The sequence below is a fragment of the Salvia hispanica genome, chromosome 4 (assembly GCF_029641045.1).
Source record: "Salvia hispanica isolate PSC_SH4W2 chromosome 4, Shi_PSC_v1, whole genome shotgun sequence".
In the NCBI taxonomy this organism is placed as follows: domain Eukaryota; kingdom Viridiplantae; phylum Streptophyta; class Magnoliopsida; order Lamiales; family Lamiaceae; genus Salvia; species Salvia hispanica.
The window spans coordinates 60,722,187-60,995,301 of NC_142695.1; the positions used below are offsets into that span (position 1 = coordinate 60,722,187).

The 273,115-nt window shown below is 37.8% G+C and overlaps 47 protein-coding genes, 1 long non-coding RNA gene and 2 pseudogenes across 88 annotated transcripts in view; 27 read left to right on the top strand and 23 right to left on the bottom strand.

Moving 5' to 3' along the window:
• Positions 1–6,583, top strand: part of LOC125197176 (putative late blight resistance protein homolog R1A-3) — a 6,946-nt gene extending 363 nt beyond the window's left edge. Inside the window, exons 1-4 of one of the 2 annotated variants that reach the window (XM_089057728.1) lie at positions 1–253; positions 3,949–6,188; positions 6,270–6,294; positions 6,387–6,583. The exon at positions 1–253 is cut by the window's left edge and continues 363 nt beyond it. In XM_089057728.1, coding sequence (XP_088913854.1) covers positions 1–253; positions 3,949–6,159 — 2,464 coding nt within the window. In that variant the 3' untranslated portion in view covers positions 6,160–6,188; positions 6,270–6,294; positions 6,387–6,583. Of the gene's footprint in view, positions 254–3,948; positions 6,189–6,266; positions 6,295–6,386 lie in introns of both variants that reach the window. The other variant, XM_089057727.1, reaches the window with a different exon arrangement.
• Positions 6,584–7,825: 1,242 nt separating this feature from the next.
• On the bottom strand, positions 7,826–8,752 carry LOC148929827 (putative disease resistance protein At1g59620). Its single transcript, XM_089057046.1, has one exon. It carries the CDS (start codon positions 8,750–8,752, stop codon positions 7,826–7,828), a length of 927 nt encoding a protein of 308 aa, XP_088913172.1.
• A 1,160-nt stretch (positions 8,753–9,912) lies between these two features.
• Positions 9,913–15,641, top strand: LOC125193405 (disease resistance RPP8-like protein 3). Its single transcript, XM_048091188.2, has 3 exons — positions 9,913–10,037; positions 11,161–11,903; positions 13,279–15,641. The coding sequence occupies exons 2-3, from the start codon at positions 11,174–11,176 to the stop codon at positions 14,985–14,987; spliced, it is 2,439 nt and encodes an 812-aa protein (XP_047947145.1). The 5' UTR covers positions 9,913–10,037; positions 11,161–11,173; the 3' UTR covers positions 14,988–15,641.
• Positions 15,642–18,381: 2,740 nt separating this feature from the next.
• Positions 18,382–20,897, bottom strand: LOC125195578 (putative disease resistance protein At1g59620; annotated as a pseudogene).
• Positions 20,898–22,562: 1,665 nt separating this feature from the next.
• Positions 22,563–25,938, bottom strand: LOC125192666 (disease resistance RPP8-like protein 3). The gene is made up of 3 exons (XM_048090286.2): positions 25,868–25,938; positions 24,487–25,240; positions 22,563–24,398 (listed from the first exon to the last, which is right to left on the bottom strand). Exons 2-3 carry the CDS (start codon positions 25,232–25,234, stop codon positions 22,654–22,656), a joined length of 2,493 nt encoding a protein of 830 aa, XP_047946243.1. The 5' UTR covers positions 25,235–25,240; positions 25,868–25,938; the 3' UTR covers positions 22,563–22,653.
• Positions 25,939–28,595: 2,657 nt separating this feature from the next.
• LOC125192667 (putative inactive disease susceptibility protein LOV1) lies at positions 28,596–32,512 on the bottom strand. Its single transcript, XM_048090287.2, has 3 exons — positions 32,411–32,512; positions 30,559–31,345; positions 28,596–30,408 (listed from the first exon to the last, which is right to left on the bottom strand). Exons 2-3 carry the CDS (start codon positions 31,325–31,327, stop codon positions 28,652–28,654), a joined length of 2,526 nt encoding a protein of 841 aa, XP_047946244.2. The 5' UTR covers positions 31,328–31,345; positions 32,411–32,512; the 3' UTR covers positions 28,596–28,651.
• A 790-nt stretch (positions 32,513–33,302) lies between these two features.
• LOC125196165 (putative disease resistance protein At1g59620) lies at positions 33,303–37,406 on the top strand. The gene is made up of 3 exons (XM_048094562.2): positions 33,303–33,416; positions 34,248–35,026; positions 35,513–37,406. The coding sequence occupies exons 2-3, from the start codon at positions 34,273–34,275 to the stop codon at positions 37,243–37,245; spliced, it is 2,487 nt and encodes an 828-aa protein (XP_047950519.2). The 5' UTR covers positions 33,303–33,416; positions 34,248–34,272; the 3' UTR covers positions 37,246–37,406.
• Positions 37,407–41,503: 4,097 nt separating this feature from the next.
• On the top strand, positions 41,504–50,146 carry LOC125196164 (putative disease resistance RPP13-like protein 3). The gene is made up of 4 exons (XM_048094561.1): positions 41,504–41,633; positions 42,280–42,759; positions 42,825–43,573; positions 48,164–50,146. The coding sequence occupies exons 2-4, from the start codon at positions 42,284–42,286 to the stop codon at positions 49,936–49,938; spliced, it is 3,000 nt and encodes a 999-aa protein (XP_047950518.1). The 5' UTR covers positions 41,504–41,633; positions 42,280–42,283; the 3' UTR covers positions 49,939–50,146.
• A 7,143-nt stretch (positions 50,147–57,289) lies between these two features.
• LOC125196166 (WD repeat-containing protein 26 homolog) lies at positions 57,290–61,656 on the top strand. 3 transcript variants are annotated; one of them, XM_048094564.2, is made up of 5 exons: positions 57,290–57,442; positions 58,774–59,654; positions 59,975–60,076; positions 60,364–60,990; positions 61,269–61,656. In XM_048094564.2, exons 2-5 carry the CDS (start codon positions 58,857–58,859, stop codon positions 61,482–61,484), a joined length of 1,743 nt encoding a protein of 580 aa, XP_047950521.1. In that variant the 5' UTR covers positions 57,290–57,442; positions 58,774–58,856; the 3' UTR covers positions 61,485–61,656. The 3 variants fall into 3 exon arrangements, with proteins under 3 accessions (XP_047950521.1, XP_088913666.1, XP_047950522.1); XM_089057540.1 differs by having other exon boundaries at positions 57,372–57,390; XM_048094565.2 differs by having other exon boundaries at positions 57,434–57,561.
• A 912-nt stretch (positions 61,657–62,568) lies between these two features.
• Positions 62,569–66,676, top strand: LOC125192595 (WD repeat-containing protein 26 homolog). Of its 2 annotated transcripts, none has more exons than XM_048090218.2 (5): positions 62,569–62,728; positions 63,867–64,745; positions 64,966–65,067; positions 65,353–65,982; positions 66,314–66,676. In XM_048090218.2, exons 2-5 carry the CDS (start codon positions 63,954–63,956, stop codon positions 66,527–66,529), a joined length of 1,740 nt encoding a protein of 579 aa, XP_047946175.1. In that variant the 5' UTR covers positions 62,569–62,728; positions 63,867–63,953; the 3' UTR covers positions 66,530–66,676. The 2 variants fall into 2 exon arrangements, with proteins under 2 accessions (XP_047946175.1, XP_088926232.1); XM_089070106.1 differs by having other exon boundaries at positions 62,672–62,690.
• Positions 66,677–66,825: 149 nt separating this feature from the next.
• Positions 66,826–70,599, bottom strand: LOC125192596 (BTB/POZ domain and ankyrin repeat-containing protein NPR1-like). The gene is made up of 5 exons (XM_048090219.2): positions 70,446–70,599; positions 69,357–70,304; positions 67,801–68,554; positions 67,531–67,716; positions 66,826–67,231 (listed from the first exon to the last, which is right to left on the bottom strand). Exons 2-5 carry the CDS (start codon positions 69,897–69,899, stop codon positions 66,975–66,977), a joined length of 1,740 nt encoding a protein of 579 aa, XP_047946176.1. The 5' UTR covers positions 69,900–70,304; positions 70,446–70,599; the 3' UTR covers positions 66,826–66,974.
• A 765-nt stretch (positions 70,600–71,364) lies between these two features.
• On the bottom strand, positions 71,365–74,202 carry LOC125193289 (uncharacterized). 3 transcript variants are annotated; one of them, XM_048091059.2, is made up of 9 exons: positions 74,121–74,202; positions 72,809–72,944; positions 72,646–72,734; positions 72,428–72,566; positions 72,275–72,349; positions 72,071–72,192; positions 71,920–71,995; positions 71,788–71,847; positions 71,365–71,624 (listed from the first exon to the last, which is right to left on the bottom strand). In XM_048091059.2, exons 2-9 carry the CDS (start codon positions 72,911–72,913, stop codon positions 71,499–71,501), a joined length of 792 nt encoding a protein of 263 aa, XP_047947016.1. In that variant the 5' UTR covers positions 72,914–72,944; positions 74,121–74,202; the 3' UTR covers positions 71,365–71,498. The 3 variants fall into 3 exon arrangements, with proteins under 3 accessions (XP_047947016.1, XP_088912132.1, XP_047947017.1); XM_089056006.1 differs by lacking the exon at positions 74,121–74,202 and adding an exon at positions 74,011–74,029; XM_048091060.2 differs by lacking the exon at positions 74,121–74,202 and adding an exon at positions 73,571–73,980.
• A 1,273-nt stretch (positions 74,203–75,475) lies between these two features.
• On the top strand, positions 75,476–77,569 carry LOC125196959 (uncharacterized). The gene is made up of 7 exons (XM_048095629.2): positions 75,476–75,714; positions 75,786–75,831; positions 75,939–75,997; positions 76,191–76,261; positions 76,360–76,906; positions 76,989–77,071; positions 77,215–77,569. Exons 1-7 carry the CDS (start codon positions 75,649–75,651, stop codon positions 77,318–77,320), a joined length of 978 nt encoding a protein of 325 aa, XP_047951586.2. The 5' UTR covers positions 75,476–75,648; the 3' UTR covers positions 77,321–77,569.
• A 1,112-nt stretch (positions 77,570–78,681) lies between these two features.
• On the top strand, positions 78,682–83,180 carry LOC125192841 (uncharacterized). 3 transcript variants are annotated; one of them, XM_089070191.1, is made up of 14 exons: positions 78,759–78,799; positions 78,985–79,086; positions 79,263–79,311; positions 79,404–79,452; positions 80,100–80,170; positions 80,303–80,361; positions 80,613–80,717; positions 80,866–80,923; positions 81,170–81,306; positions 81,387–81,443; positions 81,917–82,014; positions 82,300–82,505; positions 82,711–82,801; positions 82,878–83,180. In XM_089070191.1, exons 1-13 carry the CDS (start codon positions 78,779–78,781, stop codon positions 82,797–82,799), a joined length of 1,101 nt encoding a protein of 366 aa, XP_088926317.1. In that variant the 5' UTR covers positions 78,759–78,778; the 3' UTR covers positions 82,800–82,801; positions 82,878–83,180. The 3 variants fall into 3 exon arrangements, with proteins under 3 accessions (XP_047946457.1, XP_088926317.1, XP_088926316.1); XM_048090500.2 differs by having other exon boundaries at positions 78,682–78,799; positions 79,005–79,086; positions 82,711–83,180; XM_089070190.1 differs by having other exon boundaries at positions 78,763–78,799; positions 82,711–83,180.
• Positions 83,181–83,933: 753 nt separating this feature from the next.
• On the top strand, positions 83,934–89,304 carry LOC125193991 (phosphatidylinositol 3-kinase, root isoform-like). 5 transcript variants are annotated; one of them, XM_048091976.2, is made up of 17 exons: positions 83,934–84,142; positions 84,446–84,542; positions 84,638–84,734; positions 84,815–84,973; positions 85,068–85,277; positions 85,447–85,613; positions 86,163–86,310; positions 86,411–86,506; positions 86,614–86,749; positions 86,837–86,958; positions 87,271–87,465; positions 87,561–87,731; positions 87,798–87,935; positions 88,059–88,213; positions 88,361–88,504; positions 88,598–88,984; positions 89,055–89,304. In XM_048091976.2, exons 1-16 carry the CDS (start codon positions 84,031–84,033, stop codon positions 88,959–88,961), a joined length of 2,511 nt encoding a protein of 836 aa, XP_047947933.2. In that variant the 5' UTR covers positions 83,934–84,030; the 3' UTR covers positions 88,962–88,984; positions 89,055–89,304. The 5 variants fall into 5 exon arrangements, with proteins under 5 accessions (XP_047947933.2, XP_047947934.2, XP_047947935.2 ...); XM_048091977.2 differs by having other exon boundaries at positions 89,199–89,304; XM_048091978.2 differs by having other exon boundaries at positions 88,598–88,745; positions 88,824–89,304.
• Positions 89,305–89,696: 392 nt separating this feature from the next.
• Positions 89,697–92,426, top strand: LOC125193993 (ARM repeat superfamily protein). The gene is made up of 2 exons (XM_048091981.2): positions 89,697–90,161; positions 91,356–92,426. Exons 1-2 carry the CDS (start codon positions 89,794–89,796, stop codon positions 92,170–92,172), a joined length of 1,185 nt encoding a protein of 394 aa, XP_047947938.2. The 5' UTR covers positions 89,697–89,793; the 3' UTR covers positions 92,173–92,426.
• A 1,346-nt stretch (positions 92,427–93,772) lies between these two features.
• On the top strand, positions 93,773–96,199 carry LOC125195973 (uncharacterized). Its single transcript, XM_048094286.2, has 2 exons — positions 93,773–93,999; positions 94,105–96,199. The coding sequence occupies exon 2, from the start codon at positions 94,121–94,123 to the stop codon at positions 95,879–95,881; it is 1,761 nt and encodes a 586-aa protein (XP_047950243.1). The 5' UTR covers positions 93,773–93,999; positions 94,105–94,120; the 3' UTR covers positions 95,882–96,199.
• Positions 96,200–97,635: 1,436 nt separating this feature from the next.
• XERICO (RING/U-box superfamily protein) lies at positions 97,636–99,734 on the bottom strand. Of its 2 annotated transcripts, none has more exons than XM_089070075.1 (2): positions 99,478–99,734; positions 97,636–98,334 (listed from the first exon to the last, which is right to left on the bottom strand). In XM_089070075.1, exon 2 carries the CDS (start codon positions 98,319–98,321, stop codon positions 97,863–97,865), a length of 459 nt encoding a protein of 152 aa, XP_088926201.1. In that variant the 5' UTR covers positions 98,322–98,334; positions 99,478–99,734; the 3' UTR covers positions 97,636–97,862. The 2 variants fall into 2 exon arrangements, with proteins under 2 accessions (XP_088926201.1, XP_047950246.1); XM_048094289.2 differs by having other exon boundaries at positions 99,474–99,732.
• A 2,390-nt stretch (positions 99,735–102,124) lies between these two features.
• Positions 102,125–104,686, top strand: LOC125192248 (uncharacterized). The gene is made up of 8 exons (XM_048089771.2): positions 102,125–102,652; positions 102,747–102,848; positions 103,009–103,090; positions 103,204–103,223; positions 103,318–103,378; positions 103,839–103,918; positions 104,026–104,133; positions 104,291–104,686. Exons 1-8 carry the CDS (start codon positions 102,212–102,214, stop codon positions 104,360–104,362), a joined length of 966 nt encoding a protein of 321 aa, XP_047945728.1. The 5' UTR covers positions 102,125–102,211; the 3' UTR covers positions 104,363–104,686.
• A 310-nt stretch (positions 104,687–104,996) lies between these two features.
• On the bottom strand, positions 104,997–108,694 carry LOC125197292 (zinc finger protein CONSTANS-LIKE 9-like). 6 transcript variants are annotated; one of them, XM_048096017.2, is made up of 7 exons: positions 108,577–108,598; positions 108,460–108,494; positions 107,687–107,831; positions 106,877–107,587; positions 106,187–106,399; positions 105,757–106,058; positions 104,997–105,671 (listed from the first exon to the last, which is right to left on the bottom strand). In XM_048096017.2, exons 4-7 carry the CDS (start codon positions 107,462–107,464, stop codon positions 105,542–105,544), a joined length of 1,233 nt encoding a protein of 410 aa, XP_047951974.1. In that variant the 5' UTR covers positions 107,465–107,587; positions 107,687–107,831; positions 108,460–108,494; positions 108,577–108,598; the 3' UTR covers positions 104,997–105,541. The 6 variants fall into 6 exon arrangements, with proteins under 6 accessions (XP_047951974.1, XP_047951975.1, XP_047951973.1 ...); XM_048096018.2 differs by lacking the exon at positions 108,460–108,494 and having other exon boundaries at positions 108,577–108,694; XM_048096016.2 differs by having other exon boundaries at positions 108,460–108,629.
• Positions 108,695–110,704: 2,010 nt separating this feature from the next.
• Positions 110,705–119,222, bottom strand: LOC125192901 (uncharacterized). The gene is made up of 16 exons (XM_048090579.2): positions 118,773–119,222; positions 117,091–117,791; positions 115,240–116,415; positions 114,656–114,937; positions 114,468–114,539; positions 114,165–114,245; positions 113,805–113,839; positions 113,587–113,674; positions 113,369–113,515; positions 112,967–113,158; positions 112,422–112,501; positions 112,263–112,335; positions 112,073–112,174; positions 111,885–111,990; positions 111,688–111,775; positions 110,705–111,192 (listed from the first exon to the last, which is right to left on the bottom strand). Exons 1-16 carry the CDS (start codon positions 119,143–119,145, stop codon positions 111,006–111,008), a joined length of 3,783 nt encoding a protein of 1,260 aa, XP_047946536.1. The 5' UTR covers positions 119,146–119,222; the 3' UTR covers positions 110,705–111,005.
• Positions 119,223–120,257: 1,035 nt separating this feature from the next.
• LOC125193202 (period circadian protein) lies at positions 120,258–121,972 on the bottom strand. The gene is made up of 4 exons (XM_048090957.2): positions 121,842–121,972; positions 121,650–121,749; positions 120,915–121,292; positions 120,258–120,561 (listed from the first exon to the last, which is right to left on the bottom strand). The coding sequence occupies exons 1-4, from the start codon at positions 121,949–121,951 to the stop codon at positions 120,433–120,435; spliced, it is 717 nt and encodes a 238-aa protein (XP_047946914.1). The 5' UTR covers positions 121,952–121,972; the 3' UTR covers positions 120,258–120,432.
• Positions 121,973–125,590: 3,618 nt separating this feature from the next.
• LOC125192874 (aspartyl protease family protein 2-like) lies at positions 125,591–127,718 on the top strand. Its single transcript, XM_048090545.2, has one exon. It carries the CDS (start codon positions 125,963–125,965, stop codon positions 127,547–127,549), a length of 1,587 nt encoding a protein of 528 aa, XP_047946502.2. The 5' UTR covers positions 125,591–125,962; the 3' UTR covers positions 127,550–127,718.
• Positions 127,719–129,061: 1,343 nt separating this feature from the next.
• On the top strand, positions 129,062–131,653 carry IMP4 (Ribosomal RNA processing Brix domain protein). The gene is made up of 9 exons (XM_048089990.2): positions 129,062–129,240; positions 129,316–129,399; positions 129,586–129,695; positions 129,783–129,833; positions 130,029–130,172; positions 130,260–130,349; positions 130,903–131,015; positions 131,237–131,321; positions 131,404–131,653. Exons 1-9 carry the CDS (start codon positions 129,129–129,131, stop codon positions 131,500–131,502), a joined length of 888 nt encoding a protein of 295 aa, XP_047945947.1. The 5' UTR covers positions 129,062–129,128; the 3' UTR covers positions 131,503–131,653.
• Positions 131,654–135,895: 4,242 nt separating this feature from the next.
• LOC125194245 (uncharacterized) lies at positions 135,896–142,222 on the bottom strand. Of its 3 annotated transcripts, none has more exons than XM_048092361.2 (11): positions 141,899–142,222; positions 141,036–141,079; positions 140,718–140,817; positions 140,297–140,429; positions 139,753–140,123; positions 139,457–139,633; positions 138,660–139,041; positions 137,948–138,248; positions 137,588–137,749; positions 136,868–137,368; positions 135,896–136,753 (listed from the first exon to the last, which is right to left on the bottom strand). In XM_048092361.2, exons 1-11 carry the CDS (start codon positions 142,074–142,076, stop codon positions 136,460–136,462), a joined length of 2,643 nt encoding a protein of 880 aa, XP_047948318.1. In that variant the 5' UTR covers positions 142,077–142,222; the 3' UTR covers positions 135,896–136,459. The 3 variants fall into 3 exon arrangements, with proteins under 3 accessions (XP_047948318.1, XP_047948319.1, XP_047948317.1); XM_048092362.2 differs by having other exon boundaries at positions 136,868–137,362; positions 139,457–139,636; XM_048092360.2 differs by having other exon boundaries at positions 139,457–139,636.
• A 1,798-nt stretch (positions 142,223–144,020) lies between these two features.
• Positions 144,021–146,205, bottom strand: LOC125193213 (uncharacterized). The gene is made up of 6 exons (XM_048090974.2): positions 145,759–146,205; positions 145,488–145,633; positions 144,952–145,120; positions 144,608–144,706; positions 144,441–144,523; positions 144,021–144,369 (listed from the first exon to the last, which is right to left on the bottom strand). The coding sequence occupies exons 1-6, from the start codon at positions 146,149–146,151 to the stop codon at positions 144,246–144,248; spliced, it is 1,014 nt and encodes a 337-aa protein (XP_047946931.1). The 5' UTR covers positions 146,152–146,205; the 3' UTR covers positions 144,021–144,245.
• A 345-nt stretch (positions 146,206–146,550) lies between these two features.
• On the top strand, positions 146,551–147,292 carry LOC125195583 (uncharacterized). Its single transcript, XM_048093718.1, has 4 exons — positions 146,551–146,585; positions 146,705–146,786; positions 147,022–147,138; positions 147,206–147,292. Exons 1-4 carry the CDS (start codon positions 146,551–146,553, stop codon positions 147,290–147,292), a joined length of 321 nt encoding a protein of 106 aa, XP_047949675.1.
• A 339-nt stretch (positions 147,293–147,631) lies between these two features.
• On the top strand, positions 147,632–148,922 carry LOC125196455 (transmembrane emp24 domain-containing protein p24beta2-like). 2 transcript variants are annotated; one of them, XM_048094977.1, is made up of 5 exons: positions 147,632–147,735; positions 147,812–148,003; positions 148,160–148,346; positions 148,430–148,537; positions 148,610–148,922. In XM_048094977.1, exons 2-5 carry the CDS (start codon positions 147,812–147,814, stop codon positions 148,741–148,743), a joined length of 621 nt encoding a protein of 206 aa, XP_047950934.1. In that variant the 5' UTR covers positions 147,632–147,735; the 3' UTR covers positions 148,744–148,922. The 2 variants fall into 2 exon arrangements, with proteins under 2 accessions (XP_047950934.1, XP_088913183.1); XM_089057057.1 differs by having other exon boundaries at positions 148,430–148,922.
• Positions 148,873–152,997, bottom strand: LOC125196454 (acetyl-CoA acetyltransferase 2-like). The gene is made up of 14 exons (XM_048094976.2): positions 152,902–152,997; positions 152,353–152,412; positions 151,666–151,764; positions 151,406–151,579; positions 151,169–151,274; positions 150,928–151,066; positions 150,710–150,787; positions 150,563–150,628; positions 150,354–150,439; positions 150,128–150,227; positions 149,891–150,043; positions 149,669–149,755; positions 149,422–149,527; positions 148,873–149,090 (listed from the first exon to the last, which is right to left on the bottom strand). Exons 2-13 carry the CDS (start codon positions 152,384–152,386, stop codon positions 149,438–149,440), a joined length of 1,212 nt encoding a protein of 403 aa, XP_047950933.1. The 5' UTR covers positions 152,387–152,412; positions 152,902–152,997; the 3' UTR covers positions 148,873–149,090; positions 149,422–149,437.
• A 3,032-nt stretch (positions 152,998–156,029) lies between these two features.
• Positions 156,030–157,334, top strand: LOC148929828 (putative F-box protein At5g15660). Its single transcript, XM_089057047.1, has 2 exons — positions 156,030–156,056; positions 156,168–157,334. The coding sequence occupies exons 1-2, from the start codon at positions 156,030–156,032 to the stop codon at positions 157,332–157,334; spliced, it is 1,194 nt and encodes a 397-aa protein (XP_088913173.1).
• A 3,116-nt stretch (positions 157,335–160,450) lies between these two features.
• LOC125192996 (F-box protein At5g07610-like) lies at positions 160,451–164,175 on the top strand. 5 transcript variants are annotated; one of them, XM_089056002.1, is made up of 6 exons: positions 160,451–160,543; positions 160,706–160,865; positions 161,024–161,182; positions 161,634–161,900; positions 162,612–163,780; positions 163,902–164,175. In XM_089056002.1, exons 5-6 carry the CDS (start codon positions 162,634–162,636, stop codon positions 163,913–163,915), a joined length of 1,161 nt encoding a protein of 386 aa, XP_088912128.1. In that variant the 5' UTR covers positions 160,451–160,543; positions 160,706–160,865; positions 161,024–161,182; positions 161,634–161,900; positions 162,612–162,633; the 3' UTR covers positions 163,916–164,175. The 5 variants fall into 5 exon arrangements, with proteins under 5 accessions (XP_088912128.1, XP_088912127.1, XP_088912130.1 ...); XM_089056001.1 differs by having other exon boundaries at positions 161,024–161,171; XM_089056004.1 differs by having other exon boundaries at positions 161,024–161,159; positions 162,612–163,784.
• A 4,506-nt stretch (positions 164,176–168,681) lies between these two features.
• Positions 168,682–169,881, bottom strand: LOC125192997 (uncharacterized). The gene is made up of 2 exons (XR_016128633.1): positions 169,272–169,881; positions 168,682–169,182 (listed from the first exon to the last, which is right to left on the bottom strand). It is a non-coding gene; the product is annotated as an uncharacterized LOC125192997 (long non-coding RNA).
• A 1,525-nt stretch (positions 169,882–171,406) lies between these two features.
• LOC125192995 (glucose-6-phosphate 1-dehydrogenase, chloroplastic-like) lies at positions 171,407–174,695 on the top strand. The gene is made up of 10 exons (XM_048090688.2): positions 171,407–171,669; positions 172,134–172,297; positions 172,394–172,488; positions 172,586–172,700; positions 173,051–173,256; positions 173,327–173,476; positions 173,563–173,683; positions 173,759–173,988; positions 174,072–174,272; positions 174,352–174,695. Exons 1-10 carry the CDS (start codon positions 171,450–171,452, stop codon positions 174,599–174,601), a joined length of 1,752 nt encoding a protein of 583 aa, XP_047946645.1. The 5' UTR covers positions 171,407–171,449; the 3' UTR covers positions 174,602–174,695.
• A 763-nt stretch (positions 174,696–175,458) lies between these two features.
• Positions 175,459–179,272, top strand: LOC125193898 (uncharacterized). 2 transcript variants are annotated; one of them, XM_048091833.2, is made up of 3 exons: positions 175,459–175,816; positions 176,552–178,897; positions 178,957–179,272. In XM_048091833.2, the coding sequence occupies exon 2, from the start codon at positions 176,661–176,663 to the stop codon at positions 178,887–178,889; it is 2,229 nt and encodes a 742-aa protein (XP_047947790.2). In that variant the 5' UTR covers positions 175,459–175,816; positions 176,552–176,660; the 3' UTR covers positions 178,890–178,897; positions 178,957–179,272. The 2 variants fall into 2 exon arrangements, with proteins under 2 accessions (XP_047947790.2, XP_047947789.2); XM_048091832.2 differs by having other exon boundaries at positions 176,552–179,272.
• A 76-nt stretch (positions 179,273–179,348) lies between these two features.
• Positions 179,349–182,246, bottom strand: UGLYAH (ureidoglycine aminohydrolase). The gene is made up of 13 exons (XM_089056276.1): positions 182,009–182,246; positions 181,794–181,910; positions 181,262–181,349; positions 181,106–181,182; positions 180,982–181,021; positions 180,810–180,876; positions 180,601–180,686; positions 180,384–180,465; positions 180,203–180,259; positions 180,087–180,125; positions 179,874–179,944; positions 179,709–179,762; positions 179,349–179,623 (listed from the first exon to the last, which is right to left on the bottom strand). Exons 1-13 carry the CDS (start codon positions 182,064–182,066, stop codon positions 179,554–179,556), a joined length of 906 nt encoding a protein of 301 aa, XP_088912402.1. The 5' UTR covers positions 182,067–182,246; the 3' UTR covers positions 179,349–179,553.
• Positions 182,247–183,135: 889 nt separating this feature from the next.
• On the top strand, positions 183,136–187,073 carry CYCH;1 (cyclin H;1). 5 transcript variants are annotated; one of them, XM_048089260.1, is made up of 14 exons: positions 183,136–183,262; positions 183,554–183,640; positions 183,722–183,795; positions 183,890–183,940; positions 184,598–184,676; positions 184,819–184,937; positions 185,006–185,079; positions 185,326–185,446; positions 185,529–185,597; positions 185,671–185,712; positions 186,009–186,086; positions 186,277–186,420; positions 186,521–186,609; positions 186,694–187,073. In XM_048089260.1, exons 3-14 carry the CDS (start codon positions 183,736–183,738, stop codon positions 186,749–186,751), a joined length of 984 nt encoding a protein of 327 aa, XP_047945217.1. In that variant the 5' UTR covers positions 183,136–183,262; positions 183,554–183,640; positions 183,722–183,735; the 3' UTR covers positions 186,752–187,073. The 5 variants fall into 5 exon arrangements, with proteins under 5 accessions (XP_047945217.1, XP_047945216.1, XP_088925830.1 ...); XM_048089259.1 differs by having other exon boundaries at positions 183,730–183,795; XM_089069704.1 differs by having other exon boundaries at positions 183,173–183,262; positions 183,538–183,640.
• Positions 187,074–187,684: 611 nt separating this feature from the next.
• On the bottom strand, positions 187,685–188,017 carry LOC125195586 (uncharacterized). Its single transcript, XM_048093720.1, has one exon. It carries the CDS (start codon positions 188,015–188,017, stop codon positions 187,685–187,687), a length of 333 nt encoding a protein of 110 aa, XP_047949677.1.
• Positions 188,018–188,669: 652 nt separating this feature from the next.
• Positions 188,670–192,856, bottom strand: LOC125191632 (uncharacterized). 6 transcript variants are annotated; one of them, XM_089057763.1, is made up of 3 exons: positions 189,770–192,856; positions 189,497–189,614; positions 188,670–188,991 (listed from the first exon to the last, which is right to left on the bottom strand). In XM_089057763.1, the coding sequence occupies exon 1, from the start codon at positions 192,664–192,666 to the stop codon at positions 189,928–189,930; it is 2,739 nt and encodes a 912-aa protein (XP_088913889.1). In that variant the 5' UTR covers positions 192,667–192,856; the 3' UTR covers positions 188,670–188,991; positions 189,497–189,614; positions 189,770–189,927. The 6 variants fall into 6 exon arrangements, with proteins under 6 accessions (XP_088913889.1, XP_088913888.1, XP_047944986.1 ...); XM_089057762.1 differs by having other exon boundaries at positions 188,670–189,004; XM_048089029.2 differs by having other exon boundaries at positions 188,670–189,021.
• A 1,099-nt stretch (positions 192,857–193,955) lies between these two features.
• On the bottom strand, positions 193,956–196,777 carry LOC125193470 (uncharacterized). 2 transcript variants are annotated; one of them, XM_048091261.2, is made up of 4 exons: positions 196,624–196,777; positions 196,418–196,487; positions 194,745–194,937; positions 193,956–194,280 (listed from the first exon to the last, which is right to left on the bottom strand). In XM_048091261.2, exons 2-4 carry the CDS (start codon positions 196,472–196,474, stop codon positions 194,150–194,152), a joined length of 381 nt encoding a protein of 126 aa, XP_047947218.1. In that variant the 5' UTR covers positions 196,475–196,487; positions 196,624–196,777; the 3' UTR covers positions 193,956–194,149. The 2 variants fall into 2 exon arrangements, with proteins under 2 accessions (XP_047947218.1, XP_047947217.1); XM_048091260.2 differs by lacking the exons at positions 196,418–196,487; positions 196,624–196,777 and adding an exon at positions 195,534–195,686.
• Positions 196,778–197,104: 327 nt separating this feature from the next.
• LOC125193469 (vacuolar protein-sorting-associated protein 11 homolog) lies at positions 197,105–201,142 on the bottom strand. Its single transcript, XM_048091259.2, has 5 exons — positions 200,777–201,142; positions 200,381–200,554; positions 199,932–200,258; positions 198,086–199,852; positions 197,105–198,008 (listed from the first exon to the last, which is right to left on the bottom strand). Exons 1-5 carry the CDS (start codon positions 200,987–200,989, stop codon positions 197,661–197,663), a joined length of 2,829 nt encoding a protein of 942 aa, XP_047947216.1. The 5' UTR covers positions 200,990–201,142; the 3' UTR covers positions 197,105–197,660.
• Positions 201,143–203,627: 2,485 nt separating this feature from the next.
• On the top strand, positions 203,628–205,205 carry LOC125195587 (zinc finger CCCH domain-containing protein 18-like). Its single transcript, XM_089069697.1, has 4 exons — positions 203,628–204,316; positions 204,405–204,551; positions 204,631–204,786; positions 204,863–205,205. Exons 1-4 carry the CDS (start codon positions 203,637–203,639, stop codon positions 204,990–204,992), a joined length of 1,113 nt encoding a protein of 370 aa, XP_088925823.1. The 5' UTR covers positions 203,628–203,636; the 3' UTR covers positions 204,993–205,205.
• Positions 205,206–205,895: 690 nt separating this feature from the next.
• On the top strand, positions 205,896–207,336 carry LOC125195588 (scarecrow-like transcription factor PAT1 pseudogene; annotated as a pseudogene).
• A 59-nt stretch (positions 207,337–207,395) lies between these two features.
• Positions 207,396–211,101, bottom strand: LOC125196129 (uncharacterized). 2 transcript variants are annotated; one of them, XM_048094509.2, is made up of 7 exons: positions 210,974–211,101; positions 210,013–210,098; positions 208,700–209,947; positions 208,455–208,617; positions 208,214–208,372; positions 207,714–208,018; positions 207,396–207,640 (listed from the first exon to the last, which is right to left on the bottom strand). In XM_048094509.2, exons 2-6 carry the CDS (start codon positions 210,050–210,052, stop codon positions 207,763–207,765), a joined length of 1,866 nt encoding a protein of 621 aa, XP_047950466.2. In that variant the 5' UTR covers positions 210,053–210,098; positions 210,974–211,101; the 3' UTR covers positions 207,396–207,640; positions 207,714–207,762. The 2 variants fall into 2 exon arrangements, with proteins under 2 accessions (XP_047950466.2, XP_088913464.1); XM_089057338.1 differs by having other exon boundaries at positions 207,625–208,018; positions 208,700–209,935.
• Positions 211,102–216,072: 4,971 nt separating this feature from the next.
• On the bottom strand, positions 216,073–217,883 carry LOC125192002 (polygalacturonase-like). The gene is made up of 3 exons (XM_048089453.2): positions 217,760–217,883; positions 216,584–217,426; positions 216,073–216,499 (listed from the first exon to the last, which is right to left on the bottom strand). Exons 1-3 carry the CDS (start codon positions 217,880–217,882, stop codon positions 216,236–216,238), a joined length of 1,230 nt encoding a protein of 409 aa, XP_047945410.1. The 5' UTR covers position 217,883; the 3' UTR covers positions 216,073–216,235.
• A 3,211-nt stretch (positions 217,884–221,094) lies between these two features.
• LOC125191987 (polygalacturonase-like) lies at positions 221,095–222,765 on the bottom strand. The gene is made up of 3 exons (XM_048089438.2): positions 222,633–222,765; positions 221,720–222,562; positions 221,095–221,584 (listed from the first exon to the last, which is right to left on the bottom strand). The coding sequence occupies exons 1-3, from the start codon at positions 222,750–222,752 to the stop codon at positions 221,321–221,323; spliced, it is 1,227 nt and encodes a 408-aa protein (XP_047945395.1). The 5' UTR covers positions 222,753–222,765; the 3' UTR covers positions 221,095–221,320.
• A 2,008-nt stretch (positions 222,766–224,773) lies between these two features.
• LOC125191734 (polygalacturonase-like) lies at positions 224,774–226,863 on the top strand. Its single transcript, XM_048089138.2, has 3 exons — positions 224,774–224,919; positions 224,999–225,832; positions 226,420–226,863. Exons 1-3 carry the CDS (start codon positions 224,800–224,802, stop codon positions 226,684–226,686), a joined length of 1,221 nt encoding a protein of 406 aa, XP_047945095.1. The 5' UTR covers positions 224,774–224,799; the 3' UTR covers positions 226,687–226,863.
• A 3,328-nt stretch (positions 226,864–230,191) lies between these two features.
• Positions 230,192–233,543, top strand: LOC125194249 (eukaryotic translation initiation factor 2 subunit gamma-like). 4 transcript variants are annotated; one of them, XM_048092367.2, is made up of 9 exons: positions 230,192–230,316; positions 230,725–230,877; positions 231,004–231,065; positions 231,375–231,487; positions 231,562–231,664; positions 231,869–232,096; positions 232,175–232,393; positions 232,655–232,915; positions 233,056–233,543. In XM_048092367.2, the coding sequence occupies exons 2-9, from the start codon at positions 230,772–230,774 to the stop codon at positions 233,356–233,358; spliced, it is 1,395 nt and encodes a 464-aa protein (XP_047948324.1). In that variant the 5' UTR covers positions 230,192–230,316; positions 230,725–230,771; the 3' UTR covers positions 233,359–233,543. The 4 variants fall into 4 exon arrangements, with proteins under 4 accessions (XP_047948324.1, XP_047948325.1, XP_088926365.1 ...); XM_048092368.2 differs by having other exon boundaries at positions 230,202–230,316; positions 230,764–230,877; XM_089070239.1 differs by lacking the exon at positions 230,192–230,316 and adding an exon at positions 230,378–230,664 and having other exon boundaries at positions 230,758–230,877.
• A 249-nt stretch (positions 233,544–233,792) lies between these two features.
• On the top strand, positions 233,793–234,601 carry LOC125194250 (PTB domain engulfment adapter). The gene is made up of 3 exons (XM_048092370.2): positions 233,793–234,096; positions 234,168–234,320; positions 234,425–234,601. The coding sequence occupies exons 1-3, from the start codon at positions 233,802–233,804 to the stop codon at positions 234,487–234,489; spliced, it is 513 nt and encodes a 170-aa protein (XP_047948327.1). The 5' UTR covers positions 233,793–233,801; the 3' UTR covers positions 234,490–234,601.
• Positions 234,602–234,715: 114 nt separating this feature from the next.
• Positions 234,716–235,317, bottom strand: LOC148929829 (uncharacterized). Its single transcript, XM_089070240.1, has one exon. It carries the CDS (start codon positions 235,214–235,216, stop codon positions 234,929–234,931), a length of 288 nt encoding a protein of 95 aa, XP_088926366.1. The 5' UTR covers positions 235,217–235,317; the 3' UTR covers positions 234,716–234,928.
• Positions 235,318–243,479: 8,162 nt separating this feature from the next.
• Positions 243,480–244,313, top strand: LOC148929830 (uncharacterized). The gene has a single exon (XM_089057048.1). It carries the CDS (start codon positions 243,480–243,482, stop codon positions 244,311–244,313), a length of 834 nt encoding a protein of 277 aa, XP_088913174.1.
• The last annotated feature ends 28,802 nt before the right edge of the window (positions 244,314–273,115 follow it).

Below are 273,115 nucleotides of genomic sequence, written 5' to 3' on the forward strand. Positions count from 1 at the left end.
GAACAAGAACGAGCGGATGAAGCTGGTGCGGAAGGAGACTACCGATGCTGTTTATGATGTCGAAGACATCATGGACACCTACTTGGCAAAGTTCGAAGAAGCAAACCGGATGAATTGCTGTGGTCCAGAATTCCTGCAGATTCTCCATACAACTGGCAAGAAGATGGAGGAGATCAGCGGCAGGGTCGCACAGTTGATAAAAGATACCAACACCCACACCTTCGATGAACACCAAAATGAAAGCCCACCTGAGGTTACATTTCTACCCCTTCGTTTATCACATTTTTAGGTATATTCTTCTTCATACGCTACTACTTTTACGTATCAACCACTAAAAAAATGGTTTTAATTAAATAATAATAGTACTACTTAAAAAAAAACTACTTAATATGGTGTGGTGTGGTCTTTACGATAAAAAATAAATAATTAGTTATGATGTGAAATGGCGTGATACTTTATGGTATGTTCTTTATGATAGTGGTTTGAAATATATGAGTTATGAAAATCAAATGTAAGTTACTTATTCTTGTTAAATTCTAACCAAGCATGTATAGTTTTTTGTAGCCAGCTTGTTGAATTCCAACAATGTTGCTTCCTCTCCGCGTGTATCTTAAATGTTGTCACTAATCAAGTGTGAGTTAATAATTTAATACATACTACGTATCAATTTGCTATTTTGGAATGTTTATAATTAAAAATCCAATTTAAATTTTTTTTGCATTATACTCACTTTCTATCATACTCTAATATACTCTAGATTAATCTCTCTTACTTTTCTCTCTATCCACCTAAACTATTTATTATCATTATCCCAAAACGAGTGCAAAAAAAAGAAGTGCTTCAAGCTAGTAACGTGGGACGGAGGGAGTATAAAAGCGGATCTACATTCCATTAACTTTTTCTACCACTTTTTATTACACTTTTTAAACATACACCGAATCAAAGTAAGACTTTAAATTATGGATAAAGAGAGTAACAATTTTCATAACCAACTTTACACCAAATCCACCGTGCTAGCAACCATGACCCTTTTGAAATTCAACGTTGGGTATAGCTTTTTCATATTACCAGTGCATCCATAAGCCTCAATGATAGTATATGACAGTCCAAGCCATCCACCCTTTAAGGGATTCCCTCAAAAACCAACTTAATTTTGTTAATTTATCCCAACTTCCCAAACATGCGAATTGTGAAAAATTACAGCAGCCACACGAGGTAACAAAAGTTCTAGACCGTGAAAATGTTCTTTTGCAAGATCTGGTCAAGTCCCCTAGTGCGAAGACCTGTTCCACTATCGGCCTTCAATGCAAAAGCATTCGACCCATTTGTTTAATGCATAAGATGTCATTAAATAAACCATGATATTAATGTAATTTATTTCAATATTAGGGTTCGAAGTGGATCTGGAGTTTTTGTATACGTGCATGAGTAACAGCACAAGTATATGTACGCTCGAAACAACTTTTAATATACAAACCCCTTACTTACTAAAAGTAGCAAAAATGAAATGAGACATTTATTAGGGACCGTCCAAATAAGAAAATACTCTGAGACAATTAATGGAGACCGGGAGGAAGTATACTTTAAGCTTTATAAATAACAATCCCACTTGAAAACTAACAACTCCTAAGAAACCATATATTATCTTGATCTCATTCTTGCATCCGCTTAGCATCACCTATCATTTTGTTCAAGTTAGCTTCAATTTCTTTAAGGTAACAATCTTATTAAACATGTAATTTGGATTCTTCCTTTGAAGCGTCTTCTGAAGTTGCATGATCTCCATCTCCAATAAGTGTTGAATTGCAAGAATTTATTTTTCATTTTATAAATTTGATTTTTTTATTAAAAATAATATATTATACTAATAATTTTTAAATAAAAAATAGAAATTTAAATTATACTATATTTTTTTATAATTACTGTAATTTTTAAGAAATTTAATTATGTAATATTTTATATAAGTAATTTTCGAACTCTATAAATACTTATACATTTTAAATTATAACTGGAGATCTTTAATGGAGTGGTTTTCCTTTTTAATTGGTGTTCAATTTTATAAAGTAATTGATAATTAAAAATTAAGAGGAGATGTATGAATCGTGGATGTTTTAGGTTCTAGCACTAGGGATTTAATTTCTGGCCAATGAATTTTAGCGCCAATGATACCTGAAGGTTTGGACATTTTTACACATGTGACTAAAATTGTTAGTGCAGAGTTCCGAACTTCCGATTGAGCTGAGTATGAATGTTTACTTCATGTCTGTTGAAAATCAACAACACTCATAAATCAAACCCTAATTGCAAAGACTAAAACTCAGTTTTGGGTATAAGCGGTACTCTAGGATCTTATTAAACACTCGTCAATGGTGTACGTAACACCAAATACACGGCACAATAGTGTACACAACACCAACACACATGGACGGATCTATTTGAGCATCACAAGGGGCAATTGCCTCAGCTAAAAAAAATTATTTATATTATTTTGATCATTAATTTTTAAAATTTTTGAAATTTTCTCTATATATGCCCCTTCTCTAATTCTTAAAATATCTTCATATGTATTCTTGCCCCACCTATATAGAATTCCTAGATTCATCCCTGCCAACACAACACTATGACTCTTGGAGGACACACCTCACAAGACAACCCGAACTAGATGAGAACACACCTCACTCTTGAGCACTGACTCTCTAAAATCAGAGAATTTCTAGTTAGTACTAATTAATTTAATAATACAAATTGCATGACCACAAAATATCTCCTAATTAATTACTATTAATTAGTTCAACCTTTACTCTTGATTTCTCGAGAATCTTCGACAAAGTCGGTGATGACTTATTTCCAACACTCTCCCCTCGTCACCGACTTTCTTCTCCGCATGTTTAATTGTTCTTGTAGCCTCTGTAGCTTCGCAGTGTTGAGCTCTTCAGGATGTGTACCTTGACACGATTCTTTAGATAAGTTGGCTTCTCCAAATTCTCCTTTTCCGGCAATTGCTTTCTTTCGTTTTGTGCTTGATCTTTGAGCTTGTGATTTCTGCGACTCTTCTTTGGGCTCTAAAATCTTTTTTAGTTGCTTCAGCCTTGTCGCTACCTGATCCGCTTCAACCTTTGATATTTCTTTTTCTTCACCTTCAGCATTATCTTCTTGCATTTCCAGAAGCTTCACAAGTTGCTTGTCCGTCTTCTCTTCGATTTCTAGCAACTCCAGCTTTATTCCTCCATTTGCTTCTCTCCATGTCTCTCCTAATAAGTATGTATCCCACTCATCTTCAGTTATTAAAATTTCCAAAAATCTTCAAAATCCCCTTCTTCTTCTTCTTCTTCTTCTTCTTCTATAACAGTGGACGCCTGAGACTCCAACTCTCCGTCACTCAAAATAGCTAATGCTTCCATGTTTCATTCTTCTTCATCCGGTGATGCTCCGCTAGTTATCACTGCATATGACTTTCTATTGGCTTATTCTACGACCGACAATACATGGCTATGTGGCCCTTCTTCCCACAATTATAACATATTCCATCAAATCTTCTTGATTGATGAGATTCGATGCTCCAACAATCTCTACATTCTGCTCCCCCTAGTTGAGAGCGTCTCTCCTCTCGATCATCTTCTTCTCGTTCACGCTGATGAAAAAACTCCAACTACAATTACAATCAAAGCTGCTATATATGTAAATCACATATGCAAGCTAAAGCAACAAACAAATAAGCTTCCTCAAACGGCTCTATTTTCTTCCAACAAACTAAGCTTTTCTGCTGCTGTTGTTTCACTTTTAGTCTTCATGCTTTGAGCTGAGTGTGGACTCAATCTCACAATGTCCTATTCCAAAAAATTGAGACTATAGTTATATATGGTTCAACTGTAAGGACTAAGAAATCGTTAATTCCTGTAATTTGTTGTACCCACATCTCTTTGAACTGAAAGTGAACTTCTGTAACAGACTCGACGGCCAAGAAATGACAAAAATGTGGTGGGCTTTTCGGACGTGATAGAAGGCCTCATACAACGTCTGTCTGAAGAAAGCGAGAAACTCGATGTCATTTCTCTGATTGGTATGTTTGGACTGGGCAAGACGACGCTGGCATGGAAGATTTTTAATCATCCTACAATCACCTCAAAGTTCCACACCCGCATATGGCTTTCTGTTTCACAACGCATCACCGAGAAAGATATCTTTCTACGCATTCTCGAAAATTTTACCACTCCAGACGAATGCACTCGCATGAAAACACCCGATGAATTAGCTGATATGGTTGCCGATTATCTGAAGAAGGGCAGTTTCCTATTAGTGATGGATGATGTTTGGAGCGTAGATGATTGGAGTAAGCTTCGCACGGCTCTGCCGTTGGATGAAAAAGCAAGTAAAGTCTTGATCACCAGTCGTCAGGAGGATGTGGGAATCATTGCTAGTAAGCCAAGACCTTTCGTGCCATTGCGCGCCTTTGAGCCAGAAGAAAGCTGGGAGCTGTTCCGGCTGGAGGCACTCGGCAGGCTCGAATGCCCTGCTGGACTGGAAGTCGTCGGGAAAAAGATTGCAGCTGATTGCGGTGGACTGCCACTCGCGATAGTAGTCATAGGGGGCATCCTTTATGAGACATCAGCCTCAGATGTGGATACGAGACAAAAGAAGTGGCAGAAGGTGTCCGAGCATGTGACCACATACCTCAAAGATGATAAGAAAAACCGCATGAAAATATTCATATCTTTGAGTTGTGATAATCTTCCTTACCACTTGCGAGAGTGCTTTCTTTATCTAGGGCTGTTCCCAGAAGACCATGAGATCTCAGCTTCAAAGTTGATCCGCATGTGGATTGCTGAAGGCTTCATACAACAGAAGGTTGCACATATTACATTGGAAGAGGTTGGACAAGAATATTTGAAGGAGCTTATTAACAGAAACTTGGTCAAAGATGTCAAGTTCAGAGCTGATGGTAATGTTAAAACATGCCAGATTCATGATACCGTGCTTGATTTCTGCCGCACTGAAGCCCAAGAAGAGGATTTTCTCCAGGAGATCAAGTTCAGCCAAAACGGAAAATGCGTACCTCAAATCTCTGAGAGGTGCCGCCGTCTTTCTCTTCATTCTGATTGCAAGCGCTATGTCTCAACAAAACATTATGCTCCTCGTGCCCGCTCATTTGTTTGTTTCTCCAAGGATTCCTTGGACCTGTCTGCGAAAGAAAGCAAAAGACTCATTAAAGCATTCAAGTCTCTCAGAGTTTTTGATGTTCAACCCTTCAAATTCAAGGAAATTGATTCTGACCTCTACCGTTTGACTCATATGAGGTACATTGCCCTGTCCATCATGTCGTCGATGCTTTCTCCACGCTTCGACAAGATTTGCAAGATGCAAACTCTTATCATCAACACCACATCTCCTACCCTTAATGTTAAAGCCAACATATGGAAGATGAAGCACTTGAGGTTTTTCAAGACTAATGCCTCTGCTACCTTGCCCAAGCCCAAGTCCACTGATTGTGCAAATGAGCTTCAAACACTCAGTTTAATCTCAGTGGAAAGTTGCAAGGGACTTGATAAGAGTGCTCCAAATCTGAAGAGATTGGGCATCCGTGGGAAACTAGTCATGCTTTTCGGAGAAGGTGGAGATTTTGATAGTTTGAGGAACATGATACATCTTTCAAAGCTAAAACTAGTTAACGATGATGTGGCAGAAGAAGCAGAGGAACCGAATTGCCTTCCTACAGGTGATCGATTCCCATCTGGAATTACAAGCCTCACAATGTGCTCGACTTCCCTCAGATGGAATCAAGTTTCTACTCTCGGAACTCTTGAGAAGCTTGAGGTGCTCAAGCTAAAATGTCGTGCATTTATCGGGAACTTCTGGAACCTAGAAGATGAAGATCTAGGTTTTCCCTCTCTTAAGTTGTTGCACATTGAAGGGACTGATTTAGCAACATGGAACGCTAAATCCCGTCACTTCCCCAGACTTAGAGGCCTAGTGCTCAAGGACTGTGACAATCTTCGTGAAATTCCAATCGGTCTGGCTGAAATACAGAGCTTCAAGATGTTGGAGTTGACTACTTGCCCGCTTGCAGTAGACCATGCCAGGGCTATTGCTGACAAAATAAAGACATCTCCTGAAGGCTTTGAATTCAAGCTCTCCATCTTTCCTACTCCTCCTCCTGAGTGATCATGATTCGTTTTGCATTGCATTGCCAGGTGAGTTATCTTTCAAATGCTTAATCTTTTTATAATCTCATGCTAATTGATTACATCTCTTTCACTTGTCTTTTGCAGCAGCGGTCTCACGTTCCAAGCGTATGAGGTAGAGTTTTTGCAACCTAAACTTTTGCTAGATCTCTTGTTACTTTTGTTGTTTCAATGGTTGATAATTGATATCTACTTTGCATTAATCAGGGGCTGGTGCAGTGTGGCTGGCTGTGTTCTTCGTATTGTTAATTGTTATGTTGATCTGCTTCCCTTAATCTTCAATAGTGGTGCGCGTTTGTTTGCGTTGGAATAAATGTATATATGTTGAACTTGCAAAAATTGTTTTGTGGTGTTGTATTATATTGTAGTGAGTTTATATTTTAAGTATTTCATCCGTTGCAGTATTCCTATTGTTCTTGATTTATTCCCTCTGTGATTGTTTTGTGTTTGCAGATTGTTCATATCTGCATGCCTATGTTGAAAAGTAATTTGAGTAACTAAATCATCAGTTCATGCATATATTCATTTATGCACTCACTGAAATTATAGTCATGTATCTCCTTTATTTTGATTAATGTGTTCGACTATATTTATATTTAGAGGCACCTATAAATGCCTTTGTCATCTCTTCAATTTCAATCATTCATAGTCATATTCACAATCTAGCCAAATATATCCATATTATGTTTCTCTAAATATCGAGGCTAACTCGTCAGGTTAATTGGACTGAAAAATGCATAAAAATGATATAAGGATGCATTTTTCAGTTCTATTGGAACTATTTCTTCACTACATTTTTTAGTGTGCCCTTTTCAATTAGACATTCTGAAAAAAAAAAAAAAAATGTGTCATATAGAGAGAGTATGATTTAGAAAATAAAACAAAATGAAATGGCTTACTGGATACATGAAATTTGAAAGAATATAACGTCTGATTTTTTAGTGTTTTATGGATGGAGTTATTTTACCACAACATTTAGTATCACTGTGCCGAGTGTAAACTACTTCAATTTGAAGGCCCGTTTATATGGAGGCCCAGCGGTTCAAGAGATTGGTGTTAAAGAGTTTACTTGGATCAATAGAGAAAATTGTAAATGGTTGGTGATGGATAGCCTTCAAATAGAAAACAAAATACTTTTGTGGAACATGATATATCCATCCATTCATATTACGTTTACTCTCATTTTTAATAACTTTAATCATTTACTCTGAATTCAAAACTAAAAAGTATTTTCTACTTGCCTTTTTAAATACTCCATATGTATATATTTTGTTTAAATTACATATTAATCACAAAACAATAGAATATAATACATAAATACAATAAATATACCACAATAACATAAACCATAAATATAGTTATATACCATCATTTCCATTCTAAATATCTACTAAATAAAAACTAGTAAGAAGTTAATTAAGCACAGTCCAAAAGCATTTAAATAAACATAGGGCCTAAAAAATCCAACCCAAACTATTGGAAATTATATTATGGATTTCGAATGAATTTAATGTCCGATTTGTCTGTGAAAACCAAAGATGAAGTTATTTGCAAACACACAAATACAAGGGCTGAAATAGGAAAAGAAGAAGAAAAAAAAAAAACCATTCAAATGCCAAGAAACAAAAAAATATATCAGCTTAAAGTTATGGAGTGATATCCACCTCCACTATATTTGAGGTTAAACCCGAATTTCTGATCTTTGTTGCAATGCGTTTCGTTGTTACCATCTTAAACTTGTTCAATTTCTTCATCAACTCTTCTGGGAGGGTCTCGAGATGTGGGCAGTTGATACTTAGTTGTCCCAAACTCCACATTGCATCTTCTCCAACTTGTATCTTTCTAAGATTCCACAACTCCTTCATGTGTAGGATTTGGAGTCGGAAAAAGGCGCGGTCGCTGATCACCATTTCTCGACCAGTGTATGCATTCTGCAGTTTGAGGCGTCGCAGGCAGGGCAACTTCTCTAGTATCGGCATGGGGTCTTCGTCAAGACATGTATTTACCAAAGCCATGTATTTGATATAAGGGAAATTATCCGCACTTGGTAGCTTCGATAGGAGCCCATCGAGTTTGATTGTATCGAGTCTCTCTAAAACACCAATCTCGTCCAAACAAGGCATGCTTCTGAAACGAAACCCTCTCAAGATAAGGTCACGGAGGTTCCCCAACTTAGCCAGTGATGAAAAGAGCTTGCCTACATCGGAGTTTTCATCAACTTCTTCTATGCCCAATTTTCGGAGACGAGTCATTGTCTCTAAGCTTGAGCCCTCATATGTCCAATCATGAATACAGATGTAAGCTAGGGTCTTAAGATCTTTTAGCGAGTCTATTTTCAAAGGCTTCCGGAAAATCACATCGGACATGTAGAGATGACAAAGGCTACACATTTCCTTGATAATATCCGGCACCTCCACCATAAAGTTTAGAGCTATATCGAGAACATCAAGCCTTTTCAAGCCCTCCAACGATCGCGGGATCTCTTGTATGTAATTGTTTCTCAATCCCAAATACATTAACCCACTCAATATGCTGATACTTTCTGGTAAAGTCTTCACTCCAAAATCTTCCATGTCAAGTATTTTGAGTAGTTCAAAACTCTCCCAATAAGACGGGCTAACATCGTCCAAATAGCAACCACCTCCATGGAATAGGGCTAGGAAATAATTCTGAGGAAGCAAATGGCTAGCACCCTACGTGCTAGGAAATGTGCTCGGAAAACTCTATTTTTCCTAGCACTTTGGGGTTTTCTTAGCATTTCGGTGCTAGGTAACAGTGTTTTTTTTTAGTGACTCATCTATATAATTATGGATAACCCTCCCTTCAATCTTAGGAATGAGTGACCCATGTATAATAGAGGTCTCGAGCTTGGAGAAGAGGAGTAACAACGAAACACAAAGTTTAGAAATTCGGACTTAATTTCCAACATATTTTAGATGGATACCAGTCCTTGATTTAAATAAAAATATTTTATTTGTTGGCATTTGGATCTTGGTGTATTCAAATTCTGTGTAGTACTAATGTTAAAAGAGAGCCTTGATCATTTACGTACTTGATCAGATATATCATATATGTGGCTGCTGATTAAATTCTTCAAAATTTTAAATCCAAAGGTGTGCATTTGTGGATTGGCATATATAGTTACAAAATAGTTAATCTTAATGATGGTTTCAACTTTCAATAATTCACATCAAAAGTCTCCTCTAATTATAAATCTCTTGAATTGAATTAGGTGTAGCAATCATCTTAATTTATGGCCAACAATTTGACCTTCAATTAAATTGTGCTATCGAAATTTGTAAAATAGTAGTAGTAATTTATTAATCTAGACAACGCTTATAGCATGTTCATCCGAATATTTTTCTTATCAAAAATTTAATTTAATAATACATCCTTACACGACACCCTGGCGTAGCCATTATTACATGTTCATCCCAATAATTTTCTTATTAAAAATATAATTTACTAATAAATCCTTACACGACACCCTGGCGTAGCCATTATTACCTCATTAATAATGGGAATATATAAATGTATAAGTCTAAAACAGCTAAACTAATTATTATTATTATTATTATTATTATTATTATTATTATTATTATTATTATTATTATTATTATTATTATTATTATTATTATTATTATTATTATTATTATTATTATTATTTCCAATTAATTTGATCATATTAATTAAGTCCATGGCCATGGATTTGTCATTTGTTGTTCAGAATCCCTTCATACTCTCAAAATAACACTCTCTATAGTTCAAATCACAATCGCCGTTGTAGATTTAGGAAAAGAGTTGAATAGGAAAATCGATTCCTCACCGCCAAAGATAAGAAGAAATAATCACAAAAAGGTATACTCTATTTTCTTTTTGTTTCGGTTGTTTTGTGGAGTATACAATTTTGAATTTCTTCTCTTCAGAAACATGATCCAATCCTATTCACTCTTTCTAAATCTTTAATCAATGTTTTTCGAAGAAGATTGTGCTGTCAAATTAATGCTTCTACAAATTATTGTTTCCATTTGTTATTATGCGTTTGCTAATAGTAACTTTCAGCTTCGTATTAGTATTAAATTAAAGCAAAGCACCAGAAATGAGAGAAGTAAACTTTGTATGATCAAGATTCATTTTTTTCGAATTCACTAGATTCGAATCGGATCTAAAGTCTATCCTCAAATTTTAGATCTGAATTTTAGTTTTGCACTCATTTTATATTGTCATTTAAGAGATTAACTAATACAGATCAAGGAGAGTGATCAATTGCTAACTTACTCTCTAGTTGCTAATGGTCTAAAATTTTTCACATGTAATTTTCATTTTTATTAATTAAATTGAGAAAGATAAAAAAAAACTACCAAATTAGGGTCTTTGATGAAAATGTTAATATACTGTTTTGAAAATATCAATATAATGCTCTGAGAATGTCAACACATTGCCTATGTCAATACATTGCTTTAAGAATGACATTCTACATGTATTATATTTACATATTTTATATACTATGTTGGCATTTGTTGCTGTACGAAAAAATTGAAAATTTTTGAATTTTTTTTTTCAAATTTTGACACCGGAACATATGCAAGTGAGATCTCGTTAGAATCCTTATGAAATTATCTTTAATTTGATATATGGTGCGAAAATATAATTTAAATCGAGAAAGTTAGCAATTAAATATGCAATGTTACACTTCCCTACAAATCAAATAGGAGAACTCATCCCAAAAGACTAGTCTGTTAGTAGAGGAAGTCTATTTAGTCTATATACCCCACAGTAGTTGTTCTCAGAACCGATATGGGAATTGAGTCCACGCCATTTCAAAGTTTGCTAGTTTATTGAAATTAATTAAGTTGATAGACAATAGTATTAAATTTTACATTTAACTCTGGCATAAAATTGAAGTGTAAAAATGAACCAAAGTGATTATTTGGAGTTATTGACATTTTATTTCTGTGTACCACAATTTTGGTACATGCAGTTTGGCCGGAAACATGTCGGAGGGCATCATCTTAGGGGCGATGATTAAAGTGGAGAATTTTCTGGATGAGTCTGAAGGTATAATTACCTATGACGAGCAGATCCTAAAAGAGGTAGTAAATGAGCTGAGAATGATGCTGAAATTCTTGAGCGACAAGGAATCGGGAGAAAGGAGCAGACTAGATGATTTGGTAGCTGAGTTTGCCGAGATGGCTCAATTTTCAGTGAGCCAACTAAGTCTTATTGCAGTAGTCTCCAGTGCCCGAAACTGGCTGAGGAAGCTAAAAAAGTGGATTATGGAGTTTGGAGAAACAAGTGTTGAAGAAGAAAGAGACAAAGGTATCGTGGTGGGCTTGGAGAAAGACGTGCACCAGCTTATTAGTAGAGCAATTATTTCCGAGTCGGGCTCCAGAACTATATGTATCAAAGGCATGATTGGTTCGGGAAAGACAACTCTAGCGAGACAAGTATACAACCATCCGGCCGTCGTTGAAAAGTTCAAGCACCGCCGTGCATGGATAAGCCTTTCTCGTGACACAAGTGAAAAGGAGGTGCTCGTTGAACTCATACACAAGCTTGGGTATACACATGATGGAGATTCGTTGTTGCTCGAGGATATTGACAACTGGAGTCTCCAAAGTAAGCTTTGGGATAGCCTGCTAGGAATACCAACTTTCGTAGTTCTTGACAACGTATCGCCAAAAATGAACTTGGATATCATCGATCGTGCTATTTCGCCTTCAGGTATGTAGAATTAATTCATATTTTGGTAGAAATAGAAATTTAAATGTTTTTTTACATGGCGGACGCAGAAAATGACATTACTAGGGGCAATATTTTGAAATTTTTTGTCTAGAAGTTTATTTTTGAGTAATTTAGATTATTAATAGGGGATTTTGTATAAATTATATAAAATTTGGATAAATTTTTAAAATAATTATTAGAAAAATATTAAAATATCCAATTCATTTGGGGCTTAAGCCCCTTGTAGGTTCAATGTAGTTCCGCCATTTATTACATGTCACTGTATTCATATCAAAATCACATCGTACATCCAATATATATCTATATAGGTTAGCATTAGGGTGCTACCTTAATTAAAGTCACAACATACATCCAATCTTATGCTGCCACGTGACTTGAAAAATGCAATATACATTTATATAAGCTATAGATTAATTTTGGCAGATTGCATTTTTTATTGTTGAGTTTTGCATTTTAGATATAGACTATTTAATTTTGCATTTTAGATATGGACGGATTGCATTTATTTATAGTTTATTTTGCATTTTAGACAATTTATATTAAAATGCAAAACTCAACAATATAAAATACAATTTGCCTGTAACGCAATATGCGGAAATGCATACATATCTTCACAAATGTATATTGCATTTTTCGTGCCACGTGGTAGCACATGATTGGATGTACGTTAGCACTCTAATTAATCATCCACCCTAGTGCTCCCCTATACACACACACACACACACATATATATATATATATATATATATATATATATATATATATATATAGGGATGTGATCCATTGCTAACTTATCTTAAGTTAACTTGTTAACCATAAATCAATGTATTAAAAATGTCAACACAATTATACTAAAATGTCATATAAACTTAAGTTGGTATTTTAATACATTATGTTGACATTGATATTTAAATGTCAACATAGTTTATTAAAATGTTAACACAAATGTGTTGACATTTTAATGTGATCGTGTTAACATTTTTAATACACTACGCTGTTGAGTTAGCAAGTTAGCAATTTAAGAAAAGTTAGCATTTTAACGCACTCCTAAGCTAAATATTTTTCAAAGTCTATTCTTAATACAAAAATGCAGAACCAAGATACGGAGGTCATTTTTAGGTCATCGTAAGATTATTCTTACGTCATTATGGTAAGGATGACATAAAATAATCTTAACATGACCTCAAACCTGAATTTTATAATATATGACCTAAAACTTCTTTATAATGACCCTTCGTGTTTTTGTTTAATTATTGACCATTAGATTGTCAAATCTCATGGTCAGTATTTGGTCTGAATTTTGTATTGAGATCGATTTTGTATTGATCGTTTTCCTATATATATATTTATGCAGCCATGGAAAGTAGGTTGCTGTTAACCAGTTGCTATTCAGTCATACCAGATTACTGCTATACTTATGAGATGAAAGCTTTGGATCTTGAAAAGAGCTGGCAATTGTTTTTAAAAACATTTGATAAATTTACAAGTGATGAGAACAAATTCTCAAAGGAGTTGGAGAGGAAGGGCAAAGAGATGTTGAAACAATGTGGGGGGTTGCCGCTAGCTATAGTAGATGTTGGAAGACAGAAGGCAGAGCAAAAACTTTCAGGGATTGAATTGGAACAACTTTTTGATTCAGTAGATTTTAGTGGAACATTGAAGTTATTGGAACCAATGTATCATGAATTGGATGAAGATCTAAAGCCTTGTTTCTGGCATATGTCCTTTTTTAAGGAAAATGCAATAATGAAAGAAGAAAAGTTGCAACAGATTTGGGATATAAATGGATTGAAATTTGGGTCATGTTCACAGTTAGCTAGTCAATCCGTTATTGAAGTCGTGCACCCACGCCCAAGGTTTGCTGGAGTGAAAAGTTGTCGCATCCATCTTCTACTTCACAGGCTATCCATCGAAAAAGCAGAGGAGAAAATGGGCTTTGAGATCTTAGGGAGCAATGTAAGTAATCGACCCTCGCGGAGTCCTCGTCATCGTGTTATTCGTTGTGGCAGAGAGAAGTTTAGTCACTCCACGAATCAAGACAAACAACTTTCTTCTCTCATCTTCCATGGAGGTGGTCGCTACTTGGACAATGCTAGCCAATCGTATTGGAAGAGTTTTGAACTCCTCAAGATACTCGACATGGAAGATTTTGGGGTGAAGACTTTATCAGAAACTATTGGCACATTGACCGAGTTAAGATACTTGGGATTGAGAAACAATTACGTACAAGAGATCCCACACTCGTTCGGGGGCTTGATAAAGCTTGAGGTTCTCGATATTGCTCAAAACTTTCTGATAGAGGTTCCGGATATTATCAAGGATATGAGCAGCCTTCAATATCTCTACATGTGTGATGTGATTTACCGGAACCCTTTGGAAGTAGATGCGCTAACGAATCTTAGGACTCTAACCCACATCTCAATTTTCGATTGCACATTTGAGGCCTCGAGCTTGGAGAAGATGACTTGTCTCTATGAATTGGGCATTGAAGAAATGGATGAAAACTCGAACGTAAGCAAGCTCTTTGCATCATTGGCTGAGTTGGAGAGTCTTTGTAAACTTACCTTGAGAGGGTTTCGTTTTAGGAACATGCCATGTTTGGACGAGATTGTTCTTCCATATAGAGTCTCTGAGCTCACGCTGAATGGGCGCCTAGCTAGGCTGCCAAGCCACGATATTATGTATCGAATTTCATCCATGTCTTTGGTAAATACTTGTCTTGACGAAGATCCCATACCAGTACTAGAGTACCTACCCCTCCTAATCCACCTCAAACTGCGAAATGCATACATTGGCAGAGATATGGTGATCACAAGTTTAAGCGAGGTTCAATTCCTCTACATCAGTGAGATGTGGAATCTGAGAAATGTACAATTCAGAGAAGGTTCAATGTTTGAGCTCAAGCAACTCGAAATCGAGAACTGTCCACATCTAGAGACTCTCCAACATGGAAGGGAGTGGAATCTGAAGAAGTTTAAGATGGTAACAACCAAGCAAATTGCAACAAAGATCATGAATTCAGACTTCGTCTCCGGTATTTTGGAGGTGGACATCAGTCCATAATTTGAAGGAGATGTATTCTATTTATTGGGATGTATTTTTTGAGATTGTTATATTCTTGCACACATGATATGAAAAATAACGAGCTGAATGCATCACCGCAGCCTGATCGAACGTCGCCAGCAGCAAATGAGTAGGACTAGGCCGTCGAAGATTGATCAGCCCAAGCGAATCAGATCCCGACCCATGATGTATAAGGACTTCGTCAGCAAATAAACCATGGATTTCCTTTAGATTTATTGCATGTTATTTACCTTATTTTTGTTGAACTATTTTAGCGATGACGCATAAGAGCGTGATAGGGTTGACCATCTACAAAAAGGGGGAAAAGGAACAAGTCAGCACCGTCACAAAAGGTGGAAAGGATAGAAAGTGTGTGATCTCAAATGGTGCTGCGAAAGTATATAAAAGTCACAGGTGAGGGTACGAGGGTAACGTCGCGTCCAAGGTTCCCGTTCTTAAGGCAACTAGTCGTGCGTCTTCTGTTCGCGTTTCGTCGAATTCCCACATACTCTAACGGCCTTATACTAGTCCTTCTACATCTCTATTGTTGGTACAAGCGCTGTGATCGTAGCTAAGTCATGTTAGGTTCCAAACATACTAGGTTCCAAAAGTCCAAGTCTAAGCATAGCAATATTTGAACATAGTCTCACGCAATCACATTCGCATTTCACAAACTTTCACAAGTTCTCATGTAACATTCAACAAATCATTCAAGAAGCATCGCTTCGCATTCATAATATTTCTAGCACATAAAGCATGCTTTCACAAGTTCTCATATTCAACAAATCATCATTCAGAAAGCGTCACTTCTCATTCACAACATTCCCAAAAGCATCAAGTTTCAAGCACAAGTCACAAAATATCTAGTACCTCTTTCTTTGCGGTTGAACGAGACGAGTTGCGGTGTTGAGCCTTCCACATTTAGTTCATTTACACAAAAGATTATAAGGATAACCTAAAGTTTGAAAAAAAGACTCTTGGGTCCAGAGCGGAAAGAACTGAGGCTCTGATACCAACTGTAACAGCCCGCCCTCCTAGGATACAATAAATGCGGTGGCTGCCACCCGAAACCGGCTCAAAAGAAGTAACCATAGGCTAGGGTTTCATTTAAAGAGTGCTGACCAGAAGAAATGAAGGAATATCAGAGTATTTAATGCAACAACTTAACCTAGAAGTTTAAAGGAAGATAGATATCATAAATGACGATCAAAAAGTATCTGAAGGGTACGACACAATATCCAAGACAAGGTCACAAGAAAAGACTAAGGCCTCAAACCGAAGGCAAGATGCAAATATTCCCAAAAGAAATTCCAAAGAGTATCAAAATTCAGCGGAAAACGACCAAGAGAAAGAATAGTTATGTATGAAGACACAACTACGCTTGAAGTTCGACATATCCACATTAATTAGTTAAACTGCTCAACACCCGCCACCGCTCGTCATCATTCAACCTGCATATAAGAAAAACACATGCAGGGCTGAGTATTTTGAAATACTTAGTGAGCTCGTTGCCAAAACATTTATTAGGTTATGCCACCCTTACCAAGTGAACTCGAGTTTTAAGCAGTTATAAAAGATATATCACGAGTATCACAAAATATATTTTCATAGACTGGCCAGTCAAAATAACCTCCCATTTTCTCATCAAATAACAATCATTCCATGGTGCGACGAAAGTGTGGCCACACTTTTCGCCCACGAGACCGGCCGACTAGCAAGGACGGCTCTCGATCCCATCGTGTACACAGCCTGGTAGAGCTTGCGGCCCATACTCAGACCCGAATTCGTATAAGCAGATCAGATATCACATAAAAACAAACATAGGTATGGCATAACAGTTAAACCACCCTTATATCGCCCAACAACATTTAGATAAAATAAAAGAGAGAGTTTTTAGAGTAAAACCCACCTCGACTGCTTAGTTTTCAAGTAGTTTCGCTTTTTCGTTATCCGGCTTTGCAACCAAAGTTTCACCTTTTAATCACATAGGCACATATCACAAATTAGGTTCAATACTACTCTTACTCATGTATGTCTTATTACTTTTCCCTCTTCCCAACGATTTATCTTATCATCACTAATTAATCACGATCATGCTTATCACACAAGATTATTTAGCCATCAAACACACGCTACACAACACAACAACATACACACACGCCGCACACACACACACACACGGCACACACACACACATGGCACACACACACACACACGGCACACACACACATACATGTTCCCACACCCTTTTTTATCCCTCTTTCACTCAACCAAGATGCATGAGGGTTCAAGAAGACCGATTAATCGGTTAGAAGAAGAAAAAGAAGAAGTAGAAGAAGATCAAGCATAACTCTTAAACAAAAATACCTTTTTGAGAAAAACGATCGGTAGAAAACAAGTATTAGCCTTGATTCTTCAAAGTTCTTGGATTAAACTTCAATTCTTCTCCAAAAGATAGCAAAATATTGAGAGTAGAAGAAGAAAATTTGAGAGAGTGTATGGGAAGGAGGGGCCGAAAATATGGGGGCTAGGGTTGAGATTTTGGTTCTTATTTATAGAGTTCAACAAGATCTTTAGGTAAATAAATAGAATATTTGGTAAGATCTCATTCTCCACAAATTAAATAAATAAATATTGTGAAGTAGGGAAGAAGAATTAACAAAAATAGATTAGGGTACTAGGCATGAGATTTTCGAAAATATGGCCTTCCAAAAAGTCAAGATTTTGTTTTGGTATTTTTCCATATAGAATAAAATATCATGGAGCAAAATAAAAATAAGGAAAATCCTCCATGAAGCAAGGTAAGGGGCGATTTCTAGCCCTTTTAAATAAGGCATGAATTTTTGGAATATTAACTAGAATAGGGTATGACAAGATCTCTTGAAGTATGGAAAGAATTGGTAGAATAATTAAATTCTAGGTATGGAAGGAAATCAAACAAGGAATCAAATAAAATAAAAATAATTCTTTCCTTCCCAAGTAGAGTGATTTTCAAAAATCACAAATAAATTAAGGGGCTCGATTTTCCTCCTTTAGAATGAGGAAATAATTGGGTCTTGGATTTAATTTGGATAAATATCCCAAGAATTAAATTAAATCCGGAAAAATAAGAATTCCCTCTCCAAGGAGTCTAGGGTTCGAAAAGTTCAAGAATTGGGTGACAAGTATTTATGGAAATTTTCTCTAATATTCTCACTCACCCTTAGATAATTAATTTACCACATAATCTCACAAATAAATAAATCACATGTCACATCATTAAATCAATAAGTTTGACTTTTCAAACTTTCAACGCAAACCCTAGACTCAACTCGGCCATAGCATCACATGCAATAAATGCATTCACGACTCCACGTCATCAACAATTAATTCTAGGGCTCTAAAAATTAGGGTTCTAAATTCGGGATGTTACAATTACCATCTTAAACTTGTTCAATTTCTTCATCAACTCCTCTGGGAGGGTCTCGAGATGCGGGCAGTTGATATTTAGTTGTCCCAAACTCCACATTGCATCTTCTCCAACTTGTATCTTTCTAAGATTCCACAACTCCATGTGTAGGATTTGGAGCCGAAAAAAGCCGCGGTCGCTGATCACCATTTCTCGACCAGTGTATGCATTCTGCAGTTTGAGGCGTCGCAGGCAGGGCAACTTCTCTAGTATCGGCATGGGGTCTTCGTCAAGACATGTATTTACCAAAGCCATGTATTTGATATAAGGGAAATTATCCGCACTTGTATCGAGTTTCTCTAAAACACGAATCTCGTCCAAACAAGGCATGCTTCTGAAACGAAACCCTCTCAAGATGAGGTCACGAAGGTTCCCCAACTTAGCCAGTGATGAAAAGAGCTTGCCTACATCGGAGTTTTCATCAACTTCTTCTATGCCCAATTTTTGGAGACGAGTCATTGTCTCCAAGTTTGAACCCTCATATGTCCAATCATGAATAGAGATGTAAGCTAGGGTCTTAAGATCCTGTAGCGAGTCTATTTTCAAAGGCTTCCGACAAATCACATCAGACATGTAGAGATGACAAAGGCTACACATTTCCTTGATAATATCCGGCACCTCCACCATAAAGTTTAGAGCTATATCGAGAACATCAAGCCTTTTCAAGCCCTCCAACGATCGCAGGATCTCTTGTATGTAATTGTTTCTCAATCCCAAATACATTAACCCACTCAATATGCCGATAGTTTCTGGTAAAGTCTTCACTCCAAAACCTTCCATGCCAAGTATTTTGAGTAGTTCAAAACTCTCCCAATAAGACGGGCTAACATCGTCCAAATAGCGACCACCTCCATGGAAGATGAGAGAAGCAAGATGTCTGTCTTGATTGTTGGAGTGATTAAAAATCTCTCTTCCACATTGGATAACACGATGACGGGGATTTTGAGAGGGTAAATTATTTCCGTTGCTCCTTAAGATCTCAAAGCCTATTTCCTCCTCCGCTCTTTTGATTGCTAGCATGTGTAGTACTGGATTCCTGCTACACTTTTTTACTTCAAGTTCGAAGGGGAACTCGTGCACGACTTCAATAATTGATTCTTTAACTAAACCGGCACACGGTCCTTCACCCAAAAACCCTTTTCTATGTGTGTCTAATCCACTTGTAGCCCATATGTGTTCCAACTTTTCTTCCCTCATTATTGCATTTTCCTTTAAAAAGGACATATACAAGAAACATGGCTTGAGCTCCTCATCCAATTTATGATACATCGGTTCCAATAGCTTCACTGATTCACTCAAATCAATTGAATCGAAAAGTTGTTCCCATTCAATCCCCGAAAATCTTCTGCCTTGCAACATCTATTATAGCTAGCGGCAATCCCCCACATTTCTTCAACATGTCTTTGCCCTTCCTCTCCAACTCCTTTGTGAATTTGTTCTCATCACTTGTAAGTTTATCAATTGTTTTCAAAAGGCTTCACATTGTGAGTGTAATAGTTGCCTGAATACTCACCATCATAGCAACTTGTGCACACAATTCTACTGCCCTTGTCTGCATCTGATAAGATCAATTGATACAAAAAAAGACTTATTAGTACATCATATCAGGCTAATTAATTGTTACAAGAAAGTTTTTAATTTTAAGTGACAAATCAAAATGAAAAATAGTTTCTATTTTTAAAGGACAGATGTTGTATAATAGTATAATATGTTATACCGTGAAGAAGATCTCGCAAGATATAACTCAAATTAAATCCCTTGGACAAGTCGTCGAAAACGATGAAAATTCGCTTTCCTTGCAGGTGTTGGTGAAGCATCCGTCGTAAACTTCGATTGTCCATTTCCTCCAACAAGTAATCTCTTCCAATTAATTCCTTCTTTCCTACCACCATCTGTTGTATCAGTTCCACAAGTACCTCTTTGTAGCTCATGTCACTACAAAAGGACACCCACCCACGATGCTCGAACCGGCTGACAACGTCCTTATGGTTGTACACTTGCCTGGCAAGTGCTGTCTTTCCGATACCAATCATGCCTTTGATGTACCAAGCATTGTAGAGACATGACTCTTTTAAAATTACCTTGTCAAGCAACTTGTGCACATCTCCCTCCAATCCCACCACAACTAATTCGTCTTCGTTTTCTCCTCCAACATTTATCTTATCACCTCCAAAGTTCATTATCCGTGTTTTTATCTTCCTGATCTCATTCTGGAAGGTCTCGAACACGTGGTTGAAACTGAGATCGTCCATGTCCGTGTCCAAGTCCGCGACATCTTGAGCCATCTCGACCAAGTCAGAAATCAAGTATCTTAGTCCGCTCCTCTTTTCCGTTTCCAAGTCGCACAAGAAATCGTACATCTCGCCCAACTCGTCTATTATGTTCGCCACGGACGTGAGTGGCACACCGGCGTTTGTGTATGAAATGTCTTCCATCATCCCATAGATCACGTCCTCCGCCATGTTTGTGCTTCTAGAATAACTAGTACACTTAATAAGATCGTAACATTGAGTAAAAGTTGTTGAAAATTTTGTTAATCGAGAATGAGATTCACCCCATTATAGAAAAAGATTTATCAAATGTGATTACGTTTTATTGTGACAGAATAGAACAATTGTGTAATCGAGTGAACAGAAACGTAATGAAGACACAGATTTATGTGGTTCACTAACGTTGCGTTGGCTACGTCCACGGGCGTCCACATTGTTTTCAAAGTACAAAGTTATGCGCTCTACTTCTATATAAATAGGCACACAGACGACGGAGTAGACCCAATACAAAATTAAGACCTAAAATAGAAACATGTAATAGCGTCGGTCAGCGAGACTCCCGTTCGGCTAGCGACAAACCGTACAGATTCAAGGCATACTAACACGTTTTGTGGACGGTGAAAATGGAAATATTACACGATTGGATATGGAATGAGGGAATACTATTTACTCCTTCCGTCGATGATTAAATGTCCCATTTACGATCAGCACGGGTTTTAAGAAATTATTTGACTTATAAAGTAAAGTGGGTAGAGAAAGTTAATGGAACGTGGACTCAACTTTTATACATTGGTTTTATAATATAATAATATGAGTGGAATGAGTTAGTGTATTGTAAGTCAAATTATCAAATATAGTAAAAGTGAAATGAGACATTTATTGGTGAACGGCTGAAAAAGGGAAAATGAGATATTTAATGGCAGGCGGAGGGAGTAATATTTGGTCACTATTCTATTTTCTTAAGAATTTCCATATGTAGAATATGAATTTAGGGTCCAAGAATTTATGTTTTTAAATTCGAATATAGAAAGTTCCCAAATCTAAAGAGATTAATAACTCATTTTCTCTATTTAATAATGTGCATACAATTGAAATTAGTGAATCTTTTATAAGTAATTTCACAGCCTATCCAGATGCAATTTCACAGCCTATCCAGCCTATAATATAAAAAGAATAAAGTCAGCTATATTAATGTAAGCCATGTGAGAGGGAGGCAAGTGGATGCATCTATTACTTTAAATTAGTTCACAGTTTTACTGTAATACTCTTTCCATGAGGTAGATTTCAAATTTGAGTAATGGTACGAAAATTAAAAAGATTGTTTTGTAGTATGTTAATTGGAAAGAAAAAATATATATTCTAATACTTTAATATGATATAACTTTTTTTATAAATTAAAAATATAACTATCTATTTGCATGGCAGCTGTTTTTTACTAACATTTATTTTATCTTAATTAATTTCTTCTCGAATTTGAAAATATCTTAAACTCTAACCATAGATTTTAGGTTCAAACAATAAAATAATGGGGGAAAATAGCTGGCTTGCACAATTATAATAATGTGAGCCATGTGAAATAGAGGCATTTAAGTAAATCAATTCATTGTTTCACCAGCTGCTTGATTCAATGAATTCTATTAAGATCTAGAGAGGCTAAGTCTCCAAGTTCTGGTGGATTAGGTGACCATTAATCTTAATTTATAGTACATTTTAATAAAGTTAAATTATTAATTGATCTTTACAGTTTACACTGCACCCTGATGCAGCCAAGAAGAACACCTCATAAACAGTAACTAGTAATTCCTCCGTTCCAACTAAGTTAAGTCAACTTTTGGGCACGAAGATTAAGAAATTGTGTTAAAAAAATAGGAGAGATGAACAAAATAGGAAAGATAAAGACAGAAGAAGACAAAAATACACGCAACAAACAAAATCTATCAGCTTCTAACTATGGATCAATATTCTCCTCCAATATTCGGGAGGTTAAGCCCGAATTTCTAACATTTGTTGCAATGTGTTTGGTTGTTACCATCGTAAACTTCCTCAGACCCTCCATCGACCCAATCTCTTCCGGGAGGGTCTCCAGATGTGGACAATTCTTGATTTCTAGTTCCTTGAGAGCCCACATTTCACATCCAACTTGTATTTGTATTTTCCTAAGATTCCACATCTCATTGATGTGAAGAGCTTGGAGCATGGGAAACCCGCTCTGCTGGATCATCATTTCTCGACCAGTGTATGCATTCCGCAGTTTGAGGCGCTCAAGGAATGGCAGCTTCTCTAGTATTGGCATGGGGTCTTTGTCAAGACAAGTATTCACCAAAGCCACATAATTGATAAATGGCGGGAAGTTATAAGGACTTGGTAGACTAGATAGGAGCCCATCCACTTTGATTGCAATGAGGCGATCTAGAACGCCAATCTCGTCCAAACACGGCATGCTTCTGAAACAAAACCCTCTCAGGATAAGGTGGCTAAGGCTCTCCAACTTTGCTAGTGATGCAAAGAGCTCGCCTATATCCGAGTTTTCATCAACTTCTTCAATTCCCACTTTATGGAGAATAGGCATTGCCTCCAAGCCCGAGATCTCATATATCCAATCATAGATCGAGATGTAGGTTAGGGTTTGAAGATCCAGTAGCGCATCTACTTTCAAAGGGTTTCGGTAAATCACATCACACATGTAGAGATGACGAAGGCTACACATTTCCTTTATTATATCAGGCACCTCCACCATAAAATTTAGAGCGATATCGAAAACCTGAAGCTTTTTCAAGCCCTCCAACGATCGCGGGATCTCTTGTATGTAATTGTTTCTCAATGCCAAGTATCTTAACTCAATCAATGTGCCAATTGTTTCTGATAAAGTCTTCACTCCAACATCTTCCATGTCGAGTATTTTGAGTAGTTCGAGACTCTCCCAATAAGACGGGCTAGCATTATCTGCGTAGCCACCACCTCCATGGAAGATGAGAGAAAGAAGTTGTTTGTTGTCTTGACTTGTGGGATGATTAAACTTCTCTCTGCCACAATGGATTACGCGATGACGAGGATTCCGAGAGGGTATGCTATTTCTATCACTCCTTAAGATCTCAAACCCTATTTCCTCCTCTGCCTTTTTAATGGATAACATGTGTAACAGAGGATTCATGTGACACCTTTTTGGTTTAGTGTAAAATGAGCTCTTGTTCAAGACTTGAATAATCGACTGACCAACTAAACCGTACACCAAATGTCTTCCTGTAATTAGTCCACTTGCACTCCAAATTTGTTCCAACTTTTCTTCCCTCATTATTGCATTTTCCTTAAAAAAGGACATATGCAAGAAACATGCCTTGAGTTCATCATCCAATTCATGATACATCGGTTCCAATAACTTCAATGATTCACTCAAATCAACTGAATCAAAAAGTTGTTCCCATTCAATCCCCGAAAGTCTTTGCTTTGCTTTCTGCCTTGCAACATCTATTATAGCTATCGGCAAACCCCCACATTTCTTCAACATCTCTTTTCCCTTCCTCTCTAACTCCTTTGTGAATTTGTTCTCATCACTTAAAAATTTCTCAATTGTTTTCAAAAACAATTGCCAGCTCTTATTAGAATCCAAAGCTTTCATCTCATGAGTGTTGTAGACGCTTGAATTAATAGAATCATAACGACTCGTGCACAACATTCTACTTCCACTGCCGGCGTCTGCAAAAAATAATTGATACAAAAAAGAAGTAACTCATAAGTCTACAAAAAGAGTATGTTAAGACAAACACAAAAGACGCGAGCATACCTTCTTCATCCAAAAGATCTCGCAAGATGTAAGCCAACCGCATTCCTTTGAATAGGTTGTCAAAAACTATGAAAAACCGCTTTCCTTGCAGGTGCTGGCGAAGCATCTGTCGTAGACTTCTGTTATCCTTTTCCTCCAACAAGTAATCGCTTTCATTTGATTCCTTCTTTCCTACCACCATCTGTTGTATGAGTTCCACAAGTACCTCTTTGTAGCTCATGCCACTGGAAAAGGACACCCACCCGCGACGCTCAAATCGCCCATCAACCTTCTTATGGTTGTATACTTGCCTAGCAAGCGTCGTCTTTCCAATACCAATCATGCCTTTGATGTACCAAGTGTGGTACCCGCACGAATCGTTTAAAATCGCTTTGTAAATCAACTTGTGCACATCTTCGTCCAATCCCACCACCACTTGTTCTTCGTTTTCTCCTCCAACATTTTTCTCACCTGCTCCAAAGTTCATCATCCGCGTTTTTGTCATGTTGATCTCATTTTGGATGTCATGAGCAATGTCGAACATGTCGCTATGATGGAGATCTTGAGCTAACTCGACCAAGTCGGAAATCAAATGTTTTATCATGCTCCTCTCTTCCATTTTCAAGTCACTCAAGAAATCCAAAACTTCTTTTAGATCGTTGATATTGGCCTCTTTGAACCAACGTCGCTTGATATTTTTACATGTTGCAAGAGAACTCTGCAGCTTTTCTATCATCTCTCTTAGCTCTTTTATATTGGCTTCTTCCATGTTTATCTGCACATATATTCAAATTTATTACTTTCTCCATTTTCAAATAAATGTCATATTTACCTTTTTTCCCCTGATTAATTCCATTTATGCATAATTTGAAGGCCTCTAGAGAGTAAGAATTAGCATATGCTGATCAATATGAATTTAGGGATCCAAGAATTCATGCTGTCAAATATAAATAGAACAAGTTCCCAAATCTAAATAGTTTACACTTTACACCTTTTCTCAATTTAAAATCATGCAATTGAAATTAGTAAAACCTCTTCTACTTATCTATGATTAACATTGCCTATAAATTCATAAATCTTGATTAAAAATACTAGCATTATTTTGAGTGCTAGTAAGATTTAACTAAATCGTGCAGATCTACAGAACGAGATCTTCTCAAAATCTTCATTGAAGATTCAGAAAAGTTGGAATTTTTTTTCATACCCTTGATATATTATGGTGGTATACATAATTTAAAATTCTAAAATCTCCATATATATTTGATACAAATGATTTTGGATTGAATCAATTTATGAAATGAAGGATTCCAAAATCCAAACTTCTTGATAAAAAACACAGCAACATATATAATCATGTGATGAAGCTTATAACTATAGATACAAAGTAAGGGATAGAAAATACCTTTTTGAGAAATGTTCTTCTTATCTTTGCCGGTCTCAAAATTTCTGATTTGAACGGTTGAGACTTGAGAGTGTGATATCATCCAGAGTTGAAAGAAATTTTGGAGTACAAATTCATGAACTTATATTTTAGCAAGTTAATTAATTCGGATTACTTGGAGAATAAAAATAGTACTACTAGAATAAAAATAGTACTACTATAGCCAGCTTAGTGCTTAGAGAGTTATAATTAGCCATGTGCGAGGAGGCAAGTAGATGCAGCTATTATTTTAAAATTAATTCATATTTTCCTATCAGAGATTCAGAAGCCATCCTCACCATTTCTAAGTCCACGCACAATAAATTATTTCGGGATTTCCGAGAACATAATTATTCTAAAGTCTCCTCTAATCGTCATAGCAGCATCTACCTTCCAGGCCAACTATTTTTTATAATATTTAACTTATTCTGATTAATTGTTTTAAGAACTTCTAGAGCTCAAGTCTCCTCTAGTTATAATTATCCTGCTGGCAATCATCTTAATTTTGTTATCAACTTAATAATATCTTTATCTTAAATTCTTAATCTAGTTTTTGAAAACCGACGTTCTGAATTAGGACCCTAGGCTGTAGGTTTTTTTTGTTTAGTTAATGTTTATTTAATACTACTATCGTCCAAAAGATTAGATAAAGTTATAAATGACACGGACATTAATCCACCATTGATAAAGTAGATTGTGAGGTCCACAATTAGAATTATGCGTAGGGTTAATATTTGTTTTAAATTTTTTTTATTAGTCTATTTTTAGTGGACGATTCAAAATAATAACATTAATATATGTTTTAGAGCATCCACAATGGATGCCCTAGTGGAAGCCTAGTGAGAGCCCTAGTGGTTGCCACGTCAGCATGCCCTATCTTTCTACAGTGGTGGAGCCCTAGTGCATGTCATATCTCTTATCCACTTTTCATTTCAATTTTAAATCATTGTTTTTTAATTTTATTTTTAATTACTATAAATTACCATAATATATTATTTTAAACACCACAAATGCAAAAAAAAAAAAAAACTACATTACTTAATTGAAAAGTGGAACTACATCATACTTAGATAAAAAAAAAACTACATTAAAACTAAAATACTAAAAAAAAGAAAAAACCAAACTAGTTATCTAAATTCAACCTCTACGCCAAATTCTTGATCATATTCTTAGTCCTCTGTCGGGCTTCTGGATCGGTTTCTTGACGAAGGCTGTTTTGGGCGTCAAGTATAAACCTATACTCAACCACCTCGCGATAACCTCCGAACTCCTCGATCGCCCTGTCCATGAGCTGAACAGATGGAGGAGGCGCAGCCTGCGGGGGGGCCGCTGATCCAGACGCGCCCGCCTTCGCCTTCCCTTTGGCCTGGGCTTTGGCAGCCTTGGTACCAATGGGACGTCTAAAAATAGACGTAGGCGTGCCGGAACTCCCTTCCGGCTCAGCGTTCAGATCCACAGGAGATGGGCCGCTGCTCGTGTAATCGCCAGCGGCGGTGTTCTTCGTCCGCTTCGGAGCCGAGGATCCAACCGGTATCCCTCCGTTGAACTTCCCCTTGTCCTTCAAGATCAGTCAAATATTGTACAGCTTGAACTGCCCGAACTGTCGTTGGTACTCGGACAACGACTTGTTGAGGACATCCTCCATGCTCTCACCGCTAGCCCTTCCGTCCCTATTCCTGTTGTAGATATAGCATAAGTTGTTGATGTGGACCTTGATCCGATCCCAACACTTGCGCAGCTGAACCTTGGTCCGCTTCAACGCCCACTTCGGTTTCACCTCGTTGTAGCGTTCCTCAATGCGATCCCACATCCTGGCCAAAGTATGGTTGTTGGAGGATATCGAATCCTCCGATACATCGACCCAACACTTAGCTACCTTCAGGTACTCATCCAACTCGTAGTCAGTACGCCCTGTTGCGTACTCCTCGTTCGGCTCGTCGTGTGGGAGTGGGAGTGGGACTGGGACCGATGGCGCCTTTTCTTTCCGCGCCATCTTCTTCCTCCCTTTCTTCGGCAGCGGCTGCACAGGGGCAGGAGGTTGCCCACAACTAGGCTCCATATCCTCAACCCGATACTCCTCGGTGCAGAAGAACGGATCGAACTCAGAGTCGTCAACGAAAGTGGATCCTACAAATCCGGGCGTCTCAACCCGGTAGTCTTCGTGGCCGGGCCACCGGGCGCCGCCGCCTCCTCCAAACATCGGCATATCGTCGTCGACATTATTCGGGGTTGGGTATTGACTCGGATCCACTGTTGAAAGAGTGGATATTGAGAGAATATAGAAGAGAAAGTGAAAGGTTTGGTATGTGAAAAGTGAAGAAAATGGAGTATTTATAGTGGTTTAAATTAAGGTTAACTAATTAAAAAAAATTACGAAAAAATCGGGCTCGGGCTCGGGCGCACCTCTGCAATGGGCGCCCGAGCTCACGCCCGATCGATCGGGCGTGTGATCGGTCGCGACCGAACTCTCGGTCGCGCTCGGGCGTGACCGACGCCTGCAATGGATGCCCGACCACGCCCGAGCCCGATCTCGGCCGATCGGGCGCGCGATCGATCGGGCATCCATTGTGGATGCTCTTATGGACGGAGATAATATAACTTAGGGCATTTCATCGAATTGTTTGATCTCAAACTAGTGGATTTTAAATTAAAAAGAAATTTATTAATGTCTATTTGTTGCTTAAAAGTAAAAGGGAAAATAGGGAAAAAAAAAACAAACACAAACCATCTAAATCTCAACAAACAAAATAATAGAGCTAATTAACGTTATGGACAGACAAAATCCACCTCCGGTATTTCTGAGGTTAATCCCGAATTTCTAATTTTCGTTGCAATGCGATTCGTTGTTACCATCTTAAACTTCATCAAGTTCTTCATCAACTCTTGTGGGAGGCTCTCTAAATGTGGACAGTTGATTTCTAGCTGTTTCAAAGATAACAACGCTCTCTCAACTTGTATTTTTCTAAGATTCCACAACTCATTGATGCGCAAGATTTCGAGGCGTAAGAGGCCGCGGACTATCACCATTTCTCGACCGGTGTATGCATTCCGCAGTTTGAGGCGTTTCAGCCAGCGAAACGTTTGTAGCACTCGCATAGGGTCTTCATCAAGACAAGTATTTACCAAAACGATGTATCTTACCCGAGGGAAGTTATCGCCACTTGGCAGCCGAGGTACGAGCCCATACAGTTTGACCGTTTCGAGTCTATCTAGAACACCAATCTCGTCTAGACACGGCATGCTTCTGAAACGAAACCCTTTCAAGATAAGATGACGAAGGAACATCAACTTACCCAGTGATGAAAAGAGATTGCCTACATCTGAGTTTTCATCAACCTCTTCGATGCCCAATTTTTGGAGACGAATTGTCGTCTCCAAGATTGAGGCCTCATTTATACAATCATGAATAGAGATGTAGGTTAGGGTCTCAAGATACTCTAACGCGTCTATTTTCAAAGGCTTTCGGCAAATAACATCAGCCATGTGGAGAGTACGGAGGCTGTCCATTTCCCATATAATATCCGGCACATCCACCATGAAGTTAAGATCTATATCAAGAACCTTAAGCTTTTTCAAGCCCCTAAACGAGTGTGGGATCTCTTGTATGTAATTGTTTCTCAGTCCCAAGTATCTTAACTCGGTTAATGTGCTGATAGTTTCTGATAAAGTTTTCACCCCAAAATCATCCATGTCGAGTATTTTGAGTATTTCCAAACTCTTCCAATAAGACAGACTAGCATCGTCCAAGTAGCAACCACCTCCATGCAAGATAAGAGAATTAAGGTTTTTGTTATCCTGATTCTTGGAATGATCAGACTTATCTCTGCCACAATGGATAACACGATGAAGCGGATTCTGAGAGGTTTGGCTATTTCCATTGCTCTTCAGGATCTCAAAGCCAATTTCCTCCTCTGCTTTTTTGATGGATAGCATGTGTAGTACGGGATTCATGTGGCACCTTTTTACTTCCTCCTTGAATACGAACTCGTGCACGACTTCAATAATAGATTCTTTAACTAAACCGGCACATGGTCCACCAAAAAGCCCTCTTGTAAGTGTGTCTAATGACTCTATTCCACTTGCAGCCCAAATCTGTTCCAACTTTTCTTCCCTCATTATTGCATTTTCCTTAAAAAAGGACATACACAGGAAACACAGCTTAAGTTCTTCTCCCAATGTCTGATACATGGGTTCCAATAACTTCAATGATTTGCTCAAATCAACAGAATCAAAAAGCTCTTCCCACGCAATCCCTGAAAGTCTTTGCTTTGCTTTCTGCCTTGCAACATCAATTATAGCCGGTGGCAAACCCCCACATTTTTTCAACATCTCTTTACCCTTCCTCTCCAACTCCTTTGAGAATTCCTTCTTACCACTTGCAAATGTATCACCAGGGAATATAGTATTTAGGAACAATTGCCAGCTCTTATCAGAATCCAAAGGTTGCACATTGTGATTGTGATAGATGCCCTCAACCTCATAGCGACTCGTGCACAAAATTCGACTTCTAGGATGGTCTCCATCTGATGAGAATAATTCATACAAAAAAGAGAGTCACTGAACTGTGAAATTAGGATAAATAGTAGTACTACTTTAAGTTGGTCATAAGTTAGTGTAAGAGTATTTTTTCTTTCTAAGATGAACAAAAAAGATTGAAGATAAAATACATATACCTTTATCCCCAAGACCTCGCAAGATGCGTCGTATAGACATTCCTTTGAGTAGGTTGTCAAAAACTATGAAAAATCGCTTTCCTTTCAGGAGCTGGCAAAGCATCTGTCTTAGACTTCGGTTATCCTTTCCCTCCAACAACGAATCTCTTCCAATTAGTTGTTCCTCACTGCCTACCACCATCTGTTGTATCAGTTCCACAAGTACTTCTTTGTAGCTCATGTCATTAGAAATTGACACCCAGCCACGACGTTCAAACCGGCTGACAACGTCCTTGTGGTTGTACACTTGCCTAGCAAGCGTTGTCTTTCCGATACCAATCATGCCTTTGATATTCCAAATACTGAGGTGGGGTGGCCAGCTAGAGTTGTTTAAAACTGCTTTGTCAAGCAACATTTGCACGACGTTTTCCAACCCCACCACAACTTGTTCCTTTTCTTCGTCTCCACTGATTTTATCTTGAGCAGCTCCAAAGTTTATCATACGCATTTTTGTCGACTCGATCTCCCTTTTGTAGTACTCTAGCGATTGAGTGAAATGGAGAGAGCTCATGTCCTCCACACTTTGAGCCAACTCGACCAAGTCCGCCATTAAATATTTTAGCTTGCTCTTGTCTTCCATTTTCAAGCCTCTCAAGAAATCAAACATCTCTCTCAGCTCTTTCATTTTGGCCTCCAGGATGCCACGCGACTTGATATCCGTACACGCAACATGTGAAGTCTCCAGATTTTGTATCAACTCTGAGATCATGGCCTCCTCCTCCATCTTCATTCAAAATTAATTCAATTTCTGAAACCAAGGATTCAAATTCACAATTCTTGATATATTAAAAAACAACAACATATATAATCATGATAATTGACAATGTATATTTCCTATTATGCATCAATTGATAAGGTAAGAATTTGCATATGCAAAATATGGATGAATTAATCATGTTTTTATTGTTGAAAATAGAGCCAACTGAAGATTTAACTATGACGAATTAACAATTCATAATTGAATTTTAACTAAAAGAGGGAAGTGATCAATGTAGAAATAATTTTTAATGTAAAATTGCAGAGCGTTCATTAGTAGATAACATTAAGTTCATTTCTAGGGTGTTCGGTTTGCAAGATTGTATCTCAGATTAAATATGTATTAAGTTCATTTCTAGGGTGTTCGGTTTGCAAGATTGTATCCTAGATTAAATATATATTAAGTTCATTTCTAGGGTGTTCGGTTTGCAAGATTGTATCCCAGATTAAATATGTAGTGCGTTTAGTTCATGAGATTCAATCCCACAATTCAATAATCATGGATAATTAGTAATAGCTAACCTCCTATGATTAAAATAATCTCACAACCTAATCTTAGATTGTATCTTGGTATTATTTTATCTAATAAACCGAACACCACCTTCTAGTTCATATTTAGTTCATTCTAAAGAACCTATTTGAAAAATATGAAGAACATTTTTAGATCATTTACGGATCCAGGTCATTTTTAGTCAATTTTTAGTTCATTTTAGGAAGGATGATCTAATAATAATCTAAAAATGATTAAAACCAGAAATTTCTAAATATGAACTAAAAATTAACTAAGTATAATCTAATAATCATAGTTCTGCATTACTCCTAGTTCTATTTTAATCACATTCCTATATATTTCATAAATCCTGGTTGAAAATTATTAATAAAATTTAAGATGAAGCTATTGAATCCTAACTAGGGCGTTGACTAAATCATGCAGAAATTGAAACTTAAATCTTTTGAACGAATTCAAACTTGTTTAAAAAAAAACAGCAACATATATATAATCATGTGATGAATTGGAAACTAAGTACATAATTTAAGGAAGGAACGATTAACATACCTTTTTTTTGAGGTTATCTTCTTATCTTTGCCAGTTGAGAGAGATTTTGAACTGCAAATTCATCAACTCAGAGTTAGTAATTCGGAAAAAGTTAGAACTTAGAAATACTTGAGTTTTAATTAAAAACTTATGAGGCACCTGTAAAAATGTATGCCATGTGAGAAGAAGGCAAGTGAATGAAGTTATAATTTAAATTAATTCAAAGTTGGTTTACAACACATTTCTCGATAATTTATTCTAAGATTTTCAACGGCAAATTAATTTTTTAATGCAGATTTTGCTTCCACTTGCAGGCCAGCTATTTTTTCATATTTATATTAGTTGATTACTTCTTGAATTTGACCAAAATAAAATAATGGGGGAAAATAGCTGGTCATTGTTTCACATGATGCTTTTTCAAGAATCTAGAGAGCATAAATCTCATCTAATTATAATTAATTATTCTGGTGGATTAGGTGTGGAAGAGCAAGAGCAACCATCTTAATTTTATGATCAATTTATCATAATATTACTTCATTATTTTGTGAAAAAAATGAATTAAATCTATATTTTTAGTTTGAATAAATGAAAACACAAGATGGCCAAACTGAGGTCATAAACCGTGGGCTGTAAATTCCAAAACTTGGGCTTCGAAATTATGAATGGCCCAATTTTACTACAATACTTGGTATTGCAAGGCCCAATGTAAACTACTTAAAATTATGAATGGCCCAATTTTTTATTTGTTTATCCTAATTAATCATTTATCCTGTTGTATCTGAACGTAAGTGTGGAAGATGCTTCCCAAGGGAAACATAATTATTTTAAATTATGATTAATATTTTTGTCCATATTATTAGAATTACTATTGCTGGTATTTTATTTGATATATTTAATTCATAATCAATTTGACCATAAAGTTAATGAATTTGTTGATCACAATCCCATCACCGGCAAAATAGAGGAAAGAGTTGAATCGGAAAATTGATTCCAAACAGGCAAATATAAGAGGAGTTAATCTCAAAAGGTATTTTATTTTCATTGAATAGCTTCATAGTTCACTTTCAATAGTATAGTTAGAATTTTTTACAGATTTTTGAAATCGTTAGCTCAGAAACTTTACTCGGTCCCAATTAATGGTAAAAATTCCAAATATTCTAAATTTTCAATGAGTGTTTTCGAAGAAATCTGTGTTGTCGAATTAAAGCTTCTACAAATGAGTTAAGAAGATTTACCAACTTTAATGGCATAGATAATAGTAGCTTTATATTCCCAAGGTTTTTAATTTGTGCATACCAGAAAGTGAGACCCAATCAGAATTCATTTTTCAGAATTCGATCAATTTTAGATCTGAATCTGGATTTGTTTTTGGTATCATTATCATGTCCAATTCTCTATTTTAAACTCATGAAGTCATTTATACTCCCCCTATCGATCGTACTTTTATGCAATAGTTGTCAAAATTTTAAAGTAAAATGTTAGTGAAATGGGATGTTTAATAGTTCCCAAAATGAAGTAGTAGAGATATTCAATGGTGGGCATGAAGAGTATTACTCACTCCGTCCCGCTTTAGCAGTCTCATTGACTTTTCTGCCATCTTCTTATAAAAATGATAAAAAATAGTTAAAGTAGAGAAATGGTAAAGTAAGAGAGACAATAATATAGATAAGACTATTCTCTATATTATTCTCTCTTTTAATTTACCATTTCTCATCTTTAACTATTTTATATTATTTTTACAAAAAGATGGCAGAAAAGTCAATGGGACTGCTAAAGTGGGACCGGGGGAGTATATGATATAGATTATGTTTTCATTTTTAATGGTGTTCATCTGAATTTCTAAATCAATTCCTTGTAGTTTTTAATAATCTTCCCCGGAAATCATGTCGGAGGCCATCATCTCAGGGGCGATAGAGGAGCTGGAGAGTTTTCTAGTTGAGAGCGATAAAGGGTATCTCGCAAAGACGGTAATAAACGAGCTGCGAATGATGCTGGATTACTTGAGGTTCAAGAACTCGGGAAAGAGGAGAAGGATGCTAAATCATTTGGTAGCTGACTTTGCTGAGATAGCTCAGTATTCAGCTGACCTCACAAGAAAAGCTGATCAGACCTCCTTATACAATGAAATGGGCATTGTCCTCGACTGGCTGAGGCGGTCAAAAAAGCGGATGACGGAGTTTGGAGTCGGTGAGGGGGTGAGCAGACTGCAAGATGTTGGAGAAAAGGGAGACAGAGTTTCCGTGGTGGGGTTGGAGAAGGACATGGAGCAACTTATTGGGAAGGTGATTCTTAACGAGGAGGCGGCCCTTGTGAGTTCTTGTATCAAAGGCATGCTTGGTGTGGGGAAGACGACTCTTGCCAGACAAGTGTACAACCATCCGGCTATCGTTGGGAAGTTCAAGCAACGTGCGTGGGTGACCATTTCTAGTGACACGAGTGTACATGAGGTGCTTGTGGAGCTGATACAGCAGTTGGTGGTACTTGATGGGGATTCGTTGTTGGTGGAGAAAATGGACAACCGGAGTCTTAGACAGATGCTTCGCCAGCACCTGCAAGGAATGTCGTGTTTCATTGTTGTCGACAACCTTCTTGCAGAAATGCGCTTGGAATCTTTCTTGCTAGGTCTTGCACAGATAGGTATGTTCGTCTTCATTTCTTATCTTGGAATTAATTACGCGTGTTTACATTTTGAATGGGACATTTCAAAGGAAAACGTGTCACTTTGAGCAGAACATGACATAGGGAGTATATTATAAAGATTTGAAAAAATTGAATATTTTTGGCTAAAAGTATTACTCCCTCCGTCCCCCATTAGGAGTCACACTTTGACCGGGCACGGGTTTTAAGAAATGTAAAGAAAAGTTGGTTTGAAAAAGTTAGTGGAATGTGGGACCCATTTTTTATATTGGTTTTATAATAAAATGTGAGTGAATTGAGTTAGTGGAATGAGACCTACTTACCATTTATGGTAAAAATGAAGTGTGACTCTTAATTGGGAACATACCGAAATGGAAAAGTGTGACTCTTAATAGGGGACGGAGGGAGTAGTACTCTTGTTGTGTATATTAAAACTTGTGGAAGTATAGACTGTATATTAATTGTTCTCAACATGTATATAATCAGGCAATGGAAGTAGGTTGTTGTTAACCAGTCGCTATAAGATTGAAAGAATAAACATAGGTTATATTCACGAGATGAAAGCTCTGAATCCGGACAAGAGCTGGCAATTGTTTTTGAAAACAATTGATAAATTTACTGGGGTTGAGAACAAATTCTCGAAGGAGTTGGAGAGGAAGGGCAGAGAGATGTTGAAAAAATGTTGGGGTTTGCCGGTAGCTATCATAAATGTTGGAAGGCATAAAGTGAAACAAAGACTTTCGGGGATTGAATGGGAACAACTTTTTGATTCAATTGATTTGCGAGAATCGTTGAAGATATTGGAGCCGATGTATCGTAATTTGGATGAGACACTCAAGGCATGTTTCTTGCTCATGTCATTGTTTAAAGAAAATGCAATAATGAGGGAAGAAAAGTTGGATCATGTTTGGAATATAAGAGGAATAAATGTAGGAAGATCATGTACGTACCGGTTAGTTAGTGAATCCATTTTTGAAGTCGTGCACGAGTTCCCGTTCGTACGAGAAGTAAAAAGGTGTCACATGAATCCTCTACTACACATGTTATCCGTCAAAAAAGCAGAGGAGGAATTGGGCTTTGAGATCTTGAGGAGTGGAAATAGTCGACTCTCTCGAAGCTCACGAATTCCTTGTCATCGTGTTATTCATTGTGGTAGAGACAAACTTATTCACTCCAAGAATCAAGACAAACATCTTGTTTCTCTCGTCTTTCATGGAGGTGGTCGCTACTTGGACGACGCTGGAGAGGCTTATTGGAAGAGTTTTGAACTCCTCGACATACTCGACATGGAAGATTTTGGGGTGAAGACTTTATCAGAAACTATTGGCACACTGATTTCGTTAAGGTATTTGGGATTGAGAAACAATTACACGCAAGAGATTCCTCACTCGTTGGGGGGATTGAAAAGGCTTGAGGTTCTCGACATAGCTCTAAACTTTATGGTGGAGGTGCCGGATATCATCAAGGAAATGGGTAGCCTTCGTCATCTCTACATGTCTGATGTGATTTGTCAGGAGCCTTTGAAAGTAGATGCGCTACAGAAGCTTGAGACACTAACTTGCATCCCGATCTATGATTGGACATACGAGTTCTCAAGCTTGGAGAAGATGAGTCGTCTTCGTAAATTGGGGATCGAAGAAATTGATGAAAACTCGGATGTTATAAAGCTCTTTGGATCACTATTTAAGTTGAATAGGCTTGAGCACTTGACCTTGAGAGGGTTTCGTTTCAGAAGCATGCCGTGTTTGGACCAGATTGGTGTTCTTGATAGACTCGCGACGCTTAAACTGGATGGACGCCTAGCTAAGCTACCAAGTGCGGGTGATTTCCCTCAACGTATTCGCTACTTGATTTTGGTAAATACTTGTCTGGGCGAAGACCCCATGCCGGAGCTAGAGAATCTACCCTCCCTAGAGCGCCTCAAACTGCGGAATGCATACACTGGTCGAGAAATGGTGATTCAGCACAACGGGTTTCCTAAGCTCAAAGTGCTTCGGATAAATGAGCTGTGGAACCTTAGAAAAATACAAGTTGGAGAAGGTGCGATGTGGAAACTCGAGCAACTCGAAATCAAGAACTGTACACATCTGGTGAAGTTTAAGATTGGGTCGATGAAGCGTCTGAGGAAGTTAAGAATGGTAACAACCAAACACATGGCAGCAAAGATTAGAAACTCGAGCTCAATCTCCAGAATAATTGAAGTTGATATCAGTCCATAATTTGAAGTGTATGAGAAAGTGGATATTTTTGTTTGTTGCCTTTGGAAGGATGGTGTGTACTTTTCCTTCTTTCATTCCTCCTTTGTTTTGTGTGTTTGCAAATAAATGTGTATAGTTTTAAGGAACAAACTATATGTATTTTATGTTAGTATTATTTAATATGATATGGCTTGAGAATCCAGCTCATAAGAGCATCTCCAATGGCTTCAGGCCAGCCACAGGCTAGCCACTCTCTCTCTCTGCCACATCATCAGCACTAAAATTCCACATGCCACATCATCATTTTACTCAAATAGGCTAGCCCAAGGCTAGCAACAGGCTAGCCGCAATAAAAATAATTCAAAAACAACTACATTTACGCAATTAAATTTACGATAAATTACTGAATTAAATTTACGAGACATATACGGAAGAATGCATTCATTTCATTTAAATAAAAAAAAGATACATAGATAAAAAAAAGTACATAATAAAAAAAAAAACCGGGCTTCCACACACAAGCCCCGCCTCTCTCTACTCCTCATCGCCATCCCCGCTGCCACCCGGGACCTCCACATCAGTGGCATCTGAGCCCGCGTCTGAGCCCCCAATCAGTGCCCTCGTGGCATCCAAATCCACCTGCATGCTCTCGAGCATCGAGTGAAGAAACCTCTTCTCCATGAGGTCAGTTGCGGCCTCCACTCTTGGAAGACCTTGTACATCTGTTCCCGCATTTTTTTTGACGCGAGAATAAGGTGTACGCGCGTGGGGGGTGTCGAGAGGACCTCCGGGGGCGATAGGGGGGAGGATCCCCTTGCTGCCTGTTGCGCCCGCTTTTGGCCAACCGGGCGAGGGCGACGAGCAAAGGATGGAGGGGTCGGAAACTCCTCAGCATCCGGGGGGAGGTCGTGGGATCTGCCGCTGTAATCGCCGGAATAGTTCAGCTTCTGCATCTTCGGCCACCCAGCTTCGACCCCCGCCCGGAACTTCTCGGACTCCTTTAACACCAGATAGCATTCCCAGTAGGTGAACTCCTTATAAGTCCCCGGCACGGGGAACTGACTCTCCGCTATCATCCGGGCGTCCTCCTCAGTTTGCCCACTAGTCATCATGCGGAGGGCGTTGGTGTACAACCCCGAAAATCGGCCGACCGCGGCCCTGATGCTTTCCCACCCCTTCCGGCACTCCTCCCCGCTGTAGTCCTTTCCATGCGGGCAGTACCTCATGTAGGCTGCTCTAATCTTAGCCCACATGTTGACGATTCGCTGGTTGTCGGATCGTCGCAAATCGACAACCACGCCTTGGCCAGGGCGACGTACTCATCCTCCGTCCACTTCCTCCGCGTGGGGGTGTCGTCAACAGCCGGCTACGACGACTCACCGACCACCTTGCTCTTCCCCTTGGTCTTCTTCTTCTTCGGCGCGGCCCGACCCGCTGGAACGGCAGTGTCCGCTTCCCCGATATCGATCCTCAGCTCATGCAATGAGAACTTAACGGTCATCCCCAGTGAACTGCGTCTCCACCGGGGTCGACGTGTGAGACGAAGCCGTCAAAAAATCAAGAGAGGGGCGATAGACCGTGCCCCCCCCCCCCCAGTGACCCCTGCACCCCGGGATGCATACCGGGCTGCATCCCTCCCTGCCATACCAGCATCATCCACATCATCTGTTGCAGCATCTGCTGCGGCATCTGGGGCATACCTCCCCATCCCGGCGTTGCCTGCCCGCCGCTGGCCTGCCCCCCGCCCGGCATCCCCCTCTTCATCCCCCCCTGCGCTCCCGACATCATCCCCGTCAACTGTTGCCAAGGGATGTTAAACCCTTGGCCCATCTGCCCGCCCATCCCGCCCCATCCAGACCCCACGGGTACTGTAGGAGTCTGAGATCCGCTCGTCGCTGACTGGACTCGTTCTCCATCGCTCGATGTTGCTCTTGTACTGAAATTTAGAGAGAGAGATAACTCGTTAAAACAAGTGGTGCAAATGAAAATGAAACTAAAATTGCGTATATATAGTTTTTCAAAAAATTTCAAAAAATAAAAATAAAAAATAGAGCTGGCCGATCGCTCGCCGATCGGCACGCCACAATGGCGGCCAACGCCCACAAATCGGCATGCGCTTGCCTATTCTCTCGCCGAAAACGCGCTGGCCGATTCCAATGGTTCGGCTAGCGACACGAATCGGCTAGCCGGTGGGCTAGCCGCTATTGGAGATGCTCTAACGCCCCAACTGACTTGAGAATCTAGCTCATTTTAGATTATGCTAATTTAATGAAATTGAATGCATTCAGCTGAAGCTCATTAAAACTGAGAGTGTTCTTGGATTATTGTTTGCTACCATCAGAGAAGAAAGCATAGAAAATGTTATTCATTTTATGTAGAAATAATGATTTAAAATAAGATTTTTTTAAAAAAATAAAAAATAGTTTATATTAGTGTTAAACAAAACTTTTATTTAAAAGTTAATAAAATTTTGATTAGAAGTTAATTTATTTAATAAAAGTGATTTATTACTAATTGTCTAAGTCAACTAAACTAGGAGTAGTTTAACCATTCCACGAATCAAGACAACAAACGTCTTGTTTCTCTCATATTCCATGGAGGTGGTTCCTACTTGGACGACACTAGCCCGTCTTATTGGAAGAGTTTTGAACTCCTCAAGATACTCGACATGGAAGATTTTGGGGTGAAGACTTTGTCAGAAACAATCGGCACATTGACCGAGTTAAGGTACTTGGGATTGAGAAACAATTACCTAACCAATATCCCGCGCTGGTTGGGGGATCTTGAAGACCTTGAGGTACTTGATATAGCTTGAACTTTATGCTTAGTATTCCGAATATTTTATGGAAAATGCGTAGCCTTCGTCATATCTACATGTCTGATGTGATTTGCCCGGAGCCTTTGAAGATAGACGCGCTACAGAATCTGGAGACCCTAACCTACATCTCGATTTGTGATTGGACCTATGAGATCCCGAGGTTGTGGACAACCGGAATCCGTATATTAGGCATTGAAGAAATTGATGAAAACTCGGATGTAAGCAAGCTATTTGCATCACTTGTTTGGCTGTCGAGGCTCGAGAGGCTTACCTTGAGAGGTTCGTTATAGGAGCATGCCATGTTTGGACGAGATTGGTATGCTAGTTACACTCCGTAAAATCAAACTAGATGGACGCCTATCTATGCTTCCGAGTGCGGCTAGTTTCCCTCAATTTATCAGTTCCTTGATTTTGGTAAATACTTGTCTTGACGAAGACCCCATGCCGGTACTGGAGAAGCTGCCCAACCTAGAGCGACTCAAACTGCAGAATGCATACACTGGTCGAGAAATGGTGATACGACAGTACAACGGGTTTCCCATGCTCAAAGCTCTTCACATCAATGAGATGTGGAATCTTAGGAGAATACAAGTTGGATGTGCAATGTGGGCTCTAACGGAACTAGAAATCAAGAATTGTCCGCATCTGGAGACCCTCCCGGAAGAGATTGGGAAGATGGTGTATCTGAGCAAGTATAAAATGGTTACAACCAAACACATAGCAACAAAGATCAGAAATTCTAGTTTGTCTCCAAAATAGTGAAAGTGGATATCAGTCCCTAACTTGTATTTTCTTTATTGGCATTTGGATGCCTTGTATCAAGTTGGACTATTATTTGGAGGTACCAAATCAGAGATCACTAATAAAATACTACAGTAATTAATTTGTAATAACGTGAACCATGTTAAAGAGCAGCTTAATTCATTGTTTCACGTCAGAAACAGCCTCTTCATTTCCACATTCATGCATCCTGCTTTATAATTCTATTTTACTGGATTAGGTGGGATAGACCTATCATCTTAATTTTATGGTCATTAAATACAATATGTGGAATATAAATAGGAAAAAAAAACATTTAGTCAACAATTAGATGCGTAAAAGCAATCATTCTAATCTTGTGTGCTAATCAAGTGGCCCAGGACCACCTCAAAAATAATAACCTACTTGCCTCCGTTCACATGGCTTATATTAATTTGTTACTCCCTCCGTCCCCTAAAATTTGTTAATTACATTTTTTTTCCGTCCCTAAAAATTTGTCACCTTTCACTTTTACTATTTTTGGTCCTACATTCCACTAACTCATTTGCACTCACATTTTATTATAAAACTAATATATAAAAATAGGACTCACATGGTGACGGAGGGAGTAGTATTTTTTTTGCGCTAATCAATTATGCATCCTAGAAAGTTTAACATTGTAACAACCAGATACATAGCAACAAAAGTTTAAATTTTCAGACTTAATTTCCATCTATTTTAATCGAACTATTTGTTTTGTCCATTCATTCACCAATCAATATGACCATACTAAGTCTTTGAACTCGCCGGCAAAGCTAAAGGAAAAGAGAATTGAAGAAATAATCACGAAAAGGTATTTTCATTTTTTTGAATAGTTTCATAATTCACATGATTATGTTGTTTGGCATAGGTATTTGAAAGCCTTATTCAATCCAAATTAATGGTAGAAACCTTCCAACTTTTCTAAATCTTCAAAGAATGTTTTTTGAAGATTCGAAATTGTGCCGTCAAATTAAAGCTTATACAAAAAGCTTGGGGGAAATGAGTTAAGAAGATTTACTAACTTCAAATAGCATAGAAATCTTAATTGGGATACAGAAAAAAGGTTAAAATCTGGAACTTAGCTTTATATTCTTAAGAACTTAGCTTTGTCAAATTTAATTTAGGAAGGCATATTATAAGAGAAGAAACTAGTACTTACACTAGTATCTTGTAATTTGTATCATGCTTGATTCTTTTGATATTTGAGCTTTGTACTTATACTTGCCTAGCAGTGGATTCAAATTCATTTTTCAGAATTTGATTATTCAAACATTTGATCTGAAATGCTTGTCTTTAATAGTAGTAGTGTTGATCTAATTTGGTGACAGATAGTGTGCTTAGTGACACAGTAGTTTAGAGTTCAAATTTCAGTAAAAAAAAGTAGTAGGAGTAGTATATTTTGTACTCCATATATATAAATGCAAACTCTTACTAGTATACCATTCTGGTACTTGCAGAAACATGTCCGAGGCCGTCATCTTAGGGGTGATAAGGGAAGTAGAGAGTGATTCAGAAGAGAATCAAAGTATCGATAGTGATTACAAAATGATTCTACTTAATGAGCTGAGAATGATGTTGTGTTTGTTGAGGGACAAGGAATCGGGAGTACTGAGGTGCAGGCTAGATCATTTGGTAGCTGACTTTACCGAGATGACTCAACTTTCAACCAACCCCACAACACAAAGAGTAATAGCCTATGCCCGAGATTGGCTGAGTAAGATAGAAAATTCGATGATGGAGTTTGGGATCGATAGGGAGCATCACTTGGAGGAAGGCCGTACTGAGTTTGTTGGCTTAGAGATTATCGGGAAGGAGCAGAATCGACTCGACTGTGTGGCAATGTGGGCATGTCTAGACCTTTCTACTGGAAAATGTATGACGGACGTGGTCGTGGAAATGATAGCGAAGTTTGTGAGACAGGGAGCGGAAACGAAAGGGTAGGTAATAGATTAAATAAAAATAAAAATGATTTTGCAAATTCTTACAATTTTCGTACATGCAGATATTACAGAAACATGTCGGAGGCCATCATAGCATGGGCGGGCGAGCAACTGTGTAGTTTTTGGGATAGCAAAAGTGAGGGCGATCACAAGTCGATCACGGATGAGATAATAAATGAGCTTGAGCAAGTTGTGAATTTTTTCAACAAGTCGGAACCAGGAGAGTTGGACATGCTGAATCATTTGCTAGCTGACTTTGCTGAGATGGCTCAACTTTCAGTGAACTACACAATAAACAGTGAAGAGATCTTCATGAAAATTGAATTGGAAATGGCACGGGATTGGCTGAGGAAGCTAAGAAAGCGAATAATGGAGTTTGGAGGTGGCGAGGAGGCAAACGTCCCCCAAAGTGTTGGAGAAGAAGGTGTCGTAGTGGGCTTAGAGAAAGAAGTGCAGCTTATTAGTAGAGCGATCCTGGATGAGTCGACACGTTGTAAATTGATCCGTATCAAAGGCATGCTTGGTTCGGGAAAGACAACTCTAGCCAGACAAGTATACAACCACCCGGACATCATTCAGAAATTCAAACACCGTGCATGGATAAGCCTTTCTAGTGACACAAGTGTGAATGAGGTGCTTGTGGAACTCCTACACAAGTTTGGAGGTCCATTATATGTGGAGGAAATGGACAACAAAAGTCTCCAACGATGGCTGCACTGGCACATGCAAGGAATGTCACATTTCATAGTTCTAGACAACGTGCCAAAAAATATGCGCTTGGAATCCATCTTGAGTGGTCTTCCGGAGGAAGGTATGTTCATCTTTATTTCTTATCTTACAATTAATTCTCCATGGTTAAACGTATTCACCTTATAAGTAGAAATACAAATTAAAATTTTTTTACAAGGCATGGAAATACATTTCCAAATGATTTTAATGTGGGGGAGTACCTCTATTTAGAGAACACTAATTATAGCCACACTAGGAAACATATCTCAAGAGAAAACATAAGGAAACAAAGCCTAGATATGGTAGGAGATATCGCCTAATCTTCTCTTCAAGTTCTAAGACCAATTGAAGTTATACATAACTTCATCTTCTTTAAGGTCACCAGCTTAGTACACATGTATGTTGGACTCTCGCTTCCAAGTATATTCTCAAGTTGTAGGATTTTCATCACCAACAAGTGTTTAATGTAATGATACTTCAACTCTACATGTTTTTTTCTAGAATGAAATGCTTGATTCTTTGCTAAGAAAATGACACTCTGAGCCCAAGTTCATCTAAGAAACTGTGCAACCACACGATCTCCTTACTTGCTTCCACCAACTCATTGTGCTTCTTCTTCCATCGGGTAGTCTGCATCCACACAACCTATCAGCTCAACTTCTTTCCATTGAAACATAATAAAACCTTTTATGCGGTATCTCTTAAATATCAAAGGAACCGTTTAAATGTTTCTCAATGTTGTTTGCTCAAATGACCCATGAACCGATTCACTACTCTCACTACTTGTGCAATATCGGGCTACGTACAAACCATTGCATATATAATACCGTAAACTGCTAACGCATAAGGACCTTTCAAGTTAGCAAAAGGACCTTTCATCATTTCAACATGTTCTTCTCTTTTACTCGACAACTTCTTGACAGCTTGACGTAACTGCCCAAAGGCACACTTACTAGCTTTGAATCATACATGTCAAATCTTTCCATAACGTTACCACGTAAGTGGCTTGCAAAAGATACAATTTACCTGACTTCTTGTCACGCTCGAGTCTTATGCTCAAAATCTGATTAGCCTCTCCAAGATCTTTCATGAGAATCGTTCAGACAATTGTTTTTTCAATTGATCCATCTTCTTTGCATCGCCTCTTGAGATCAACATATCATCAACATATAATAACAGGATAACCTCTCGTCACACTTATCAGTGGCGTTTCCAGAGTTTTTGATTTGGGGGTACGAATTGTATGTTAAATAATATATAAAATTATTTAAATAGTACTAATAACTTTTTTATATGAAGTACTAGTTGTACTAAAAATAATACTTCCCCCGTCCCATAGGAGTCCCGATTACCATTTTAGTCCGTCCACATTAAGAGTTCCAGTTAGAATATTAATATATGATATTAGGCTTCACATTCCACTAACCTTATTTCACTCATATTTTATTATAAAATTAATATATAAAAATGAGACTTACATTCCACTATCACTTTTCACCAATTTTCTTTACATTTTTTAAAATGCGTGTCGAACTTAAATGTGACTCCTAAAGTGGGACGGGGGGAGTATTATCTAAAATGTTAAAAATGAGAATTTCATATTAAAAAATAAAAGCAATAAAAGAACTAAGAATTTTTTGTTTGAAGTACGTTACATTACTTAAAATGATTAAGAAAAATAATAGAGTATAACATAATAAAAAAAAACAATTAAAATCAACAAACATAACAAACATAAATAGGGAAAATCAAAATAAAAAAGTATAGTAAACAATCCTAATGTCTAGAAAATAAACATAATTAAAAACAATGAAAAGGAAAATGAATAACAAAAATGAAAATGTGACTACCCAAATAAAAAAATACTTCAAACAAAATTAGAAAAAAAAAGAAAAAAGAAAAAGGAGACTAAAAGAATTAGAGAGGGTTTTTGCCCCAGCGGAGGGTCGAACTCGGAACGGTGGATTGATTGACATTATCAGCAACTTACCACTGGAACACCAAGGTTTTATCTAAATTTCCACTATGGGGGTGTTCAGTTGGCAAGACTAAATCTCATGATTAAATATGTATCATGTTTGGTTCATAAGATTGACCCCCTCAACTTAATCCTAGATGGATAGTCTCATGATAATTAGTCATAGCCTCCCCTCTCCTACTAAAATAATCCTACAACTTAACCCTAGATGGATAGTCTCATGATAATTAGTCATGGCAACCGAACACCACCTATATATGTATTTGGGGGTACAGTTGTACCCCCTTGCTCCTACTTGAATACGCCTCTGTCTCTTATAGTAACAACAACTACCAATATCCATCATTAATACATCAAACTTCTTATAAACTACTTTGGAGCTTGTTTTAGACTATACAAGTTTTTCTTCAACTTACACACAAGATTTTCTTTTCCTTTTACTACGAATCCCTCAAGTTGTATCATATAATACTCATCTCGAAATTACCATGAATGAATGTCATCTTTACATCCATTTGATGTAACAATACATTTTCTACAACTACCATGCTCAACACTAAATAAATAGTAGTCACTTTCACAACAGAAGTGAACACATCTGTATTATCAATACCATATCATTAATAAAATTCCCGGACAACAATCCTCGCCTTGTAGTGCTTGCTATCATCAATTTCACCCTTGATTCGAGCGACCCACTTGCAATGCAATATCTTTTCATTTTTGGAAATTTCACAAGCTCCCATTGTCATTCATGATAAGAGAGACAAGCTCATCATCCATGACAATTTTTCACACTCGCTTATCAGGGACTTCTCCTGTCTTTACATAGCACTCAGGCTCACCACCGTTAGTAAGGAATGAATAAATTTAGAGGGTGAATACATGTCAAGTGCACGTTGTTCTCTAGTCGGTCTAGACAGTGTTGGAGTACTCAATTCCTCTTTAAGCACCTTCTCAACATCAGGTCCCTCCTTGCTCCTGCTCGAGTTTAAGATGCCTAACTCGATCACTTGGGGTTCAAAACTACTAAGACTTGATACCGTCAATCTGTGTGTGTACAATATATGTTCATTGAAAACCACATCTATACTACAAATAACCTTTCGGTTTTGCCATTCCCGGAGTCTATAACCGAACTCATCACCTCCATAACCAATAAACGTACACTTAACAAATTTAGCATCCAACTTACTTCTAAAATCAGAACTAGCATAAGCATAAGCAATATACCAAAAGATGCGTAGGAAAAATAGATTTACTTCTTTTCTCATCCAAACCTTTTCATGTGTATGAAATGCAACGAAACTGATAGACCTCTATTGATTAGAAATGCAGATGTGTTGACTACATCCGCCCAAAAATTATTTGCTAAACCAGTTTTCAACCTCGTACATCTTGCTCATCTATTCAATGTTCTGCTCATGCACTGAGCAATTCCATTTTGATGAAGAATCACTCTCACAATCTTCTTCATGTTGTAGAAACTGCGTACAAAGATACACTAAGCTGGCGTAATACAATCCATAAGAAAATGGAGAAATTACAATATACGGAATTAAGCTAAACTAGAATAGAGACAACAAAACCGTAAATAAGAATCAGGCGAGTCAAAGAGTCCTCTTTCTGGAAGACAAGATACGCCTCGTAGTGCTCTCGGATTGACGTGTCGTCCCTAGAGATAAACCGGCTTAACCTTGTTTGTTGCAATCGCTGACGGAATAAGCTTCAGCGAACAGAATGTAGGCGAGGTAAGAGCTTCGGAAGAATATTATGAGAGAGGAAAAGATCTTATGATGCAGAGGATGTTTTTGCTTTTTTTTGGCATGTAGAAAGCATAGAATGAATATCCTATTTATAGGCCAAGTCCACTACATTGGGAGCTGGAGTGAACAGAATTCAAATCTGTCATCATATGGCTGCAGTTCCGTCGGGGTTTACAAGCTGTTACAGGTGCCATCGCTGGAGCTAGAGGCTGATCATGGACAGGACCTCTTTGCTATCTAAATGAACTAAAAACGATAAAAAAAAATGACCTCTTTGTTATCTAAATGACCACCCTGTTTCAAAATTCTAAACTTTTAGAATGAACTAAAAATGGTCTAATAATGAACTTTGTTGTGTTGGTTCTGTAGTTTGTCATTAATATTGTCATATTGAGATTTTGCATGTATCACAATTCACAACCCTTGTATAGTATTCCTTCCGTCCCCTATTATGTGTTAGTTTTCCATTTTGGTATGTCTCATATTAATTGTCTCACTTTATTTTATCATTTTTGGTAGTGGACCTCACATTATACTAAATTCATTCTCACTCACATTTTAAAATTAATATATAAAAGTAGGACACATTCCATTAACTTTTTCAACTCACTTTCTATTACATTTCTTAAAACCCGTATCGAGTCAGTGGGACACATATTGGGGGACAGAGGAGGGAGTGGTATATTACAGAGATTTGCTGATAATAGTCACTTTGACTTAAAGTAATATGTTGTCCTCAATTGGCGAGCTCAACACCTTTGGCAAAATATGATAAGAATACATATATCCGGTCATATGGCTCCTTATTATGGAGTTATCTACTTTAGCAAATGGACCATAAATCTGGTATTGTTGTGTAAAATTTGACAATCTTAGATTTGAGCCTCCCGTTTGCCGTTAATTGTCCTTAACATGTCTATGTATTCAGGCAATGGAAGTACGTTGATGTTTACCAGCCGCTATGTCATTGAAAACGCATGCATCCATTATGCTCATGAAATGAAAGCTTTAGAATCTGATAAGAGCTGGCAATTGTTTTTTAGAACAATTAATAAAATTATTAATGATGAGAAGAACAAATTCTCAAAGGAGTTGGAGAGGAAGGGCAAAGAGATGCTGAAACAATGTGGGGGTTTGCCGATAGCTATAATAGATGTTGCAAGGCAGAAAGCAAACCAAAGACTTTTAGGGATGGAATGGGAAGAAATTTTTGAGTCAATTGATTTGGGTAGATTATTGAAATTAGTGGAACCAATGTATCACAAATTGGATACTGAAGTCAAGCCATATTTCTTGCATTTGTCCCTTTTTAAGGAAAATGCAATAATGAGAGAAGAAAAGTTGAAACAGATTTGGATTGCAAGTGGAGCATCGTCCAACATGAAAACACAGATGATTGAAAACCCATGTGATAGTTTAGCTAAAGATTCGATTATTAATGTCGTGAAACGTGGCTCACTTTACTGTGAAACGAGAAAGTATCGCCTCAATCCGTTATTGCACATGCTATCCATTGAAATAGCAGAGAAGGAGATAGGCCTTGAGGTCATTAGGAGCAATGGAAATAGTAGACTCTCTCAAAATCCCCGTCATCGTGTTATCCATTGTGGAAGAGAGAAGTTTAGTCATTCCACAAATCAAAACGGAAAACACCTTATTTCTCTCATCTTCCATGGAGGTGGTGGCTACTTGGACAATGTTTGCTCGTCTTATTGGGAGAGTTTTGAACTACTTAAGGTACTCGATATGGAAGATTTTGGGGTGAAGACTTTATCAAAAACTACTGGCACAATGACGAATTTAAGATACTTGGGATTGAGAAACAATTACCTAACCAACATACCACACTCATTGGGGGGCTTGGAACAGCTTGAGGTTCTTGATATAGCTCAGAACTTTATGGTTGAGGTGCCAGATATTATATGGAGAATAGCTACCCTTCGCTATCTCTACATGTCTGATGTGGTTTGCTCGGAGCCTTTGAAAATAGACTTATGGAAGCTAACCACTGTAACCTACATCTCGATTTATGATTTGGTGTTTGAGGTCTTGAGCGTCTTTACGCCAAGTAGGCTTCGTTTCTTGGGCATTGAAGACATTGATGAAAACTCGAATGTAAGCAAGTTGTTTGCATCACTGACTAATATGATCATGATCAGCTTATGCCTTACCTTGAGAGGGTTTCGTTTCAGAAGCATGCCATGTTTGGACCAGATTGGTATACTGATATATAAACTCCAAAAACTCAAACTGGATGGATGTCTGGCTAGGCTCCCTAAAACACTATGTGAACTGCGTGATGCTAAAGAGTTGGTTTTGGTAAATACTCGTCTTGGTGAAGACCCCATGCCAGCAATAGAGAAGATGCCCTTTCTACAGCGCCTCAAACTGAGGAATGCATACACTGGTCGAGAAATGGTGATCAAGGACAACGGGTTTCCTCATCTCTCCGTCCTTAACATCAATGAGTTGTGGAATCTGAGAAATATACAAGTTGGAGAAGGTGCAATGCCATTTCTCGAGAAACTAGAACTCAAGAACTGTCCACACCTGAAGAAACTCCCACAGGAAATAGGGTCGATGGAGTATCTGAGGAAGTTTGAAATGCTTACAACCAGACACATTGCAACGAAGATAAAAAATTCGGGGTTAATCTCCAAAATATTGGATGTGGATATTGGTCCATTGTCAAGCATGGCTTGAGAGATTGAAAATAAAAGGCATTGTAGACTGGAATAAATTTGAGAAAAGTGTTGTTGATTGTATTCTGTTGTGTGTGTATTTCAAATTGTTTTAAGGGAACACATATTGTATTTTTCCTTTTCTAAGAAAACATCTTGCATTGATTGATTATATATAAACTCTAGCATCCATCAAGAGAAAGTTGGCCTGCTACTTCTCTTGTTTAGTATGGACATATCGATCTTTTTAACATATTCACTAGTGTCTCTATACATTATATTTGGTTTCTCTATACAATATTTGGACTATCTAAATTGAGATTTTGTACCTAAAATTGTAAGGTGGACATCCTAGGGAAACAAGTGATAGGGTTTAAGTTCCCTATCGAGCGATTTGTAGAGCACGCGAAGATTGAACGGAAATAAATCGATAATTCCCTAGTTGAAGTTCTAGGGTTTTGGAACAAGAATGAGAAAAGAAGTATTTTATTTCTTAATTCTCAATGAATCAAAATGATAGAGAATTCTATAATTTATAAAATTCTAAACCCTAAAGCCTATCTTTCTAAGCAAGCAAAATATATTAAAAAGATTACAAAAGATATGCAAAATCAAATCAAATACTATTAAAAGATACTTTGAAGATTGAGAGAGATTTGGATGCGATCATGTGCGTGATTTGGATGCTCGAGGGCCCTATCAACAAGCTCCGGCTGATCAGTTACACTTGATTGTCTAATTCATCTATTTCAATTTTTAGGAGTCATCTTAATTTTATAACTTACTCCTTTCGTCTTTGGCAGACAAGTTATTGTGAAAAGCGAGAAATGTAATGTTACCCTTTTTCCATGTGATTGTAGAGGTGGCCAAACCAAACCGGACCGCCGGTTAACCGCCGGTTTCCAACCGGCGGTTCGGAACCGGAACCGGAATCGGAACACGGTTACACAGTTTTTACGGTTCGGTTACGGTTCAAAAAATATGCAATCGGAACTGACGGTTAACCGCTGGTTTGGAACCGCCGGTTAATCGGAAATATGTAGCCGTTCGCCGGCAGGTTCGTAGGGTTGCAGGTGTAGGTCTGAAAAAGGTAGGTTAACCGCCGGTTCCCGACGGTTTAGGGCTAGGGTTTAGGCGTAGGGTTTAGGGTTGCAGCGTAGGGTCTGAAAAGGTGTCGGTAACCGCCGGTTTTCTGACACAAACCGGCGGTTCGGTCAGAAAACCGGCGGTTTTCGACCGTTTTCAAATTTTGAATTTCAAATTTTTTTATTATTTTTTTTAATATCAGATTTTTCCCCCATTTTTATCTATAAATACCCCCTTCTTCATCACTTCTACTCACCCCATTCTTGTGTTAACAAGGATTTCTCTCTCAATCTCTAATTCTCTATTCTCTGCCTCATTCTCTCAATTTGCTCTCTACTTGTTTACCTAAGTTGTTCATCAATTTTCATAATTTGCTCTTTATATTAGTTACAACTTGTTCAACTACATTACTATAAAAAAAATATGTCTTCTTCTCGTGGTGGTGGTGACCGTGATCGACGGGGCAAAGGAATTGCCGAAGATCATGATGGGGTTTGGTGCCCCTTGCATAGCGGAAGACTTGTATAAAACAAATAAATCAGACGTAGGATCTATTTGACCGATTATGCGATTAATCAATTCACATGTTAAACAGATAATTGCATGCTAGAATGCAAATAATTCATGCTCAAAGATAGTAAATCCTAAAACATGAATTCTACGGTTTAGAGTTACCGATTTTGATTCTCCAAAGAATCGTCGATTGCTCGCGCCTTCTCCACGATGATCTTCAATACTAGACCACGGATCTTCTCTCTGGTTCCCGAACTGTATCTCGATATCAGGGTGGGCTGATCTTATCAAAATACTATGACTCGAATAAAGAAGACAGAAGAAATCCTTCTCCAATTATGAGAGAAATTCGAACTCCTCTAGGTAGAGGGGAACGAAAATTATGAGTAATAATAATTATTATTTCTGTCTCCTTTATTCTCCTATTTATATTAAGTTCCTTTTGGGCCCAGACAGGGATCTATGGAAGGTTTTGGATATGGGCTCGCCCAATTAGCTTTTTACTAATTAAATTGAACCCACAATTTAATACAAGCTTATATTGGAATATTACGAGCAGCCACTACAGAAGTAATATTGAACTCTCCCCATCCAAATCCGAAATTACAAGTAATCCGGGTTTCCACTTTGTTTATTATTTATTTTTCGCGCTTAAGATATAAATGTCCATTAATTAATTAATGTCTGCTATGGACTTAATTAATTAATATCTTATTAATTCCAAGAGTGGACTTAGCAAGAAACATGTATTTATTTATTCATAGAGTAATAAAACTCCAACTGGCCAGTTTTCCGAATAATAAAACCTTGTTCGAGCTCCTCTTGAGGACATTATCAAACGAGACTCACCTCGCGCATGTTTCAACATAATAGCAATCCTAGCACCGCTAGATAATAATCACCACTACCCAATATATCAGGATTATTGGGTTGCGAAAAACCCGCACCATTTGATAAGTCAAAGTAGTGCATAACCAATACCGTATGCTCAATGCTAACATATGTAGATTAAGAAATAGTATTTTATCAAGACCTAGCCTTTCAGTAGATAGCATAAAGACACGTCTTGCTGTTAGATCCGTTCAGTGCTATACCACACCAATGTCATCTTATTTCAGTAAGGCTTAGAAATATGCGGACTGACATTGCAACCTTTCACGATAGGTAGCCAAAGCCTATCTAAGTTGTGAAATTCTTCTTTTTCTTTTGCAAAGCATTGCATAGATCTGACCGTGTTACCTTAAAGTGGACGACGCCCACAACCGGTCTACTAAGCAAAAGACTTAGACTTTGTTTACTTCTTATGCATTTAAATGTTTATAAAACATCTTATAAATGCACAAGCAAACACAATGTCATAATAATAGTGATTCTATTCGTGCGGAACTGCTCGAATAATATTGAATCGGGTTAAAAGTGGATTATAGATTTTACGTATACAAGCAAGATTCTATTCGAGCGAAACTTGTTCGAAACATGCTTTTCAGTATACCATACCTAACAGATCAATCTACCCGTCCGAAAAAATCACGACGACCTACTCGTCGAGAAATTTTGGAAGAGGTTTCCCATGCTGAGGCTGTTCGCTTACAAGTAAGTTATAAAATATTTTGCATATTATTTTTTTTATACATAACTTAATAAGTTTGAGTTCATGATTTTTCTATGTTCATCTTCTAAATTCTAATTCGTACATATACTACTATTTGTAGATGGAAGAAGATCGTCGTGCAGCTGCAGCCATTGCACTAGCCCAATTGGGTGGTCATGGCGCGGTTGGCGCCGAATCCGATGCTGATAATTACATCTCGGTTGATGATTACGATATTGATGACGTTAATGTTAATATGAACGATGATAATGAGGACAGTGACGGTGACCACGAAAATGAGGAAATGCCCCTCCCCCCCCCCCCCCCCCCTTCACAAGACGGCCGCGGAGAAAAATCTAAATATAAATCTGTTATATTTGTGAAACATTTCAAAAAGGTCCCAATAGTTTCTACCGCTAATGAAGTGCCGATATTTTTTATGGCGTATTGTAACTACTGCACCAAAAAATACAAATTCAAGAAGTCCGGGGGATATGGCTCTCTCATCCGTCACATGCAGACGATTCATCCCGAACTATATGGGCATAGCGTTAGCCAAACCCAACTCAACTTCCAAAGTGCGAGTGTCCATGGCTCCGCCTCCGGTTCGTCTCAAACAGGTACGCCGTCCTCTGCTCTTTTAAGATATGATCATAAGCATACTACTGACGTTATGGCTAAATTTGCTGCCATGCATCATCTTCCTTTTGGTATTTATGATAATCAAGATTACGAAGATTCGATGAAAGAGTGTTATAATTTGAACTCAAAAAGACTACCTAGAACTAGTATTAACGATCTACCAAAAATCAATATTATGAAATGAAAAAAGATTTATCACAATATTTGAGTAACTTGGGACACAAAGTGAATATTTGCTCTAATGTATGGACTGACGCTTTCCAAAAGCATGCATACATGGGAATTACGGTTCACTTTATGGACAATAGTTGGTCTTTGAACAAACGTTTAATTGCTTTTAGAGATTTTCCTACACCACACACTGCAAATGCAATTGCTTTTTTAATTATTCAAGTTTTGAATGAATATCAATTATGCAATAAGGTGTTTTCTATTGCTTTTGATAATGCAACTGCTAATACTGCAAGTATTAGCGACTTGATTGATGCGTGCTCTCCGATTATCGATGGTAAGTATTTTCATCAAAGATGTGTATGTCATATTTTGAACTTATGTGTACAAGATGCGCTTTCTTTATGGCAAAAGCATGTTGATCCTATTAGAAATGCAGTTAGAGCGATCCATTTTAAGCTTGGCAAGGCTTGGAAAAAATATTGCCGTAACAGAAACATCAGGTATACAACTTTCATAATGGATGTGTCTACTAGATGGAACTCTACATATGATTGCCTCAATTCTACTTTGGAGCATAAAGATGCTTTGTGCGATTTTTTTAGAACTAACTATGGTGATATAGTTCTTACGCCTAATTGTTGGGACCAAAGCATGAGTTTATGTCAATTGTTCAAAGCTTTCAAATGTGCGACCGTTGAATTATCAGGTGTTTACTATTGCACATTTGTTCGTGTGTTAGAGCATTGCATGTATATAGCACTTGGGTTTAAAACATGCATGAAAAATGCTAGATCTCGTGAGTTAATGTGTGTTTTATTTTATATGATTGAAAAATGGTTGAAGTATTTTAGTGAAATTCTAATTGTGTTTTTAATTGCTAAGTGTTTGGATCCGAAATGGAAATTAGCTGGCACAACTAAGATCTTAGATTTCTATTATCAAAATTTGCGTTCTATTGATCTTAGTCCACTTCAAAATTTGCCTTATGATGATGATGAAACCTCGAGAGTTTTTGAACTAACCATTCCTGATAGATCACTTGTTCAAGCTCAATTTAAAAGTAGTTTGTGTACTCTCTTTGCCGAATATGAAGAAAAGTATAACCGTACCCACCAAATTCGTCCACGTACACAACTTGCTCCTCAACCGCAGCAATACGGCGGTTTTGGTTTTGCTTATGATGACCCCGATGCTCAATCACAATTAGCCGACTTATACGGCTACGGCACAGGCTCAAGTTCAAGGTCCACCTCAATGGGATCGGTAAGCGAGTTAGATTTTTATTTGGAAGCACGCCACCATACTTTTAGTGATGCAGGTCCTACACCCGCCCAAATCGACGTCCTAGAGTGGTGGGGAACACACGAGAAAAATTATCTCATACTTGCGTCAATGGCTAAGGAGATCTTTGCAGTCCCGGCTTCCACCGTAGTCGTCGAGTCCGCTTTCAGTGTTGGAGCATGTGTCTTGGACGTGAGAAGAAGCAAACTCTCCGCGAGAAATATGGAAGTTGTGATGTTACTTGATTATTGGGGAAAAGCTGCAAAGAGAGCGCAAGAACCAGATTGGGATGCTCGTGAAGAGAGTGAGGAAACCTTCACCGACACCGAGGATGAAGGTGGAGAATGAAGGCCAACCGTCGTCAACCGCCAACCAACAAGGTAAGCAAGGTAAGAGAACTATGTGGACTTTGATTCCTCAATGCAATTGAGCATTAAGTTGAGCTCAAGTCCTTTTCCTTTTATTTCTTTTTTTTTCTAAGTTTCAACTTTACTTTTAATATGTTTTTAGTAAATTGTAATTTTGTATTTAAATTTTAAATTCAAGTGTATAGTTGTATTGTTGTATTTTGTAACTTGTAATTGTAATATTGTATTATAGAAATTTACATTCAAAGTTTCAAATCAATAAAATTGCAATTCTTTATCATTATCAATTCTCTTTGGATTTTATTATAGAATTGCAATAAAAGTTATAACTCTAAGATTTAAAAAAAAAAATGAACCGGAACCGGCCCGAAACCGCCGGAACCAGTGAAAAACCGGCTGTTAGTAACCAGAACCGGAACCGGATAACCGGTATCCGGGCCGGTTACGGTTCAAGATATCGATGAACCGGAACCGCCAGTTTTCGAACCGTGGCCACCTCTTGTGACAAGTAAGGTATTCTTACATTAGGTACGTGTATTGTTTAGTCAGTTGGGCCTTTCAAATTTATTTTGAGCTAATATGGGCTTTTAAACTAGTATAGAATCGGCCATTCAATTGGACCTGCTTTTTGTTTATTTTCTCGTGTTCCACTCTAAACGGGCCCTAGATAGTTTTTTCAAATTAATTAGATTGGATAGGGCTCTATGACTATTTAATCATACGGTGTAATATTTTATTTTTCAGATGAAAACTTGAAATAATAAAAGATAAAATAATACTAGCATTATTTATTAATGCACCATTGATAAAGAAACGTTTGAAAAATGTCTCTTTGAAAATCCAACCACTGCTTAAAACGTTCACATTGAAATGAGGATACAATTGAACTCCAAATAAATGGAGTAAATAATTAAATAACTATAATTGATAAATAAACCAAAAAACAAAGCATTTTCCTAATGTCCTTTCTTTTTTCACTTTGTTTGGCAGTGAAATGAAAAAGTGAAGGAAACACAATGAGGTGTGCGCCAAACATTCTTCTTTTAGAACTAGAGTATTCAATTTTACAAGAAAGTGAAACGTGGTTAAACAACACAAAGATTAGTGTTATTTTTTAAATTATTATACCGTTCATAAAAAATAGGCTAGTTTTACTATTTTGAGGTGTCTATCAAAATTAGACTAAGTCTAAAAATAAAATTTTACAATCAATATTAACCATACACGTCAATCTAAATATGGATCCCACAGTCCACTAATACCTATTCTCCATATTTTGTCTTCATTTTTCTTATTTTATCAATATAAATTAAAACTTGTGTCATTCACAATTTTGTCTATTTTTCATGAACGGAGAGAGTATATTTTAATTAGCAAATTAAGTCCCAAAATATCGTTTGGTAGATCAGTCATGTACAATGAAAATCCAGATTTGTTCGTGTACTAATTCCAAATACATGTTTATTTAACATTCAATGAATGAATTGATAGATCTATCAAATTATGAAGACCATGAAATTGTACTTTGGTATATACTTTGATCATTGATGAGACGTGTCACTCTCTTATAATTTTAAAAACTAATGGTGTTCTATAATTGATAATGATCACATTCAGATTACAAAAAATGAACAAAAAATTTGTTCATTAATTGAAAATTAAATTGTTAGATAAAATTGGAAGTAGAAAAAACACAAACAACAACTATTTAATTTTGAATAAAATCACACATCCAAACAGAGACTTAAATATTATCCTTCCTTGCACACAAAGCCGGATCCCTTCGTCCAAATCCATTTCGCTCCCAATTCCTAAACGGGTCGGTTCCATTTGTCCTCATCGCGCGATAATCGCTGCCCCTTTGATTATCTGTGAGTCGGTGGTTTACGATTTGGATTTAGTTTGATTTGCCTGATTATTTTTCGAATTTGGAACGAAGTTGATTTTCCTGAATTGTGAGACGGATTTGCAGTGGGTTTTAGGTTTACAGGTTGATTCAATTTCCAAGTTTGGGACTTGTGCAATTGCGTTTAGTTGATTTCAGTTTGATTAGTTTGCTTCTGTTGGTTACTGCAGATGTTGTGTTTGAGCTGATTTGATTGAAATGTGGGCAGTTTATTGCTTTGAATGTAGGGTAGTTGGTTTGGTGTGTTTGATTTTTCTCTTTTTTTTGGTTGAGGAATTGGGGGAAATGGAAAACTAAGGAGATGGTTGGGTACTTGATTGCTTGATTAGCCATGGATTGATGTGTGATGGAATGGTGATAACTTTGAAATGAAAAACTTGTGGCAAATTCTATGCAATTTGATATGTACTGATATGAAGATATGGGAGAAGATTACAAGATATGGAATATATCTTAGTTGATTTATTATTCCATTAGTTATCTTTATTTTGTTATTTCCATTAGTTATCTTTATTTTGCTATTTTATTCAAGTCAGTTAGGATATTATTTACTTTTTGATTTGTTTAGATTTGGATTGAAACAGAACCCTTAATATATTCATCTATATATATAGATGGACGATCAAGAGGGTTAGGAATTCGTTCCTTTCTTGTTTAGGGTTCGTCCCTTTCATTTCTTTATCAATTTCCATATTCATTTCTAGTTTGTGTTCTCTCTAGCTTTTACTCATATCACAATTGTATATGCATTGCCTGAAATAAGTGTGTTGGTTTGTCATAGAACTTGTCTTATCGATTCTATACAATGGTATCGTCTAAATACTAAAAAGTAAGGTGTATATTGGGCATTCATGTATAGGGTAAAAGTTTATAAAGGATATTTGAATTATAAATGAGAGAACATAGTTGAACCACTATACAATACCTCTCTTAATGTTGCCTGAATTGTAAAAGAACCTAACTTGATTCTGTAATTGAAGCATGCATTTGCTATTTCAAATGGTAGTTTAGTTTTCCATTTATATGCCAAAGCCTTTTTGGGGTTTTCGTGTCTCCAAACTAGATTATACTTGTCTAAACCATGCATTTTAATTTTGATTTTACAAGTTTATTGCTGTTTTACATCCTTTTACTAGCATCACTTTATTTGTTTCCGGAGATTACTATCCACACAAATATGGGCGATTTGAGATTCTCATTAGGAACTGTTTTAATATATGTGCTCTGAGTCCCTTAATAGTGTGATTAATCTTTGGTCCCAATATGTTAACATCTCTTTTAAATTTCTTTTTGCAGATATCTAAAGTATTTAACCAAACAGATCTCAATTCTTTACTTTAGTAGTTTAGTATAAATATATGGGCTGAAGTGTACTTTTCATGGGAGGTGTAGAGGATGATGAACCACCGTCGAAACGTGTGAAGGTGACCTCTATAGATTCAGGGGGTATTTCCAACAGTTTATATCTTAGACAGAGAGCTTGCACACACACACTTAGTGATTCAATGGCTCGGCTTTTGGCAACTGAAGGGGATGATGAGGTTGTTGGTTCAAAGGGTATCATAAAGAAAGTTGAACTTGTTCGTGTTATAGCTGAGGCATTGTATTCGCTCGGCTATTCAAAGTCAGGGGCATGCCTGGAGGAAGAGTCTGGAATTCCATTTCATGCCCCTGAGATAGATTTTTTCATGCATCATATTCTTGAAGGCCAATGGGATGAAAGTGTTGCTGTGTTGCACAAATTTGGCGTAACGGATGAAACAATTGTTAAGTTAGCATCTTTGGCAATATTTGAGCAGAAATTCTCAGAACTTTTAGATGATGGAAAGGTCATGGATGCTTTAGAGACTCTGCGGACAGAGATCACTCCACTTTGCGTAAATTACAAGAGAGTTAGAGAGTTGTCTTCCCTCGTTTTGTCTCCATCACAAAATTTACTTGATGGAACTTCTAGTAAAGGGTCAAAACTCGAATCTCGTAAGATATTATTGGATAAATTGCGCAAGTTGCTTCCCCCAAAAGTAATAGTTCCAGAGAAAAGATTGGTGCAACTCGTCGAGCAGGCCCTTGTCTTGCAAAAGGATGCTTGTAAGTTTCACAATTCCTCAGTCGGGAAAATGTCATTGCTTGCTGATCATCAGTGTGGGAGAGACCATATTCCTACTCAAACATTGCAGGTAAATTAGCTTTTTTTTTTTTTTTTGCAATGACTATTAAAAGGTTGCATATCGTGTCAGCTTGTGATCCCTTAGATGCTTTTTTATTTGTGAAAGTTTCCTAATACATGCTATAGCTGATCCATAAACAGCTCAGCGATAAGTATATCTGCTTATAGATGGAATTCCTACCTCTGTTTTGTATTGACATATCAATATCTTTTAAACGTATTGACTAGTTTCTCTATACATTATATTTGGTTTTCTCAAAAGATTTGATATCCTCAGAGAATCACTAGAATGGCATTTAGCTGATCTCTTTTACTAATTGAATCCACCAGGTATTACAAGAACACGAAGATGAAATATTGGTTTTGCAGTTTTCTCACAATGGAAAATACTTGGCCTCATCATCTGGTGATCACCTTGTTATTATATGGGAGGTAACACTTACTCTTTCTTTATCCTTTTATTGATTTTTAAACTTCTATCAGGCATTCTAATTCATTCACTTGTATGTGAGGTTTTAATGTCAAATCATAGGTACATAATTTTGAAATTTTTGCATTTGAACATTTCATCAGCTTATGATCATTGTTTCTAGATTTTAGCAGCCTTGTATGTTCTAGTTTTTTTATATACACAAAAATTTGTGTTGAATAACTTTTCTGCATGATAGTTATCCCCATCCCTTGCTTAATGATAAGTTTGATGGTTTCATCTTTGATAGGTCTTGGATGCTGGTCAAGTTCTTTTAAAACATAGATTATATGGTCATCAGAAATCCGTATCCTGTATATCGTGGAGCCCTGATGACAAACAGCTCCTTACATGTGGAGGAGAGCTAGTTAGAAGGTGGGATGTTACCTTGGGGGAATGCCTCTATATATACGAAAAAAGTGGCCTTGGTTTGGTCTCTTGTGCGTGGGCGCCAGACGGGAAGAGTGTATTCTCTGGTGTTACTGATAAAAGCATCATCATGTGGGATCTGGAAGGGAAAGAGTTGGAATGTTGGAGACGACAGAGAACTCTTAGGAATGCTGACTTGGGCATCACTAGTAATACGAAGGAGCTTATTACCGTTTGTAAAGAAACTGTAGTACTATTGTTCGGATGGGAATCTAAGTCCGAGCGATTCATCGAGGAGGATCAAATAATAACCTCGTTCTCTTTGTCCGAAGATGGCAAGTTCTTGCTCCTCAGCCTTTGGAACGAAGAACTCCATCTTTGGAATATCGATGGAAGCCCCAGGCTGGTATCTAAATACAAAGGCCACAAGCGTTCCCGTTTTGTTTTGCAATCTTGTTTCGGGGGATTAGATCATGCATTTATCTCAAGCGGCAGTGAGGACTCACAGGTAATACATGTCTCCTCCTTTTTGTTTGATAACTTAGATGTATAAATTTGAGTTTGTTTGATCGTCTGATCTTATTTGAGGTTTTGTTTGATTCGAGCGCCTCGTTGCTCACATGTGTGTGTTATCCGCATGTTTTTGGTTTAGATGTGTTAAAGCTATTGGACAAGATTTAGTTCATTTGGTCGTCTGATTTCCTTCAAATACTCAATCACACAGATCTTGATAGGGTTTTGTTTGTATCAAACTGCTCGTTGCTTACGTGTGTGTGCTCTCTGTAGGTTTACATATGGCACAGGCTCTCGGGAGAGCTGATACTAACGTTGGCCGGGCACACGGGGGCTGTAAACTGCGTCAGCTGGAATCCGGCAAACCCCCATATGCTGGCGTCAGCGAGTGACGATCGGACGATACGAATCTGGGGACTGAATCAGGTTAATGTGAACAACAATGGGAGGCATAGTAATGGAGTTCATCACTGCAATGGGGGGAGTTGAAGTTGGAAAGGAAATGACTCATTCCTCCATCCATCTAATTTCTTCTTAGTAAATTGCTTTTTATGTAAATTCTTTTGCTTAATATGTCCAATCCAAACTATAGAACAAGAAGAATGTGAATTTGCATTTAGTGTCTTAATAATACTCACTGAAAATCTTCCCACTGCTAAAATACTCTCTCATTTAAATAATCAAGAAGTATGGATGCATCTCAATTCCTACTAAACAAATACTCCTTCCGTCCCAAAAAAGATTACTCCTTTGTGCTTTTGGTTGAGATAAATCAAAAAGGAAAATGAGTTATCTTTAGTGGGACGGAATGAGTACTAATTAAATGACTAGAAAACAAATTATTTTCCTATTTTCCTTTTTTCACTTTGTTTAGCGACTAGGACGTTCAGTCCACTAACGTGGATGCTCTAAAAGGAAAAAGTAAATGAAATGGTTTACTTGTTTTACCAAAGAGGTGTGTGCCAAACATTCTACTCTAAGTACTAGAGTATTGTAATTTTATAAGAAAGTAAAAAGTGATTAAGCAACAAAAGATTAGTGTTTTTATAGTTAAGTTAGGGGGCATGTTAGGGTGCCACCACCTCTTAAAATAACATCATATCATCATTCCTAGTCAATCATTTGTACACGGGGACAAATAATAAGCTGCCACGTGGCAAAAAAAAAAATTCTGAAAAACTCGGCCAGCAACACGGGGACAAATAATAAGCTGCCACGTGGCAAAAAAAAAATTCTGAAAAACTCGGCCAGCAATATGTTGCTCTTTATACAGCAATTTTTCTTGTCCAGCAATATCCAACACGCTATAAAGCAATCTATAAATTGTTGTCTAGCGTATTGAATATTGCTGTGTAGCCTAATATTGTTATATAAATGGTGTCACGGTGTCACTTTAAGAGGGATTGTCATTTTAACACAAACCTAAGTTAGAGTTAATTCTCCCACAACAATAAATTTAATGATCATATCAAGATTACAAAAATGGAATAAAATTTTTGTTCATTGATTGAAAATTTATTAGATAAATTAGATGATTAGAGTGAGTGTTACTCTTTCCTTTGCATAACTAAATTCACACATCCAAACAGAGAATAAAATATTATCCTTCCCTGCACACAAAACCACCCATATAAGTACCAATTCCCAACCCGGATCCCCTCTTCCAAATCCATTTCGCTCCCAATCCTTAAGTGGGTCGGTTCCATCGATAATCGCTGCCCTTTTGATTCTCCGTGAGTCGGTGATTCGTGATTTGGATTTAATTTGATTTGCCTGATTATCAAAATTGTATTTCGAATTTTTGGAACGGAGTCGATTGTCCTGAATTGTATGACGGATTTGCAGTGGGTTTTAGGTTTTCAGTTTGATTTGATTTTCAAGTTTGGGACTTGTGGGATTGCGTTTAGTTGATTAGTTTGCCTCTGTTGGTTACTGCAGATGTTGTGTTTGAGCTAATTTGATTGGAATGTGGGCACTTGATTGTTTTGAATGTAGGGTAGTTGGATTGGTGTGTTTGATTTTTTCGTTTATTTTTGGTTGAGGAATTGGGAAAATTAAAACTAGCTGCTATGTGTGGTTTGTTATGTGTGGTTTGTGGGGACTTGATTGCTTGTTATGTGTGGTTTGTTGCTGATGCCTTTTGGATTCGGCGTATGGCTGACTGTTACTTTGGCGATCGGATGTGTGATCGGTGAAGCTAACTGTTATTTTGGTGTCTTGATTAGCCATTTTGTTGATTTGTAATGGAATGGCAGTATGCTTGCTTTGAAATGAAAAACTTGTTGCAAAGTCTGTACAATTGTATATGCATTCTGTATGCACTGCTGAAATAAGTTCGTCTGTTTTGTCATAGTACTTGTCATATCGATTCTATGCAATGGTATCATCTGAGACTAATAAGTAAGGTGTATATTGGACATATTAAAGGATAAAAGTTAATAAAGGTGATTTGAATTCTAATGAGAACATTGTTGTACCAATATACTATATCTCTCGTAATGTTGCCTAAATCATAAAGAAGCCCAACTGTAAGTTGTAAGTGAAGCATGCATTTGCAATTTCAAGTAATATTTTAGTTTTCCCCTTATCTGTCGAAGCTCTTGGTGGTTCCATGTTTTCTCCATTTTCCCATTGTGACTAGATTATGCTTGTCTAAACCACACATCTTAAATTATTTATTTTGATTTTAGAAGTTCAGTTTTTTATTGTTGTTTTACATCCTTTGACTACTATCCACACAAATATGGGCTTTTTGAGATTCTCAGGGGGAACTGATTTAATGCATCTGTTGTTATTAGTCCCTCAATAGTATGATAATGATAAATCTTTGGGCCCAATCTGTTAACATCTTTTTTCAATTGCTTTTTGCAGATAGCATAAGTGATTTCTGAAGTATTTGACCAGACAGATCTCAATTCCTTACTGTAGTATAAATATATGGGCTGAAGTGTGCTTTTCATGGGAGGTGTAGAGGATGATGAACCACCATCGAAACGTGTGAAGGTGACCTCTCTAGATTCAGGAGGTATTCCCAACAGTTTATATCTTAGACAGAGAGGTTGCTCACTTACTGATTCAATGGCTCGACTTTTGGCAACTGAAGGGGATGATGAGGTTGTTGGTTCAAAGGGTATCATAAAGAAAGTTGAACTTGTCCGTGTTATAGCCGAGGCATTGTATTCGCTCGGCTATTCAAAGTCAGGGGCATGCCTGGAGGAAGAATCTGGAATTCCATTTCATGCCCCTGAGATAGATTTTTTTATGCAACATATTCTTGAAGGTCAATGGGATGAAAGTGTAGCCGTGTTGCACAAATTTGGTGTAACAGATGAAACAATAGTTAAGTTAGCATCTTTTGCAATATTTGAGCAGAAATTCTCAGAACTTTTAGATGATGGAAAGATCATGGAAGCTTTAAAGACACTGCGGACAGAGATCACTCCACTTTGCGTAAATTACGAGAGAGTTAGAGAGCTGTCTTCCCTCGTTTTGTCTCCATCACAAAGTTTAGTCAATGGAACTTCTAGTAAAGAGTCAAAACTCGAATCTCGTAAGAAGTTACTGGATAAATTACGCAAGTTGCTTCCCCCGACAGTGATAGTTCCGGAGAAAAGATTGGTGCATCTTGTCGAGCAGGCCCTTGTCTTGCAAAAGGATGCTTGTAAGTTTCACAATTCCTCAGTTGGAAAAATGTCGTTGCTTGCTGATCATCAGTGTGGGAGAGACCATATCCCTACTCAAACATTGCAGGTAAATTGGTGTTTTTTTTTGCAGTTACTAAATATAGTTGCATATGGTTTCCGCTAAATTTGAGAGAACTTGAATTCCTACTTCTTTGTTTTGCATTATCTTTTTAACGTATTCACTAGTTTCTCTATGCATTATTTGGTTTTCTTAGAAGATTCGATTATCCTTACAGACTCACTAGAATGACATCTTGCTGATCTCTTTTGCTAATGGAATCCACCAGGTATTACAAGAACACAAAGATGATGTTTTAGTTTTGCAATTTTCTCACAACGGAAAATACTTGGCATCGTCATCTGGTGATCACCTTGTTATTATATGGGAGGTAGCACTTGCACTTTCTTTGTTCTTTTTATTAATTTTTAAATTTTTACTGGGGATTCTAATTCATTCCCTTGTATGTGAGGTTTTAATGTCAAATCAAAGGTACATAATTTTGAATTTTTTGCATTTGAACATTTCATTGGCTTATGATCATTGTTTCTTGATTTTAACAGCCTCGTATGTTCTAGTTTGATGTACAAAAATTTGTGTTGAATAACTTTTCTACATGATGTTTCTCCCCAACCCTTTGTTTGATGATTAGTTTTGATGGTTTTATCTTTGATAGGTCATGGATGATAGTCAAGTTCTTTTAAAACATAGATTATATGGTCATCAAAAATCCGTATTCTGTATATCGTGGAGCCCCGATGACAACCAACTCCTTACATGTGGAGCAGAAGAAATAGTTAGGCGGTGGGATGTTGCCTTGGGGGAATGCCTCCATATCTACGAAAAAAGTGGCCTTGGTTTGGTCTCTTGTGCATGGGCGCCGGACGGGAAGAGCTTATTCTCTGGTGTTACTGATAAAAGCATCATCATGTGGGATTTGGAAGGGAAAGAGTTGGAATGTTGGAGAGGGCAGAAAACTCTTAGGAATGCAGACTTGGGCATCACTAGTAATACGAAAGAGCTCATTACCGTTTGTAAAGAAACTGTAGTACTATTGTTCGGATGGGAATCTAAGTCTGAGAGGTTAATCGAGGAGGATCAAATAATAACCTCGTTCTCTTTGTCTGAAGACGGCAAGTTCTTGCTCCTCAGCCTCTGGAACGAGGAACTCCATCTTTGGAATATCGATGGAAGCCCCAGGCTGGTATCTAAATACAAAGGCCACAAGCGTTCCCGTTTCATTTTGCAGTCTTGTTTCGGGGGATTAGATCATGCATTTATCTCAAGCGGCAGTGAGGACTCGCAGGTAACACTTGCGTCCTCCTCTTTGTCTATCGCGCTTTTTGTTTTAACAGGCTTCCACTTTGGGTGATAACTTAGCTGTATAAATTTGAGTTTGTTTTATCGTCTGATCTTATTATCGAGCGCCTCGTTGCTTACATGTGTATGTTATCCGCATGTTTAGGGTTATGACGTGTAAAAGATAATGTAGGCCAATTACACTACCTACGTTGATGAATTGGACTAAATTTAGTTCAATTTGTCGTCTGATCCTTCAAATACCAATCACACGAATGTTAATTACGGTTTTGTTTGAATCACACTGCTTGTTGCTTACGTGTGTGTGCTCTCCGTAGGTTTACATATGGCACAGGCTCTCGGGAGAGCTGATACTAACGTTGGCCGGGCACACAGGGGCTGTAAACTGTGTCAGCTGGAATCCGGCAAACCCCCATATGCTGGCATCAGCGAGCGATGATCGGACTATACGAATCTGGGGACTGAATCAGGTTAATGTGAGCTACAATGGGAGGCATAGTAATGGAGTCCATCACTGCAATGGGGGGAGTTGAAGTTGGAAGGGAAATGGCCCATTCCTCCATCCATCTAATTTCCTTTAGTTAATTGCTTTTTATGTAAATTCTTTTGCTTATTAATATGTTCAATCCAAATTCCAAACTATAGAACAAGAAGAATGTGAATTTCCCCATTTTACTTTCCTTGGTTGGTTTGGTTGAGTTTGGATGAAGGGATTTAGAGTAGGATTTTAATGTTTATTTAATCAAATAAAATTGTTCAACATCTTCCATTTGATTTTTACATGATGTTTTACACTCCAAAACTTTAATAATCTACAAAACAATAATGCTATACTATAACTTTTCTATCACATTTTCATATTACAGAATATGAATGCCAACGATATGGAGTATATTTTTACATTACATCTCATATTTCAGAATCATCAATGCACGTCACGTGTATCGAATAGCGAATACATCGGCGTCTACACGACGTCTATCTTTTCCTAGCTTTACTAGCCTTTGGAGAGTTCGACCCCGAAGAAGAAGACGAGAATTTCGTCCACTTTTGTTCGGCCAAGTCCTTGCTAAACGCTTTCATCACGTCCTGCTTGAGCTCCATGTAGCGCATTCGCTTCATCCGCTGCTCCTCCATCGTGCCCTTCTCGAGCATTAGCGAGCCGAGAGTGTCGTCTTCCAGGAGTTGGTCGAGAACTTCGGAGCAGTTGGGGAAGAAGCGACGACCGGACGCCACTGCAGAGATATCGAAGAGTTATTGGAGAGAAAAATAGTGCATGTGTTTATTTATCCTTAACCCTAATCCGGCTGCGATTTAATCTCCGCAAACAACACAACTTTTATCCGAACTAGAAATATACGATTTTTCAAACGTTGCAATTACGAAACCACCTTTCGGTTTTTCGCTTTTATAGCACAACCCGATGTTTCAGCAAGTGAAATGACGTCGTTTTAGCAGTATGTACCACTTCAAGCCACTTGTTTCCTAAATCCAACTAATCGAATAGGAAATGCAGCAGTAAAGATGAACTCACCAGTTTTTTGAAGGGCTTGGAGCCTCCTCACATGCTCGGGCGGGATCTCGTTCAAATCGACCTCTTTAAAGCTCCCGTACGCGCCATTTGCAGCCGAAAGTCCAGCAAACTCCATAGTTGATTCTGCACGCGCCATCTGCATTGCCAGCCTGGCTTCGTGAGGAAACAACGAGCGCGCCATTGCCACTATACATGCGCGCCATATCAGCAAAATAATCGAGCAAGTACAGCAGTATAGTACTATTCGACAACGAAACCTTTAAAATTTACCTCTGTTTTCAAGGAGAAGAAGTCTCATGTGCAGATCATCGGCTACCATCATCGAGGACAGCGTGATATTTCCAGCCAACGGATTCCTCCGCATTTCCCTCTCCAGGACCTCTATGCATAGCCTGTCTGCGTTCGTCTCCTGGCCGTGCTTCTTCACCTCGTTGAAGTCCTTGGGGCGCGTCAGCCTACGACAGATTGTGAGAGGCGTCTGTCCGTCTCCCGTGGCATCCGAGACATTAGCCCCCCTGTGGAGCAGCTCAACAATGATCATGGGGTCCTTGCGCCTCGCAGCAACGTGCAGGACCGTGTGGCCCCGCGAGTTCCGGAGGTTTACGTCAGTGTTCTCGAGATTTAGAACCTCGTTCACGATCTTAGGGACACAATAAGCAGCGGCATAGTGAAGAGCGCAGGCGGCATCCAACGAGATGTCGGATTCCTCGAGAAGCTTCTTCACCAATTCGACGTCGTCAGAGTCCAACGCCCTGTGGATATTCCTGACACGCTTCTCGTTCAAAGGGTCGACTTGAATGGAGCTGTGCTCCTCGTCCTGGTTGGATTTGAGGCGAAGTGATTTGACGTCGTTGAGAAGCTCAACGGGGAGCTCCTTCTCGAGGATGATGTTCTCCACATCGGATCGAGCTACTCTTTGGAGACAATGCGAGAGAAGCTGTTGCAAGCCGCAGTGAAACGCGACCATGAGGATCGGCATCACATCTTCGATATAAGCTTTGTCGACGAAATCAGAGAGATGACGCTGCAATAGAGAAAAACTTACCAAAATCAGAAGAAAAATACCATATGTGAACATACATCAATCAATGTATTCCAATATCTTTTTGTTTGCTAATCTAAATCATCTTCGTTTGCATGGTAAACGAAGAACACGGTCATAAACACGAGATCCTCGGATCAAACGAGAAATTCAGTGTTTCGAGTAACACTAGTTCAACAATATGCAAAGACAGCTAACATACTACTACCAATCCTATTATAGCCACACCATCATTTCTTCATACAAAACAAACAACGGGATATACAAAAACACGGTCCAAATTGCATATATCGTGATTCTAGATCATAAACATCGAGCAATCTGTTTCACTGACTGCATAGGTCAAAACACATAGAAACGAACGCAATGTCTCGTGAATCATACTAAACAACGACCATCATCTTACAAAACATCAAAATGTCGCGATTTTAGACCATAAACTGCTAAAAATCTGTTTCACCGGCTGCATTCATAGCCTTCCCCCTCACTGTTTTTCTCTTAGATTACTGTTCTTTTTTACTTAAAACAAGTTCGAAACACATAGAAACGAATAGAATGACTCGGTAAACATATTACACAACGGCCATCATCAAACAAAACTTCGCGATATTAGACCAGAAACAGCTAGCAATCTGTTTCCCTAGCTGCATTCATAGCCTTCCTCACTGTTTTCCGTTAAATCACTCTTACTTAAACAAATTCAAAACACGTAGAAACAAACACAATAACTCGAGAAACATACTAAATAACGACCATCATCAATGAAAGCTTCAAAAGATCGAACCTGAACAACCATCACGAGTTCTTTAATCTGAAACGTGGCAGAAGCATACATCATCTCCACCGCGTAGTTGATGGCCGGGCCACAAGCATCGTGAGCACAAGACTCATCAACGCAGGTGGAGACATCGGTCGGGGAGGCCTTCACCTTCCCGGTGTACAAGTAATTCAAAACCACCATAAACGCCTCGTACCCTACTCTTCCCTCGGGCACCAGATCTTTCATGAGATATCTCAGCTTCTTTCCCTCCACGGATCCATCAACGCCCGTGTTTCTGAACAGCTGGTGGAAGAACTCGCTCCGTGCAGCTAGGATGCAGCGATTGACACCTACACTCACTCCCTCGACCTCTACTTCGGCATCACTGTAGTCATAGTCAGCATCAACCACGAGCTTCTCGAGACTCAAGCTAAGCCTACTCAAACTCAACAGCTCGGGGCTAGTCCCTACTTCGCACGAAGATGCATTATGGCCACTCGAGCCATTTGATAGATACGAATACGAGGCAAAGCTCAAGGACGACGACATGTCATTGCCATTCTCCATAGCAAGCAAGCAATGACCGTACAAATCAAGAAAGATACAAACTACAAACTACAAACACAACCCCCATTCAGTTCAACTGCAAGAACAGATTTTTAATCCAAATTCCTCCAAAAACAGATCAAATTCCTATCATCCAGCCCATATCATCCAAAAACTCAGATCCATATTCATCAAAAGAAATAACAACCTCACTTCAACAATAAAATCAGGACCAATTGCTGAAAAAAACAATCCAACGTCTCCAAACTCTTGACACTTCCCAAGTCAACTCCCCATTTCTTGATTATTTCAGTCAAAAATTCCCTCACCCATTAAGCAATACATCAAGAACTTCAATTTAGACCTCCAAAACCTAATTTTGAGCATCAAATTCTGTAAAGATCCCAACTTTTTCAGCCAATATGCCTGCCCAGTTCAACAAAACAATAATAAGAGCTAAATAAACAGAACCCACTACGAAATTACCAAAAAAAACATCATCTAAAAGTTTGAAAACAACATGAGGAAAGAAAGCATCTTTTCTTTTTTCTGAAATCTCTGACTGACCTATTGTTGTAGCTAGTTTGTGATTGAGTGAGAGTTGACTTGACCCAGAGTCGTGTTCAGTTTCAAGAGCAAATCATAAATAGAAACTTAGTGTAAGTGATTTTGAGTGGCAAAGATTTAGATAGATAGAATCATAGTATAACTAACATTTCATAGATTTTGTCATGTGGTCATTGGTTTTAAGATTTTTGCCATTTATAGTCTTTAGCTCTATTCTGTTTGATTTATTGTTACAAAAGTATATAAACCATATTTTAAAATTATTATTTACGATTATAATAATGTGAGTTGTAAGTGTGAATGCGCGTCAACGTGCTTTGAAAGTTCATGGAGGATGCATTTATGGAGTAGTAGTTGTAAGTAATTTCTTTTATCATCATTAATTATTTATAATTTCAGTCAAAATTATTACAATTATTATAATTTTCGTACTACTAATTAATTACTCAATAAATTACATTTGTACAATATTGTAGTGGTAATATGTTAAAACAACACAACTTCTATAAAAAATAATACTATTACCTCATTTTTACTATCCCAATTGATTAAATTACATAAAATGCAATGTATAGCACAAAAGCCTAAATATTTGCTATGATTATACATTTTAGGAATAAACTAAAATGTCAAATAAGCTTAACATTTTATCAGTCTAATCTCCAATCATACACCAAAACTCATTTTTGATGTAAAAATCATCTTCATTCATACACCAAACTCAAATCCATTTTAGGGATTTTCTAAGGATTTACACCAAATATGGCGTAAACACTAAAAATTTGGTATATGATTCAAATTTGACGTAAATGATCGGAGATGGTCGATTAAAGTACATAAAACAAATGATCACCGACTTCCTTTGAAATCTCAAACGTAAAGCACGATTTTAATTTTTGTTAGGAACACGTAATGCCTAAATGAATCTGCACAAGTCTATTCAGCCTTTTTCCCTAATTATTCACAGGAAAAAAACGCTTCAGATTTTCTTCCTCCAAATATTCACAGGCAACAATAATCTTATAAATACAAACATAGTAAAACACGCTTTCTTCACTCCCTCTTGAGCGTTTTCACCATCCCCTTGAAGATCTTGCTGAACCAGAACAAGTTCATCACAGACAGCACCAACGGGACGACGTGCATCATCACCACGCCTATCTCGTGCATCAGCTTCACCTGTTGATGGAACGACAAGCGAAAAACGTGCACAATCATACTCACATTGTCTCGATTTTGAGGCTGTTTTTCATGCCACGGGCCGTTTGTAGGGCTAGTGAAGTTGCTAAAAAGGCGTTATGTTCGTCTAGTTAAGATTTCGATATTCTAGTTAGAATGTTACCTCATCGTAATATATGTAAGAGTGCCAAAACAAGTAAATGAACAGCAAGATTCTTGCAACCTGAACATGAAAAAACACGAAAGATTAAGGCAACGTTTAGAGGAGACGAGCAAGTTGTTTGCAAGAACTTACGAGCCATGATAGGAATATCACGACTCCGTTTATAGTATACGCCTTCGACCTCTTCATTCCAGCTGCATCGAGATACCTATTTTTAGGACATTGGCATCAAGAGGTGAGAAATGTAACGTTGCCACAAACGAGAAGCTAGAGATCGGGTTACCATCTCAGATTGATAGAAGGCGTGGTTGCCTCGGATATTAAGACCATGTACGTGTAGATCTGTGCTTCACCCGTGAGCATAGCGTAGGCCACGCTCGCCAACGAGAGAAGATGATGAACTACCTAAAACCAAGAGAAATCAGAATTTAAGTAACAAAACATTGAAATGCAGAGTTATTGAAGATAATGTTTGAACTGTGCTTACATACTCCATCCCGCCTAAAGAAGGATACCGCCATATAATCATGCTGAGATCCGAAAGGAAATAGCCAACGGAAACCTATTCGAAGAAGGGCAAAACGCGAGATGAAGATAGCAAAAGGGGAAGGAAAAGAGGAGATAACAGAACAGTACTCACTCCCAAAGCAGAAATTGATGCTGTTGAGCTACGAAGAATGACTGGACCGCGCTGTGGGTCGTTCTTGAAAAGATCCGACCACAACACGAAGTATAATGAGACGGTGGCAATGCACATGGCATGAAACGTCGACATGGCCCTGCATCACATGATGATGATACGCGTCTGATCAATACTTAAGGTGGACTAATTTGGAGAGATGGAACGAATCAACTCACCGGTTGCTCCATTCGAGCTGAAGGCCCTTTGTGAGGTTATGATAGCTTTTGAAGTAAATGGGACTAATAAGCTGGCTAAGTTCATACACCTGAAAATCAATGATGAATAGCTGATGAAAAACGCGATGGAAACGCACGAAATGAAATGGTGTTTTTTGTGTACCGTTTTGCAGGCGAAGATTCCGATGATTACAGATGCGTATACAACGAAAAGATCAGCAGACACATATTCCCTATCCAACATATTACTACTTTCAGTTGACAGCATCACAGCATAACCTCACTCGCGATCCCTATGCCTGAAAATCGAGACTATCAACAACGAATCGACTAATTCCAAGCTACGGTATGACCATTCTAAGTCCAACATCAAATATACTACTACTTCATAGCATAGTAACACGTTACTAACTCAAAAATCGAGCAATAAACTACTACGTTAGCTAAGGATTTCGAGTGAATCTTTCTGATTCAAGATATGATCATCATAAGATAATGCTCCTTCTCCTTCAAAAACAAGTTCATCACAAGCAAATTCGAAACACAACCAACATCAACACTGCTTAGAACGTCGTTGAAAGGCATAGCAATCGCACAAGAGAAGATCAAGAAAGCATCAACTGATAAAGGCAATCTGCTGCAGATGAAAGCAGCACAATTAGGCCAAAATCACACATCACTAACTAAAAATCGAACACTGAACTGATACGTTCGCTAAGGAGTTTGCTCATCTTAAGGTAATGCTTCTTCTCCTTCCAAAACAGACAGGCAATTTCAAAACATAACAAGCATCAAAACTGATCAAAACGTCGTTGAAAGGTATAGCAATCGCACAAGAGAAGATCAACTGATAAATGCTATCTGATGTAGAGAAATGAAGCACAAATAGACCAAATTTTCCAATGAATCAAACTACATCATCAACCTATAGCACATCATAGTATAGCCCTCTTTCGCATTTCCAACTCAAAAATCGAGCACGAGACTAACACGTTAGCTATACTTCGATCATTATAAGGTACTACTACTAGCTTCTTCTCCTAAAGCAAATAAACAATTTCAACACAAATTCAACAAAATCCAAAGTTAGGCCAACTAACCTCACCAAACACTATAACTTACTATGATTCCAAAGGTAAGATTATCATCATATTGTCTGGATAATACAATATAGAAACTAATACCCTTATAAAGTAACAGCTAAAAAATCCAACTTTGTCACAACTTGTGAGAATCTAATCAAACATTTGATCAAGAACACATTTTTCAACTTCTGGAAAACAAATAAATTCAACCAACAGGAAACAGGGATTGAACAAGTTAATCCCCACAGAAAACTTAATACATCTCTCAATAATTCATTACCAGCAACAACAAAGAAAAAGTTCACATTATTGGATATAAAGAAAACAAACACCATATTTAAAAGATAACAAATTTTTCCAAGATTCATCATTCCCAGAAAGGAAACGTACCAGGAAAGTTGAAATTTCGAGAAGCTGGCAGAAACAAGATAAATCTAATTGGGGATTATAATATATTAAGATAAACGCGTACAGTTTCTTATTTTATTAATTAATTAGTTAGTATATATTTTATAGTATTTTAGTTGCTTGTAAGAGTAACGATATGTCGGGATTCAATTCGATTTCACCCTCATTCAATATGCATTAAAATAAAGAATATTTATGTTTGCATTTATAATTGATATGCCTCTCCTAGAAAAGTGGAGGAAGCAATGAATTTAAAAATTAGACAATAAAATGCTAGTGATTTGTTAATTACATGCAATAAATTATGTTCCACTTTTTTGTTAACCTCCTTCCTTTGACTATAATTTATTTATGGTCCTTTTTCGTTTGGCCAAAGTTAGTGTATTTTGATACTTTTGTAATTGAGAAAAATAATTTATTGCACAAAAATTATAATAGTATCCATATTAAATTGTAGATAGAACACGAATTTAAATTTTTAAAATTTCACGTTAAGTTAAATTTTCCCTTTGTGTAACTCATAATCATTTGGAGAAGTATTTTTGATAATTATCAATTTAGACATATTGGACTTCTTTTCTCTTGCAACAGACTTTATTGGGCCTTAATTTGAGCTCCCATTAGAAATGTTAGATTTGGGCCCAACTTATATTTTAGCGCCCAAATTGAGCCCAATATGAATTTAATTTAAATAGTATTCGTAAATAGCCATTTTAGTATTTCTAATATTAAATACAGATAGGGGCGAGAATACGGATATCGGGTATTGGATTTACCCATACCCGACCCGAGATTTGGATACCAAATATCCAATTTTATGCGATTGGGTATTGAAATATAAGATAAATCGGGTATTGGATAACCCGAATGGGTATCGGGTATTACCCGAATATCCAATTTATTATTTAAAGCATATATTAAATTAGGTTTAGCCATTTTGCATTAAATATAACCTTATACTTTAAAATAAAAGTGATCCATTTTTTTTAGTTTTATACTACAAAATAAATGAAACATTAAAGATATTAGTCAATTTAGATATTTCTATTAATATATAAAATTTAATTTTTTAATTAATTATTAACACATGTAAAGAGTCGAGTATTTGGATACCCAGGGTGGGTATTGGAGTACCCGAAAATATATCGGGGTGGGTTTTGGATAGACATTTTGATGATTTTCGGGTTTGGACACCTTATTTTTCCGAATCGGGTATCTGCGGATAGCCGTATTCCCACCCCTAAGTACAGAGATGTATAATACTGTATATAATATGTTTCCCTCTCTATTTGAATTCAAAACTCAACTCCGTTGTGCACAGTCACACTCCACCTTTCTCTCTCCCCTCATCACCTCTTTCTCTCTCTACAACGATTACTCACTGAAACTCATTCCATTTGTAGAGATGCACGCATCATCTCGCTACTAAATTGAGCTAGTGCAATGCCATAATTTTGCTGCGCGAATAGGAAATCGTAGATTGAGCAGGGGCGGAGGGCTCGCCGTATCAATGAGCTGCTTTTTCAGCTGTTTTCGCGTCAAAGACTCCGCCGATAATCTCGTTAATCCTTCGCCGGTATGATTTCAAACTCTGTTTGTTGTTGTTTTTAGAGTGAATGAAATTGAATTTTTCCTTCGGAATTGCAGGATCCGTGCAGTAAAAATGCGCTGTCGTCGCTGTTCCAGTGTGATGGTAACTCATCTGTTTAATTGAATCTTCATTGATTTTTGCATTGGTGTGTTGATTGATTGATTGAGTGATATTTTGAACTTGTATTGCAAATAACTCGATATAAAAAGGAGAGGAGTGTCAGAATCGGTTGCCTGCAGAAATCAATATCAAAGAGTTCAAGGATGAGGTCCGTAGCTTTTTTTTTAAATTCATTCTGCATTTCCCCCTTTTTCATTTGGAATTTGATAATGTTAGGGTAACTAATCTGCATTTACAAGTCTAGCTGAAATTAGTGTTATTTTTAGAATTGATTTCCTTGTTCGGATTAGCATTGATTTCATTTACATTTATAAAATGGATCTGACGAAATGGAGAAACAGAAACTGGAGATGCAATCTAATGAATCTTCTGCACTTGCTGGATCATGTGTTCTCTTGGACTCTCCAAGCAGGTGAAGCTCCTGACTGAGATATATTGTGCTAATCCATCTCTATTCATTTGACATTCAATGAATTTTGGACTTACTCCCAATCTCTAATGGATTGTTAGCTGCATGACTGATGGATATTACACCGGTAGAGAATCGAGCAGCTTGATCCAAAGAAGTGATACTCATTATGCAGCTGAAATTCATTCTGAACAAAGCAAAAATGAATGTGTTCAATCTCACCATACATCAGATAGGTCGGCTATTTCATCAATCTTTTCAGAGCTATCTAGATCAGCTGGAGCTCGTGGTGCAACAAAGCCGTTACCATATCCAAAGAGGGAGGAGGAAGAATTGGGGGATGAAGATTCAGCTTTCAGTCACCAGGGACAAGCAAACAAGCAAAAGAATGTAGATCCGGTTATTGAAGAGGAGGAGGATGGTGAAGGAAGCTTAACTTCTTGGTTCAAGCCAATTTCAGCCAAGCGAGATGGTAGTAACAAACAACTTAGTTCCATTTCCAGTCAAAGTAGGAAACCTCCTGCAGATAGGCCTATTCTGGGAACGGTTGCAGCTCATTGGAACGATGTTGAACTTGAGGTGCCTAATGATCCGCCTAAATGGTGGGATGGGAATGGAATTCCAAATTCTACTAACAAGTACAAAGAGGTATTCTGATTTTTTCTCATTTTTGGCCATTGTTCTCTCTGATACACCTGTCTCGGCTTACCTAAACTGCACTGCCTCGCAGGATCAGAAAGTCAGTTGGCACGCGACTACTTTTGAGGAGAGACTAGAAAAGGCACTGTCTGAAGAATCTTTGATTTCTCACAAGTATGTTAAATTGTTGACAATTTATATGATCTATACATGATTTATAGCTTCAACATATAGAAAATAAACAAATCTCTAGTTGTGACAAATATTCTGCCTCAATAAAGCAAAGTAAATGCAATCATTTTTTTAACATTCTGCAGGAAGACTACCAACACAACTCCTCCATTTGAGCTCAATGAAGAATCTGATACCGCAACATCACATTTCCAATCTTCACCGCTTCCCGGATCTGTTGTCTCATTCTGATGAAACTCCCTCGTGCCATTTTGTCGTGAGTCGATCATTGTATGGTGCTGATGATGTTTACTTCATGAAACCCATTTTCTGAGTGGATGTTAGCAACTTTTATTTCCAGAAAAAATAGCTGAAGTTGCTACTCTCTGCCATTGTATATAGACAACTGTGGCCTTTTTTTCTCTGAGTTTTTGCTCATTGTTTGGATTGATCAATTGGGATATATTGGTGATTTGGCCATTAGATTGCTCTCTTTTACTACTCCTATATCATTTGATGAATCATATGATCAGTTCACTTTATATTGTTTGTCAAAATTTTGGTAAGTTTGTTTGTAATCATAATAGATATATATTTTAAAGTGTACAATGTAGAATGAGTACTCATCGATAAATGGCTCGAGTTTGAATTTTACCAATGATTCTGTGAATGTCACACTTGATTTTCTAACATGGGTTGAGAGTTCTCATGATATCAAGCAAATGAAAAATCCTTAAACAAATGAAAATTGCAAAAAAATTATTGAACCATAATTTGTGCAATTTGGTTATCCCATGCAATAACTACTCCAAATAAACCACTTGTAGAACCTCGTGGACTCAATTGGTGCAAAAATAATAGTAATTCGTAAATTAATTTTATTCTTAGATACAGGTATATAAAAAATCATTATTAATTACAATTTTAATTAAAAAAATTAGGGCATCCACAATGGGATGCCCTAAGCGACGCCCTATGTACCGCCACGTCAGCATTTTATCCTCCTCCTATTCCACCTGCAGTGGGGCGGACTATAGCCCACCCTAAGCGACGCCCTAAGCATTGGGGAGAAGGTTCCATATCGGACAACCCGTATGAGTTGGTGTTGAAGTCGGGATCGTACTCGGCGTTGGTGTCGAATGACCGGTATTCGTCGGGTTCTGTACCCGGCCATCGTGCACCACCGAACATCGGACTATTCGGATAATCTCCGGAATCCATTTTGCTTGAAATGTAGAAAATGTAGTGAATTTGAGAGTGAAGTGAGTGAAAAATGAAGTGAAAAATGAAGTGAAAATGAGAGGAATATATAGGTTTTGAAAATTTAATAAAAAAAAAAGGGAAACGTGTCGCATCGTCCGTGACCCATCGTCCGGGTCGTCCATAGTGGCGGACGATGCGACGGACGATGGGTATCCTCCGCGCATCATCCGCGGGCGATGTATCGGGTGCAGACAATGGGTTACCCATCGTCCGCGATGCTGGAGTGACAGACGATGCGACAGGCGATGCATCGTCCGTCCTATTGCGGATGCCCTTAATGAGTTATAGTAAATAATTATATTATGATCAACGTAGTAAAAATATATTGGGCCAGCGTATGAATGAAGCCCAAAACATTCTTTTGCTAAATTGGAATATGAGATGTGGGAATAGAATTTAATCCCCAATTCCCCAATTTCACGAAATTAGGGTTTTCGCCATTGGAGCATGGAGGCAAGTTCTCATTACGTAAGCCTTTCTTCTCGTCTCGCTTTAATTTGATTAGGCATTTCAATGCAACGCATATTTCCTCATCAAGTTCGTCCCGATCATGCATTCAGTATTAGCTATTTAGCTGTCACTTTCTTTTGCTGTTATTTTTATGTTTTTTTCTTTATCTTGCATATGATCAATCTGTTTAATGTAATCTATAGCTAAATTACCATCTCTGCAGTGATGAACAGCTGAATTGGAGTAAAATGCAGCAACTTGATCAAGTGAAGGAGAAGCCTGTTCCTCTGAATATGGGAGAAGTGGTAAATGTTCTGATATCTTAACTACCACCAGGGATTTTATTGTTTTTCTAATAAAATAGTTCAGTGTACTAAATGTGTGCGTTGAGGGTATGAAATATGTTACCTTGTAGCTGAGAAGCTTGTGTTTTTGAATCCAAATTGATGAGTGGACTTTGATGGATTTCTCCCTTTGTCAGAACTTTTCCCAAGCTGAGGATGTACGGTTGGAGACTACACGGGCTAGATGTATGTCATTGCATTAATTTCTTGTTATCTGAAATCACATTTCTAGTGTTTGAGTAATCATTGTTTAATCAAATCTGTCTTTTTGTTGCCAGTCTCGAATCTCCTTAAGCGGCATGCAGAATTAACAGAGCGACTTTCTAGGTATAAATCGCTCAACAGTTTTGCTTTTGCGGTGGAATATATTTAGCTTATATGTATGGATCTTATTGATATTAGCTTATTGCTGACTAGCTTTGCCCTTGATTGCTCACTGATTGTATATGAAAAGTGTCTATGCTTGAAAAGTTGTTTAATTTCTGTCATTATTGTTATTTGTAATGCTTATTGGTTACATCAGCATAGTTCTTGTATAGTTATTGGAGGTGCTCCTGACTCCTGAAAGCCTTGGAGCCTTAGAGGCCCTTGGGGGGATTTTAAAGAACAAAAAGACTCTTTGTTTAGTTCATCCGAGGAATTTGTCTTGTAAATTGGACATGAAATTAACAATATCAACCTTATCATTGTCAGTTTAATAAACACATAAAGGCTCAAGGCTTCAACAAGAGAAAACTACATTCTCTCATATAAGCAGTCTTGATAATTTACTCAGTAGGGAAATTAAGTGTTAGCTAATCTCAATGATTGGTGCTGGGCTAGCAAAAAAATCAAAGTTTATCATTGTTTGTTTACCAAATTATGAAGCTGCAATTTTTTTTCTCCCAAGTGTTGCTTACATAATTTTCAACTACATGTAGTGGATGGCTAGTATGATGTAACGGAGTGGTTCTAAAAGTGGTTAAATTTCTCAGGGATTCTGATAAATCTGTTTTTGAGCGTTTACAAAGAGAATTTGAAGCTGCACATGCTTCTCAAACTCAAGGTAGTCATTTATGGGCACACGCCCAACCTTTTACTTAGTAATATATGTCCTTTCAAATTAATATGCATATTTTCTATTTCTCTTATCCGTATTATATTCACCTATATTGATGTGACGCTTAATCTCTTGAAGAAATATGTTTGGATGGTGAGCAATGGAATGATGGGTTATTAGCTACAATAAGAGAGCGGGTATGTTGATCGTATAGTTCTTTACTGTTTTGTTATTGATGGATCGAGAAACTATGAAAAGATTCTTTAATTTGGAACCTGGTTAAACATCCATTCTAATACTTTTCCGTACTTGTATACTCCACACTGGGATTTTATCATTACTTCTACTCATTCATTTACTCTGTTAGTCAGTTGCATTGGTGGAGCATATTTTTTCGAGATATTGCGTACTATCTATATGCCATACTTATGGCACTTTATTGTTTCAGGTTCACATGGAGGCTGAAAGAAAGGCAATTCTACAGCAAGGGGATGCTGCTTCAGCGCCCAATTTACCTTTTCATGAAAAAATAACTTACAGAGTTGGAAATAAAGTAAGTCGTGATTCTAACTAATTTGTTCTGTTTAGATTCCTTATTTAAAGTGCATTCTGTAGAATTTTTCTTTCATTTCTCATGAAGTATTGCTTCAGTTTGATTTAAGCTGTGATTGGTTTCTGACACTAATGGTTTGAATGAGCAGATGATCTGTTGTTTAGATGGACCAAGGATTGGCGTTCAATATGCGACCTCATTTGCTGGTAACTGCTGAACATCATAAACACTGATTACAAAGTATATATTGTAGATGGTGTTTAAATTCTTCATCAATTTAGTGTTTAAATGTCAGATTCTGTTAGAAATCATGGTTACATGCGGTTGACGTGATATCTTCAATTCTTCATAATTCTTTGATTATATTTGTGCAGTTTTTCTGGTTTAGGAAGCTAGTTGTGTACTGAATATTGGAGCTTACAGCACGTTTCTTTAATTTGTGAACTTCTCAGGAGAACCTTGTGAGATGTTCCATTGTGTTCTTGAAAGCAAATCGTTTCTTGAGAAAATGACAGTTCTTGAGCACACAATACCATTTTTCTTGCCGATACGAGAAGCAGAAAATGATTATCTCTCTTCAAATGCAATGGTGAGGTTGGCTGCATTAGTATTTAGTAATACTTTATTATGCTTGGTTCAAATATTAATTTGTTACTATTTGGGAAGCAGAAGTTCATAGATTACGTTGGGGACTTGCTGCAGGCCTATGTTGATAGACGAGAGCAGGTACGAGTACGATATGCAATTTATATCATAGGATGAATAGATAGTCCTTGATCAAGGTCTAGAAAGGCCACGCTGAGATATGATATGATATGTTATTAGTAATATATCAACATGGAATGTTGATACAACTTGGGGAATCCTGGCATGATCTATTGATTTTAAAATTCCTTACTGATTATATCTCTATCTAGTGGCATTTGTTTGGTCAAAAAATATTTGTAGAAACTGGTATGAGCTAGTGTTTCCAAGTTTGTGTATGGAGCATGAGACTATAGTGTGTGAGGTAAGATAGATGCAACAGAATGACAAACTATGGTATGAGAGAAGTAGTAGTTTTTTACAATTTTCTTGGAGTTATATGGTTTTATAGAGCTTTGGAAACTTGATCATTATATGTGTTCGTGTAAGTGAATATACTAGACACTCAATTAAGACATCTGTTCTTCACTGCCTTATGTTTTACTCTTTTCCAGGTTCGCCTTATTAAAGAGTTGTATGGAAATCAAATAGGAGAACTTTATTGCAGTCTTCCATATCATATGATTGAATTTGTGCTCGCAGATTTCGATTGGTAAGTAATGATAGTTTTGAATGCAATCTAATCTTGAGTTGTATCTTGACTAGCATCTAGTGCTCCCTCTCTCTACTTTTCCATACAAATAGTGAAGATTCTCAGAGGACTCTCAGAGGAGTGCTTATCTTGTAGAAGCATGTTAATCGATCATCTTGGGTTGCATACCATTTTCTGACATTATATGGGTCGCTTGTTTATTTTGTTTCTCTCCAGTATGAATAAGCAACTATTAGTGTGTCATGGCCCTATAGTTACATTGATCTTTCTTTTTCCTTCTAACAGCAAAGTGATAGTCAGCACTAGATATGGGGAACTCGTCTCTACGCTTCCTTCAACCATCAATGTCCTTGCTTGGCCGATGCACCAACATAAGAAACTCCGGACTTCTGTAGCACCATTCAGCAGGAAGGAAAGCCATGGCAATCAACTAGTTCCCGCCCGACTAGCACATGCTGAGGATGCATTGCGTTCAATGAGTCTACCCGAAGGTTGGACCAATTTCTTGCTATTTATCCTCATATCTTAGCCGGATCTACAGATTATCACCCATGTAGTAGGAGATGTTGCTTAATGCTGCATTAGATGGTCTGGCTGTGGCTAATTCTCGATTACATGTCTGAAACATAGCCGATCTCCAAATCCTTGCAGTTAAGAACTAAATGATGCTTTTTCGTTTCTTCTCTCTCCCTCCAGCTTTCGCAGAGATCGTTCTGAGCATGCCGAAAGCTCTTGAAGAAGCATTTCCGGATCAAAGCGTGAATTCCCGTGTTTCCTCGCAGTAGAGGTGGATGGATGGCATCATGCATATATATTAGTAAAGGATGATACATTATTTACTATCCCTTCTCACCTTCCTACAGTTTTCGGGGAAGAAACAGTTGCTCGATCGGATCATATCAAGTTGAGGCCATTAGTTTCGACACAGTTTGATGAATACTTACCTTTTACCAGATGAGGGCAGAGTCTCTGTTTTCTGTTGTTAGGCATAGTTTTATCCAAAAATGTGAGGTCAGGCTAGACTGCAGGAGGATTTTGTGAATTTTCATTTGTGTGTAGTGTTGTGCTCCCTTTGTATATCAATAATTCAACATCATGATTTGCTCCCTTTTTAAATGCTGTTTAACAAAAGTATAGCTCGAAAAGGAATTGCTGATTTTCTCTAATGATCAGTAATAATAGTGCATGACAAATGTACAGAATTATAACACTGTATCTACAAATTGAACTAATAGTGGTATATGATAACATCAAGAGGAATGGAGATGAATTGTGTTATTATGCCTCGAATCTGTATAGAACATATTTCCTAATTGGGATGGGATCATGTTTCCGAATTAGGATAGGATCTCATGTGTGCTTATTTATATTGGAGTAGGACGCATAATTCGTTAATCTGAAATCGGTAGCAATGTAATCTGAAATCAGTAGTCATAATCCGAAAAACAATCTGAATGTAATCTGTTCCCCGTTTCCGCCCGCGGACGTAGCCAAGGCAACATTGATGAACCATGTAAATTTTGTGTCTCTTTACATTTCTGTTTGAATGTGTAGCACCAAAATAGAACAACAACAACAACAACAAAATAATAATAATAATAATAATAACAATAATAATAACAATAATAATAATACTTCGAGAGACTAGAATTCCACCATGAAATAATTTTCTCAATAAATCTCAGAAATTAAATTCAATTTGATGGTAAGCTTATAATACTACTAATATGCCTTCATGATTGATAATTTTTAAGAATATCTACCAAGCCTTTATATGATTTTTTTTTATTTTTTTCTACAAATATTAACATGATTGATAAAAAAAATTTATTTAAGTTTATAGTAGTAATTGTTTTAAACTTTATTCATAGTTATTCATTATTTTATTAAAATAGTTGGCGTTTCTCTGTGAAATCAGTTAGTTTTTCAGCATTTCATAAACTCTTTTTCCCAAACAACGAATTTTGAAGGAAAGTGTGCGAAAATTTAAACAAACTATCACTCAAATTAGCAGCGATGGCCGGGAACGAATTCCGATTCTTCTTGTCGTGTGACATTAATCTACCGGTGACTTTCAAAATCGAGAGATTGGAGGGCAAATTATCTGCTCGAAAGCCGCCCGATTCAGGTATTCCAATTTCTCTTTCAGTTTTTTTTCAGCTGTTTGTAGTGAATTGCTGTTTTGTATTATGTTGTTGATGTGAATTTGAAGTGTTTGCAGGCTGCAGCTTCTAATTAATTTGTTTATAATGATTATTATTGGAGGTGGAAAGATGCTATAGCTTTAAACTGAGTTATTTAATGTTGGATTGGATTCTTCAGTGTATAGTGTAGGATTGATTAGGTTTTAGGGTATCTCTGACAGGAGTGGTTCCGGTTGCAATTTTTAGTTGAGATTGTGATTGTTGTTATATGGATTGGACTTGTGTAGCTGATGATTGTACCATAGAGGAGAAGAAACCCGAGTTGTACGTCGAAAGCTTGCTGTACATCGATGGTGCACCTTTTGGGCTCCCTATGAGAACAAGGTTTTGATCTTTGGTATCACTTTGGTGGCCTCTGTATTCTGGTTTTCCTTTTTTTGAAGGATTTACTGGTGATTTTGTGTTGTTTACAAGTGTAGGTTGGAATCAGGAGGTCCGTCGTATTGTTGGAATGAACTCATCACACTGAGTACTAAGTATCGTGATTTGACCGCAAATTCACAACTTGCTGTTACTGTAAGTATGGAATTCTCTAGAAGAAAAAGCATTATTGAAATTGAGTTACTAGAGGATGTGAATTGAGAACTTTTGTGTAGGTGTATGATGTTTCATGTGGGAAAGATGAGGAAGTGGTTGGCGGGGCAACCATTCACTTGTTCAACATGAAAAAACAGCTCAAGACGGGGAAACATAAACTTAGACTATGGGTGGGCAAAGAAGCAGATGGATCTATCAATACAAACACACCAGGGAAGGTATTAATGTGTATAGTTATTAGGTATTGTTCTGTGTCGTGTCGACTCGACTCGACTTATGGTTCGGTTGATTGGCAATTTCGGGTTGTGGTAGGTTCCTAAAGAGGAAAGAGGGGAACTAGAACGCCTTGAAAAGCTAGTGAATAAGTATGAGAGAGGGCAGATTCAAAGAGTTGATTGGCTTGACCGGCTCGCATTCAAAGCCATGGAGAGGATTAAAGAACGCGAGAGCTTGAAAAACGGGAGTTCTCATTTGTACGTTGTCATTGATTTCTGCAGCTTTGAGCACCGCATAGTGTTCCAGGTACTATCGATGTACCTAGATATTGTCTTTCCTCATCCTCGGTTGCTCTATTAGATATTGGAAACCAATAGTTGATTCTTGCAATTCTCAAGGACTTGATTTTTTGTTCATCGAGTACTATCAGTTTCTGTAACCATAGAATTCAATCTAATAGCACTTTGATGTGTAGGAGTCTGGTGCAAATATTATAATACCGTCCACAAATGAAGTGGTTACAGTTTGGGACCCTGAAGTTGGAAAAATTAATCCATCTGAGCACAAGCAACTAAAGCTGGCTAGAAGCTTAAATCGCGGCATCATCGACAAAGATCTTAAACCTAGCATTACAGAAAGGAAGTAAGTTTTATCAGTACTAAACCTTTCCCTTCTCTTCTAAATGTTCTACTGCCTTTTACTCCCTCTGTCCCACTCTAAGTGGAGCATTTCTAATTCGGCACAAGATTTTATGTAGTGTTGTTTTGTGAGTAGAGTGGAGAGAATAAGGTAAGACAGGGGGGAAAAGTAGAGAGTGATGTTTCCATATTTAGAAATGTGTCATTTAGAGTGGGACATCCTAAAAAGGAAAATGTGTCACTTAGAGTAGGACGGAGGGAGTATTATTTATCCTCAGTGTCATGCCACTTCCTTTGATGACTATCTTGCTTACTACGTTTTGTGTGCAATCATTTCAAATCTCTAAGACGAACCACTGTGCTAATCAACACACTTGATTACGTCTAACGCCATATACATCCAGTTTGTTCTTTTCCTAACTGAATCCTTATCCTCATGCTACCTAACTTAAAGAAATTCATAAAGTGAAACTTTATGCATAATGTTATTATTTCATTATGATGTTAAACTATTTCACCTTGTAGCTACTGAGCTAGCCTTTGATTTCAACAGGTCTATCCAAAGGATATTAAGATATCCACCAACTCGGACCTTGAACGGAGAGGAGAAGCAGCTCCTCTGGAAATTTCGTTTTTCATTAATGGCTGAGAAAAGGGCCCTGACTAAATTCTTACGCTGTGTTGAATGGAGTGATATTCAGGTAAAGATTTCTTAAATCTCAATGCCCTAATCTAATTATATGGCCCTTACACAAAACTTTGAGTTTTTACCGCCCACTAAGTTACTACTCTTATATGCAGGAAGCAAAGCAGGCTTTAGAACTGATGGGCAAGTGGCAGACAATTGATGTATGTGATGCACTAGAGCTTCTATCTCCAGTTTTTGAGAGCGAAGAGGTTATCTTCCTATACTTTAGTAGTCCCATCCCTTTTTCTCTTCGATCAGTCTAATTTTTTCTTTTAAATCAACTCATTTATTTTATCAATTTGATTTTCTCCTACAGGTTCGTGCATATGCTGTGAGTGTTCTTGAAAGAGCTGATGATGAAGAGCTCCAGTGCTACCTTCTTCAGTTGGTTCAAGCACTTCGTTTCGAACGTTCAGACAAATCTCGCCTTAGTTATTTCCTTGTGGAACGCTGTAAGTTTGATGCAACAGAGGGATGCTATAATGATTTTCTTGTTCTATTACACTTGATCTAAATCCTTTACTCATTTGATTTCACAGCATTGTGCAATATTGACTTGGCTAGTTTTCTTCGATGGTATGTGGCTGTGGAACTCCGTGAGCCTACATATGCTAGACGTTTTTACAGCACCTATGAGCTGTTAGAAGAAAATATGTTGAAGGTGTGTGGCTTTTCTGTCCCATGCCCCTCTCTCTCTCTGTTTTATGCTGCATCATCTTTTAATACCTATTTATTTATAGCTATAGGGTTCAAGATGATAGTTAAAAAGGATGATCATTTCTTAATGGATTAGTTTATATATAGACATGTCAACCGTTCTGCCAAAATTGTAGGTGCTTGTTGGTTGAGCTGCTATGATATGCTTAGCACTATTTGTTAAATAATTTTCTGGATATGTGATGAAGGACCTCAACGGTCGTTGATGAATATATACACCAGCCTGTTTTGGCTGATTGGTGATACGTCGTTTCAGTTAGGACCAAGTGCCAATAGCGATGAAGATGGTTTCAAGCTTTGGCAGAGTTTGGTGCGTCAGACGGAATTGACTGCGCAATTGTGTTCAATAATGAAAGATGTGAGAAACGTGAGAGGTGGAACTCAAAAGAAGATTGAAAAGCTTAGGCAGCTCCTATCCGGGCTTCTTAGTGAGCTCACCTACTTTGATGAGGTAATTTTTTAATGGCAGTTTTTCTGTTATGTGCATTCAACCACACACAATTAGGCATAACTGTCGTAAGATTCATGGAAATTTTATCTTTTCAGCCTATACGGTCGCCTCTGGCACCAAGGGTCCTTATAACAGGGATTATACCATCTGAATCATCGATCTTCAAAAGTGCACTGCATCCTTTGCGGTTGGCTTTTCGAACAGCAAGTGGCGGAAGCTGCAAGGTCATATTTAAGAAGGGTGATGATCTTAGGCAAGACCAATTGGTAGGTGCCTCCATTCAATTTAAAACTGATTTATTTTAATTTTCCAACTCGGCATGCTTAAAACAGGTTATTCAAATGGTATCATTAATGGATCGACTATTAAAGCTGGAGAACCTCGACTTGCATTTGACTCCTTACAGAGTGCTAGCAACTGGGCAAGACGAAGGCATGCTGGAATTCATTCCTTCAAAATCTTTAGCTCAGGTTTTTTCCTATAAATTTCTGAGCTTATATACTTCATTGCATTGGATTGGATGTTGATATTAAGTGATGCAATCTCCTTATTTTTATTTGCAAATATGTTTGAAATATTGCACTTGCTTACAGATTCTGTCGGAGCATCGTAGTATCACAAGCTACCTGCAGAAATTCTACCCAGATGAAGACGGGCCTTTTGGAATAACTGCAACGTGTCTCGAGACATTCATAAAAAGTTGTGCTGGCTACTCAGTTATCACATATATTCTGGGCATCGGTGACAGGTTATTTCACAAATTTCTCAAACTTGTCTTATCTTAATTTACGATCTTCATTGAATCAGTTGATCTCATCATTGTAACCATTTCGATGATTTCTGAATGCATTTGAACTCAGCTCTTGTTTAAATAGAAAATTCTCTTGGTCTCCAGGCACCTCGATAATCTGTTATTGCAAGACGATGGCCGCCTTTTCCATGTGGATTTCGGTTTCATACTTGGCCGAGATCCAAAACCTTTCCCACCACCTATGAAACTCTGCAAGGAAATGGTGGAAGCTATGGGTGGAGCAGAGAGGTATGTTGCCCCTACCAATATCTGAGATAACTGTTGGATCAATCATCAAAAGCATTGCTTACATTCGATGCTTCCCCGTTTCTCCACTTGCAGTCAATACTACACCAGATTCAAATCCTACTGCTGTGAAGCTTACAACATTCTCCGAAAATCAAGCAACCTAATACTAAACTTGTTTCACTTGATGGCCGGTTCAAACATTCCAGACATTGCTTCCGATCCCGAGAAGGGCATTCTCAAGGTGACCAGATTCATTTATTTTGTGGTGAGACCATTCAACTATCATTGGGTTTTATTCCTGTTTCCATTGTTTGTGCAGCTTCAAGAAAAGTTCCGTCTGGACTTAGACGACGAGGAGTCCATCCACTTCTTCCAGGATCTCATCAACGAGAGCGTCAGCGCGCTGTTCCCACAAATGGTCGAGACCATTCACCGATGGGCTCAATATTGGCGCTGATCCAATGGTGGGAGACGTGTCAGGTGAGGCGAAGTTCATTTTCCCTCTGGATTAGGGATGCCAATCTTGTCTGAAACCGATTGGTTGGGCCAGATGGACTGAATGAGGATTATGGCCGGAAATGGTTCGGGGGCCATGCTTTGAGAGGTCCGGTCAGGCCTGCTCGGATCTTTCCGTTCGGTCTGCACTAGGCTGATATTGAGTTTCTTACACTCTTTCATTTTCTTTTTGCTACAGAAAAACAAACATTTTGATGTGCATATGCAGTGATGAGAGAGTTGGATTTAAATTTTGTATATTTGTATAAAACAATATTGGACTTCATTTTTAATTTCTTTAGGAATTTGACTGGTGAAATTGCAATAGGTACGAAAAATGTGATTAATAGGTACCAAAAGCGATATAAAATAAAGATCAGGTACCATTTATGTGCGAAAGTGAAAGATCAGGTACCGTTTTTGTAGTTCACTCTATTTATAAATGCTGAGGAATTAATCAAAGTGTGGAAAAATATATTTTATGAAACCAAGAGTATATATTTCGCATTTGAAAAGGAACAATAAGTCTATAATTGGGACAATAAATAAATGGATTTGGTGACAATTAAATTTGTCAAGAAAAAAGATTAAAGAATACAGATTGAACTACTTCTCAACTAGAAGGATTAATTTGGAATTAATGAAAAAAGGTAGGGGGCCTCTTCGAAATGTAGGAATCGCATACAACCCCACCGCAGAAGGGATGAGGTACAACATCTAAAGCGAAACGTCCAAAATCGCAACTCCGATTCCCCAAACATTCCGATAGCTAGAGAGAGAAACATCCGGCGGCCATGGTTTTAGAGAGAGAGATGGAGGAGGAGGACGAAGACGAGGAGGAGGCAATGCTGAAGAAAGCAGAGGAGAGCGAGAGCAATAGCAATAGTAACGAAGCGTCGTCGTGGAGCCGGAAGATGATGGTGGAGGAGACGGCGCGGAGGCTGAAGAGCGGAGATCTCAGGGCGAAAATCGAGGCGGCGAGAGATGTGAGGAAGCTGGTGAGGAAGTCGTCCAGCTCCAATTCCAAGTCCGCCGTGCGCGGCCGCTTCGCCTCTGCCGGCGCAATCGAGCCGCTCGTGTCGATGCTCCACAGCACGATGCCGCTCGCAGCTCGGGAGGCTGCGCTCCTCGCGCTCCTCAACCTCGCCGCTCGGAATCAGAGGTAGTCTCTCTCTCTCTCTCTCCCGCTCGCGCGCTTTTTTCATTGGTGAAATTGCTGAAACATGGTGAATGTTTTATCTGAAAAAATGACCTAATTTGAGATTTTGGATTTGTATATATGATGCCAATTCTTGCTCATTAGTTTCAACCACATATCTACTATTGTTTGGTTAAGAATTCCTGCTTTTTCGCTTCTGATTTTGAAGTGAAGTGGAGTGTTGTGCTTTGATTTCAGCTTCATTAGTTCATATCCAGATTCTTGAGAAAATAGAGGTATTGCTCAAATTTGGTAGCTTATGGTGATATATGATGTTGTAACGGTGAATTGCTTTGAGGACCTGAAATACAAGTGTCTAGACTCTTGAGGTTTCAGCGCGATCTCGGACATTAACTGCTCGAATCTATTGTAGTTTTATTGATTCCTTTTGTGCAAATGGAGGTGTTGTGACTGTGGTTCGCCTTTGCAAAGGTTGTCACTTGTAAATTGTGGCGAAATAGGATGTAGGGAAGATTATACTCTTTTGAGGACTTGAAATACAAGTGTCTTTTGGTTTTAGCCTGAATAGTTTGCCTTTGCAAAGGTTGTTGTTTTGTAAATAGTTGTGAATTAGGATGTAGGAATGATCATATGCTTTGAGGACTTGAAATACAAGTGTCTTTTGGTTTCAGCATGATTTGTTCTTGTACAGATTCATAAACATTATTGTAGTATTGATGATATGGTGGTATTGTGCGGCTGTGGTTGCTTTTGTAAAGTTTTCATTTGTGGAAGATGGTGAAATTGGATGTAGAAAAGATTATATGCCATAAGGACTTGTGTATAAAAGTTTCTCTGGTGGTGTTTCGTGATGTTAGTTAAGATGTTACGCTATGTTAACTGGACGCAGGGATCATCTCCTTGTTTGTTCGGTTTGTTTAAACTTATTTGTATAATTGTATTAAGTTAGGGAGTTATATCTTGATGTTGGGCCAGCAAATAAATTGGAATATTTGGCAAAAAAAGGTTGACATCATAGTTTTGTTGAGAGATGAGATTAACTCATTCATTTTACTTGAGTTAGTGTTTACTATTAGCTTCTCATTGCAAGCTTTCTTGATTCTGTTGCCACAGTTGCTTTGGTTCAGTTCTATGTATGTGTTGATGAGTGTTTGCTTTGGTTACCTGCGACTGACCATTAACGCACTTATTTATCAGAAACAAGATCAAGATCGTTGCTGCTGGTGCTGTTCCACCTCTTGTGGAGCTTCTCAAAAACCTAACTGGCAATCTGCGAGAATTAGCAGCTGCTGCAATTCTATCATTGTCGTCAATTCCATCCAACAAGCCAACCATAGCAGCATCCGGTGCTGCACCTCTGCTCGTGCAGATCCTCTGTTCAGGAAGTGTCCAAGGGAAGGTGGACGCCATCACGGCCCTCTACTACCTCTCGACGTGTGAGGAGGAGCCAAAGCTTGCCCTCGATGCTAAAGCCGTGCCTCCACTAATAGACCTCCTAAAAGAATGCAAGAAATACTCCAAGTTTGCTGAGAAAACCACGTTCCTGCTCGAGATCTTCTCTGCTTCTGAGGAAGGACGAGCTGCAATCACGTGTGTCGAGGGTGGGATCCTAGCTCTGGTGGAGACCATCGAAGATGGATCTCTGGTCAGCATGTCCCACGCAGTTGGAGCTCTGCTATCCCTATGCCAGAGCTGTCGCGATAAATACAGAGAGCTCATTCTAAAAGAAGGCGCCATACCCGGCCTTCTTCGCCTCACAGCTGAGGGCACTCCAACAGCACAGGATCGAGCTCGGACTCTCTTGGACATGCTCAGAGACTCCCCTCCTGAGGAGAGGCTCACCTCGTCCGAGCTGGAGAGGATCGTCTACAACTTCGCTGCAAACGTCGATGGGAAAGATAAGGCGGTCGAGACTGCCAAGAAGCTTCTGCAGGGCATAGTTCAGAAGAGCATGGACCTCAGCCTCAACCGGTCCAAGCTTAGAACCTCGCCTTGCACCTCCACGAAGACCTAACGAGGCGCGAGTGAAGGTACCACGTATATAACGACCCGACCCGACCCGACCTTTTAACCCGGAAATGCACTTGTGTTGTTACCACGGCTAGCCATGTTTGTTGTGTGAGTTTTTTACTTGTAAATTTTGAGTTAGTTTTTAGTTTAGGGAAACATTGTAGATTTGGTATGGTTTTTCTACCCTTTATCACTATTACAATGTATTAAGCATCAACAGTTAAATTATACAAACAATAATGAATGATTATTGCTACATATACGATAAAAAAATGGATGTTTTTCAATCTATATTTCAAATCAAACATTTTTTGTCAAGTAAGAATAAAATTATTGCCAAACATTAAATTTTATTCCACTGTACTAAAAAGACATTTATGCCACTGTTGGCTGTCGGTGTCGGTGCATCTGAGGGTGCGCACGATAGCAATCGCCACCAGTCACGATCTCTCACGCTCTCAAAACAATGCATAATTTAATTCGAGGGAGAGCCGGCGGATCTAGATTGCGCCAGAGTGCGCGTTACGCCGTTGACAAAGTAGGGAGATGCCTCACGTTTGTAGGCCTCGTTTGGGTGAATTAGATCTTCTTATTCCATCAAAATTAAGGGTAATAATGGATAAAACACATCATGTAATAACTAACAACTTTCCTAATTTTCATATATGGAGCGTATAATGTTTAGTGAATGGATATTAATTGAAATAGCATAAACTAAATATGGAAATTTGCCTACATAATTGAGGTTGTATAATTATGCCATTGTATTAGATTTTTTACCCTAAAATGCAATCGGTGAAGTAAATTTAGTGTCTTCCTTAAATTTTATGATTGGTTTTTGAATTATTTTTCCTCTCATATTTAACTCCACTAATAAATGTTCTTTTTCATTTTATTCATTTGTTAGATGTAAATTGTAGATTGATTATTGACCATTAAATAAAGAAAATACTCCTTACGTCCTACTTTAGGAGTCCCGGTTGAGTTTGACACGAGTTTTAAGAAATATATAATAAAGTTGGTGAAAAAAGATAGTGGAATATGGGTCCTACTTTTATATATTAGTTTTATAATACAACGTGAGTGGAAAAAAGTGAGTGGAATGTAGGGCCTATTACCAACTTATGGAATATTCTAACCGAGACTCTTAAAATGGGACACCCAAAAGTAGAAAACCGGAACTCCTAAAATGGGACGGTGGGAGTAATTAATTAGACCACATAAGATTGCGATATTTAGGAGTGAAACAAAATTTTACGTACCCCTCCGTCCCGCTTAAGATAACACGTTTTCCTTTTTAGTTTGTCCCAACTAAGATGACAATTTCCTATTTTGGTAACATTCTCTCTCCAATTAATACATCCAACAACTTTTTTCTCACTCCTATTAAATTATTCTTCTTTCTTTCTCTCTCTATTTTGATACTTACACCCATCTTTTCTCTCTCCAATTAAACACTTTAATCAATAACTTCTAAAATTCCGTGCTGCCTAAGGAATGTGTCATCTTAGCCGGGACGGAGGGAGTATTTATTCAGACCAAATGAGAAATGCCAAACAAGGTATACAAAAATACGAAGCCATCACCGCGGCGCATTTTAGCACACGCCTTATTTTATAGAGTTTCCCCATCATCATTTTCACCTTTCAAGATTCTGCAGTAGCTCCAGTCCACACTTCATCTCTCTCTCATCAATCGGAGCATGAAGCGAAGAATGCCGGTGAGCTGATCTACTCTCCTCTCGCTGCATGAGGCGATAGCCATCCGCATTGATATTCACAACTTTGCATCGATTGCCCTACTCCAAGCAGCAGATCTGTGTCGCCCGCAGGTTTTGTCTCATCTCTGTCCCCATTTTAGCTCAATCCGAAGCTCCTCCTTTCAATTCCGTAGCTGGATTTCATAAATCGTTTCGTTTTTCGGCCGATTGTTACAGTTTGCGATAGGGAGAAATGATGAATCAGCCGGCGTTTATGCTGTCTAGAAACGGTAGTTTCAGAGCTGAAAACCTAGGCGCGAATGCGATAGCCATGATTAAAAATCTGTGTTTCACTCTATTTGTTGTCGGTGTTCTCGTTTTCACTATAATCGCCGCGACCTACCAGCCTGAGGATCCCCTGTTTCACCCTTCCTCGAAGATGACGACATTCCTCACATCGAACTCGAACGCCACTTTCAAATCTGACATCGCCGTTGTTAAGACGGGAGAGGACTTCGTCGCGTCGAATCAGACGGCGTTTGAGACGTTTATCAACATAACTGATGTTGATAATGCGGTCCAGGCCACCGCCACGCCTGAGGAGGCCGAGGCGGTCTCCGAGACCGGTGAATGCAGGGCCGATGAGCCGGTTAATTGTCGCGATCCTGATGTTTTCCATCTCTTGATGAGGTTTACCATTGAGAGGTTTCAAGACATTCACTTCTATCGATTTGGAAAGCCGGTGGCTGGGAACAATGGTAGTTCTTGCCACATGGCGTGGCGGTTTAGGCCCAAGGAAGGGAAGGCGGCTGCATTTTACAAGGATTATCGGAGTTTTGCGCTTGTTAGGGCTGAGAATTGCACGCTTACTGTGGCTGGTATTGGGGATTATCACTCAGGTGGGAATGCTAGGAAGAAGAGAGGGAGAGGGAGAGGGAGAGGGAAGGGGAAGAATAAGGAGAAAGATAATGAGGTGTTTGAGAAGGTTGCAGCTAAGGTAGATGAGAATCCGGTTGCCTTGCCGGATGTTGGGGAGACTGTTGATGATTCTCTTCCTACGGTTGAGTCGGAGGGTTCGTTTGGGCAAAGTAAGTACTTGATATACTCGGGTGGAGGGGATAGGTGCAAGAGCATGAATCAGTATCTTTGGAGTTTCATGTGTATGTTGGGTGAGGCACAGTACTTGAACCGGACGCTGGTTCTGGATCTGAGCATATGTTTGTCAAAGATGTACACTTCGTCTGGTCAGGACGAGGAAGGGAAAGATTTCAGATTTTACTTTGACTTTGAGCACTTGATGGATTCGGCCCCAGTGTTGGACCAGACACAGTTTTGGTCAGATTGGGGCAAATGGCAAAAGAAGGATGGGTTGAGTCTCCATCTCGTGGAGGATTTCAGGGTTCCGCCTACGAAGTTAGCCAATGTCAAGGACACCGTGATCATGAGGAAGTTCGGGGCTGTGGAGCCTGATAACTATTGGTACCGGGTTTGTGAAGGCGAAGCAGAATCTGTCATTCAACGCCCGTGGCATATGATTTGGAAGTCCAGAAGGTTGCTGGACATCGCCTCTGCTATTTCAGCCAGACTGAACTGGGATTTCGATGCTGTTCATGTCGAGAGAGGGGAGAAGGCAGCCAACAAGGAACAGTGGCCGAATCTTGAAAGAGACACTTCTCCAGAAGCGCTTTTGTCAGCTTTAAATTACAAGATTGAAGATGGAAGGAACCTTTATGTTGCGACAAATGAGAAGGATACGTCCTTCTTTGATCCTTTGAAGGACAAATACTCCACACACTTCCTCGACGAGTACAGCGACCTGTGGAATACTGAGAGTGATTGGTATGCTGAGATGACGAAGCTCAACAATGGAAATCCAGTGGAGTTTGATGGTTACATGAGGATATCTGTCGACACTGAAGTGTTCTTGAGGGGGAAGAAGCAGATTGAGACATTTAACGATCTCACCAAGGACTGCAAGGACGGGATCAATACATGCACGACGTCTGCTAGTTAAAATTGCACACAGAAAAGGTCCAATCTTTATTCATCCTTGTTTTTGGAACAATGGCATGTGTACTATTACCTCTCTTTGTGTTTCTTGCTAGGTTTCCTTTTTAAGTTCGTTGTTGTTTCATTAATGGTAGGTTAACGTTATAAGATCTCGGGATTACTGGTATTTCGAAGGGACACAGATAGATTTGTTTCATTTGTTGGTGTTCTTCATAGTACTAAACTTGTTGCACATGTGCAATGTGCTATCCATTTTGAGGTATATGCGCCAAGAACCTGTGTTTTGGACATGGATATTTATGATGTTTTCTTCATTTGGCAATGTTTTTGGGATCACTTCTCCATTATACTGGTTTTTGTGTGATCTTTGAGTTTGCTGGTGAGCTTCCATAAATTGTAGACTAGCTGAGAGAATGGAAAACATTCATAAACTGCAGAAAAAAGGTAATGTGTCGTTACGATGGCTTCTTGATTTGAAATGTGTTTGGCTTCGGGTTCAATCTCGTGCCTAGGCTAGGCCCATAAAATTGATATATGGGTCATTTTGCGCGTGACCTTTTGGTCACGATACCCGTCCATTCTACCAACTAGGCCCGGCTCGGATATATGTCCAAAGATCGTGAGTTTGTTATAAGTTGTGCTTTTGAGAAATTGTTAGAATTTAGGCAAAGTTTTCATTTTTATTTACCTCGAGAGAGGTCCTTTGTTTGGTGATCGTGAGGGGGGCAACAAGGCTAAATTAAAGATTAGAAGTAATGAGAGAAATAAAATTAAGCATACCAAATTTTGTGTCTGGAAATGGTGTAGTCAACATGTTAATCGACAATTTGATTTTGTACAAAAATATGACAAGATATACGTAACTAATTTAATGGTGTGACATGCCAAAATTTCATTTAGAAATTACACAAACATTATGTAATCCGTTGCACTTAACAAATCCTCTAATAAATCAATGATAACAAAACAGAAACAAAAAATTGTGGCTAAAAATCAGGATATACTGAATATGAATTTTAGAATAAATTGTGAAAAGGAAAGGAAATAGAGAGAGAGGAAGAACAGATCATCATCAATATACACCCAAAAAGAGAAGAAAAATCGTTGTTTCCTCTCAATAGATACATCACAATTCGTTATAAGATTGAGCAACCATTTGATTTGAAACAAATTCAAAGGTAATTCTGCTTCTATTCTGCAATTCATTTGAGTTTGAGAAATTTCTGTAAAGATTGAGCAACCTTTGTCTTGATTCCTAACAAATTTCTTGTGTTGAATAGGTTTCTTCTATGGCAGAAGAATCAAGACAAATGCGAAGGAAGGAGAAACCGACGATGGCTATGCCGAATCAGAGCATAAACGCCATGAAAGCCATGGCCCGAGCATCATCGGTTCCGACAACGCCCGCCCTGGAGAAGGCGAAAAGCCTCAGAAGCAACTGTCTCTGCTCGCCAACGACACACGCGGGCTCCTTCCGGTGCCGGAATCATCGGAATGCGAACCTCCCTCGCAGCAGCATTTCCATTGGCACCAAGCTCTCGGAGCTCGGTGGCAGCATGCCCGTTGGCCCAAAACTCCCGGAGCTAGGGGCCCAGGGCTCCTAATCATCCAAGCTCATTAATAGAATCTTGTTTAGCTTGTGCAGTGTATTCCTTTTAACTTGTAGAGACCATGTGCATATTGTTTTCGTGCTCGTTGCTCGCACGTTTAAACGTGCAACGAGCAATGAGCATCACCTCCGTCTAGGTTTACCGACCCTTTTATAATCGAAAATGATGAATTTATCAGATGTTTAACGGCTCAAAAGTTCTTGAAAGCTTCCCATAATATATACAAACACGGATAAACGTCGCGCTGACCCGTCGCTACAAAGAGGACGCAGAATACTGGCAGCTTACGTATATGCATCGGACTACTACACGATCTTCGTGATTCTAACGGATACTTCTCGTCTCCTATGCTGTACACACGTCGTAGATTCTACCTCACATGGGGCACGAGGAGGCGTCCTCGGCTTCCTGTGGCATCATGTAGTTCCGACAGAGAGGGCACGTCTTGTTCCAGTAGTTGAGCCACTTCTCGAGACAGGGCTTGTGGAAGACGTGGCCGCAGGAGAGCTGGTTGATCTCTGCCTTGGGCTCGAATTCGGTCAAGCAGATGGAGCACTCTTGCTTGGGGCATGGGCAGATGAAGACCGACTCGTACTGCATTGAGGGCGAGCGGCTCCTGAACTCCTCCACGTAAGACTCCGAGGGGCGCCTGCAGCACTCACCAGAGTTTGAGGGCTCCACCGAGAAGTCCTCCCACGAGGATATGTGAATGCCGATGACATGTAGGATGGAGCGGAAGATCTCCTTGAAGATGGAGATCGAGATGGCCGTGTTAGCCAGGATTACGCAGAGCACTCCAGCGTCTGCAGGAGTCGGGTAAGATGAAATCGCCATTTTTATCCTCAACCTACGCAGAATCCCATCTTTTCTACATTAGCGATAAAAGCATACACAACGAAAAACTACAAACCACGAGCAATGCAAGAAAGTTAGTGACGATAAGATAGATTTACACGAACCCCCTACCTCAACCCTGTCATTCTACCTAGCTACGTCGATCAATAAACATCAAGAATACATCCTTTAGCCTGAATCTACGCAAAATCCCAAGTTTTCTACATTAGCCAGAAAGCAAACACGACGAAAGACTACAAGCCTGTCATTCTACCTAGCTAGGTCCATCAAGAACACATCCAATGGTTTCAAACAACTAGACAAGGTCAGTTCTTGAAAAGCAATGAGCAATCTAGATCATACGGCAATAGCTAGAGGTATATAAGGATTCGGAGCATTTCCAAAAATCTTTTCTTCACAAGATAATGGTTCTAATAAATCACTGCAAACAAACAAAAGCAGCCAAATCAACAATATGTACGAATGTAGACTCAATTGTCACTTAGTAATGGTTCCTATCCACCCCATGGTGGTTTAAACCCGGGGCCTATTGGATGGAAGAGAAGCGTCATACCAACTAAACCGTGCTCCATCGTATACAGTCCCGAGGTTAGTAGGTACAAACAAGAGAGAAAAGAAAACCCCAGTTCTACATTATCACAGGTTACAAATTATAGGTAAACAAGACATCTGGAATCCAAAACCCTTTCTTTTATCCTCTTCTCCCCATTACCCCACCTCTCTCTCTCTCTCTCTCTCTGTGTGTTTGTGTGTGTGAAATTGAAGCCACAAGACACAATCAAACCAAACATCATTCTAAAAACTTTTGTGATCAGAGCCAAGAAAAGCTAAAAAGGTAAGAGTCTTTGCCCATGAATTTCAGGAGAGAGAGAGAGAGATTCAGCTAATAAGTTGGACAGGAAAATCAAGAATGAATTTTTCTCCCCACAGATGCAAACTGTAACTAAATTAGCAATCTCATGAATCAGATAATCTGAATCAACATCATATAACAGAAAAAAAATCACAAGAACATCACCAAATAAATACTAATCAACTAAGCATCATCAACTGCAACAGCAAGAAACAACAAAAATACCACCTAAAAATAAGGAAAAAAGCCAACGAAAAATCAAGAAACCATAGATATACCTACAGGTGGAGAGATTGAGCTCAAAAAGTTGCGTTCTTTTATCCTAAAAATTGTGCAAGGAAAAAAATGAGCTGGGGTTTGCAAATGGTAGATAAAGATTGTCCTAATTTATACTGCTGCTAAAACAGCTGCTGACCCCACCTTCAATTATCACATTCCCTCACTCCTCCCATGTTACTTTGTCACTACTTTATATATGTCTTGTTTTCTCTCACTAGTTGTATTCAGAGAGAGGAAAGCTCTGAACTTTTTTAATTCATAATAATATTGAGAGTGTTTCAACCCACCGTTTGCATTTGGAGAATCTTATCTTACTTCTTCTTTAAGTATTTCTACTTGAAACATATGTGTGTGGATTATAATTTATATTGGTGGATTTATAGATTATTTTTCGAAAATAAAAAATATTTAGTGTCTTTCTAGAATCAAACTTATACTTTACACACACTCATTTTGATATGGAAAGATAATATCAACCATTTGTATTAAAATATATACACATTGTTGTGAAAGTGTTCGTTGTTGTATTATGTTTAAGATTAACTAATAAAAGAAAATTTGAACATTTTCAACTATTGAGTCTATTTGAGGTGCCAAGTTCGAGCCCTCTTGACATTAGTTGTAATTTCATCCTCTCTTAGGAGTTTATTTGTAATTTCCTCCACACATGAGTTTTTTTTTTTTTTTTTTTTTAAAAAATCTATTTGATAATATAATGTTGTTGTTTTTATCAAGGTCCTAGTAACATAACATATTATGAAACTTGTTTTTCTTGTAGAGTTTGAGTATTCTTTTAAATGAATTATTGTTGGACACCAAATGCTTTAGTAGGTTTAAGAGTGACTTATTTTATAGCCTATCACATTTAAATATTCATGTACTATTTCTCAAAGTATTTTCAATTCATTGTATGTATATAATTTATGTATATATATGGATCTCATGTGATTTTGTAGATTGTTTGTGTCCATAGTCAAATGACTCAAATCTATTATTATTTGTCAAGAATCAACCCATACAATGTACCAAATCCACAAACTATGAAAAGAATATCAACGTTTTCCTAAACAATCCATGATCATTTTTAAATAATAATTATTAAATTTGACATCTCGTGGAATAGTGTATTTGGTCGGGGTAGTAATCTTACATTAATTGCACATAGTTATAAATTTAATAACATAGGTAGTGTACTAGTGTTAGTATTATAAATATTATGGTTATGGAAGGTATAAAATATTTTAGTACTCTAAAATTTTTAATACTAGCTGCTTTCGTTATGGCCATGTGAAATTTAATTCCATGTGTGATGGCTAGAAACATGCTATAAATATTTGGTGTGGCCACATGCACTAAGTTTTGTACTTCAATATATTTGAGTTTAGAATTTAATAAAAGTTTAGTTCTAAATTAAATGTGTCCAAATGCTAATTGGAATTTTTGGGAAATATAGTATAATTTTGTAACTAATCATGCATGGGATGTAAATCATGAATGCATTAACCAATTAAATATTACTATCAAGGTAAGAAGAAAAATATTTTTTTCCCACGACTATAAATAGGGATTCCTCATATCATTCAAATCATCTTTGACAAAAAAAAAAAAAAAAAAAAAGCAAGCAATAGCTAAGAAGAAAACCATAGAAAGAAATTGACTCACAACACGCAATCGTTTAGAGAAAAACATATTTTATTGTATTTTAGTGTTGTAAGATGAGAGATTTGCCTAACAATGATCAACAACACAATCTTAGGTAAGATTTGCAAACCAATTTAAAAATTTATTTTAAACAAAGTTGATGTCTCGATAAACTGCATGTTGGTATGTAACGTATGGTCAAAAAGAGTTGATCAAAATGTCAAAAGCAAGACTCAACATTTTTAAAGTCAAGCTCTATCAGCATAATATTTTTTATATTTTTCTAAGATATATTAACATTAAAATTAGTAATTAATTTATATTCGAATGTGTGTTGGCGAATTTTTTTTTTTTCATGTAATTTACAGCTACTTATATTTTTTTGTAATTTTCGAAATTTAAAATCCTTTATAGTTGGAAATTGTGGTCATTTTAAAAAGGAAATATAATAGTACTAGTATATTTGGGGTAATTACACCTTATATACAAAATGTTTCAATTGAGTACAAAATGTTTTAAGTTAATAAATATCATACAAAAAGTTTGATTAGTGTTTCATATTAGTACATTCCGTCTAGAAATCACTAACATCATTATTTTTTCTTATTTTTCATCCTTTTTAACTCTAAAATTAGCTACAAATATTAGTTGAAAGTTAAATGTGAATTCATTGCTTGATAAAATGCCCATATGGCAATGCATAAGGTATTATTTAAAGAAATAATATCATGTTTTTAGGCATAATTTTGGATAAAAACAAGAAAAAGTAATAGTGCTAGTGATTTTAGACAGAATGGTGTACTAATTCGTAACACTAATTAAACTTTTTGTATAATATTTATTAACTTAAAATATTTTGTACTCAATTGAAATATTGATGAAATATTTTATATGTAAAGTGTAATTACATAGTAAATGTGATTGCAATTATTTAAAGGTTTGAATAATAAAGCCCAATAATGAAAGAAAGATATAGGCCCAATCCCACAAAATGCATAGTTTCAATTCAACAAAATAAGCAAATTTCTAAAACCCTAACATAAGCCCTAATTCGATTTTGGGGGAAGTTTGAGCGAAAATCTCAGAAGGGGAAGTGATGGCAGAAGCAACGCAATCGGTCGATGTTAAGAATATCGGTAGGAAACGGAAATCTGGGAAAAAGAAGGGGATAATGGCGAAGAAAAGGCAAAGAATGCATCAAGGTGGTGAAAAGAAGGTCAAAATTAATCCGAAAACGAGGAAATTGTATCAGAAAAGGGCTAGGGACTACAATTCCGATGATACAGAAGAAGATGAAGAGCCCCAGCAAGCTCCCAGTGCAGTTGCAGTTGACGAATCCAAGCAAATTGGTGATGGATTTGACGACGGCGGTGATGAAGAGGATGAAGGGTTTGGGGGAGAGGAGGAGGGAGAAGTTTCGGAAGACGAAAGCGGTAAAATTCAGCCAGGGATTGTGAGGTTTTCCGAGGGGATTAAGGCGTTTAAGTCGGCGTTTAAGAAGATTGTTAAGAAGAGTGGTGGAGATGAGGATGTGTTGGTGAGCTGATTTATTCAGAAAGAAGTGATTTTTTTTAAATGTTGTTTGCGTTTGAGTGGGAATTTTAAGTTATTTGTGTTTGATGTGGTTGCAGGGCCCTGTGTTGTCTGCTAATAAGAAGCTGATAGCTGAGAAGCTTGCTGAAGAGGATTTGGAAAAGAAAGTGAAGGGGGAGGCGAAGAAGGAGAGACACATAGTAATGGATTTTTCGATCTTTGTGATTTTTGTATTCTTGATTTATATCTTCCATGTATGTGTTTGTGTGTGTTTGATTCAATGTTTGGCTATTTTTTTATGATCTTTGTGCTTTCATGTGTGTGTTTTGGTTGATTGTTTGGCTCTTTTTTTATGAAAAGATAAGCGAGAAGGGGCACGTGAAGCCTGCAGACTATTTGGATGCTCATGAGAAACTTCTGTTGGGAGTGGCAACTAAAGGAGGTATTAACATTGTTTTCTGTTGGTTGTGATAGCGTTCTTATGTTATATGTTGCTCTCATTTCGGAACTGACTTTGGTTCTTATCATGTGCCCGTTGTAATCCTCGGTGGTCAGTGGTGAAGTTGTTCAATGCTGTAAGTTTTTTTTTTGTGTTTTATGTAATTTTGTTTCCCTGTTTCAAGTGTAAATGAGTGTGCGGGTTTCTGAAGCTACTGTTTTTATATACAGGTAAACAAGGCCCAGAATGCTCAGAAAGGTCTAAATCCTTTAAGAACTAAGGACGAGAAAGGTAGGACGAAACAACTAAGTACCCACTTTTTATGCAGCATGTCTGGTTCTGATCATTGCTTTCTCGGTTTGCTAAAATCTAGTGTCTTTTAATGTGTGAAATTACTCAAGTTTGAATGTGTTATTTTGAAATTTTGTATAATCTGCTAGACTTGACTCCTGTTCAGATCAATGTCATACACCCGTAGTATTGGATATTCTTTAGTGGACATGGAATATAAGGATAATGAATTGAGAGTAAGTAATTGTAATGAAGAAGTATCCGTGGATTAGCATCTTTCTTTGGTGTCATTCACAAATGATATTTTTAGGACCTTTGGTGTTTTAACATCTTTCTTTCTATCTAGTGAAGATGGATTATTTTTTTTTAATATTTGGAAGTAAGGAAGTTGAGCCTGTAGTATTAAATTGCTACCTATCAAATATCGATCTCCTTACACTACTATTATGAAATATGCCAGTAATAAAACAACGAAGGAAGGAAGCCTTCTTCTCAGAGTTGGGCAGGACATCGACCCAAGCAGCAGCGACAGTTATCAAGGTCCATTACAAGATATTCATTTATTATTTAATAAACAAAATGTGTGCGATGACTTGCGGAACTTCTGTCATCCAGCTAAACTTATCTATTAATTTGTCAACTTGCAGGTTGGCTCCTCAAGTGGCCCTGGGGCCGTTGAAGCTCCTGCATGGGCCCCTCTGCGTGACAATTATATGCTGACAAACCCCAAGTTGAAAGATTGGGATAAGATGCAGGTAATGTTAGTGTACACACTACACACCGTTTACTTAATGAGATTTGATTTTGATGCATGACTGGCTATAGTTGTTTTAACAAATCTTAGAAGTGTTTATTGTTCATTAAAAGCTCAGGCAATTCGGGTTTCCTCCTCACCCTCTTTTTTGCTTCTAGGATGCCAATGCTGCAGATGACTTTGGCCGGACATCAGATGCTGATTCTTCATCAGATGACAGTGATGCATAAAGTTAGATTATTAATCTACGGTGAACTGCTCAAGTTGGAAGAAGCTGTGCGGTGCTCCACTGTCTTGACTTGTTAGACGATCTACTTTGAACACTTCCCCGAGTAAAGAAATTGATGATCCCGAGCTGGTTTAGGGGGAAGAAAATTGGCAGGACACTTCCATGTTCTATGTTGTAGGTCACTCCATGTTACATAAAATTATTGATTCTGTTTTGTTGAGTTTATGGCATCTCCAGAAATATAGTTTTGATATTGTAACAAGCAATGTTTCTGGGTATTCCTAATTAATACTCCATGAAGGATACAGAGATTTATTTAACATTATCTTGACTTGCATGAGGAAATCAAAATAGGGGGAAAATGTTAATGGTATTATTGAACGTTGTGTGTATATATTGAATATTTATGAACATATATGCTTATATACATAGGGTGAAAATTTAAGTGTATTGAACATCTATGTGTATATGTGCTTCTTGAAAATTACAAATCCCCACATTATTTAAAAAATGCTCGAACAAAAAAGGGATATACCAGACAAAAATTTCTATATTTTTGAAATAGAAAGCATGTGAAAACACCACATTCAAAACATCACTGACAAACAAAATCCATTAATTGGTGTCTACATGTATAAACAAATAAGAAATGAGGCTTTTATAAACAACAAATGTCAGCCTTTGTGCAAACACTACAGCTGTAATGAATCAGTTTTACATGTCATTCAAAAAGGGGAAAAGGAGAAAAATAGATAGCAATACAGTTTATCCTTTCTTCTACTCCACCAAGCTCTCAGACAGACACTCTTTACTACATCTGCATGCGAACAACCAGGTTCCTCGAGTGAGCAAAGCATATCTCGGCCATCTACACGCGAATGCACAGACCGTGCAGAATTGTTGTTCCACTGATATAATGACAAATGTACACCTTGAGGGGAGGATGATACTCTTAAGAGGCTTGGAGGCTCTTTACCCTCTCCTCACTGGTAATACTAATCTAAGCTAGCTGGTAAGTGCCCAGTCGGGGGATTCTCGTCTCTTCCCACGACAAATATGCATCTGGAGCTGTCAAGGGGAATGGAGAAATTTGCATCAGTTGTCCAGCATTAGGTTTCGTAGTGCATTTAGCATCTCCAGTTTAATGTTGCTTTCTTATACCCTTGATTACTTTTTTCACTCAGTAACTCTTGCTTGGGCTAAGTGGATCGTAGTCGTAGGTTTCACCAGCTTTGACAAAGCGTCCCTTCACACGCCTCCGCACATCTGCTCTTGCCTTGCGAGATTCGTACCTCACCTTCTTCTCAAACCTGTCGTGTCATTGAAAGTAACATGTAAGAAGGAAAGTCGAGATAAGTAGTAAATGCTCCACTCGAAGAATGAGGGAATACTTACATTCGTGACTTCTTCTTTTCTTTGTACCGCATGACAGCATTGGTCCTGCTAGTAGAAGGTGTGGAACTGTCAAGACCTGGAGGGTACCATGGTGGGTCCCCCACAATTGCCATTGATGAAACTCCACAGTCTTGATAATCTCCATCAGTGGTTTCCCCAGTAAGACCGGAGAATGAGAGGCCCGAGTGTCCCTGCTTTGTGAAACATAAGTTGGGTTCAGTTTTAGAGCTAATAACTGAATCTGCAGGTGCTACATCGCTGCAAGCCGGTTGCATCGGGTTCAACCCTCCAGTCGATGATACCTAAGAAGTAGCAAGAAACCAAGTACCTTAGCCTTTCCAATAAACTCTATTAGTCTTCAGATAGGATTGCATAGTAAAAGAGGCGCGGTGTTTTAAGAAATTTCATAATACTCGGAATTAGGAATTACCTCTGCAGCAGAAGCACCTTCACAATTGGATGTGGACATATATTGCATCCCAAATATCCCATCGTTACCAAAAATATTTTTTGGATTATCGAGAGACATACCAAAAAGTTCATCATAGTTTTCAAAACCCATGTCAATCTCATCCATATTGAGATCATCATAGCAACCATCATCCGCATACAAAGCACGCCCTTTTGCTCCTGGCAAGGGAACCTGGAATGCAGAAAAGATGCAGAGTTCCATCAGCGTATTGAAATACCACGCCACACATTCATTTCTTCACGTTGCCTTTTTTCTTAAACATTTGTTAGCAACCTATAGGTCACAAATCTAATCAATTCTAGCCTGCATTCAAAGATGAAATTTTACGAGGCAGCGATAAACTAAAGAGAAAATAGTAGTAGTAAGATTTACTGCTGGAGATCAACCAACACTCTTTAGGTACTTGGCAGAAAGGTCCGCAATTTTCAGCCAGTAGCCGAATGAACACAAGAGGTGAGAGGTTAATTGCAAGGTTCGATATAACAGCCTCATACGACTAAGCCAGATGATAAGACGATGCAATAATAAGTCTTTACACCTCACTATACCTCAGCAACATCAATTGGTGCACAGAAATAGATTCAAACAGACAGGTAAATACCGTCACTGTTGACAAATTTGGTCATGTAAATATAAATAGGTAGATACCTTGGGCATGGAAGAGCTAGTAGATGCAGTCGCCTGATCCACATTCTGCAGCCTCTGATCAACAATAGGAGTTAATGACTCCATCCAATCTGCTGATTCGTCCAAGTCCAGATTAGGCTGGCTGCTAGCTTCACCCCGTAAGGATTCATTCTGCACATTCGCTTTTTCTTGGGGGTCTTGGCAATCTATTGTTCTGTTATCAGTAATATTCATTGAACCCATTTCCTGCTCACATGCAGAATCTCCGACTGAAGGAGAGTTGAAGAAAGGCCAAACAGCAGAAAGTTCTGAAGCTAAAGGGCAGCCAGAGTAACAATTAACGGGTTGTCTCTTATGCCCGGGACTTGCATTTGAATTAACATGCCCCATCCAATCACAATTCTGACAAAGGGATACCTTCTCCTCTACACATCTTACAAAAGCTGGCTGAGAATTGCACCTTTCACAAATAAGTGTCCTCGAGTGACGCCTTGAAAGGGCATTTGCAGAATGGATAGAGTAGTCACAAGACAAACATAAACTAGCTGCATCGGACCTACAGAACACTGCGGCTCTTTGCTCCCCACAGAAATCACAAAGATAACCCATGTTTCAATTTTTCCAACAACTTATCCAGCCAGCAGAAACCAGGTGGTCTGAGAATCGTGACGAAGTTCTCCTGGAAGAGTGTTGGAGTTGGGCAATGCTCCACGACTGGATGTGTAAAACTATCTGCATTTTAAAGGTGTTAGAATTATAAGGAAGGTAGCAACTGCCACAACTAATTAATGCATGCAACAGTCAACTTCAACAAGATCAAGGTAGACATACATGATATACGAATATCAACACCCGAAAAGGAATGAAAACGACTGGCGGCTACAAATGAAGCAGTCCTCAACAAGTGACTGAGAAAGATCTTGAAACAGGAGTGGAGAAACTGCCTTCGGATCAGAAACGCCAAGCTACTTTATTACTAAACAATGCAAGAACAAGTTCTTAGCAAAATGTATCAACAGAAGATAAGCCAAAGCCAAAGCCAAACCAACAGAAGCAAAATGAACTCAGACACATTATAAAAAAAAATACTACTACACAAAAGAAAAAAGGCGCTTCATTTATGGCTCCAACATGATACATGTATAAACCTAATTGCCTTTTTAGAACTACAACACAGACATTTTAATTGTAACAAGAAACACATCATTTTCATGCTGTTTTCTTCTTTTAAATCACAACACCAATCTGTTCTTCATTTCTACTATATCATAGTGTCTATGTCAGCTGCAAATACTCCCTGGAAAACATGAATAGGCTGAAGAAAAAGGAAAGTAATGAGTTCATTGTTTGGATTAATAAATCATTACCATTTACCACAGCTCTCTGTTTCCAATGACATGTTACAAGAATTTTCAGCAAACAAGTAAACAAGCTCGTGTTTTAGTAACAACTCTCTCAAAATACCCAAAATACCAGCAGAATATTCGATTCCCAGAATATACTCAAGAAAAAAAAATCAAGCAAAATTAATAACACATCAAGCCAGAAGAAGAAGACCAAAAAAATTCCAGCAAATCAGTTCCTGCTAAAGCTAAAATCTTTACCCGAATCAGCATGAAAAGGCATCCAACAGCAGGTTCTATCACACCAAAAAAAAACAGCAGAGCTTTGAATCTCGGTAAAACCCCAACAAACAGCACAGAAAAAGATAAAGATCTGACCTTTCTGGAAGGAAATGGCGGTCTGAGCAGAAAAGATTGGGTCTTTGGGTGCTGAGCTGTTGGAGAGAAGGTGAATAAATTAATGGGAAAAGTGATAAAAAGTGCATTTGATGAAGAAAGGGCAGTGAGGTGGGCCCCTGTCCTTTTCATGAATAAGATATATGCCCATTTTCTTTTTCATGTTTATCATTTTTGTTAATTTTTAAATTATTTTGCTTATTTTCTTCTCCTTTGAAATTTGTGGTCATAATCTTGTTTATTTCTACCTAAACATGTGCAGGTATTATTTGTATTTAATGGCTTGTGTTTTAAGTTGGGAATTGAATGTGTGCTTAATAATATCCACGTTTTATTACAAAATATTACTACTAATAGTGAGTTAATTAGCAAAAACAAATTTTACTTTGAGACTGATAGATTTTGAACATGGATTTAGGAAAAAAAATTTATAGTGTTTACAGTGAAAAACAATAGATTTTCAATCTCCACAAATTTGGACATCAAACGGTCTTGCCTTGGTATAAATTTCATTTAGATATTTATTAGTAATTAAAATGGTTATATGAAATACATTAATCAGCTGGAAAAGTTAGTACTAGTATTATGTAATGTGCAAGTACAAGAAAAGTATGAATATTGACTATTTTGAGTAATTATTAAGTGTCATTTTATAAATGTTTGGTGGGGTTGAATATGAAAAAAAGTCATATTTCTGTAAATTAAGATGATGAAATAAGCTTTAACTATATGCAGAACTAATGAAACCTACTTAATTTATTTAATTTCAGAATCAAATAAAAAAATTTCCAACATAAGTAGCTCACCTAAAAGAAATTCTCTCTCCCTTTCTTAATTTAGATCATTGGATAAGTTTAAACATGTTATTATTTGACAACAAGACAAATATCTTTGACCACACAAAGTATCTTTGAGTCACAGCTACATTTTATTTTATTAAGTTGAAAACCTATGATGAGATATACTTATATCCACCGCCGTGATGAAAGATATGATTATCTAAATTGGATGACAATTAAGGAAAAATGCAATAAAAAATATGATTAACCAAAGATGTTAACATATTACAATATTATTACAATATTAGCGTGTACTTCTTTCATCCATGAATAGGAGTATCAATTTTTCATTTTAGTTCGTCTAAAAATAGAATCCGATGTGTTCATTATAAATAGGAATATGTCTCACATTCCACTTACTCACTCCGCTCATATTTTATTTAAAATAAATATATGTAAAAAGAATCTATATTCCAATAATTTTTTAACCAATTTTTTTATATTTTTTAAATTTCATGCCACTAACACATGCTACTCTTAAAAGCGGACGGAGAAAGTATAAATTAATAACTAAACAACTATTCCCTCCGTCCCAGATAATTCGTCCCAGTTTTCCATTTCGGTCTGTCCCACATAATTTGTCCCACTTCACTTTTACCATTTTTTATAGTGGATCCCATATTCCACTAACTCATTCCTACTCACATTTTATCATAAAACTAATATATAAAGGTATGACTCACTTTCCACTAACTTTTTCAACCCATTTTTCATTACAAATCTTAAAATCTGTGTCCGGTCAAAGTGACCCAAATTATGCGGGACGGAGGGAGTATACTACAAGAGGCAAAAGGAAATTTGCTTTTTTAGTAGTAGTAGTATAAAAAATGTGTTGGATTAACACGTGGCGGCAAAGAAAAGCGACAAAGTTTTGGCATTACCGTACACGTCAGCCTTAACTTCGGAGAAAATGTCTTTAAACTATAATTAAGATGACGCTACCAAATTACAGTAGTATATATGGTTTTTTATAATCATTAATTATAGGATTTAAATTAATTAGGATTATAATCATGGAAAACGGAGATTAAAAATGGAAAATCTGGGCCGGACCAAAACTTATTGGGCCTTGAATAAATGATTAGGGCCCAATATATGTTTGGCTATAAACATTTTTATTGTCCAGATTTTTATGTAAAATTGATAAAATATGAAAAAAAATAGAAGAAATAATGTTAATAGAGAATGGAATTCAATTTATTAGTGAGAAATTTACTAAAAATAAATAAGAATTAATTTTTGTAGATGAATCGAAAGGAGACTATTGGTCGTTACCAATGATAGGTAGATAAATATTATCAGCAAGAAATTTTCATAATGAAATTTTTGATAGAACTAAGTAACTAACCTTCAAAGAAGTACGTGTATATTGGTAAGAGTTTCTATGGATAGAAAGGACAGCAAGGAAAACAAAGTCCAGCAAACAAGTGTATTTGCTAATGTAATTAAACAACGGAGGTGCGTGAATAAACCTGCAACGAGGCGAATACTTCGTTGTTTGCTGATACATCCTGATCATGACCAGGTTTTCCCTTGCCAGATTCAGCAGAAAATAGGTGTCCTACAAACTTTCTATGCAGTTGTGGTTTGAACAATCCGTGACAAGCACCTGCAGAGACGTAGAATCCTCGTGTACCCAGTTCTAACATCCTTAACAGCGTCTCTGATTTTGTCAAGAATAATCTCAGATGACGGATTTGTGCAGCTGGAAATGGGTGATGAGAGTTCAAGTGGAAGGATCTCCGAAGGATAGATTCCTCTGCAGCAAAGCCAACTCATCAAATTTATTGTACTGCACAGTATTGGCATAGGTCGGACCAGCAGGGCATCTACGATTTCTAGCATAGCATTCTGGAATGTTTTCTAATATTTGTTCCAGCTTTTACATAAAGCAACTCAGTACTTCTAGCATAACACTCAGGAACGTTTTAAGAAATTGTCCCGGATTTTACAGAATAGCAACTTAGTACGGGAACTAAATGATCCTAACTGTCAAGTATGGATGTGGTGTTTGCCCTTTCTACAGTACTCTAGCAAACAACTGAAACAATTAAAGTAGAATATGAGAGTCGTCCAACTGCAAAGCTATTATCTATCCTAAATGAGACTATGGGGACACCGGTCTACTGCTAGCTTCACACAAACTTTTTTTTTTGCATTTTGTGCAGATAAGCTAATAATCTAGTAGATACATTGAGCACAGTAAGTATACTAGATGCAGAAGAGTTCATTAAGAAATGGAAAGATAACTCACCGCTTCAAGCAAGAAAGATCAAATGTGAAGGACACCTTCCCCCCAGAGTTGAAATTAAAGAAACAAAGCATCAGATCTAAATGATCCACTGCAAATGGTTGCATAAGACATTTCAACATTAAGGGTAGGAACGATCAGTATCCAGCTATGCAACAAACAGAAAAGAAATTGGAGAAATCAATCAGAAAAACACTTACTAGATGGTGAAGAAAAGCATGTCTGTGTTAGGTTCTGAAACTCTATATGTGCTGTTTGTACCTCCTCAACAACATCAAGTAAGGTACCTAAAAGTGAACTTGTTACCTGTGAGCCATAGACAGATAAAGAGTAATGAGACGAATTATCTTATCAATTATCTTAAAGATGATAGGCACCTGCTACTTACTTGAGTTTCTTGTACCAAATTTTTAGCACTGACATATTTGTGAGCAGTGTCAGTGTTAAACACAAACTGAAATGCTATGCAAGCATCCATATTTGGAAAATTCTGTGAAGCAGTAACAGTTTAGGCATCGAGATATTGAGTTAATAGCAACACGCGAAAATAAAACTTCTCATGTATATTGCAGTATCACCTTTGTGATGTTTGTCTCGTTCAGCTTAAATGAGCTTCTGACACTAGATGTAGGACCAGCAATGATTTGTATGCTGCAATATCGTTGATAAAATTAAAGTGAAACGGTGAGAGGAGGCAGTAAAGATACTTCTACTATCACAGCATATGAAATATATACCTCTGAATGATTAAATCGAGATGATTCAGGATAACCTTGTGCTGACCATTTGAACTGGACAGGCCTTGGACAACCCACATCTGGAGATAGAATACATTTTACTTTCCAGTTTGATATGTATAGAAAGTCACACTTTTCAATTATAAAATTAATCACAATTATGTCTCCCGACAAGTTGCCCAAACTTAGTTTGACATCTACAATCAAATTTCTATCCACACATTCTAAAATAAGCACCAACTTTAGATATCAAATCAACAAACCCAAAACCAATCTTCTGAAAATGTCCAATGACCCCCTCACAGTCGCAGGCAAGTAATATTGAATGTGCCATCTATCTCTTTTTCTATACATTTATCATAAAATGTTCGGTGTGCCATTGCCAGTCTATGTTTTTGTCCCAATTTTGTATGTGCTCTTACCACTGAGTCTCCCCAGCCATAACACACTATCACCTCCATTTCAATGAACAAACTAAGTAGCAACTAAGTAAGAAAAGCAATGTAACAATTAAGTTTTAAAAGTTCTGTGGCAAGGGTATACACCTGCGTATCCAGACGAATAAACCTGCGAGAAGTTTTCTTTGCCAAGTGTTCAGTGACCAAAGTAATTGTCTCACCAACTCCAGGTTCAGCTTTTAATTTGCAGCATGAATGTAACGTTCTCTTCATGGTCAAAATCTCTCTATCCAAAGCTTCTAAGGTCTGCCTCATTGTAGTCAGTTTATCATGGCAAACCTGGCAGAAAGAGAATACATCTCACTTTTCAAACATGATTTGATAAATCTAGGGGAGCTGAGCGGAGCTTAATACAAAAAGCTCGAATCAATCTGAACGAGTAAAACAAGCAAGGCAAGCTCAAGCCTATTGATACTACAAGGCTGGTAGCACCGGAAACATGATACTTGTTGCATGTATTGCAGTTGCATATTAAATCTGACTTAATACCTCATGTTCCTTTGTTAGGTTGACAGACAACAACCGGTTACCAACAGCACCAACAGTAGAAGTGCATATGCCCATGGGAAGTAATGCCATATTTGCTTTTAGTGTCTTTGAATCCTCCATCCTGGAGCTCAACAAATTTAGCCTTTTCTGCAAACAGAATGGAGTGTCTTGTTACAAATAAAATAAAGGCGCTACATGTTCAAAAACAAGAACAGTACCAACAGTCTTTCTCTCTTCACATGCTTCAGCTGCAATTTTGCCTTTTCAAAGACAACTTTATGCAATAATGACTTTGTTTCAGTTATTCTGCATAAACAATCACTTGAGTAAATATGCATTTTAGCCTGCATCAAGTCATGAGTTATAAATAAAAGAATCGCCATGCAGATGCAAACACCCATCACATGTCAGTTGCTCATGGATGGAAAATACTTACTTCTCAAGCTGGAGATCATGAAGAACAATTTCCCTCTGGAAAAAAGGAAAAATAGATCAACTCAGATGCAGTCAGCAACTTATCACCCAAAGCAGTTAACAATGTCAAAAAAAGATGTCACTGCAGCTGGAGCTTGAAATTACATCATTTATTCGTTTCCCTTCTTGGATAAAAACAGTAAAACTTTATAAATCCGAGGGCAACAGTACAGTTATTGTCAAGTCTGCAGACTGCACACAGAAATCTTAGATTTGGAAAGATCATTTTTTGTAACTACAGCTAAAGATCATTATAATCTCTTACCTATAAAATTTGTTCGAGGAGATTATTGGAAAAAACTCAAACAGTTAACTAACAGACCTGAGGCGCAACTCCATGCTGAAGCATCTCATATACTTTCAACCTCTGCTGGTGAACCAACATATCTTCCAGCACATCAATCTGAAATATGGATAACATTACATTATCAAATAGCCTGGCCCAAATAATATGCTGGTGAAAGCAAACGAATAAAGTACTAGTAAAGAAATATTGGAAGTTCAGCTTATATATAAGAAGAAAAAAAACAACATGATTGTCTTTATATGTAGTGTAGGACACTAGAAGAGTTACTTCAGCTTTACAAATATAATCCATAAGAAGGGAGAATGTTATGAGGCATACCATTTTAAAACTAAGCTTATCAGCTGATCCAGAAATCAGGATTCTCATATCTTCAGTGAATTTAGAATATGCCTGCAATTCAGATTGACAGATTCATAACCATGTGAGACAAAAATGATGGGCTGCTGCATCAGCGAGCTCTCTAGACAGATATAACAGAAAATGGGTTGAACCTAAAAAGAACATACATCAGCTAGCTTCCGTTTGTCTTGGCCATTTTGTTTGGTTCTATTGTCAATAGAATATACAATATTCTCTGTATCATGATTGCCACTTTTAAGAAGTTTAGGACTCCTTTCAAGCTTCGTGATTTCTGTCCTATGTTGCGGATCTCTCAGCAATAGTCCTATGTTTCTCTTGTTTGCTGAATAGCTTTTCACGCCACCACTTAACTGAATGATTCTTGGAGAGGCTATTTTGGGGATTTGTTTATCATCAGGCTCTTTCCTTGAAGGGCTACCTGCAGAGAACTGTTTGCAAACTGCATCAGTTTTGCCATGTGCAAATTGAAGACTAAGTCACCAAACATAAACCACTGTAGCCTTTATGTGACCAGATAGGTAAATGCATAGTACATAGTACAAAATTCTATCAAAAAACTGAAGGTTTATGTTTCTGGAGAGAGGGGAATGGGAGGGAGACAAGAAATCTAGCAGACCTTATAATGTCGGTATCTGGGGATTTAAATCGCTAAGACTGAAACAACACAACAAATTGACAACATAAACTTGTGCAAGTACATGAAACAACTAGGGGAAAAGAAAAAAATGACCTGCAATTGTGGTTGGTCTAAATTCCTGCGGGCAAAAGGAGAAACAGACTCATGTGAAACCATTCTGGACCCTGCTTCAGATATGTTATCCTCAAAGCTGGAGGTGTCCCTGTTTGTTAGGTCACCAACTTCCAGATGCACACCTTGGAACTGGCTCTCTTTAGTTGGAGAACTGAAGAGACCAGTGGTTTGCATTATTTCCTTCCCGTTATGCATATCAGTACCTCCGTTATCGGTTGCTCTTAGTTCAATCATGTTTAGGCGGTTGACTTCAACATATGGTGATCTTAACTTTCCATTCTTTCCTCCAGACACAGTATGGATGCTGTCAGTTGCACTTGAGTTAACATGTGCAGGATCTCTCCCTGGAGTGAAATCTCGGCCATTGTCAGAGTTTTCCATTTGTTTGAAACGACTCCGCACATCTACGGATAGACTAGATACAAGATCCGGTGAAGCTGGCAAGTTCTCATCCAACACTCTGTCTGAAGAATGAACAAATATAGGGGTGTTTGCTTTTTCACCTTCAATAAAAGCACTTTCAGCCAACGAAGACTTCGTTTCAGACTTAAGTGAATTTTCATACTTAGAATTGGTTGTAAACATACTACGTATGGAGTTATATCCAGACAGTGTCTTCTTAGAAGGTGAAGCAGCAGTGGGGCCTAGATCTGATTTGCCTGCAGAATAACTTTTAGCATTCAATGCATTAGGTGATTTTCCATCCATTGTTTGGTTCAATGATTCCTCTAAAAGATTTTCACCCCTGGCATGATCCATGTAGAAATCGAAATTCCTTTCTGTACTCTGATTTACACTGGCAAGTTTTTCTTCACTGTCTGAATCTTCAATGAAACTGATTCTAGAGATGTCATAATTCTTTTCTACTGCATTAGGGGATTTCGAAAAATCTAACGACTTGATTGTGGACTTGTCGACTTTAGCACTGAAGACAGAAGAGGATGCTGCAGCCTTTTCAAGTAATTCCAGTTTGGAAATGCTTTTCTGAATGGATGTCTCAGTCTCATGATGTTCAATTCTTCCATTCCTCAGCATGGAACTTGGTGGTTGGGATGTCACTCCCCAAGGTTGAGATGGAGATGCAGTAGTCAGAAGCGTTTGTTTCAGTTTAACTGGAGAAGATGTAGATACCAGCAGTGAGGAATCAAAATCATCCTGTACCAACCAGACCAACTTACTTTTGTTATTTATCATACGGAATTTCTAATTAACTAAGCATACTTAAGAGTTTAGACTTCCATAATTAGAATGGGGGAGTGGACAGGGGACAAAGCACAACAAAGTGTAACCCACTGCCCTTCTTAGTTAAATTGTCGCTAATAAAGTACTAATAATCAAAGTAAACTTTGTGTACATAATATTTGAATTCAGATGGTTCAAAACAAGCAGATAGATTACGGAGTGCCTACTACTAGTATAACCTATATATTGGCTGTTTCATTCAATGAAAACAGCTTTAGATTAGTTTGTGCTCACAATTCTTTTCCTACAATGAGATGCTTTTAAGCTTTATAACTAAAATGAAGCTCCAATTGACATGAATTTGATCACGACAATTATGTTCTCGGTGAGATACAATGGTGAAACTTCTAAATAAGGACTCAACTATTGCCATCCATCAACTGTGTGGAGATCATTATGACAAACAAAAACACTCCTGAAATACTCTTCAAACTTATAGAATAGAAAAGGCATGAGCAAGGGCATTCATGAGAAGAATGGACTGTAGCTAGAGAAAAATCAAAGTGTATCTTGAAAAGATGACAAAAATGCTTGTCGCATAGCTAGGGAGTATGCATATGGATACCAAATTTTAGTATGAATTCTTACTTTACTCAATTGATATGGTGAACTAATTGGTTTACGACTTTCTGTGTGAGAAGCTGTGACACTCAACATGCTGGTTGACCTTTTAGGAGAACAACCACCACGAAAGCTTCCACGAGAACCATTTGCATCACCAAATTGAATGCGAGCATCAGATTTGTCTCCATTTGTCACCCTGTCGGAGTTAATCCTCTCACTTCCTTTCCTTACAGAGTCATAATTTCCATGACTAACAGAATATGAAACTTGTCCACTGTTCTTTTTTGGTGAAGTAATATCATCAGGTGCAATAACATGAAGCAAGTTCTTCCGGTTCTCTGCTAGGATTGCATCCAATTCTGGGGATAGTTTCTCATAGTCATACTTATTAGTGTTCCCCAAAACGAGACTCATATCATTGGAGCTTTGATTCTCACTTGCTTCTGTAGCAGACACAAAAGATCTCGGAACATGAGGTTTACCTAAAGTGAAAACCAAGGAGAGCTCTTTATTTGAATTAGTAGGTGTCTTCTCTTCAAAGAAGAGTTGACCCCTTGTTGGTGTCTTTAAGTCTATTCCAGACTCTGATCCAGCAATACTGTGGAAATGCATGGAAAAAGATGTTGAGTCCATTGTCAAGTCATGATGATCATCAGAAGCAACAGAATCTGACAAGCGGCCAGGCCTTATGAAATCGGTTGATACAGGGCCAAAAAAATTATCTTCTGCTTTAAAAAGGGCAGAGAATTATGCATTAGTAATTTGATATTTATGGAGAACGAAATTAGCAAGAATAAAGGAAATAGAAGCATCAAGACTCTAGTAATGAAAACAAAGACAGGAAAGTGTCTGATATAACCGCACAATAACAACTGCTCAAAATATTTACAGCAATTAAGCATTTTAGGCCTAGAAACGAATGCATCAGCATACTTGAGCAGGAGTCAAATATATGTAGTAGACAAAATTATACTAAAATCATAACAATATTAAGGTTTCTTTAGAGTTAATGCGAAACTTTTCTTTCTAACCAATACCGAGTTAATGATAGTGTATCAAAGATAGATGTGAAATGTTTCACTCCCTGTTCAGTATAATATATACTGAGTTGTCCAGGTTTCAGGCTGAAACAATTAAACTGAGTACCAGAAGCCACCAACTGCATGCAGTTTCAAAATCGCGTGTATATATGAGAACAAATTGTGCATCACCTCTAGATGAAGCAGTACTTTACAAATTAAGTGGTATTGACTGGGAATATGAAGATCATGAATGTAAGTGAATCTTTTTGCTTCCAATTTTAACGAGGGTGACAGAATCCAGGACTGAATCACCAATTTTCAGTATAACTGAAAATTTCAGTTATCACTACTAGGGGCATCACTCTTAGATCCTGCCTCCGTCACTCAATCTATGAAGAAACTCAAAGTGGACATAATAATATTTTGATGGAATGTGAATATTAAATTTGTGCAAGTGAAACACTAACATGCTTCTAAAAATTTCATGAAGGGAGACTATAGATCACTCAATTAGCTGCAAACTGATGAACTACCAAATTTAAACAGTAAGACAGCTCCCGATTTCTTTCGTATTTAAATTTGACACTATATCGAAATGCCGAGCTGACTACTAACTGAGTCGTAAATCTCCAACAATAAACCAAGACAGAAGAACACAGAAAACAGTCATAAAACGAAACTTGCCATCGTTTGACGAGGCAGAACCCATTGTGCTCCCTCCGGAGGAAGGCGATCCAATCGGGCGCAGAAAATGCCTCTGCATTTCTCTTATCTCGTCCTCGAGGTTATCACCTCCATCATCCTCACCTCCAAACTCCTTACTCCGCTGCAACAGCCCGCCAAACCTAAATTCAGCTGGCGAATCGTCCGCCATTTTCGCATTCTCCGACTGAGATATCTCATTTGATTCCTCATCGCGGTCGTAGATGCGAACAGATGTCAACTCAGCAAAGCTCACCCTGCGAGCCCGCTTTTTGTTCAGAGCCACGGTGTCGGAATTTTCAGCGGCCATATCGCGGCGGTCTCCGTCGGTGTTGGCTTCCTCCTTAGAATCCATGATTAAACCTCCGAATTTTTGGGATATTTTGTGGAATTTGACACCAATTACAACTAGGGCTTTTGCATTTTCCAATCAATTTCGGAGGGAAAAGTGTATTACTTCTCCATTTGAATGCTGAAGGGATAGTTACTTTTGAAAATTGCACTTGTGACCCCTGGAGTTTGTAAGAATATGAGAAACGCCCGGGGTATTTAAAATTATTATTAGAGCATCCATAATGGCGGCTAGCGCACCGGCTAGCCGATTCGCGTCACTAGCCGGTCGGCTAGCCGAACCATTGGAATCGGCCAGCGCCTTTTCGGCGAGAAAATAGGCGAGCGCACGTCGATTTGCGATGCGCGACGATCGTGATCGGCCAGCGCAATTTTTTATTTTTTATTTTTTTAAAACACTATATATACGCGATTTTAGTTTCATATTCATTTGCACCACTTGTATTAACGAGTTTTCTCTCTCTCTCTGAATTTCTGTACAAGAGCAATTTTTTTATTATGTACCTTTTTTTATTTAAATGAAATGAATGAATTTTCCTGTATATGTATCGTAAATTTAATTCCGTAAATGTAGTTGTTTTTGAATTATTTTTATTGCGGCTAGCCTATTTGATTAGAATGATGATGTGGCAGGTGGATTTTTAGTGCTGATGACGTGTCAATGAGAGAGGTGGCTAGTCTATGACTGGTCTAAAGCCATTGTGAATGCTCTTAATTGCCCGCGATTAAGGATGCAATTAGTTATTAATGCTTTGAAAATTGATCCATTGTAAACGTCAGGCGGGATTATTTAAACCATACCACGATCTAGCTATGTCATTTACTTCAACCAAAAAGTGTCTCATTTCATGTTACATTTTTTATGTGTCAATGAGAAATGATACAACGATTATTGCTATATCATCTGGTAGTACAATCGAGATATCCCGTGGTATGTTATGTTAACATCTTTCATGTTAAATCTTTCGCTGTCCCGACCAAAAAATGTCGCAAAACAAAACGTTCAGGTCGGGCCAAACTGCACAATTTTCTGTACAAACGTGGTTCGGTGGCTGGGCGCTCACGCATACTAAAAAATAAAGAGGCAAGAGGCATTGCAGCATAAGAGTTTGGATATGTGTAAAAACTTATCTTCATAGTAGAGTTCGTGGGTGAACAACAAGACTGCAATTTGACATCACACCGTTTTTTAGACTCAAAAACAAGAACATAGAACTAGAAGATGGAGGCTCCCCCCATAGGCTACACTACGATATCATCCCAAAGAGAAACGCAGAGCTAAACGAGAACATCATCCGTATAGTGCACGCCAAGCCTCTTTGCCGTCCCTGGAAGCCTTGGTTGGACTTTGGACCATCTTTTCTTTGGAGAATGTAAGAGACGAAACACTGGCCAAGTGTTCTCCAATCTGGCAGGTCACCTGTCAAAAGTGTCAAAAGCCGTCATTAGAATCAAAACTAATAACAGCTGATGAGTATGTGAGGCTAGTTCAATAAAAGAAGATACGGGCCATGGTTTGGTCGATAAAGGTGGTGAAATGTAACAGAGCCAAAAATGTTGAGCCCTTTCTAGTTTTATTTAGATATGTTTAGTATCCTAAAACACACCCCTTTTCTGCAGGCAAATGGACTATGCTGTTATACAAAAATAGTATGTCCTCCCGTGTATGCTCGATGACACAAGAATTCCAAGCATTCAGGTGCAAAATCAAAAGTTACTACTATAAAACTTAACTTCCAAAAAACTCAGCTAGACATGGAAATATCATAGTACCTCGAGGTCCTCGTTGGAGTTTTTACTTGATGTTACGCCAATCATCACAACGGTTGGGAGCTTCATGACATTTACCAAATGAAGCAACAAGGCCAATTCCTCATGTAAAATCTGAGAAAACAGTGGCGACTGTTGCAATCTGGAGCTCAATAACTCAGATACATCTGTTTTGGGGCCTAATTTCATGCCATACAGTGAAACCTTTTCGCTTTTCCCAGAATATCTATTTTTCAGTTTGAGCTTAGTTTCTGGCACAACGAAAGGGACTATGAGTGTTGGCAGGGTAGATTGTTCTTCTCCGGCTAATTTCAACAAAACTTCATTCAGAGCACAAGCTAAGACTGGAGGCTCATAATTCTCCAACATCAAAATAGACACCTATGTGTTAGCAGAGTAAGTTAGGCAAAACTCGAGAATCATTATGCAAGCGATAATCGTGATTCTGTGTTTATAGCGTTACGTAACAATAGATTACCAAAACAAACAGCAGGTTGCAACATAACTGATCTACAAGAGCAGTAGAGCATCAATTATCAAATCATAGACATGAAAATGTTATAAACACACCGAGCTCAAATATAACAGCTATTGATCCCAAGCAACTAAGCTGTATGTATCTTCAAACATATTCAATTTCATGAATACAGCGCAAAATTCAATCTCAGATCAATTTCTAGGCAATTTTTCCAGCTCGATTAAAGGAAAGGGGGAAGCACGTATGTGTATGGCAATTACCTCATAACAGCCACCTGAACCGACGAAATGAATTACCTCGCCGGATGCCATCAGATCTTTGATTCCGTAGCATTCTAACGAAAATCGGAAAGATTCCTTTCTGCCGAAATCGAAAAATCACAACATTTTATCAAAATTGATTTTCAATATTAGGGGAAAAATGTCGAGTAAGGAAATGTCAATGCTACTCACGTAGTCTGAAGCTTTTCGCTGGGATTCGGGTGGAGACTGCCGGCAATGGCGGCCGCGACGCCGACGTTACCGCCGTCGAGTAAGAGTATCACTTTCTCGGCGACCTTCATTTTCTACAAATTAGTAATTTATTTATTTCTTTTTCTAGCTTTTATTCGTAATTTTATTTTGAATCTTGTCAGAAAAGAAAAGATGAAACTGGGCTTCGGAATCAAGCCCAATAATCTGGGCCTAGTTAGGCCCTTATTGTTATTTTTACAATAATTTTTTATATTGTTATTTATTTAGTTTATAAGGGCACGTTTGATAAGGGCATGTTTGATAAGTTAGTAACGCCTACATAAAGATATGACTATTTCTAAGTGTTTGATATCATAGTTAATCTATTATGTCAGTCCGTGGTTTTTTCTATGGCCCATCCGAGGTCGCAAATTTTTCCTTAAAATACAAAGATATGTATCTCACAAATTTGGTCGGATAGCATTTCTACCTCATTTATTATGATTTATTAATAAAAAATCTAGATAATTTCTTGTCTACCAAACAACAAACGAAAAAACCTTCATCCGAACTTATCTTGACACGAAGCCCGCATTTCTTATCTTATTTAACAAATCTTGTTATATCTCGTCTTTCTTATCAAACGAACCCTAATAGTATTGTTATTCTACATAACATTATTTCAAAATCGATATGCATAAATTCGAGGTAAATCATTAATTAATAGTAGTATGAGAAGGTTGCGAGTGGATTTAGTTTAAAATATTTTTTTACAATTTTTAATAGGGAAAAGTTGTTAAATGTGATAATATATAGTAAAAATATTCCACTCAAGTATACCCCTTCGTTTATGTGCATTAAAAATTATAGTTGTTTTATGACTAATACCGTGACCTTGTTTTATTTATTTAAATTTAATTTTGAATGTCCCACCAAAGGAAAAAGTAGTTGGATAACTAATTCTGATATCATAATCAATTGATTAAAGATTTTTGTCCTACCCTACAAGAAATGAGTTTATGATGAAGTCAAATTAGTTTGTCACACCTTGCACTCTAAATGTTTGTTGTCTTTCTTTTTCATTGCTACAATTCTACCGTAATACTATATTTTAACAAATTAAACAGATTAAAAGCCCACACCAATTATTTTTTAACCACACTTAAACCTCCACGATCAAATTGTTCCAATAAAATATACTACTACTATTTAATTTTTTACTTTTCAATTTTAAAACCTATAGTACGTGGAAAATTTGATCCTTCTATTTACCTTTTTATTGTTATATTTTCAGAACCTATGTTTTTATAAGCCGATTGTATTTCAATTTATGATATTTGCGGGGGGGAAAAAATTAATCAACCACAATACGCAATAAAATATTACTATAATTAAATTTTTTGATTTTGATGGGATCAATTAATGGCACATTAACTACATTAATATTTATGATGATGATGATGGTAATCAATGGTGTACATCAACTTTGATATCTATTTATGCATTTCATTAGCACATATCAAATCAACCTATATCCACGTCGGGAAATTATATGAATATACTACCAATATGAAACTATGGATATATTTTGAGTAATTTGATACGTTGAAAGCATGATATTCAGTTAGGAAATTGCTAAATCCAACAAATTAGACCATCCCAAAATAAAATCATAGATAATTTAGTTATTGGGACAAAATATTTAACTTTTTAACAATGTATTTTCGGATGGTGAAATATAATAAAGGAAAAAGTAAGAAAACAAACCACAATTCACAACATATGGCGAAATAACGTGGGGACTATTAAACCATTTTAATTTATTGAAGAGTCAACGGTTGATGGCTGATTAAGATAGTAAAGAATTGACCAATTTGTTCCTTTTTGAAAATTTGACATGTTCAATGGTTTAGACTCAAAATTAATCATACCACATGGGGGTAAATTGTTAGTGTTATATTACATTCATTTGGACTTCAATATTAACTTTAAATCATAATTAAAATGTAATACTGTAAGTAAAATACTACTATGGCAATTGCATATATTGATTGGGCCATCAAGTACTAGATAAATTCCGAGCCTATACAACCACAATGGCCCTCAAAATTGATAATGGACGATCACACTTATGAGCGACCCAATTTTTACTAATTTGTTGGTAGAATTTGAACTTAAAATCGTTAATTGTTATTAGACATGCTCACGGTTCGTGAACCGGCAGTTTCGAATCGGAACCGGAAAAAGTGAAACCGGAACCGAACCATGAGGCTATTTGACGGTTCCGGTTTCGGTTCGAAAACCGGCGATTCCGAATCGCCGGTTTTCCAGTGACTTTTTACGTTTTTTTACGATTCCGAACCGTCGGTTTCCGGCTCGGTTTCACGGTTTTTTGACGGTTTTTCACGGTTCTGGTTGGGAACCGTCCAGAACTGGCGGTTCCGGCACGGTTTCGGTTCGTAAAATTTGGAACTGGAACTAACCTGCGGTTCAAAATATGGCGGTTCCAGTTCAAGAAAAAAGTCACGGTTCCACGGTTAACCGCCGGAACCGAAAACCTTGGGCATCTCTAATCGTTATAATCAAAATTAAAATACTTCTACTATGACAATATATGTGACTTTTCTCGTTTGCTAATTTGGTAGTGGAGCTTTTATTATAGTTTAATTAATCCATACTTCGTTGGCACATTAATGTTGTATTTTATAAACACGAGCACGTAATTATAACTAGCTTTGATTGTAATTTAACATGAGTCAGTTGAACCATCAAAATATTTAATCCATATTCGTGAAAATCTAGAAAAAGTGACTTGTATTTATTTTTGAATATAATTTCCTTAATAAACATTGAAAATTAAATAGTTGGGCCGGTGACTATTCACCAATACCTCTGGAAAAAAATGTACATTCTGTAATTACAATAAATTAACTTGAAAATGTCAAAATAGGACATTTTTTCAAAAATAAAATAAGTGATGCCACTTTTATTTGAAAGCGTATATTAAACTCCATGTAAACACATATCATTAGTATCACCTACTATAATTTTCGAGTATATATTTCCATGTTTCGGTTTGAATTTTTCATTATTTTTTAAAAGACTCCCGGTCCATATTCGTATGCGCACATATTAATTTCATTTTAAATTAAATAAATATTGAATGTAGAAATACTAATTATTCGAACTAAATGTCATATTTCAAAAGATAGTGATAAAATGCAAATTTATATATTGTACAAATTCAAAATTCCTCAACACAGCTTCAACACACTTTCAATACAATATCAATACAGTGTAAAATTTCAAAATTTTAATGTCAACACAGTATCAACACAATATCAACACAACATCAATCATTGACTACCTTTGAAATGCTGTTGACATTTTTCTGTTGATGCTTTTTTGTGATCGATTGACATTTTTCAATGGTCCAGATCATAGTTTTGAGTTTGTACAATATTTAGAGTTTTAATTTTATCACATTCCTATTTCAAAAAATATAAATATAAATGACGTCAAACTTCCAATATTATCCTCATTCGACTTAGAAGTTAGAAGTAAAAAGATCAAATTTTTCCACTTTCTTGATATATTTTTTTCACATATTTGTTTGACTATGAAAGTAGTACTACACCTACTTATTGTGAATATAAATAATCAATTCAACACACTCCTTTTTCCAATTAAACTCGATGCAAAGTCCAATATATAGAAAACCCATAAAATAATCCTACAAAATCGAAAAACCATAAGCCATTCTTGAAAAAACGGTTTCTTCTTCTCAAAATCCCCACTCCCACCATTAAAAATTGCAAATTCTTACAGCATTCTTATGTGAAACCGCGTAAAAGGTGGCATTGGGCAGCTCCAATAAGTTCAATATTCAAAGTCTCCCCCTTTGAAACATCCATCAAATTTCTTCTTCTCCATTTTGCCCCCTTTCTACATCTCCCCTTCTCCGCTGCATTTTTCCCATTTTCAATCCTCTCACGCCTTTTCTCCAACAGGGAAGTCAAAAAAGCTTCAATCTTGGCTTTCAAAATCACACCAAGAAGGGCCATCGAGCTGGGTTTTTTGATTCCTCTTTAAAAATTCAATCTTTGTGGGAATTCTCTCCCATGGTTTCCAAGTGTTTTCAAGATGTGTTGTGCTTGTTTTTATTGTTATTCTTCCATAGCTTCTTAATAGCAGCCAATGGCGATGGAAATTCCAACTCATCCACTCTCACAGCCATGGAAATCCCCACCTTCACCGCCGCCGCGGCCGATTGCTCCTTCTCCGACCCGAAATCAGACAAAAAAATGCTCGAAAACGACGTCAAAACCGGCGATTTCAATGTGAAACCGACCGTTATGCTACACATGAAGCACCGCCGCGCCGGAGCTAAGCCGGCGGACTGCGTCGTGGAGTCGACGGCGAAGGATTTCACCCGAATTCAGACGTTCAAGACGAGAATAATGGAGAAGAAGAACCAAAACACCGCTACGAGACTCAAGATTGACGGTTCCGGCTCTCCTCCGCCGGAGATTTTTTCCGGCGGAGGCGATGCCGGAGGCCAGCTGGTGGCGACGCTGGAGTCCGGGGTGAGCCTCGGGTCCGGCGAGTATTTCATGGATGTGTTCATCGGTACACCTCCTAAACACTTCTATTTGATTCTTGACACTGGCTCTGATCTCAATTGGATTCAATGTGTTCCTTGCTATGATTGTTTTGAGCAAAAGGGGCCTTACTATGATCCGAAGGAGTCGAATTCGTATCGAAATATAAGTTGTGATGATCCCCTTTGCCACTTGGTGTCCTCCCCTGAACCCCCTCAGGGGTGCAGGGGCGGGAATGGGAGCTGCCCGTACTACTATTGGTACGGGGACAGCTCCAACACGACGGGGGACTTCGCGTTGGAGACGTTCACGGTGAACATGACGTCGTTTGACGGGACTTTGGAGTTTAGGAAGGTGGAGAATGTGATGTTCGGGTGCGGTCACTGGAATAGGGGCTTGTTCCATGGGGCGGCCGGGTTGCTAGGGTTGGGGAGGGGGCCTTTGTCGTTCGCGTCTCAGCTTCAGTCGTTGTATGGACACTCGTTCTCGTATTGTTTGGTTGATCGGAATAGCAATGCTAGTGTTAGTAGCAAGCTCATCTTCGGGGAGGACGAGAAGCTGCTCAGGCGTCCGGAGCTGAACTTCACCACATTGCTCGGTGGGATGGAGAATCCGGTGGATACGTTCTACTATGTGGGGATTAGGTCGATTGTGGTTGGAGGGGAGGTGTTGGGGATCCCAGAGGAGACGTGGAGCCTCTCCCCGGAGGGGAATGGTGGCACCATCATAGACTCGGGGACTACTCTCAGCTACTTTGCTGAGCCGGCCTATAAGATGATCCGGGACGCGATCATGGAGAGGATGAAAGGGTATCCAGTTGTGGAGGACTTCCCGATTCTCGATCCGTGTTACAATGTGTCTGGTGTCAAAGAACCCTACTTGCCTTCTTTCGGGATTGTGTTTGGGGATGGGGCCGTGTGGAACTTCCCGAGTGAGAACTACTTCATTAGGCTCGACCCTAGTGATGTCGTGTGCCTCGCCATCCTCGGGACCCCCAGGTCGGGTCTATCGATAATCGGGAACTACCAACAACAAAACTTCCATATCTTGTATGATACTAAGCAATCTAGGCTTGGGTATGCTCCAACTAAGTGTGCTGAGATGTAGGAGAGTGTGTTGTTTTGTATAGTTTTAGGTTGTTTTTGGTGGGACAATGTAAACATGATGAGATGGAGGGATACATATGCCTATAGGTGTCATGATGCAAGAATTTGTCATGATGTTTTAGGCTTTTCATATCATTCATATATAATGATTAATACTATATTATTTCAAATTTTTGTCTAATGTTTGGATGATAAGACTTAGTCTCATGTAGTTTTGACTGACCCAAGCAGAGTTGTCTAGCATTGAAATTCATTCGGGTTTAAAAATCATACTTTTTCACTATGTCCTTCCTAATTATTTGTGACTTTGGCACATTCTTATCCAAATTGTTAGTTATTTTTTGTGTGTGAGATTGATGTTGCTAACATTTCAAGAAGTTGGAATTTCCATTTTGATGGCTAATATGTGTATATTTTATCTACTACTATCATTCATATATCAACACGCATAATATGAGGGATTTTTTAGCACATGATCTTATACTAATACTCCCAAGAAAAAAATATACTCCGTAAACAGAAAAATGTAACGTCCACGCAAGTGCCACTAATTATGATTAATCGTTGGTAAATTAACTATAGTTTTCATCGTATTACAAAAATGGCACGATTTTAATTTTTCAACGTAACTTAATTTTAAAACTAGGAGTACAAAATATACTACTATAGTAATTTGAAAACACCAACAAGAATAGATGCACGCATCAATAGTATCGAGAATAATAATTTACTTGTGTTTTAATTGTGAATTGTACTAAGGGCAGCAATGGGATGGATGTCCTGGCGGACATCCCTATGGACTTCCCAAAAACACCATCTGCCACGTCATAAGGACATCCCACTGCAAAGTGACGGACATCTCCAAGGACATCCCGACGGACTTCCACGATAATAAAAATTCACAAATTCACCAAATTAAACAATTTACGGAATTAAAATTTCGACACGTATAAGGGAAAATGCAATGATTTTATTTTAAAAAAAGCATATATATTTAAATTAAAAAAATACATAGTTCGCAAAAAAAAAAAACAACCCAAACCTAAAAACGATTCAAACAAAGTACATATAGAGTTTGCAACGAGCCGTATATATAGAGTTTAAAAAATATATCAAAAAATCGGGACGTCCGTCGGGACACCGCAATCGCAGACGTCGCGACGTACGTCCCCGGAATGCCGCGGACTCCGGTGTCCGCAACGCTCGTCCATCTCCGTCGCTCTGCTGCCTAATGGCGGACATTTGTCGGGACGGCCGCCGTTGCTGATGCTCTAAGTATTGTAAATTCGGGCATAAATAAATTGTCATTTGAATTTAGAAATATTTAAAATTTTATGGAGTTGTAGTACTAGTTGTTATATAAATAGCTAGTATAACAAAAATATAAAATTGTCAAAAAATGGGCTGGGCTGCTGGTGTGGGCCGGATCCATATCAGATCGTGATGGATCATTCAATTGAGGCCCATATCATTTTAGGCGTAGGGTTTTAGAGGATTCTAAGATTTTAGGCGATGGAGTTTGATTTTAGCTAAGCAATTAGGGTTTCAGAAGAGAATTTGTGGATTTTGGTGATAGAAAAATGTTGAGGAGAAACGTGAGGTTAAGGAGAGAGTATCTGTACCGTAAGAGCTTGGAAGGGAAGGAGCGATTGCTCTATGAGAAGAAGCGCAAAATTCGCGAAGCTTTGGAAGGTTACTACTCATTAACTTCTCATTTTCAGCTCAATTCCAATAATTAACGAAAAAAATCATTTGTGTGTAAATTAGAGGGAAAACCGATTCCTACTGAGCTCAGGAACGAGGAGGCCGCCCTCCGACAGCAAATCGACCTCGAGGATGAACAAACTGCTGGTATATTTTTTTGTAATTCCGTTGCGAATAGTTTTATGTTGTTTGTATAGCTTGAAAATCGGGAGCTTTTGAAAAGCCTTATGTTTATTTCTCAGTTTTGGCTTGTGAATAGGTGTAGGTATGTAAGAGATGAAGATTATGGGTTTGAATTTGAAACTAAGTTACTTTTTTTTTTCTTGAATACAGTTCCCCGATCAAGCATTGATGATGAATATGCAAATGCAACTGTCAGTGATCCTAAAATTTTGCTTATCACTTCACGGGATCCGAGTGCTCCCCTTGCGCAGTTTGTAAAGGTTGTGCCATGTTTAATTTAGGGGTTTGGTTTGCAGTATGGTGGGGGTTGGTGCACTGTGCTTATCAATGTTATGCTGTTTCTGTAGGAATTGAAGTTTGTTTTTCCAAATGCACAGCGTATGAATCGTGGTGGTCAGGTTAGTCCGTTGTCGATTGCTTATGTTTTAAATGATGTCGTGCCATTGTTATTCTGAGTAGTTTCTTAGCTGTGGGCTATAGGACCGCAGACAGTTTAAGCTATGTGGTTCGGTCACATTATGTTGTTGGATGAAAGATAAAGCCAGTCTATAGTTCGTGCACATATGCTGATGTGATTGCCCATTATATCTTAGGTTATCTCGGAAATCATTGAAACATGCCGGTCACATGATTTTACTGATGTGATATCGGTACATGAAACCCGCGGTGTGCCAGATGGCATAGTCATAAGCCATCTACCTTTTGGCCCCACTGCATACTTCCGATTACACAATGTGGTGAGTAAGCACACAGTTTTGTCATATGTCATAAGCACACTTTATTTTTTTGTTTCAACATATTTCTGACGAAAGAGTCTCATGTAGGTTACGAGACATGATATCAAGGACAAGAAAGCTATCGGAACTATGTCTGAGGCCTACCCACATTTGATAATTAATAACTTTAACTCTAAGGTCAGTAATACTTCTTAAAAACTGAGTCATGAATCTTGATTTGATGAAACTTTTTGGTATATATGTTCTAACAGTGTTTGCGCAAGAATAGCTGCTTAATTGGGTGTCTCTTGTTTTTCTTTTCTATATTCATTAGTCTTGTCTGAGTCTATTTCAATCTTACAACGGTACAACCAATCAAAATTGAAAAAACAGTCTTCTTGTGTGTGTGCAGCCTGTAAGGAATTAGTCTTGGTCAAGATGAATCTTGCAAACAATGAAGAATTCCTGTTACAACACATCACAAACTTTGCTTGTATCTTCTTTTTGAGCAAGCTATATCTTATCGAAGCTTGGAATTTACCTTTATGGCTACTGCAGAAAACATAACCTGTTCCTTCAAATTTTTGGATAAGACTAGAGAATCTTGATGGTGTTGAGATCTTACTTGGATAGATAATTCTCTTTGATTTATTACACTTTTGCATCTTAGTCTATGGAAGGCAGACATTTCAGAGTTGTAGTTTGCCTGGTATATCAGTGCTGATAATCATGGATTTGTTAAAAATTTCAGCTTGGTGAGAGGACTGCGAACATTTTAAAGCATCTTTTTCCAGTACCCAAACCAGACTCGAAACGTGTCATGACTTTTGCTCGTGAGCCTCAGTCTGATTGGATTTCATTCAGGTTGTTATCTTTATATTGTCTGAACTTGTGCCCTAATTTCTCGTGGTGTGAACTTGTGGGAAAATATATTTCTTAGCATGCTATATTAAACTATGCAGATAATGTAGAAATGTATTTTACTAATGGAACCATTGGAAGAAATTTTCAAGTTATGTTTGTTTTTGCATCTTGTGCCTGTTATCTCATTCTGTTGTGGTTGTAACTCACACTCTGTAATGCAGGCATCATGTCTATGAGAAACGCGGAGGTCCAAAATCAGTTGAACTGAAAGAAGTTGGTCCTCGTTTTGAAATGTTTCTCTTCAAGGTACCACCATATTAACCTTAAAATGCATGTTTCAATGATTCTTCATCAATCAAATGTTCATGAATGATCGTTGGTGTTTCAGATAAAACTGGGAACGATGGATCAAGAAGAAGCTCCGATAGAATGGGTCCACCGGCCTTACATGAACACTTCCAAAAAACGCAAGTTTCTGGGCGATTGATCAGAGTTTTAGGGACTATGAAGCTTTACTACATTTGTTTGTTTGTCTAAATGGGTGGTTACTATAGAGCAAACATTCATCACTAGCAAGTTTTTCATGTATGGAATTCTGTTACAAGTGTGACAAGTATAAATATTATTGCTATTGGTAACTTAGTTTTTCACCACAATTTGGTCATTAGGGATTTCTTACTATTGCCACAATCCTATATATCCAATTTCATCAGAAAAAATAGTAGTGTGTGAAGTGTGTGAAAATGTGTAGTCTCCTATTTCAAGAATCTCATCCATCTCCATGCATGGCTCCCCATACCAACCTCCAATTTCATTGCATGGTATTGAGGTCTCTTCCATTATACGAAACCAGTCGAAACCTGTGTTGTTGTTGTCGTTATTGTTGAGGCACCAGTAGCTCTCAATGCCCGAGTTGGGATTTGAGTCTGTGACCTCTGCAGTTTGCTTTGGAGCTGCACCATCATGGTCACGGTCTGCCTCTTCCTCCCCTGTTGGCTCGTCGTGAAGCAGCTCCCATAGCACGTTCACATCGAACTCTGCCACTTCTATCTCTTCAAACTCATCTTTGGATGTGACTGGTGATAGAGGTGAAGGTGAAGGATCCATCTTTTTGATATAACAAGATTTTCTTGTAAAGGGATTGTGCTTGAGAGAATTTAAGTGTAAGAGCAAAAGAATGCTCTATATATAGTGAGAGGCTATGTGTTGATGGATAAGATATGAACCCTTTATATGATTGATAGCAGCGTTTACCTATTTTCTTAAATCTTTATATTTTTGTTTTCTTCAAAATTGCATTTCTATAATTTAAAAACATACCTATGCAAAACGTAATAGTAGAGTAATATATAAAAATTAGGTAAAATAATGGTGATTGTATCTATGTCCACCTTTTCAAAGGAGTACAATAATTTGAAATTATTGGGAGTTTTCTCTAAATATCAATTTCTTATCAATGCTAAATCATAGGTGTGACAACCATACTATTGATGTGTGTTTCCACTATAAGTAGTACTATCAAATGGTCTGATTCAAAGATACCAGTGTAATATGAAGCTTTCATTAAATCCACATTAATTTTACTTATTGTTTTATGCACTTTGTAATTCTAATATCTAAAAAAATACTATTCATTTTATTATTCTACAAATTACTTCAAAATTATAAGGTGTTATTAATTTCATTAAAAATCAAATTCCATGTGTATGAGGCAAAAAGAGTACACAAGTAGGCTATGGTCCTATCTTTGTAGATAAACAATTGAAAGCGAATTGTTTGGTGAATATTTTGGCGCAATAACTAAGACAACTGCCATCATATTCAATTATTTAATTTGTGATTTTAATACTTAGATATTTAGATTCTAGGGATGTGTACATTGTATATAAACATTTTATATATAAGTTTAAATATGGGTCGCACAAATTCGAAATCCTGCGATTGAGAAAGCGCCACGTGTCATTTGTTGTTTGGTTCTCACAAATTTAAAATACTTCAAAATATTAAATTGTTCATAATCTTTTCGAATAAATAATTTAATATACCACATATATTAAATTAAAGGTAATTTTATAAAAGTTCTAACGAAAACATAATTGTATATGTTTAGACGAATATTTTATACAAAAAATATGAAAAAATGAAAAATCTTTAACAAAAATATGTAACTGTAAAAAAAAATATAAATATTTGTGTCAATGTACAAATCAACTCGGATCAATGTACACGTGAGCATGAATCAGTGTACACGTCAATATGATACCGTACATAGATTCAAATATGGACCATTGTGAGAATGAATTAATGTACAAATTAGCATAGATCATTACACAAAGCAGCATGAATCAGTGTATATATCAACATATGTATTAACTTATCCAAGTATTATTGTAGTACTAGGAGTAGTATTTTTTTATTTTTTATTTTCTCTTAGATAATACCGAAATGATGGAATATATTATTGATTGATACCTGAAGTTTGGTTAGTTTCAAACTGGACAAGCCTAAATAGTGGCTAATGTCCATCAAAAAAATATATACTACTACTATGATTTTCGAAATTGAAGAACTAGTCGAGACAATGCATATGGTACCACATGGCATGAAATAAATAATTTGCCTTCAAATTTATATTGTTTTTTTATATAAATAGGATGAATAATTGAACACGTAGACGTAGGAAATACAATAAATTTGCATTCACGACATAAATATTATTTATTAAGTTATAAACCCACATGTCACTATATAACTCTTAATTAACTTGTGTGCATGAAATAGAAGTCAATGTAAAAATAATATTCCTGAAAATATAGTAGTATCGTTTTCAACAATATGTACAAATTTAAATTTTCGAAATTGCACTCACTCAAAAAATAAATAAATGTACAAATCTAAAAGCACGTGGTGCAACTGTATTAGGATTGGATATTAGTCGGTTGATGTCTATTGCGTATTAAATCATATAAATTGGTAGGTTTATGTCCAATCTCTAATTCCAACACATGTTTTAATCTATTTATACACTCGAATTTATTTAATCATTATTTATTAATATATCATATTTATACTTATTTAGAAGATATTAAATGATTTCAGCCACCTTTAGGTTGAATATATATCACTCAATCAGCCCAAATTAACCAAAAGGCTTTAGTTCATCTTCTATTTAAAACCAAGAAAATAAACATTTGATTTGAATGGATAATTTCTAAACATTTGCCCTAGTCCAATAAATAAGTAGATGAGGCCCGACAAAAGGAATATAGATTTAAGCTAATTTAAAATAAATAATTAAAGCATAAAAATACAGAAAAAAAAAAATTAAATTTAGCCAATATGGCATAATCTTTACAATTTTAAAGTAAAAACTTTCTCATTAATCAATGGTCCATACTGTCTAACCTACTTTCCTACACAAAGAAAAGTGTATATACACCTAAATTAGGCTCAAATATGTGTTAGTAGAAAGGAAATATCTTTTGCATTTCAAAAAACAAAAAAAAAAGTACCTAAATTTGCCTCAATATTGCATGATGCATGTTGGATCTACCCAACATTTATTCAAACCTGATTTAATTATTAGTGAAACTTTTTATCAGATTTTAGGTAAAAAGTGTTAGTCCCAACTCCATTAAGATGCAAAATATCATGCAAAAACTTTGGTTTTACTTTTATTTTTTGAAGCAATGCAAAAGCTTTAGTTGCATTCGTTGTTCATATCTACATTATTTTTAAAATAAAATAAAATATGCTATCACACTAAGAATGTTGTTTGAACTTTGAATATCAAATTAGACTGAACGAAGACAAAAATAAAATAAAATAAATAGTTAATCATCATTACAAGATCAAATTATTGTTAAGTTATAACATGAATTTAACATAATCGAAAATCTTTCATTCCGTGATTGATTGAAGTGCGGGCTCCCATGCAAATCGAATTCGGGCCCTCTCCTTTCTCCCAAATTTCAATTTCGAACCATTTGAACATTTATTTCCAATCTTTTTACCATAGGGCTTAGAGGTTGCACCACTAGAATCTTGCTTATCCATCGAACCAATGCCCGTAAACCTAACGTGCAAGTTTCGGGCTTTGATTTATCCCGGGCCTCACTAGAATCCCACTGAAGGATGATAGGTTGCCCTGCGAAGCATTGTCAATCGATGAAAAACTTGGGCTCCTCATGTCGGGCTTTATGGTTCGACGCATGAGCTTATGCACTGTCCTGCGAGACACAACGTAGTATTTCTAGCCCGGGACAAGGATTTCTTCAGGCCGAACTACCGAGTCCCAGGGCCTCCGAAAGATTTCCGGCCGAGCCAGGACAAAAGAGGGATTCTTTTGTATGATAGTAGCCGCAGTAGTGGCCATGTAGTAGCGCTCCACGTGCCCTCCGGCATGGACAATCTTGACGGCCCGAGATTGCCTCGATCCTCGGGAGGAAAGGGTTGTGGCATGCCTTTCTTGAATGAAGACGGTGGAATTATTAGGCTTCAACAAGCCAAAGATGTTAAGCATGTTTCTTCTTTTGTTGCCTTAAGATATGTTTGGCATTAGAACTAGTAGATGGAAAAGGTTTATTGAGATTAAAGGGATGAGATTTAGCTAGGCGAATCGATAATTACAAGAAATTAGTTCGATTAAATGGTTTGATAGTTGTAATATGTGTTAACCGGTTGTAATGTAGGGAGAATTTCTTGACATTAGAGACTAAAAATAAAAGCATAGGCCATCTAATTGCAATTAGTCAACACCTAAGTGTTACTTAAAAGGCATAGAAAAACACAGCAAAAATGAAAGGCATATTCTGCAGCAGAAAATTCTTCTGAAAAACGAGAAAAAAAGGGTTGAATTTTGATTATTTAGTCTAATCAGCAACATAAAATTCCCCATATGAATATAATAAGCCCAGTTACAACAGTTGGGAAAAAGTACATCTTCCATGCTACCAAAAAAAATTCTCACTTTACAGGAAAGACGCAGGCGGGGAGATGACGAAGCACTGAGGGCGAAACAATTAGGGGGAGAGAACGAACACCTAGGAACCTCACATGAGAAGCCGCCGCCTATAACAACTCTAACTTTCAACCAAAAACCAAAAGAATATAAAACCTCTACTAACAAGGAAGCTAAAACCTAAACAAGGTCTCTGGAGGATTACAGAGTCAAAAACCATCTAAGAGGAGGAGCAACAAAGAGACAGTTGGCGCGTTTTCTGGCCTCAATTAACTTAAAAAGAGAAGTTACCAGTCATAGGAAGACCACAAAAATATATCAGCCAATTTCTTTGGCCCCCCTTCTATTAATTTACACTCAGTTTTCTGGCATTCTTTGTGTTTCTGACTTACCATTCAATCAGAGCAAGGTTGGAAATTTCATTGAGAGAAGTAATGAATGGGAGTTTGAATTGTCACCTCCTCAAGGAGCACTGTATCCTCTCTTAGTAGTTGCTCGGCCAGTTAAGTTGTGCGTGCTGAGGCTGCTGCTGGTAAACATTGCCCGTTGGTCCCACCATGTCTGCAGGATTTGTAATGCCTTGAGACTGTTGCAGTAGAGGGTGGACGTTTTGTGGTGCTACTGCCTGTCCGGGGTGGAAGATACCAGTGAAGGTTCCATGGCCCATCTGGGTTGGGGTGAAAGCCAGCTGACCCTGAGGAAGATTGTAGTAAGAACCTGCATGCAAGGTAGGAATATCCCGACCTGGGGTGGCAAACCATACACCGGAACCTTCATTCTGCAAAAAAAGCAAGCAAATGGCATTGGCGAAAGGTATTATCTCAAAATTACGAACATTGGGCAACTGGCAACTCCTTATATTGCTAATGTAAAAATTTATGAGAAACAATACCTGCTGGCCACTACTATAGACATTATTCTCCTTTACGTGTGGTACACCAATATCCTCATTTGATGTTGAAGTAACAGGAGCTGGCGCTGAGCCAGAAGAGTAGTTGGCCGGAGAAAGACCATATGGCCCATAGTTGCCAGGTACTCCAGAGGGAGCAGAGCTTCCTATATTTGGTCCTTGCTTATATTGTGAAACTGAATATTTAGCAGCTGTCCCAGGTGCAGTTGGATACAGACTGCCAGCCTGGGGTTGCTGAGGAAAGGCACCGTTGCTTAAGAACGGATGAATTGCAGGTGGTGGCGAGACATAGAATGGGGGGAAATAAGAACCATATGGAATGTAGTTAGGAGCATAATGAGGTAGATGAACCCCGGGTGGCTGCCTGAACACAGGATGAGGCTGCGGTGATGCCGGTATAGAGCTCTGCATTACCCCAGCAGCTTGAGTCGCAAGCGGTGTTGGAGATGCCGTAGACAGAACTAAAGGAACACCACCCTGCAACTACATTACATCAATAGCTTGTAGGACTATTCTAAACGAGAAAGTGAAACGAACAACGTAAAAAATCAAATTCAATTTGACCAGTGAGTTTTCATACTAACTAAAACAGGTTTGTAAACCATAAACATCCTCCGACATAAAAACAACTTTGTTAGTATAAGAAACAATTTATGCACAGGTATGTACTGTAAGGATATTGTAGAGATTTGGAGCCCAAACCTCTTCAGGATTCTGAGAAGTCTGCGCAGAAACCATTGCAGGATTTCCATTATACTTGTTTGCAGCTCCAGCAGCAAGAAAAGGGGAAATGCGGCCATCACTATCCATGCCGGATCGATAAAATTGTGCATAATAGCTTGCTGGGTCAAAAGATTGTGGCATCTGTTCAGCATATCATTGGCATTAGAAGCTGAGATTGTAAAGACACACACCAACATCAAAAATATATTGAATGGCAAGAATAGTGTCACTGAAGATATTGAATTTCATAGGTTAAGATGCGTGGGTGATCAGTATGTGCTTATTTAGCAATCAACACAGAGTGTGAGAGGAACAGACAAATGATACAAGAAAACATACAACAAAGCCTGGAAGTCGAGGAACATCACGAGCCTGAGGCTCTGAATTTTCAGAAGTTGGAAGCTGGCTACCCAATAATGGTGGCATGAAACCAAAACCATAGTTTGAAGAAGTTTGGACCACATGATGCGGCTGTGTTCCAGGAGCAACCTCCATAACGGGCTCATTGTAATCAGTGGTAATAGAGGATGAGACTTCAACCTCACCAGATGAAAATTTTTCTGGTCCTTGTGAAGGTGATTGGGGTTGTTCCGGATACTTTGTTTCAGTATCCTCCACAGCTGCTAACGAACCCTGATTGCTGTAAACCAAAAGAAAACTGAAATATTTGAGAAGAACAGAACAGAGCATTGAGCCTCAAGCAGGATGTTTCAGGTTAGCACTGTGAAAAAAGGGAATTTAAACACTGTTTACATGAATGAACATCTACAATGTGTAACAGACAAGATGCTACATGAATGGTGCCAGTTAATGTTGCTAGAGAGCTCTATCAAAAGAGAATGAGAAGATATCTTTAAATGTCCAACCGATGCATGAATGTCTATGGATAACGCAATCTGAATATGTGAGTTCAACAATCGATTATATACAACTACACTGATACTATACATAGATTGGAGAAACATTGTTGTCATACCAAAGCATATCATGGACAGCAAAAGTGATAGGTAAGGTACAAAGAGAAGTATAAACTCATGAAGGACAAAGGCACCTTAGTTCCAGATCCTTCACGGGTTCATCAACAGTCTCAGAGGATTCTGACGGTGATGGACTCTTATCAACTGGAAGACCATTTTGATTGATATCCAGAGCGAAGGAAGCATCAAAACTTCCGAAACAAAACCCAAGTTTCTCAATTTCAGGGACATGTAGATGATTAGGCATAATCACATGTTGTCTCTCTGAAATGTGAGACTCCTCTAACTTCTTCTGCAGCTCCAGAGTTGCATCTTTTGTAGTGGCAGCAACAGTAGTCACTGGTTCCAGATGACTTCCACCAGACACAGTAGAAACGTCGGACAGAGAAGCTGCAATAGCATCCTGACTAACATTGGGGTTTGTAGATTTTGGTTTCCACTCTTTTCCAGGACCAACTGTTTCAAAGATGCATGCAACCACCGTAAGCAATTCATGGCCCCTAACTCATATTCCATAAGATCAATGCTAGATACTACTGAAATACATAGTCTTCGGAGACCTAATTCTAATGTGCTTACGTCACAAGATTGAATGTATCATCTAATCTGAGAAAGACGCAATCGTGTGGATTTCAAAAATAAAAAAAATATTATATCTGCTCAAGTTGTACCCTTGACTTCAACCAGCAAACGATAATCAATAAGAGAAATAATGAAAATCGCTGCTACTAGTTCGCAAATATGTACGCTTCTGAATAACAGTTCTTTACGATCTACACTACATACTCAGTTCGGTAACCATCAAGCAGTAAAAACTGAACCAAATCACTGAGTATACCAACTTTTAATATCGCATCTTAAAGATGAATACCTTTTTGGGGACCAATAACTTGAGACCGATTGCTGTAATTAGATGAGGGCCTACTACCGGAAGAAACACCAACTGTCGAAGATGGTGTTTGTGTAGACTCTAAATGCTGATTCTTTCCAACTCTCTGGAGATCATTTGGCATCTTTTGCTCAATGGCAAATCCAACCTCTGAAGCAGCTACTACAAATCTCAAAATAAAAGAATAATTCCATAAGCAGTTTATATGGTGCCTCAAAAGGCGTCAATATATTCTCAAAATGAGTAAATATATACAAGAACAAACAAAATCAGCATACAGATTTCAGGAGAAGTTGATTTGTTCCCAGTAGGTTTATTATCGACCATTTGATCAGGGGCTTGCTGGATTCCCACTTCATGATGAATTTTACCTACTGCACTAGGGGGTGGAGAATCTTGAGAGGGTGAAAGTACTGGGTCTGAAGAAGAGAAATAAGACCCTGAGGCTAAAGGAATCGGTGCAGCATTTTCAGATGACTCCAGTTTCTGGTGCTGATGGGTATCCTTCACCGGAGGAGCATTGGGGGTTTTCACAGAACCAATCGATGAGGAAACCAGAAGAGGTTTCTCTGATTTATTATGGATAGCAGTTGGATTAGCACTCTGAGGGGTAATTCCAGAAGGACCATTAGATACACCAGTAATCAGGCTGCAAAGACAACAAGAGACCGACTTCAACAAAATATTAAGTTGGGAGCAGGGAGTGAGGGTCTCCCAAAGCATTAAATATACTTATGGGCATCATAAAAGTAAGTTTTGGTTATTCGAAATATAAGCACAACAGAATATATGTCCAATGGAAGGTCATAGCCAGCTATTCACCTGGTAGCAGAAGAAGTTTCACTCTTTCTCACAGCTTGTGAAGTAGCTAAGGGAGCCTTGCTAGTACTTTTCTCAGTGAGGTGACTGGCAGAAGTTTCCTTTATGGCAGGCAAATTTCTTCCACCACCAGCATCTGACAAAATGAGAAGATACAAGGAAATGCCATAGTGCAAATGGTGAGAAAACAGATCTTCTAACTTCACAAATTTTATGCAAGTAAACAAAATTTACACCATAACATCATTTCTACATTTATTCCAATCATCACAACAGCTCAATTACAGTGATCCACTAGCAGTGCTGAACATGATAATAACTAGTATGATAGTATGATTACAAAAAGGATACAGCAGAGCATGAATAATTCAACTATCAAAGGCTAAGTGATACGACATGGCACGGTAATCAAATGCAGGCTCACCATGAGATATGTATCGTGATGGATAGTTCCCACGGCCAGCTCTATTTGGTCTTGTCTGGGGAGCAGGTTTCCACTTCTCAGCAGGCTCCTTATTTTGATTCTGTGAAAGTAAACGGTCTATTATGAGATTTTATAGTCACGATCAGACCTTTTCCAGTAAACTGTTGCGATTTACAACAGTATTTCTGGTGACTGGAATTAAGCACATAATGAAAAAGCAGAACAGTCTCGGCAAGACAAAGCTGAAACAAATTCCTAAGGCAGGTCGAACAACAAAAAAGAGGGGGACCAGATCTCTAAAGTGGAACGAAGCAGTACCTCCTTCCTCCTGTCGCGTTTTCTTTTTACTTCATGAAAGGTATCTGTTTGAGAGTATTAAAATAGATATCAGTCTGCTGTTCAGAAAATTGAAAAAATCATATTTGGATTGTAATAAGATTGTACACCTATTAAGCATGCAAATAAGATTGCCCTTCCTTAACCCAAACGTGAAGCAAGTAGCATATGATTATATTTCCAGCAATTTGGGGATTTTGCACTGATACTGTGGCTACAGAATTGATGCACTACTTACTTATTATTGGGAATCATATACTATATAACTACATCTTGGACAACGTTTTATACCCACCAATATCATACTATGATTATCGAATGCCACATAATCTCACGAGATTCATAAACCCATTTCAATGAATTTTAAACTGTAATCACTCCAAAATTATTGTAGCAGAATACAAGAATTAAACATAAAGCACAAAACTCAAATTTTGAACATTAGGCAAAAACAAAAACAAAAAAAATGGGCAGATGAAAAAAAAAAGATTTTCTTATCGGAGAAGCTGGCTCAGTACAAAAAAGGGGGAAAATCAACACACATGCAAGTCAAGCATCACTAAAATACAACACAAAGCAAAACTCCATAGATTTCCCAATTCCCACCATAAAACAGAGTATGAAATCGAATCAACGTAGAACACCACCACATGCGTGATTACAGAGCTAACACGAAACGAAGAAAGAGCAGAGCAACAATCAAATCCCCCGACCACAATGACATCGAGGATCAAAACAAAAAAAATCGAGATCATACATAAAAACCTTTCCAAAAAAAAAAATTCCAAAAAGGCGTTTTGTTCATTATTCGAAACACAGATTGATACAGAAATAGGATTATTCACCGAGAGTTAGAAGCTTCTGAGTAGTTTCGTTGGGATCCATGGAACATTCCTTGAGCATTGCATAAATCTCATCTTCGGAGTGATTCTGTCCAGTAATCTCCTTTATATTATCGATCGTCTTCTTAACGCCGCTCGGAATCGAAACCCTACTTGCACCTCCCTTAACCCCACTGCTCATCTTCTTCTTCTTCTTCCTGAATCCCCAAATACCTCTGTGTATATATGTGTGTGCGCGTATAAAAACACTTAATTCCGCGCAGATGGAGAATGGTATGTATGAATTGGCAATGAAACGAAGCTCTGTATCGAAGAGCGAGGGGGAAGAGGGGGAAGAGGGGCTGTGATTTTCGTATTTAGGGAAAGAGGAGGGGAAGACTTGGGGCAAAGGGTTTTTGTAGAGTGATGATTGTAATTTAAATTATTAAACTCACTCTGTGTAGTGTGTGTGAAAATGGAGTACTATTAATTTATTTCTTTTTCTAAAATAACATTGTTCTCAAAATTCAAATAATGAAAATGGTTGAATTACAGCTATGAAAATGATGTTATTAAAATTTGAGATGTTATTTAAATTATACTTCCTCCGTTTCGCCATAGTTGAGGCGAAACTTTTTGGCACGGAATTCTAGGAAATAATATTGGGTGTGTTAAATAAATAGATAAAAAAGTAAGAGAGAGAAAAAGGTAAAGAGAATAAAGTATAAAGTGAATAATGTAGAGAGAATAAAATAAGAGAGAGTAAAAGTAAGAAAGAGAAAAAGGTTAGCATATATAGAAATGACCCAACTATAAAGAAACTTTGTGAAATGGAAAAATGACTCAACTATGAAGAAACGAAGGGAATATCATTTCTGTGATTTTAAGTCAGTATCATTACTTATGAAATTAAAATACTCCCCCCGTCCCTGATTAGGAGTCACACTTTGACCGGGCACAGGTTTTAAGAAATGTAAAGAAAAGTTAGTTGAAAAATTTGTGGAAGGTGGGACCTATTTTTTTATATTGATTTTATAATAAAATGTGAGTGAATTGAGTTAGTGGAATGTGAGACCTACTTACTATTTATGGTAAAAATGAAGTGTGACTCTTAATTGGGGACGAATCGAAATGGAAAAGTGTGACTCTTAATCGGGAACGGAGGGAGTATGAAATTGTACTAATTTTTTTTTTTTCCAATTAAAACACAGTGGTTAAAGTACAAATTAATATGACAAAAATCAAATATAATGGAATCGGTGTTGTTTTGAGCAAAATGATGTCATTCTATTTTGATTGTTGATTGAAATGACACTAATTTATTTGAAACAATGTGATTTTATATCAGTTTTTATTTTGATCATTGTAGACAATTATGAAAAATTGAAAAATTATAATTTTATATTGCAGTTTAAGAAATTATAATTTTTGGTCACTAGCGTTGGTTACGTCACTGTATTCTATATACAAAAGCATAATATTTTGGCAATCCTAATTTAATAATGTTAGAATTTATTAGTTTTTTACAGAATACTCACAAAAATTAAAAGGGCATCATATTTAATGCAATTTAGTATTTAACTTTCAACTTTCTTTTTGTTGTGGTTCGAATTAAAGTAATCGAGTTATAGCCCCAAATTAAACAAGACAACAAATTTGGTAAATAGATAAGTACTCGTTGGTTTCATATTCTATCAATGCATGTTATCCCAAGTCATAGATTTTATTTATGAATTTCTATAGTGTTTCAACTTATATATATTGTGAAATTAAATATAGATTAGATACACTAAAAGTAGAATCTCATAATAATTCAGTATAATATTTGCAAATATTTAATTTATAATATTAAAGGATAATTGTGTATTTTGTACCAAACAAGTGTGTATACAAACAAAAATATTAGTTTTAAAACATATACTCCACTTAACAGCTAAGAAAAATTGCTGATATTATGCAAAGATTTCTCCATGTATTTCGCTTATCTTGCTTTAAAGATTAGTTTAAAATGAAGAAAGTTTCAATTGTTATAATATAAAAATTTCAATAAATAACACCTTGATTTAGATAGACCATCAATCTTTCACACCATCCATTGGATAAAACTTGGAGAGTTGATAAAATTAATTAGAATCACAAATGGATCTCAAATAGAAAAATAATTCATGTATTTTTATCATATCATATCATCAAAAATCCATTTCCAATTTCAACAATGATCAAATTAAGTTATGAACAAAACTACAATAATCAAAATTTTCTTCACTTCTTCAAGTCTATTGTAGAACATGCTACCTTCATCGCAGCATAGATTCCTTCAACCTTTATACATGGCACCAAGTTTAGTTCTTCTTTCATCGAGAGGCCTCGTTCACAGAGCCTCGTCTGAGGTTGTCTCTCGAGCAACAGACAACGAGGGCCGGAGGAGAAGATAGAGGGAAGGGCCTAAGAATGGGACTAGTGAGAGGGGAAGAAGCCAAGAGCCTTTCCCATCCCTACAAGATAACAACACACCATTATTAGAAAAAATGGATTAATTTTTTTAAAAATCGTAAGCCTAACTCACGATTTTCGAGCAGTCATGTCATTGTAGATCCAGAAGGGTGCGAACGTTGAGAGGAGAGCGAAATCAATACTCATGATGTGGATCTGACAACAAGAGTCTAAATTGAGGCCGGAAACTTTAAATTCGAACATAAAATGCATTGCAAAATAAAGAACCGAAATACTCACAAATTTGCTCCCTCGAAAATACTGGAAAAATTCCTTCCACACATCACCACCGGATGAAACTGCATAAGCCGTTATTGCCACTGCTGCAGCCAACGTAACCTGAGGTGTAGTCAGTTAGCTACGTTTTCAAGAGATGTTATATGAACTCTAGAGCAAATCAATGTTCACATACGAGTATGCATTTCGTACAATTGCTCATATTCTGTCAAACTCAACAAGATGAAAATGAATATGCGTTACGATGAAATGTTTATACTCAAAAAGAGTGACTCATAGGATAAACAGTGGATCATGCTCGTGATTTTCTTTTTAGACAACCTATTTAGTGTAAAGAGTGTCCTCACCCCGGCAGTTATCTTCGATTCAAGGAAATTCAAAGGCCATCTCCTCAGCTCCGATTCTGCAACAGTCGGAGCAGGTGGCATCCACAGAACAAAGTAGGGAATGAGAGCATATGCACCTCCGAAGCATGATAGAACAACGAATGGCCAAACTGGGATCTTGCTTTTCGAGCTGCAAAAGACAACAACAACACGTACACATATGATTGAAACACTGATCAAAACCATCACAGATAGAGTTGAGCATACTAAAATACTTAAATTGTTTGTTTGGACATTTCATTTCACCAAAAGATAACAGTTTCTTCACAAAGACGAAACAAAACCACCAAGAAATTCAAATAAAAAAAAAAGAAACACAGAGTTAAACACAGTATAAAAACACTAAAACGTTTCATTAAATGACATTTTTGGACATTTCAGCAAAAACTAATCATGAGAAGAAATCACTAAGAAGCCAAAAAACAGTAACACAAAGGGGAAACCTTCAAGAAAGTCGAGAAACGGATTCGCCTTCGACATATACAGTGAGTTTTTACCTTCTGGCAGTAGGGATGAGCAGCATACTGTAAATCAAGGGCCATAAACCCATGATGTACCACAAAGCAACCAACACTTGATTCATCACATAGCCATCATCTCCTTTCAAATTCAGTAGCTTTTTCAAAAAATAAACATCCGTGACCTATAATTCCGCCCAAATCATAAATACACACAATCAGATTACAGCTGAAATCAACAATCCCAATTCACAATCACCATAAAAAATACTAGAAATGATCAAAACAACACAAAACAAAACAAATTTACCGGTGTTTGATTAGGAGCGAGGAAGAAAACGTAGTACATGAGACCAGCCCAGAAACCAAACAGCAGAAACGACGTCGTCCAGTCCCTCTCCTCCTCCTCTCCACCGCTGCCGCCTCCGCCTCCGCCAGTCTCATTTCCGTCGGGAGAAGCAGAAACAATAGGCGGGTCTTGCTGGGATTGGGCGTTCAACGAGCTCCGGCGGCGGAATTTCGCCGGTTTGAGTGTTAAAGGCGAGATTTTTATGGGTTCACAGCTGTGGCTCGAGTCATTATGGAATGAAATTGGGGATTTGGGAAGAGAAATTGAAGATTTTGGGAGATGGGAATTGGGTTTGAGAGGCGGGAGAGAAGAGTTGCAGGAAACAATTGAGGAGCTTGCTGCTATCATGTTCATTTTCTTTGAAAAAAACGTTCTTGTTTCTGTACAGAGGAGAGTGTTAGTCTGTAGAAGTTTAGAAAATTGCAATTAAAGCCCTCGTAATTCCCACTACTAATTGAAAATTGAAACAGCCTATTAAATTTAATACTAATATTTAAATTGGCACTTGAAAAAGCCTATTTTGAAACTTGAAAATTGCAATTGAGGTTCCCAAATATATATACTATCTATTGCAAAATTTAAATTATCGAATATATCATGCATTATAATGTTTGTTATACTAGTATACACATCGACATTTTGAGCCGATATTAAAAACCTATTTTATAAATATAACAAAATTGATCTTTTTATACGTTTTTGGAATAAATAAAAGGTTGATATTATTTTTTGAAGCTCAATTACATGTTTAGCATGACTGCCATTCTAATCTTGGAAAAGGTGTTTCAGTTTGTACTTATTGGACTGGATTTACTTGTTTTTCCATGTCTTCACTCCACCAAGAAAAGATGCAAATTAGGCAAAAAGTGGTGTTTATCAAACTTCATGTGTTATGGTGTCTAATTAGGACAAGAGCTGGACACTCGAGGGCTGATCAGTTCTATGCATCTTATCCTGCTGGTACGGAGCTTCTTACCGATACTGGGAAGGTAAGTCGGCTCAGGTTATAAGGAGAAGAAAACGAACCTTTTCCGCAGTTCTGTTTTATACTAACGGGCCAAGAAATGATTAAATGTAGCTTGAGCTCGGAGGCCAAATCAGTGCTTCGAGAAGCATTTTGGCTGTTTTAACTTCTTACTAAATAGTAGTACTAGTATATTGTACTTCTTCACTTTGGGATTGAGTTTTAAGTTTTGGCTAATTTAGATTTCAATGTGTTTTTAGCTGTATAAAGCTGCACTCGGCAATTGCTTTGAGATAGAGGAGTGGGGGCCGATTGAATGGAGCATTTTGGCTAAACATTTTGAACGACAAGGGAAATCACCGTATGCGTACCACTCAGTAAGTCGATAACTCACCTCTCTTTGTACTCGTGCATTGTTTTTGGTTCATACGACAATACAAACAGATGGTTTTATGCATTTTTCGCGTGGCAACTGGATGGGAGCGGCTAGCTGAAGGATGGCAATGTCTCCGGTATGATAGGTATAGGTAGACCATATATACGAAGTTGTTTGATCCGTATAGGTGGAAATGATGTCGTAACGGTGTTTCGTCTTGTATATCGTACATGAACTGAGTTGGTATCTGTAGTTCCCCTTCTCCTAATGGTAATTTGATCAATTTCTTGAGTTAAACTTATATTTGCAATTGGTTCTGAATAAATGGATGATTTTTGTACTTGAAAACAGAGTATATACCAAAAATGTGACATATATTTTGTGTATGAAAATGATCAAATGAAAATTCACTTTTTCCACATAATAGTATAACTAACGAAGTGTTCTATTTTCATTTTTAACCACAAGTTAAGAGATCTTCACTCCACCAAGTAAGCGAGACTATTCTCAAACTACTCGTCCCATTAAAATAAGAATGCACTTTTGTTTTTGTTAAGATTGTAAACAAAAAATCAGTAATTCCCAATTTTTTTTTACAGTAAGTACCATGAATCAAACCTCATTCATATGTCTTGATTTTGCATCGGTAATGAATAATTTTGTGTGTTTTTCAGATGGGTATGCTGATGTTTTGGATGGTAATAGTATGTTTAATGAAGTTAGGATTTGGTATAAGATTTGTGATCGACAAAGAAGAGTGTTTCTCTCACAATATTCTGTATGAAGGCGATGTTGTTCATGCTTCATTCGTCGTCATCAAGGCTGATAATGCTTGGAATCACAACGACGAAGGGGTCGATTTCATCGTTAGTACAGTATTTTTTAAGTTACAACTCACACTCATGCACATTTTATTACCCGAGCGGATCACTTATGCCCTTTCCTAAAACATTTCCTAAAACACGCTCAAAACAAAATAAAACTGTCTTTGTTTTCCGACTCTTGAACATTATTGAATGTAGATAAAGGGGCCAGGTGGAGAGGAGATCAAAGAGTTCCATGACATGATAAGTGACAAATTTGAATTCATGGCTCAAAGAAAAGGGATCTACCACTTTTGCTTCACCAACAAATCTCCCTTCCACGAGACCATCGATTTCGACGTGCTCGTCGGCCACTACAAGAGCTATGATCAGCACGCCAAGAGCGGTACTTCGCTTTGTTTCTGACTTATCATCTCGTGTATTGGTGAAGTGAAACATCTGTCTGTCGTTTTTTTTTTGTATGAGTAGAGCATTTCAACCCGGTTGTCGAGCAAATCTCCAAGCTCGAAGAAGCTCTCTACAATATCCAGTTCGAGCAGCACTGGCTCGAGGCTCAGACCGATCGCCAAGCTATTGGTACATCCATATCCCCCTCCCTACTTGTTATGTTCAAACTGTTTTTTTATACAAGTGTTTTCTTGAATGCAGTGAACGAATCGATGAGCCAGAGAGCGGTGCACAAGGCGATATTCGAGTCGTTAGCTCTTATCGGAGCTAGCTCCCTTCAGGTTTTCCTCCTACAACGCCTTTTCGAACGCAAGCTCGGGACTTCTCGAGTCTGAAACTCTAACGGAGGATCTCCGGACCTACTAGTTTGGTTTTATCTGTTATATTCTCGTGTTATATCTCGTATTTTTTCGATTCATCAAAACATTGAGATACATCCGTGACCAATTTACTACGTATATCAATGAAATAAAATATGAAACAAGAACATTTATTGAGATATGATTCAGAAACACACTCTTTTCTACTTGTCTAAGTTCAATTTATTGGATGAAGAAAGAACTCAAATGGATTCTTATCTAAAACTGAGAAGGTACAGATTAATCTACTTCACTCTGCTTTCCAACTCTTCAATGCTGCTATAAACCAGCCACGACTGTTTCTGCTTCCGGTTGAGCAAAATCTGCGACAGGGACGAACGTTAGTCGGCTATAAAATTGAACGTCTTAAGTCATGCAAAAACTACAACTAACATATCAACACAAACGCACCATATCCGGATTATAACCAAAATGGTCGACACAAAACTACCTCGTATGGCCATTTAGTTATAGTTTGAACCTCAACCTGAACCCAAGACCGATTTTTTTTTCAACACGCGATGAAAATTATATTTAGAAATCAAGAGGGGAGGGACACTTCGCCTCCATGGCTAGTTTTTTCGGTTGTTTAAGGCCGGTTGCACTGACTACACTATTCAAGCAGGATAAAGTAATATTTGAGCCTTGGCATACCATAAACTGGGTGGGATTACACGAGTTCTAAGACGAGGGCTGAGGCGCCTCCTCCTCCGTTGCAAACACCACCAACACCATACTTCCCGTTCTTTTGCTTCAAAACCTGAGATAACGCGATTCGAACATCAATGCCAATTGATTTAAAGCTGCACAAAATCTTGATTCCCTAATCTCCAACACTCGATGATCCATGAGGAATTTGTTTGGAATCGCAAGATTGGTTGAGAAAGGATAGATAGCATACCCCCAAAAGAGTGACCAAGATACGAGCGCCACTGCAACCGAGAGGATGCCCCAGAGACACAGCTCCACCGTGTACGTTAACTCTTTCCTGCAAAATATGTATATAATAAAGTTTAGAACAATCAAATCTCTATCGAAACACAAACAGGTAAGGGAGTGTGAACATATTTGTTTTTATCTACTATCGATTTTATTTAGTGATTTCATAGGGCTAAGAGCTCACCGGACTAAGATCCAATAGCTTCTGATTTGCAAGAGCCACAACAGCGAAAGCTTCATTGATTTCGTAATAGTCTACTTTAGATGCTTCTATACCAGCATTCTTGAGTGCTTTGGGAATTGCAAGAGCTGGGGCGGTCGTAAACAATTCTGGGGCCTGAAGACATGGTCAATATTATAAATGAGCAAACAGGCGACGAGATGGTTCAAGATTCATAAGAAGACGTAAAAGCAGACGTACATGAGCAGCATCAGCATATCCGGAGATCTTTGCGATGACTGTAAGCCCGAGCTCAAGAGCTTTCTGCCCACTCACTAAAACAAGAGCCGCGGCACCATCGCTGACAAACGAGATCAAATTCACTAATCAACAAAAATATCAAGAAAATTTGCCTATATGTTCATCCAATTCCACTGAGTTGTGGAACTAAGATTAACTGAAAAGGATGAAAGGGAATGAGTGAGACCTTATGCTAGAAGCGTTGCCAGCTGTGACAGTTCCTCCCGTTTCCTTGAAACTCGGTCTCAGCTTCCTCAACTTTGCAGCATCAAACTGATATGGAAAGAAAGTAGTTAGCAATGAAGATTGATAAATTTTACATATTGCATATATAGACTAATGGGATAATAGAGTTTGGTAAAAACCGAAAAATTTCAAGGATTTTTGAAGCTTCACCTTTCCAAGACCTTCATCCTTGTCGACAATGGTGGATGGTCGCCCTCTCCCACCGGATACTTCAACCTGCATCCAAGAAAAGGGCGTTTATAAAGCAGCAATCCGAAAATTCGACACCATCTACAAGTCAATGTCCAGCTATCTTACTGGAGTGATCTCCCATGCAAAGGAACCGGCATCTTGAGCAGCAATTCCACGCTCAAAACTTTGGACTGCAAAGTCGTCCTGTACAAAATAAGCACTACAGTGTTATAAGCATCGTACAAAATGCCGTTTGCTGCAAATCTTTGCTTACAATACAATATGAGATGGAAACTCGCAGTGGATAATACATATTCATGGAGTCTGAAATGGTAAAGACGAACCTGCTGCTCTCTTGTAATGCTGTGGTTCTCAGCACATAATTCAGCACACACACCCATGCCGACGTCACCATAAACGTCCCAGAGTCCATCTTTCAGCATTCCATCAACAAGAGAGTCATGTCCCAGTCGAGATCCTTTCCTAGAATATGACAAGACAGAGAAGAAGTGACTTATCAGTATGGTGATAGAACGTCATCATCTCTCGTTTTAACCATCTCTTGAACAGGTAACGAATACCAACCTCGCCTCTGCGATGTATTTTGGGACATTCGACATGCTCTCCATGCCACCGGCCACTACAACGTCATTGAGACCCAACTGGATGCTTTGTGCTGCTAGCATGGTCGCTGCCATGTCACACAGAAAATGTTCAAAGTCACGACCAAAAATGGCATAAACATTAGGTGAAATGCATTTCAACACGATCAAAATAAAATTCTTTAGGAGATTAGCGATTTTCAGATGTTATGAAACTGACCTTTCATTCCAGAGGCACAGACTTTGTTGATGGTTGTACAGACTACAGAATTCGGGATCCCGGCTCCCAATGCTGCCTGGCGGGCAGGAGCCTGTCCTAAGTTTGCGCTGAGTACATTTCCAAAGAAAACTTCTTCGACAAGTGATGGATCGATATTTGCTCTTTTCAAAGCACCTACAAGTTGATGGTAGGCAGAAAGATTAGATTAAAAACCCGTAACACTGGCATTGAAAGACACAGAGTAGATTTTGTGATCTTACTCTGAATGGCTATAGATCCGAGCTTGGTTGCTGGTACTGATGAAAGTGCACCGAGAAAACCACCCATAGGTGTACGAGCAACACCCACGATACAAACATCTATGTGACATAACAAATATTTATCAAGAATGTAGCATCAAATACCAACAAAAAAGGGAGATGAATTGAAGTTTTCGACTATAAGGAGGACCGAATATCAGAAAAGATAAGCTTTTTCAAGCAACGTAAGAAATGCTACACAAGAACAAAATAAGTTCCAGAGTAAGTATGAAATATGCAACAAATACGAATAAAGCAAAGGATACGACTATGAATCTAACTCGCGAGAAGACCATACATATATATTTCTTGATAATATTTCATCATTGACAAAATAACTGTTTTGTACGGAGTAGTATTATTTTTTAATCATTTGAACCAGTTTTTTTTATTAATTTCCTTTGTTATCAAGCCCCCTCTTGAAGCACAAACAAGACTTCTCTATGTCACTAAGCACTCTTGAAACTGAATGTGAGAGAGACTTCAAACAAAATTCAATAACAAATCATGGGAAGTAAAAAAAAACACCTTAAGATTCAACAAAACGTGCAAACAAACACAAAGTGAAGCAAAATCTAGCATTAGTATGTATTGCAGCTAGTTGGTTATGTACAAAAGAAGAAAGAAAAGAAAAGTAAACAAAGCTACCTCTTGGGTTGACTGAAGCAGCTGCTGGTGCCATGATCGACTTTTGAGCAAGATTAAAGCCTGCTATAAGCGAAATTCATTGAGATTAGATGCAAAAATAATACAGATTAAAGAGCATGAAGCTGCAGATAAAAACACAATCTTGTGCATGATCCTCAGATTTCTAAAAGATCCCATTTTTATTGCTTCACATAACAAGTAAGCTGTTAGCCGTTAGCTGTTAGGTGATATACATATATATATGCACAATCCAACCTTTTCTTGAAAAGCAATTCATCTAGAAATACAAAAAACAATTCAAAAACCATATCAGTCTGAATTATCATTTCACACAGACACACAATAACACATATAGATCTCATACAAAGTAAACATACAGCTTCGGAAACACTCAAGAATTAGATCTAAGAAAAGCAAGAATCAAAGGGGAAACAGCCACTGAGAAATTTGTAAGAAACATGAAAGACCCTTTTCAAGAAAATCTGATCCCAGATGATAAAAACACTAAAATCAAACACATTTGAACATGCTTCATCAACAAATATTTACCTTAAGAATGGAACAGCAGAAAAAAGAATTACAAGCGAAGAATGGAACTCCAGCAAGTCGACTATATATAGCAATAGAGAAGGGTGTGAGGTTGGATTGCTGAGTGTGTGTGAGTTGGTGAGGTTTGAACAGATTACTAAATTAACCGGCTTTCTTGATTTCACACTAAACAATTCCCAGTATTTTTACTTCAAATGGGGGTTTTAATTCAATTCATGTATTCATATAATAGGTTTTATGATAAAGATTTAATCTTTTTTAAGAATCTAATTTCAAGAGGCGTTTTTGGTTTTCAATTTCATGTGGGCTTTTTATGAATGTTTATTTATTGTGGGTTCCATAAAATTTAATAGCTGTATATTTAGATAAAATTAAATGAGTTTTTTAGGTAAGCATAGTTGATGTGAATAAATGAGAGATGATTGAGAGTTTAGAATGCAATACATGGGTCGATTTTTAATTATTGGATAGTGAATATTTGCAGTTAATAAATTATTGATGGACATACTCCTATAAATCAATGCTTAAGATCGAATCTCAAGAATAAGAATAATTTAGATTAATAATGAATATACTAATTTTATATTAATATTGTAATCTGTCACTGTGTGACATATTATACTTCATTTTGGCATTTTTCATTTGTTTTTTTTTTCTCTTACATCTGATCTAATATTGTAGTAATAGTAGTATATGACTAGTAAGATTATCTAAACATTGAACTATGCATAAGTTTAGCCAATTGCATTTATTTTATACAAATTTATTACGCCCACCATATTGGACCTAATGATTGATTTTATTTGTCCCCTATAGCATTTAGTTAACTTTATAAGTGAGTAAATAACTAAAAATAGCGGTCCATACCAAAATAAATACTATATTAAATAATTAAATATATATATACAATGGAATATTTACCATATAACAAAAACTTACGATGAGGCTCAAATCCAACTATCCCTTCTTAATCCAATATAATTGATGGAAATGCTCCTTTCTAACGTATATGTTATTATTGTTTAAGCAGATAAGGTCACAAGTTGATTTGTGTTTTAATCCATTGCTAATGGACAAAAGGCAGGAATTTTCACGACATATATATAAATGCATTATGAATAAAATATGCTTTCATATACTACAATATACAAAAATATTAAAAAGTGTAATAATCTAAATTAAAATCCATGTGTTAAAATTTAGTAAAACCATTGCACATACTTCGATAAACATTTCGATTAAATACTAGTACTAGTAAGGTCAATTATGTTGTGCTATGTATACCTATTATAACAAAGATTGTTATAAAATTGTGTACGATCAATAAATTTATCTAATTATTCTATATATTTACTATATTGATACGACTACATGAATTGGTGCGAAACAGAGTTGAGTTATACTATTGAGAATTTGCAGCAATCGTGTTGCCTCTTGTTGCTTAATTAAGTGTTGATTTTGCCACTGAAAAAGAGAAATAAATTTGATAATGTGAAATTAATTTGAAATGTGGAAAAAACAAAGTCATACAATGAGCTCTATTGACTTCTTACATGAAAATCTAAATGTGACAATCATTTATCAATTTATAATTGTTACTATATTTTTAAAATGATTGAATATATATGTATGAACAACCGATCTCTTATAAAAATAGTACTCCTATAAGCAGCCAATTTTGATTATTAAAAAGTACTCCTAACAAAGTCATGCAGTTATCTTTTGACTTTTCCAATGATAATTGGGTTGCTAACAAAGTACTGCTCCACTTACACGTTGCGGACTATATTCTACTATTACGAGTCCGTAAGTACAAAATATCTGGACTTGTAGTAAACTACTCCTTCGTCCGCTATTAGGAGTCCCATTTATCGGCAGCACGGGTTTTAAGAAATGTTAAGAAAAGTGGGTGGAAAAAAGTTAGTGGAATAGGGGTCCCACTTGTTTATATTAGTTTTAAATGAAATGTGAGTGTAATGAGTTGATGGAAGGTGAGATCCTATTACCATTTATGACATAAGTGAACCGGGACTCCTATTGGCGGACGGACTAAAATGGAAAAACCTTATTCGCGGACAGAGGAAGTATCATTCAAGTTCTTGTATAGTGTCGAATCCTTTTCTCATTTAGGTTCTTAGATAGCTTGACCACATATTTTTCTCGGTGTGTTGATTGATTTGCAATCTCCATTTCCTTTGTATAGTTTTCTGGTGTGATGAATATTTCATCATCAAGTTTTCTTGTCTGTCTTCTCTAATTCTTCAATCATGGCCTTCTTGAATTCCTCGAACATGCTTTTGATCATTTCACGTGGAAATAAAATTATCCACGTAGAGCCACTGGCAGACACACATAAGGATGGGGGAGGGCTTAAGCCCTTCCCAATTTTTTTTTTTTTTTTTTTTTTTTTACTTTTTTAGTTATAAAATCTTATAATTTTGTTAATAATTTGTGTGAATTAATGTGTTAAAGTCCCTACCAAAATAGAAAAGTATAAGAAAATTATTATCCCATACAAAATTTGAATATACAGCCCCTATCCTAACAAATTTTTGCATCCGCCACTGCGTAGAGCGCATGTAAATGTGGGCATTTGGTGAAGCTGTTATCTTCAATATACTTATCGAGACGCCTTCTAATTCTTCCAACGATATTACATCAGAGATTATACCCATTTTAGGATATTTTTAAAGAATTAGGACAACATTTAATCTTATTAAATAATTCAGGTACTAAATTAAATTTGTAAAAGTTCGCTGTCTTCTCTCTTTACATATTATAAAATCAGAACATCAAAAAATGGTTAGAATTTTAAAATTAATTAAATTCAAATAATTAATTTGCATAATAACTTAATTATGTCATTGACATGATAATCAAAACAGGATTTTTTAATTTATAAAATAATATCAGGGTCTATTATGGAATTGACGTAATAATCAAAACAATAGTTTTCTAATTAATAAAATAATATTAGGGTGTAACATATTACAATATTCGTACAAGATTTTTTAATTTATAAAATAATATTTGAGACTAAAGATGTATGCTTTTGTGGCGATATATATGACCCAAGTCAACTGTCTCTATACTAAACAATTTGTGTTATTTAAGCAGAAAGGTGAAAGATGGGAATCTATTGGTCCAAGTCGCAGGTATTCAATTTATTGTTCGGTTATTTAAGCATATTCAATCCGAATTATATGATTATAAATTGAATTAAAAGAACTGTTTTTTCTAATATTAAATTTTTTTGATGATGGTAGGAAAAGAGAGAATTATTTACAAATTTACCGCCAGAGATTACGAGGGAGATTCTGCAAAGACTATCAATTAGAAGCATTATCAAGCGTGTTTGCAAATTATGGTATAATAAGATAAAAGAAGGGGAAGGGGGTGAGCTTTATTCCCGAAAGCCATGTCTGGCGTTTGTTCCCCAACGATCTGACATGTGCATGGTCTATGATGAGACCTTCAAGCCACTCCTCAAATTCGAGTTGCCTAGTTCTCATAAAATGTTTTTTCTTTTTTGTGTCGGCCGTGTTATAATTGATTCTGTTGATGGTTTGCTTCTGGTGTGGCATTATTGCAATCATAATCTTGTCATATGCAATCCAATGACTTGTGAATGCGCCACACTTCCTCTGCCATTGTCTTCTAGATTTGTACCCATTTTTGGATTTGGAATGAGTAAAATAAGTGGTCAATATAAGATCTTATGTGGCATTCTAGGATCTAGGTCTTGGTATGTATACTCTATAGGAAGAGGAAAAGGAAAAAGGAAAGGAGACGGAGAAGGAGGAGGGTTGTGGAAATGCATCAAAGGAGCACCAGGCCACCCTGTATGCACTCCAAAAGGAGCGATAGCTTTGTTTTTTAATGGAAATCTTCATTGGTTGTCACATGACTTAGAGTACAACAATCTTTTTGTGAGTTGCCTTGATCTTGAATCTGAGCTCTATACCAGTTTTTCTCTCCCCAGCCATAAATCATCGAGATGTACATTAAGAATTTTGGACAATCAACTATATATGTGCGGCATTTCAAATGATTTGCATGTTATTTGGAGGATGAATAAATACGGAGATGCAAATTCTTGGACAAAAGAATATACCTTCGCCGAATCAAACATCTATGAAGTTGTTATCCCGATCAATATTTTGGCCAATGGTGACTTGTTGTTCGTATCGGGTCATGAAAACCAATTATTAATCTACTCTAAAAAGACCAAAACTGTTGTGGCATATGATTCTTATGAACTATATAACGGTTATTTTATTAATACTGTTTTTTATACCCCAAGCTTTCTTTTGCTTGCAAGCATGGGGATTCACAATGTTGAGTCATTAAAAGACAAAACGTTTCCTATGTATTCAAAAGACCAGCTCGTCTTGGAGTCATGGTCGATATGGGAGCAAAGACGCCTTTTCTAGGCATTCTGGTGAATAAGATAAGTGTAGTGATAATAGTTGTTTATGTTTGTGCTATAAATCAGTTAAAATACTCTTAACATATGAGAATTTGTGTTTATTTATGTTTCGACTTTTATAAATTGTTGAATATAGTATTATAGTAGTAGTATGTTTGTGTAAATCTTGTTTATTTCAATATCACTGTAGTATAGTTTTTTGCTTTGATATAAGTTGGTGAAAATACAATTTCGGAAAAATAACAAAATTTTGAATTTGGAGAGATTTAGATTAGTGAAGTGCTTGTTTCGGATCTGTTTGAGCTTACTGCCCTCTTAATTAGACCTTCTCGTGCTCTGCTCTGCTGAGGTTGCAAATAAGTTATTTTCATTATAATAAAAGCCAATTTGTTTCTTGAAAATAAGTTTTATAATTATGCGATTGGTTATTGCTTATTTATTAACAAAATCATATGATATCTATTATCGAGAAATGATCTGACTGACAATTGTGTGAGGGATTGTGAGGGACCATTATTCCACGTCACTTTTCCCTTATATTTCTCTTTTTAAAAGCCATGTGTTAGAAAAGAATAATAAGAAAATTAATTAGTGAACAGTTTTTAGAGCATAGCACCAATTTTACTAATAATATGATATATTTGCGTAGTATTTATTAGATGCAAGAGTTATTCTCTATTCTAGATTTTTATAACAAAGGCATCAAATAAAAAATATTACTATCATATAGTAATATTTTAAAATATTTATTGAATCAAAGAATTATTTTCTATTTTTAAATTACAAAAATCATTTTTTATGATTACAATTTAAAATAATTTATACAAAATTACTAGTGAATAAAATCAATAACAGCTACTAATGTGAGAAAACCATAAATATAAATGAATATGAGAAAACCAAAAAGAGTGTTCACTAAATTAGTAGCATAGGATTTATAATTCAATTTCTCAAAAATCTATGAAGGATGTTGCTTCGGGCATTGAACTGTCATTGATGAAGGAGGAGAGGGTTGCCTCGGAATTGCATGGAATTCAACTTGCCAAGCTGAATTCTGCTGTTGCTGTAAGTAGATTTCGCCGCAAATATGTTCTGTTTCATTCAAACTATTTAACCAAAAAGAGTGTTCACTAATTTAGTATGTACTATATCAAATCAAATCTGAGGCAGTTAATTTAGAATAAGATTTATCATTGAATTTCTGTAGCTATAAAACAATATTAATGTACCAGTGGCATTTCTAGATATTTCTCCACCTTCTATTTGTATATTAGTATAGTTTATAAAATGCATTGCTAGATTCAATAAAGTAGTAGAATAGTTGTGATGGATGGTGGACTATATGATTCTAATAGTGTAGTTAATGTTTGAATTGTAAAATTGTAGTTATGATTTATGATAATAACATACATTGGCAGATTCATATAAATAGAATTAAACTATTTTCCTTGTAAGTTATATCTACTCAATATTGCTATTCTTCGACATTTTGGATTCTGAAAACGCATTCATGATATTTAAATCATAAAAATAAAGATTTGGGGCTGTATATATGTTTATGCTGTTAGTAGTGATGGAAGGCAATTAAGTTATGACTTATGTTACACCTCAATTTGTTTGTCTCCTTTAGGCATGAACATAGTTATTTGGCCAGTTTTTGTCAGATTTAGGCATTGATCAGCTGGTTTAAGGCAATAAACCTGTTGTAGCCATAATTCTGTTCTGAAAATAAAATGTCATGCTAGGGTTATGAGAAGATCAAGGGATTTAGGAATATCCAAAGCAATAAACCTGTCGTAGCCATAATCGGAGGTGACTGGTTTAGGTTTGATGACGAAAATGTAGGTTTCAAACATCTAACTTTTAGGTTTTGAATTCTTTATCTTTTTGTCCTAAAATTCTTCTTTTGTAGGTAACCAAGGTTGACGCTGAGGTCGTTCAAGAAGACATCGCTTACGTGCAACAACGATCATTGGTGCCAGGGCAACCATTAACTCTACCATTGCAGAATTATGCTCACTGCTATGATTGTTGCTTCTGCTTAAGCAATTTGGCTTGGCTGTATGGATTGCTTAAGGAAGGTATTTATAGAGTGTTTGGTTAGATAGGTATATTTTAGTATATGCTTGACTCTGAGTAGGTTTGTGTGTTCAATACATTACTTGATCCTGTCTCATCCTTTTGCTTTTGATAGAATAACAAATGTTTGAGATGTTCGTTGATTATGGTTGTTCCTTCAATGTATGGAATTGTGATGTTTTCTTTGTGCTTGTATGTTTGCAAATAAGTTATTGTCATTATGAAAGCCAATTTGTTTCTTGAAAAGAAGTTAATGTTGTTATAATTATGCGATTGATTATTGCTTATTTATTAACAAAATCATATGATATCTATTATCCATATCCATCCATACATCCATATAAGACACAGTTTTGATGATGATCACAAAAATACCATTATATATACTTTATAATAATTATATATAATTATTGTTGGCTTTTTACTACTATGATTTATTACAATAAATGCTATGTATAATTAAGTGAGAACCACCATTAAATCTCCAAATTATTTTTTTAGACTTTTCATATAAAAAAATAAGAACAAAACTCTTTTTTTACTAACCTATACTATAATTAAAGTAACGAATTCTAAAATATATGTGATTAAATACTACTTCATCTACAGATTAGCACAATAATGCTAAGTAGGTTTTGTTTTCTGTACACTACTTAATCATGTATCTTCCTTTTCTTGTTTCTATAAATAGTAGAAGAAGCCTATTAGAAGATAGACAATTTTGTGTTCGTTTTCCCTATATTCGACATCCAGTACTAACTATTAGCTATACTAAATATAACCCGTATACACACAGATTTATTTATTGCTAATAAAATGTGCGTCACTCCGTAACCAAGATTATGTTTTTTGGACCGAAGTATCTTTATGTTTTTTTTTGAATTTTGGTGGTAAGAATAATGGACATGATGTGATAAAATTTTCAAGCTATCACTTATGGGCCTGGTAGAAGCCCATAATGCACAGAAACCGAATACCCATTTAAAGCCCAATAATCAACCCATAAATCTTATACCCAGCCCGTTTAAAGCCCAATACCCGATTACCTTGTTGGCGGATCCAATCTGCGTTGAATTACAGTCGGATGGAAACCGGAGCTGATTCATCTTGTGAGGGATTTCATCGAAAATTCAGGTGATAATTTGAATTCTTTTGAACCATTATTGCTGTATACTATTTAGGCCATGATTCAGCTCGGGTTTGATTTCTGTATTGGCCGGATTTTCATATCAATTTAACCTAATTTTTGAATCGAATTAGAGCTATGATCTTGACATTTGGTTGCCCTTATGCAAGGTTTTTTGATAGATTCATGGGAGAAATGATTGTGGATGCCCTTGCAGTTGAAATGCCCAACACTAAACAGTTAATCTCAGTGTGGCACTGGCAAGTAGCCTCCAAATGCATGGAGACATTCTTGAGGAATATTCTAAGCTTGCAGTGCTTCTTCAAGCAGGTTTTTGTGCTTCAATCTCTCAGAAAAACTTTTAATTCTCGTGTTCCACTTGTTATTAAATTCATGTTTTACACTTGGTGAAGAACCACTAATTGTACTGACATTTTATTCTGCTTTCTCCTGAAAATGATGAAGCTTGTAATACTTTTTATGTTTAGGAATTCATGCTGCTTGGGTGTAGGATTGGACAGATTTGAGAACTCGGTGTAAAGAGCTGCATTTGTTGATGTCATTCTTATAACAGCATGGCCAATAGAAGGCTTCACTGAGAGCATAGGACCTCTGCTATAGAAGGTAATCAAGAAGGCGAAGTCGCGGTAATAACTCTTAATTTGAGTTTGGAATATTTTTACAAGTGAGTTGATCAATTGGAAGGGGAACCTTTTCGTTTCCATTCCAGCAATTCTTAATTATCGATCTTCCGAATAAAGTTATTTAGAATGGGATTATATGTGTTCCTCTTTTAGCATGGAAAACTAAGTGAAACACAGATTCGTGAGATTTCCACTTCTGGTATCATGTTTAATAGTACTCCATAACTTTCATTCTAATGATGCCCTTGTATACCATCTATGGAAGAAATGCTCACTCTGATGGCTGAACCAACACCCGTGTTTCTCTCATTATCATTTAATACAAAAATGTCAACGTGCTCACCTTTTCCTTTTAATAAAGAGCCAACTGTGAAAGAGAAAGATGCCATGCAACCATATTAAATGACTAAGAATGGTTTATAATTTAGTCGAACATAATTTAATTTGCATGCAGGGAACTTTATGAAACAAATCGTGTCAAACGAATAGTAATGTCCGCTGTCACGTGTTTGCCTGTGATTTGCTATTACTACGTTGCACTCGGTATTATGAGTGATTCAAAAGGAGCCGTTACAACTTGCAAAGTTGACCGCTGAGGAGATAAGTTGGGATTGCTTCATTCTTCCTTTCATTTTCCTTTCTGGTTCAGATATATGCATATTTGGTTTTCCATCACCTACTAGCTGCACAATTTAGTCTATTACAGAAGAACGAAAACAAGGTATTCACATTTGGTTTTAATTCAACAGTAAAATTGTTATGCTTTATGGTCTATTTTCCCTCTTTGTAAGTATGAAAAACTCCCAATTAGGGCCAATCTCATTTACTATCATGATTGTACAGCTTTTTCAGTATTTCTGTTCCTTTATTTAATTGATTAATGGAGTCCCGATGTTTTCTTTCACTCTGCAGATAATTTTTGTGGTTAGTCTTTAGTCTTTCTGCCAATAAAACTGTAGTTCTCTTGTTTACTTTTGTTATAGTTCATAGTTTAATGTGTTGATTCATCTATTTCTAATGACCTTCCTAAAATTTCTAATTTTAAGTCCTTGAAATGTGTTGCATTCTGAATCATTCTCTTCCAGAAAATGGTGATTTTCCTTGACTTAATTTTCTTTTGCTCGGACATAATTCTGCTACAATTTAGCATATGAGTTCGCCCGTTTGCGGTACAATCATGAAAGTAAACTCAGTTTCTTTTGCTCGGAGTAACTTTTATGAACTAAACTTAGCACCAGTTTCTCCACAACATTTAAGTTTATAGTTAGATTACTGTTTATGCGTTTTCTAATTCATTTTTTCTCTGTTATCGAAGTGAGTTATCATTTATTTAAAATTCCTAGAATTTTGATGCGAAGGGAGTTCCATTTGTTGTTATATCGTGCTGAAAATTTCTAATTTTAAGTGGCCTATGTCAACACTCTTAACACAGGAGGCTAAAGACTGCTGTTGTCATGTCTGAGATTGGGAACGAGTTCGCCCGTTTGCGGTCTGACTATGTGCCACCAATTGGACACATTGAAGAAGTTATGATCAACATTTTGTCCAGGCTTCCTGTGAAAACAGTTGTAGCGTGCAAATGTGTTGCCAAACATTGGTTGAAATTGATATCTGAACCACAATTTCCTCATTTGCAACTAAACTGGTCGAAGAAAAAACCAAAATATATCATATGTCCTTATCCTGAGGACTATGATACGATCAATCATCTATGTCTACTGGAGGAAAATGGGAAAATCATTGAAGATGTCCCCCTTTTTGGTTTTGACGAAGTTTGCTCGCCTGAGATAACTTGTTTCTTGAATGGTCTCATATGCAGTGTGAATGAAGATAGTGATGGTCTGAATGATGTGGACATCAACATTTTCAACCCGATTACTCGTGACTCCATAGTACTTCCCAGAGGAAGTCCCTCGGTAGTAATTCCATCGGTTGGGATTGGTTTTGACCCCAAGAGTAATGACTTCAAAGCATTTCGCTTCTTCTCGGATTCATCTAAAGGGGAAGATGTTAAGTATAAGTGTGAGGTATACACCTCTGGTTCTACTGCATGGCGAAGAATTTCTGAGGATGTGCAACGGCCCCAGAGTAGTCCTGTTAACCCATTCTGCCCTTACTATGCTAGTATAGCTGGAACAGTTTACTGGTTTGTATGGGCACAAGATCAATCTGGGACTCCTGTTCGTATTCTCTCAGTTGACATGAACGACAGCTTCACTGAGATCAGCCTGCCCACCCCGCTGAATGAGTGGAGTTTCTTGACTGAAATAGAGGGCTGCTTGTCAGTGGTTCACTTTAGTAATCCAGAAACAATTGCACTGAACCACCAATATGAAGATCCTTATCTTGAGATATATAAATTGGAGAACTCCCGGTGGCACTTGAGATCTAAGTCCACCATAGATCTTATCAACGTCCACAGCATCAACTCAGTTGCTGCCAGGGATACTGAAATATTCTTCATCATTAAACATGATGATGAATCCATCTGCTACCTCATCTTCGATTTTGTGGAAGAAACCTTCACGACACTTGATCTGGATGAGCAATTTGAGGGTGATTGTCCTGTTGCATTTCCATTCGTCGAAAGCCTCCTCAAGTGTAAGTAAGCATCTTATTTAATTTTACTAAACATGTGATTTTAGCTTGTTCTGTTCACAACAAGTATCGAGTTCTTTAGCAGCTAATATCCATGATTTGTGTGTTTGAAAATCATCAACAGGTAGCGGAGCTTAGGCGAGACAGTTTCTGGACTTCAGTTGCGGTGTTCGTCTTCCTTTAAGTTTGCAACTCTCTGCTTGGAATAATTTGCTGGTGGAAAGTGAAATGGAATAAGACTGTGAGGTTCCAGTATTTGAAGCCCTTTCCTTTGTGTTGTGTGTTTAATGTTAAGAATTTCTTATAAACTGAATAATCTGCATTTAAATATGAATTTAAGACTTGCAACTATGTGATGGTAAGTTGTGATGAAATCTAGTTTTTTTTGTATCTGTTAATTTCAGTGCATCACTTATTTCTTGAAAGTTGATGCATAAATATCATTTTCCTTTGGTCTTTCTGGTCCACGTCAACTGTAAATTCATTTTTCTTCTCGTGGAAAAAAAATGTGTTCCCATTTGGCATCAAAATCCAACGATAAAAACAAAATTTAAATTGTTGGAAAGTTCTGAGTTGTTTCACCATGGGACCTGGTCAAGTCACGCTATATAGAGTATACTAGTAGCTTAATGATTTTATTGAGAATTTTGTAAAAGTATTAGACATATATTTACACTCATGAATATGAAATGTTGAATATGTATGTAACGTCTAATTATCTTTAAGGAATAAGGTTGATTTCAATTTTCAATCCTATCCTAAATATTTTTACAAAATATCATCCTCAAGGATCTAAAGTAAATTAAAAATTGTCAAAATCAATAGTGTCGGGGAACTATTCTTACCTACTAAATTGAAAATTCGAAGTCTAAAACGCTGGTCCTAGTCATTTATTAGAAGGGGTGGGTCGGTTGGAGTTTTGACTATCTTTTACTACTACCATTCATCAATATTATCTTTTAAGTATTTGATAAATATAATATAAAGAAAATCAATTCGAGATAAACACAAAGCTTTTTATCATCTTTAAAATGTACATTATCTAACACACAAAATATAAACATATGAGGGTAACATTGTACTACAATAGAATATGGGGCCTAATTTGTAAGTATCGATGGGACCATTTGCATCTCTAAATTTCTAATTATACCCATTAATTATTCACGAGTTTTAATTTTAGTGACCCTTTTGAGCAATTATTATCCATTATAATAAAATCATATTTTACTATTGCTTTAATATTATTGGTTCATATAATTTTTTGCAAATACCTCCATCTACGATTAGGAATCTCATTTTTCTATTTTGATCCGTTCAAAAATGGGAGTTCCGATCATTTTTACTATAAATGTTAATACGCCTGTTCTATTAACTCATTCAACTTACGTTTCATTACAAAATAATATATATAAGTGAGGATACATATTTAACAATAGTTTTTTCTAACTTTTTTTTGTTAATATTTCTTAATGATGGACAAAGAGAGTACATCGTTCTTAATAATAAGAATAGAATAAGTGTCAAGGAAATGAATTAGAGTTCTTTGTTATAATCCACGGAATGATATTCAGTCTAAAATTCACAATTCTTCCCCTCCCTTACTATGAAATTAATAAGAGGACCATGTGAATAGACAAGAGAGATTGGAGAGTCCATCAATTAAGATATGGAGTATATGTAATATGCCCCTTCGCTTACTTACCTTGAAAAAGACTTATATAAGAACAAGAAATAATCCTTTTCTGATATACTCTTTCCGTTCATGAATAGGAGTCTCATTTCTTCATTTTGATCCGTTTGTGAATAAGAGTCTTGGTTCCTAATACCATGAATGGTAAAAAGGTCCACATTTCACTAACATATCATTTAAAATTAATATACATAAATGAGACTCATATTCCACTCACTTTCACTTTTTTTAATATTTCTTATAACTCGTGTCTGAAAGAAATGAGACTCCTATTTACGGACAAAAGGACTATCACATAAATTTGTCAAATAAATCATTCTGTATTTTTTTAAAAAAAGAAAGAAGTCTTCCCCCGAGTTATTTAATTACACCAAAAAGAAAAAGAAAAAGAAAGAAGTCTCCCCTTCCTAATCACAAGTCATTGTTTAACCCAATTTTCACTCCAAAATATACTTTATATAAACCCTTCAATATGACCTTCACCTGTCACACTTAAAATTGCTACACAATATCTTCTCTCTCCCACATATCATCATCTCTATATCTCTCTAAAAATCATGGCTCATTACAATGATCAAATCAAGAAGATGAAAAACCATTCAAATAGCTTCTTATATCTCAAGAAGATCACTCAAATCCTCCTCCCACTCTCCCTTCTCTCTCTCTTTATCTCCCACTCCTCTTTCACCTCTCTCTTTCTCCAATCCTATGACTATCTCAACTTGAATTTCAACTTCAAATTCAAACTCTTCACCTACACAACTGAGAGAAATTGCATCTTTCTCCTCTGCAATGGGATTCTTGTCTTCATCATACAGTCATCCGGCCTCATTAGCAAGATAACGCCCCTCGATTCAGGCCCGAAAATGGCAAGAACACACGATGATCATCGGGCCGAGAAAAGTGGTGTTGAAGACAGCAAGAAAAAGGGTGTTGAGAATGTAGAAATTCTTGAAGAAAAAATCAACCTTGATGCAGATTTAGCTGAGGAAGATTTGCAGGTAGAAAAATGGGATGAACATGATGATGAAGAAGAAGATGATGAAGGGTTTGATACAGAAGAATTGAAGAGGAAATGTGAAGATTTTATCAAGAAAGTAAAGATGGAGATTCAAAGTGCATGAAACAAATTCACTATTGTATAGTACTTATAATATTGTGTAACAAACGATTTTGTTCTTCAAAATTTCGAAATTGCTCGGATTTTTTATATTTTATTTCACTAGAAATAATGGAGGAAATTTCACTAGGTAGATCATGAAGATGAAATAATACAAGGGCCCCTTAAAAAGATTAATTTATGTCCATTTTTTCTTATAGGGAATTTAATACTGGTGGGGACTGATTAAGATTGATTTTGAAAAGTAGTTGAATGATATTTTTATTTTAGTGATGGGGATTGATATATTTCAATGTGAACACGCATGCCTTGTTATATATTTTTAATGTAATGCCATTCAACTCCATTAATATTAATAAAATTTGATACTAACAATATCAAATTAAGATGCCCTTACAGCCAAATTTGGTCTTAAGTTGGGATATCATTGGGTTGGAATTGTCTACCTATAGTGGGGCACTGTGAAAAAGAAATAAAATTTACTCCCTACTATATGATGACAGCATTTTAATGAGGATATTATCCATTGCCACACCTTACTATGTATCAAAGTTTTCAAGATTTTATCAAAAAAAATCAAAGTTTTCAAGACCCAATATTTAAAATTGGGCCAAAACCCTTTTTTTGTTTGATTTTCTTTTCATGTTCAAGATTGGATAAATTCTGGACCACATATAAAGGATTATACATTCGAAAAAATCATGTGTTTCATACAACAATAATACTAATACTATCAAATAAATATACAAAGCAATCGAATTCCAATTTCGGAGGCCATAATATTCTTGAATGAAAGGTGTGATTTTGCAGAGATATAATGCTTTTCTTGAAATATTATGGCTAAATTGTTGAGCAATCCGTGTTGTCATTCATCATCTTCAACCACATTTTCTTGTTTCCATAAGGAGAGTTTATGTAGTTCAAAAAAGTTGGCGATTTAAGGCCATTTCTCCAAGTAGAGTCGTCAACTGGGTCGGGAGCCCGACCCAAGCCTAGTATGGGACAGTCCAGGCCCGGCCCATCAGTGAAACGAAGCGGGTCTAGGCTGGGCTCATTGGTTGAAATGGGCATTGATTGGGTCATTGTGTAAACTCAGGCCCAAGACAATCCAAAGCTCAGCCAAGCCCATCAGAGGCCCACCTTATAATTTCGATTTTTAAAAAATATAATTAGGTAATTAACTACTAATAATTGTATATTTCTACATTTTTGCATGTCATATTTTGCATGAAACAAGTTAATCTTGTCTATATCGTTCCAATTTATTGGATGTCTCATAATGGACTCAATCTCAAACAGTAATAATCTAATATCCACTCAAGTTCCCAACCAAAATATAACGTATTTTTTTCTAATACTTTTTTTCCAAGATGTAAAAAAAGATAATTCTGAAGTTTATCTTTAAAAATATGACGTATTCAAACCTCAACATTTGATGAATAATTATAAAAATTTTAAAATTTATTAGATAGTTCATATACTCCTAGTTTTAAAAATACCACATCAACTCATAGTGTCCGGAGCTTCAATATCTAAGCATTTGTTAGACTTATCACATACAATCAATTCGTTAGAAATATTCAAGAGAATCGTGATCTAAACCCATGCGGAAGTTCTCATTAGAATGAATTGAAAGTATCTTTGCATCAACTGTCTCATTTTTTTTGCTTCACTTTCACATAACACTATACATTCTTCTTCTTGATATTCAATTCTACATTAAATAACAATGTGTATTAGAATACAAGTAATCAGGTAATATAAACATGGATTAGTGGTACTTGTACACTAACCATAGCAAAGTTTGGTAGATATGATATTCCAGTGAAAAGACTCAAACTAAATCAATCATTGAACAACAGAATTTATGGCAGTTGTCTAGCCATATTCGTTAAACCTTTTAAACCAACTTATACTTTCGGTGGCTTAGTCTCAATCGGAACATGCACACGAGCAGTAGAATGAGTACATATGGTCTGTTTGTTCTCTAATGAGTAGTAAATCAATAATAGTTGGAACAGTGACGTGACAGGTGCAAAAGCATGTGTCAGATAAGCATTTTTGTTATCTACCTCATCACCAACTTCAATATCATCATTGAACTAAAACATTGAAGAACAACACATATAACCAATGATTACAAAACTAATAAAATAGACAAATCGAAACTCTTACATATTCAAGAGCATCATGGAAGATACCGACCACAGATCTTGTAAATTAGGTCATTGAAGGTTTCTTCGTATAGTTATTTATACTATAAAAACAATTAATAAAGTGTCGAATTTGATATCAAACATGAAGAAATAGTTGTACCTAGGTCCAATGCGCCGGCCCAACCCACTTGGTTTCGGGTCTAGGCCCACTCGGGTTGGAAATTTCCAACTCTAACCCTCTACTCCCTCTGTTCCAAAGCCACTCGAAGCAGTTGTAAATATTAATGCTGTTCCAAAACTTTAACCCACTCGAGGCAGTTGACACAATATACTGTTCCAAAGCTTCCTTCAGTGAACTGCCTTTGGCCAATGTGAGTTGAAGGCCAAGGTTTTCAACTTTGGTCTTCTTAAGATACTTACATTTGTGACACTTGATCTACAATGAGTAAGTTATAAACAAAGACAAACATGAATAAAAAGTTACAAGCAAAGACTAACAAAAGATATAAGTGATAATAATATTACCTTTGAGGTGGAAAATACCCCAAAGAGTCTCCGGACCATAGTTTCTGGAGCAGCAACACCTATGGCTTCATGAGACATATCACATACTATCAATTCATTAAGAATGCTCAAAAATATTCATGGGAATCGTGATCAAAACCCATGGCGAATTTCTCATTAGAATGGATGGAAAGGATCTCTGCATTCACTGTCTCATTAGTATTTGCTACTTCAGTTATCCTTTTGAATACTACTTTCATATAGCACCGGATACAGTCTTGTTTGTCACATTCAAATGATACATTAAACAGGGATTAGAGGTATCAGAAACATGGATTATACTAGAAATCAGAAATTGGGATTAGATACACTAACCATTGCAAAATTTGTTGGACATAATCTCCCGGTAAAAAGGCTTAGAATGAATCAACCATTGGACAACAGAATTGATGAAACAATTCCTAGCCACATTCCTTAAACCTTTTATACCACCATATGCTTTTGGTGGCTTAGTCTCAACCGGAGCAGGGATACGAGAAGACTGATAGTTCTCTAATGGTAAAGCAGTGACAAGTGCAGAAGCATGAGCCAGGCTTGCATCTTTCTTATCTACTTCACACCATCTTCAATATATCATTGAACTAAAAGAGAAGAAGATCAACACATATATGATTACAAAGAGAAGATCAACACATATATGATTACAAAGTTACTCCCTCCATCCCACTTTAGGAGTCCCGGTTTACCATTTTTGGGTGTCCCACTTTAGAAGTCCCGATTGGAATTTTTTCATAAATGGTATTAGGCCCCACATTCCACTAACCTTTTTCCACTCACATTTTATTATAAAACTAATATAAAAAAGTAGGACCCACATTCCACTATCTTTTTTCACCAACTTTTCTTTACATTTCTTAAAATCCGTGCCGAACTCAACCGAGACTCCTAAAGTGGGATGGTGGGAGTAATAGGCAAATCAAAACTCTTACATATTCAAGAGCATCATGGAAGACAATGACCTCATCTTGAAAATCACCCTACAAAAGAGATGAATAAGCACTAAGCAATCATATAAAAAACAGTCCTCGGTTTTGACTTTATAGAACATAAATGACCTGTAATATAAAAATCTCAACAGTCATCGGTTTTGAGAACATAAATGACCTATAATATAAAAAATCTCAACAGTCATCGGTTTTGAGAACATAAATGACCTATAATATAAAAAATCTCAACAATCATAAGTGTTGATGCATATTATGGCAAATCATGGAGAAGTTTGGTACTGGAAATCAGTTTAAATTAGTCTTAATATATGAGAATGTGTTTGTTTATGTTTTTTTTCTTTGAAATCGATTTGAAATTGACATAGTGAAAATACATTGTAGGCTAAGGTGGAAAAATACATTGGTATTATTGGGTAAGGTGCTAGAATCTCATTTTGAGATCCAAATCAACGTCCACAGCTTCAACTCAATTGCTGCTAACCTAGGGATATTGAATTATTCTTCATTATTAGACACGAATTTGGTGGAAGAATCCTTGCAATTTGATTGATATTTGAATGGTGGAAGAATAGCTTCAAACATCTCTAGAAGATCACTCAATTACTCCTCCCACTCTGCCTTCTCTCTCTGCAATTCTAGAGAGATTTCGGAAAAAAAGGGTTATATTCGCTAACCTTTCATAATTTGACATTAATTTCGCTGACATTTCGTTATATGAGATCGAGGCATGCGTATTTTTCAGAATAAGAGATTTTTTATTTTTTATCCTTTTTTTCTTATTATTTCTCTTCCATTATTTATTAATTGACCAAATTACCCTTCACATTTTTCACGTGGATATAATCCATTGTTTGTTGTTTGGGCCACACCTTACTATGTGGAGTATCAAAGTTTTCAAGACCCGATATTTAAAATTGGCCCAAAACCCTCTTTTTGTGCTTTTGTTTGATTTTTTTTTTCATGTTCAAGATTGGATAATGTCGAAAGAGATAAATTCTGGACCTCATATAAAGGATTACTCATTTGAAAAAAATCTCATACAACAATGTTTTTCAGCAGAAAATAATACTGTACTAATACTATCAAATAAATATCCCAAGCAATCGAATTCCAAATTAGGAGGCCATAATATTCTTGAATGAAAGGTGTGATTTTGCAGAGATATAAAGCTTCCACCTGAAAAGGATATACTATGGCTAAATTGTTGAGCAATCCGTGTTGGAATTCATCATCTTCAACCACATTTTCTTGTTTCCACAATGAGAGTTTGTGTAGTTCAAAAAGTATGGCGATTTCAGGCCATTTCTCCAAGTGGGCTTCCAAGAGTTTCGCAAGAATTCAGCTTAGAAGAAGCGATTTTGAGCTAAGATCATCCAATGGGTATCCTCTTAATGCCGTTTCTTTGCAAGATGGTATGATTTCAGTGGTCTTATCTCTGTTTCTTGGTTTCTATGTGTGTCTGTGTGTTGTGTGTTGTGTGTTGAATTTTTTACTTTAAGGCTGTTTAATTGATGAATCATTCAAGCAATTTTTTTTTTTTAATTCATATAATTTCATGTGTGGTGTAATGAACACTGATGAAGTTTATGGTTTCTTAGATTTGTATGAAGAAATAGAAGCTCTATGAGCTACATTTGAATGATTCTTGATATGAATTTTGAATAGTTGTATGAGTTGTTTTAGGCATGCATGTAAAATTCAACAAAACCATAAAGGTTCTTAACAAATTATTCAAGAATTGATCACTTTAGTGTTGTGTGATTCTCTGGTAGACTTGAGCATTTGAGGTTTTTGTAGTGAATTTCAACTAGTGTGTGTTTTCTTCATCATGTTTTGTTCTGTTTCGGTTTATAACTGGTTGCTGCTGTGTATGTAGAGGGCTCAGTTGTCAATCCCCTTGCTGAAGAGCCCAATTTTTCTGATTCAGCTGAGGGGGATTATACTCTAAGCATCACAGTTGTTGGTGCATCAGGCGATCTTGCAAAGAAGAAGATCTTTCCTGCTCTTTTTGCTCTCTATTACGAGGATTGGCTACCTGAGGTGTTGTATTGGTTTCATGGTTAGAACATAGAAGTAGTATTCGGGTTCGTGTTAGTGAATAAGGCTGCTGAACTGTTCAAAACTCTATTTCTGCAGAATTTTGTCATTTTCGGGTATTCTCGGACCAAGATGAATGATGAGGAGTTGAGAAATATGATCAGCAGAACCTTGACTTGCAGGATTGATCAGAGGTTTTTCCATTTGTTTCAACAACGTTAACTTAAAACACGAATTGCTAATGTGTGATATTTCGAAGTCTAACTGTTGTTTTGTATTGTTGTTTTCCAGAGAAAACTGTGATGACAAAATGACACAGTTTCTAAAGAGGTGCTTTTACCATTCAGGTCAGTACAATTCGGAGGAACACTTCTCGGAATTGGATTGCAAACTGAAGGAAAAAGAGGTGCGGACTTCTAATTCTTGTTCCGTTGTATGCACACATGCCACAAACAATTTCTTCTAGAATATCGCTAAATGCATATAACTATGAGGAACTGTTATTACACTTATAGCTATGAACAGTTACTATGTATAAGCGTTAACCTCAGCATCTCTACCCCAGAAAACGTGGAATTTGGCAGTGTGAATCATTTATTATCAAGATTGGATGAATCAAGTTTTATCCCAAAAATCTTTTGATAATGCTGTTTTGAATATCAATCCATGTAGGCTTAATTTTATGACAGTTTTAGCTTGTGGTATGAAAAAATTGGAAATCAATGTAATAATTATGTTAATGAAATTGTTTTTCAGGGTGGTAGACTCTCGAATAGGTTGTTTTATTTATCGATTCCTCCAAACATATTTGTGGATGTGGCCCGTTGTGCTAGCACCAGAGCTTCTTCAACAACTGGATGGACAAGGGTGATTGTAGAGAAGCCGTTTGGTCGGGACTCAGAGTCTTCTAGTGAGCTGACAAGATGTCTAAAACAGTTTCTCAACGAGGACCAAATATTCCGGTATATGTTAATATCCAAGAAGAGTTACCTCGTTTTATGGAGTAGTTAACTGGGCTTGAGTTTATTGCAGAATTGATCATTATTTGGGCAAGGAGTTGGTTGAGAACCTATCAGTGCTTCGTTTCTCAAATCTTGTCTTTGAGCCTCTTTGGTCAAGAAACTACATCCGCAACGTCCAGTTCATATTCTCGGAAGATTTCGGAACAGAAGGACGGGGAGGGTGAGGCTCTTTAACATAACCTAATAGGAGTGGTTTTCACTATGAGTTCTGTTCTTGGTTGTGAAATGTCTCTTTCGTCGTTGCAGCTACTTCGACAACTATGGAATAATCCGAGACATTATGCAAAACCATCTGCTGCAAATATTAGCATTGTTTGCAATGGAGACTCCTGTCAGTTTGGATGCCGAAGACATAAGGAACGAGAAGGTATTAAAACCTTGAAAATTTGAACTGAAAGTCTGCCATCTCGAGTTTTATTTTGAGATTCTGCATTCCAATCAGGTGAAAGTTCTGCGATCAATGAAGCAGTTGCTGCTCGAAAATGTGGTTGTTGGCCAGTACAAGGGGCACAGCAAGGGTGGCAAAACGTACCTCGGGTATACAGACGATCCTACTGTACCAAATAATAGCGTTACTCCTACATTTGCTGCTGCGGCCCTCTTTATAAATAATGCTCGTTGGGATGGCGTTCCGTTCCTCATGAAAGCAGGCAAAGCCCTACACACGAGACGGTATCTAAGCCAGGATCTATTTTATCAGTACTATGTTTTGAATTGTGATATCCTCGAGATTAACTAATAATGTTTGAAATCAGAGCCGAGATTAGAGTTCAGTTCAGGCACGTTCCCGGTAATCTGTACAAGCACACCTTTGGGACAGATTTGGACTTGGCCACGAACGAGCTAGTGCTTCGTGTGCAGCCGGACGAGGCCATATATTTGAAAGTCAATAACAAGGTTCCCGGCCTTGAAATGAGACTAGACCGCAGTGATCTCAATCTTCTCTATAAAGCCAGGTAAGAAAAGATTGAATATTTATTATCCCATTTCCACATTCTAGAGTCCAAGTTTAATTATTTTGATGATGTGGGGAAGGTACACGAGAGAGATACCGGATGCTTATGAACGACTACTTCTAGACGCTATAGCAGGGGAGCGAAGACTATTCATCAGGAGTGACGAGCTAGATGCTGCATGGGCTCTTTTCACGCCGTTACTGAAGGAACTGGAAGACAGGAAAATTGCACCGGAGCTCTACCCGTACGGAAGCAGGGGACCTGTGGGAGCTCACTATCTTGCAGCGAAGCACAACGTTCGTTGGGGAGATCTTGCAGGTGAGGACTGATGAACACATCATTCCAGAGTTTGTTGCTTCTCCGATATTACTCATGTGAATTCTTCAAAGTATTTTAATGTGAAAATGTGAAATTCTTGATTCATTTTTTACCACAATATGGTGAATGTATAATGATCTACAAAGTTGTGTGTTTTTTGCAATTTATTGAGAAGAATTTCCCAATTCAAATTTGGAAACCTTTTATTTTTATTGGCTATCATGCATCACAATTCACACCACCATAACACAAGCAAAATAAGACTATTTTGTGGACGGACAAAAATAAAAAAATAAGACGAAGTAGTAATTTGGACCCTCTAGTATAAGAATCCTACGTCCACCATTGCATTACGTATGTTTGGAAATATTTGTTGGATAAGATGTAAGAGTAAGAAATATTTCATCCTTTAAATAATTACTACTTTACAACTCGTAATTAGAACACTCTGGAAATAATAGAGCATTCAAAATAAATTACTAGTCTTTTAATTTTCAACTTTACACTTCATAAATTTTATTCCATGTGTACTAGCATAAACTTGAGCCAAAATTGAGCCATAATTTTTCTGGCCCACAACTCCATGTTACTACCCAACAACCTGTTACCCCACAAAATGCTAATATTTGCAATTTATTCACTTTATTTGATTCTATTAATTTTTTATAAACCTTTACTTTTTTAAAAGTGATCAGCCATTATGTAATATTTTCAAAAATAATTAACTTAAAACACACATAATTTTCTACATATCGTGTAATAGTAAGATGAGTAGCCTTTCTAATTTTATTTTATTTTACAATTGTTAGTCAGATTGTAAATAAAATCTTCAAATGAATTAATAGTATTGATGTATCTATTATATATATTTTATAAAATTTAGTTTGGTGCGCATAAAGTCATAATGCAAAGTATGCCTCCCCAAAATTAAATACTAATAACTGTTACTTTCAGAAAACTACAATAATTATAATCGTAATTACTTGTTAATTAACCATATTGAGCAGTCATATTACAGTATTTTGGTTTCATTTAATTTATATATAATCAATTTATTTATATATATATTAACATAATTTTTTAACTGCTGCGTATAGTTGTTCTACTTCTAGTTTAAATAATCTCTCCACAGTATAATTAATTTTTATTTTTATTTTTATTATTATTTTTGGTGCTCCGATTTTTGGAGGAATCTCTGCCGTCGGCTGCCGGAATATTCTGCTGAGGTAGTTTCTGCTGGCCGCCAGCTCCGAGCTTGATCTTAAGTCAGCTTTCCTTTTCCGTTTATTTGTATTTCTTTTTTGGAAATTCAGTTGGTGGTGGTTTTGGAATGGTGCGGTGGATTTATGTTTATTCGAATCAAACCTGATTTTTGTGTAGATCCGAAGCTAATTTTGGAGGATCAGGAGATTCTGTAGTTAATTTAACCATGGATTTTTTGAATCTCGATTAGATTTCGTAATTTTCTCCATTTGTTTGATTCGTTTTTTTGGGGCTTAAAATTGCTGAACTTTCGCTGTTTCTAAGCTTAGATCTTTTGTAGTAAGAACATTGAGCTGAATTTTGCTTGATTTTGGCGCTGGGTTGAATTAAGCTTGAAATTGTTTGACTGGGCTGAATTTTGTGAAAACGTCGTTGAAGTGATGTTTGCGTGCCTTCAATTGTTTGTTTCTGTTGGTTCCAACAGTTTTCTGCGATTTCTTTTGCATGTTCTTTGCTGTGTTTGTTGCGTGAAGTGGATGATTTCAATTTACGACTGATATTTATTTATTCTGATTGGTGCTGAGTGAGTGACACAACGATTGATGCGTCTGGGTTATCTAGTTTAGCTTGAGCAGTGGAGGACTTTATTTATTTTTAAATTTTTGTTGATTTGATTTTTTAAAGTTTAATCATCGTGATATTATTATGTGTACAGCTGAAATTTAAATGTTGTATGATCTGTTTTTCATTTTCGGCAGCAAGCAGTCACTGTTTCCGTATGGCCGTAGGATTGTCATCTGGCATATGCGGCTTGTAATTTGTAGTTTCTGTTGAGGATTTAGGCCGGTTTTGTAGTTGGAACTTGAGATGGGATCCAATACAGAGGAAGCCATTAGAGCTAAAACATTTGCCGAGAAGCAGTTTTTGGAGAAAAATTTCGTTGGAGCACAGAAGTATGCTTTGAGAGCTCAGACATTGTGTAAGGAACTGGATGGCATATCTCAGATGGTGGCCACGTTTGGAGTCTATGTGGCTTCTGATGCATTGGCTAACGGAGAACTTGACTTTTATTCAATTCTTGGAGTGGACCCATCTGTTGAGAAATCCAAATTGAAGAAGCAGTACAAGAAAATGGCAGTAATGCTACACCCTGATAAAAACAAAACTGTTGGCGCTGACGGGGCTTTCCAGCTAGTTTCTGAAGCATGGAAACTCTTATCTGATAGTGCTAATAGAAGTGCTTATGATCAACGGAGAAGTTTGTTTGCTGGGTACAGTGATCCTTCCAAGTTTTCTGCCCATGGAAGACTCGATACATTTTGGACTGTTTGTTCCTCCTGTCATGTCCAGTATGAGTATCTTAGGAAATATGTTAACAAACGGCTTTCTTGCAAAAATTGTCGTGGTGTCTTTGTTGCCGTTGAAACTGGGTTGGCCCCGCAAAATGGTACTTTCCAATATAACTATTCTTATGTGTCTGAGAATGGTTATGGTCATGGAAGCCATGGTCGTGGGGTTGCATATATACCCACTGCAACTGGTTACGGTGCACCAAATGTGGTGTCAGGACATCATACTGGATATAGATCTGAGTATGCTTCTAATATATCATTTCAGGGTACCTCAGCTGGAAACTCTGTCGGCCTCTCAGATCGCAGTGGACTGTCTTCATCTTCTTTTGCCTATTATCAAGCCAATGGAGAGGCAAGCCAGACAAAAGCTAACACCAAGCATCAGTCGGTGAAGGCCACGGGTCACATGGGATCTAACGGTTGTAATGGTCAGTACGATGCATCCAAACCCAGACGGGGGAGACCTGCCAAGAAGAGAAAAGTGGAATTAGGAATTTCGTATCCCTATGGACATGAAGAAGTTTGTGCAGATGTTCATGTAGAACCTAAGACAGCCACTGCAAATGGAATATTAAAGCCTGCTGGTAAGCTTCCCTTTGCACCACAAACGTTGACAAGGCGGAGTTCAGCTCCTGTTCCTGCAATTGATGGGAGACAGTTGTTGATTGATAAGGCAAGAACAGAAATTGGTAGGAAGCTTGAAGAGATGAAGTTGGCTGCCGAAGCAGCTGCGGTAGAAGCTGAAAAAAGAAAGGCGCTTGCCGAAGCTGCCAAATCAGCTGCTGCTAATAAATTGGAACTTAAGAGAACTGTTTCGATAACAGTTCCAGATTCTGACTTCCATGATTTTGACCTTGATAGATCTGAAGAATGCTTTAAGCCGAAGCAGATATGGGCCCTCTATGATGAAGAAGATGGGATGCCTCGCTTGTATTGTATAATTCGGGAGATCATCTCACTGAAACCATTCAAGATTTACATAAGCTACTTGAGCTCAAAATCCGACACTGAATTTGGGAGCGTAAATTGGTTGGATTGTGGTTTTACCAAATCTTGTGGGAGTTTTAGAGTGTTTCACTCTGAAACAGCGGAGCAAGTCAACATATTCTCTCATCTCCTTGCTAGGGAGAAGGCTGGTAGGGGAGGTTGTGTAAGAATATATCCAAGAAGTGGAGATATTTGGGCTGTATACCGGAACTGGTCACCGGATTGGAACAGAACAACCCCAGATGAGGTAAGACACCAGTATGAAATGGTCGAGGTTCTTGATGATTATTCTGAAGATAACGGTGTCTGTGTAGCGCCTCTGATTAAGCTGGATGGATATAAAACAGTGTACCGAAGGAACATAGACAAGGATGCTACCCGATGGATCCCAAGAAGAGAGATGCTACGGTTTTCACATCAGGTCCCATCTTGCCCCCTCAAAGTTGAAAGTGCTAACTTGCCCGAGGGTTGCTGGGATCTCGACCCTGCTGCAACCCCAGAAGAACTCCTACAAGGAGACACTGAACTCCACAACAAGAGTAGTCCAGGCCAGACAGCAAACATTTCTAAGATCCTAGAAGAACAAAATTCATCTGAAGAAAAGGTGAGCCAAAGGAAAATCTGTGCTTTGACTCCAGACAAGCACGGGACACAGGTTCCAAGCATGGAGTACGACAGAAACACTACCGAGCTCCCTCAATTAGAATGCAGAACTGAAGAAGCTCCAGCCGGACTCCCGTGTGTGGGAACAGGCTAAGAGTTGAGGTAATCTGAAACACTCCAATTTTACATATTTCAAGTTCTTCCTCACAGCTGAACTACAGGGTTGACAAACAAGAGAAGTGAAGAGAAAGTAGAAATCAAACTTGCAGGGAGAGACACAAGTGTACAGATTTAAAAACAGCCTAGATTGATCCTACTTTCCTAAAAAAGATTAGATAGTTGGAGGATTAGAAGGAATCCTTGCCTGCTCCTTTGGGAGCTGAATATCCATTCAGTAATTTGTAACCTTAATTTTAGAACTGTTCGACTCCTATAGAAATCCTTTATGTTTGACTCTTTTAAGAGACAATATGTAACCCTTGCTTTTCTCGCAATTTCTGCGAAATCTTGAGAAGTTTCTTGCACCTTTTTGATTAATTTTTCCATCTTGAAAGATTTGTTGATAAACTGTTTGTTTAAATGGTAATATAAGATGGAGTTGATGAACATGTGATAAAAGAACAAGAAAATGTAGAGTAGTAAAACATAAAACAAAATGGCTCGGAATACAAGTCGAAAACACATTACATAATAAGATTAGAGTTTAACATAAATCGAAAAATGCAGCTAACTTCCTCCACAGTTGATTGCCAGCTAGGATTCTTGAGCGAGGAAGAGGACGCAGGTCAAATGGAACGTGATGTATGGGTTGGTTGTCGTTACAGTGGGTTCCTGTTGACATCCTTGTACAATAAGTAGCGTGTCTTGGACTTGCCTAGCGCGGCATACCTGTACACGAACAACGCTCATCATGTCAGAGTCGCGTTGATAATATATTGTCTCATCAATGCAATATCATATGCTCGTTACTCACCATTGAGGCACGAATGGCGCCATCCAGATTGTGTCGCCAGCTTGAACTGGATACCTGTTCCACACAAATCACAACCCATGTTTCTGTTATAAGAAACTAACAAGTAGACACTGGTCTTTTAGAAACAAAGTTGAATATATTAATCAATATCAGATGTGCTCGTACCAGCTATCACCTAAGCGGTAGATGCCTTGCCCCTCCAGAAGTAGTAGACCGTGCTGGTTATAGTGAACTTCCTGCAAAAATGTCAAACCAGCTGTAAATCTAGCATTTCTTGAATCAGTGAATGTGTTTTAACAGAACAAGATCAGAATTTGTCTTCTTCGCCTATTATGCAACAACATGGTCCAATGATTTCTGAAGCTAAAGAAAGTGTACCTTTACGTTGAGAAATTCACCAGGTTGGAAATCCATAATCTGCCAAAACACAAGTTTAGCAAACGAGCCATGTATCACCGAATATAAGGCGTATGCTAACCTGATTTGTAACTTACATGAATGTTGAAATCGTAAGCCAAAGAGGTGGGAAGAAGCTTCCTAAGCTGAAAAACCTGGGAGAGTAGACAGAAATGTGAAACATCTCTGGTTGTAAATAATCATCGTATAAATACTGTCTTTCTGATATGTCCCAAAACAAGCTTAGATTTCAAATTTCTTTTCCTGATTACGTGTTACCTCGCCAGGAGTTTCAAGAAGGGGTTGCTCACTTGTTGAACCAATGATCTGTTCACTCGCATGATTTTCCAAGTAGTCGTACCTGGGATAAACGAGAAACTATGGCTGTTAACCTTTGATGAAAAATGAGTTATTCTTGTAAGTCCAAACGCATAATAAAAACACCATAATTAAGTCATAAACAGGGAATGGAATAGGAGAAATATCAAGAGAAAACCTTCTCTCAAGTACAACAAGCGTGGCAGCAGCACTAGAGTCCAACGAGTGTTTCAGATTCGGAGGAAGGTAAGCGTATGAATCAACCTGCGATTTTTACACAAGCAGCTGCCGAGGTTTGTATTTACATGGCTTATGCAGACAAACAGTCATTTGAAACTTTATCCAAGAAGAAAGAGCGATAGCTCATAGTTGTTTAGATTTTGATACCTCTAGATTATGCTTAGCACCCGATGCATCAGTGAGAGTCACCACACCATGAAGGACAAACACAAACCTGATTAAGCAAGCACCGTTATGCCATAGTTTTTATTAGAAGTCAAGCAAAGTTCCAAGTTGAGCATGAATCGCTATAGGAGGTTAGGAAAATTCTTAGCCAGACCTCTCGACATCCTTTAGTGGGAGTGCTGATTTTGAAAATTCTGCAGAAACAAAGCGTCAGCATTTCTTTTCTTCAGATTTTATCGAGCAAAAGATCGACTGAATAATTTACTGTTGAATTTAACCTTGCATCTTTGCCAAGTACATGGAAAAATGTGAGCCCATTGAAGGTGTGATGAGATAAGCACCCAATGTGTTACTCCTGGAAAACGGCATACAAAGATTACGAAAGCTCTGCCAACACCATCTATGAGTTGGCTGAAAAATCGATATCAACATACCACTCGGGCAAAGGGCCAAAGACATGACTTTCAGGAGTGATCAAAGCATGGTCACTCTTGTATACGCTACGTGTGAACCCCGGCAAGTCTAGAAACAGCACACACAAATCAGTCAACACTTCTCTCACGAATTCCTTCTTTTTTTCCCTCTCCTTTTCTTCTCCCAATCAAGCACTAGATTCAATAGTATGTTGATTCAACCAAAATCCCATCACAGGAACACAATACAGAAGTATATACTTTGGTGAAAAGATCATTTGACATAATTATTCGCCCTCATACAAGCATCAAAATTAATAACCAACATATTCATTAAGTCCCACAAAATAAAAAACGAAAAACAACTGTTTCAACAAAGCCAATACGATACGCATCAATCACCAAAGTGATTAGCATTTCAATTTAGTCCAAAATCTCCAAGCCCACAACCAAACACAATACAGAAAATACTATTTCCCTTTCCCCACACACAATCACATTCATCAAATATAATAATTACAAAAAAGAAACCCTTTTTCTCAATCAAACTGACCTTTAAGATGAGAGGGTGAGAGAGTTGGGTTGGTGGCCTTCCAGTAGAGTGGTTGCTCTTCCAAGATTGACGGTGAATAGCAAAACCCTTCTTGGCAGAACGAGAATCTCACAACACCTGCTTCATATCAATCCAACCTTTATCATAAAACCCCCCAAAAATATTTGGGTAAAGAATGGACAGAAAAACGAACAACGTTAGATTATCATGCATACTCTGTAAGATTAAAGCAAGGAAGATAAATTTCGCTGAAAATGCAGAGAAAGATTGCATCTTTGAAGTGTTTGTTGATTCAGAGCTGCTTCCCCACTCATTCAGTGTCTTATTTTATATGCAATCTGCTCTCTGAGGTGGAGTTGAGTTGAGTTGGTGGTGTGTTGTTTGGCTTTTCTGGCTCATGGATGCTGAGTCACCTCCGTCATGTAAAAAGATTCTGCACACACTTAATACTTCTCCCCCTTCTTTTTTTTTTTTTTTTTTTTTTTTTTTTTTTTTTGTGTTTGTTTGTTTGACCACCGGTATACCGAACTCGCCTTCGGCGGAATCCGACTAATCCTGTTCGATCAGATTTGCGGATTAAGGCCGAAAGTCTTTCGGTGGGTGGTGGGGTTTGAACCCGTGACCTCAAGGTCACCATAGCTCCGTACTGCCAACTGCTTTAATAATTTTAATAGCGTAGAGAGATAAAAAAAGAATAAAATAAAATTTAAATAAAAAGAAAAAATTTGTAAACTTTTGCTAAAAAAAATAATAAAATTGACTTCATAGAACGTATCAAAATAGTTAAATGATTGCACTACTAAAAAACCAATGGAGTTGCTGACAAAAATTAAGAAAATTAGTTAAGCTATAAAAAGATTGTATTTTTATTTTGTATGGAAGATGAAATTAGTGTGGTTAAAATGTGGAATAAATGGCTCCCTAGTGGTTTAACGGATATTAACAACAAAAGAAAGAGGAGTTTTTTAGGCCATTTCCAACTATTTGTACTAAACTAAAATCCATTTTCAAGTATTTGTCATACCAAACAATCAATAATTTACATCAAATCCAAACTTAAAAGAATATTACATATTCGTTTACTACGCACTTTTTATTACTTTTTCAATCTTACCTACCTATTGATTTAAATTACACATTAATACCACTGACACTTTTTCAATAATTTATATAAATTATATAACATACTATATATAATATCAAAAATCATATAAAAAATAATTATGCATTATAAAATTAATTTTAATTAATTAATCAATATGTCAAAATTGAAAAAAAGTAAAAAAGTGTCTCAATTAAAATTTGAAATATGTCCATTATTTATATTTACATTAGCCCAATACCCCAATTAACTTCAAGCCCAATTAAATAGGTAACTTTAAGATCCATCGTCTTCTTCGATGCGATTTCTTCCCCATCTCTGAAAACTCCATTGTTCAAGCAATTAATGGCCTTTTCTCCATATACAGGTAATCATCTTCATTAGAAATGAAAAGGAAGGGTGTAATTGCAATTTAAAAATAAAATAAAAAGCAGATTTGCGTTTTGCTACGGTACTACTACATATTTGGGTAGATTCTCTTCAAAAACGCAAAAAAGTACAATTTGGGATGGGTTTTGGAGTGTGATTGGAGCTCATTTCAACTGCAAAGATGGGTTATGGAGTATGGTTGGAGATGCTCTTATGGGGACTATTAGGTCTATTTTCAAATTCAATTGAAACTGAGTGATGAACTGCTTCAAGCTCGATGTAAATGCAGGTTTCTGACATTGCTGAAACGCGAATTTGAAGTAGCTGCTGAAGTTGAAGCAGTTCCTGAATTTTGCAATTTTTTGGTAGTAAAAAGGTGAAAAACCATTATCACTTTTGAGTTTCGTTCACAATGCATTTCATTTTAAACGGTGTGAAAATTGATTATTGTTATTAGTAATACAGAGATTAATGGCGGATTTTGCGACTTCGACACACAGAGCGAAGTGGATATTCACGCCTCAGGCTCTTGTAATGATTATTCCCTTACCTCATTGTTGAGTGCTTGAGAAAATTGAAAGATGTTTGTACTGTTTGATATGAACCGTTTCGTTGGATTTTGCAGAAGGAAAAATACAAGGAAGCTAATAAACGAGCTAAGCAAGCGCTTGAGAAGGTATGCTTGTTCTGTTACACTTTAGATGTGAATTGGAATTGGATTTGTAGAGATTAGAAATTGTAGTTTGGGGACCAGATACTATGCAGATAAGCTGATCTAGATATTCTGCAGGAAGCAATGTATGTTTCATTGTTTTGTCCGGTTTTTAAACATCTACGAGTTATGGATAGTAGATAGTTAGTCTGGCAACCATTATGCATAAGGGTTCTAACCAATTAACTTCCAATATTAGTTTCCCGTAGCTTTTCTCAGTAATACCCACTACTCTGGATCCTAGAAATTCTCTTTTGGATTTCATTTCTTGTCGAATGTGAATTTGTTAAAGTTAGTTGAATTTGGAGAAGCATAAGCGCCAAAATTATTGTCTGCGAACTAGTTGTAACTTGTCTGAAACGAGATTAGTAATTGGTGAGAATCATGAGATGAGATTAGTAGTTGGTCATCTAGATCTGGTGTCCATCAAGTTATCAAACAAGCTTTAAGGAGATTACTTATCTTTTAACATATAATAATAAGGATTAAGGGGAATTTTGGATGTCGACATCCTATTTCTGTCCAATTGTCTGCTCAAATGTTTAAACCTTTAGTGCTGTTGTGCAATATGACATATTGACATTCGGAAAATGATGCTAAGACTGTGATGTGTGGTAAAAGTATGGAGCTACACGGATGGAAGTAGATGTTGATGGATCTTTCTCTTATGCTGAACCACAAACTGATGCAAAGGCTAGTGGTAAGAGTTCAATTTTATTTTTATTGATCTTAGTGGATGGAAATCTGCATTTGTTTATTTTCATTACCGAATGTCATGGATTTGTTTGTTAAATAAAGAGAGCAACTTTGTCATTCCATGTCATCCTGTTCCTTGTGTTCAGCTGACAAGCATTCACGTCCAAAAGCTCTCAAGATAGAAGAAGAACAACTTTTGCGGGCCTTCTACGAGTTTAAAATCCAAGATGTTTGTGATGCCCTCACGCTTCCACATAAAATTCAGGTCATATGTCTCTGGATATATGCCAAGTAAAGATTATATATTGAAACTTAACGTTTCATGTTGTGCAGGCCACAGCTCTAATCTACTTCAAAAGGTTCTATTTGCAATGGTCCGTGATGGAGCATCATCCAAAGAATATAATGTATTGCTGCTTCTACATACCACTAATCTTTTAGACTAAATATTAGTTACTTTTAAGACCGCAGATAATAATTAGTAGTATATGAGAAGCAAGGCACAAATATGATTAATTGTCTCACCCACCTGCCATCAAAACACAAAATTTTCTCAACTATACAAGTGAATATTGCCAGGATATGCTTACATGCAAGGTTCTTAGCCTGAGAACTATTGATTATATATAGTTGAGATGCTTTCGGCTTTGCAGGTTAACATGCATATATGCTGCTTGTAAGGCTGAGGAGAACCATGTGTCAGCAGAGCAGCTTGGGATAGGGATCGAACAGGATCATCATATGATTCTTGATAATGAAATGCTCGTCCTTCAGGCATGACCATCACATAGATTTACTGCTTTGAATTTGTTGTACTACCTTTTTAATTGATTAATATTGATTTCTGTCACTGCAGAGTCTAGGATTTGACCTCATAGTCTATTCACCATATCGACCACTTCAAGGCTTTATCACTGATATGGAGGTTCTTAATTGCAATTATATATGACAAAATAAAGAGCAAGAGTTATGTATTAAACCGTTTTTTCAATCTGCAGGAGTTTGGTGATGCAAATGAGAGGCAGCCTGAGATTATGAAGGTCCCTTTCTGGTCATACTTGACATGTTAATGATTATTTCTCCTATCGTATGAGCGCTTTTATTCAAAAGTGATTAAAGCATATTCTATTGGTTATATTACATTGACTTTGTTGTAATCCATCCAGTCCAATATAGTATGACATCAGTTGTGTTAATAATGAGTTTATTATTCCAATTAGCATCTCATATACGTGAGTCAAAGGGCAGAAATTCATCATTTTAACATGAATGTCCCTGGTTTCTTTTCCTGTCCTATTTATGTTTCAACACCTAAACCTATTACTTTTTGCTGCAGAATTTTCATGAATCTGCCAAAGCTGAAGTTGATAGAATTATGCGTACAGAAGCTCCCCTTCTATTCCCACCAGGGCAGGTACAATTCAGAATTAAATTCTCTGACTTTCTATAGGTCTCTTAGTGTGTGAGCTTAAGATACAATATCGAATTGGAGAAAGTTGTAGCTCTGCTTTGTCATTGTACAGTCTGTAACTATGTTGCTTGTCGTTGGTTATGATCACATTTTCATAAATTTTTAAATCCATTATATTCTTCTGCATTTGCAGCTAGCATTGGCAGCTTTACGAAGATCTTGTGAGTTGCATAAAGCTATCGACTTTGACAGGTACCTGAAAAATGTGCACTATCGGCAGCATCCAGCTCATGGCATTTCAGAGCTCTATCTTAACATGAATGCAATTGATGTGTTGGTAGAGTTTTCCCTTTCTCTGCATTGCATTATCCTAACTGGTAGATATATTCGGCCGCATTCACCTTCTGAGTTGCTTTGGATGTTATTTTATTTTACAGATTAATAAGCTCGAGACCCCTACCTCGAAAGATGTAAAGCACATCGATAGGAAACTTAAATCATGCTTGGATCCAGCTTCACATGAGAAGTACTTATCATAAACTTATCATTTACAACCCCATCTCTCTCTCTCTCTCTCGCTCCATGTAAAACATGTTGCTTTGTTTGGCAGGAGCAAGAAACGAAAGCACAGATCAAAGGAGGGTTCGAGTGAAATGCATGTCATGTAAGGATGTTAACTTTTGAGGATAGGCCTTGCACATGTCTTTTCAATTCTGGGAACTGTGGTCTTACCGACAACAGCTGAAGTCGATACACAATGCTAGCGTGAAGTCTAGAGTTGTATTAAGGGAGGAGGGTAGTCCCATTCAAGTATGGGCATTCTTCAATTTTCTTGTCACCAAATATTGGCTAGCATTCACAACTTTGCATTGAGAAGATGAACATGTGATTTCAGGTTAAAAATATTTGTTTTTGTGTACATGTAAAAAAGGTGCATGTATTCCATCAATTTGAATTGCTATAGAAGTATCAAACAGAGTTGAGCGCTTAGCAGTGAAGTCAATACCCATTCTGAATCATTTATAATGATATGATCATATGATATAGGAGCTGGCGAGGCAATCAAACGTTAATATTTTATTTTTCTTGTAGTTTCTATTGAATAAGATATCATGATTTACAAAAGGAGTAGTTCATTAAGATTTTACTTTGTGTCCGTCTGTATGTATAAGTACATACATATACAACAAATTATCAAAACTAGTCAAAGTGAATACTGCATTCCCATTTGCACAAGTTGTCACCAATTTTCATTTATATTGATAGAATACATCCAAAAGCATTGTACCATGAGCAGGCAAGTGCCGATTATCTTGATAAATTGTGAAACATACCAATATAGTTTTAGGGATTCTTGGACCACCCCTTTGTAATGCTTAACTTGTTTGTCGCCCGTTGCTTGCGGGTGCATTCTGGTTAGCTCTACAAGAAAGTGTTTGATTTAGCTGCGTTTCTTGCATGCTATGTAAGGTAAGATGGTGAATTATACGAGTTGAAACTAGCTTCTCTTTATTGTATCAACTTTTCTTACATAGAGAAAAAAGGCTTAGAAGATAGAGAGAGAGAGTGCGCGCGCACACACACACACATGTCATGAATTTCTAGAGATGAAGTGATGTATCAACATCAGGAGTTTCAAAGAAACTGTGAGGCCCTCGAATAGTTTGTTGGCCTCGGAAATGTGGTGTGTGACGATGATGGGAGGTGGAGTTAAGCCCGAGTGCTAAAGGGTCTTCATAAGCAGTGTTGTTTGTAGACAACGATGAAAATACCGTGCCTGCAAGGTCATGGCGAAGATCGGTTTTTTGAGGCATTAGTCTGAGCATCTGTGTCTCTTCTCTCATCTCCTTTAATTTCTGCAGCTGCTTAAACCTTTCTTGAAGAAGCACTATTGATGAACCAACTATTTCTGGATCCTTGTTTTGCCTCCCCATTCTCTCTCTCTGTCTCTCTCTCTCTTGTATGGTGTGTGCGCGTGTTTGTAAGTGAGTGTGTGTGTTATATAGAAGAGGGGTGTTATTGTTTTTGCCACTGGTTTTGGAGCTTACCAATCAGCCTCTTGATTGATTCCCGTGTGACAAAATGGGGGAGGGAATCGGGCGACTGCGCAGCAAAATCCAAGAGAGAAATCCTTGAGAGAGGGGGATAGGGAGCTTGGTGAAGGCAAAAGGAGTTGAAGTATGGCTAAAGGTTGAGGGGAAGAGGCCAAATAGGAATGGATATAGTAGTTGGAGGAATGTGTTTATTGGAATATGAGATCGAGCATCATTGATGGTTCTCTTCTTGTTGTTTTCTTGAGTCATTGATGGTGGCTTAAATTACTTAAACTATTACTAGTAGGGAAATTTGTGGAATAAAGTGACAATTAACGCCCTTTCAAACAATTCAAAATTCGATTCTGTATCTGAAATTTTATCCCCCTTGCTTAGTTGAACCACTGAACCAAATTTTGGCTCCCTACTTGTGTACAAAAACATAGTTTTTCAGCATATAAACAAATGATGAAACTTATACGACAAAACTAGCCAAAGGGGATGAACATTGAATATAAAAGAGGCAAAAATGTTGTGTTAAAGTGCAAAACCGTTAGAAACACTCCTCAGAGACCAACCAATTATTTGCAAGTAAGTTTGCCTAACAAACATGTAGAATAATTTGAAACTGAAAATTTCCCACTTGTTAAACAAAAAAATCACTCAATTTTTACATGCTAAGACTAATGTGAGTTCTAAAGAATACAAGGGTATACAACAAGTGAGAGAAGCCAATGTTATGAGTTGATTCAACTGGATCCAATTTGTGTTCTTGAATATGCAGATATGGCTCTAAAACTGTACATAGTTTACATCCAAACTGTATGCAAGAGCCCGGATGAGAAGCGTCTTGTTGAATGTCCATTAGCACCACGCTGTATGAAGAGACTTTTAACAAGTGTTAGCTGCCAAATGTCACAGAATAGAACCAGAATTCAATAAGCTTGCAAACACCCTAGTTTTGAAAGAACATGATCCATCTAAACACCTTTTACCTTAATTATTGTCCTAAAATTGCATTGATCCAACCAACCAACTTAAAACGTCGAGTATGTGCATATTAATAATCATCAAGCCAGTAGACACACACACATATATCAATGCAGTGCATTATCCAAGTGATGGACTATGATCTGAGGCATTGCACACTATTTAATGATATTTTTACGGCATTAGATGGTTAGCATTTTCTTTAGCCTTGTCCTAATATGATGTTACCTTTTGCTCAAATAGTTAAGTTCTATGATTCAAAGCGCTTCCAAGAGGTAAAGCAGAAAATAGTGCTACTGTTCGTAATGCCTACTTATAAATGTTATATTACCACAAAATCCAGTTAAAGATTTGAGCACTGAAATAACAAATTTAAGGTCAATATATTACCTGAAATTATTGGTTAACTGAGCAACCGGGTCATATCACTCATTCTAGAATGACAAATTGATCAGTGAGATCCCGAAAATTGGGCAACTCCATAGTATCTTTGTGAGCAATATACGGCCTATACGAAAACTGGAACCCCTATAGAAACCAAAACCAAGCAGATATCAACAAGAAGATTACTGCAATGAAAGGTGTGTTTCTGAAGGTGCTATACTTGAACATGAAAAGCAAAGAACAGACAGAAATATGTTAAAAATAGCATGATTAGCTCACCACTTATTTGATAGAAATTTGCAGCTTAAAATCCGACCACGAGATGCTGCAGAAAACTTACCCTTGTTGAGAAAATACAAGGGCTATCAAATAAGAATGTATTTCCATGACAAAATGTGTTTTCTATTCACTTTATAACTCAGGAAACATTATCCTGCTTATTGGTCATGTAGGACTTGCAATTCATCTGAAACTTGGTTCTCTGAGATAGAATTGCTGTCGGTATTAGACATTTCCCTTGCTAGCATTAGATGAGTCTGCTTGCTAATAGGGATATTCTTTGAGTTCATTGCATGAAGAAAATTTGAGCATAGTTGCGATTCCCCGCTCTTTAGCAGGCGGTCTATCAAGACAGTCCAAACAATCTCATCACCATTCCATTTTTTCTCAAGCATGCCGTTGAACACCTCTTCAGCTTCTTTTGTCCGTTGTCTTGAGCAAAGGGCCGATATAAGAGCTGCATAAACTGATAACGGGAGGTTGAAACCACTACTGTTAAGTAGATTAAGTATCTCTAGAGCATTGTCTACTCTCAAATTCTTGCAATAAGCTTTGACGAGAGAGCAATATATAATTTGAGTAGGAGTCTGCCCTTTCTCCTTCATAAGTTTTACCAAAAGATCCGCGTCGTGGCTTCTGCCACTATGACACAGACCATCAATTAAGATGGAAAATGTATCAACAGAAGGTTCACAACCAATCTCGGACATCCTAACTAGTAGATTGCAGAAGGTATCAACAGTAATTTCCCTTTCGACTAAAATATGATTGGGCACAGTTTCAAGTTGCCCTGTGATTTTTTCAGAAACTGTGTGGCTCTCCCTCTGTATCCCTTTGAGCAAGACACAGTAGGTCCTGTAATTTGGGGTGCAACCTGCACTTATCATCCGATGAAGCAGAAAAAATGCGTGATCTAGTCTACCTACGGATACAAAGCCATCGATCAATGAGGTATAAGTGACCACATCTGGATACAATTTTTTCGCCACCATCTCTTCAAGCAAGATCTCTGCATCATCGACACGGCCTTCCCGGCACAGACCATCGATCAATGCACTATAGGTATACAGGTTTGGAAAGCAATTCTTTCTCTCCATTTCTCGGTAAACCTTGAATGCAAGGTCTAATCCCCCATCCTTGCAAAGACCGTCAATCAGAGTAGTATATGTAATCACATTGGGAAGCAGACCATCTTCTGCCATGTCATTGCATAGTTTCTCTGCTTCAGACAGCCTATATAGTTTAGATAGACCATTAAGAACAGCATTGTAAGTCTCTATATTTGGATGGCAACCAGCTTTTTGCATCCTCTTAAGCAAAACTAATGCATCTTCAACTTTCCCTTTCTTGCAGAGGCCATTGATTAGAGTGGCATAGTTCACCAAATTTGGGCTCAGACCTTCCTGCATCATTTCCTCAAATAATGCAGAAGCCTCATCAAGCCTATCTCCTTTGCAGAATCCATTAATGAGTTCTGCATATGTATACTGATCAGGTTTACATCCATTTTCCTTCATCACCACCATCAACCTACTGGCATTATCTAGATAACAGCATCCGACGTATCCATTGATTAGAGTGTTATACGTAATCGTATTGGGAGGGGGGCCCTTCTTTAGCATTTCACCAAATAGAGTCATTGCCCTTTCAACATTTTTTATCTCACAGAAACCATTGATCATGGCATTGTAGGTTTCTGTTTTGTCCAAATGACCATGCTGTTCCATCCACTGAAAGATTTTAAAAGCAGCATCTACCTTTCTTCTCTCACACAGTTCGTGTATCAGAGCATTATACGTAACTGTGGTAGGAACCAATCCATCCTTCACCATCTTGTGATACAAACCCATTGCTACCTCAAGCTGGTTGGATTTTGCTAATCCACTGATAAGGGCCGTGTACGTCTGCACATTGGGTGCAGTATCCCTCTCTCTCATGCTTACAACAAGAGAAGCCGCCTCATCTACACGCCCATCTTCAAGCAATGCTGTGATAGGAACGGTATAAGTGTAAACCGTAGGTCTGATACCATTCTCAATCATCTCCTCAATCATACACAAAGCCTCATCAACCCTCCCATCATTACATAAACCATTAATAAGTGTTGTATAGGTCACCGCATTGGGATCAATACCTTTCTTTAGCATCTGATCAAAAACAACAAATGCTTTATCCAGATTTCTGTTCCTACAGTGCCCTAGAATTAACGACGTATAAGTGAAGACATCAGGAAACATTTCATACTGATAAAGCTGTGCTAAGATAATTTCAGCCTCCTTCACATTCCCCTTCTTACATAGAATATTAATCATGGTATTGAAAGTCAACAAACTGGGCTTGATCCCACTTCTGAATATCTCCCTATACACATTCAGAGCTGCAGCAACCATATTGAATTTCCCCAATTGAATCAAAAGAGAATTAAAAGTGTATAGAGTGTAACAAAAGCCGTTACCAGCAATCTGATTCAAGAAATCAACAACCCTCCTAATCTCCCCCTCATCTCTAGTAGCTTTAATCATGAGAATCCTGACATGGTCAGCGGGCGCAAAACAATGATCTTTAACAAGCCTATTCAACATGGACATATAACAGCACATATCATGCTTGTAAAAATGGCACTTAGAAACCCAATAAAAAAACTGCAAAACACAATCGGTGTCGGCGTGGGCTTCAATGATTCGAGCGACGTGGAAAGGTTTGAGATTTGGCGTCAAAGATTTGAGGTCCGAGCTCCCCCGCCATGGGACACGCGGATTGGATAGTGTATCACAGACTAGTTGGACTAGATTCGGGAAGCCCTGATTTGGGGAATCGGGATTTGGGCAGAAGCTGAGGAGACGGCGTGTGGATATGAGAATCGGAGAGGTGAATGAGGGTTTAAGGGGTTTTAACATTGCGAGAAAGAAGGCCGCCGGAGGTGCGGAATAAGGTGGCGGCGGCGAGAGCGTTCATGGATGGCTAATGCGGCGGAGGAGTGGAGTGCCATGAAATGAGGTGGTGCATTGATGAAGGGACTCGGGAACGTGGAGAAGGGCAAGCCACAGCAAAAGAGAGAGAGACTGTTTGGTTTGGTACTCCTCCTCCTCCAAATTTGGTACTTCAAATTTACAAGATTTAAATCATAGTAAAATAAAAGAGAAATTACTCCATTAATTTAAAAGATACTTCATTTATCTCCGATTAAGAATCACACTTTGATCGGGCACGAGTTTTAAGAAAGGTAAAGAAAAGTTGGTTGAAAAAGTTAGTGGAATGTGAGACCCACTATTTTATACTCTCTCCGTCCCGCTTAAGATGTTTTCCTTTTTAGTTTGTCACAACTAAGATGACACATTTCCTTTTTTGATAACTTTCTCTCTCCAATTAATATACTCACCCACTTTTTCTCACTCCTATTAAAATATTCATCTATCTTCATCTCTCTATTTTAATACCTACACTCACCTTCTCTCTCTCCAATTAAACACTTTAACTAATACTCCAACTCCTAAAATCCCGTGCCGGCTAAGCAATGTGTCATCTTAGCCGCGACGGAGGGAGTATTAGTTTTATAGTAATAAAATATGAGTGAAGTGAGTTAGTGAAATGTGGGACCTACTTAACATTTATGGTAAAAATGAAGTGTGACTCTTAACTGGGGAGGGACCGAAATGGAAAAGTGTGACTCTTAATCGGGGACGGGGGAGTAATTATTGGGACGGGGGGAGTAATTATTTGCATATTTTCTTTTCTATTGGCATCAGATTCATTTTGCCACCTGGCACTAAAAAATCTATCTATCCTACTAATAGAAAGTGTTGCAGTAGTGCAGCAGTTTATTTCTAAGAAATGAGGCACTGGTCCATGAGAAAAGATGAATGAGATAGATCACAAGCTTGATTGCTTTTCTTCATTCAAAATTTGTTTCAGTATTATTCCATTGTCAGTTTAATTAACAATAGTAACTTAATATGACAAACCAAAAACAAAAATTCAAGGGCGCTCTTCTATGGTTTGTTAAGTCTTAATTTTGTCTAACACGAGTTTGCAATATTCACTGTTCAATAAAAAGAGTCTCTAACTTAAAGAAATGTGAAATTTAGTGAAATATTAGTGTTGTTATTTTACACATACTACCTGTTAAGTCCAAAGTTATGACAATAATCGTTCTTTGCTTTCGTCCTCAACATCCCAAACAGAGGAAGAAACAAACCATGTTGGTCTATATAATATATAGTGCATATATATATATATGTCGTATCTTCGACGAATCCCAAACAAAAAAAGAAGAAAACTTTGACAAAGCAAGAGGCTTCTCCATAGAAGAACCAGCTCCCAACAATGCCCAAAATTTGTAGACAATAATGGTACAAGCATAAACACATGACCCAATCTACATCAAGGTTCCAGCTTCAACGACACCACCCGAGACTGCCTGTTGCGTTTCGCAGCCTTCACAAACACCACCGACAGACAGGCCAGTGCCCACCACGGCCGCCGTACCTTTTGCTCCCCTTTCAAGCAGGCCACTGGGTGCAGGCAGGATAAAAGTCGGTCAAAATTTGCAATTTCACACCAATTAAAATCCAAGACGACATAATGAGGAATGAGATAGATAATAACATAACCAAAACAACCAAATCTAAAGTGGATTTCACATGAAAAATGTTGAATCCTTACTAGCACGCCCTATATATATTGATTATCATCCATCACATTTTAGCAAGCATTAGTACATTGAATGATCATGATAATACCTACAAAATGTGATATAAACTCTCACATGTCACTCTAACGTCGTTTCTAGATTCCCATCTAATTGGTATGTTAAGAAATGGGGAAACAGCCTTCATATTTCATTCCTACGTCCATAGATTGATATCTAATCTATAACATACAACCAAACAAGAGACCATTGATTTGACAAGTAAGCAGCACATTGCAGTTTATCATGTGTTTAACTGAGTTTTAAAGAAGAGGGAGGGAGGTGGACCTTTTATTCGCCTAAGCTCCTTGCACAATGTTATAAAATCCCCCCATTTCATGTGGCACTTCCGTATGAACCGGAGGATCTGTTCAGTTGTAAACATTGACATCCCTTCCAAATACTCTCCGTTGACCCCATTTTCTTTGAATATTTCGCGATAGTTACCAAGATTTATTTCTTCCAACCACAGGCCAACATCCTACAAAGCATAGTCATAAAAATTGAAAATCCAACAGAAAATTGCTTTATTCAACAATACTTCAATTCCCTACATTTTTTTCCTCATTTGGCTTCACCAAAAGATACATGCTTTAATTAGTAATGGCAGTTTTATGACTTTTGTAGTTCGAAAAGTGTAACTGTTAAATGCTTTAACGTGGTATTAATGAATGGATTTGATATAGGAAAGAGGAAAGGTTTCAGATGAATCAATATAGAGCGGATTTTTAATCCACCAATATCACAAAATAGGTATTTAGAGTAATGGATATGAAATGCAATTTAGAAATGTACTCATCCAAATATTTATTAAAATGGTTTCCATCTTCCAGTCCTTCAATCCAAAGGATAACTACAAGAAAGAAAACCTTATTGTCTTTACTCCAAGCTGTGTGAAAACAAACATATTTTAGTTTTTGAGGCCTAAAGTTGATGCAAAAACCTAGGTTAGGAATCAAAAAGGGCCTCAACACATCTATTTATATGCCGATGCAACAAGATAATGACAAAGCACGCATAACATGATACAATTATGGTAGATAGAAAAATCCAAACAGAAAGCACGGTGTCACTGACTGTGTGTAGCTCCACGCCACTTCCATGACAACTGAAATGACTAACATGCATCTGGGGCCACATTGCCAGGCGTAATGCACATACACGTGAAGTCCTAATTGCATGTCGTAAAAGCATGCATAAATTTAGCTATGCTGGGCTACACATATCAGATCAGTAACCAGTGACCAGCAAAACCTATATACACGGCAAGTATCCCTGAATAGTGCATTCTGGGAGAGTAGAAGTGATCAGCTCCTTGCTTCATCAACCTCATTCGAGAATCCACAAGCACTACTCTTTTGGCACGATTTGAAAAGTTACCAATTTCATTGCTGCAAAAGGAATATGACAAATCCATTTATAATCAGAATTGCATTCCCAATTCCATAGAGGCTCTTTTCGCTGAGTCATATCTCACCCATATGGAATAAGATTGAACCTTCTCTAAGGCTGGTGTCTAAGTCAATATGCGCTTATCCAAGATCCCACATTTCACGCAGACACGGCCTTCACACCCGAGTAACATACTGATATCCAACACCCCCAATTGGACACTCAATTTCCCAAAAGTGCCTTACTGAAACAACTATCAGAGGAAGGCTCATAATAAGCCCAAAATCAAATGGTTATTTGGTGGCTATTCAATCACTCGGCATTCAAACCCAAATTCCCACATTTGGCAGAAACAAGAACCAAAATATTAAAACTACTACCACTCTCACAAACTAAATTACATATTCAGCAAACCTCTGAACAAACTCTGAATTATCACAAAACCTCCCTTACAATAACCAACTCTGAGCAAGAAAGCCCAAGATCCAAAGAAGAAAATCACAAACAAATAGGAAAAAAAAATTGAAACACTCCAAAGAGAAAAACAACAAAACAAATTGAAGAATTACCTCAACAGTCCAAATAAAGAAATCCAGAGGCTCCGGCTTCTCTTTTTCTTTGCTCATGTCGCAAAAGAACCTAAATTTTCAATTGGGAAAATTTTAGATCATAGCAGTAAATAACTTTATATGCTTTTAACTTTTTACCAACTTCGCATACTCATATAGCAAGAATACAGTTGATGTCAATAATTGCGAACGGGCAAAATCCAAACCTTTGAATATATGGGGCAATCAAGGGCTCTGATTTCTACATTTGCTGACGAGATTTTACAGTGAATGAGATTATGAGAAAAGGTGAAGAATAGGAGATGGAGAAATGGAGAAGCTTTACTAAACTAAAAAGACACTTAAGTTTAGCTCTTATGTTTCTTCTTGTCAAATCACATTTTCCCAATTTTGAGTAGTATTTTTTCTTTAATTTAAATTGTTGAAAATGAAAAATATGTTTCATACTGGAATTGAATGATTTATTAGTTACCCGATCATACGGATTTTCCTGTTGCCAAGTCGTAGAAGATTTTGAGTTTGTTATTCTAATATAAGTATAATTTCAAGAAGTTGAATTTTCTGCTTGTTATTTGATGTTTTTTGTGAAAATGGTAGTTTTATGAAATTATACTCATTATATTCTGTGAATGCAGAAAGCTAAAAACAAAGAGAAAAGGTGAACAATAATTGAGTAAGAGGATGGTATTGAAAATAAAATTGTTCCCATTATCCCTAAAGAGATAGTGTCATTGTATGGTTGAAGCAATCAAAGGCTCCTTTAGCTATAGGCTGCATCATCAGGCCCAATAACTTTACCTTATTGATTCACTAAAACCAAACTTTTGAACTAATTCAGTTCTAAGAGAGAACTCTAACAACGAACCTTCCTCACAACAAATCCAGAAAAAATGCATCACAAATACAATGTTCCAATAAAGTCAATGATAAAAAAGGACTTTGCTCAGCAACCAAAATACAAACATATGGAAGCTTTTGAAGACATCCCAATGCCATCTATCCAATATATACCAAAAAGTTTTGGATCAAATCGAGCACTAAACTCTCTAAGAAGAAAGAATTCTGGGCAAGCCGTGCCGTTGCAAAGTTAAACCCAAATTGATCATCAAGCAAAAATGTGGCTTCTGGTAGATGATGTTCATGGAGTCATGGCACGAGACACAGAGATTACCAGATCATTTGCAGATAGGTGTGAGAGGCTGTCAATAGTTTCCGTGAGAATACTATTGGCTTGGGAAGGAGCTTAAACGGGTCCTTTGTTAGTTTTGCTGATGATTCCCTTACCAAAATACTCAGCAACGACTGAGAAACCATCCTTTGAATTTCTAACCTGCTGGAAGAAGTAATCTTGGCTTTTGGAATTCTGCTCTAGACTTCTCTTCATCTCTGAAACAGCTCTATACTCGGGAGCACATTCTGGACATTCTTTCTCGTTGTCACCAAGACAGCGTTGGTGGAACGAGTGCATGCACATAAAATGGACCGTGGGGAGGTCGAGTGTGAATGTGCAAGCACTGCACTTGCTAAGCTGGAAGATCCTTGCATCCGTTCTGAGATCCTGGATTTCTTTTCTCATTGATGATGTTTCCTCCTGTATATAAACAAATCAGCATGAATATTTCCTTTCCTGCGTCCAAGTTAAGACATCTTAAATCACGTAAAATCTACCTGATATTTTTCAATAGCTATACGATCCTCCTCAATCATCTTTGACTCCAGCTCAAGCTTTCGAGCAATATAATCCTTGATCACAGAAAGTGTAAGGCATGGATTTCTGGATAAGGTTTGAAGAACAAAAATCGGAGGCAGAATATCATCCCTTTCAACATAAGTCAAAACTTCTTTAACTTCTCTGGAACAATCCTCTCCAAGTTCACCGAAGTATTTCAACAGGCCGGCCCAGAGAGCGGTATCACCGCCCTTTCCTGAGTCTCCCAGCCTCTTGCAGCATGCAATCAAACCTTCATGATCATGTGCCTGCATATAGCAGGCAATAACTTCCTTATATAATTTCAACTTCTCATACAGATACAAGAGCCCTTCATTAACAGAGTTCATCTCGCACAGAATTATTGCTAGATCAACATCATATTGTGGCTGCTCCTGCTTGGATGGCCATGCATTTTTAAGCAAGACCAGCCCCTTTTGACGTCTCTCCTGGCGATCCCTCTCTAGGGATGCATCATCAGGTCGTATCTTTCCATTTGATTCTGTTCCTGACATCACAACAGCACTGGATTCCCTATCTGCTGTAAGTTCGCCATTTTCTCTGCTACCAGTTTGAGCAAGAGATGGAAAGTCCAAATCATGAGACAAGTATAACTCCAACAAGGTGTTATGTATCTCAACTTGAGCAGGAGAATCCTTTACTATATTTGTGTACTTTTCCAAGAATTCCATAAGTGATTGTGGATGAATCACAAAAATATTGATAAAATCAACAGGAGATGGTAACATGGATAGAAAGGATGAGGAACCCCCACTTGCAGATTCTCCTTCTTCAGTACAAAGCCTCATCAATATTTGAACTGTCTGCTTTGGCTTATGCTCTATGAGAATCTTTCCATACTCTTTAACAGTCAACCCTGCTTGGTTTGGCTCAAGGCTATTTATATATTGCAATGCTTCATCATATCTGTCCAAGTCCTCAAGCAAAATCTTCAAGTACCACTCATGTCTCCCAGCCTTCTTGGCAACGTACATTGCATGTTCATGGTAATTGGCAGCTCGACATACCTTGATGGCAGTTTCCACATCAAATTTATGTTCCCCAACTCCATCTTCACTTTTTATGAATATATCCAACTTCTCAACATCTTTCAGTTTGGTATAACAGTTAAGCAAGAGAGTGGTGTGATCTTTGGATGCAAGACCCTTCTCATGCAACTTTTCCAAGTAATTAGTTAGGTTGTGTATTCTCTGCGCATCCAAAAACTTCTGTATGACGTACGAAGGTTCTAGATGCCCAATGGTATGGATATACTGAGCCATAGATTCGTCATAATTCTGTTTGCTATATAAATGATCGCCATACTTCCTTAGCACTTCAGCAGTAGCCACAGCATCAGCTTGCTGGCTCTGGACAAGATTAATAGCCACTGGGTAAAGGTTTTTCTTGAAAAGCATATCCAACTTGCTTTCCATGTCCTTCTCCACAACAAGAAGAGCAGATTTGTCTGCCATTATAAGTAATATATTACCCCATTCACACAACATGTGAGAAACTTCTTGAACTGCTATACTATGGGCTATCAAACGGTTTTTCAGGTCATAAATGTTGAAAGTATATTTGCCAGTCCTTTGATCAGAAATAACACATAAGAGATAACCACGAAACCACCCCACAAGCTTCTTCTCTCCCTCAAAAGCCCAGCATGGGCCTCGGCCATCAATTTCATAGAAATAGACAGCTTCAGGCCGGCCAATGATCAGTTCCTAATCCAAAAGTAATTACAAGAGAAAAGTTACAGCTAAAGTGCGGTACAATACATAATATGCAAGATGAGTAACCTACCGAGCGATCAGTCATTGCCACACTACCAGCTTCAGAACCAATGTAATCAAGCGTTTGAGCAGTAGGTGTTTGAGCCTCCACTTTAAACAAGCTCACTGTGCTCGGAGTGACAGCAAAGAGTTGAAAGGCTTGTCCGTCCACACGGAACCCAATACCTGTAATAGGAGAATGTATTTTTCCAGGTTGACCATTCTGAACCTCAAGCTTGAAGCGCTTGATCCGTTCGCGTGCAATGTCGCCTTGAATGCAATAAATACAGCCGTTGTCCAATCCAAGGGCAATAAATATTATTGGAGGAGCTTCCTCAAAAACTAGAAAAGACGTGATCTGTAAGACAAACATTAGGAGAACTCTCCATAAGCAGTCATATACCAATTGAAACAAACAAGTTGCATCAGACCTTCACAAATATGCATACACATATCAATGAAGCTGGATATATAATGTACCTTGGCCTCAGAAAATTGGTTGGTAAATATTCGCAAAATCTGAATGCACTCCGGAGCTGAAGTACTTGACCCTTCTTCTTGTCTTTTATCGAGGTCAAAAACCTTCAAGCAAACAGTTGCTTTCTGTGGCGGCAATTGTTCATCTTCTCCAACGGTCACTACAAAGTTTCGTTGCTGATTCAGCAGTAAATCCATCAATTAGACTACTGAAAGACGCATACGAACAACCATAGAAACACAAAAAAAAAAATGTCGATTCTAGCTGCAGTCAGCATTCAATAACATAAAAACTAACTAGAGCATTCACCACACAAAAATCAAAGCTTGAGATTGCCTAAGGTTTCGAAATTAGGCAAAATACTAAAAATCAGAGAAAGAAGCGACAATAGGTGATACCTTGAGCTGCTGGATGAAGAGAACGGAGGCGGAGTGAGCTGGGAACGAGTAATTGAGCTGGAGGCCGCGATCAAGGAGCGAAACGGTGCCGTCGCGGCAGCCTAAAACGATCCTGCCTCTGCCGCTGGAGCAACATCCGATTTCAGCCTCAATCTCCTCTGGAATTTTGGTCTTCTTCTCCTCGAAGAAGTCGAATTTCCGCCACTGGTACATTATTCCCAACCAAAAATTCTATAGTAATTCACCAATCACACATACTGCGTCGATCTTCTCGTCCCTAAATTCTACTACTTCCGATCCAAGGTTGATTTGAAAGCCCTTGAAATCCAAATCTAGACTAGTAGTAAGAAATATGGTTCCTCACTTGGTGCACAATTGAATAAATAAATAGAAATAAATAAAAAAGTATTTAAAGTATTATTAATGGATAACTAGTGAGGCGGTAAAAAAAAGCATATAGTATTAAGTATATTTTAAAAGAAGAATGAAATGTACTCCCTCCTTCCATGAAAATTTGTCCCAGTTTTCTATTTTCGTCCGTCCCTCAAAATTTGTCTCATTTCACTTTTACTATTTTTGGTAGTGGATCCCATATTCCACTAACTCATTCCTACTCACATTTTATTATAAAACTAATATTTTAAAAGTAGGACCCACAATCCACTAACCTTTTCAACTCACTTTCCATTACATTTCTTAAAACTCGTGCCCGGTCAAACCGGGATGAATTTTCGTGGACGGAGGGAGTAATAAATAAGGATTAATCAAAGATAATAGTATTCTTAAAAAACCCAATAATTTATAAATTAAATGGTCAGTGTATAATTGATAATTGTTATTTTTAAAAAAAATGAAATTACATATTGCAATTTATATACTATTAGATCTATAAACTCATATACTCTTAAATTAGTTATAATGAGTTAACAACTGGTCACACATGACGTGATTAAAGCACACAATAAATTATAAATTAGATGGAAGAGATGCAATGAGTTTTTTGGATTTGGGCTTGTTAGGCTTAGACATCTCCGGTGGTACCGCGCACATTAAAATCTAAAATGGAATAGATAATAATTAGATTCAATGGTACTCCATAACGAATTCTATTTTTAGTTTTTGAGTAAAATTATCTATTTTTAGGTTTACATTTAAAAATAAATAAATTTTACTCCCTCCGATTCTTCATAGTTGAGGCAAAACTTTTCGGCACGGAGTTTTAGAAATGAATGTTGGGTATGTTAAATAAATAGATAAAAAGTAAGAGAGAGGAAAAGGTAGAGAGAATAAAGTATAAAGTGAATAAAGTAGAGAAAGTAAAGTAAGAGAGATGAAAAAGTTACCATATAAGAAAACGACTCAACTATGAAGAAACTTTCTGAAATGTTAAAATGACTCAACTATGAACGGAGGGAGTATCATTTTGGTTTGTCTACCATTTACTTTATTCTACTTTTAGTATATAGACTTCACATTCCACTAACTTTTTATACTGACAATCCATTACATTATAAAATTAAATTATAAATGAATCTCACATTACACTAACTTACTTCTTTTACTTTTCTTCAGAGTAAATAACTTCTTAAAATCCGTGTCGAGTCAAAATGATTTTTTAAATAGTAGACTAAGAGAGTATACGATAAAATCACATAAGTCACATTTAATCTATATCTAATAATACCTTCTCACATTTTACTCAGTAGAAAATCTTTTGTTATCTTAAAAATATGTATATCACGTAGAGTTATACTGCAAATGAATAACTATTCCAATTCCAACAAACAAACACTATTTATAGAAAAACATGTACTTGGTTGTAGCTTTACAAGTCATAGTACAAGAAAATAAAGTTAATCATCATTTTAGGATTCTTGACATAATAAGATTTTAATCATTCTGTCGAACTCTAATATTTGCTATTTCGCCAACATCTTTTAAATTCAATGTAGTAAGTACTCCATATTAATTCTACTATAATTTAAATTTTCTTTTCAACTCCAACAGCATTGATAGCATAATTATTGTTGAAAATAATTGAAATAATTAAAAGAATAGAGAGAAAAAGATGTATGGTTGAGTCGGTGCTTTATTCATGCATATAGAAACTGAAAGTTGAAACCTTTTTTCTGTGTCGTTTTGCTCTCATTTTCATGAGATATGTCGTCGTTTTTGTCGACTGAGCTAACATTTATATCACCATACATTAACTCAAAACTCCAACCACATTTTCACAGCTATTCTTGCAACTGCAGCAGGTTTTCAGAGGAAAATTTTTGGTGGGTATTTTCAAATTATTGAAAACTATATTTTTGCAGAGTTTCTCTAAAACAATGATTTTCATCTTGTTTTGCTGCTTGTGCATGTGCAAGTTTGATTATGGGCATTATTGAGTAATGTTGTGGAGAAAGAATTGATTTTTGGACAAGAATTCTGTGGAAAATGGTCCATGCAGATGAAATATTAATACTACTATGCTTTAGTAAAATTTTCTCATGTAGTAATTATTGGTTCATTTTCAAGCTTGTGCTCAATTACACAAATATTAATTTCTTGATATATCTGATCTTAAATATTCTTGGATATAATCATGTGAAGCTATATTACTGTTTGTTAACACTAAGCATAAGTTTTTTCAAGCTGCATTCTTGACTCATGGCAAATAATGCAACTTTTTAATATTTGATTTTCAGTTGTGTTTCTGATGAAATATCTCAACTTTATGCAAACTGCATTCTTGATTTGATTCTTGCTACAATTATCCCAACTTTTTCATCCAATTTTTAATTTTTTCTTTGAGATGAAAGATGTCATCCTTATGCAGCTGCATTGTTGATTCTTAGTAGATCCAACCTTCTCAATGGACTTGTTCGATTCTACAAAGGCTGTTTATCAGAAAATCGAGAAGATAGAGCCCCAAAACGTCTCAAAAATCATCGGCCATCTCCTACTAAAAGACCAACCCGAGCTTGAAATGATACGCCTTGCCTTCTGTCCAGACCAAGCCCTCCAAATCTTGGTCGAAAAAGTCAAGCTAGAGCTTGATTTATCCCCAAAGCCAACCATCTCAAACCTCCCTACAACAATGTTCACACTTTTTACACCTCCTTTACCTCAAAATGGCCTTGGGATTCCTCAGTTTGGGCCGTCTAACTTTGACACCCCATATTATTATCAAATGCTCGATTTTAGGCCTCTAGACGTGCCTGATATGCAGGTCTGCAATAGCTTTAGGCAGGGTTATTGTAAGTATGGTGGTAGCTGCAGATTCTTGCATGTTTTTCAAATGCAAAATGGTGATTGTATGGTGCTTAACCCTCCACCATCGGATGAGGTGATGTCGAGTGCTTCCCTTAAGCAGCTCGAGATTGAACTGGTCGAGCTTTTGAGATGCACACGGGGCATCCCCGTCTCAGTCTCTTCCTTGCCTATCCTATACTTTGACAGGTACAGGAAGGTGCTTCGGGTTGAGGGCTATCAAATGGAGATTCACAGACTTCTTGCTCGAATGACTACAACCTCCATTCGTTTAACTAACAAGTAACCTCACAAACTTGCCCTTTAATTTTCAGCTGCAGATGATTTGCTTAGGCATTACTGATTTTTGGGTTTTTCTTGCTGGAAAAAGGCCACACAGGAGGCAGTCGATAATCTTAGAAGAAGACATGCACAGATACGTGAGATTTAGAGCTGAAAACGGGCACCAACTGCAAGTTTACCTAACTTTCCCACCAGAGAGCACTTTTAGTGAGCAAGATGTGCTTAACTATTTCAAGTAAATGAAAAATTTGTTTATGATTTACACCATTTCTAGACTTATGCTAAATTTTTTTGTTTAAAAAAAATGTTGGTAGCAATTTTGGACCTGTTCAAAAAGTTAGGATTCCTAGTCAAGTGCAGAGGATGTTCGGATTTGTGGCCTTCGTTTATCCTGAAACGGCCGCTCTAGTTCTCACGAAAACCAACCCTCACTACATCTGTGGATCACAAGTGCTGGTGAAGCCTTTTAGGTACAATTGGTTTCTTGATCAAAATGCAATCTTTCTGTCTATTTTAGTGAATCTCTAATCATTATGCTCTTTGCAGAGAAAATGAGGATAAAGTCCATGATATCAAGACTTTCTTGACGCAGAATAATCCAAGCAAGATTTTGCAACTTGTTTTGCTTTTCTTCTTGCTTTCAAGGACTACTAACTTGAAATTTACCTTATTCTGATTTGCCCTTTTCAGGACTCGGAGATCTATTGGGAAAACGTCAGACTGAAGATCACGGTCGAGCTTGATGCTAGGAGTGATATTTTATAAGCTGAGCGCATGGAGACTTGCAAGACCAACACTCCATAATGTGTCTTTGATAATTATAGGAATGTTTATCAATTCCCCTTTTAGTCATATTTCGTAGACATCAAACAACTTAATACAATGTTATTACGAGGCTTTGTTGCAAACTACATATAATGTTTGTGGATAATTAGTATCACTCGCTTAAGTGTTGAAAAATATCTTCAAAATCTTCCACATCATGATGCATATATCTTAGTCTATTCTTAGCTGGATTTAAGCTAGTTTTGTGCCTGCATTTCATACTAGAAATTGTTACTATTACATTAGATGTTCTCATCATGTAGGGAAAAAATGTGAGCTGTTCATTATTTCTTCAACTCGGAGTTGTTTGAGTTCATGTACTACGTCATCCGTCTTAATTAAGATGACACACTTTTTTTTTTTTAGTTTGTCCCAACCAAGATGACACAATTTTATTTTTCTCTCTAATTAATACACTCAACCACTTTTTTCTTTCTACTATTAAATATTCAACTATCTTTCTTTCTCCATTTAATACTTACACCAACTCTTTCTCTCCAATTAATCATATTAACTAACAACTCCTAAAATCATGTGTCGACTAAGAAATGTGTCATCTTAGCCGGGACGGGTGGAGTAGTATTCTTGAATTTGATGACGTATAATATGTATTGAAGCAGGTAGTTTTGGTTGATGAGATCTTGTAGATTTGCTTTGATTGAAGTTCTTTTTTTCTAGCTATGCTAATTAATTACATGTTCATTTTCTTGATTTGTGCAGTTTTTGTGGGAGTTTGACTGAAAGAGAAGGGTGTTTCTTTATTAAAAATCATTTTGTAATGTCGTATACATGGTACTTTCAGCCTCTGAGAAAGCTAGAGGGCTACTCCCTTCAACAATGTCAGCCATTATACAACCCACAGCTATGGAGTTGCAACAACATTAGTAATGCCAATGGCTGCTCGGTTCTTATCTCTCAAGACCAGTTTTGCACACTGGAATCATCCACTCTGACCGCGAATCACTCAGCTTCAACGGTCAGTCTCTCTCCTAATAAGAGCTCGTTGTCTCAGACAGCGGGGAGGAGGATGTGAACAAGTTGAAGCACAAGCTCAAGGAGCTGGAGACCGTGATGTTAGGGCCGGATGTAGATTTCCTTGAGACCTATGACGATTCTGTGGCGACTAGGTCGGAGATAGGCAGCTGATGGAGGTGATGGCGTGGTGGCTCATGTCCGAGCTGCGCCAGCTCGGACAGCGCCTGGGGCCATACATGCTGGAGGGGCTGGTGGCACTGCTGAGCACCTCCGGCAGCTCCATCAACAACTCTTTGAAACTGGGAGAGTCTGCTAGCTTTGATCTGCTGTCTTATATGCATATGTTGTATGAGGTGTGTCCTTATTTCAAGTTTGGTTACATGTCAGCACATGTTGCCATTGCAGAAGCAATGAAGGATGAGAATACGGTTCACATTATTGATTTCCGGATAGGTCAGGGGAGCCAGTGGATACCTTTGATTCAGGCCTTTGTGGCCCAGCCCGGTGGGCCCCCGCGTATCCGGATAACGGGGGTGGATGACATTACCTCGGCCTATGCTCGCGGAGGAGGGTTGAAGATAGTGGGGCGGAGGCTAGCTAAGCTTGCACACTCCTTTAAAAATCCCTTCACATTCCACGCTGTGGCCGTACCGGCATGTGAGATCCGGGCTGAGAACCTTGGGATTCGGGCCAGTGAGGCATTGGCGTGAATTTCGCCTTCATATTGCACCGGATGGCCGACGAGAGCGTGAGCACGGAGAACCACAGAGACAGGCTGCTGAGGATGGTGAAAGGGCTTAACCCTAGGGTGGTGACGCTAGTTGAGCGTGAGCTCAACACCAACACTGCTGCTTTCTACCGTCATTTCGTCGAGGCATTGGATTACTACACGGCGATATTTGAGTCCATTGACGTTACGCTCACGAGGGAGCACAAGGAGAAGATAAATGTGGAGCAGCATTGCTTGGCAAGAGATGTTGTAAACATCATAGCCTGCGAGGGGGCTGAGAGAGTCGAGAGGCTCGGACCACATTGGAAGTGTAGATCACGCCTCACCATGGCCGCTTTCAGCCCGTACCCGTTGAGCTCTTATGTTAAATCCCACCATCAAGAGTCTGCTTCAGAACTACTGCGATAGATTTAGCCTTGCAGAGAGAGATGGAGCTCTGTTTCTTGGCTGGTTGAACAGAGACTTAGTTGCTGCTGGTGCTTGGATTTGACATGAGGAGCTAAGCTTTACCTTTTTTACTTGAAGCATAATAACTGTAATACATTACTATTACAAGAAATCTGGTTCTTTTTAGACGATCAATGCTCTGACTCTGCAAGCTTTCAGAATAACAGCAGCAGCATGCCATCTATGGCAAAGAATATGTACAATGGGTGATCTAAACTACAATTTGTAACTTACATTAGCAATTTTATACAACTAATACATATTCTTCCACAGCCTGGGGCCAACCAATGAACAAGTTAAGCTACTGGACTGTTACAATGATAGCTCTTCGAATTAGAAAAGTCTGTCTACAATGATAAAGCAAAATAAGTTGCTGAATTTAATCACGTTGATAGCAATTTTGACTGAAGTAACAAGCACCTTTAGAGTCGAGGAGAGGATGCCAAAGCCTGCAGTCACGATTGCTTCCTCAGTTTGCACTGACACGAACAACCATTTCGAGCGAAACAGGGTTCTTGTCTTCGGGTTTGGAACTAGACTCACTATTTGGGCTCATCATACTAGCATCACCACCTCTGGCTAGGCCTTGGCTAACAGTCCTGGAAGTGGGAATGTCATGGACGTGTTTTCCTTCATACGTTGTAATGACTAACTTTTCATCATGTGAAGCTCTTTCGACGTGTTTCTTTACTGGGCAACCAGAGTTTGAACACCTGTAGTAACTCCTGCACAGCATAAGGAGCTGAGATTAGGTGGAAAGCTGCCTAACAGCTTGGTTTTCCTTTGGTGTTTAAGATATTGGAGAGGAGCTGTCAGCCGAAGGAAAATAGTATTTGATGCAAAGGTCAGCCTGATTTACGTAAACGTTGGCTAAGGTCATTACAGAGTTTGATGCCGCATATAACTGAAAGTTTAGTTACCTTGGGTTTGGATTGCCTTTTACAAACTTCTGCCCATATTTACGCCACCGATATCCATCATTAACCAAATCAACCTCACTCAAAGTTTGAACAACATGTTTTGAATCAGAACTAGATCTAATCACCACATCATCATCTGCAGAACTTGTGCCTCTTTTCCTGTTACAGAGGCAGGCCAATAAGCATAGCAGTGATTATTGCTAATCAATAAAGGATATAAGAAGCTTCCTGATGAACATACAGCCGTTTGGGATCAGGGCAATCATCTAGATCCTTAGTATCCTTATGTGAACAGGAAACTGCTCCTGACAAACCATCAGCACTTCTAACAACAGCTGATTGAGGTGAGGGTTCTGGCATATGTTGATCTGAACTGACATGCTTGATGATCGACTCAACATTGGCTGACAGGTGACCACAAAATCAATAACTACACATTATACAAAATACAAAAATTTAAAATCTTTTAATTATATACAAACTTACCTTTTGATGTAAACGTAATGGGCATCTCAGGCGTTTTTACTTGAAGAGTAGTAGTCAGCTGGAGACTCTGCTGTGGTTTCTGATGATGATGGTTCCCAAGATAATTGATGTCTAATGTACACCCATCATGTGATTTCTCTACTTGTTTTTTAGCCTGGCAATTGAGGTAAGTACATTTGTAATAGCTTCGAACAAATTTGTTTCCTTTTACAAGCTTCTGTCCATACTTCCTCCAGTTGTAGCCATCATCTAATCCTTTGTATTGTGCTTTAGAGGGAGTGCTTTCAACATCAGCATGTGATCCCTGAACTACAGAATCAAGGTTTCTCCTCGGCTGCAATTTCTCCATTTTCTCAAACTTCATAGGATATGCATAGCTCTCTTGACCAGGTTCAGGTACAGGCACTCCCATGCTCAAACTTGACCCTTGAACTGACTCGACTTCTGTATTAGTACCTGTTTTTTCCTTGCTCAGTAATGCATGATTTCTATCATGTATGCTCTGTCTAGGCTGCGAATTGTCAGTTTGATGTTCTTCTTTTGGTACAGCAGAAAGTTTTCCAGAGTGACCCGAACTGCAAGCTAATTGATCATGTGGAGAACTACAACCCCCAGCGTCTGGGTTCCTCCTGGGCTGCAATTTCTCCAAAACTTTTACAGGTTGAGAGGACTGAGTCAGCATCTGCTTGTTGGACTGCGATGCAGGCTCCTCGTTGACACTTTGTATGGAGAGTGAGTTACCAGATACCATCTCCCTCTTTTCAGTAGTTCTTTCTCCATCACATATTGAAGATGTTTTTATTCCAATACGAGGTTTCTGACTCAAGTGCAAATCAGCAGGTTCATCCTTTGGAAATCTAGAGAAAACTCCAATAAATTGAGAGACTGAATCCTTCCCATTTTCACTCTTACCCAGCTGAATCCTCTCTATTTGGGGTTCTGGAATATCACGTGTGACGCCAGAGGTTTGTCTCTGATGGACCTCACGCCGTTTTTGTTTGGTTACTGGGGAGGCCTTATCAGAAAATGATGTATAGCTTATCGTATCGGAACTTTGTGTCTGCGATAACTGACTTGGCACTATACAGGAGTCATTCTCTTGCTTGACATGAGGATGGCTTTTTGTATGCAGCATGTCAATCATTATCTTCTCAGAGGTCACAGGGAATGCAGCCTCTTTACTAGAATTTGATGTTGCCAATGGTAAGTTTGTGCTAGGACTCATCTCCAGCTCACCTGACAAATATACTGGAAGGTTTGATTTATTGATTAGATATTCTAGCTTGCAAACTCCAGTAACCAGTTTCAGATACCTGTTTCTGATTCAATTCCTTTTGAAGAAACTGCACCCATCAAGTCCTTCCCTTATAGCACTTGATAAAGCAGTAAATTAATCCACCTGTGACAGCATTATATTAATCTCCCAAATGTTGCTAAAAGAAGCAGCCATGGACTCAAGAAACATAGGTGGCGTTCGGTTGCCATGACTAATAATCATGAGGCTATCCATCTAGGATTAAGTTGCGGGATTATTTTAGTTGGAGGGGAGAGGCTATGACTAATTATCATGAGACTATCCATCTAGGATTAAGTTGTAGAGTTCAATTTCATGAACCAAACATGATACATATTTAATCATGAGATTTAATCTTGGCAACCGAACACCCCCATACTGTATTAGAAATCTGGGAAAGTGAAGATTGATTATGAAATAAGGTTGGAATAATATAAAAAAAACATAGCAGACGAAACTAGCATTAAAAGACAAGGCAAGCCAACATCAAAGAATCTGCATCCAGCATGTGTACAAGGATATAGTCATCGCTTAAAGGTCCCAAAATGCCTAACTATCAGTATCAGCTGGTTTTGATGGAAGACCAAGAAAAATAAAATAATGAAAATAATATACAATATCACATCTTTGATTCCTAAAAACTACTGCAGCTACAATTAAGGGCTAAGATTGACCAAAAACAGTTGAATGGATAAAATCAAAATGAAAGCCCCTAATCAGAATATCGAAATTGAATCCGTGAAATAGTTTCAAATGTCGACTTATACAGAATTTCAAAAATGATTCAGTAAGAAGTTGCAAGCATTGACTTAGAAAATCCCCAAATAGAAATTGATGAAAACACAACAAATCAACAAATTCAAAAAACAAGTAGCAGAAAGTAAAACCCCAAAACAGAAAGGCGAGGGGCGTGAAGATAAGTAAGCGAAATTCGTCAATCTGAAGGGGCAATAAATAGAAGGGGATAAAGTGAGAGATACCTGGGGTAGTGTCATCTACGGCGACGGCGGAAGAGGTACTAAGGTGGTGGAAGTGGAAAAGAAAGCAGAGGAATTGACTTGGACCAACCATAATGTGGTAAATTAGTAATTCGAACGTATATTATGCTCCCTCCCTCCCCGAATACTTGACACGGTTTGACCCGGCACGAGTTTTAAGAAATGTAATGGAAAGTGTGTTAAAGTTGGTCGGATGTGAGTCCTACTTTTAAAGTATTATGACTCGTTTGATAAAAAAGATAGGATATGAGAAGATAAGTAAAGTAAGATAAGAAATACGGGCTTTATGTCAAGATATGCAAATATATAATTTATTTTGGTTGATGTTTGATTGAAAATAAATTATCTATTTTTGTAAAGTATATTATATAATATGGCTTAACTTGACAAATTGGTAGGTTACATAAACATGGTTAAAGGTATAATTTTGGTAAAATTGGTTATGACCCTTGGAGTTAACAAACTATTAGAAATGTCCATATACAATTCTCTATCTTGATATTACTAATTTATCAAACACGCCCTTAGTTTTATAATAAATGTGAATAGGAATGAGTTAGTGGAATATGAGATCCACTACAAAAAATAGAAAATGTGAATTGTGTCAAGTATTCGGGGACGGAGGGAGTATGTATTTCGATTGAGAAAATAGATTATCAATTTAATAAGTACCAACAAATTAATTTTTTATGTCATTATAAATTTACCTTTTAGGTAAACGTAAATTTTGAGGTAGTATAGTTCATTTTAAAGTAGTACTCTCACTCCAGATTATACAAACTCGCCTTAATTTTATAGAAAACGGAAAAAATGAATTTGCAAAGAATTCAAATTTCGAAGTTTAGACAGTGGGAGTGATGGAAATGGAATATTGATGATGATACTGTATGCAAATCTGGAATAGTGCATTAAACAATATCTTCATCAAAACGTAATATCTCTTTACCATCTCCACATTCATGAACCCTGCATCATTCACTTGCGACAACATTTTCACCAACAGGAATGTGGGGCCATGCCGGAATATATGGCACCGGACGAAGCTCTATGAAGAGCCACCCCGCTGCTTGGGGATCATGTTTGAAGGCTGGCTGTGTTTCCGAATAAATGATCATTCTTGGTCTTGAGATATTGTATACATATCTCCACAAACAAATTGTAAATACCCAACAAATCAAATGGGTCAAATTTCCCATTGCTTCTAGCTAGGTTCTAAGTAAAAAAGATCATGATATTGCTTCTCACTGCAAGAAACTCTGTTCTTTTCAGCTTCTAACTGTTTAAAGAGTTCATACATTTCAATATAAGATACGGTAGATGGTATGGTGTCTAGAAGTGGTGGTAGCCCAAGTTGAGACCTGTGCTTCCAGAAGATGCTTGATTTCCTTTTCTAACTGAAACTCAGCTGCTGCTTTTTCACTGGCCATAGTTTCAAGTTGGGTTTGCTTGTAATACTGGAAAAAAAAATGCAATAGTTCGATATCAAGGAAATGGTCACGGTCCAGGTCCAGAGATAGCCAATAGCATGACAACAATTACCAATAAATCAGTTAGCTCACGGTAACATTTTTCCAGTTCCATGTGTTCCTGCTCAAAACAAGCAAAATTTAAGATTTCAGAACTGAATAACAAGTTTAAGATATGATATCAATATAATAAAATATACAACACAAAATAATTAAAAGAAGAAATTAGGTTTACCTGGCGTCACTACAAGAAAAATAACACTCAAGGACGCTTTTTTAGTCCATTAGGGACGCTAATATGCATTGCTAAATACATCACCGACGCTTTTAAAAGCGTCTTTATTGGTGGTGTGCCAAACAAAAATAAGGACGCAAAAGGGAAGCGTCCGTGAATTAATCAATTTAGGGACACTTCGCTAAATATGCAATTTAGAGACGCTAAATGAATTTAGAGACACTATTAAAAATTCTCCTAAATGCAAATAAAAAGTGTCCTAAATGAATTTAGAGACACTATTTAAAATGGTAAGACATCGATATTAAAAATAAAATAAAATAAAATAGTGATGATGTAGAAATGAGATGGGCTCTGAGCTAAGCTCTCATTACAGGGAGAAACTTTGAGATGGGCCTGCTGACGTGGATAGACCCTGAGATGGGCTCCGGAGATAGGCCAGCATTGCTAATGCCCTTATAAAATCAATTTTCCATTAACTTATTTCCCATTTCTCTTCACAAAATCAAACAATTTTCTTAAACTTTTGCTGAGTCAAAATGAGATTATAAATGGCGGACAAAGGGAGTATTCGATAAAAATATACTTCACCCATAGTAGAGGCGTTTCTTTTCGGCATGAGATTTAAGAAATTAAGCTAAAAGTGAGTTCAGTGATGAGAGAATAAAGTATGAAAGACAAAAAGTATATAGATGAAGAGAGAATAAAGTAAGAGATAGTATTATAGCACTGAAGGATCTAACAATTGAGATAAGTCTTTCTTGCTATTTATTGAAAGACGAGGTCTCGGTGATTATTATTTCTTAATCATTGTTGATATAACATTGAGCATACGATATTGATTATGCACTACTTTGATTTATCAAATGGTGCGGATTTTTCGCAATCCAAGAATCCTGATATCTTGGGTAGTGGTGATCAATGTCTAGAGGTGCTAGTATTGTTATTGCAATGAATTGTGTGCTGGGAGAGTCCAGTTTGATAATATCCTCAAGAGGTGTTTGAAAAAGGTTTTACTATTCAGAAACCCGGCCGGTTAGAATTTATTCCAGAATAATAAATAAAGATTTTGAACTAGACAACTCTTGGAAAAAGATATTAATTAATTAAAGTTAAATAGCGGACTTAAATTAATTAATGAATATTTATATCTTAAACACGGGAAATAATAAATTAAAGAGGTAAAGCCCGGATTACTCGTAATTTGGGATTGGACGGGCAGTCAATATTATTATACTATAGTGGATGATAATAATATTCTGTTTGAGCTTGTATTAAATTGGGGCTCAATTTAATTAGTAAAAGACCAACAGGTTTGGCCCAAGTCCAACCTGCATGGATCCCTAATTTGGCCCAACATAACTCTATATATAAAGGAGATTAGGGAGAAGACAAAATAAATTAATTGATTTTAATCGTTCCTCTCTCTTCAGATTGAACGTGATTTTTCCGTTCTCTCTAGAACTGATTTTTTTTCTTCTTCTCTAATTAAGTCCTTTTGATTCTGACAAGCTTTGCCCACCCAAAGGTCAGATTCTGAGTTCGGGATACAGATTAGAAGGTTCGTGGTTGAGTACGGAGAACATCACGTGGAGAAGGCGCAAGCAATCGATGATTCTTTCGAGAATCAGACCGATAATTCTAAACCGTAGGAAATCATGAATTAGGGTTTTAATTCCTTAAGCATGATTTATTTGTGTTCTTGAATGCAATTTGATTGTTTAACATGTAGATAATTAATCTCATAATCGGTCAAATAGATCTATAGATCTGATTTATTTGTTTATGCATATCTTCCGCTGTGCAAGGGGCACCAATCCCCAGCAGGTAGAAGTCCATTCAAGAAGATGTACTATTTTCCTCTGGGTCCAAGATTGAGGCGGTTGTATGCATCCGAAGTTACCGCTCAATCCATGCGATGGCATGCAGAGCACACTCAGACGGAGAGATGTCTCATCCGACAGATTCTATAGCTTGGAAAACCTTCGACCAAACACATCCCTTCTTTGCTTCCGAATCAAGAAACGTCAGGTTGGCACTTAGCACATATGGATTTCAACCATTTGGTCAGACTGGTTCACAATACTCATTGTGGCCAGTGATTCTAACTCCATACAATTTGCCACCGTGGATGTGCATGAAAGATCCTACATGTTTCTCACTGTGTTCGTGCCTGGTCCGAAGAATTCAAAACAAAACATTGATGTGTTTCTACAACCTTTGATTGCAGAGCTCAATGATCTATGGTCTGAAGGATTTCATGTATATGATATATCTAGAAAACAAAACTTTCAACTACGTGCAACGTTGATGTGGACTATCAGTGACTTCCCTGCATATTCAATGCTGTCGGGATGGAGCACATCTGAGCATCGTGCATATCCGTATTGTATGGAGGACTCACATGCCTTCTCTCTTAAGCATGGAAGAAAAACCATTTGGCAAAAAGTTCTGACGAAGCAAATACCGAGTACCTAAAGTACTCAGAAAGTGCTCGGAAAAGTGTGAAATACCGAGCACTTCCACCCTTGTTGCCGACCACTTGGTGCTCGGTAATGACCTTTTTTTTGTAGTGATCTTAGTTTGCGATATGAAGAAATTGATAATTTTTAATTGTTTATTGAAAACTCCACAAAACAATCTTTGTGCTTGTATTAATTACACTAATGATTTTGTGTAATTTTTGTTTATTTTCCTAACATGATTAATTTGGAAAATATGATGAATCTAAAATATTTACTTTCATCCTAATGAAATTGGATTTTGAACCACAAAATCACTAAACTAAATAATGAACCCATATTAATAAAAAATAGTAGTATTCCGTACCTATTTTAATTGTGAAATAAATATTTATTTTACTCAAGCGTAACATTTGTGTACATTTGTGTTGATCTGACCACTACTCCATATATAGTTTTTAATATGGGGAAATTTAAAAAGTTTTTTTATTTTTATTATGAATAGGGGAAGTGAAAGACTTTGAAAAATACTTCTAGATCTTTAATTAGTATATATAAACAGGGGAGTGTTAGGGTGCCACCACCTCTTAAAATAACACCATACCACTATTCCTAGCCAATCATTTATACATGTGGACAAATAATAAGCTATCATGTGGCAAAAAAAAGGGTAAAAAACACGGCCAGCAATATCCAACACGCTATACAACAATTTATAAATTGCTGTGTAGCGTTTATAATATTGTTGTATATGTGATGTCACGGTGTCACGTTAAGAGGTGGCGTCATTTTAACAAAAACCTATATAAACATATACATGTATGAAAGAAGAATAAAAATGAAACAAATTAAACATGTAGACGAACTAGTTTGATAGACATCAAAGGGGCAAGAAATGAAAATGTATATTCCAATTGATTAATAAATGTGCGAGTAGTTTATTAATACTATCTATGATTTCTCATCGCTCCATTACATTCAAAGAATATAATTATTCGAAATACATTATTGTGGAAATTAAATCTAGCTATATATAAATATATACATAAACAAATTAAATAGAATTGGGAAAATGCATAATCTACTTGGGTAGAGGTTTAGGGGCGCTGGACTTGACACAGAGAGGTGGATTCTGTTTGCCGGTGGAAACATACTTGACGTTCTGGCACTTGGTGGTGGCTCCGCCGAGTGTAGGATCTCCGGTGAACCTGAGATCAATGTTTCCAATCTGCACATCTTGACATGGCTTAGTTGAGCTGCAAGCGAATATGAGCGCATCCTGTGTGGCACTTGTACCCTTGACGTTGTCAATCTTCAGTTTACTAATCTGGACCAGTGATGCTTTCTGCAGAGATACAAACAAATGCACCATATTCATATGCACTATGTAATATATGTAGTGGAGTAATAAAAAGAAGAGAGCACATACGTCGAGGGAGCACATATTCCAAGGGCAGTATTGTTGATCTATAATGACGGGATTGCTGACGTTTTGCATGATAAGATTGGTGAATTTGATATCAGTGACTTTCAAGGTGCTGGGAGTGGAAGGCCAGGTCTTGATCCTGACCCCGTTGTCGGTGTTAACGAATGTGCAGTTATCGATGGTGATCCCAGTAACGTCTTTCTCCAGGTTGGTTTTTCCGAGGCTGCCGATGCTGATCCCATGGCCTGGGCCGCACCTGACGTTCTTGATGAGGACGTCTTTGATCTCATCGCCGAAGGAGATGCAGTCGTCGCCGGTCCCGATGGTGGTGTCGAGGACCTTAATGTTGGCACTACGGGCGATGTGGATGCCATCGGTGTTAGGGCTTTCGTTGGGGGCGATGATGTTGACGCGCTGGAAGGTGACGTTGTTGCTAGAGATGCAGTTGGACTGGAAGTACTTGCTGTCTTTGATGGTGATGTCTTGAATGAGGGAGTTGTTGATGAAGTTGAAGCTGAGGTTGTAGGGGAGTCGTTTACTCAGGCACTGGGTGTTCTTGTGGCAGTCGTTCTTGGTCCAGGCGACTTTGCCGTTGCCGTCAAAGACCCCCCCGCCGGAGACAGTGAGGGAGTTGAGGTAGTTCATGCCTATCCACCATTCTCCCTTCTTGTCAGGGAGGTCGAAGGGATCGGAATAGGCTGTCACGGTGCCTTCCACCTGGAACTCTATGGGGGCCTTGTTGGGTCCAGCCAGAAGAGCCTGCTTCAGCGTCCATTTACCCTTGGGTATTAACACCTTTGACGCCGTCGGTGCCTCCACCGCCTGCTTCCATGCTTTCAGAAGAGCCTATATTACCCCAAATACGTACAATCTTATCAATCTGCTTCTTCATCTCATTCATATTCATATACTACCAATTACTCCCTCCGTTCCCAATTAAGAGTCACACTTTGACCGGACACGGGTTTTAAGAAATGTAAAGAAAAGTTGGTTGAAAAAGTTAGTGAAATTTGGGACCCACTTTTTTTTATTGGTTTTATAATAAAATGTGAGTGAAATGAGTTGGTGGAATGTGGGACCTACTTACTATTTATGGTAAAAATGAAGTGCGACTCTTAATTGGGGACAGACTAAAATGGAAAAGTGTGACTCTTAATCGGGGACGGAGGGAGTACTTACGTTGGTTATATCTCCGTTTTGGACTCCCTCCTTGCTCACATCGAACACGGCTGCGTATGCCGAAAGCGGCAATACAAGGACACCTAATATTGCGAGGGTGATTACATGCATTTGTTCCATCATGATCGATAATGTTGAATAACATGCCATGCATCATTACCAATTTATACTTTTTGCAACCAATCACCAACAAACCGTTAATTAAATTAGTAATGGAATTTATGGCATATTTTAATCGTGCCACTCAAACGCGGGGATCCCTACAAATATATAACCTCCCAAACTCTTTACGCCTATAAACTTATTACCACTAGTTTTTTCAACATGTAGTAATTAAGATTGTTATACATTATTATACTCTATATGGGTGTGTTATAATGCTAACTTTTCTTAAATTGCTAATTTGCTAACTCATCACATAGTGTATTAAAAATGTCTACACAATCACATTAATAAACTGTGTTGACATTAAAATGTCAACACAATATATTAAAATATCAACTTAAGTTATTTGTGTTGACATTTTAATAAACTGTGTTGACATTTAAATATTAATGTCAACACAATGTATTAAAATATCAACTTGTGTTTATATTGAATATCATTGTATCGACATTTTTAATACACTACATTGATGAGTTAGCAAGTTAGCGAAATGGTTATGTATATTAATCAACTATCGACACGACTCTATGTTAATTAAACTATTAAGTGAGAGAGCATACACATATAATCTATATCTATATCTATATCTATATCTATACACAAAAGGCGAGTTTTGGGCATAGTTTTAAATATTTGCAAGTTTTGGGTGCACTTCCAATAAATTTAAATTTATACAATAATTAGATACGAATTTAAAATCTTGTACGGCAGTTATATCCAACAATTATGTTGACTAAAAATATTTATTTTATAACAAGAAGAGAAAATGTAAGGTCTCATTTAATATTTCATATATAAAATCAAGATTAAATGCCGTTATGATTATAACTGTTTTTTTTTATTAATTGTTAGTCTATAATCGAAAAATTGCATTATGTTGACTCATGTTAATATAATAAGAAAAGGTAATGTAAGGTCCAATTTAGTGTTTCATGTTTCAAAACAATATTAAATGCTTGTCCGTTAGAAATATTGGCCTCCAATATTTTACTAGAAATTCAAATGTAGTACACGATTAATAGTTTTAATGCTTACGGTTATGCAAATAATTAAGGGGCTTAAATGTAAGAATGTAATGTGACGTGTGTCATTTCCATTACTAGAAGAATGCAAAAAGCTATCAATGTTCTAGCTTGTGTTGCTTTGGTGTTGAGTTAGGGGAGATTGGAGGGCCTAGCTATAATTTGAGAAATGCGATTCAAGTAGGAGCTTGAAGGGGCAGCTGTCGAAAAATGTGCAGAGGTGCCTAAAGTAGCAAGGATGGTAAGGAACTTATGATGGAGGTGAAAGAAACGAGGAGATGACGCATGGTGATTGGGGGATGTCGAGGTAGAAGGCGTAAATTGCCACCATGGATGGAATATAATGGTGTTGTTGAGGAGGTTGAAAATTTTAGGATGGAAGATAAACTCATGACAATCTTTATATTTCAAATTGTGAGCATTTAGAATTTCTAGAGTCGTTAGGTATTTCCAAAGCCAAGATGTAATGGCAGCAGGAACCCTTGGCGGTTGTAGGTGTTTTCCCTTTGTTGCTCCGCTCAATGGTTGTCCCAAGGATTGGACATGTTTTGCATGTAGAAGAACATATCTCCTAGTTGGGCGGAAGTGTTCGATTGGAACTCCTCACCGGGATAAGGCCTCCCGCGGCGGCGGTTCTCTCGAGTCCGGCGGCGATGATCCTCCACTTCCTCTTCTTCTTATTCATGTTGGGGCGGCGGCGGTGGTGGCACTCCACTCCCTTGAGCATGTGAATGCTCCGCCTCTTCATTGTCAATTGCATCATAGGCGGAGTAATCTTCGGGTTCAAAGACGGGGATGCGGGAAGGAATGTTCTTCTTCCTAAACTCTCCATTGATGGGGTTAGCCTCAATGGCTCTTTGGTGGACCGGCGTGATGAGCTTCCAATTGGCTTGATTTGCCCAAACATCGACCTTGGTCAATTGCGGGATTGTGATGGGAAAGTGATCCCCCTCCACTTGCAAAAAGTAGCCTTGACCAAAGTAATCGGTCTTCAATAGACCCACCGAGAAGAGCACTTCATAGGTGATGAACCGCTCCCCCATATCTTTCGTCAAACCGGCGAGAGAAATGCCCAAATGCTAGGCAATCGCCGTGATCAAGCCCCCACAACAAATAACCCCTTTGTCTTTCTTCGTGATCCTATCCACATAAAGAGTAAAATAATGCACCACCCGGTTCCTGCGGGCCCCTACACAGAGTCCAGCAGACCGCTAGGAATCCTCCGGAACTCTTTGGACTACTTTGAGCAGTCGCTAGATGTGTTCCTCTTTTAGGCTTGAATTTCGAGATGAGCTGCTGTAGAGATAGCGGTCGATGGTAACCAGCGGACCGTTGGCTAGCTCGAATGCTCAAGACTTCAAGCTTCAACTTTTAGCTATCTGTTTAGGCTCTATTTTACACATTTCTCACAAAACACAACAAAATACCAAAATAGGTCAAATGTATAAATAATGGACATAAATAATAGTTCGACAATCTTGTGCTTACTCTTAGCTATACTCTTTCTACCTTGTTAGACTTGTGAGTAGTTGTAGTGCTTAAAAATAGTGCATCAACAAGCCACAAAGCGATCACCTAGAAGCGGCCTTGAGAATCCTCCGATATCTCAAAGGAATTACTATAGATTAGGAGATTGATGGGAGATTTGGGTTTTGTTATCACTCGAAAACATGTCAGCCATTCTATGATAATAAAGCCGCAATCAACATTGCAGAAAATCCAGTCTAATATTATCGAAGAAAACATGTTGAAGTAGACAAACACTTCATCAATGAGAAGATTGAGACATGAATTGTTGAACTCCCATTTGTTTGGCAGACATTCTTACAAAACCAGTAGGAGCCAAGAATTTCTCGGAAGCATTTGGCAAGTTAAGTATCCAAAATCTCGTTACTTAACTTGAGGTGGATTGTTAGCAATATACAACCAAATCAACAGAAGAAAAAGATGGAGATTCATAAACATCAATTAGGGGATTACCATCCTTAATAGTAGGAGCTAATTTTGTGTAAATATTTTCCTTGGGTAGCCACACGGTTTCTAATCCATATTTATGTGTGAATATCTATGTACAATATAATCTACGTACAATATAATCAATCAAACATACAATGTATTCCCTACAATTCAATACTAAAGGAGAAAGAGGAGCGGAAATTCATTAATGACTACATTATGAAAAACTTTCCTACAAATTACAATAAAAATGCTATATAGGCTAGGAAAATTACTAAACACTAACTAATAAAATGGAATAACAACTTCAATTATCTAGTAATAAAATGCTAACTACTTACATTTTGATTTTTCAGTTTCAACAGGGAGTATAAATATGGACATAAACAGACTAAATAGAATTGGGAAAATGCATAATCTACTTGGGTAGAGGTTTAGGGGCGCTGGTCTTGACACAGAGAGGTGGATTCTGTTTGCCGGTGGAAACATACTTGACGTTCTGGCACTTGGTGGTGGCTCCGCCGAGTGTAGGATCTCCGGTGAACCTGAGATCAATGTTTCCAATCTGCACATCTTGACATGGCTTACTTGAGCTGCAAGAGAATATGAGTGCATCCTGAGTGGCACTGGTACCCTTGATGTTATCAATATTCACTTTACTAATCTGGACCAGCGATGCTTTCTGTAGAGATACAAACAAACACATCATATTCACATGTATATGTATATAAAAATAAAAGAAGAGAAGAGAGATATTGAGAATTAGGGTTGATTATAGACAGTGTATGCATGTATTATATAGGCTATATATACATACGTCGAGGGAGCACATATTCCAGGGGCAATATTCTTGATCTATAATGACGGGATTGCTGACGTTTTCCATGATAAGATTGGTGAATTTGATATCAGTGACTTTTAAGGTGCTGGGAGTGGAAGGCCAGGTCTTGATCCTGACCCCATTGTCAGTGTTAATGAATGTGCAGTTATCTATGGTGATCCCAGTGACGTCTTTCTCCTCGTTGGTTTTTCCGAGGCTGCCGATGCTGATGCCATGCCCAGGGCCACACCTGACGTTCTTGATGAGGACATCTTGGAGCTCGTCGCCGAAGGAGATGCAGTCATCGCCGGTCCCAATGACGGAGTCGAGGACCTTAATGTTGACACTGCGGGCGATGTGGATGCCGTCGGTGTTCGGGCTTTCAGCAGGGGCGCTGATCGTGATTCGCTGGAAGGTGACGTTATTGCTAGAGATGCAGTTGGACTGGAAGTACTTGCTGTCTTTGATGGTGATGTCTGTAATGATGGAGTTGTTGATGAAGTTGAAGCTGAGGTTGTAGGGGAGTCGTTTACTCAGGCACGGGGTGTTCTTGTGGCATTCGTTCTTGGTCCAGGCGACTTTGCCGTTGCCATCGAAGACCCCCCCGCCGGAGACAGTGAGGGAGTGGAGGTAGTTCATGCCAATCCACCATTCTCCCTTATTGTCAGGGAGGTCGAAAGGATCGGAATAGGCTGTCACGGTGCCTTCCACCTGAAACTCTATAGGGGCCTTGTTGGGTCCATCGAGAAGAGCCTGCTTCAGCGTCCATTCACCCTTGGGTATTAACACCTTTGACGCCGTCGGCGCCTGCACTGCCAGCTCCCATGCTTTCAGCAGAGCCTATATACCAAAAATTCAATATTATGAATCTGCTTCTTTATCTCATTTGTATACTCCACGAATTTCTTACATCGGTTATATCTCCATTCTGGACTCCATGCTGGCTGACATCGTAGACGTCTGCGTATGCCGAAAGCGGCAATAGAAGGACACCAAATATTGTGAGTGTGATTACATGCATTTGTTCCATGATGAAGGATGATGTTGAGACTTGAGATGAATAACATGCCATCCATTATTTCTAATTTATACTATATGCAACCATCACCAACGAACCCTAAATTATATTAGTAATGAAATTCTTGGCATATTTTTAATTGTGCCCCTCATATGCGGGGATCCGTACAAATTTTAAACCTCCCCGACTCTTTAGGAGTATAAACTTATTACCAGTTTACTTTGTTTTTTCAACATGTAGTAATTAAGAATGTTATACATTATTATAATTTATTCCCTCCGTCCATAAAATATTGTCCAACTTTGACTTCCCACAGGTTTTAAGAAATGTGAATAAAAGTGAGTTGAAAAAGTTAGTGGAATGAGTGTCCAACATTTATATATTACTCCCTCCGTCCCCTATTAATTGTCCACTTTTGCCATTTTCGTTCGTCCCCCATTAATTGTCAATTTTCACTTTTACCATAAATGGTAAGTAGGCTTCACATTCTACTAACTTATTTAACTCATATTTTATTATAAAACCAATAAATAAAAGTGAGACCCATATTCCACTAACTTTTTAACCCTTTTTCTTTTACAATTCTTAAAAATCTGTGCCGAAACCAAAGTGAACAATTAATAGGGGACGGAGGGAGTAGTTTTATAATTAAATGTGCGTATAAAGAGTAAATAGAAATGGAGTCTATTTACCAAAAGTAGAAAAAAGCAAAGTGGACAACTTTTCACGGACGGAGTAGAGTAATTAGGCTGTTAGATCTGAAGATCGTGTGATTTTCAAGCTGCCACGTGGCAGCCTATTTTAATTAAATTGGAACTTAAAAAAATGCTGAAGGGCAAAATCAGTATTCTTTATTTTCAGTTTGTTACTAGATTGCAGTCTTACTTTATGAATATTGCAGTATTACTCTATGAATATTGCAATGCTACGTGTCTGCATCATTCGTAATAGTTTTTTACCTTACCAGATTGCAGTATTACCTTATGAATATTATGAATATTGCAATGTTACTCTCTGAATAATGTAGTGCTACGTTATTGCACCATTCGTAATAGTTTTTTACCTTAAATAGTGTTACTCTATGAATATTGCAGTATTATGAGGTAGTATTTGCAGTTTACATATTACCAAATACGTTTATGATTTAAATTTTTGGGAATTGACTAAAATACCCACGATTGCAATATCTAACACATAATACTGCAATTCGAACACTATTTCATCAATCCAATCCTAGGCGTCCATCGTATAGATCTAAGGGCTAAGGGCTAGGATTAGTGGTATGTTGTCACTCTACATAGGGGAGCATTAGGATGCCATGTCACCATAGTTAGAGTGACAACGTACCACCAACCTCGTGCTGCCACGTGGCACACTATCATGCAATATTAGGGGCGTATCCAGCAATATCATATCAAGCGTTTTAGATGGATTTCTATAGATGGCATAATAGTACTACGTGGATTGTTGTGTGCAGCGCTGAGTATTGTTGTATTAGCTATACAACAAAATAACGGTATAAAAAAGCAATCTGTCTACATATATACTGCAACTGAAACATTCTATGTGTATTACATTTCTTAAAACCCGTGCCAGGTGAAATGGTGATGAATAATTAGGGACGGAGGAAGTATAAAAGAAGAATGTTTAAATTTTTACAGCAATGCCACTTTTCCTCCTAGATTTGGGGCTAATAAATGAATGAGATGAACTTACTAAAAAAAGCTAATAGTTAAAAGATTGATCATGGTTTAAATTTAAAACTAAATAGTTAATAGATTGATAGGTTGATGGATTGTTGGTTCTAAAGGTATGTGTTTATATTTTGTAGGAGGTTTTTCTGAAATTAATTTATTTATTTTTTATCTTCGTAAGTAGTAACATTTCATTTCTAATCTATAAATAGGTAGATAGAGTCTCCTACATATTCGAAATTTGTACGGATCACCGTGTTTGAAGATTGTGAGACATTGTCAAAATCCTATAAATTGTTAGTATATAAAAGCAAATCAAACTTATTATTCAATCAACAAGACAATACAAACATATTTCAAACATCATGGAACAACAACCACTAGTTTTCTTAGCAATTGTTCTCGCACTTTCCTCGTACGCACATGGGTTAAAGATCTTCGATATCAACAGCTATGGAGTGGGGGCGGACAAAGATATAACAACGGTACTACCATTGGAACTACCACACCACTGAAATTAACATATATGTACATATGAGTATTTTTGTATTTTGGAATTCTTAGGCACTGGACGCAGCATGGAAGGAAGCAATTGCTTCACCTGAACCGGCAAAAATAACAATCGGTCCAGGTGAATGGATCTTGAAGCAGGCTCACCTGTTTGGACCCAGCCAATCTCCTCTCGAGCTCGAAGTGAAAGGCACCGTTAAAGCCCTTTCCGACCCTACGCAACTCCCCAACAAAGAATGGGAATGGATCACTATCAACTACATGAACTACTTCACCCTCTCCGGTGGAGGTGTTTTCGACGGCATGGGTGAGCAAGCTTGGAAAACCAATGATTGCAACGTCAACAAAAACTGCGCAAAGCTTCCCATCAACCTTAGCTTCAATTTCCTCAACAATTCCATCATCCAAGACATCACCACCAAAGACAGCAAGAATTTCCACTCCAACTGCATCTCCAGCAACAATGTCACATTCCTGCGATACACAGTGTCAGCCCCGCATGATAGCCCCAACACTGACGGCCTCCACATCGCGCGAAACATCGGCGTCACCATCATGGACTCCGTCATCCAGACGGGCGATGACTGTATCTCCATGGGGGATCAGATGACGGATGTCATGATAAAAAATGTCAAATGTGGGCCCGGCCACGGCATCAGCATCGGCAGTATGGGCAGGAACATCGAGGAGAAAGATGTTAGTAGAATCACCATACAAAACTGCACCTTCGATAACTCTGACAATGGTGTTAGGATCAAGACATGGCCCTCGGCACCAGCTACCTTGACAATCTCCGATTTGAATTTCCTTGATCTAACCATGATCAATGTCAGCAATCCAGTCATCATCGATCAACAATACTGCCCATATAACCTCTGCTCTCTCGACGTACCTAGCCTAGCTATCTAATATTGTACAGACTCTAAAATTATGATTTGGACGTTAAAAAATGTCTATAGATGACAAAATAATTGGTACAAAAAATGTCAATACAATGCAGTTGATGCTGTGTTGACATTTTCTGTTGTTATTTTGTCATCTATGGAAAATTTCTAACGTTTCAAATCATAGTTCAGAGTTTGTACGATATTTAGAATGTGTATTTTATCACTGCTCGTATATACATACATATGCATATATATAGGGGTACGTTAAAATGACAACACATCTTAAAGTAATGCTCAAGTGTAAATTTCTCGGCCAGCAATATCCAACTCACTATATAATAATTTGTCTAGGCCAGCAATATCCAAAACGCTAGACATCAATCTATAGCTAGACATCAATTTATAGATTGTTGTCTAGTGTTTATACTATTGTTGTGTAGCGTTTATAATATTGCTGGATACGTGGTGTCACAGTATCACTTTAAGAGGTGTTAACATTTTAACACAAACCTATACTTATATGTATATATATGCATTTATTTTATTTTCTTTTATATATATAATGAACCTTATCGTTGTGGTGTGCAGAAACCATCGTTGATCCAAATTAGCAAAGTGAATATTAAGAACGTCAAGGGCACGAGCGCTACTCAAGATGTGCTTATATTCTCTTGCAGCACAAGCAAGCCATGCCAAGATGTGCAGATTGGAGATATTGATCTTAAATTCACCGGAGACCCTGCACTAGGCGGTGCCACTACCCAGTGCCAGAACGTCAAGTACACGTTCACTGGTGGCGTACAGAATCCACCTCTATGCGAGAGGAGCAGTGCGCCCAAACCTCTTCCGAAGTAGAACTATAAAAATGGATTTTCAAAATCTGCAATTTCCCATGTTATGTTTGCTAGGGTTTCCCATGTTATGTTTGCTAGGGTTGGTATGCTGAAAAGCATATTTATGTTTGCTTGTATATTGTAAAATTCTTTATTTATTTTTCAAGGAATAAAACAGATCATTTTCCAAGGAATAAAACTCTTTGTTTATTTTCTACGGAAAAACTTGTTTTGAGCAGTTTGCATTATAGAATGATATTGGTGTGGTATATTTCCGTTGCCTTTAGGAAATAAATGATACTGGTTTGGTATAACAATACGGAACGGATCTAACAGTGAGATAACTGCACCAATTTTGATTTATAAAAAGGTGCAGATTTTTTATGACCCAAGAATCCTGATATCTTGGGTGGTGTTATTCAATATCTAGATGTGCTAGTATCATTATTGCAATGAATGGTGCGCTAGGTGACCTAGTTTGATAATATCCTCAAAAGGTGTTTGAAATAAAAATTTATTATTCAAGAAACTCGGACGGTTGAAATTTATTACATAAATGATAAATATGATTTCCAAACTGGTCCACTTTTATTAATTACTTTCTCTGTCCGCCATTAGCACTAGTTTCCTTTTTGGTTCATCCGCCAATACTTATCACACTTATGTTTTACTAAATTTTGTAATGGACTCCAAATTCCACTAATTCATTCTTACTCACATTTTATTATAAAACTAATATATAAAAGTGAGACCCACATTCCACTAGCAAAGTGAAGATTCAGAACGTCAAGGGCACGAGCTCTACTCAGGATGTGGTTATATTCTCTTGCAGCACAAGCAAGCCATGCCAAGTACACGTTCACCGGTGGTGCACAGAATCCACCTCTATGCGAGAGGAGCAGTGCGCCCAAACCTCTTCTGAAGTAGAACTATAAAATGGATTTTTAAATCTGCAATTTCCCATGTTATGTTTGCTAGGGTTGGTATGCTGAAAAGCATGTTTCTGTTAGAGTTTTGTATTCTGTAAAGCACGTTTCGAGTGCTTCGTTTATTTTCCAAGTAATTAAACAAACTATTTTTGTCACAATTTGTTACTCCCTTCGTCCTATTCAAGATGGTCACATTTCCTTTTTTTTTTTCTCAGTCAATGGACTACTTTCCAATTTTGGAAATAACCTCCTCTCTCCTCTGTTCTTATTAAAATATTCAACTACCTTTTTCCTCTCTACTTTATTCCACCTAACAACACTTCCTAAAATCCCGCTCACTCAAGAATGTGGCCATCTTGAGTGGGACGGAGGGAGTATGTTTTTACATTTAATGATTATTTTACATATTTAAATGTATAGGTCTTTTGTTTAAGTAAACTGGTTGTGGGCATTGTATTAACAAAACAGAAAGCGTATTTCACAACATAGATAGACCTTAACTACCTATTGCGAAGGGTTGAATGTTAATCCCAATATTTCCAAGCAGTAACAGAATAAGATGGCACTTGTGTAATATAACACTGAATGGATCTAATGGTCAGTCTTTATTCCTATCTATTGAAAGAAAAGGTCTCGATCATTAACATTTCTTAATATATACAGAGTAAAGGCCAAATTTTGTCCTGAACATATGATCATTTTACGATTTTGGTCCCAGACATTATATTTTGAATTTTTACATCCCAAACATTTCAACTCAAATCACAATTGGTCCAAACTGACGGTTCCATCAAATTGTAACAGTCAACGTCTTTAAACACAATTTGACCCAATTAAGCGTTTTGATTAAATTTTTTTATTATTCAGAATACTAAAAAATAATATATTAAAAGATAATAAAATAATTCATTTATGTATTTCAATTCATAAATGTGCGCTAATTAATCTTCTTTCTTCCCAAACATATCATCAGTTCCAGCTTCCATCATTCCAAAAGCTTCATTGTGGGATGCATTCGGCCCTTTCCACAACTGCCGGAGAGACCTGAAATCTCAAGGCCTTAGCAAGTCTCAAAAAGTATTTCCAGCCAGAGGTGCCCACGGTTCTGGAACCGATGGTTACAGTTCGGAACCGCCGGTTCCGGTTTTGGAAATTGTCGAACCGGAACCGAACTGCGAGGGTGTTTCACGGTTACGGTTTCGGTTTCAGGTTCCGGCGGTTTTTTTTTTATACCATTTTTCACGTTCCGAACCCTTAGATTTTTTGCGATTCCGACTTGGTTTCACGGTTTTTCGGCGGTTCCGGCAATGTTTTGGTTCGAAAATTTTTGAACCTGAACCGATCACGGTTTAAAAGTCGACGATTTCGGTTCAAGTAAATTTTCACGGTTTCGGTTTTAACCGCCGATTTGGTAAACCTTGGGCAGGTCTATTTCCATCTATTCGGCTACATCAACACCTGCTCCGACAAATTCCTCGAATTCCTTGAATCCACATTAAAAATTACCAATTAAACTTCAACCTCAACCAAACCGGCGAGCTCGACGTGCCGACGTTGAAGCAAATCTTCCTTCCCCGCTACGGCAACACCGACATCGTCAACGACATCTCCACGGTGCGTTCTGGCAAATCGTCGAACACTTACAACGCAAAACAATCCACACGTCACTCACTACTCCTACTTCCCCAACCGCCCGTGCTGGCCTCCAGGAAGAACCAGCTCACCTACACGTTCGCGTTGGAGAATCAACTCTCCGATTCAGTGAGAGGCATCTTCGTGAAGGCGTTCGAGCGGTAGTCGGAGGTGACGTGTTGACATTGTAGAGATGACGACATTCAACTGTGATCTGAGGATCGGATTTCAACGACATGCTGGGGACTTGGCGCATGCGTTCACGCCGCCGGTGGGGCGGCTGCACTTCGACAGGGAGGATAATTGAATTTTCCAATTTGGGGGTGTTCCTAGAGGGAATCAATTGGGGAAGAAATGGGAGAGAGAGAAGAGAGAATGCGATTTAAATGTTAATAACCACACTTAAAGATTGTAATTGGGTCAAAATCACATTTAAATGGGTTTTGCTTCTTGAACATCGGTTGCTACACTTTGTTTCCGCTTGTAGTTACTGGATCTTCCGGAGCGGTCACTTCGCACAACCCAGCGATCACCAGGCGTGTTCTTTCTTTCAGCGGTCGCTTCAAGTAACCTTTTACCATTCACATTTTTGTTGTAAAACTATATTTAAAAATATGATCCACATTCCACTATCTTTTTTTACCAACTTTCCTTTACATTTCTTAAAATCCGTGTCGAACTCAAATGAGACTTCTAAAGTGGGACGAAGGGTACAACTTAGTTAAATGGAGAAGGTAGAAGCCCAAAATAAAATTAAATCAGTGTTCATGACTGTTAGTTTACGGAATCGTAAAAAAAGACCACTCCGCTAAAGATTTAATTTGTTATGGACTTATTTTTTAAAAATGAATGTTTTGTATCAAATTCATATTTTGGTCAAATGCTTAGGTCAAAATTAATCTTTTACTCTTCAAAAATTTAAAATTAAAAAAAACGAACTTCAAAAATGAAAAAAATAAAAAAATAGAAAAACCCTACACTTTGACAGCGCCGCTTCTTGTTTACTCTTCCATTTCGATTTTCGTCTTCCCTATCAACACAAGAAATTGTTACGTGAATAGGTGATAAAGCTGCGATTCACAAAATCTGAGGTAAATATGCCATTTTACATAAGAAACTTTATACATCTACAAGTAATTATAGTTTATAAACACCCGACTGGCGAGGACGAGGGATTTATTGTAGTTGGGATATATCTACCTTGATTTGGAAGAGGGTTATCGGGTCAAGCTCATCACTAATTTCTTCTACATCATCCAAAAAGATAAAATTTTCATAGTTTTTTTCCAAGTTCATACGTAAATGAAAGGGAAAACATATAGTACTTGTTTCATTTCTTTGGTGGATACGTCTTGATTTGAGTTCAACCAATTCCCTAAGCCCCAACCACATTTTGTTCCTTCAATGCGCTCATACATAGGCTCATCTTATGTTTGATGGTAATGAGAAGACTCTTTTTGGAGCTCTGTTAATCTGTATCGTTCTCTTCTCGTTGCTAGATTTGCATTTTCATATTGAGTGAATCAATCTAGTAACAGCTGCCAAGATGTCGAGGAAGGGCTTGATGGAGCAGGATTTAAGCAAGCTGGATGTAACAAAACTAAATCCACTTTCTCCGGAGGTTATTTCTCGCCAGGCCACCATCAACATTGGTTAGCTCGTATTACCAATACTTTTGGCTTGCTTCCTTAGAACATTGCATGTTTTTACCCCTTTGTGTGTGTGTTTATACATGCTGGTGTGGGGGGTAACATTTATAACTCCCCTTGCTCTTTCAGGCACCATTGGCCATGTGGCTCACGGGAAATCAACAGTTGTTAAGGCCATCTCTGGTGTTCAGGTAATCTACTTCATAGTTTTAGACATCCATTCACTTATGAATTTGGTAAGCATTTGTTATGTATTGCTATTAAATGTTCATTGATTTCGATGAGATCCTATCAAGTATAATAGTATCAAGCTTGGTTATGGAGGAATAATCAAGGTTTATATTGTTTATCCATACATTTTTAAAATGATGGCTGGGTTTGTCAAGTTCATTTTGGACCTTATGGTTAATCTAAAAAAATATAGTGAATGCATGATGAGCAATGTTTTATATTTAGATTTTTAAGGTAAATGAGGTTTACTTCTTGAATGCCTTTTGCAGACTGTTCGCTTCAAAAATGAACTGGAACGTAATATTACTATCAAGCTTGGTTATGCTAATGCCAAGATATATAAGTGTGTAGAGGATCGATGCCCTCGGCCTATGTGTTACAAGTAAGATTGGATCTAGGTCTCTTATTGCTGTGCCACATTTCTTGGTTTGTTGCTAACTATGATTTTTTGCTCAGGGCTTATGGTAGTGGGAAAGAAGATAGTCCGATGTGTGATGTCCCGGGGTTTGAGAACTGTAGGATGAACCTCCTTAGACATGTATCTTTTGTTGATTGTCCGGTAAGGTTGCTCTTGCAACTTTTTTTGGTCACATGGCTTTTCTTGACTATGTTTAGAGTAGGACTTTCATAGTCCTATACTTCTCATGGATCTTTCTTACACTTATTGTGCTGATATTGGCCTTAATTTTCTTTGTCTGGCTTCACTATATATGTATATCTTTGTCATCATAACTAACACTTGGACTGTCATATTTGTCCACAGGGTCATGACATTCTCATGGCTACAATGCTAAATGGAGCAGCAATTATGGATGGAGCGTTACTTTTAATAGCTGCCAATGAGAGTTGTCCTCAACCTCAGACATCAGAACATTTAGCTGCTGTGGAAATCATGCGTCTCCAACATATCATAATACTTCAAAATAAAGTTGATCTTGTTCAAGAAAATGTTGCCATCAACCAGCATGAAGCCATTCAGAGGTTCATTGAGGTCAGTTTGTATTGCTTATGCAATGTTGATTACTTACTACCACATTTAGTAATACCATTTTTCGAATTTTCTCCCCAGGGAACTGTTGCAGATGGTGCGCCAGTAGTTCCAATATCTGCTCAGCTGAAATATAACATTGATGTTGTATGTGAATATATTGTGAAAAAAATCCCAATCCCAGAGAGGAACTTCATATCACCACCAAATATGATTGTGATCAGGTCTTTTGATGTCAATAAGCCTGGGTCTGAAGTTGATGAAATTAAAGGTGGAGTTGCTGGTGGTAGTATTCTTAAGGTATAGTTTTCTACATTTAACTGTTGAATCTGTATTTTTTGTCTCATACCATTTTTTTTCTCTGTTCTGATTGTATGTAAACCTTTGTTGATAATACTATTCTTGAAGGTTAATGTGTGTCCCGCCTCTTGTCAATTTTCTCTGTTCTAATTTCATATGCACATTTGTGTTAATACAAGCCTATACATTTGTCTTATGACATTATTTTCTCATAGTAATCTAAAGTGTCAGTGTAACCAAGCCGTTAAATTTTACTTGTAGGGTGTTTTGAAAGTAAATCAGTATATTGAAGTCCGTCCTGGTATTGTTGTCAAAGATGAGAATGATAACATCAAGTGCACCCCCATATACTCCAGAATAGTATCCTTGTATGCTGAGCAGAATGAATTGCAATTTGCTGTGCCTGGAGGCCTGATTGGAGTTGGAACGACAATGGACCCCACACTTACTCGTGCTGACAGGTTGGTTGGCCAGGTTCTTGGAGAAGTTGGTTCTCTACCTGAAGTATATGTTGAACTAGAGGTAAGGCAGCTCTTGCTATGAGTTATGCTCGACTTGCCCTAAGATTCATGCTTAATGAAAGTGAATGCTCTATGCTTTTTTTTTTCATGATGAGACTATTTGGTTGCTGTTGGTAAACTTATCATGGGCTCAACCCACAGGTTAATTTCTTTTTATTGAGGCGGCTGTTGGGTGTCAGGACAAAGGACACAGAGAGGCAGGGTAAGGTTACAAAGCTGACGAAGGGAGAGATGCTAATGTTGAACATAGGATCTATGTCGACTGGAGCTCGTGTTGTTGCCGTGAAGAATGTGTTTGCAAAACTGCAGCTCACTTCACCTGTGTGCACCAGTAAAGGAGAAAAAATTGCTTTGAGTAGAAGAATTGATAGGCACTGGCGTCTGATTGGCTGGGGTCAAATTCAAGCTGGCATCACTCTTGATGTTCCAACCTGCCCCATCTAGGTGAATTACATATTGAGTAAGGCAAAGTAAAAAGTCACCAGAAATCAAGGAATTGAGATGTGGGAAGGCCGACAAATTGCTAGGAACACATTTTTTTGTGTTGGAGGACAGAGATTGTGTAGAGTTTTGGATACTTGTAATTTTTGACGATTTTCTTTACTTATTGGAGTTCATTTTGTTCTGTCCATGCTGTTTTCCATGCAATTTGGATGTTGAGTTGCTAACTAAGTCTGTGTTCTAAGCAAGTAACTGTATCAAATCAATCTTGAATAATCTCATCTACCTCGTTTGTGATATGAACGATCTTAATATTAGGACATGCTATGATAGGCAAGGGTTGAATTAAAAGAGAGAGAAACTATGAGATAAACACATTGAGCAAAAAGCCAAAAAAGTATAAAAGGACGAATATGTAGATAGGAAATATTTACAACCACATCCACATGTATATGAAGGGTTTGGTTTGGAAAAGAGGTAGTATAGGAGCAGGGATGGGGGCGGCGAGGGCATTTTCTGGTGCAAGGTGCCGCAGCAGAGATGAAGTATACGTAGCAGCAGTGGCCTTGAAGGGACCTGCTCAGCTACTCTTCTCTCTCAATTTATGGGATTTGCAGCATTTCATGGTCATCACCAAACCCTCTTCCTCCTCTTATCCTCTTACAGTATATGACTTTCAGCCACAGGATCCTGAAAGTATATGGCTGGCTGCTGCTGCCTTATCTCATACAAAAATACCTGGTACCAATCCAACTATCTTTCATTCTTATCTTAAATTTGAGCATCTTCTAACATTTATTAAGTAAAAGCAGGAGCTATTCTGGTGAGGAAGCTCTCCAAACTTCCTCAGAGGAAATGTTGGTTTGTAGGGTATACCAAAGAAGATGCAGATGTCCACACATTCAACCACACCTGGGAAACTCACCTCCTCGTCGGCTCTCATGATTGTCGACATTATACTCAAGGTACTTGTGTCTAAACAGCATCATCGTCGTCATCATCATCATCCTTTCTCCTCAATCCATATATGTATTCAGCTAACAATAACTTCCTCTCCTCTCCATGCTAGGCCTTGTAGAGCACCTAACAGGCAACAAATATATACTAGACCATCTCAGGTCAAACTACTTGTAAACTCTCTACATACCTCAATGCAACAAATCACTACTCTCCATCTCTGCTATAAAATAGATACTCATATCATAATGTTGCATTCTTTTATTATACAGTTATGGCTTAATGTTCATTGTTATTAGCATTACATAACTACATAAATAATATACAAAGTTGCAGTTGAATAATCAGACCTTTTTCATCTTTTGATTTGCATCTCAATCACGAGGTAAAAAAAGAAAGGAGATATCAAATTCCACTTTAATTCAGAAAAATTGATCAATCATAGCAAGAATATGAACACCAAACACAAAATTATATGCCAACAAAATATCTTTTGAACTTCACAAAAGTAGTGATACGCTAGCTAGGGAAGAAAGAGAGAGAAAAACAAAATAGCTGGCTTATTAGTGTGGGCAACATCAACATATACATATGTATATACTATATAAAAGTGAGATCACATGAGGATGGCATAGCGCAAGCTGTCACGAACCATGAGATGAGTGAGCTCGGATGAGGTCTGCGACATTTCAGCGGAGGCCCAGACGCCATCGGGGCCATTGATACGGGGACGGGAGAGGCAAGAGAATAGGGAGAAAGGAGCGAGCAGGATGGCGCAGAAGATAGAAGCCCCGTGGTTCCAGGTGGACGCTGATCTTGGAGCTCCGGCAGCTGCCAATTCCTCGTCGGCTACCCGAGAGGCCTTCTTCTTGCTGATGGCAGCCATTATTCTGGTAAGGCCCATCTCTCTTCCTGTAGAATTTGGAGGAAGAAAGTAGTAGTAGTAGTGGAGGAGAGTGGTAGTTGTTTTCAACACACATAAATGTTTCTTTTTCAACCCCACTCTCCACGCTTCTCTATTCGTTCACACGCCTTAATCATCAATTATTTTCCACTAACCTCCCATTACTCTCCCAGTACTCCCTCCGTCCCAAGTTACTTGAGTCATATTTTTTTTTGGATTATCCCAAGTTACTTGAGTTATTTCCTTTTTTGACTAAAAACAAAACATCTAATTTCACATTTTTTATTTTTATTTTTTACTTACTCTCTCTTCTTTCTTTTACTTTATTATCTCGTCTACTTTATTTAACTCACTGAACACAGCTTTTATAAATCTCGCGCCGAAAAGAAACGCCTTAAATAACATGAGATGAAGGGAGTATACGTTTTCAAATTTCAATTATTTGGAGGAGATTTCTCACTCCAAAATCCAAAACTTACAAACTAGTAATTTGATTAATAACGAATAAGCAAAAATTAACCAAACCACTCAGAGAAACATCATGAAATAAGAGACGTAATTCAAATTGTTAAAAGGTTTAAATCTTGACTCACATCGACTTGATGATGATCTTAGCTTCTCTATATAAATGTGGATAACCCTCCTCTCATAAAATATTTTAAGAGGTGTGGATAACCGTCTCATTTTAAGGGGTGAGAGACTGACCCATTTCTAATACAAATCTGAATCGAAAGATGGAATACTATTTAAAAATTTAAGTTTCCAACTGTTATGTAGTAATGGACTATTAATAGTAAAATTAGGCCTGTCAAAATGGATATCGGGTATTGGATACCCGATATCCAAACCCGAAAAAGTCAAATAATTGGATATCCAAAACCCGATTTTTCGGGTATCAGATCGGGATCGGGTAGTGAGAATTTTGGATTATCGGGTATCGGGTTACCCGATATTCGATCGGATATACCCGAATTATCCGATTTTTTTTCTAAAACTAATAAATTACTTTTTATTATAATTAAAATGTAATTTAATTTCTTAACTACAATTTAAGTAATAGTACTTAATAGTTAGTGTATAAGATATGTAATTTAATTTTTTAATTATGTTTTAATTTCATTGACTTTTGATATTTTGAATTTTTGATGAAATTATTGTTAGATCTTGATTCTTATGAATTATTGAATTGTGAATTTATAAAGGATGAATGTTTGAACTTATGAATTTTGATGGTTATTGACTTATTGTTGATGGATAAAAGATGTTAATATGTATAATTTATGAATTTTGTATTTTTCAAAGTTTGTAGTTATTTTCTTTTAAATTCGAACTATTACAAGAATTTTGTATTCCTAAAAATTTGTAGTTATTTTCTCTTAAATTCGAGCTACTATAAGAATTTTGTATTTCTAAAAGTTTGTAGTTATTTTTACTTGAACAGTAGTACTTCAACTTTGTATTGAATTTGAATTAAATAAAATATCAAACAAATTCTAAAAGTTTGTAGTTAATTTAAAAAAATAAAAATAAAAAACAAATCAAAATCACAATTAGGACTGGATACCCGATTTTTTGGGATTGGATACCCGAGTCGGGTATCCGGGTATCCGAAATCAAATTCGGATCGGGCATCGGGTATTGGATTTTGAGAATTTCGGAATCGGATACCTGAAAATTTCGGAACGGGTATCCGCGGGTACCCAATTTGACAGGCTTAGGTAAAACATTGAAGAAATGGGCACACCAAAATTAGATTCCCGCTAAAGTTGACTTTCAATAATCAAAACATCAAGTTCCACCACCAAAATATTTGGACGTTCTATCCATTATAAATTCATGAGCGCACTATCAAAATAAAAACAATAAATATAATTAAAATACAGGAAAGTTATTAGAAAAAGAAGAAAACCCATCCACCATGGATAAAAATATTATGGAAAATGATTTTTTGACATTGATATTATATTCTATTTTTTATTAAATTTATATTTTGAATTTATACATTTTGTCCATGCTAATTGAGCGACTGAAACAACCCCCCTCACAAAATATTCATACTTCCTCCGTCCCGCTTAAGATGACACGTTTTCCTTTTTAGTTTGTCCCAACTAAGATGACACATTTCCTTTTTTGGTAACTTTCTTTCTCCAATTAATATATTCAACCATTTTTTCCCACTCCTATTAAAATATTCATCTTTCTTTATCTCTCTACTTTAATACTTACATCCATCTTCTCTCTCCAATTAAACACTTTAACCAATAACTCCTAAAATGAATAATTTTTCTCTATCACACCAAAATAGATAATTTTTCTCTGAAATTCTCTTCCCACACTTTAAAACTCTCTTGTGTGTGAGAATCACTCAAATCACAGATTTCTATAAATCTGTCTGCCTTTCTATAAAAATTTTGCTCAATCAAAATTTATATTCTTTAATGCGGATTGGATCGTTATTACTCAATCCAATAAGGCCTAACCCAGCCTGCTACCTTCAAATCCGAACACGACCCGCACCCAACACGAATCCGTTATCGGCACGATATAATATGGGTTGACACGACACGATAACGACTCGAACCTGATATTTCACAATTAAAATATGATATTACACGATTAAACCTTAATTTTTAACCTAATTTACACAATTAAAATTCATTTTATACTATTTAAACCTAATTTATAAGAAATTAAAAAAATTAAAATAACATATATTTTTTAAAATAATAATAAAAATAATAATATTATTTCTTAATGGGTTACCCGTATCCGACCCGAACCCAACCCGAAATTATCGTGTTCTTAATGGGTCAACCCGATAAGGACACAGACCCAATAAGACTTAACCCCAACATAATAATTTCGTGCAGATTCGTATCGGATTATCATGTCGTGTCAAAAATTTTCAGTCCTATCTTTAAGTATGAATTATTTGCATTGTGCATGTTTATCATAATTACATAGGATAATTACATATTCTATAAGAAAGACTCACACCATGATTTATAATTTACGTCTATATTGACAAAACACTGATTTTGCATAGATCTAGATTTGGTTTCTTTTAAATTTCAATCATGCAATTATGTTCTTAAATTGCATATGTTATGCGTTTTGTTATTTTGACGTGTTTGTTGAGAAATAATAGAAAAAAGGCTAAAAAAGGTGCAAAAGAGCCAAGGTGCTTCAACCTCAATTCAAGCCGAGTTTCCTGGAAGTTTTGGAGTCCAATCAGTGATTAAATGCATACTATTCTCTTTCTCTTCGAAATAGCTTCGCATGGATACGTTGAACGTCTCAATCGGAGTTATGTTGTGAAAGATATGACTATTCTACGAACATTACGCAGTGCAGTCAAAACTGACGGAAACACATAGTTTGTAGGGAAAACATATAAAAAAAATAAGAACTAAAGCAATAGAACGCAAAGGTTGAATCTTGTAGTCTCGATCTTCTCTTGAATCCACTTGTCAAAATACCAAAATAGATAAAATATGCAAATAAATGGACATGTAATGCAACTTTGACACTCAAAACGGACCAATAATAGCCTTAACACAGTACAATATTCGAGCGTATCATAGACAGTTGCAGAATTTGAACTAAAATAATCAGTGATACTTAACTTGTATAACACACATTTAAAAATCTTCGATTTGACTACCATAGTTACATTTTTGTCAGCTGATCCCTCGAGCAAATAAAAGGTAAAATGCAGAAAATAAAAGAATAGTGCAAAAAGTGAAAGACGATGAGAACTGTAAAGACTACATTGTGATTGATTCGAATTATTTCTCTTAGTGGTTACACAACCATTTATAGGCTCTAGTTCTAGCTATATATGTGATAAGGCTAATTTCATGCATCGGTTATGTGGTGAAAAATACTTTATTTTACTGGGTCTAACGCAGTTTTAAGCCAGGTGTGTGAAGGAATCACTAGATCCAGGAAGAGCTGGAGGCAATGGACTAGCAAAGGAAAATGAAGGAAAGTGAGCAGAGTTGAAGAGAAAAAATGGCTAGACGAAGGAAGTCAACAGCTGAGGGCAACAAAGACTATTCATACCTCGCTGGACCCACTTCAACGCCTATAATAAAGGAGCATGCAGCACACGCCATATACATGATTTTGCTCTCAGCTCACACACTCACACACACACTTGGGAAAAATGAGAATTCTGGGGTGTTAAAGGTTTATAGGGGTTCATCTTCGGCAAAAGTTAGTCGTAACACCGTCCTCGCGGAGGGCGATGAAACAATCAGTTTACATTCATTTTTTGCACTTTTATTCCGTCGAACTTCAACGTTTTGGAAGTCGATTTGGTTGTTGCTATTACCGTTATCTATGCATTTGGTTTATGTCATGATGGTGTTTATTTTGTGTTGATTTATGTTGATTCTGAGTTTTTGTTTGAGGTTTTATTTCGACAGTTGAATGTTATTCTCTATTTTGGATAATTCTGTGCTTGATCTGGGAAATAGGTTGTGGATCTGAATTGTTGTTGTTGATCGGTAGTTGTTTGGCGAATCTGTAGCCATGGGTATACTTTTAGTTGGAGTTTGTGTAGGATGCTTGGATCCGGAGTGGATTTAGCATTCAAAGTTGGATCTGAACAGGGGAATCAAGTTGTGCATGGATTTCGAACTTTTTGCTCTCTTTTCATTTTACTTCGTCTAGCAGTCGCAGATCTGCTTAGTTCTAAATTGTTCTTCATTTAATTGTTTTAAATTTCAGTCTGTTTCGTTTCCGATTCGCGTTCCATCTCTGTTTCTACTGAAATTTTTATGCAAATTGATTGGAGAAGATGATGTCGCTGTTAGTTGGTACTTTAGTTAGTTGTTTTTCAGCTTTTCATCCGTACTTTACCTTTTCAGCAAATGGTCCCCACTGTCAGTTCATTTCCCAGGTCTAGGTAATTTAGAAAATAGTTTCTTAGATCTAGTGATTGTCTCGTTTTCCAATTTACATGCATGATTTCCGTTCTGCCTAGATCTAGTGGTTAGCGTAGCAGATTTCAACTCCAAGTTTAGTTTAATTTTCTTAACCCAAAAATGCATGGCAACAGCCAACCCCCCAAAAAAATATAGTCCCGAATCCTTGAGCATGTTTAATTGCGCATTCATCTCTGTGGGATCGATCCCATGCTAATTTTAGTATACGCGGTTGAGGGTTTTGAAGCGATATTCTGTGTGTCCAACGACCGAGATCTTCCAACGTTCCGTGAGTTCCTAGACCCTGCGATCTAGTGGATTCGCTGGACCTAGGAAATTTGTTATTCCTTTCTGTGCATGCAGTCTCTAATAAATTGATTTCTTGTTCTCCAATAAATTTATTTCTCCATTCCAACACTCCCCCTCAAGTTGAGTATCGAGTTTTTTGACACTTAACTTGCACGATCTTTAGTTTGATAAATAGTTTATACTTGTATTTAAGAGTTCTTCAATTTCCATTAACAGTTTATGCTCGCATCATAGAGCTTCTTCAATTCATCATTGATAGTTTATACTCATATCATGGAATTTATTTATTTTTCATTGAAAGTTTAGACTCGTTTCAAGGAGCTTATTTCTAGGACATTTATCGACTTCTAGGATTATTTCTACTGTCTTCTAGCTCTTTATACTCAATTTTTGCCTTATCTACAATTTATAGGTCTTTCCTCCTATTTTACGTGTATTTCTCTCTGACTTCTGGGAGTTTTACCTGCCTTCTAAGTATTTTTACTGACTTTTAGCTTTTCCCGTAACTTATAGGACTCCTTCCGATGTCAAGGCTTCTTTGGTATGTCTTCCTAATACTTGTACTCACTTCGGCCATTTCCGCATAGTTTGATTGTATACTCCTATCTTACGTGGTTTTCTCACTAGCTTCTTCCGGGACTTTTCCTTGACTTGTAGGAATTTTCCACTGACATGTGCCTTTTCTCCAGACTTCTAAAACATTTATTGACTTCTAGGCTTGTTTCTACTGTCTTCCAGGTCTTTATACTCAATTTTTGCCTTACTACAACTTATAGGTCTTTCCTCTTGTTTTACGTGTATTTATCTCTAACTTCTGGGAGTTTAACATGCCTTCTAAGTATTTTTACTGACTTTTAGCGTTTCCCCTAACTTCTAAGACTACTTCCGATGTCAAGGCTTCTTTAGGGTTTAGGGTTTAGGGTTAGACGGACCCCCAATCTGTCCATATCAAAACATCAAAGTGTCGTATTGAAGAAGTTACTAGCAAACCTAAAGTACGCCTACCTCGGGGAGGAAGACTCATTCCCTGTGATCATCAATAGCGGGCTAATTAAAGAACAAAAGGCAAGGCTACTGACCGTGCTGAGTAAAAATAAAATGGCGATTGGATGGAGCCTTACGGATTTGGTGGGGATAAGTCCAGATGTCTGCATGCATCATATTAGGTTGGAAGAAGGAGCCAAGGCACATCGGAACTCGCAGAGGAAGGTGAACCCCAATATGCGAGAGGAGATACTAAAGGTGATCTTGAAGTTATCAAGGTGGTTCAGAATGAGAGGAATGAGTTGGTACCCACCAGTAGGGGTGGCAAATCGTGTGTGTTGTGTCGTTATCGTGTCGACACGATAACGACACGACACAATAACAACAAACATGAACACGCACCGTTAAGAAAACTCTAAACACGAACACGGACATGACCCGCTACCCTTAGAGACGAACACGACACGAACCACTTCGGGTCAACACAACACGATAACGACACATATATGACAGCCACAATAACGACACTATAATAATAATATTATAATATATAAATATTATTTCTAATATTAAATCTTAAATTTTAATTTTAAAATTTTAAAATTTAAAATTTTAAAATAAATAAAATAATATTAATAATATTATACTATATAAATCTTATTTCTTAACGTGTAACACGAACACGACATGATACGACACGAACACGACACGAAGTTTTCGTGTCCTTATCGTGTCGACACGATAAGGACACGAACCCAATAAGCTTTGACACACCCATTAATTTCGTGCGGGTTCGTGTCGTGCCAAAAATTGCCAGCCCTACCCACCAGACTAGTCACTAGTTGGCGAATGTGTATAGACTACCGCAAACTGAACACAACGACTAGGAAGGACCACTTCCTCTTGCCGTTCATCGATCAAATGCTGGAGCGACTGGCTTAGAGGAAGTACTTCTGTTTTTTGGATGGGTACAACGGTTACTTCCAAATTTACGTGAACCCCGAAGATCGGGATAAGACCACCTTTACCTGCCCATTTGGAACTTATGCGTACAGACGCATGCCCTTCGGCTTATGCAACACCTCGGGTACATTCCAACGGTGCATGATGAGCATATTCTCAGATCTGATAGAAGAATGCATAGAGATCATCATGTTTGATTTCACAGTCTACGGAGATTCTTTCGACTCGTGCTTACAACATTTGGACGTAGTTCTGGAGTGATGCCAAACAAAGAGTCTGGTCTTGAATTTCGAAAAATGTCATTTTATGGTTACTGAAAGAATTGTTTTGGGGCACGTGGTGTCAGAAAGAGGGATTCAGGTGGATCAAGCCAAGGTGGACGTCATATCCAAGCTACATTTCTCTACTGACCAGAAGGGGATAAGAGGTTTTCTGGGGCATGCTAGGTTTTATCAAAGATTTATCAAGAACTTCGCCAACATCGCCCAACCTCTCACCAGACTCCTTCAGAACGAGGTGGAATTCATCTTTGACGAGCATTGTAAGGCTGCCTTTAACCTTTTCAAGGAAAAGTTGATATCTGCACCAATCATCCGGGCTCCCAACTGGGATCACCCTTTCGAAGTGATGTGTGATGCTAGCGATTATGTAGTAGGAGCCGTACTGGGTCAGAAGATTGAAGGGATGAGGTATGTGATATTCTATGCATCGAAGACACTAAATCAGGCCCAACAGAATTATGATACCACTAAAAAAGAGATGTTGGTTGTGGTGTATTCATTCGAGAAGTTCCAACAGTACTTGTTAGGATCCAAGGTCATCGTCTATACTGACCATGCGGCCATTAAGTATGTCATTGCCAAGAAGGAATCAAAGCCTCGACTAATCCGATGGGTACTCCTATTGCAAAAATTCGATTGGGAAGTGGAAGACAAGAAGGGAGTCAAGAACAAAGTAGCAGACCATTTGAGTAGAATAGTGCAGGATGGAAATAGCGAGGATGTGCAAGACCGATTCCCAGAGGACACTTGTGTGAAGTAATTTTTTCCGCAAGGAAGATTGATTGGGAAGAAGTAATGAAGCTTATTGGCCAGGATACAAGTACCAAGGGTAAGGAGAAGGTAGGGCAAGATCCCTGGTTTGCAAACCTAGCCAACTACCTAGTAACAGGAGAGCTTCCAGGAGTGCCAAACATTACAAAGGCTCAAAGAATGAAGATTAAAAGTGAAGCGAAGTATTATTTTTGGGACGACCCATACCTATGGAAGGTAGGAGTCAATCAAGTTATAAGGAGGTGTGTTCCTGACTTGGAGCAAAGAGATGTACTGATGCACTGCCACTCTTTGGCATGTGGAGGGCACTTCGGACCCAGGAAAACAGCAAGGAAGGTGCTGGACAGCGGATTCTACTGGTCAACTTTAAACAGAGATGCATACGAATTTTGCAAAAGCTGTGACCGTTACCAACTGACCGCTGGGATCTCCGCAAAAGATGAAATGCCACAAGTCCCAGTGATTGTTTGTGAAGTGTTCGACGTTTGGGGAATGGATTTCATGGGTCCTTTTCCTTTATCTTACGGAAATTCATACATCCTGGTAGCAGTCGACTACGTATCAAAGTGGATCGAAGCCAAGACCACAAGCACTTGTGAATCCAAGGAGGTTGCTAAGTTCCTGAAGAGTCATATATTCAGCCGATTCAGAGTGCCAAGGGTGATCATATCCGATCAAGGAAATCATTTTTGCAACCGTACAATTGAAGCATTGATGAAAAAGTACAGGGTCCATCACCGACTATCTAGCCCCTACCACCCGCAAGCCAACAGACAAGCTAAGATCTCTAACAGAGAGATAAAGAGCATCTTGGAGAACACAGTCAACCCTTCCAGAAGGATTGGAGTACGAGGTTAGAAGATGCTCTGTGGGCGTATCAAACAGCCTACAAGACACCGATAGGGATGTCCCCGTACCGCATTGTCTTTGGAAAAATGTGCCACTTACCAGTTGGAATCGAACACCGAGCGTACTGCGCAGTTCAACAAGTTAACATGGATGCTAGAGCCTGTGAGCAGGAAAGGAAGCTGCAGCTACAGGAGCTGGAAGAACTCAGATTGGAGTCATCCGACTCAGCCATGTGGTACAAAGAAAAGACTAAGATGTGGCACGACAAGAATCTGAGGACCAAGGATCTCCAAGTTGGACAGAAAGTACTACTCTTCCAGTCAAGACTGAAGTAAATGTCTGGAAACTCAAATCAAAGTGGGCGGGACCTTAACATCATTACCGCACTTCGTTCTAATGGAGCGGTCGAGATTTCAGGGAGTATCCCTAACTCTGAACCTTTTGTCGTAAACGGGCATAGGCTAAACATATATAGGGAAAATGCAGAGATGTCTGTAGTGGAAGAAATTCCACTACATTTTAATGTCACCTAATGATTAGTAGGATAGGGGTTTGGAATTCCACCTGGAAAATTTTCTTTAGATATGGCTGTGCGTACTGACTAGGTAGAATTTCAAATACCCTAAGGAATAGTGTATATATTGTAAATACCTAGTAATTAAGTTTAATATAAGAAGGTAGGAAAATTTTAAAAATCCCAAAAAAAATTTCGGACCTTAAATATTAATTTAGAGTGCGTACTGACCACGAGAATTCCATTTTGATGAAGCTCTAATTTATATTCAAGTGTCCTTTTATTACTTTATTTCCCTTTTTAGTTAATTTAGGGGGAGATATTAAGTGGAAGTTTGAATTTTAGCGTATTGGTGCAGCTTTGCATGCGAGGATAGCGACTAGGAGGGCGCTTGGAGCAGAAATGTGACAGGAGACGTCCAATCAGCAGCGAGAGCTCTCAACCGCCTCCCACCGAAGCGTCGCGACCTGGAACCGCCTACAACCGGTCAAAACCCTTAACTGCTCACTGATACGCGCGGATTTTGAACTATTTTAGAACCCTTATTTGGTCTGTTTTTAGTGTCTAAGCCATGATTCATGTCTATATTTCGTATATTTTATCTATTTTAGTATTTTGACATGTTTTGTGAGAATTGTGCATATGTGAGCCAAAAAGAGAGGAAAAAGTCGAAGATGGAATTCTGGAGCGTTCAAGACGCCCAGCGTCCCGCTGCGTGTGTCGCATCAAGCGCTGGCCCACAGCGACCGCTATGCTTGAAGCAGTCCGCTCCGGAAAAGTTGTGCTAAAAAGTCTGAAGATGCCCAGGGACCCGCTGGGGCATGTGTAGCGACCGCTCGAGAGAATCTAGTAGCCACTGGACTAATTTGCAGCGCCGCTGCAAGATGTGCAGCAACCGCTACCCAAATTCGCAGAGGCTTCGGACAACCCACAGCGACCGCTGGCCAAGGCGCAACGCTCCGCTGCGAGAAGGCGGTGCACGAATTTAATCAGATTTTCTTTTAATTTTACCAAGATTAGCCAATCTTTTCTTATCCTCCATAGGATTCGACTTACTCTCTATATATACTCCCTTATACCTCTTCATTCAACAACAACTACCTACACTCTTTGCTTCACAATTTTAGAGCGAAAATATTTGAGAGTTCATCACCGTGCAAAAGGTTGAAGACGAAGTCAAGTGAAGATCAAGGCTACAAGATTCTACCTTTGGGTTTTATCACTTTAGTTCTTATGTTTACATTGTTTTCCCTTCAAACTATGTTTTTAGATAATTCTATCATGTGTAACTAAATTCTTAGGAGTATAGGAATGTGTTAGTAACATACTTTTGGTTTATACTATTCCGTTTTCTGTTTAATATCCATTTTTTTTATACTTCGTTTCTTCCTTAAGTTGTTCCGTAATACTGCATGTTTGAGTGACACATCCGATGCTGATCTACTTAATAGACATTACAATTAGCTTCCCTTAAAATGACACTATTAATTGAGAGTGAGGACTTTTCAAGGGTCTTGAGAGCTTTCAGGAGTTACGAATCTAGGATTGACAACCCTATTGTTAGTAATCTACACTTGTACCGCATGGGCATACCTTGTGTGACTCATCCTATCGAAGTATAGACTGTGCTAGGGTATTGTAGAAGGAATTTGTATAACCATGGTTGTGAACGCACATCCCTGGAATTCTCTTATCTCATTTATTCGATCTCTAGTTTGTGCTACATCCATCCACTTTCTGTTTTTAGTTTAATTGATTTCGCAAAATTCTCTGATCTCCAAACAGTAAAAGAAGCTTAGTAGAAGATAGCCAATTGATGATCTTATTCCCCGTGTTCGACAACTCGGTACTGACCTTTAGCTATACTAGATCTACCCTGTATACTTGCAGGTATTTTTAGTGCTAATAAATAGTGCAACCACTCACCCCTCTATAAAAACCCCAACCGCCTATTCCCCTTTACTTTACAAACCCTTACCTGCATTATCACACCCCAAAAGTAACCACTCTCGATAACCACCGGAAATCACCACCCAAACTGCCACCGGAAACAGAGAACCACCCCCGATTCAATCCATGGGAAAGAAGAAAGTAACCCACAAACTACCCTCTACTACCGGCAAAAACACCAAGACGACCGAGCAATCGTGGAGGAGCAGCCGCCAAGCCCTCAGCAGTCTCAGCCAACGCCGACGCCACAAATTCCGGCGATGGTCCCATTAGACGCACTGTCGGCGTATCTCAGGTAGTAAGATCCGAATAGAGACTGGGCGGAAACCTTGGCGGGATTTAGCCAAACCGGAGGAATACCGGCGATCCCTACCCCGACCCCAGAAATTCCGACCACCGAAAACACGCCTACCACCATCCAAATTTCCCCAACCCCCACATCCGAAAAAACCTCTCCAATTTTAACTGCTCCATCGGCACCCTCGAACCCTTCCCCAGTACACCAACAAATCGAACCACTCGACGTTATCCCCCTTTCCGCCTACCAAGATCCTTACATGGGAGAAACAGAGGAGAAAGAAAGCGAAAGGAAGGAGAGTGAAGGGGAGGAGGACAAATTGGATGAAACACCGGTCGCGAAGATGATGCACTTTTTATTAGCACTAAAAATACCTGCAAGTATATAGGGTAGATCTAGTATAGCTAAAGGTCAGTACCGGGATATCGAACACGGGGAATAAATTTACAAACTGTCTACCACATACTAAGTCTCAAATACTATTTGGACACAGTTGAGATTTGATTAAACTAAGAAAAACAGAAAATAAAAGCAAGTAAAGAAAGCAATTAAATGAAAAAAGTGAAATAGCTTCGCAGTTAACTTGGTTTGCGAAAGCAGATGAGACAAGGGAATCCTAGGGTAGTGATTTCATCAACTCATTAGTAATTCTAATTATTTAGTTCTATGTTCATCCGACTCAAGCTCTACTAGGAGTTATTCCTATCGTGTATCAACGCTCATGCCACAAATATTGCATTGACACATAAAATATAAACCACTCAAAGTCATCACTGACAAGAGATTAACAAAAATCAAAGTAACAACCAAGCAGTTAAGTATAAACCAAGGAATAATTAAAGTAAAACGAGTTCTGAACATTAAACAAAATAAAAAGAACTACACAGAGTCAATTACTTTCATCCCTAGGATTCTATAAATTTAGCTATCCATATAAAGATAATCTAAATAAATATAAGCAAAATAAGACATGTTCAATCTAAAAAAAACTAGATAAAACCCGGAAGATTTAATCTTGCTCTTGATTGATCTCCCTTGAATTCTAAGCTCCTTGTAGAAGATAGAGGAATTTATGTGTAAGGTAGGGGATGATATTAAGGCTCTCAGATTGGTGAGTAATATGAATTAGGTTATGGGGTATTTATAGGCTTGAAAAGGGTTTGGAGAAGGTAAATTTCGCGCCCTATTGGTTAAGGAAAAGATTTGGTTTCACAAGGTAATATATTCTTTCCTTCCTTGAATTTCTGCCTACACTACAACTGACAGCTTTGCGCGACTTTGGTAGAACGGCCATAATTTTCTCCACAGAACTCCGATTGAACGCTCCGATCGGACTTTATTATCACCGGAAAATTGAGTTTGAAGACAACTGTCGCGTGTCGCATTTTTGTGGCGGGCTGCTGCACCTTGGCCGGCGGTCGCCGCGCGTAGTCCAGAAGCTTCTGACTCTTTGTGGCGGTCGCCACGCACTTCCCGGAGGTCGCCGGGCGCTTCCCAGCAGTCGTCGGGCGTGTCTTTGTCTTCGCTAAGCGTCGGCAGTCGCCGGAGAAGCTCCAAATTTCCTACTTTGCATTTTTACTCCCTTTTTAGGCTCAAATATGTACATTTCTCACAAAACATGTCAAAATACCAAAATAGATGAAATATGCAAATAATGGACATGTAATGCAACTTTGACATTAAAAACAGACCAAATAATGGCCTTAAAACAGTGCAAAATCCGAGCATATCAGAAGACCATACCCCAAGGAGAAGAGAGGGAAGAGATAGATCTGAACGAGACGGCCAGGAAGCAAGGGTTGATGACTAACGATGAATTCCAATCGATTTTAGATGGGGTAAACATGAGGGAAGTAGACATTGATGAGATGGCTGAGGGTCTGGACCTCACATATCAGGTAGTAACGGAAGGTGAAGTATCTGGATTAGCGAATGGGCCGGAATGTGTGGTCCACCAGCCAGTAGAAGAGGTGGATGAGAAGCAAACCGAAGAGGAGAGGCCGAAGTCAGCAACCCCCCAGTCAGAAGCAAGGGAAGGTGAGAAAGAAACAGAAGAGGAGGTCGAAGTACAACCGAAAGAGACCAAAGTGCAACCCGAGGGGCCAGAGACAATAGTGCCAACAATGTCAAAACCAAAGGTAGTCAAGAGGAGATTGGTGTTGAAGAACGACCCTAAGGCAGAAGGGCAAAAACCAAAGAGAAAATCGCAAAGATGCCTAGGGAAATGGACGTCCAAAAAGACAGAAGCAAACATGACAGCAGACGCAGTGGGGATCTCTTGTGAAGATGATAGGGCTACTCCTACAAAGCCTGGGGAGGAGCCCTTGACAAGTGGCCAGGAGGACGCCCAACGACAACAGAGATGGTCTTACCAACGCCGAATGACCAGAAGGAAGAAACTGATAAGGTGGCTGAGGGTCTGGACCTCGCGTCGAAGTCAGTAGGTCATGATGAGCCAATATATGACAACACCATTATCTGCGTGGTGACCGAGCCTATTGCCCAGAAGGAGCGTTCAACATCCACTGGGGAGAAGCCTAAGGGAGAAGAAGATGAAGATATGTACCTCCAGGAGAGGAAACGGAAAGGGAAGAACCCTGCTAAGAAGAAACAAAGTACCAAGAAGCAACACACGGTCAACACCAGCGTCGTGATCCGGGAGCCAGAACAGAGAAGCTCATCACACCTAAGGGGGACTAGTGACAGTGAGTAAGCCTCCAGCGAAGAGTCGGAGTCAGAGAGCGACATCTCTCTAGAAGGTGTGGAATACCAAGAACAACAACTCCCTGATTATCACTGTGAGCTAGTCCACCCCCCCGGTGGATAGAGTGGTATACCGACGCTGGCGAGTGGAGCTTACTGACTAGCTCATGGAAGACATGAAGCATTACCACAAAAAAAGGTTCAAGACGCCTTAGATGACAAGGAGGACAATAGCAAGCAAGTAAAATGCGGCAAGGAACTCCACTTACCCTCTCTGACAGAGTTGTCTGTGCGTGATTCTTTCCTGGCAAGTATAGGAGCATTGAGTTTTGAATGGTTGTTAGAAAATAGAGACCCGGAGATATCTGTGAGATTGGCCAAGTGATGCACTTTTTATTAGCACTAAATAAACCTGCAAGTATACAGAGTATATTTAGTATAGCTAAAGGTTAGTACCGGATATCGAACACGGGGAAGACAAACAGAAAGTGTCTATCCTCTACTAAGACTCAATTACTATCTGGAAAAACAAGTAGGTTTTGAAAACTTTTGGAAAACTAAAAACAATAAAAAGCATAGACCAACTAAAAGCAAATAAAAGAAGGAGAAAGACGATAGAGATAAGGGAATCCCATGGATGTGAGTTCACAGTTATGGTTATACAAAATGTCCAACTACAATACCCTAGCACAGTTTTTACTTTGAAAGGACGAGTCAGCTAGCTTATGCTCATGCGATACAAACGTTGATTACAAAGTTAGGGTTGTCAATCCTAACACGTAACTCCAAAAAGCGCCTAAGACCCTTGAAAAGTCCTCACTCTCAATTAATAGTGCCGGTTTAAGGGAAGCTAACTGTAGTGTCTACCAAGTGAATTTAACTCGCTAGAACTCTGTCATAGTTATGAAGCAAGTTATGTTAAATCATACAAGATTGTGTCACTCAATCATGCAGCATCAAGAATACTTAGGGATGAAACAAAGTAAAAACAAAACGGATATTAAATAGAAAAAGGAATTTGTATAACCAAAGTCGTTACTAACACATCCCTAGAATCCTATGAGTTTAGTTAGACATAATTGAATAAGCTAAAAACATAGATTGAAGGGAAGACAATTTTAACATAAAACTAAAGCAAATAAAACCCGTAGGTTGAATCCTTGTTGTTCTTGATGTTCATGAAATCCTTCTCCAACACCTTACACAATTGAAGTACTCTAGGTCTTGATCTCTATGAAGTATTTTGCAAGTAGAAGTTTTATCTTTTTGATGAAGCTTGAGGTCTTATTTATAGGGAAAAACCAATCCTTGTTGTAGAAGGAAAAGATCTCCAAAAATATGGTAAATCTGGGCGCAAATCTAGGGCTTCTCGGATTCGCCGCCTTTCTCCGGCGGGCCGCCACACCTTGGCCGGCGGTCGCCGCGTTGGAGTCCAGAGAGTTTGTTCCCTCGACGGCGGATCGCCGCATGACTTCCGGCGGTCGCCGGACGAGACTTCTCTACCAAGCGCATTTTTCCGAGGCGGACAACTGCATTGATCTGCCCGCCAGGCGCCGGCGGTCGCTGCACAGAACCGCGGCGGTCGCTGGTTGCCGTCTGACTCCAGATTTCCAGACTTTGCATTTTGGCTCCCTTTTTCGGCTCAATTATGCACATTTCTAACAAAACACGTCAAAATACCAAAATAGACAAAATATGCAAATAATGGATGTGCAGAGCAATTTTGACATAAAAAAGGAACCAAATAATGGTCTTAAAACAGTGCAAAATCCGAGCTTATCAACTCCCCCAAACTTACATTTTTGTTTGTCCTCGAACAAAACAATAAAGACACAAAATAGACGCACGGAATGCACAGGGACTAGATGTCATAATTGCCTCAAAAGATGGAAGAACAGTTTAAACATGTATTAACACAATCAAATCAAGCAAGGCTTATTAGTGCACTTTCATTATTAACTCGTGGAACACCTTGAATTCATGCCCTCTCATGTGGGAAGTGTTCTCTCACTCTCAAAGTGTATAAAGGTAATGTGTATATAAGCACTCAAATCATGCATCATGCAAAGTTTACCATAGGCTTGCTCAAAGTGTACTCCCTCCTCTACTAAATGTGATTAAGCTTCAAAAGTCCGAAAGGTCTTTATCTTTGGTTGTAATGTAGGCTCTTTGATAGGTGAGTAATATTTGGCTAAAAAGTGACTAAAAATAAAAATATCCCAAGTAGAGTAAAGATAACTCCACTTTTCTAAACCCAAGACACTTTTAATACTTTATTTATTCAACTCACTTTCCAATCCTTTGATTTTCTTTTTCTTTTCACAACCTTTCACACTTTTTCTTTTTTTTTCTTTTTTTTTTTTCATACACATCTTTTCTAAGATTATGCACATATTTGGAATTTTTTCTTAATTTCACAACTTGTACTTTCTTTACATTAAGCATACTACTTTTACACTTTCCTCCTTATCTCTCCAATTCCTTTACAAAATAAGATAGCAAAAACTAACTAACCCAAGGAATTGTCCCCATTATTTTGGCTTCCAAAGAAAAGGCTTAAAGGCTCAAACTTGGCTCCAAAGGGAAAATTTTTTGAAAATTCGAGAAGGTCAAAATTTTGGACAAAAGTAGGCTAAGAAAAGATGGCCAATCATCCTCCTAAATCAACTTAAACACTATGTAAACTTAGGCAAGACTAGGAGCAAGTTCTAGAAACATATACATGCATGCAGATAAATCACACAAGAATAAAATAATAGGCTCAAATCCTCACAAGGTGTAAGCATGAATCAAGGCGAACAAGCAATTCACTAATTATAGACCTTTTTACCAAACCATCAAATCAAAACGTTAAGCCACACTTAAACATAGATGGGATGTAATATCATCGGCAACTCGACCTAAAGTGTGTCCCTAAGCATGCGTGTTTCTAAGTTCTTCATGTTAAGTTCACGACATGGATTCAAGAAAACATTTTTAGAAAACAAAATTCTCCTACGGGGTTTTGAAAAAAAAAACAAAAACAAAAACTTAAAGCAAAAACAAAATATCCTAAACTCACGGTCCTCTACTTCATCCCCCCAAACTTATTTACAACAAAGTGTAAAATAAGTTTGAAGAGTTGGTAGGGACGTGAGTGACCTACTGAAAAAAACGTACCTTGAAAGACCGGACGAAAGTTGAGAAACTTTGAAAAAAAATCACGCTGGAAATTACGCCCAGGCGGCGGCCCGCCGCAGCATGTCCGGCGGTCGCCGCGCAACAACAGATCGTTCCAGCGAGCAGGTGGCGGACCGCCGCAGCACATGCGGCGGTAGCCACGTAGAGGTCAGAGCCTGCGAGAAAAATTTCGACGCACAAATTTAAACTAAAACCAAAAAAAACTTTATTTAAGGCAAAAATTGTCAAAAACAAGAAAATAAATTGTCTTAAAAACATCCAAAAACATGATACAAATGCTCCTTTAAAGTCATTAAGCTCGACTTCTTCAATCTTGAGGAGGAGGAGGGAAACGGGCATTGAGGTCGTCGAATGCGCCAATAAGATAGGCGATATCGCCACTCATGGTTTGGCGCTCTTGTCGAGCCTCGGTGGCCATCCTTTGGAGCTCTTCAATTTGTTGACGGCGGTGCACGCCTTCTAGCCTTTGTCGCTCCAAAAATTGTTGCTCCGCCGTGCGCCAATCGCCTTGAGGCGTCCACCCTTGGCGGTTGTAAGCGTTCTCCCTTTGTTGCTACGCCCAACGGGTGTCCCAAGTGTTGGACACGTTTTGCATGTAGGAGTAGATATCTCCTAGTTGGGCGGAGGTGTTTGCTTGAAACTCTTCATCGGGGTTCGGCCTTCCGCGGAGGAGGTTTGCTCTAGTCCGGCGGCGATGTCCCTCTACTTCTTCCTCCTCTTCTTCTCCTTCTTGGCGGCGTTGGGGCAGCAGTGGCTGCGGCACTTGACTCTCTTGGGCGTGCAAGTGCTCCCCTTCTTCGGTATAGTGATCGATAGCATCGAAGGCGGAGTCCTCATCGGCCTCAAAGATGGGGATGCGACTCGGTATATTCCTCTTCCTAAATTCTCCATTGATGGGGTTAGCCTCAATGGCTCTCCGGTGCGCCGGGGTGTTGAGCTTCCAATTAGCTTGGTTTGCCCAAACGTCGACCTTCGTCAACTGCGGGATGGGAACGGGGAAGTGATCCCCCGCCACTTGTAGGAAAAATCCTTGACCCCAATAGTCGGTCTTCAAAAGCCCCATCGAAAAGAGCACCTCATAGGTGATAAAGCGCTCACCGCCATCTTTCGTCAAACCGACGAAAGAAACCTCCAAATGTTCGGTGATTGCCGTGATCAAACCACCACAACATATAACGCCGCCATCCTTCTTCGTGATCCGATCCACGTAGATAGTAAAAAGGGTTCCATAATCGAATCCCTTCTTGTTGAGGAGGCACCAAATCACATTCAACTCTGTTTGGGAGACACTTCCCCCATCGACCCTAGCAAACATAAGTTGGGTCATTGCTCGGTGGAGATATCGCAAAACCGGGTTGCGAATTGAAGAGGACTTGGCGTAGCCCGCGGCGTGTTCGTGCTCATTCGTCATCGCACCCTAAACCTCATCAAAGTCGTAATCATTATCGGTCTCGGGGTTGGGGTCGAAGCAATGAAAGACTCCGCAAAGCTCCTCCATGGTGAGCGAGTGCCATCGGTTGCCTAGGCAGAAATCGAGCTTAGGAACTCGAGAGTATACTTCCTAAACGACAGCCACTTCTTCTCAAACATGTACCGGAGGCCGTTCCCGTTACCTACATCACAAAATGCCCAAAAGTCCTCCACGATCCCCAAAGTTTGAAGAGGGAAATCGTGGGGGTACCGCGAAGGCGTCGTCTCTCGCGCCGACAACTTCTTCCACATAGCCTTTTGCTCGTCCGAGGCAAGGCTAATGCCGTAGTTCTTCGCGTTCGCGGGCTTTTCCTTTGATCCCATATTTCTACAAACGAAAAGTACAACAATTAGAAAGTATACAAATAATGGGAAAATCAAAGGTTCCCCCAAACATGCACTCTTATAATCAATTCCAACGGATCAACATGTAAGACATGTAAGTGCAAGCTTAGGTGTACAAAACGTCCTAGATGGTAGTGCGGAAACATATAGAACATAAACATCCAAACTAGGAAACACAAATCCATCCCCCAACGTGAATTCATCCCCCATGCAGAGACGTATCAACAATAAGTCAATATATATCAACAATCTCTATGACTACTCAAGTATTGCAATTCATGGAAATAATAATATCCTCATAATGCTATGAACATGATTGCAACATAGGAACAAGTATAAACAAGAAGGAATCACTATTCACAAAGCTTCAAAACTATCACCAAAACACAATATCACCATGGAAATCCATAAATAAGCATACACAATCATCCCCCACCATAAAATAAGAGTTTCCACCGAACAATTCTTCAAACATACGCCTAAATCATGAAAGAAGTAGAACAATGCTGAGAAATTGAGTTAAGATTCATACCTTTTGTTGATTGAGAATTGGAGAGGAAGAACTCTAAACTTTGAAGAGAATTGAGAGAATGATGGTGTGGGTGTGTGAAATTGGTGATTTATAAAGGTGGGGGTTGTGTGCAAGGTAGGAATTTGAGAAGGAAGTGGGAAAAAGAATGGAAAACTTACCTTTTAAACTGCATTCCCGTCTCTGGACTGCACGCGGCGGGCCGCCGCACGGGCGTTTAAAACAGTGATTCCTGGCGGGCCGCCGCGGCCCATTCAGCGATTCATCCAGCCCGCCCTAAGCCTGCCCTAAGCCCGACCTATCCTGTGTTGGGGTTTGTATACTAAAAGATGCTTCGAGCGTACATGCCTTTGTACAGTCAGCTTGTGCATGTATACGAGAAACGCCACGTTCACTTGTTTACCTAATTATGAGAATAAATAATATAATATAATGGTTTATTATTGAAATATGATAAACAAGTCTAAGGCTTTTTACTAAGAAGGTCAAGTAGGGAAATTCGATGAATCTACTCATGAGTTTTTCAGTAGGGGACTTGGCCAGATCTAGTAAGAAGAAAAACGTATTCACAACCTAGATAGGCTTTGGCTACCTATTGGTACGGTTGCGGTGTTTGTGATAATTCTCTCTTACCTAAGAAGAGATTAGTAACACCGGTGTGGTAAAACACTGAAAGGATCTAATCCGAAATGTATTCTTTATTGCTATCTACTGAAAGAATATATTTCAGAAAGTTTTAGTATTTTCTAGTCTATGATATTAATATCAATATTGTTTATTCAATCAAACGTCACTTTGACTTATCAATATGTGAGAGTTTGTACGTAACTCAAGTTCATGATATCTTGGGTGGTAGTAATTGAATAACATGAAGGTATTGGAATATTATTTCATAGAATTCGCGTGCCCAGTGTGGTATGATTAAATCCCTAAGGGGTGATTCCCAAGAGGTGTTTGAAAAAAGAATTTATTATTCAGAAAACTGCGCAGTTGGAATTTATTCCACTAATAATACAAGCGAAGCGACCGCAATAAATCAAGTTAATTAGATCGGAAAACGAAAAAGGAATACAAGGGTTAAAACCCTAGATGTGTTCAAGTACCGGGCTGCCTTTATCGGGGATCCGAGATCCAGATTCGGTGAGAAGAGGCAGCGGCGGAATTGGCTGATCGGAAAAGAGACAGCAGCGGCGCCGACGAAGGCCGCAGCCATGGATCCTTGTTGATCCAGCCATGGCAGCGACGTCTTCAGGAAGTCAGCGGCAGAGACGTCGTCTCCGGGCAGTCACGGATGATCGGAGTGGCTGGGGACATCGCCGTCTTCACCGGGAAGCAGCCATGGTCATCGGACAGTGGCAGCTTGCTTTCCGGGCAGACAGCAGCGACGCTACAGTCACAGGCGCTCCGGCAGCAAGCCGGGCAGCGGCTGCACAGCCGTGAGGCTGGCCGCGGCGTCTCCAGGGGGCAGCAGCAGCAGCGGCGCCGTCTTCGGGCGGCGGCAGGCAGCAGCAGCGGCGGCTACTGCAGTGGGAGCAGCCGCGGGAGGTGGCGGAGGTCGGGCGCAGCAGCAGCGGCTGCTGCGAGGCCCGTGGCGGCCCAAACCCTAATTAGGGTTTTGGGTTGCATCGTCTCGTCGTCTCGTTTCGTTTTCATTTCGTTTCTTAACACGCAAGCTATTTATAATTGTGGTTTAAAATCCTAAACCTAGAATAATTATATATCTTGTGGGAATTAGAATGATTTTGCAATTAAGTCATGATTCTAATTTAAAGAGAATGATTGCCTTCTTTAAGATTGCCAATTGAATAATTAGTCAAATAATTGTTTTAATTTGTTAATTAGTTGATTTTGGTGCATTATTTCCATTTAGTTAATATCATGGTAATTAACATAAGGAAATTCAATATTTGTTTAAACTAATTTTTGGCTCTTCCATAATTGGATGGAATTTTTTTAAAGAATATTCTCACTACATGCTTTCATGTTTTATTTTAAGGTTTAATTGAAAATTGTCTATACTTTAATTGGTGTGTTATGGAAATATTTCCTAGAAATATACCTAAGTAAAAGACATAAGTTTTTCAATTGTTTTAAACCTTCAAAATTTTTGAAAATTACATGTATAATAATGGATTTTAATTGGAATCAAATTCCTAGTTTGAATTTTGTCTTTAATATGATATAGGTGAATTTTATTTCATCTAGATAACATCGGTTTAATTAAAGAAGTGAAAAATTCATTTGACATTAACATGCTACTTAAATCCTAAATTATTAAAGTTTGAAATAGTTAATTGGATTTCAATTGGAATCTAATTCCTAGTTTGAATTTTGTCTTTAATTTGATGTAAGGTGAACTTTGTTTCATCTAGATGACGTCGGTTTAATTAAAGAAGTGAAAAATTCATTTGGCATTAACATGCTACTAAAATCCTAAATTATTAAAGTGGTAAATGATTAATTGGATTTTAATTGGAATTCAATTCCTAGTTTAATTTGAATTTTATCTTTAATTTTGATGAAGGTGAATTTGTTTCATCTAGATAACATCAAATGTGATTTAAAGGTATGAAAATTCATAGAGCATTAATTTTGCTATTAAAGTCCTTAATTATTAATTTAAGTTGAATTTTGTCTTTAATTTTGATGAAGGTGAATTTTATTTCATCTAGAAAACATCATTTTGAATTAAAGATGTAATAAAATTCTTCTTGTCATGTGATTTTATGAAAGCTATGAGAATTTTAATTCTCGAATTTAATTGGTGTGTTTTAAATGGATTTAGTCTTAATTGGATAAATGCGGATTTATATATCCAAGTGGGCATTTTAAATTGAGACTTAGCTAATCTTTTATGATATACACCTAGACATTAATTTTAGGATAAGGATGGATTAATTCTATCTAAGAAAATCCTAATAGTATTAAAAGGTAATTCTAATAATCAAGATACGTTATTTTAACTAATAATGTATGATTGTTTAAGATTGGACTTAATGTCTAGATAATCTTGTTTATGTGAAGATAGTATTTTAATTCTATCTATTTTAGATGCTTAATTAAATGATCAAGTTTCGTCATTATGTTTATGTGAACCTTTTGTAAATGTGTTTACATGTTTTATTGATGGAAGATGGATATTTATTTTGAGTTATGATTTTATTTGTTAAAATCTAGTTTAACTCATGCATCGCCTATGTACTTATTGCCTTGCATGCATAGCTAGTACATGTTTAATTGTTCTTTGAATGTGGATACCTGCCTTATCTGCTTGAGTGATAATTAAACTATTAAAACCACCAACAAGAAAATATGAAGCGGTAATTACAACACGTGGCCTTTTTAATATTCTAAATAAATCTAAAGGCAGTAGCCTTTGGTCGTTTCTAAGAAAAACGACAGAGAGATTATCCAATTTCGAGAATGCCCAACTGTTAACCATGGAATAAGGTTTCCAACGACTCCTATAGTGGTCAATTATCACGAGTAACGAGAAAGTTATGGCCTTTTTAATATTCTAAATAAATCCAAAGGCAGCTGCCTTTGGTCGTTTCTCAGAAAAAAGATAGAGAGATAATCCAATTTCGAGAATGCCCAACTGTTACACCTGGAAAAAGGTTTCCAAAGACTCCTGTAGAGGTCAATTATCACGAGTAACGAAAAAGTTATGGCCTTTTTAATATTCTAAATAAATCCAAAGGCAGCTCCCTTTGACAGTTTCTCGGAAAAACGACCGAGAGATAATCCAATTTCGAGAATGACCACCTGTTACCCATGGAATAAGGTTTCCAAAGCCTCCTGTAGAGGTCAATTATCACGAGTAACGAGAAAGTTATGGCCTTTTTAATATTCTAAATAAATCCAAAGGCAGCTGCCTTTGGCAGTTTATCGGAAAAACGAAGGAGAGATAATCCAATTTAGAGAATGCCCACCTGTTACCGGTGGAATAAGGTTTTCAAAGCCTCCTGTAGAGGTCAATTTTCACGATTATCGCTCCGTCGTTTTTCTGAAAAACGGCAAAGGCAGCTGCCTATGGATTTATTTAGAATATTAAAAGGGCCATAACTTTCTCGTTACTCGTGATAATTGGCCACTACAGGAAGCTTTGGAAACCTTATTCCATGGGTAACAGTGGGGCATTCTCGAAAATTGATTATCTCTCCGTCGTTTTTCTGAAAAACGTCAAAGGCAGCTGCCTATGGATTTATTTAGAATATTAAAAGGGCCATAACTTTCTCGTTACTCGTGATAATTGGCCACTATAGGAGGCTTTGGAAACCTTATTCCATGGGTAACAGTTGGGCATTCTCGAAATTGGATTATCTCTCCGTCGTTTTTCTGAAAAACGGCAAAGGCAGCTGCCTATGGATTTATTTAGAATATTAAAAGGGCCATAACTTTCTCGTTACTCGTGATAATTGGCCACTCCAGGAGGATTTGGAATCCTTATTCCATGGGTAACAGTGGGGCATTCTCGAAATTGGATTATCGCTCCGTCGTTTTTCTAAAAAACGGCAAAGGCAGCTGCCTATGGATTTATTTAGAATATTAAAAAGGCCATAACTTTCTCGTTACTCGTGATAATTGGCCACTACAGGAGGATTTGGAAACCTTATTTAGGGCATTCTCGAAATTGGATTATCTCTCCGTCGTTTTTCTGAAAAACGGCAAAGGCAGCTACTATGCATTTATTTAGAATATTAAAAGGGACATAACTTTCTCGTTACTCGTGATAATTGGCCACGCCAGGAGGATTTGGAAACCTTATTCCATGGGTAACAGTGGGGCATTCACGAAATTGGATTATCGCTCCGTCGTTTTTCTGAAAAACGGCAAATGGATTTATTTAGAATATTAAAAGGGCCATAACTTTCTCGTTACTCGTGATAATTGGCCACTCTAGGAGGATTGGAAACCTTATTCCATGGATAACAGTGGGGCATTCTTGAAATTGGATTATCTCTCCGTCGTTTTTCTAAAAAACAGCAAAGGCAGCTGCCTATGGATTTATTTAGATTATTAAAAGGGCCATAACTTTCTCGTTACTCGTGATAATTGGCCACTCCAGGAGTATTTGGAAACCTTATTCCATGGGTAACAGTGGGGCATTCACGAAATTGGATTATCGCTCCGTCGTTTTTCTGAAAAACGGCAAAGGCAGCTGCTTATGGATTTATTTAGAATATTAAAAGGGCCATAACTTTCTCGTTACTCGTGATAATTGGCCACTCCAGGAGGATTGGAAACCTTATTCCATGGATAACAGTGGGGCATTCTCGAAATTGGATTATCTCTCCGTCGTTTTTCTGAAAAACGGCAAAGGCAGCTGCCTATGGATTTATTTAGAATATTCAAAGGGCCATAACTTTCTCGTTACTCGTGATAATTGGCCACTCCAGGAGTATTTGGAAACTTTATTCCATGGGTAACAGTGGGGCATTCACGAAATTGGATTATCTCTCCGTTGATTTTCTGAAAAACGGCAAAGGCAGCTAGCTGCCTATGGATTTATTTAGAATATTAAAAGGGCCATAACTTTCTCGTTACTCGTGATAATTGGCCACTCCAGGAGGATTTGGAAACCTTATTCCATGGGTAATAGTTGGGCATTCACGAAATTGGATTATCTCTCCGTCGTTTTTCTGAAAAACGGCAAAGGCAGCTGCCTATGGATTTATTTAGAATATTAAAAGGGCCATAACTTTCTCGTTACCCGTGATAATTGGCCACTACAGGAGGCTTTGGAAACCTTATTCCATGGGTAACAGTGGGGCATTCTCGAAAATTGATTATCTCTCCGTCGTTTTTCTGAAAAACGGCAAAGGCATCTGCCTATGGATTTATTTAGAATATTAAAAGGGCCATAACTTTCTCGTTACTCGTGATAATTGGCCACTCCAGGAGGATTTGGAAACCTTATTTAGGGCATTCTCGAAATTGGATTATCTCTCCGTCGTTTTTCTGAAAAACGGCAAAGGCAGCTCCTATGCATTTATTTAGAATATTAAAAGGGACATAACTTTCTCGTTACTCGTGATAATTGGCCACTCCAGGAGGATTTGGAAACCTTATTCCATGGGTAATAGTTGGGCATTCACGAAATTGGATTATCTCTCCGTCGTTTTTCTGAAAAACGGCAAAGGCAGCTGCCTATGGATTTATTTAGAATATTAAAAGGGCCATAACTTTCTCGTTACTCGTGATAATTGGCCACTACAGGAGGCTTTGGAAACCTTATTCCATGGGTAACAGTGGGGCATTCTCGAAAATTGATTATCTCTCCGTCGTTTTTCTGAAAAACGGCAAAGGCAGCTGCCTATGGATTTATTTAGAATATTAAAAGGGCCATAACTTTCTCGTTACTCGTGATAATTGGCCATTCCAGGAGGATTTGGAAACCTTATTCCATGGGTAATAGTTGGGCATTCACGAAATTGGATTATCTCTCCGTCGTTTTTCTGAAAAACGGCAAAGGCAGCTGCCTATGGATTTATTTAGAATATTAAAAAGGCCATAACTTTCTCGTTACTCGTGATAATTGGCCACTCCAGGAGGATTTGGAAACATTATTTAGGACATTCTCGAAATTGGATTATCTCTCCGTCGTTTTTCTGAAAAACGGCAAAGGCAGCTCCTATGCATTTATTTAGAATATTAAAAGGGACATAACTTTCTCGTTACTCGTGATAATTGGCCACTCCAGGAGGATTGGAAACCTTATTCCATGGATAACAGTGGGGCATTCTCGAAATTGGATTATCTCTCCGTCGTTTTTCTGAAAAACGGCAAAGGCAGCTGCCTATGGATTTATTTAGAATATTAAAAGGGCCATAACTTTCTCGTTACTCGTGATAATTGGCCACTCCAGGAGTATTTGGAAACCTTATTCCATGGGTAACAGTGGGGCATTCACGAAATTGGATTATCTCTCCGTCGATTTTCTGAAAAAGGGCAAAGGCAGCTGCCTATGGATTTATTTAGAATATTAAAAGGGCCATAACTTTCTCGTTACTCGTGATAATTGGCCACTCCAGGAGGATTGGAAACCTTATTCCATGGATAACAGTGGGGCATTCTCGAAATTGGATTATCTCTCCGTCGTTTTTCTGAAAAACGGCAAAGGCAGCTGCCTATGGATTTATTTAGAATATTAAAAGGGCCATAACTTTCTCGTTACTCGTGATAATTGGCCACTCCAGGAGTATTTGGAAACCTTATTCCATGGGTAACAGTGGAACATTCACGAAATTGGATTATCGCTCCGTCGTTTTTCTGAAAAACGGCAAAGGCAGCTGCCTATGGATTTATTTAGAATATTAAAAGGGCCATAACTTTCTTGTTACTCGTGATAATTGGCCACTCCAGGAGGATTGGAAACCTTATTCCATGGATAACAGTGGGGCATTCTCGAAATTGGATTATCTCTCCGTCGTTTTTCTGAAAAACGGCAAAGGCAGCTGCCTATGGATTTATTTAGAATATTAAAAGGGCCATAACATTCTCGTTACTCGTGATAATTGGCCACTCCAGGAGTATTTGGAAACCTTATTCCATGGGTAACAGTGGGGCATTCACGAAATTGGATTATCTCTCCGTCGATTTTCTGAAAAAAGGCAAAGGCAGCTGCCTATGGATTTATTTAGAATATTAAAAGGGCCATAACTTTCTCGTTACTCGTGATAATTGGCCACTCCAGGAGGATTTGGAAACCTTATTCCATGGGTAATAGTTGGGCAGTCACGAAATTGGATTATCTCTCCGTCGTTTTTCTGAAAAACGGCAAAGGCAGCTGCCTATGGATTTATTTAGAATATTAAAAGGGCCATAACTTTCTCGTTACTCGTGATAATTGGCCACTACAGGAGGCTTTGGAAACCTTATTCCATGGGTAACAGTGGGGCATTCTCGAAAATTGATTATCTCTCCGTCGTTTTTCTGAAAAACGGCAAAGGCAGCTGCCTATGGATTTATTTAGAATATTAAAAGGGCCATAACTTTCTCGTTACTCGTGATAATTGGCCACTACAGGAGGCTTTGGAAACCTTATTCCATGGGTAACAGTTGGGCATTCTCGAAATTGGATTATCTCTCCGTCGTTTTTCTGAAAAACGGCAAAGGCAGCTGCCTATGGATTTATTTAGAATATTAAAAGGGCCATAACTTTCTCGTTACTCGTGATAATTGGCCACTGCAGGAGGATTTGGAATCCTTATTCCATGGGTAATAGTGGGGCATTCTCGAAATTGGATTATCGCTCCGTCGTTTTTCTGAAAAACGGCAAAGGCAGCTGCCTATGGATTTATTTAGAATATTAAAAGGGCCATAACTTTCTCGTTACTCGTGATAATTGGCCACTACAGGAGGCTTTGGAAACCTTATTCCATGGGTAACAGTGGGGCATTCTCGAAAATCGAATATCTCTCCGTCGTTTTTCTGAAAAACGGCAAAGGCAGCTGCCTATGGATTTATTTAGAATATTAAAAGGGCCATAACTTTCTCGTTACTCGTGATAATTGGCCACTATAGGAGGCTTTGGAAACCTTATTCCATGGGTAACAGTTGGGCATTCTCGAAATTGGATTATCTCTCCGTCGTTTTTCTGAAAAACGGCAAAGGCAGCTGCCTATGGATTTATTTAGAATATTAAAAGGGCCATAACTTTCTCGTTACTCGTGATAATTGGCCACTCCAGGAGGATTTGGAATCCTTATTCCATGGGTAACAGTGGGGCATTCACGAAATTGGATTATCGCTCCGTCGTTTTTCTGAAAAACGGCAAAGGCAGCTGCCTATGGATTTATTTAGAATATTAAAAGGGCCATAACTTTCTCGTTACTCGTGATAATTGGCCACTACAGGAGGCTTTGGAAACCTTATTCCATGGGTAACAGTGGGGCATTCTCGAAAATTGATTATCTCTCCGTCGTTTTTCTGAAAAACGGCAAAGGCTGCCTATGGATTTATTTAGAATATTAAAAGGGCCATAACTTTCTCGTTACTCGTGATAATTGGCCACTATAGGAGGCTTTGGAAACCTTATTCCATGGGTAACAGTTGGGCATTCTCGAAATTGGATTATCTCTCCGTCGTTTTTCTGAAAAACGGCAAAGGCAGCTGCCTATGGATTTATTTAGAATATTAAAAGGGCCATAACATTCTCGTTACTCGTGATAATTGGCCACTCCAGGAGGATTTGGAATCCTTATTCCATGGGTAACAGTGGGGCATTCACGAAATTGGATTATCGCTCCGTCGTTTTTCTGAAAAACGGCAAAGGCAGCTGCCTATGGATTTATTTAGAATATTAAAAGGGCCATAACTTTCTCGTTACTCGTGATAATTGGCCACTACAGGAGGATTTGGAAACCTTATTTAGGGCATTCTCGAAATTGGATTATCTCTCCGTCGTTTTTCTGAAAAACGGCAAAGGCAGCTCCTATGCATTTATTTAGAATATTAAAAGGGACATAACTTTCTCGTTACTCGTGATAATTGGCCACTCCAGGAGGATTTGGAAACCTTATTCCATGGGTAACAGTGGGGCATTCACGAAATTGGATTATCGCTCCGTCGTTTTTCTGAAAAACGGCAAAGGCAGCTGCCTATGGATTTATTTAGAATATTAAAAGGGCCATAACTTTCTCGTTACTCGTGATAATTGGCCACTACAGGAGGCTTTGGAAACCTTATTCCATGGGTAACAGTGGGGCATTCTCGAAAATTGATTATCTCTCCGTCGTTTTTCTGAAAAACGGCAAAGGCAGCTGCCTATGGATTTATTTAGAATATAAAAAGGGCCATAACTTTCTCGTTACTCGTGATAATTGGCCACTACAGGAGGCTTTGGAAACCTTATTCCATGGGTAACAGTTGGGCATTCTCGAAATTGGATTATCTCTCCGTCGTTTTTCTGAAAAACGGCAAAGGCAGCTGCCTATGGATTTATTTGGAATATTAAAAGGGCCATAACTTTCTCGTTACTCGTGATAATTGGCCACTGCAGGAGGATTTGGAATCCTTATTCCATGGGTAATAGTGGGGCATTCTCGAAATTGGATTATCTCTCCGTCGTTTTTCTGAAAAACGGCAAAGGCAGCTGCCTATGGATTTATTTAGAATATTAAAAGGGCCATAACTTTCTCGTTACTCGTGATAATTGGCCACTACAGAAGGCTTTGGAAACCTTATTCCATGGGTAACAGTGGGGCATTCTCGAAAATTGATTATCTCTCCGTCGTTTTTCTGAAAAACGGCAAAGGCAGCTGCCTATGGATTTATTTAGAATATTAAAAGGGCCATAACTTTCTCGTTACTCGTGATAATTGGCCACTATAGGAGGCTTTGGAAACCTTATTCCATGGGTAACAGTGGGGCATTCACGAAATTGGATTATCGCTCCGTCGTTTTTCTGAAAAACGGCAAAGGCAGCTGCCTATGGATTTATTTAGAATATTAAAAGGGCCATAACTTTCTCGTTACTCGTGATAATTGGCCACTACAGGAGGCTTTGGAAACCTTATTCCATGGGTAACAGTGGGGCATTCTCGAAAATCGAATATCTCTCCGTCGTTTTTCTGAAAAACGGCAAAGGCAGCTGCCTATGGATTTATTTAGAATATTAAAAGGGCCATAACTTTCTCGTTACTCGTGATAATTGGCCACTATAGGAGGCTTTGGAAACCTTATTCCATGGGTAACAGTTGGGCATTCTCGAAATTGGATTATCTCTCCGTCGTTTTTCTGAAAAACGGCAAAGGCAGCTGCCTATGGATTTATTTAGAATATTAAAAGGGCCATAACTTTCTCGTTACTCGTGATAATTGGCCACTCCAGGAGGATTTGGAATCCTTATTCCATGGGTAACAGTGGGGCATTCACGAAATTGGATTATCGCTCCGTCGTTTTTCTGAAAAACGGCAAAGGCAGCTGCCTATGGATTTATTTAGAATATTAAAAGGGCCATAACTTTCTCGTTACTCGTGATAATTGGCCACTACAGGAGGCTTTGGAAACCTTATTCCATGGGTAACAGTGGGGCATTCTCGAAAATTGATTATCTCTCCGTCGTTTTTCTGAAAAACGGCAAAGGCTGCCTATGGATTTATTTAGAATATTAAAAGGGCCATAACTTTCTCGTTACTCGTGATAATTGGCCACTATAGGAGGCTTTGGAAACCTTATTCCATGGGTAACAGTTGGGCATTCTCGAAATTGGATTATCTCTCCGTCGTTTTTCTGAAAAACGGCAAAGGCAGCTGCCTATGGATTTATTTAGAATATTAAAAGGGCCATAACATTCTCGTTACTCGTGATAATTGGCCACTCCAGGAGGATTTGGAATCCTTATTCCATGGGTAACAGTGGGGCATTCACGAAATTGGATTATCGCTCCGTCGTTTTTCTGAAAAACGGCAAAGGCAGCTGCCTATGGATTTATTTAGAATATTAAAAGGGCCATAACTTTCTCGTTACTCGTGATAATTGGCCACTACAGGAGGATTTGGAAACCTTATTTAGGGCATTCTCGAAATTGGATTATCTCTCCGTCGTTTTTCTGAAAAACGGCAAAGGCAGCTCCTATGCATTTATTTAGAATATTAAAAGGGACATAACTTTCTCGTTACTCGTGATAATTGGCCACTCCAGGAGGATTTGGAAACCTTATTCCATGGGTAACAGTGGGGCATTCACGAAATTGGATTATCGCTCCGTCGTTTTTCTGAAAAACGGCAAAGGCAGCTGCCTATGGATTTATTTAGAATATTAAAAGGGCCATAACTTTCTCGTTACTCGTGATAATTGGCCACTACAGGAGGCTTTGGAAACCTTATTCCATGGGTAACAGTGGGGCATTCTCGAAAATTGATTATCTCTCCGTCGTTTTTCTGAAAAACGGCAAAGGCAGCTGCCTATGGATTTATTTAGAATATAAAAAGGGCCATAACTTTCTCGTTACTCGTGATAATTGGCCACTACAGGAGGCTTTGGAAACCTTATTCCATGGGTAACAGTTGGGCATTCTCGAAATTGGATTATCTCTCCGTCGTTTTTCTGAAAAACGGCAAAGGCAGCTGCCTATGGATTTATTTGGAATATTAAAAGGGCCATAACTTTCTCGTTACTCGTGATAATTGGCCACTGCAGGAGGATTTGGAATCCTTATTCCATGGGTAATAGTGGGGCATTCTCGAAATTGGATTATCTCTCCGTCGTTTTTCTGAAAAACGGCAAAGGCAGCTGCCTATGGATTTATTTAGAATATTAAAAGGGCCATAACTTTCTCGTTACTCGTGATAATTGGCCACTACAGAAGGCTTTGGAAACCTTATTCCATGGGTAACAGTGGGGCATTCTCGAAAATTGATTATCTCTCCGTCGTTTTTCTGAAAAACGGCAAAGGCAGCTGCCTATGGATTTATTTAGAATATTAAAAGGGCCATAACTTTCTCGTTACTCGTGATAATTGGCCACTATAGGAGGCTTTGGAAACCTTATTCCATGGGTAACAGTGGGGCATTCACGAAATTGGATTATCGCTCCGTCGTTTTTCTGAAAAACGGCAAAGGCAGCTGCCTATGGATTTATTTAGAATATTAAAAGGGCCATAACTTTCTCGTTACTCGTGATAATTGGCCACTACAGGAGGCTTTGGAAACCTTATTCCATGGGTAACAGTGGGGCATTCTCGAAAATTGATTATCTCTCCGTCGTTTTTCTGAAAAACGGCAAAGGCAGCTGCCTATGGATTTATTTAGAATATAAAAAGGGCCATAACTTTCTCGTTACTCGTGATAATTGGCCACTACAGGAGGCTTTGGAAACCTTATTCCATGGGTAACAGTTGGGCATTCTCGAAATTGGATTATCTCTCCGTCGTTTTTCTGAAAAACGGCAAAGGCAGCTGCCTATGGATTTATTTAGAATATTAAAAGGGCCATAACTTTCTCGTTACTCGTGATAATTGGCCACTGCAGGAGGATTTGGAATCCTTATTCCATGGGTAATAGTGGGGCATTCTCGAAATTGGATTATCTCTCCGTCGTTTTTCTGAAAAACGGCAAAGGCAGCTGCCTATGGATTTATTTAGAATATTAAAAGGGCCATAACTTTCTCGTTACTCGTGATAATTGGCCACTACAGGAGGCTTTGGAAACCTTATTCCATGGGTAACAGTGGGGCATTCTCGAAAATTGATTATCTCTCCGTCGTTTTTCTGAAAAACGGCAAAGGCAGCTGCCTATGGATTTATTTAGAATATTAAAAGGGCCATAACTTTCTCGTTACTCGTGATAATTGGCCACTATAGGAGGCTTTGGAAACCTTATTCCATGGGTAACAGTTGGGCATTCTCGAAATTGGATTATCTCTCCGTCGTTTTTCTGAAAAACGGCAAAGGCAGCTGCTTATGGATTTATTTAGAATATTAAAAGGGCCATAACTTTCTCGTTACTCGTGATAATTGGCCACTCCAGGAGGATTTGGAATCCTTATTTCATGGGTAACAGTGGGGCATTCACGAAATTGGATTATCGCTCCGTCGTTTTTCTGAAAAACGGCAAAGGCAGCTGCCTATGGATTTATTTAGAATATTAAAAAGGCCATAACTTTCTCGTTACTCGTGATAATTGGCCACTACAGGAGGATTTGGAAACCTTATTTAGGGCATTCTCGAAATTGGATTATCTCTCCGTAGTTTTTCTGAAAAACGGCAAAGGCAGCTCCTATGCATTTATTTAGAATATTAAAAGGGACATAACTTTCTCGTTACTCGTGATAATTGGCCACTCCAGGAGGATTTGGAAACCTTATTCCATGGGTAACAGTGGGGCATTCACGAAATTGGATTATCGCTCCGTCGTTTTTCTGAAAAACGGCAAAGGCAGCTGCCTATGGATTTATTTAGAATATTAAAAGGGCCATAACTTTCTCGTTACTCGTGATAATTGGCCACTACAGGAGGCTTTGGAAACCTTATTCCATGGGTAACAGTGGGGCATTCTCGAAAATTGATTATCTCTCCGTCGTTTTTCTGAAAAACGGCAAAGGCAGCTGCCTATGGATTTATTTAGAATATTAAAAGGGCCATAACTTTCTCGTTACTCGTGATAATTGGCCACTATAGGAGGCTTTGGAAACCTTATTCCATGGGTAACAGTGGGGCATTCTCGAAAATTGATTATCTCTCCGTCGTTTTTCTGAAAAACGGCAAAGGCAGCTGCCTATGGATTTATTTAGAATATTAAAAGGGCCATAACTTTCTCGTTACTCGTGATAATTGGCCACTACAGGAGGCTTTGGATACCTTATTCCATGGGTAATAGTTGGGCATTCACGAAATTGGATTATCTCTCCGTCGTTTTTCTGAAAAACGGCAAAGGCAGCTGCCTATGGATTTATTTAGAATATTAAAAGGGCCATAACTTTCTCGTTACTCGTGATAATTGGCCACTACAGGAGGCTTTGGAAACCTTATTCCATGGGTAACAGTGGGGCATTCTCGAAAATTGATTATCTCTCCGTCGTTTTTCTGAAAAACGGCAAAGGCAGCTGCCTATGGATTTATTTAGAATATAAAAAGGGCCATAACTTTCTCGTTACTCGTGATAATTGGCCACTACAGGAGGCTTTGGAAACCTTATTCCATGGGTAACAGTTGGGCATTCTCGAAATTGGATTATCTCTCCGTCGTTTTTCTGAAAAACGGCAAAGGCAGCTGCTTATGGATTTATTTAGAATATTAAAAGGGCCTTAACTTTCTCGTTACTCGTGATAATTGGCCACTGCAGGAGGATTTGGAATCCTTATTCCATGGGTAATAGTGGGGCATTCTCGAAATTGGATTATCGCTCCGTCGTTTTTCTGAAAAACGGCAAAGGCAGCTGCCTATGGATTTATTTAGAATATTAAAAGGGCCATAACTTTCTCGTTACTCGTGATAATTGGCCACTACAGGAGGCTTTGGAAACCTTATTCCATGGGTAACAGTGGGGCATTCTCGAAAATCGAATATCTCTCCGTCGTTTTTCTGAAAAACGGCAAAGGCAGCTGCCTATGGATTTATTTAGAATATTAAAAGGGCCATAACTTTCTCGTTACTCGTGATAATTGGCCACTATAGGAGGCTTTGGAAACCTTATTCCATGGGTAACAGTTGGGCATTCTCGAAATTGGATTATCTCTCCGTCGTTTTTCTGAAAAACGGCAAAGGCAGCTGCCTATGGATTTATTTAGAATATTAAAAGGGCCATAACTTTCTCGTTACTCGTGATAATTGGCCACTCCAGGAGGATTTGGAATCCTTATTCCATGGGTAACAGTGGGGCATTCACGAAATTGGATTATCGCTCCGTCGTTTTTCTGAAAAACGGCAAAGGCAGCTGCCTATGGATTTATTTAGAATATTAAAAGGGCCATAACTTTCTCGTTACTCGTGATAATTGGCCACTACAGGAGGCTTTGGAAACCTTATTCCATGGGTAACAGTGGGGCATTCTCGAAAATTGATTATCTCTCCGTCGTTTTTCTGAAAAACGGCAAAGGCTGCCTATGGATTTATTTAGAATATTAAAAGGGCCATAACTTTCTCGTTACTCGTGATAATTGGCCACTATAGGAGGCTTTGGAAACCTTATTCCATGGGTAACAGTTGGGCATTCTCGAAATTGGATTATCTCTCCGTCGTTTTTCTGAAAAACGGCAAAGGCAGCTGCCTATGGATTTATTTAGAATATTAAAAGGGCCATAACATTCTCGTTACTCGTGATAATTGGCCACTCCAGGAGGATTTGGAATCCTTATTCCATGGGTAACAGTGGGGCATTCACGAAATTGGATTATCGCTCCGTCGTTTTTCTGAAAAACGGCAAAGGCAGCTGCCTATGGATTTATTTAGAATATTAAAAGGGCCATAACTTTCTCGTTACTCGTGATAATTGGCCACTACAGGAGGATTTGGAAACCTTATTTAGGGCATTCTCGAAATTGGATTATCTCTCCGTCGTTTTTCTGAAAAACGGCAAAGGCAGCTCCTATGCATTTATTTAGAATATTAAAAGGGACATAACTTTCTCGTTACTCGTGATAATTGGCCACTCCAGGAGGATTTGGAAACCTTATTCCATGGGTAACAGTGGGGCATTCACGAAATTGGATTATCGCTCCGTCGTTTTTCTGAAAAACGGCAAAGGCAGCTGCCTATGGATTTATTTAGAATATTAAAAGGGCCATAACTTTCTCGTTACTCGTGATAATTGGCCACTACAGGAGGCTTTGGAAACCTTATTCCATGGGTAACAGTGGGGCATTCTCGAAAATTGATTATCTCTCCGTCGTTTTTCTGAAAAACGGCAAAGGCAGCTGCCTATGGATTTATTTAGAATATAAAAAGGGCCATAACTTTCTCGTTACTCGTGATAATTGGCCACTACAGGAGGCTTTGGAAACCTTATTCCATGGGTAACAGTTGGGCATTCTCGAAATTGGATTATCTCTCCGTCGTTTTTCTGAAAAACGGCAAAGGCAGCTGCCTATGGATTTATTTGGAATATTAAAAGGGCCATAACTTTCTCGTTACTCGTGATAATTGGCCACTGCAGGAGGATTTGGAATCCTTATTCCATGGGTAATAGTGGGGCATTCTCGAAATTGGATTATCTCTCCGTCGTTTTTCTGAAAAACGGCAAAGGCAGCTGCCTATGGATTTATTTAGAATATTAAAAGGGCCATAACTTTCTCGTTACTCGTGATAATTGGCCACTACAGGAGGCTTTGGAAACCTTATTCCATGGGTAACAGTGGGGCATTCTCGAAAATTGATTATCTCTCCGTCGTTTTTCTGAAAAACGGCAAAGGCAGCTGCCTATGGATTTATTTAGAATATTAAAAGGGCCATAACTTTCTCGTTACTCGTGATAATTGGCCACTATAGGAGGCTTTGGAAACCTTATTCCATGGGTAACAGTGGGGCATTCACGAAATTGGATTATCGCTCCGTCGTTTTTCTGAAAAACGGCAAAGGCAGCTGCCTATGGATTTATTTAGAATATTAAAAGGGCCATAACTTTCTCGTTACTCGTGATAATTGGCCACTACAGGAGGCTTTGGAAACCTTATTCCATGGGTAACAGTGGGGCATTCTCGAAAATTGATTATCTCTCCGTCGTTTTTCTGAAAAACGGCAAAGGCAGCTGCCTATGGATTTATTTAGAATATAAAAAGGGCCATAACTTTCTCGTTACTCGTGATAATTGGCCACTACAGGAGGCTTTGGAAACCTTATTCCATGGGTAACAGTTGGGCATTCTCGAAATTGGATTATCTCTCCGTCGTTTTTCTGAAAAACGGCAAAGGCAGCTGCCTATGGATTTATTTAGAATATTAAAAGGGCCATAACTTTCTCGTTACTCGTGATAATTGGCCACTGCAGGAGGATTTGGAATCCTTATTCCATGGGTAATAGTGGGGCATTCTCGAAATTGGATTATCTCTCCGTCGTTTTTCTGAAAAACGGCAAAGGCAGCTGCCTATGGATTTATTTAGAATATTAAAAGGGCCATAACTTTCTCGTTACTCGTGATAATTGGCCACTACAGGAGGCTTTGGAAACCTTATTCCATGGGTAACAGTGGGGCATTCTCGAAAATTGATTATCTCTCCGTCGTTTTTCTGAAAAACGGCAAAGGCAGCTGCCTATGGATTTATTTAGAATATTAAAAGGGCCATAACTTTCTCGTTACTCGTGATAATTGGCCACTATAGGAGGCTTTGGAAACCTTATTCCATGGGTAACAGTTGGGCATTCTCGAAATTGGATTATCTCTCCG

Coding starts and splice junctions, on each gene's coding strand:
- LOC125192901 (XM_048090579.2), bottom strand. CDS start 119,145: ATGGATTCTAAGGAGGAAGCCAACACCGACGGAGACCGCCGCGATATG. Junction 112,336..112,421: donor CTCGATTTAATCATTCAGAG/GTATATATTTCA, acceptor ACGATATTGCAG/CATACAAATCATTGCTGGTC. Junction 111,991..112,072: donor ATTTGGTACAAGAAACTCAA/GTAAGTAGCAGG, acceptor TATGGCTCACAG/GTAACAAGTTCACTTTTAGG.
- LOC125195583 (XM_048093718.1), top strand. CDS start 146,551: ATGACTGCCATTCTAATCTTGGAAAAGGTGTTTCA. Junction 146,586..146,704: donor ATCTTGGAAAAGGTGTTTCA/GTTTGTACTTAT, acceptor GTGTCTAATTAG/GACAAGAGCTGGACACTCGA. Junction 147,139..147,205: donor CACCGTATGCGTACCACTCA/GTAAGTCGATAA, acceptor CAATACAAACAG/ATGGTTTTATGCATTTTTCG.
- LOC125191632 (XM_089057763.1), bottom strand. CDS start 192,666: ATGTTAAAACCCCTTAAACCCTCATTCACCTCTCCGATTCTCATATCC.
- LOC125191734 (XM_048089138.2), top strand. CDS start 224,800: ATGGAACAACAACCACTAGTTTTCTTAGCAATTGTTCTCGCACTTTCC. Junction 224,920..224,998: donor CGGACAAAGATATAACAACG/GTACTACCATTG, acceptor TGGAATTCTTAG/GCACTGGACGCAGCATGGAA. Junction 225,833..226,419: donor ATAACCTCTGCTCTCTCGAC/GTACCTAGCCTA, acceptor TGTGGTGTGCAG/AAACCATCGTTGATCCAAAT.
- LOC125191987 (XM_048089438.2), bottom strand. CDS start 222,752: ATGGAACAAATGCATGTAATCACACTCACAATATTTGGTGTCCTTCTA. Junction 222,563..222,632: donor AGAATGGAGATATAACCGAT/GTAAGAAATTCG, acceptor TTTGGTATATAG/GCTCTGCTGAAAGCATGGGA. Junction 221,585..221,719: donor GGAATATGTGCTCCCTCGAC/GTATGTATATAT, acceptor GTATCTCTACAG/AAAGCATCGCTGGTCCAGAT.
- LOC148929828 (XM_089057047.1), top strand. CDS start 156,030: ATGGGAATCTATTGGTCCAAGTCGCAG. Junction 156,057..156,167: donor TCTATTGGTCCAAGTCGCAG/GTATTCAATTTA, acceptor TGATGATGGTAG/GAAAAGAGAGAATTATTTAC.
- LOC125196455 (XM_089057057.1), top strand. CDS start 147,812: ATGGGTATGCTGATGTTTTGGATGGTAATAGTATGTTTAATGAAGTTA. Junction 148,004..148,159: donor ACGAAGGGGTCGATTTCATC/GTTAGTACAGTA, acceptor TATTGAATGTAG/ATAAAGGGGCCAGGTGGAGA. Junction 148,347..148,429: donor TGATCAGCACGCCAAGAGCG/GTACTTCGCTTT, acceptor TTGTATGAGTAG/AGCATTTCAACCCGGTTGTC.
- LOC148929829 (XM_089070240.1), bottom strand. CDS start 235,216: ATGGGCCTTACCAGAATAATGGCTGCCATCAGCAAGAAGAAGGCCTCT.
- LOC125193470 (XM_048091260.2), bottom strand. CDS start 195,650: ATGCTTTTACGACATGCAATTAGGACTTCACGTGTATGTGCATTACGC. Junction 194,938..195,533: donor GTGGCGTGGAGCTACACACA/GTCAGTGACACC, acceptor TATGCTTTGTAG/GATGTTGGCCTGTGGTTGGA. Junction 194,281..194,744: donor GGAGCTTAGGCGAATAAAAG/GTCCACCTCCCT, acceptor GCCTGCACCCAG/TGGCCTGCTTGAAAGGGGAG.
- LOC125195973 (XM_048094286.2), top strand. CDS start 94,121: ATGATGAATCAGCCGGCGTTTATGCTGTCTAGAAACGGTAGTTTCAGA.
- LOC125193213 (XM_048090974.2), bottom strand. CDS start 146,151: ATGAACATGATAGCAGCAAGCTCCTCAATTGTTTCCTGCAACTCTTCT. Junction 145,121..145,487: donor CTCATCCCTACTGCCAGAAG/GTAAAAACTCAC, acceptor TGTCTTTTGCAG/CTCGAAAAGCAAGATCCCAG. Junction 144,524..144,607: donor ATTTTCGAGGGAGCAAATTT/GTGAGTATTTCG, acceptor TCTTGTTGTCAG/ATCCACATCATGAGTATTGA.
- LOC125192002 (XM_048089453.2), bottom strand. CDS start 217,882: ATGATGGAACAAATGCATGTAATCACCCTCGCAATATTAGGTGTCCTT. Junction 217,427..217,759: donor AAAACGGAGATATAACCAAC/GTAAGTACTCCC, acceptor GGGGTAATATAG/GCTCTTCTGAAAGCATGGAA. Junction 216,500..216,583: donor GGAATATGTGCTCCCTCGAC/GTATGTGCTCTC, acceptor GTATCTCTGCAG/AAAGCATCACTGGTCCAGAT.
- LOC125193289 (XM_048091059.2), bottom strand. CDS start 72,913: ATGCTGTCAACTGAAAGTAGTAATATGTTGGATAGGGAATATGTGTCT. Junction 72,350..72,427: donor CATCAATTTCTGCTTTGGGA/GTGAGTACTGTT, acceptor TTCTTCGAATAG/GTTTCCGTTGGCTATTTCCT. Junction 71,848..71,919: donor TGATATTCCTATCATGGCTC/GTAAGTTCTTGC, acceptor TTTCATGTTCAG/GTTGCAAGAATCTTGCTGTT.
- LOC125192874 (XM_048090545.2), top strand. CDS start 125,963: ATGGTTTCCAAGTGTTTTCAAGATGTGTTGTGCTTGTTTTTATTGTTA.
- LOC125193898 (XM_048091832.2), top strand. CDS start 176,661: ATGGGATCCAATACAGAGGAAGCCATTAGAGCTAAAACATTTGCCGAG.
- LOC125192248 (XM_048089771.2), top strand. CDS start 102,212: ATGGCAGAAGCAACGCAATCGGTCGATGTTAAGAATATCGGTAGGAAA. Junction 102,653..102,746: donor GTGGAGATGAGGATGTGTTG/GTGAGCTGATTT, acceptor ATGTGGTTGCAG/GGCCCTGTGTTGTCTGCTAA. Junction 103,091..103,203: donor GGGAGTGGCAACTAAAGGAG/GTATTAACATTG, acceptor CTCGGTGGTCAG/TGGTGAAGTTGTTCAATGCT.
- LOC125193202 (XM_048090957.2), bottom strand. CDS start 121,951: ATGAAGGTCGCCGAGAAAGTGATACTCTTACTCGACGGCGGTAACGTC. Junction 121,293..121,649: donor GTTCAGGTGGCTGTTATGAG/GTAATTGCCATA, acceptor GCTAACACATAG/GTGTCTATTTTGATGTTGGA. Junction 120,562..120,914: donor ACTCCAACGAGGACCTCGAG/GTACTATGATAT, acceptor CACTTTTGACAG/GTGACCTGCCAGATTGGAGA.
- LOC125192595 (XM_048090218.2), top strand. CDS start 63,954: ATGGGAGGTGTAGAGGATGATGAACCACCATCGAAACGTGTGAAGGTG. Junction 64,746..64,965: donor TCCCTACTCAAACATTGCAG/GTAAATTGGTGT, acceptor GGAATCCACCAG/GTATTACAAGAACACAAAGA. Junction 65,068..65,352: donor ACCTTGTTATTATATGGGAG/GTAGCACTTGCA, acceptor TATCTTTGATAG/GTCATGGATGATAGTCAAGT.
- LOC125197292 (XM_048096018.2), bottom strand. CDS start 107,464: ATGGGTTATCTTTGTGATTTCTGTGGGGAGCAAAGAGCCGCAGTGTTC. Junction 106,059..106,186: donor AAGGTGCTTCTGCTGCAGAG/GTAATTCCTAAT, acceptor GCTACTTCTTAG/GTATCATCGACTGGAGGGTT. Junction 105,672..105,756: donor GAAAAGAAGAAGTCACGAAT/GTAAGTATTCCC, acceptor ATGACACGACAG/GTTTGAGAAGAAGGTGAGGT.
- LOC125193991 (XM_048091975.2), top strand. CDS start 84,031: ATGGCCGGGAACGAATTCCGATTCTTCTTGTCGTGTGACATTAATCTA. Junction 85,278..85,446: donor AGCACCGCATAGTGTTCCAG/GTACTATCGATG, acceptor TTTGATGTGTAG/GAGTCTGGTGCAAATATTAT. Junction 87,466..87,560: donor AGCTCACCTACTTTGATGAG/GTAATTTTTTAA, acceptor TTATCTTTTCAG/CCTATACGGTCGCCTCTGGC.
- LOC125194245 (XM_048092360.2), bottom strand. CDS start 142,076: ATGAGCAGTGGGGTTAAGGGAGGTGCAAGTAGGGTTTCGATTCCGAGC. Junction 140,430..140,717: donor ATCACGATACATATCTCATG/GTGAGCCTGCAT, acceptor TCATTTTGTCAG/ATGCTGGTGGTGGAAGAAAT. Junction 140,124..140,296: donor GAAACTTCTTCTGCTACCAG/GTGAATAGCTGG, acceptor TTGTCTTTGCAG/CCTGATTACTGGTGTATCTA.
- LOC125193993 (XM_048091981.2), top strand. CDS start 89,794: ATGGTTTTAGAGAGAGAGATGGAGGAGGAGGACGAAGACGAGGAGGAG. Junction 90,162..91,355: donor CTCGCCGCTCGGAATCAGAG/GTAGTCTCTCTC, acceptor CTTATTTATCAG/AAACAAGATCAAGATCGTTG.
- LOC125196129 (XM_048094509.2), bottom strand. CDS start 210,052: ATGGGTGCAGTTTCTTCAAAAGGAATTGAATCAGAAACAG. Junction 209,948..210,012: donor AGGAATTGAATCAGAAACAG/GTATCTGAAACT, acceptor CAAACCTTCCAG/TATATTTGTCAGGTGAGCTG. Junction 208,373..208,454: donor TGCCCTGATCCCAAACGGCT/GTATGTTCATCA, acceptor CCTCTGTAACAG/GAAAAGAGGCACAAGTTCTG.
- LOC125193405 (XM_048091188.2), top strand. CDS start 11,174: ATGTCGGAGGGCATCATCTTAGGGGCGATGATTAAAGTGGAGAATTTT. Junction 11,904..13,278: donor TCGTGCTATTTCGCCTTCAG/GTATGTAGAATT, acceptor ATATTTATGCAG/CCATGGAAAGTAGGTTGCTG.
- LOC148929827 (XM_089057046.1), bottom strand. CDS start 8,752: ATGGAAGATTTTGGAGTGAAGACTTTACCAGAAAGTATCAGCATATTG.
- LOC125194249 (XM_089070239.1), top strand. Junction 230,878..231,003: donor CCAGGCCACCATCAACATTG/GTTAGCTCGTAT, acceptor TTGCTCTTTCAG/GCACCATTGGCCATGTGGCT. Junction 232,394..232,654: donor CTGGTGGTAGTATTCTTAAG/GTATAGTTTTCT, acceptor TTTTACTTGTAG/GGTGTTTTGAAAGTAAATCA.
- LOC125193469 (XM_048091259.2), bottom strand. CDS start 200,989: ATGTACCAGTGGCGGAAATTCGACTTCTTCGAGGAGAAGAAGACCAAA. Junction 200,259..200,380: donor ACCAATTTTCTGAGGCCAAG/GTACATTATATA, acceptor TTTGTCTTACAG/ATCACGTCTTTTCTAGTTTT. Junction 199,853..199,931: donor TGGCAATGACTGATCGCTCG/GTAGGTTACTCA, acceptor CTTTTGGATTAG/GAACTGATCATTGGCCGGCC.
- LOC125192841 (XM_089070191.1), top strand. CDS start 78,779: ATGGAGGCAAGTTCTCATTAC. Junction 79,312..79,403: donor GGAGACTACACGGGCTAGAT/GTATGTCATTGC, acceptor TTTTGTTGCCAG/TCTCGAATCTCCTTAAGCGG. Junction 79,453..80,099: donor TTAACAGAGCGACTTTCTAG/GTATAAATCGCT, acceptor TAAATTTCTCAG/GGATTCTGATAAATCTGTTT.
- LOC125192667 (XM_048090287.2), bottom strand. CDS start 31,327: ATGAAGATGGAGGAGGAGGCCATGATCTCAGAGTTGATACAAAATCTG. Junction 30,409..30,558: donor GCGAGGTCTTGGGGATAAAG/GTATATGTATTT, acceptor TATTCTCATCAG/ATGGAGACCATCCTAGAAGT.
- LOC125195587 (XM_089069697.1), top strand. CDS start 203,637: ATGGACTTGTTCGATTCTACAAAGGCTGTTTATCAGAAAATCGAGAAG. Junction 204,317..204,404: donor TCCATTCGTTTAACTAACAA/GTAACCTCACAA, acceptor TGCTGGAAAAAG/GCCACACAGGAGGCAGTCGA. Junction 204,787..204,862: donor GTGCTGGTGAAGCCTTTTAG/GTACAATTGGTT, acceptor TGCTCTTTGCAG/AGAAAATGAGGATAAAGTCC.
- LOC125196165 (XM_048094562.2), top strand. CDS start 34,273: ATGTCGGAGGCCATCATCTCAGGGGCGATAGAGGAGCTGGAGAGTTTT. Junction 35,027..35,512: donor GCTAGGTCTTGCACAGATAG/GTATGTTCGTCT, acceptor GTATATAATCAG/GCAATGGAAGTAGGTTGTTG.
- LOC125192996 (XM_089056002.1), top strand. CDS start 162,634: ATGTCTGAGATTGGGAACGAGTTCGCCCGTTTGCGGTCTGACTATGTG.
- LOC125196959 (XM_048095629.2), top strand. CDS start 75,649: ATGAGCTGCTTTTTCAGCTGTTTTCGCGTCAAAGACTCCGCCGATAAT. Junction 75,715..75,785: donor ATCTCGTTAATCCTTCGCCG/GTATGATTTCAA, acceptor TCGGAATTGCAG/GATCCGTGCAGTAAAAATGC. Junction 77,072..77,214: donor GAATCTTTGATTTCTCACAA/GTATGTTAAATT, acceptor AACATTCTGCAG/GAAGACTACCAACACAACTC.
- LOC125192666 (XM_048090286.2), bottom strand. CDS start 25,234: ATGGAAGAAGCCAATATAAAAGAGCTAAGAGAGATGATAGAAAAGCTG. Junction 24,399..24,486: donor AGATCTTTTGGATGAAGAAG/GTATGCTCGCGT, acceptor TATTTTTTGCAG/ACGCCGGCAGTGGAAGTAGA.
- XERICO (XM_089070075.1), bottom strand. CDS start 98,321: ATGGCGATTTCATCTTACCCGACTCCTGCAGACGCTGGAGTGCTCTGC.
- IMP4 (XM_048089990.2), top strand. CDS start 129,129: ATGTTGAGGAGAAACGTGAGGTTAAGGAGAGAGTATCTGTACCGTAAG. Junction 129,696..129,782: donor CCCTTGCGCAGTTTGTAAAG/GTTGTGCCATGT, acceptor CTGTTTCTGTAG/GAATTGAAGTTTGTTTTTCC. Junction 130,350..130,902: donor TTAATAACTTTAACTCTAAG/GTCAGTAATACT, acceptor TAAAAATTTCAG/CTTGGTGAGAGGACTGCGAA.
- LOC125196164 (XM_048094561.1), top strand. CDS start 42,284: ATGTCCGAGGCCGTCATCTTAGGGGTGATAAGGGAAGTAGAGAGTGAT. Junction 42,760..42,824: donor CAGGGAGCGGAAACGAAAGG/GTAGGTAATAGA, acceptor TCGTACATGCAG/ATATTACAGAAACATGTCGG. Junction 43,574..48,163: donor GAGTGGTCTTCCGGAGGAAG/GTATGTTCATCT, acceptor CTATGTATTCAG/GCAATGGAAGTACGTTGATG.
- LOC125195586 (XM_048093720.1), bottom strand. CDS start 188,017: ATGGGGAGGCAAAACAAGGATCCAGAAATAGTTGGTTCATCAATAGTG.
- UGLYAH (XM_089056276.1), bottom strand. CDS start 182,066: ATGCAATCTTTCTCTGCATTTTCAGCGAAATTTATCTTCCTTGCTTTA. Junction 181,350..181,793: donor CTCACCCTCTCATCTTAAAG/GTCAGTTTGATT, acceptor TGCTGTTTCTAG/ACTTGCCGGGGTTCACACGT. Junction 180,877..180,981: donor CCACTAAAGGATGTCGAGAG/GTCTGGCTAAGA, acceptor TTGCTTAATCAG/GTTTGTGTTTGTCCTTCATG.
- LOC125192596 (XM_048090219.2), bottom strand. CDS start 69,899: ATGGAGAATGGCAATGACATGTCGTCGTCCTTGAGCTTTGCCTCGTAT. Junction 68,555..69,356: donor AACTCGTGATGGTTGTTCAG/GTTCGATCTTTT, acceptor TCTCTATTGCAG/CGTCATCTCTCTGATTTCGT. Junction 67,232..67,530: donor CCAAGCCCTTCAAAAAACTG/GTGAGTTCATCT, acceptor ATATCTCTGCAG/TGGCGTCCGGTCGTCGCTTC.
- LOC125194250 (XM_048092370.2), top strand. CDS start 233,802: ATGTATATGAAGGGTTTGGTTTGGAAAAGAGGTAGTATAGGAGCAGGG. Junction 234,097..234,167: donor ATCTCATACAAAAATACCTG/GTACCAATCCAA, acceptor AAGTAAAAGCAG/GAGCTATTCTGGTGAGGAAG. Junction 234,321..234,424: donor TTGTCGACATTATACTCAAG/GTACTTGTGTCT, acceptor TCTCCATGCTAG/GCCTTGTAGAGCACCTAACA.
- LOC125196166 (XM_048094564.2), top strand. CDS start 58,857: ATGGGAGGTGTAGAGGATGATGAACCACCGTCGAAACGTGTGAAGGTG. Junction 59,655..59,974: donor TTCCTACTCAAACATTGCAG/GTAAATTAGCTT, acceptor TGAATCCACCAG/GTATTACAAGAACACGAAGA. Junction 60,991..61,268: donor GCGGCAGTGAGGACTCACAG/GTAATACATGTC, acceptor TGCTCTCTGTAG/GTTTACATATGGCACAGGCT.
- LOC125192995 (XM_048090688.2), top strand. CDS start 171,450: ATGGCTAAATTGTTGAGCAATCCGTGTTGGAATTCATCATCTTCAACC. Junction 171,670..172,133: donor TGCCGTTTCTTTGCAAGATG/GTATGATTTCAG, acceptor CTGTGTATGTAG/AGGGCTCAGTTGTCAATCCC. Junction 172,701..173,050: donor GCAAACTGAAGGAAAAAGAG/GTGCGGACTTCT, acceptor ATTGTTTTTCAG/GGTGGTAGACTCTCGAATAG.
- LOC125196454 (XM_048094976.2), bottom strand. CDS start 152,386: ATGGCACCAGCAGCTGCTTCAGTCAACCCAAGAG. Junction 151,067..151,168: donor AAATACATCGCAGAGGCGAG/GTTGGTATTCGT, acceptor GTCATATTCTAG/GAAAGGATCTCGACTGGGAC. Junction 150,044..150,127: donor GATATGCTGATGCTGCTCAT/GTACGTCTGCTT, acceptor CCATGTCTTCAG/GCCCCAGAATTGTTTACGAC.
- LOC148929830 (XM_089057048.1), top strand. CDS start 243,480: ATGAAGCTTATTGGCCAGGATACAAGTACCAAGGGTAAGGAGAAGGTA.